The sequence below is a fragment of the Scyliorhinus torazame genome, chromosome 13, assembly GCF_047496885.1.
Source record: "Scyliorhinus torazame isolate Kashiwa2021f chromosome 13, sScyTor2.1, whole genome shotgun sequence".
Lineage (NCBI taxonomy): Eukaryota > Metazoa > Chordata > Chondrichthyes > Carcharhiniformes > Scyliorhinidae > Scyliorhinus > Scyliorhinus torazame.
This window is the reverse complement of record NC_092719.1, coordinates 9842696-10131053: the sequence shown is the minus strand read 5'-3', so window position 1 is coordinate 10131053 and position 288358 is coordinate 9842696. Positions and strand designations below refer to the sequence as shown.

Genomic DNA, 288358 nt, shown 5'->3' with positions numbered 1-288358 from the left:
CATGTCCAGTGTATTCTAGATATGTTGGGTTTGTTGCACAGGTACTTAACGCACGATATTGGCCGCAATGTCTGTATTGTGTTGCCCCCAATATACTGGAGTCACAGAGCTGAAAGAGTTAAGTCTAGGCTGCGGGGTGTGATGGCCATCAAGCTGGATTTTGCTGCCGCCGGCATCAAATGATCTAAATAAATCTTAAATAAATACATGAGCGGTAAATCTGTAGGCATATTGGAGTTAATGTCGTTCAAAGGCTTACATGACATATTGTTAGGGGTTGGAGCCAGTGGTGAGGAAGCGGCAGATTAGCTTTGACACCGTACGTTAGAAATAGATGAGAGTGCAGGAGTTGTACCCTTGGGGTTGTGAAGTGCCCCCCCCCCCCTCCCCAAAATAACTAACTTAAACGATAGGATTGAGGGAAAAGCAAATTCGACCGTCGTATTTCTTGTGGCCAAGACTCTCTGATTGACATCCAGCATCGCGGATCGGGTTAATCCTGTCTTCACTTCTGCCTTTTCATAACTCATTTATCCCTCCTAGATTATGACTTTGATCGTTACCATGGAGAAAGCGATAGGACTAAGCCATTTCCATGTCTGTAAGGAGACCATTATTCCGCATGCATAGGCCATTTTCAAAAAGGTCGTCACAAAGTCATCGGCCACTGAACAGGTTTACACACTGGGTTTTATTTTCCTCTACCTGTCACACACATATACACACACAACCCCATTCAATACAAATGTACTTTGCATCTTTTCAATAAATAAGTGTGACAGCCTTTTAAGGCAGAACAGAGGGGAAAACAAACGGTAATTTAGCACGCTCGTGCATAATGATCCGTTTATTCACCGCAAATAAATAGTTGGTTTGGTCTTTACAGTGTGGAAATTATGTTCAAAAAGTCTGGAATTAAACACAACCATTTAATGACCTGTTGTACCAGTCTGTAAAATTCAGATAGAATATAAATATAATTATTTACCCTTATTAGTGCTTGATGGAGTTTTTTACATATAAGATTCACAGATACACATTCCCACGCGCACTCAAACACAGACACACACGCACACACAGACACACACAGACAGACACACAAACATACAGACACACATAGACACACACTCACACACAGACACATAGACACACACATAGACACACGCGCACTCTCTCCCACAGACACACACTCACACAAGCACACATAAACAGGCACACAAACACACACACAGACTGATATCCACACAGATACACACTCGCGGAGACACACAAAGATACACACAGACTAGACACACAGTCATACACACACAGACGCACAGGAACACAGACACACACAACAGACACACAGACAGACTAGACACACACAGTCATACATACGGGTACACGCACATACACAGAAACACAAACAGACATACAAGCACAGACGCACACGCGTATCTGAATTTATTCTTACAATATGTTGATCTCTATGCATCTCGGTACTAAGCGGTCAGGACTTGCAAAACAGACAGTGCGCTGTGACTGTCGCGAACGTGTTATTTTTCGGGAGATGGACACTGTGTCAAGGTGTGCCAGTGTGTCAGTAAAACATAAACATGCCGCTTACGGTGGATTTATCTGCACAAAACATTTGAATAATTTTAGAATGGTTCATTTTTGCTATTCTTTGCTCTTATCGTTCGATCCCCAACTTATTCAGAATTATATCGCTGTCAAAATTCGGGGGTGGGGGGGGGAGACAATTACAATTTCTCCCTGTTTTCTTAGTAAAACTTCGACAGGGCGGCGCAGAAAGGCGTCTGTTGCCTATTTGATGTAATAAACGTCCTTGCACTAATTGATGGGCACCCAATACTTCATTCCTGATAAAGCCTTTGAGAGTAATGCTGATGTTTAGTGGGGGCCTGATAACATTTTGTTAACAAGTAGATAACAGAATAGCAAGATACGTTTGTTTAGCTGGTTTCAGATAACGGGGCTGCGTGGCTCCATGATAAGTTCTCCTTTTGTAAATGACGGCGAATGGGGGCGCGACCAATCCCCCTCTTCCAATTTGTCACGAAACTGTATCATAAACATCTTCCGGGGGAATGCAGAAGATTTTCATTATGCGAATTTGCGTGCCATGTATTGTTACAGGAATTTATCAAGGGGCGTATTTGGCTTTGCAATATTCGTACATCAGAGCAGCTTCCTAATCGATAAAGTGCTGGATGAGTGAGCGGCTGAATATTCCCCATTATTTCTGTGGGAATGAGGGGGTACATACCCGGACCTAGCAGTGAAGTTTAATTCGGGTGGAATTCGGGACTATGTGATAAATCTGATGCTTTTTTCTTATTGTATTGCAAACTGACCCTGCGCAGTCTTGTGACAATTATTGTCACTTAGTGTAAGCTTTCCCGGGAGAAGTGTGCGCAAATATTCGCAGAGACGAATGGGCTGCGTCCCATTATATGTTTTCAAGAAAATATAGTTTTGAACGAACGTTATCGAGGTGTTGGGGGGAGGGGGCAGGGACGCGTTTCAACAGTCGAGCTGTTGCGATTTAATATTTTTGTTGATGTTTTGGATTACAATCCAGGCTGTCAGACAACCGGGTGTATTGTCTGTTTATCTGTTTCAACTTGATCCACTTATCTTTCAGTTGCTTGGCGGCCCACAGTCAGATCAGAGAGACCTTCATCCACCCCTCCTTCCCCTGTTTGGACAGCTGCCCTCCTCCCCTCTCACAGTTGGCTACTGGCTCTGCAATCGCGCCGGAGTACAGCAGATGGCTCTGCTCTCTGCTCTGCGCTCTAACCCTTCCAATGTGACATGCCCCCAGCCTGCTCCCTGGACTCGAACTGCGGGCCCCTTGTCACACCTTGCTTGCCAAGTTGGGATCCGTTAGTTGGAGAAGCAGTTTCCCTAAATTCCCCATAAGACCGTAAGACATAGGAGTAGAATTAGGCCACTCGGCCCATCGAGTCTGCTCCGCCATTCAATCATGGCTGGTATTTTTCTCATCCTCATTCTCCGGCCTTCTCCCCATAACCCATGATCCCCTTATTAACCAAGAACCTATCTATCTCTGCCTTAAAGACACTCAGTGAATTGGCCTCCACAAAGAGTTCCACAGATTCACCACCCTCTGGCTGAAAACATTCCTCCTCATCTCTGTTTTAACGGATCGTCCCTTTAATCTGAGATGGTGTCCTCTGGTTCTAGTTTTTCCGACAAGTGGAATCATCCTCTCCACGTCTGCTCTTTCCAGGCCTCGCAGTATCTTGTATGTTTCAATAAGACCCCCTCTCATCCTTCTAAACTTCAATGAGTACAGACCCAGAGTCCTCAAACATTCCTCATACAACAAGTTCTTCATTCCAGGGATCATTCTTGTGAACCTCCTATGGACCCTTTCCAAGACCAGCACATCCTTCCTTAGATATGGGGCCCAAAACTGCTCACAATACTCCAAATGGGGTCTGACCAGAGCCTTATACAGCCTCAGAAATACATCCCTGGTCTTGTATTCTAGCCCGCTTGACATGAATGCTAACATTGCATTTGCTTTCTTAACTGCCGCCTGAACCTGCACATTAACCTTCAGAGAATCGTAAACAAGGACTCCCAAATCCCTTGTGCTTCTGCTTTCTGAAGCATTTCCCCATTTAGAAAAGTGTCTATGCCTAGATTCCTCCTTCCAAAGTGTATAATCTCACACTTTTCCACATTGTATTTCATTTGCCACTTCATTGCCCACTCTCCTAGCTTGTCCAAGTCCTTCTGTGGCCCCCTTGCTTCCTCAATACTACCTGTCTCTCTACAGATCTTTGTATAATCTGCAAACGTAGCAACAGTGTCTTCAGTACCTTCCTCCAAATTATTAATGTATATTGTAAAAAGTTGTGGTCCCAGCACAGACCCCTGAGGCACACCACTAGTCACCGGCTGCCATCCTGAAAAAGACCCCATTATCCCCACTCTTTGCCTTCTGCCAGTCAACCAATCCTCTATCCAAGCCAGGATCTTACTCTTAACACTATGGGCTTTTAACTGATTTAACAGTCTCCTATGCGGCTCCTTGTCAAAGGCCTTCTGGAAATCTAAATAAATCACGTCCATTGATTCTCCTTTGTCTAACTTGCTTGTTACCTCCTCAAAGAACTCTAACAGATTTGTCAGACACGACCTCCCTTTGACAAAGCCATGCTAACTCAGTCCGCACCGACCTATAATTTCCTGTCTTCTGCCTCCCTCCCTTCTTAAACAGTGGTGTTACATTAGCTACTTTCCAGTCCTCTGGGACCCTTCCTGCCTCCAGTGATTCCTGAAAGATCATCACTAATGCCTCCACAATTTCCTCAGCTATCTCTTTTAGGGCCCTGGGGTGTAGTCCATCCGGTCCAGGTGACTTATCTACCTTCAGACCTTTCAGTTTCCCCAGAACCTTCTCCTTGGTAATGGTCACTGCACTCACCGCTGCCCCCTGGTTCTTCTGGAGCTCTGGCATCCCACTGGTGTCTTCCAGATGTAACAGCATTACAATTAAATAAGGGTAACTACAAAGCCATGAAGGAGGAGCTGGCCGGAGCTGATTGGAGAAGGAGCCTAGCAGGGAAGACAGTGGAACAGCAATGGCAGGAGTTTTTGCGGGGTTATTAGGGAGGCACACAGAAATTCATCCCAAGGAGGAGGAAAGATGCTAAGGGGCGGACAAGGCATCCATGGCCCCTTCCACCTTCGCTGCCAGCTCTGAGGAGCGTCGATCAGACGCAGTGACACTGTGGACGGAATCTATTTATCACTTGTTATTTTTAAATGTGCACCAAGGTGTTCGCAGTAAGCTATTAAAGCAGCGTGCGAAAATCTATCCACCCGCCACAAAGGTGGACGATGTTAAAAACGAAGATAACACCCGCCGCCCCCCCCCCCCCCCCCTCCTCCAAAGCAGAGGCGCTCATTCGTGTTTATTTTTTGAGTGATTTGCCTAATTAAACAGCAAGGATGTCAACAGATAAATGATGTCGCTCTTAGTCAATTTCCCACCCTTCCCCTTTTCAGTAACAGCATTTCTATGATGAGCAGCAGATGCTGGACATCAGACTGGTTTAAACCCGCCCAGAAGTGAGGCCGTTTGTTCTACCTACCCTTTGAATGCACTAAACCCAGCAGCCTGCAAAACACACTTTCATGGTAACCTTGATCAATTTGTCAGTTTCTTTCATTGCAGTCAGCCAATATTTTTATGTTTTTAAGAAAGCGGGGCGGGGGGGGGGGGGGTGCGAGGAGTTCTATCACTTATACAATGTAGGGCCTTGGGGATTGGCCATAATTAAACGTGTCATCAGAATGTGGGCAATAATACACGTTGACCATTTTAGATTTGGGAGAACGCATATCGCTTTCAGCAATTAGACGATTAGGTGTATAATACAATAAAGCAGAATACGTGTTGTACTTCAGGACATGTGGGGCAAGGGGTGGGGGTGGGGGGCTCACACCATCCTTATATCACTCCTGCTAAATACATGCAACAGCAAACCCATCCCAGGACAGACTCTCTGCCAAGTGATTTCACCGCAGTCCAATGTCCTTCAGTGAGGTGCACGGTTTGCAATGCTTTCAAATCTTTCGATCCTCAAAACCCAAACGCAGATTCAGTGAATCTCCAGAGCTTTCTGCCTGGAACGAAGAGGAAGCATGCCTTCAAGGGTGTACTGAGCAACTGCGAAATCTAACAGAAATCTTTGAGGGTCTAATTTATTTGAATGATCAGAAGTCATTGATCACGTTCCAAATATGACGCTCTTCAAGCAAAAAAACCGGCAATAATAATAGTCTTTATTATTGTCACAAGTAGGCTTACGTTAACATTGCAATGAAGTTACTATAAAAAAACCTCTAGTCAATAGAATAAACAACCCTTCGGCCATCTGATTGACAACAGCAGACCCGATAAGCGGAAATGACTCTGACGGGATACAGTGTTGGGTGAATCTTGGAGGAGTATATTATGGGCCTTTGCTATTACTACCATTTAAGTCACGGTGAGGGGAAATTCCTGGAATATTAAATGTGATGCGGATACTAGGCTATGCGACCCGTTAGTGGTGTTGGGAAGATCGACTCGGGCGAATCCGGCCATTCTAAACAAGAATGGCAGCTAAATCTTAATGTGGGACAAACTGCACTCTGGAACAGAAAACATACACATCGGATGAGTGTTTATTGAAGCAGAAACTGACCGAGTTGCAGATTCATGTCAAGGGCATTTGATAATTAAACCACCTATTTTTTTTAAATCTTGTAAACCTGTTGAAAATACCACATTGAAACATCTCGGACTTTTCAACATGGTCTTTCAAAACCAGCCTTTAAGGAAAGCAAAAAACACATATGAACAATGGACTGCTTAGTAAAACCCATAGAATTTAGTTAGCAACAAAGCAACAAAAACCGAGCTGTGAACCAAGTTCAGAAGGCAAGCTGGGAAGCTCCATCTAATTCATGCACATCATAGTTGCTTTAGACTGTCAAAGAAATAAAGTGGTGCAAGTTATTTTTGAAGGACAAGGTTAGAGATCGGGACACCATAACAAAGATAGCTCTCTTCTCAAGCCTCATTTGAAGGTAGAGAAAGAGAGAGGAAAACTACTGGCAATATGTTTCATCAGCAGAGAAAATATATATAAACACAGCCATTTTATAACCATTTCTCAGACACGGTACAAGAAACAGTTTAAAGGAGACATCAATGTAACAACCCCTCAGTCTCCCAAAGTTGAAGAATTGATCACTCTGAGCCTTGTTCTCCTGGAGGAGATTGTAAGCGTCTTGATCCGCAAAACTGTCAATCCCATCCATTATTTAGGAAAGCATTTCAGCCTCGTTGTCCTAAAGAGTTAAAAAGAATCTGCAACATTGTGACAAATTTGGGCACCTTGCCTTCGGAAGGTTATTGGCACATTGCAGAGAGAAAAGGGTGATTCCAGCATTTACAACTAGGCCGCAAGGTTGAGAAATTCATTTATTTTCAGAAGAGAAAAGACTGAGCAGGAACTTGATCCAGATCTTTAAACTCCAGTCAGTATAAATAATGCATTGCTGTTTTATTAAGCTAAAACGTGATCACACATGGGCTGGAGTGCAAATTGGCAGGCGTCACGTAAAACTACAGATTGGAAAAGAAAAGCAGAGTAGTAATTGTTTGCAACAGACTTCTGTTAACAGTAGTTTTTTATCATTATCTTTTTAAAAAGAGCTGGACAATATTTTGGTGAACAAAGGTTTTAAGGCATAAAAATAAATTGGAACAAATTGGAATATTACAGAGAAGTAGAAGGAACAGGTGTTGGCTATTTGACCGCTCAAACATATTCTGCTTTTCGATGACATTTTGACTGGTCTGACTGTGGTTTGAGCCCCACTTTCCTGCCTGCCCCACATTACCCCCAACTCTTGTTTAAATAAAACTCAGCCTTGAATATATTCAATGCCCAGCCTCCACTGCTCTCTGGGTGGTGAATTCCAAAAATTAACATCTGGGAGAAGAAATTCCCCCTCATCTGCATCTTAAATGAGAGATCCTTATTATGTGAATGTGCCCCCCTAATCCCAGACCCCCCCTCCATGAGGGGAAACATCCTCTCAGCCTCTATATATTAAAGTCTCTTCAGAACCTCAGATACTTCAATAAGATCACCTCTCAGTCTTCTAAACTCTAAACCTGCTCAACCTTTCCTCATAAGGCATCTCCATCCCAGGAATCAAGCTAGTAAACCTTCTCTGAACTGCTACCAGTTCAAGTATATCCCGCATTAAATAAGGAGATCCAACTGCGTACAGTACTCTAGGCATGAGCTCAACAATGTTCAGCACAGTTGAGATTTCCCCTTTGCAAAAGAGAAGACTTCCCACAAGTCCCGAAAGACGTGTTGTTAGGTAATTTGGTCATTCTGAATTCTCCCTCTGTGTACCCGAACAGGCGCTGGAATGTGGTGACTGGCGGCTTTTCACAGTAACTTCATTGCAGTGTTAATGTAAGCATACTATAACAATAAAGATTATTATTATTTTTGGTGATTCATGGAACACCCAGATCCCTCTGTACTGCAGCATTCTGCAGTCTCTCTTCATTTAAATTACAGGCTGCTTTCCTAAAAAATGAATAATATCACATTTTCGCACAATATACTCCACCTGCTGAATTTCTGCCACATACGAAAGCTATCCGTATCCTTTTGCAGATTCTTTGTGCCGACCTCACAACTTGCCTTACAGCCTATTTTTGTATCATCAGCAAAATGGTTAGAAGACATTGTTGTCAGGGTCCTTTCTGTTGATTCCCTTATTTCCTCTTTCTTTAATTTGCCGTTATCATTTTTGTTCTATGGATGCTTGATGGACACGTATCTTTAAATCAAGCAGCAGTGAGCATGAGGCATTTCCGAAGTTGCAACATAGTCTTAGGTGCTAGGTTTCAAACAGGAGAACTCAGACTTTGTGGCACCCAAGAGATGGGTTGGGATTCGGTTCTGTTGGTTGGCTGGAGGACAACGAATTGGTCAAAAAGCCATCTTCTGCCCGGCAACAGGTGGTGATTGGGTCCTACTCGAGTGGAATGATTTTCAGAAATCCAAGGAAAGCATTTGGATCCTGAACACTGAAGAAGGAGGAGCTCCAGAAATGTCGTGATTTCTGTCCTCATGAACCTACAGAGAACCTGAATGAATGAATCTACAGTGAAAACCATTACAGGCTGCAGATGGAGACCTCGACCTGATGGCTTACGTTGAAGCAAGATGTGCTTAAAGACAACCATCTGAAACAAAGACTCTTTATGCTTTTCCTTATTATTTTCCATCTCTTTCTTCCCCTCTGTGTTTGTTTCTCTTGAGTGTGCGTGTGTGTAGATGATGGGGGGGGGCGGGGGGGCGGCGGGTGGTGCAAGTTAAAGTGGGGGATTAGGAATTAGATAATAGTTAACTAGTTATATTTGCTGAATATTTAATTATAGTTCTTGCTATAAATAGAAAGTAATTGTGCTTAAATTTACAATCCTGGGACTTCCGGGTGCGGCGATGACCAGCTGAGTCGCACGTTTCGGCAGCTCCCTGTGAAACGGACTTTTGGGCTCTTGATAGGAGCCCCAACGGCAATTTTAATGGCTGAAAACACCGTGCGGTAAACCAGAAGGGTGTTCCCCCTGGACACGGATGGAAAAAGGAGAGGAAAGTGGCCGGATTGCAGCGGATCCTTTGGAACAACGGCAAGGAAGGCAAGCAGAAACCAAGATGGCGTCGGAAGGTGGCAGTTTCATATGGGGCCCTGAACAACAAGAGTTTTTGAAACGCTGCGTGGAGGAGATAAAAAAGGAAATGAAGAAAGAGTTGTTGGCCCCGATATTACAGGCAATTGAAGGGCTGAAAGAGGAACAAAAGACCCAGGAGCAGGAGCTTCGGGTCGTGAAGGCGAAAGCAGCAGAGAATGAAAACGACATACAGGGCCTGGTGGTGAAGTCGGAGATACAGGAGGCACACCAGAAACGATCTGTGGAGAGGTTGGAGGCACTGGAAAATAACGCAAGGAGGAACAACTTGAGGATTCTTGGCCTTCCTGAAGGTGTGGAGGGGGCGGACGTCGGGGCATATGTGAGCACGATGCTGCACTCGTTAATGGGAGTGGAGGCCCCGACGGGTCCGTTGGAGGTTGAGGGAGCATACCGAGTTATGGTGCGAGGACCGAGAGCAGGAGAAGCTCCCAGAGCCATAGTGGTGAGATTTCTCCGTTTTAAGGATAGAGAAATGGTCCTTAGATGGGCGAAGAAAACTCGGTGTAGTAAATGGGAGAACGCGGTGATCCGCGTCTATCAAGATTGGAGTGCGGAGGTGGCGAGAAGGAGGGCGAGCTTTAATCGGGCCAAAGCGGTACTTGACAAAAAAAAGATAAAGTTTGGAATGCTGCAACCGGCAAGACTGTGGGTCACATATCAAGGGAGGCACCACTACTTTGAGACGGCGGATGAAGCGTGGACTTTTATTGTAGAAGAAAAATTGGAATGATTGGACTACGAAAATGAACGTTTGGACAAAGTGGTGGGACGAGTGGGGGGGGGGGGGGGGGGGGCGAAGAGGGATTGTATGATTAATCCTGCGGTATGGTAACTTTTCTTTCTCCCACAGGTGGTGATGGGGGGAGGTGGGGAGGGAGAGGAGATGGGGCGTTGGCCATGGGAGGCGGGGCCGAGGGAGAGGCGCGGGCTTGGTTCCCGCGCTATGATAATTATGGCGGGAATAGAGAAGCAGGAAGGAGGGGGCGCCGCACGGGGCGAGCCGTGATCACGGGGGGAAGCCGAGGTCAGCCAGAGTTTGCTGACTTCTGGGAGCAACATGGGGGGAGTAATTACGCTAGCGGGGGGTCTAGCGGGGGGGGGGAGGGGGGAATTACTGGGTTGCTGCTGCTGGGGAAAGGGGGGAGTGGGTGCGGGAAAGGATGGGCGGGGGGCACCGTCTGGGAGAAATACAGCCGCGTGGGAACTGGGCGAGAAGCTGGAAAAAGATGATGGCTAACCGGCAAGGGGGGGGGGTGGGAAGCCCCCCAACTCGGCTGATCACGTGGAACGTGAGGGGGCTTAACGGGCCGATAAAGAGGGCACGAGTACTCGCACACCTTAAGAAACTTAAAGCAGATGTGGTCATGTTACAGGAAACGCACCTGAAACTGATAGATCAGGTTAGGTTGCGCAAAGGATGGGTAGGGCAGGTGTTCCATTCGGGGCTGGATGCGAAAAACAGGGGGGTGGCTATATTAGTGGGGAAGCGGGTAATGTTCGAGGCAAAGACTATAGTGGCGGATAACGGGGGCAGATACGTGATGGTGAGTGGCAAATTACAGGGAGAGATGGTGGTGTTGGTAAACGTGTATGCCCCGAATTGGGACGATGCCAATTTTATGAGGCGAATGCTAGGACGCATCCCAGACCTAGAGACCGGAAAGCTGATAATGGGGGGAGACTTTAACACGGTGTTGGAACCAAGGCTGGATAGGTCGAAGTCCAGGACTGGTAGGAGGCCGGCAGCAGCCAAGGTGCTTAAGGATTTTATGGAGCAGATGGGAGGGGTGGACCCGTGGAGATTCAGTAGACCTAGGAGTAAGGAGTTCTCGTTTTTCTCCTATGTCCATAAAGTCTATTCACGCATAGACTTTTTTGTGTTGGGTAGGGCATTGATCCCGAGGGTGAGGGGAACGGAATATACGGCTATAGCCATTTCGGATCATGCCCCACACTGGGTAGACTTGGAGATAGGGGAGGAAACAAGAGGGCGTCCACCCTGGAGAATGGATATGGGACTAATGGCGGATGAGGGGGTGTGCTTAAGGGTGAGGGGATGCATTGAAAAGTACTTGGAACTCAATGACAATGGGGAGGTTCAGGTGGGAGTGGTCTGGGAGGCGTTGAAGGCGGTGGTTAGGGGGGAGCTGATATCAATAAGGACACATAAAGGGAAGCAGGAGAGTAAGGAACGGGAGCGGTTGTTGCAAGAACTTTTGAGGGTGGACAGACAGTATGCGGAAGCACCGGAGGAGGGACTGTATAGGGAAAGGCAAAGGCTGCATGTGGAATTTGACTTGCTGACCACAGGCACTGCAGAGGCACAATGGAGGAAGGCGCAGGGTGTACAGTATGAATATGGAGAGAAGGCGAGCAGATTGCTGGCACACCAATTGAGGAAAAGGGGAGCAGCGAGGGAAATAGGGGGGGTGAGAGACGAAGATGGAGAGACGGAGCGGGGAGCGGAGAGAGTGAATGAAGTGTTTAAGACATTTTATAAAAAATTGTATGAAGCTCAACCCCCGGATGGGAGGGAGAGAATGATGGAGTTTTTGGATCGGCTGGAAATTCCCAAGGTGGAAGAGCAGGAAAGGATGGGATTGGGAGCACAGATCACGGTAGAAGAAGTGGTGAAAGGAATTAGGAACATGCAGACGGGAAAGGCCCCGGGACCGGACGGATTCCCAGTTGAATTTTACAGAAAATATTTGGACTTGCTCGCCCCGCTACTGACGAGGACCTTCAACGAGGCAAAGGAAAGGGGACAACTGCCCCCGACTATGTCAGAAGCAACGATATCGCTTCTTTTAAAGAAGGAAAAGGATCCGCTACAATGCGGGTCCTACAGACCAATCTCCCTCCTCAATGTAGATGCCAAGGTCTTGGCCAAGGTAATGGCAATGAGAATAGAGGAATGTGTCCCGGGGGTGGTTCATGAGGACCAAACTGGGTTTGTGAAGGGGAGACAGCTGAACACGAACATACGGAGGTTGTTAGGGGTAATGATGATGGCCCCACCAGAGGGTGAAACGGAGATAGTAGTGGCGATAGATGCCGAGAAAGCATTTGATAGAGTGGAGTGGGATTATCTGTGGGAGGTGTTGAGGAGATTTGGGTTCGGAGAGGGGTATGTTAGATGGGTGCAGCTGTTGAATAGGGCCCCAGTGGCGAGTGTGGTCACGAATGGATGGGGATCGGCATATTTTCGGCTCCATAGAGGGACAAGGCAGGGATGTCCTCTGTCCCCATTACTGTTTGCACTGGCGATTGAGCCCCTGGCGATAGCGCTGAGAGGTTCCAAGGGATGGAGGGGAATACTTAGGGGAGGAGAAGAACACCGGGTATCTTTATATGCGGATGATCTGCTACTATATGTGGCGGATCCAGCGGAGGGGATGCCAGAAATAATGCGGATACTTGGGGAGTTTGGGGATTTTTCAGGGTATAAATTGAACATGGGAAAGAGTGAGCTGTTTGTGGTGCATCCAGGGGAGCAGAGTAGAGAAATAGAAGACCTACCGTTGAGGAAGGTAACAAGAGACTTTCGTTACCTGGGGATCCAGATAGCTAAGAATTGGGGCACATTGCACAGGCTAAATTTGACGCGGTTGGTGGAACAGATGGAGGAAGATTTCAAGAGATGGGATATGGTAGCATTGTCAATGGCAGGGAGGGTGCAGGCAGTTAAGATGGTCGTCCTCCCGAGATTCCTTTTTGTGTTTCAGTGTCTCCCGGTGGTGATCACGAAGGCTTTTTCAAAAGGATAGAAAAGAGTATTATGGGTTTTGTTTGGGCCGGGAAGACTCCGAGAGTGAGGAAGGGATTCTTACAGCGTAGTAGGGATAGGGGGGGGGCTGGCACTACCGAGCCTAAGTGAGTATTATTGGGCCGCTAATATTTCAATGGTGAGTAAGTGGATGGGAGAGGAGGAAGGAGCGGCGTGGAAGAGATTAGAGAGGGCGTCCTGTAGGGGGACCAGCCTGCAGGCTATGGTGACAGCCCCATTGCCGTTCTCACCAAGGAACTATACCACGAGTCCGGTGGTGGTAGCTACACTGAAGATTTGGGGACAGTGGAGACGACATAGGGGAAAGACCGGAGCACTGGGGGGGTCCCCGATAAGAAACAACCATAGGTTTGCCCCGGGGGGAATGGATGGGGGATATGGAATGTGGCAAAGAGCAGGTATAACGCAATTGAAAGATCTATTTGTGGATGGGAAGTTTGCGAGTCTGGGAGCGCTGACCGAGAAATATGGGTTGCCCCAAGGGAATGCATTCAGGTACATGCAATTGAGGGCTTTTGCGAGGCAGCAGGTGAGGGAATTCCCGCAGCTCCCGACACAAGAGGTGCAGGACAGAGTCATCTCAAAGAAATGGGTGGGGGACGGTAAGGTGTCGGATATATATAGGGAAATGAGAGACGAAGGGGAGACTATGATGGACGAACTAAAAGGGAAATGGGAAGAAGAGCTAGGGGAGGAGATTGAGGAGGGGATGTGGGCAGATGCCCTAAACAGGGTAAACTCGTCGTCCTCGTGCGCCAGGCTAAGCCTGATTCAGTTTAAGGTATTACACAGGGCACATATGACTGGAACACGGCTCAGTAAATTTTTTGGGGTGGAGGATAGGTGTGCGAGGTGCTCGAGAAGCCCAGCGAATCATACCCATATGTTTTGGTCATGCCCGGCACTACAGGGGTTTTGGATGGGGGTGACAAAGGTGCTTTCGAAAGTAGTAGGAGTCCGGGTCAAACCAAGCTGGGGGTTGGCTATATTTGGGGTTGCACAAGAGCCGGGAGTGCAGGAGGCGAAAGAGGCCGATGTTTTGGCCTTTGCGTCCCTAGTAGCCCGGCGCAGAATATTGCTAATGTGGAAAGAAGCCAAGCCCCCGGGGGTGGAGACCTGGATAAATGATATGGCGGGGTTCATAAAGTTAGAGCGGATTAAGTTCGTCCTAAGGGGGTCGGCTCAAGGGTTTACTAGGCGGTGGCAACCGTTCGTCGAATATCTTGCGGAAAGATAGATAGGGGAGAACAAAGAAGGCAGCAGCAGTGGCCCAGGACTTGGGGGGGGGGAGGGATGGGGGGGATGGGGGGGGTGTGGCCTGAGACAAGGCAGTTGCCAATTAGGGCTAGTTTTTATTTTTTGTTATTTAATATTTATTTATTTGTTGTTGTTTTGGTTTAAATTTAAAAAAGGTCATTATTATCTGTATTGTTACAATGTTGTGTAAAGGATGCACAATGTACTGTGTTGGTTGACCAAAAATTTTCAATAAAATATTATTTAAAAAAAAAAAAATTTACAATCCTGGTGACTGTAATTATTGGGCAGCCAAGGGCCAAAGACTTTGGGTATTTTTCTACAAATTATTGATTAATTCAATTGAGTTATGACTCTGGGTCAAGGCGGGCTGGAATTGAACACACCCTAGCCCAGGGTGATGCAGCACTGTCTCTTCATTTAAGTTATTAATATAGATTGCAAATAGTTGATTTTTAAAAATAAATTTAGAGTATCCAATTCATTTTTTCCAATTAAGGGGCAATTTGGCGTGGCCAATCCACCTGCCCTGCACATCTTTTGGGTTGTGGGGGCGAAACCCACGCAAACACGGGGAGAATGTGCAAACTCCACACCGACAGTGACCCAGAGCCAGGATCGAATCTGGGACCTCGGCGCCGTGAGGCAACTGTGCTAACCACTTGCGCCACCGTGCTGCCCTAGATTGCAAATAGTTGATACCCCATCAATGGTCCCTGTTGCATTCCATTAGTCATAGTTTCCAAATCTGAAAATGACCCACTTATCCTGACTTTGTGTCTTGTTAGTTAGCTAATTATGCTTGTTAGGTGAATTGGATATTCTGAATTCTCCCTCAGTGTACCTGAACAGGCGACGGAGTGTGGCAACCAGGGGATTTTCACAGTAACTTCATTGCAGTGTTAATGTAAGCCTACATGCAACACTAATAAAGATTATTTAGTATTATGTGCCCAGGCTAAAATATTACTCTTAAACCATGAGCTCTTATTTTGGCAGTAATCTTTATTTGGCATCTTTTGGAAATCCAAATGCACCACATCTACTGTTTCCCCTTGATCCACCCAACTTGTTTTATCCTCAAAGAATTCAAATAAATTGTTCAAATTCTATTTCCCTTTCATAAAACAATGTTGACTCTGCTTGATAGTATTATGATTTTCTAAATTCCCTGTGACTATTTCTTCAGTAATGAATTCCAGCAATTTTCTCAATGACAAATGATAAGTTAAGTGGTCTATAATTTTCTGCTCTCTGTTTCCCTCCTTTCTTGAGTTAATTTATTACATTTGTGATTTTGTAAATAGCTTTTGGAATTCAGGGAGTTTGGGAAGATTACAACCAATGCACCCTTTGCAGCCATTTCCCTTAAGACCCTAGGATGCAGGTCATCAGGTCCAGAGGATTTGTTAATCTTCGGTCCAATTAGTTTTCCAAATATTTTTTTCTTTAATGATAGCAATTGTTTTAAGTTTCTCTCTCCCTATTGTCTCCTGACTTTCTTCTAATCTTGAGATGCCTTTAGTTACTTCTACTGTGAAAGTATATACAAAATATTTGTTCAAAGTATCTGCCATTTACTTGTTTACAATGTTTAATTCCCTAGTCTCATCTTCTAAGGGGCCAACATTTATTTTAGCTACTCTCTTCCTTTTTATACGTTGCAGAAATTCTTACTGTTTATTTCTATATTTCTTGCCAGTTACCTCTTATAATTTAATTTCTTGCTTTTCTTTTTTTTTTGAGGCATCCTTTGCTGGTATTTCAAAAAATCTGAATTGTGGGTCAAGTTCTATTAGCACAGTGGCTATGCAATCAACGAAAACCAATTGGGCAGGATTTTGTTAGGACCTCTGTTGTCAGATCAAAGTCGCAGACAAAGACAAAAATCAGTCCAGTGCAATCTGATCACTGATTAGTTGAAATATGTTTGTCAAGGACTTGTCAAGAGTTTTATCTTCAGGGACTAGCTTTGTTAGCTATTAGAATTGAATAATAGAGCACAATATTGAAAATTGCGATGTTGAAATTAATTGCTTCACTAGAGTGAATGACCTTTGTACAATCTCTACTTTTCTATGAGCTAATAATTCTGTTTTGAACAAAGCTGCCAATTTGTTTTTTGTTCAATTCAACAGGGTAATACATTAAATCAGACAGCTGAAAATGAGGATGCTCGGCCCATTATCTCAGTGCTAGGTCTTTGAAAGTGCTAACCCATTATTTCCATTCCGCTGTTCCAATATTTCCCCTTCAAATTTCTGTTCAATTTCCTTTGGAAAGCTATTATTGAATTTGTTTCCACTGTCCTTTCAGATAGAAATTCCTTCTTCATCTTAATCATGTCCCTAGAAGCTGAGGATGACTTGTTTCTGCAAACAAAATGAGTTCTCTGGTGACTGAGGAGTCCAATACGTGGCCTGCAGTCTCTGTCACAGGTGGGGCAGATGGTGGTTGGAGGGGTGGGTGAGTAGGGTGCGCGGTATACCATGTGCTCCTTTTGTTGTCGACACTTGGCTTCAGCTGGCTCTCAGAGGTGAAACCCAAAGGGTTCAGTGCCATCCCGGATACTTTTCCTCTACTTCGGGCGGTCTTGGGCCAGGGATTCCCAAGTATCAGTGGGGTTGTTGCAATTTTTCAAGGAGGCTCTGAGGGTGTCCTTTAAATGTTTCCGCTGTCCTCCTGCGGCCCGTATGCCACGTCGAAGCTCTGAGTAAGAGCACCTGTTTCAGGAGACTCATGCGGATGATGGGGCCCACCCAGCGGAGCTGATCGAGCATGATCAATGCTTCAATATTGCGGATGTTGGCCTGAGCGAGTACAGTGCCATTGGTGCGCCTATTCTGCCAATAGATGTACAGGATTCTGCGGAGGCAGCACTGGTGGTACTCTCCAGGGTTTTGGGATGCCCGCTGTACACAGTCCACATCTCTGAGCCACACAGGAGGGTAGATATCACCACTGCCCTGTAGATCATTGAGTTGGTGCTGGGTCTGAGGTCCTGGTCTTCAAACACTCTCTTCCTCAGGTAACCAAAGGGGCTGTATTGGGACACTGAGGGCGGTGTTGAACCTCATCATTGATGTCTGCCTTGTTGACAGTAGACTCAGAGGTATGGAAAGTGGTCCACGTTGTCCAAGGTCTCGTAGTGGGTTTGACAACCTCCAGGGCAGTGCTGTGCAGTGGGTGCAGGTTGATAGAGGACCTTTGTCTTACTGGTCTTTTGTGTGAGGCCCATGCTGTCGTACACCTCAGTGATGGATTGTAGCTCGGCCTCCGAGTGTGTGTAGATGCAAGAAAAGCCTGCCTGCTGCAGCTCAATGACAGAAGATGGGACAAACTTAGATCTGACCTGCAGGTGGCGGAGGTTGAACAGGTTCCCATTTGTCCTGTAGTTTAGCTCCACTCCAGTCGGGAGCTTGCTGAAGGTGAGATGGAGATTGCAGCAAGGAAGATCAATTAGAGCGTTGGCCCCAGTCTGAACACCAATTGGGCCTGTGGTGGACGTGTTAGTTCAGACAGCAGTTTGCATGTCATTGTGCAGCAGAGGGAACAGCGGGGAAGAAGCTGTTTTTGAATCTGTTAGTGCGTGTTCTCAGACTTTTGTATCTCCTGCCTGATGGAAGAAGTCGGAAGAGTGTGTAATGAAATGAAAATGAAAAAATGAAATGAAAATTGCTTATTGTCACAAGTAGGCTTCAAATGAAGTTACTGTGAAAAGCCCCTAGTCGCCACATTCTGGCGCCTGTTCGGGGAGGCTGGTACGGGAATTGAACCGTGCTGCTGGCCTGCCTTGGTCCGCTTTAAAAGCCAGCTATTTAGCCCAGTGTGCTAAACCAGCCCCAGTAAGCTGGGTGGGAGGGGGCTTTGATTATGCTGCCCGCTTTCCCCAGGCAGCGGGAGGTGTAGATGGAGTCAATGGATGGGAGACAGGTTTGTGTGATGTACTGGCTGTGTTCGCAACTCTCTGAAGTTTCTTGCGATCTTGGGTCGAGCAGTTGCCATACCAGGCTGTGATGCAAATTACCGAACAGCATGTCTTTGGGGACTTGTGGGAGGAAACCGGAGCACCCAGAGGAAACCCACGCAGACACGGGGAGAACGTGCAGACTCTGCACAGACAGTGACCCAAGCCGGGAATCGAACCTGGGATCCTGGCGCTGTGAAGCAACAGTGCTAACCACTGTGCTACCCTGCCGCCCCCAGCACGTCTACACACATAGGGCGATAGAGGTTTGGAAGTCTCTTCCGCAAAAGGCAATAGATGCTCGATCAGTTGTTAATTTTAAACCTGAGATAGATAATTTTTTGGTAAGCAAAGGTGTTAAGGAATATGGGCCAAAGGCAAGTATATGGAGTTAGATCAGCCGTGATCTCATTGGATGGCAGAGCAGGCTCAAGGAGCTGATTGGTCTACTCCTGTTCCTATATGCCTAAGCTGCTAAAAGCACAAAACTCTGCAAGTCGCTTGAGGGTTGCAAGAAACTGAAATATTGTCACCTTCTAATGGATGCCTTCGATGAAAACAAAACCTCTCCACGATAATGATTAACGATATTCTAATATATTCAACAGTCTTTGATGTGTCTTATCTCTGCTGTTCTCTGGCTGAACTGAGTTTCTTCGCAAATTACATTTTTGCTTCTGATTGTACTTAAGAATACAGTGACCTCAGTCTCTTCCAAAATTTAGTTGGCTTGAATATAATAATGGAAACTCGCTGAATATGGCTTCAGTCCTGTAAGGGATCATCAAAAGAGCCCATCACCCCAAGGTTTCCCACTATTTTTCATGGTTTTGGAATGTTCTCCGCCTTCACTTAATTCAGTGGTCTAGTTCATTCAAGATGTAACACCAATTTGGCGCTAGATTATCCAAAAGCCCAAAGTAGCCAATGATGTCACACATGTCACATGGCTCAGATCTTAAAGAGACACTACGCACAACTACATGTATAACGCTTTCCAACTCTGGCATTGAAGTCACCAAAGAGGATCAGCTTGTCGCTCGTTGGCACTTGGGCCAAGGATTCATAGATCATAGATTGTTAGAGGTTGAAGTATAATTCCTCGTTCAACTCGTCAGTAGCTTCAAGTGTTGGGGCAAATTGCAGGAGAGACTTGACAGACTGATATTATTTTCATTGGTTCGTCAAAAGCCATGAGGAGATTTAATGGAGGCAATTAAAATAATGAAGAGGTTGAAAAGGGAATGATTCTTGCAACTGGTTGGATGAGTAATTTAGTTTTAGTGGGGAGGGCATGGTGGTGCTTAACAGTTTGCTAATGTTACTAAGAAATGAAGGAGCATGGTTAGGATATATCTTTTTAAATAGCAAGCTGTTTGAGCTTAATTTAACATGGGGAAAAGCTATTATTGTGACCATTGTACCTCTGAGGGGGAATGTATAGACATGTGAGGGAGATGGAAGAAAACACCGTGATATTTCACCCATATAGCCTGTGTGTAATATTCTTTTAAATTTAGATTACCCAATTATTTTTTCCAATTAAGGGGCAATTTAGCGTGGCCAATCCACCTACTCTGCACATTTTTGGGTTGTGGGGGCGAAACCCACACAGACACGGGGAGAATGTGCAAACTCCACACGGACAGTGACCCAGAGCCAGGATCGAACCTGGGACCTCAGCGCCGTGAGGCAGCTGTGCTAATCACTAGACCACCATGCTGCCCTCAGTGTGTAATATTCTGTGACATCAATGAGGCAAGGCCGTTTTGCTGACTAAAATGTGAAGGTTCAAATTACTCAAACTTTGCATTATGAGTCACGGTGACTGTAGTTTAGTAGTAACTAGTAATTCAGAGACCTGGGTTAATGCTCTGGAGACATGTGGCTGGATTGTCAATTGCTGGCAGGGTGAGGAGCAGGTATTATTATGATTTAAAAATCACAGTCCTGGAACCCGCTCGCCCCCAGTTCAGGTACATTAAGCTCTTTGAAGAGCTTGTTCACAGGCTGGAAGAGGACAAAGGCGGAACTTTCAGTTGTGAATTCAGTGAGCACAAAAAGTCTGGCGCACATTAGTCGGGTTCAATTGGGGAGGGTGGGGGGGAGAAGGGAATGTCTTTGTTTATGCGGTGAAAAGTCTCGGGACCCTCGTGATATTGTGCTGGGAATTTAAATTTAACTAATTATTAAATCTGCATTAATGCTCATCTCATTCATAATGATCACAAAGCTACTGGATTTTCCTAAAATCCCACCTAGTTTGCTAAATACTTCAAGGAGGTAAATCTATCGTCCTTACCTGATCTGGCCCACAAGATTCTTTGAATTCCTTTCCTGGGATTTCGCTGATTAGGTGAGCATTTATTGTCCATTCCTAATTGCCTATGGGAAGATGATGGTGAGCTGCCTTCTCGAACCACTGCAGTCCATGTGGTGTAGGTACACCCACAGTGCTGTTAGGGAGGGAGTACCAGGATTTTGCCCCAGCAACAGGGAAGGAACAGCGATATAGTTCTAAGTTAGGATGGTGAGTGACTTGGAGGGGCACTTGCAGGTAATAGTATTCTCAAGCATCTGCTGCCCTTGTCCTTCTAGGCGGTAGAGGTTGCAGGGTTGGAAGGTGCCATCCAGAATGTGACTCTAGACTCACAAAAATTCAGATGACTCTTCGCTACACTCTGAAATGGCATAGCAAACCGCTGCAGGAAAAACCTCTGTGGGTGCAATTACACCAGATGGACTGCAGCAGTTCGAGAAGGTATTCTTACGGGCAATTATGGGTGGTCAAGAAATGCTGACCTTGCCAATGACGCCAACATCCTCAGAACAAATTTTTTAAATGGTGTGTTGTTATGTGTTCCACATGACAGCAAGCATGTTGAGGCAATGAAGAGGGTGAAGTATCGATTCACTCACATGACATGGCATGAGGTAATAATAAAACAAAAAAAGCTGCTATGTTTGTCTACATATCAATAGTGTACTTCAATGAAATTCATTATCTGTAAAGCACTTTCAGAGAGACAGATAATGCATTTTATAAATACAATTTTTAAAATAACTTTCTAAATATGACAGATATCACATTTTAGAAATTAAAAAACGTCCTAAATCCACAGAGCAGGTTAGCACGGTGGTGCAGTGGTTAGCACTGCTGCCTCACGCACCGAGGACCCGGGTTTGAATCCCGGCCTTGGGTCACTGTCCGTGTGGAGTTTGCACATTCTCCCCATGTCCGCGTGGGTCTCACCCCCACAACCCAAAGATGCGCAGGTTAGGTGGATTGGCTTCGCTAAATTGCCCCTTAATTGGAAAATAAGGATTGGCACAAAATGCACCACAAAATAGAAAGTGCATGTCAGAAAGGCAAGGTCACAGTGATCATGGGGGACTTCAATGTGCAGGTGGACTGGATAAATAATGCTGCCAGTGGATCCAAGGAAAGGGAATTCATTGAATGTTTACAGGAGGGCTTTTTGGAACAGCTTGTGATGGAGCCCACGAGGGAACAGGCCATTCTGGACTTAGTGTTATGTAATGAGCCAGACTTGATTAAAGATCTTAAAGTAAGGGAACACTTAGGAGGCAGTGATCATAATATGGTAGAATTCAATCTCCAATTTGAAAGAAAGAAGGTAGAATCAGATGTAAAAGTGTTCCAGTTAAATAAAGGTAACTACAGGGGCATGAGTGAGGAACTGATGAAAATCGACTGGGAGCAGAGCCCAGTGGGAAAGACAGTAGAACAGCAATGGCAGGAGTTTCTGGTAGTAATTGAGGACACAGTACAGAGGTTCATCCCAAAGAAAAGAAAGGTTATCAGAGGGGGGATTAGGCAGCCATGGCTGACAAAGGAAGTTAGGGAATGCATCAAAGCTAAAGAGAAAGCCTATAATGTGGCAAAGAGTAGTGGGAAGTCAGAAGATTGGGAAGGCTACAAAAACAAACAGAGGATAACAAAGAGAGAGATAAGGAAAGAGAGGATCAAATATGAAGGTAGGCTAGCCAGTAACATTAGGGATGATAGTAAAAGTTTCTTTAAATACATTAAAAACAAACGGGAGGCAAAAGTAGACATTGGGCCGCTCCAAAATGACGCTGGTAATCTAGTGATGGGAGACAAGGAAATAGCTGAGGAACTAAATAAGTACTTTGCCTCAGTCTTCACAGTGGAAGACATGAGTAATATCCCAACAATTCAGGAGAGTCAGGGGGCAGAGTTGAATATGGTAGCCATCACAAAGGAGAAAGTGCTGGAGAAACTAAGAGGTCTGAAAATTGATAAATCTCCGGGCCCAGATGGGCTACATCCTAGAGTTCTAAAGGAGATAGCTGAAGAAATAGTGGAGGCATTAGTTATGATCTTTCAAAAGTCACTGGAGTCAGAGAAATTCCCAGAGGATTGGAAAATCGCTGTTGTAACCCCCCTGTTCAAGAAGGGAACAAGGAAAAAGATGGAAAATTATAGGCCAATTAGCCTAACCTCGGTTGTTGGCAAGATTCTAGAATCCATTGTTCAGGATGAGATTTCTAAATTCTCGGAAGTGCAGGGTCGGATTAGGACAAGTCAGCATGGATTTAGTAAGGGGAGGTCGTGCCTGACAAACCTGTTAAAGTTCTTTGAAGAGATAACAAATAGGTTAGACCAAGGAGAGCCAATGGATGTTATCTATCTTGACTTCCGAAAGGCCTTTGATAAGGTGCTTCACGGGAGACTGCTGAGTAAAATAAGGGCCCATGGTATTCGAGGCAAGGTACTAACATGGATTGACGATTGGCTGTCAGGCAGAAGGCAGAGAGTTGGGATAAAAGGTTCTTTTTCGGAATGGCAACCGGTGACGAGTGGTGTCCCGAGGGTTCAGTGTTGGGGCCACAGCTGTTCTCTTTATATATTAACGATCTAGATGACGGGACTGGGGGCATTCTGGCTAAGTTTGCCGATGAGACAAAGATAGGTGGAGGGGCAGGTAGTATGGAGGAGGTGGGGAGGCTGCAGGAAGATTTAGACAGTTTAGGAGAGTGGTCCAAGAAATGGCTGATGAAATTCAATGTGCAAGGTCTTGCACTTTGGAAAAAAGAATAGAGGCATGGACTATTTTCTAAACGGTGACAAAATTCATACTGCTGAAATGCAAAGGGACTTGGGAGTCCTAGTCCAGGATTCTCTAAAGGTAAACTTGCAGGTTGAGTCCATACTTAAGAAAGCAAATGCAATGTTGTCATTTATCTCAAGAGGCTTGGAATATAAAAGCAGGGATGTACTTCTGAAGCTTTATAAAGCATTAGTTAGGCCCCATTTAGAATACTGTGAGCAATTTTGGGCCCCACACCTCAGGAAGGACATACTGGCACTGGAGCGGGTCCAGCGGAGATTCACACGGATGATCCCAGGAATGGTAGGCCTAACATATGATGAACGTCTGAGGATCCTGGGATTATATTCATTGGAGTTTAGGAGGTTGAGGGGAGATCTAATAGAAACTTACAAGATAATGAATGGCTTAGATAGGGTGGATGTAGGGAAGTTGTTTCCATTAGCAGGGGAGACTAGGACCCGGGGGCACAGCCTTAGAATAAAAGGGAGTCACTTTAGAACAGAGATGAGGAGAAATTTCTTCAGCCAGAGAGTGGTGGGTCTGTGGAATTCATTGCCACAGAGGGCGGTGGAGGCCGGGATGTTGAGTGTCTTTAAGACAGAAGTTGATAAATTCTTGATTTCTCGAGGAATTAAGGGCTATGGAGAGAGAGCGGGTAAATGGAGTTGAAATCAGCCATGATTAAATAGTGGAGTGGACTCGATGGGCCGAATGGCCTTACTTCTGCTCCTATGTCTCATGGTCTTATGGTCTTATGATGGTCTTATGGTCTTATGGGTATTCTAAATTTAAAAAAATAAATAAATAAAATTGCAACAGCCAAAAATACAAGGACAGTAACTCTCTTTCAGAGGGACAGTGCAGAATCGATAGGCTGAATGGTCTTCTTCGCCACTGTAGGTATTCTATTCTATTCTAAAAAGCATTGCATCATTTGATATTGCATCTATATTACTCTATCTATATCCCTTGGCTTGTTTTTTGTTAAAGATCAATGCTGAAATATTTATCCGGTTGCATTTTGGTAAACCCCACTTCGATAATAGAATGTTACTACATGCCAGAAATTGATTGTACCATTGATTGCCAAAACCTAGCTCCACCCAAAGCGCAGCTATGTTCAGCTGGTTTGTGACACTCATACTGTGCCACAGATGGCCTCACTGTTCAACAATATGTACAGCTCAATATGACCATCGAATCGCAAAAACAAAGTATTAATTTTGGATTTGAGACTTCATGAAGGGGCATTGAAGGGGTGAAAACACTCTGTGAATTTATTTTTAATTTATTTTTTCCACGCTACTGTTGCACTTTTAGAGGTCATGATAATTGCATTATTCTAAGAAAGTGAAGTTTACGTAATAGATAATCGGAGAGGTAAAGCAGAATAATTTTATATAATTAAGCTTCTTAGATAGAGTAAATTGTTTCCACTGACAGAAAGCCCAGTAACCAGAGGACCGTAAATTTAGCGTTAATTGCCAAAAGAGTCAAAGGTGAGATGAGGAGAATTTGTTTTATAAGGTGATTTACGGTGGGAAACACTCTGTCTGATAGCAGATGCAATAGCAACATTCAAAAGGGCATTAGATAAGTACTTGGAGGGGAGGAAGTTGTCAGGCTATGCTCAGAGCAGGGCAATGGGAATAATTGGATAGCTCTTTCAAAGGACCAGCACCAGAAGGGTTGGCTGGGTGGTTTACTTTTACACCACAGGTTTCTAAGATTCAATGAGATATTGAGATCAGTGCTCTACCAGGAGCTCTTAAATTATTTCTTAAGAAGCCTGAATAACACACATATAATAATAATAATCTTTATTGTCAGAAGTAGGCTTACATTTACACTGCAATGAAGTTACTGTGAAAAGCCCCTAGTCAGAACATTCTGGTGCCTGTTCGGGTACACTGAGGGATAATTCAGAATGTCCAATTCACGTAACAAGCACGAGTTTCGGGACTTGTGGGAGGAGCCCACAGCACCCGGAGGAAACCCACGCAGACACGGAGAGGCTCTCGGAGAATGGCACTAAGTGAATCGGAGAGCCAGTGCAGACATGATTTGCATGGAAACCCCCCCCCCCCCCCCCCGCCTTATGTAATATGCATGTGCAAAACTGTACTTGTGTGAGGCAAGCCTTCAGGCGTGACAACTCTAGAAATGAAAGATTTGCAGGAATTCTGACGAAACACATCAATGTGTTGGGGCAGGGAGACGGGAATTGGGTTATGTGCAAATTACTCATTTTCGTTCATCCTGGAAGCTCACAGCACAAACAAAATCTGGAGGATGAGTTGATGGACTAAATTTCTAAAAGACCACGCCACTGATAATGTCTGCGTTTTGGGCAGCACAGTGGCGCAGTGGGATAGCCCTGCGGCCTCACGGCGCCGAGGTCCCAGTTTCGGTCCCGGCTCTGGGTCACTGTCCATGTGGAATTTGCACATTCTCCCCGTGTTTGCATGGGTTTTGCCCCCACAACCCAAAGGTGTGCAGGGTAGGTGGATTGGCCACGCTAAATTATCCCTTAATTGGAAAAAAAATGAATTGGGTACTCCCACTAGTTCTCCTGACAACAATCGTGCCACTCTCGCCAACAGGGGAAAAATAATGTCACGTTGCTTGTCTGGAGAGTCACGTAGCCCCATTTGAAATGATCAACACTGTAACTTTGGATAGGAAGATACCTTTAATGTCTTGGCACATCACCGTTGGGCCTTGTTATTTATACAATATATTGCAACCAGTAAAATAAATTATTTAAAACAACATATTTTGCGAGATTACCGTTCATTTACAAATGAGCTCTTTCCAAACTGTCAGTCATCAACAATGTCTTCTTGAGCTGAAGGTGAGCTGAAAGATTCAGCGGAGAGGTTTGTTCCTCGGGATATCCAGCAGGCAGACAGCCCCTAATGGGGGAAGTCAGACTGCACTTTACACCGTTCAAAATAATGGGACCTCAGCTGAAATGTGTAATTGAGAAAATGAACTTATTAGCTTGTAATTTAGAAGGAATATGATACTCGGCCTAGAACTTGATTTATGGCACAGACCTGGCCATTCATGCCATCAGGTCTTGCCGGTCTTTACCCCCCCTCCCCCACATGAGCCACCTGCCTCACCTATCCTATCAACATTCAACATACCAGGAATGCAGTGGTTAGCATTGCTGCCTACGGCGCTGAGGACCTGGGTTCGAATCCTGGCCCTGGGTCACTGTCTGTGTGGAGTTTTCACGTTCTCCCCGTGTCTGCGTGAGTTTCACCCCCACAACCCAAAGGTGTGCAGGTTAGGTGGATTGGCCGCGCTAAATTGCCCCTTCATTGGAAAAAATAATTGGGTACTCTAAATTAAAAAAAAAACATACCAGGAATGAAGGAGCAATTATGCATTAGTTCCATTGTCTCCTGGCAGGTGATCAGGGTGGCAAAGATAAGGGCGTCCGTCCTCCTCCCCAGGAATAGATCTGGCTGGTCTGATACCCCGAAGACCACTACTTTCGGGCATGGCTCCACCCTCATCCCCACCACTTTGGGCATTGCCTCAAAGAAGGCTATCCAGTACCCAGCAAGTCTGGGCAAGACCAGAACATGTGGGCATGGTTGGCCGGGCCTCCTTGACACCATTCACATCTATCCTCCACCTCTGGGAAGAACCTACTCATTCAAGTTCTTGTTAAGTGGGCTCGATGTACCACTTTCAGTTGCGTCAGGTTGAGCCTTGCGCACGTGGAGGTGGAGTTGACCCTATGCAGTGCTTCGCTCCAGAGACTCCACCCTATTTCAATCCACAGGTCTTCCTCCCATTTCTTTCTTGTTGCGTCCAGTACAGTGTCGGCCCTTTCTACCAGTCGTTCGTAGATATCGCTATGGTTTCCTTTATCTAGGATGCTTGCGTCCAGTAATCTTCCAGTAATGTCAGTCATAGCTGTTGTGAGTACGTCCTTGTCTCCTTTCATAGGCCATTTTTGAGTTGCAGGGACCTTAGTTCGTTCCCCCTGGCTAGCTGGAGTTTCTCCGTCAGTTCGTCCAGTGTTGCGACCCTGCCGTCCGTATATAGGTCCCTAACTGTCAGTGTCCCTCCGTCCTGTCCTCACTTTTTAAAGGTGGCATCAGTCAGCGCTGGTGTGAACCTATGGTTGTTGCAGATGGGAGCTTTGTCCGTCATTTTGGTCAGGCCAAATTGCTGCCGTAGTTGGTTCCAGGACTGGAGGGTGGCTATCACCATCAGGCTGCTGGAGTGTTTTTTGGGTGGGGATGGGAGTGCTGCCGTGGCGAGGCCCCGGAGAGAGGTCCCCTTGCAGGAGGCCTCTTCCGCGCGCATCCACTCGGCTTCTGGCTCCTTGATCCATCCCCTTATTCGCACGGCCGTCACCGCCCAGTGGTAGAATTGTAGGTTTGGGAGGGCTAGCCCTCCCTGGATGTTGTTTTTTATAGGACCTTCTTTGGGATCCTAGCATTCTTCCCCGCCCCCCCCATACGAACGCCATGATTAGTTTGTCTAGTGCTTTGAAAAAGGCCTTGGGGATGTTGATCGGGATGGATCTGAATAGGAAGAGGTACCTGGGCAGTACGTTCATTTTGATCGTCTGGACTCTCCCCGCGAGGGAGCGTGGGAGTGTGTTCCATCTTTGCAGGTCCTTTTTGACTTCCTCTGTCAGACTGGTGAGGTTCCATTTGTGGATCCCTTTCCAGTCATGGGCTGTTTGGATCCCCAGGTAGGGTGAGCAGTAAGTTGATGGGATGGGCGCCCATCCCATATTTTGTCGTCCCCCCCCCCCCCCCCCCCTCCACCCCCCCACCCCTCCACGAGAAACTCACCTGCCTTGGGCATGTAAAATTCAGCCCATAGTCTAAAATCAGAGCCAGACGTTTGAGGATCGAATTTCGGCAATACTTCTGTACATAGACGGTGGGAGAAGTTTGGATCTCTCTTCGACAAACAGGAATGATCTGAGCACCATTGTTAATTTTTAAACTGAGGCAGATAGATTTTGTTAACCAAAGGGATTAAGAACTAGGCAAAGAAGGTTAGTAGGTTAGGTTGCAGATTACCCACAATCTCATTGAATGGTGGAACAGGCTGGAGAAACGAAAGCATTTCCTTATATTCTCATACACCATGTTTGTATTGGCAAACGTTTCAGATAATACCAAATTGATATAGGTCCCATATTTATTTTTAACCAGAGCGCACCTAAATTCACCTGTCCCATTTCACTAGAGAATAACCATTTTCCTGGTGGGGGCATCCAAAACAAGGGGGCATAACCTTAAAATTAAAGCTAAGCGTTCAAGAATGACGCCTGGAAGTGCACCTTCACACAAAGGGTTGTTGAAATCCTGAACTTTCTTCCCCCCCAAAGTTGTTGAGGGTCAATTGAAAATTTCAAGACTGAGACTGGTAGATTTTTGTTAGGCAAGGATATTAAGTTAATGGATTAGAGGTGGGCGTGCGAGTTAGGATACCAATCAGTCACAATCTAATTGAATGACAGAAGAGGCTGGAGGAGCTGAAGGCCTCCCTGCCTATTTTCCTGTGTTGAACCATTTTAAATCAGCTGTTGCCTGCCTGAGGATATTTCATTAGACAGTGTGTTCTGTTCAAATCGCCAGTTTCAGCACTGTAACGGGAGCCAATCACCTTTCAGTTTCCCTTCACGTCACGTGCCATCTTAACTCAAACATATCAGGGAATGCAATCCGGAAACAAATGCTGCACTAACTTCTTAATTACTCTTGAACATCCTCATTGATCCTGAAAAGGTAATTTTGGGAGGGACTCTCCGGACCACCAGCCACGTGTTTCTTGGCGTCGCGCCGTTCCCTGGCGGCGGGATTCTGTCTTCCTGCCGCTTGTCAGTGGGATTTCCCATTGAAGACACTCTACGCCAGCGGGAAACCCCAGGGCGGGGCTGCACTGCCGGTGAGAAAATAGAATCCCAATGGCCGGAGAATTCCGGCCTTCATCGTCCGGTTTGTCAATTCTCAATGCAATGATTAAAAATCCCAAATATTATTGAAAACATGATTTTTTAAAAGTCTGTTTATCTGTTTACCTCTTATCTTAATTCTGTCGTTACTCATATAAATACCTGAAAATTCGAATTAAAAGTGATTAAGAGCTTTTAACTTTCTGGTTTGTTGTGTGCGAATACTTCAAATTTGATTGGTTGTCTCCTTGTGTGCTGACATCACTGTTGCTGTGTGACGATGTCCCCTTGACGTGGTGCCAGATTTAAACAACTGGCGGGAAAGGGTTAACACCCAACACCTTCACTGGTAGCTGTTTGTACAGTCAGTGGCGAGCGCCTTGCTTCACTGCTGACTGCATAGTGTTATGGGCCAGGGTTTAGAGAACCCCAAAGTGTATCATGGAGTTCCCCTGACCCATAACTTTTAATAGATTGTGATATGGGGAGCACACGGCCCACTCTACAGGTGTGGGACAGCAGAAATGGGAAAGTATTTGTTAAAATCAAAACAATGTTTATTCTATGAACTAAAGTTAACCATTTTAAAACATACAGTGAACATCTTAGCAACCATTAATTCAAATACAACCTCCAAAGAATACAACACTAAGTAATCCTTTAAGCTTTCCTTTTAACATCCATATGACTTAAAACACCTTTTACCAGAAGCACATCAGGTTAAAGTCACTGTTATTAGTTTTAAATCACCAGGATCTATTTCCAGTCTTTAGATTACAGAGAGAGATTCATACCTTCTGGCTGTGACTGCAGCTCCAACACTGAAAACAAAACTAAAACACACCCTGCAGTCTGCTCAAAAATGAAAGTAAAAAGCTGACAGACAGCCCAGCTCCACCCACTCTCTGACATCACTGTAGTAATAAACACCCATTTCTTAAAGGTACTCTCACTACAGATATTTATATACACACCCATTTATAAACACCCATTTCTTAAAGGTACTCTCACATGACAATAGTCCAGGCCATTATTTCTTCTGGCGGATGAGTTGGTGCAAAGTGGCCATACACGTAGGGTGGAATCTTCAGAATTTCTTTAAGAGTGTCGCAGCGGGCATGTAGAGCGGGGTGGGATCTGCCGGTCCCAAGGACAGCTTTCTCCACTGTATTCTTAGGCTCTTAAGTTAAAGAAAAGGTTAAGGGGTGGGAAGGGTTCAGATTGCCCTCTAACCCCCGCCCCCAACGCTGCCAACGACTTAGGTTTTTGAAAGGGCACCCGATTTAAAAAAATTAAAATAGAACAACACCCTCCCCACCCACTCCCCTAGCCATGTAACCCCCCTTCCCTCACAGAGCTTCCGCCCCCCACTCACCATGGACACAATGCCACCACGGAATGGACAATTCAATGGGTGGGGTAGTCAGCAGGTGTAAGGGCCCGATAATGATATTTACATACATTCAGATGGGGATCCTGATGTTCAACATCATGATAACCATTACTTCATTGTGGGGGGATGGGGGCAACTGCAACACACAAAACCACACTATTGTAAGAGGTGTTTTGGGACTCCCACGGAATGTCCTGCCCCCGCTGCCAATCCTGCCCCCCACCCCTTCAAAAGAGGTTGTAGAAAATCATCCCTTAGATTTAGCACTCAAATCATAAAGGATTTATTTGTGCAATGCACCATTGGAATATATTACCGTGGGTAAAGTTGAGTCAATCACTACATGTAAAGTAAGTAAGAAACATTTGAAGAAAATGATAAAATATTCCATACAGCATGACTTCAAATGTAATCTCAGTATTGATGTAACACTCTCTGCCTTCAGTGGTTTTAAACTCTTCTTATTATATATTGTTCCCCTGGCAAGACATCTACAATCTGGTTTCCATTATTACTTCTGCACAACCCAGTGTTCACATTCCCCTTTACTCTCCTTCAACAGGACCAGCAAGGCCGGTGTCCTGATCCATGTTCCCAGTGGTCGCGACTCCATGTTGGGAGTGCACGTTTTTCAAATCAGTCCCAGTATCGCATCCTCCTCCTGGGCATACAACTGCCCGTCGATGTAAATGTTGACTTTAGCAACTTTAGAACTTCATCTGCCAGATTCTCCCTTGGACAGTTCTGAATGTGTTTCATTGCAGTAACCCAGGGTAACAAACACTGCCAAGATCGTGAAGGAGTAGAGAAATGGAGTCAGGCTCGGCAGTGCTGGTTTGGAGCCAATTGTATCACAGAGATAGTTACCATGCAAAGGTGTGCGTTCCCTTCAACCGAGCAGCAATCACACATACACACACATCCATGCACAAGTGCAGTGCTCGGCAAAGGTGAATCGTAAAGAAAGAAACTGCCAAATAGAGCAAGATTAAACAATAAACGACCACAATGGCAGCCAGAAAATGGGTCTACAGTGAAGCCAAAGCAAAACAGCATTAAGAAATTCTACAATATGTTCTTGAATAAACTGAATGGGTGATGATATCAGCACATTCTAAAGATCCTGATGATTGACAGTGGGGCCATTATTGACACAATTTCCCCCCCCATGTTTTAGGATGCACCCACTGTGAAACTCAACAGGAAATACCATGAAAATTGTTCAAAAGGAAAACAGATTGCTTTCCTCGCAGATCATTGGCATAGAATAAAAATAGTTTGGAAGGAATTATTTCCTTTAAAGCGCAAGGATTCTGAAATTGTCCAGCTTTGCATGCTGCTTGAGATGAGAGAGCTGAGATTTCTGCCTTTTGAACCCAAGTGATACTGCCTGAGGTCGCTCATCTAAAAGAGATTCTGTAGGGAGAACTGCTTACATCACCTCCCAAAGTATTAACTCTAATATGTGCTAATATGCTAATTGCACTCTTTGTCAGTCACTGTGAACTTAACCTCACCCATTCAACTGGAAATTGACTACTTAGGTGAATCCTACTTCGCATTGGTGGAGAACAGTCTTTCTCATCTGAAATAAGAAAATAAGACAGGATACGAGAGGATCCAATTTGTTTAAGGGCTGAGTCAGTGAAGGTCACATATGGCAAATTAAGTGATCATAACGTGATGCATAAGACTATGTTCCAAGTTATTCCACATGGTAGCAATTCACCTAAACGTAACTTGGATTTTTCAAAGAAATATAATTAAAAGCTTTTTCAGATGAGACACCTCATGGGTTCCATAATGATTGAGGAATCTATCCATGGTTTTGAGGTTGTATAGAACACTGTGCTTCACGGCTTCCGTTTCTCATTAAGAGGCCATAGATGGCTATGATAGTGAGTCACATTGGAGGACTTTGTGATCATGAAATGTAATTGCTATGACCCTAGCTGACGTTAATACAGGACAAGTCAGATCCCAGAGTAAAACCTGGCTTATTTTTAGAAACATGGAGGTAAGTTACTGAATAAATTCACAGGAGTCTGCTGGTGAACTTTTAATATAAAGCATAAAATATTTATTAAAACAGGAAAAGTGAACTGTATTATACCAGACAAAAGAATTTGAAAGATCTCAATAATAACACAAGATACATTTCCACTGTTCCTTTACTCCAACAATATCTTTACAGACATATAAACCATTGAAGAGTCACCACTAGCTTGACACAAGTTCTCTTGGGACGGGCACAATTGTAAATGATTTTCTACCAGTGAATTCCTGAGCATTCACTTGATGCTTCGCGCCCAACGTGCACCTCTCCCTGAGACCCACTGGACTCTAAACTCATAATTCCCATAACTGACTGTGCTACTAGCCTTGTAGTTTTCTTCACAGAGCTTCAGATTCTTGTCCTCTCTCTCTCCATCTCTGACACGCACACTGAACAACCCTCCCTGTCTGTGTTGTGAGGCCACTTTTGCGAGGGAACAGTAAAATTTTTCCTCTTTGTGGTTTGTTTGCAGAAAGATAAACCTTTAAACACATTTGTTTAATTTCAGGGGTTGTAAGACCTCATTAAGATATGTATATATGCCAACAAACCCAGAGGACCCCACCTTTCAGCCACAAGTCTATCCAGACACCCAGGCACCAAGGTTCATAAATAAAACCTAAATAAAACTGAAACTATTTTCCCTTTCTTAACACACCAATATATATAAATCCATCTTAAAATTATACATTGTTCACAACACTGTAGTAAAATGGCCAACGGCCTGAATCTTAGACCCAATACAGAATTGGACACTTTAAACTAAAACCACAGACAAGCCTGATGGGATATCATACAGTCACACTCGAATACACTGGACAGAGACAATCAGTTGGGCCAAGTCTGGGCCTGTCCTGTAAACAGAAGATCTGACGATAATTGGCCCCATTCAAATGGATCGGTTGCTGTGGATCGCCCAGATGAAGCCAGACTTTCTGGCACCTAGATTTTCCATTGCTACATTATATAGGATAAGGTTATGTGTGGACATTGCACCTGAAGATGGACCCCTTGTGGGAGTTCCTGGTGCCCTGCAGAATTGCAATTGGCAACTCCATCGGGTGTTGCGACCTCATTGGCTGAGAGCCAGAGAAACATCTGGAAGGGCGCAAAGTAGTGGATCAGAACAAGACACCCAAGGACCCCCCCAGCAAAGACCCGGCACATAGACAACAGAGTAAACTCGGAATCGGACCAGAGAATGAATGGAAGTGGCATGCACGACCCACCTTCGCAGCAGAGGACTCTGAGCTCAGAGGATTGAAGTTGATCAACATGGATAGTATTAGAATCTTGGGCAGATAATATTTGGGATAATTTAGGAGATTAATTGTTTATTGTGTTTGTGAATAAATTTGGGTTGAATCATGAACCTGTGTTTGTCCTTTGTTCATCGCACAAATAAGGGCACCTGTGTAAAACATTTTACTAATAAACTGGTCAAAGTGTCTGATAATTTACAGACAAGACTAATGCAATGAAAGTCTATAGTAAAGAACCATAGAATCTTTCAGCGCAGAAGCAGCCATTTGGTCCATCAAACCTGTGCTGGGAAAAACTTTGCAACACAGTCCCACACCACTGCTTTATTCCCATAACGCTGCAAATTATACCCCTTGATGTATATATCTAATTATGTTTTGAAAGTTCCTCTGAATGCGATTTCACCACACGTTTAGGCAATGCGTTTCACACCTTAATAAACTTCAATTGTATGAAATTCCTCCACATTTCTTCGCGAGTTGTTTATCTAATTTTTTTCAATCTAATAGTAGGTTTACCAGACTACTTGTCAGAGAAAATAATTACTCCCCATTTCCTTTATCAAAACCCTCCATAATTTTGAACACCACCATTAATTATCCACTTAACTTTCTTTCACAGAAGGAGAACAATCCGAGCTTCTCGAATCTCTCCATATCACGACCTCCCTCATTCCTGTTATCACTCTGATGAAATGTACATTCTCTGGGATGTTGACATCCTCCCTGAAGTGTGGTGTCCAGATGTGCGTACAGATGTGTTTACAGTTCTCCAGCTGAAGTCTAACCAGAGATTTATAAAGCTTGAGGATGAGTTTTTGATTTTGTATTCAATAGCTCTATTTACAAAGTATTCCGTTAGACATCTTAACCGTGTTATAAACACAGTAAGAAATCTTACAACACCAGGTTAAAGTCCAACAGGTTTGTTTTAAATCACTAGTTTTAACCTGGTGTTGTAAGACTTCTTACTGTGCTCATCCCAGTTCAGCACCGGCATCTCCACATCAGTGTTATTAACAGTTATTCTCCCAATTTATCCCAAATCATTTGTGAATGTGAACTGATAAGGTCCTCTGCTCTATCCCATAAAATTTGGTACCAATAAGCTTATACTGCCCTTCCTGTTGTTTCTCACCAAGTGCATCAGGTCACACTCATCCACAGAGTGATATATTCATCCTTCCTCAAAATAAGGATGACATTTGCCAATCTTCATGCTATGTGTGCCCTCAGCTGTCTCCACAAGCCAATTTGGTGATTGCTTTTGTGAATTCAGATCAAGCAAAACTCTTGATTTCTCCCTGATAGTAAAATTATTTCTCCCTGATAGTAAACATATTAAACACCAACATTCCTGGTTTAGTTCATAAAGAAGTTAAATGTGTCTCACAGACATATAAAACGCAATGCCTCCAATTATAAAATATTTGATCACTGTGCAGTAACAAAATCTCTTTAACAATGTCAGTAGTTCCTCAGAAGTCTACTGACGACTCATGTTTGAAATACTCCCTCTGTGTCTCTGCACAAATTAGTTTGCTCTTTGTTCATTCCTGCATGAGATTCCCTTTCTTTTCCGAAGTCCCTTTCCCAGAAAATTCTCCAACACCATTTATTTTCTTGCAATGTGAGAATTTTCTGGAATGGTCCATTTTTTTGACAACAATGTCATTATGTCTCTAAGTTACTATTCTCCTTAACTACCTTGATTAACAGATTGCTTCAATCCTTGTCGTGTGACTTTGATGTGATCATCCTAAACGTCACAAGTAATTCCATCAGCAAGCTCCAGGTGCAGAAAGATCTCTTGATATATCCACAATTTCCAGTGGTACTGTTTAATTTAAGACTTAATGAAAATTCTATAAATAGATATGTCCAAATATTTATATTACAATGATTTAAACTTAATGAGCAATTTTTTGACCTGCTTGCACTTGCAGTTACATTTAGAGGAGAGATGCATGATTAAAGTTGTCCATTAGACTGAAGAAAGTGATAACCAATTTATTTCTGGTCCCCAACAATCCCATTCAATTTGAATTAAACACCCATGAGATATTTTAAAATAAAGTAAAGTAATTGTTAAAAGAATGGGAAACTGAACTCTTCCATATTTGCGCCTTGCCAGGAAATTATAAACCTGCTAGTCGAACAGCTGTTTGTGAGGAAGTTATTGGAATCTATAATTAAGGTCAGAGGGCTGTACACGTATAAATTTGAGCTTATTAGAGAGAGCCAGCATGGATTTGTAAAGAGTATGTCAAGTCTAGCAAACCTAGCTTAATCTTTTCAGGCAGAAACTAAGGGACGTAGTTTATATTGCGTTCCAGAAGGCATTCAATAATGTTCCACACAAGAGACTTTTAACCAAAATTAAAGCTTAAAGAATGAAGGCAAATGCAAATTATTGATCCAGCTTGGTGACTGTACAGGTGGTTGTAGATAGAGATAGGATAGAGTATATACCTGAATTGCAAGGAAGTTACTTTTGTTGATCCAGGGGATCTGTCTTTGGACCTCACCTGTTCCTTATATTTGTCAATATCCCCTTTGCCCTGACCTATTCCTGTTCTTCTATTTTGCTCCAACTCCTCTGCCCCCTTTCCAATTATATCATTCTTTACATTTCTACCTTTCTTCGGTTCTGTGGATGAGTCATCTAGACTCGAAAAGATAACTCTGTTTCTCTCCACAGATGGTGCCAAACCTACTGAGTTTATCCAGCATCTTCTGTTTTTATTTCAGAAAGCAAAACACTGCAGATGCTGGAAATCTGAATTAAAAACAGAAAATGCTGGATAAACTCATGAGGTGTGCAAAGATAAACTCCGCAACAGATTGTTGGTGCAAATACATCATGTGCATGTAGCATAAAGGGCCAGATTGAATGTTCTTGTTGGAAAAATAAATCAGCTTTTGGCAAAAGTTGCAAAAAGCAACAGCCGGATAAAACGAACATAAAGCCGAATAAAGGTAAAAATGTCCAGGTGGTAGAAAAAGAACGTGAAACTTGAATAGTCATGAAAGGGTTTGGTTGTTGCTGGCGAAACAAACCAAAACTGGGTCATTGCATTACTGGGCGGTCAGCCGGTGAAGATGGTGATGGACACTGGGGTAGCAGTTTCATTAGTACCAGGAATTGTTTACCAAGAAAGGTTCTGACATCTTGCTCTGAAACCCGCGAAGATAGTGTTAAAACATGTACTGGAGAAATAGTTCTGTTAAGGGGCCCGATTGATGCAGCAATGCAATTAAATGGATATATGGAATTTGTCCTTGCACATAGTTAAAGGAAATTATCCAGCACTAATGGGAAGAACTTGGCTGGAACCTGGCACTGAAGTCTACTCATCATCCCCGAGACTATTTCTTTAATTCTTCCTGATCTTTCTGAACGTTACTTTATTCATCAACAAAATTCAATAATGCACAGGTCAGGTGGTACATCTGCTCCCAGGTTACTTTAATGATGATGGTGTGTTCTGTAAAATAAAAAGTTATTTTACCGTAGCAATGTCTTGAAATTTGCAGCAGTAACGACAGAGAGACGGTCAGTATCTGCTGTCATTACCCCTCGGAAATTGACAGAAAGGTGTGGACTTTGCACTTGCCCAGTTTAATTCAAGAATCCAGAAAGCACTGTCAGTGATTCGATGCTTCTCGTGAGGCGCCCTGTTGAAATTCCAGCAGACTGCAATCAGGGAGAAATCTGATGAGAATTTGCCTGCTCATTCTGTTAGCCTTGCTATAACAACCCTTGAAAAAGTTACCCCCTCTTGAATGAAGTGTAACTAAGCTTTTGACAATTTACTAAGTCCATAATTAGTATTAAACACATTCAGTATACATAAAAAAATGAAAAAAAAATTATTGTGGAGTGTCAAATCTCAATGTTATGAGAAAAAAAGATCATTAAAAGTAGTTTTGTTTTGAAGAAAAAGTGGTTTATGATATTTCAGCTTGTACCTTGATGTTACGCTCATTTATTATTCTCTGTAAATTTTTTAAGCAAATTTTAAATTAATTGTGGTTTTTACTTCTTGGTTTACTGTCTGTGTGAATGCTTCAGTGTGATTCGCTGCTTGCCCTGGCTTGATGATGTAACTGTTGTTGGGACACCAGAATGAAATTAATGTCAGGGAACGTGAAATCTATAATCATAGAGATGGCTAGATTGTTGCGGGCAGCTTCTTTCTTGAGCACCATTATATTGCCGCTGATCCAAAATCTGGGCCATAGCTATTTAAAAAAATATACATTTAGAGTACCCAATTAATTTTTTCCAATTAAAGGGCAATTTAGCGTGGCCAATCCACCTGGCCTGCGTAAAATGGACACTCGCAGAGATTACAGGGAAAATGGACAATGCAAAGCAAACAAGCAGGCACAGAGCCTGAATCTATATTTGGAAGGCTGTCTGCAGACGGAACCAAAACTCTGGGTTGATTTGCACATTGATGGCCCATCTCCGAGGAACAAAGAACTAGTGCTCAGGTAGCCGATACTGTCCCAGACAGTCTGGCGCCACTACCCCAGCAAGAAGACACAAACAAAGCAAGGTCAACGGCCACTTAGGACACGCCCAGCCATCAAGGCACCCGCCCCTTTATTGGCTTAGATCGATGGCAGTGATCAAGAAGCTGCCCAATTAATTGGGACCAAGTTTAAGGCCCGCCTAAAAGCGCGCAAAGCCCCTCCAAGTATAAGAAGGAACCCCCGCGAAAGGTTCAGCCTCTTGGATTTGGCTCTCAAGCGGAGAGACCCTTCCACCAGCAGCACCAGAAGCAAGTAAGTTCAATTTCAACGCTCGCTACCAGACGGACGACCTTAGCTGTTCTCCTGTTACCTCTTCGAACCCAACAGCCTCAGATCCGAACAACGGCCATTGTTCCTCTGACCTAAGTGAGCACCCGAAGTTAAGTATAGGTGTTAGTGATAGATATAGTTTAGCCTGTAGTGTTATTGTGCATGAGTAAATCATACTGTGTGTAAATAAAGTAGTATTGACTTTGAACTAACTAACTGGTGTATTTGCTCTTTGATTGGTATTCGGTTAAACCTTGTGGCGGTATCGAGAGATACCTGGCGACTCTGAAAGCATATTCATAATTAAGATTAAGAAAGGCGACCTTATTAACTGCCATATTTATAGCAGGTAAACAGAGCAACATTACCAAGGCCTGGAGCCCATGCCAGACCATTGATGGCTGCTCAGGAGCAGTTTTGCTGTGTTTTATTATCCATATTGGATTAGATCATAAGAGCTATGCTGTAAATTTACTGATACATTGTTGGTCCCGCCTTAAGTGTTCGTTGTGAAATTCTTTACAAAGTACAGAAATCTTAACGTGCATGGTAGCATGCCACAGAGAGCAAAGTGAGAAACAGCAAGGATGAACAAAAAATAAAGCAGCTTAAATAACCCTTTCCCCCCAAAAACCCAAAATGAATACTCGCTTACAGTACTGAATTTGAGTTTTGCTGAAAAAAGAGACATGCTGTCAAAGCTTTTTGTCTCGCACGCATCAGAACAGATGCAAGAATACCAAATTTCAAAGGGAAACAAACACATGAGAAGAGGCTGTCAATATAGACGCATCACCATTGTCCGTGTCTGTATTCATTATGAACTCAGAAACCCGTGCAGTTGAGTTCACTTTTAACGGCGCCATGCATGGCCAACTAAATGGTGTTGCTATGGAAACCCTTCCAGGCCCAGCTCTTGTTTATACCTTTATCAGTTTCCACAAGAAATGTGTCTTCGATGGAATGACCTGTGATGAATGTGGGATTTCAGATATATTGTATGATACGTATTTGGTGCAGTGAGGGTTAAAAACCTGGATTAGTGTGTGTTTGAATGCTGCAGTCATGTTTTTAAAAATCCTGGTTTTCAAGACAGCTGGGCTTTTTGGTAATCAAGGCATCGTAAAAGTTTGAACCACTGGGTTCTTGTTTATATTAAGAGGGTACCCTGCGGAGTAGTTAATTAGAGACATTGTGGTCAGTTTAGTGAGATCATGCAGCATTGCGGAAGGAGGTTGCTGGGAGGTAAGTCAACCTTTAAAAGCACTTGTCTTTGCAGGGGCAGGCCAGTCGATTTCGGCGGGAGAACAGCTGGTGAATCAGTTTCAGCGGGAGCATTGCGGAAGGAGGTTGCTGGGAGGTAAGTCTGTCCTTTAAAAGCACTTGTCTTTGCAGGGGCAGGCCAGTCGATTTCGGCGGGAGAACAGCTGGTGAGTCAGTTTCAGCGGGAGCATTGCGGAAGGAGGTTGCTGGGAGGTAAGTCTGTCCTTTAAAAGCACTTGTCTTTGCAGGGGCAGGCCAGTCGATTTCGGCGGGAGAACAGCTGGTGAGTCAGTTTCAGCGGGAGCACTGCGGAAGGAGGTTGCTGGGAGGTAAGTCAACCGTTAAAAGCACTTGTCTTTGCAGGGGCAGGCCAGTCGATTTCGGCGGGAGAACAGCTGGTGAGTCAGTTTCAGCGGGAGCATTGCGGAAGGAGGTTGCTGGGAGGTAAGTCAACCTTTAAAAGCACTTGTCTTTGCAGGGGCAGGCCAGTCGATTTCGGCGGGAGAACAGCTGGTGAGTCAGTTTCAGCGGGAGCACTGCGGAAGGAGGTTGCTGGGAGGTAAGTCAACCTTTAAAAGCACTTGTCTTTGCAGGGGCAGGCCAGTCGATTTCGGCGGCGTGAGAACAGCTGGCTGGTTAGTCAATTTCAGCAGGAGCTGAGAATTTTTCTTTTTTTTTAAAAAATTAGTTTTTTATGCGGGAACAGGAAGTCGACCCGCGGACGTCTGGGAAGACCCTCACCAATAAATTCTGGTGGAGAGGAAACCCGAGACACTACACGTGTAGTGTCTCCCACCCGCCCTCCTCCTCTAACCTAATAATAAAACCCATTGGTCTGAGGTAAGTACCATATTTTATTATATTATTATTTTTTATAAAAATTTAATTTAGTTGTTAGCCAGATCTTGGTAGAAAGTTAGAGGAATGGCAGGGAAGGGAGTGCAATGTTCCTCCTGCAGGATGTTTGAGGTGAGGGATGCCGTTAGTGTCCCTGCTGATTTTACCTGCAGGAAGTGCTGCCATCTCCAGCTCCTCCAAGACCGAGTTAGGGAACTGGAGCTGGAGTTGGAAGAACTTCGGATCATTCGGGAGGCAGAAGGGGTCATAGATAGCAGCTTCAGGGAAATAGTTACACCAAAGATTGGAGATAGGTGGGTAACTGTAAGAGGGACTGGGAAAAAACAGTCAGTGCAGGGATCCCCTGCGGTCGTTCCCCTGAGAAACAAGTATACCGCTTTGGATACTTGTGGGGGGGGGGACTTACCAGGGGTAAGCCATGGGGTACGGGCCTCTGGCACGGAGTCTGTCCCTGTTGCTCAGAAGGGAAGGGGGGAGAGGAGCAGAGCATTAGTAATTGGGGACTCTATAGTCAGGGGCACAGATAGGAGATTTTGTGGGAGCGTGAGAGACTCACGTTTGGTATGTTGCCTCCCAGGTGCAAGGGTACGTGATGTCTCGGATCGTGTTTTCCGGGTCCTTAGGGGGGAGGGGGAGCAGCCCCAAGTTGTGGTCCACATTGGCACCAACGACATAGGTAGGAAAGGGGACAAGGATGTCAGGCAGGCTTTCAGGGAGCTAGGATGGAAGCTCAGAACTAGAACAAACAGAGTTGTTATCTCTGGGTTGTTGCCCGTGCCACGTGATAGTGAGATGAGGAATAGGGAGAGAGAGCATTTAAACACGTGGCTACAGGGATGGTGCAGGCGGGAGGGATTCAGATTTTTGGATAACTGGGGCTCTTTCTGGGGAAGGTGGGACCTCTACAGACAGGATGGTCTACATCTGAACCTGAGGGGCACAAATATCCTGGGGGGGAGATTTGTTAGTGCTCTTTGGGGGGGTTTAAACTAATGCAGCAGGGGCATGGGAACCTGGATTGTAGTTTTAGGGTAAGTGAGAATGAGAGTATAGAGGTCAGGAGCACAGATTTGATGTCACAGGAGGGGGCCAGTGTTCAGGTAGGTGGTTTGAAGTGTGTCTACTTCAATGCCAGGAGTATACGAAACAAGGTAGGGGAACTGGCAGCGTGGGTTGGTACCTGGGACTTCGATGTCGTGGCCATTTCGGAGACATGGATAGAGCAGGGACAGGAATGGATGTTGCAGGTTCCGGGGTTTAGGTGTTTTAGTAAGCTCAGAGAAGGAGGCAAAAGAGGGGGAGGTGTGGCGCTGCTAGTCAAGAGCAGTATTACGGTGGCGGAGAGGATGCTAGATGGGGACTCTTCTTCCGAGGTAGTATGGGCTGAAGTTAGAAACAGGAAAGGAGAGGTCACCCTGTTGGGAGTTTTTTATAGGCCTCCTAATAGTTCTAGGGATGTAGAGGAAAGGATGGCGAAGATGATTCTGGATATGAGCGAAAGTAACAGGGTAGTTATTATGGGAGACTTTAACTTTCCAAATATTGACTGGAAAAGATATAGTTCGAGTACAATAGATGGGTCGTTTTTTGTACAGTGTGTGCAGGAGGGTTTCCTGAAACAATATGTTGACAGGCCAACAAGAGGCGAGGCCACGTTGGATTTGGTTTTGGGTAATGAACCAGGCCAGGTGTTGGATTTGGAGGTAGGAGAGCACTTTGGGGACAGTGACCACAATTCGGTGACGTTTACGTTAATGATGGAAAGGGATAAGTATACACCGCAGGGCAAGAGTTAAAGCTGGGGGAAGGGCAATTATGATGCCATTAGACGTGACTTGGGGGGGATAAGGTGGAGAAGTAGGCTGCAAGTGTTGGGCACACTGGATAAGTGGGGCTTGTTCAAGGATCAGCTACTGCGTGTTCTTGATAAGTATGTACCCGTCAGACAGGGAGGAAGGCGTCGAGCGAGGGAAACGTCGTTTACCAAGGAAGTGGAATCTCTTGTTAAGAGGAAGAAGGAGGCCTATGTGAAGATGAAGTGTGAAGTTTTGGTTGGGGCGATGGATAGTTACAAGGTAGCGAGGAAGGATCTAAAGAGAAAGCTAAGACGAGCAAGGAGGGGACATGAGAAGTATTTGGCAGGAAGGATCAAGGAAAACCCAAAAGCTTTCTATAGGTATGTCAGGAATAAGCGAATGACTAGGGAAAGAGTAGGACCAGTCAAGGACAGGGATGGGAAATTGTGTGTGGAGTCTGAAGAGATAGGCGAGATACTAAATGAATATTTTTCGTCAGTATTCACTCAGGAAAAAGATAATGTTGTGGAGGAGAATGCTGAGCCCCAGGCTAATAGAATAGATGGCATTGAGGTACGTAGGGAAGAGGTGTTGGCAATTCTGGACAGGCTGAAAATAGATAAGTCCCCGGGACCTGATGGGATTTATCCTAGGATTCTCTGGGAGGCCAGGGAAGAGATTGCTGGACCTTTGGCTTTGATTTTTATGTCATCATTGGCTGCAGGAATAGTGCCAGAGGACTGGAGGACAGCAAATGTGGTCCCTTTGTTCAAAAAGGGGAGCAGAGACAACCCCGGCAACTATAGACCGGTGAGCCTCACGTCTGTAGTGGGTAAAGTCTTGGAGGGGATTATAAGAGACAAGATTTATAATCATCTAGATAGGAATAATATGATCAGGGATAGTCAGCATGGCTTTGTGAAGGGTAGGTCATGCCTCACAAACCTTATTGAGTTCTTTGGGAAGGTGACTGAACAGGTAGACGAGGGTAGAGCAGTTGATGTGGTGTATATGGATTTCAGCAAAGCGTTTGATAAGGTTCCCCACGGTAGGCTATTGCAAAAAATACGGAGGCTGGGGATTGAGGGTGATTTAGAGATGTGGATCAGAAATTGGCTAGCTGAAAGAAGACAGAGGGTGGTGGTTGATGGGAAATGTTCAGAATGGAGTACAGTCACAAGTGGAGTACCACAAGGATCTGTTCTGGGGCCGTTGCTGTTTGTCATTTTTATCAATGACCTAGAGGAAGGCGCAGAAGGGTGGGTGAGTAAATTTGCAGACGATACTAAAGTCGGTGGTGTTGTCGATAGTGTGGAAGGATGTAGCAGGTTACAGAAGGATATAGATAAGCTGCAGAGCTGGGCTGAGAGGTGGCAAATGGAGTTTAATGTAGAGAAGTGTGAGGTAATTCACTTTGGAAGGAATAACAGGAATGCGGAATATTTGGCTAATGGTAAAGTTCTTGAAAGTGTGGATGAGCAGAGGGATCTAGGTGTCCATGTACATAGATCCCTGAAAGTTGCCACCCAGGTTGATAGGGTTGTGAAGAAGGCCTATGGAGTGTTGGCCTTTATTGGTAGAGGGATTGAGTTCCGGAGTCGGGAGGTCATGTTGCAGCTGTACAGAACTCTGGTACGGCCGCATTTGGAGTATTGCGTACAGTTCTGGTCACCGCATTATAGGAAGGACGTGGAGGCTTTGGAGCGGGTGCAGAGGAGATTTACCAGGATGTTGCCTGGTATGGAGGGAAAATCTTATGAGGAAAGGCTGATGGACTTGAGGTTGTTTTCGTTGGAGAGAAGAAGGTTAAGAGGAGACTTAATAGAGGCATACAAAATGATCAGGGGGTTGGATAGGGTGGACAGTGAGAGCCTTCTCCCGCGGATGGATATGGCTGGCACGAGGGGACATACCTTTAAACTGAGGGGTAATAGATATAGGACAGAGGTCAGAGGTAGGTTCTTTACGCAAAGAGTAGTGAGGCCGTGGAATGCCCTACCTGCTACAGTAGTGAACTCGCCAACATTGAGGGCATTTAAAAGTTTATTGGATAAACATATGGATGATAATGGCATAGTGTAGGTTAGATGGCTTTTGTTTCGGTGCAACATCGTGGGCCGAAGGGCCTGTACTGCACTGTATTGTTCTATGTTCTATGTTCTATGTATTTAATCGGAGGAGCAAGGCTGGAATCAGTCCGGTGTTGAGGTTCTGTTTCAGTTTGTGGCTGGAAGGCAAGCTGAGAAGTTTCTGAAATAAAACGGCCAAAGATTCTGCATTGTTTCCAAACGGGACGAGTTCACGGAGCTTTGGTCTGCACAGAGGAACGAGACGGGGTGTCGCCATTGCTGTTGGTGCTGGCGATTGAGCCCTTGGCAATGGCCCTCAGGAGGTCCGTGCAGTGGCAGGAGATTGTGAGGGGGAGCAAGGAGCACCGGGTGTCGCTGTATGCAGATGATCTGTTGTTGTTTGTGTCGGACCTGCTGGAGAGTATGGGTAGGATCATGGGAGCATTGGAGAAGTTTGGGGCCTTCTCTGGGTAGAAGTTAAATTTCGGGAAGAGTGAGGTGTTCCCTGTGAATGCAGCTGGGCTGGTGGCCAACTTGGAATGTTGCCGTTTAAGGTAGCTAGGGAAAGGTTCAGGTACTTGGGGATTCAGGTGACGAGGGAATGGGCTACAATGCACAAGTGTAATTTGACAGTGTTGGTGGAGATTAGGGGGGATTAGTGTGGGATACACTACACCTGACACTGGCAGGGAGGGTGCAGGTTGTGAAAATGAATGTGCTGCCAAGGTTCCTGTTTGTTTTCCAGACCCTCCCTATCTTTCTCCCGAAAGCCTTCTTTTGGAAATTAGGAACAGTGATCTCAGAGTTTATATGGACGGGGAAGGTGCTGAGGGTAAAGAGGGCCCTGCTACAAAGGCAAAAAGGAGGGTTGGTGCTCCTGAACTTGCTGCACTACTCTTGGACCGTGAAGGTGGAGAAGGTGAGGCAATGGTGGGGAGGGAGGGGGCTGAGTGGGTTAGGATGGAGGAGGAGTCCTGTAGGGGTTCCAATTTGAGGGCTATGTTTCCCTTCACGTTTGAATGGATCTCAAGTACCCCTACTGTGAAGCTAACCACAATGTTTATAAACATCTAGCTATGGAACATAGAACATACAGTGCAGGAGGCCATTCGGCCCATCGAGTCTGCACCGACTAACCTAAGCCCTCACTTCCACCATATCCCCATAACCGATCCTAACCTTTTTGGATACTAAGGGCAATTTAGCATGGCCAATCCACCTAACCTGCACATCTTTGGACTGTGAGAGGAAACCGGAGCACCCGGAGGAAACCCACGCAGACATGGGGAGAACATGCAGACTCCGCACAGACAGTGACCCAGCAGGGAATCGAACCTGGGACCCTGACGCTGTGAAGCCACAGTGCCAGCCACGTGTGCTACCGTGCTGCCCTATGATTGGCAGGTCGTCACCACATCAAAAGCAGTTAAGTGCTTTCTGCTGATAAACAGCGGAAGTGAATGCTCTTATCTGCCAGATGTTTATAAACATTGTGGTTAGTTTCCCCCTGTAAGAATTCTTATGTTTGAATGAACTCACCTCTTGTTCTTCAAAACTCCAGAGACTCAAGTTCCAGTCTGTTGAATCTTCCCTCACCGGCCACTCCCTCCATCCCAGGAATTAGTTTGGTCAAATATTGTTGCACTCCCTCTATGGCAAATGTATCTTTCCTCAGGTAAGGTGACCAAAACTGCACACAGTTCTCAGTAAGGCTTTAGGTAATTGCAGTAAGACTCTTACAGTTACTCCTGTACTCCAATCCTATAGTAACAAAGGCCAATTTGCCATCTGGCTTCCGAATTGCATGCTCCACTTGCATGTTAGCTTTCAGTGATTCTTGAACAAGAACACCCAAGTCGCTTTGAAATTCAACACTTTGCGACCCTCATCATTTAAAGAATATTCTGTATTTCTGTTTTTCCTACCAAAGTGGATAACCTCAGATTTCTCCACATTCCATCTGCCGTATTTAGGGAACCATATAGGATTTTACAACAATCAGCAATGGTTTTGTGGTCACCATTAGGCTATCTTTTAATTCCAACTGCTACGGTGGGGTGTGAATCTGCGAACTCAGTGTTAGTCTGGGCCTCTGGGTTACTAGTCCAGTGATATTACCTCTATGCCACTGCCTCTCACTTTATGACATTAACGGTGCTAAATAATTGCAAGTTGTTATTGAATTTCCTTTCTGCCTCGTGAGATAATAGTTTTGTTTCTGCCATATTTGCTGCAGATGAAGATGGTGGACATGAGGAGACGCAGGATTTGCTTGCCTCAGCTTTCTTTATGGCCTTCTCTGAGCCAGCCTGGCTTTCTTTCACCTTGCCTCTTCCAATAGCCCTCCTGTCAGTTTTCAGAGGTCAAGGCCATCAGTGATTGTCTCCTGGTTTGTCTGTGTCAATGGCCATCTTTATATCTTGCTCACAGGTGTCCTTACAGCAGAAATATGGACATCAGCAGGTCATGACACAGTGGCCAGTTCAGTATACAGGAGGTCTTTAGAACTTTTGGGAGTGGCACGGTGGCACAGTAGTTAGCACTGTTGCCTCGCAGCACCAGGGACCCAGGTTCAATTAAGGGGCAATTTTAGCGTGGCCAATCAACCTACCCTGCACATCTGTGTGTTGCGGGGGTGAGGCCCACGCAGACACAGGGAGAATGTGCAAACTCCACACGGACAGTGACCCAGAGCCGGGATCAAACCTGGGTCCTTAGCGCCGTGCGGCAGCAGTGCTAACCACTGCGCCACCGTGCCGCCTATATTCTCGGCATTTCTCGGCAGGGCAAGGTCACCAACTCAGAGATAAGGTGAAAAATGTTCAGCCTTTTCTCCTGCCTTGCATATCTTATCCAGGTGTCACAACTGTAGAGGAGTGCAGGAGCAGAGGGACCGGAGTGTATAGTTCATAAATCATTGAAGGTGGCAGGACAGAGAGCAGTTAATAGATTATAGAGCACACTGGGCTTTATGAATAGGGGCATAGAGTTCAGGAGCAAGAAGATTAAACTGAACTTATACAAGGCACTAGATAGACCTCAGCTGCAATACTGTGCACAGTTCTGGGCACCACAGTATGGTTAGGATGTGAACGCATTGTGACGCGTGCAGAAGAGGTTTACAAGAATGGTTCCAGTGATGAGAAATTTCAGTTATGAGGATAGATTGGAGAGGATTGGACTGTTCTCCTCAGAGAGAAGGCAATGAGGAGATTTGATAGGGATGTTCAAAATCATGAGAGGGCTGGACAGATGAGACAGGGAGAAACTGTTCACCCGCGTAAAAGGAAGAAGAACAAGAGGGCACAGATTTAAAGTGATTTGCAAAAGAAGCGAATGTGACGCGAGAAAAAACTTTTTCACACGAGTGGTTCAGGTCTGGAAAGCACGGCCTGGAAGTGTGGTGGAGGCAGGTTCAAACAAAGCATTCAAGGGGGAATTAGATGATTATTTGAATAGAAACAATGTGCAGGGGTATGGGAAAAGGCAGGAGAACGGCACTAAGCCATGATGATCGGTTGCAGATACGATGGGCCGAATGGCCTCCACCTGTGCCGTAACAATTCAGTGAATCTACTTTTGGTGATATGCAAATGAATGCGAGCTGAAACTTGAGCAAACAAAAAGGCACTTCTAAAATCAAGCGTGATTCTGAGCACAATTTGTCCTCAAAATATCAACTTTGTCCTCAGTGAAAAGTCAAGGCCCCAGCTGTTTTAAATCATCATTTCATCCAGCCAGCAAAATCAGAACCTCATGGCCTGGAGTTACCATATGGCCGTTTAACTGACAAAGGGTTTGACTGCTTGGCAGAAAGCAGCTTCCTATAACGCATAAAAATATGTTTGGCAAAATTCAGCACATTAAAATTCAAACTGGAAAACGGCTGAATTCCAATAAGATGGACATTGCAGTCCATGCTTCTGGTGAAGAATGTCTTTCATTTTATTTTGAAGTTACTTTTCCCTTGTAAGATTGTGGTGTCCTTCGCATGAAGTTCTGCAGCAGCTTCTATCGCAATATTTCAAAGTACAATTGAAATTCTGAAGGCATGTTGTAAACCATCCCATTCTTGAAAAACAGCAGTACCAATACATTACTGTGCACTGCAGTATGTTTTTAAAAAAAAATGTAATTTATTCTCTTAATAAACCTTAGCAATCCATTATTTTGGTTACAATCACCTTGCCACTGTTGGTTAAAGCAATGAGAGCTCTGAGCAGAAAAGATAAAATATATTACAAGTTTAACTATAAGGATGACAAGTCCATATAGAATGCAAAAAATGATTATGATATATAATACAAACTTTCATTTTAAAAGTATACAATTAATTACACGAGAAGGCTAAAAAAGAGTTTAATTCTCCAGCCTTTTCCTGGAAGTGGGTGGAATCTCTGAGCAATTTGACATTTTCTGCACTGTACAAAGATATCTAATCAGGTCTCGCTTTGCACTGGATCTCATAGTTTACACAGTCCATCGCCACTGGTGTCCTTTCAAAAAACTGGAACTAAAAAGGAGCAATCTGTAAAAAAAAAAAAAGAGGGACTTTTGGTTTGAAAACCCTCTCAATGGGCTCGTGATTTCTTTCTCTTGTGTTTCTTCTCTTTCTTCTTATTGATGCACTTCGGGCAAAACCATTGGACTTCATCTGGTGGTGCTGCAGAAATCCCAACGCAAGGCCTGATAAAATGAATACCAAAGGTAAGGCACTGGCACACCGAGGATACTTCAGCAGAATTAAACAACGTATGCGCTCTTTACACAGCACTAGATAGTCAATAAACTCACAGCACCAGCAAATCAACAAATATAAAAACCAGGCATGTTGAAGATCACAGCAGAAAGTAGCAGTCTCATCACTCTTTATAATGCACCTATGGCATTTGGAAAATAATAATAATAATAATCGCTTATTGTCACAAGTAGGCTTCAATGAAGTTACTGTGAAAAGCCCCTAGTCGCCACATTGCGGCGTCTGTACGGGAATTGAACCCGCGCTGCTGGCCTTGTTCTGCATTACAAGCCAGCTGTTTAGCCCACTGAGCCAGTATTTGCTGTAGCAGGGTATCTAAAACTGCCTGCCGTGAGAAAGACTTGCCCCATGTGTTCTTCAGCTTAATATATTTCCCCACAAATTTGATGAAAGTACGAGCAAACAAAGGCACTGCAAGGGAAGTGTTTGGGATCCGAAAGAATAGGGCAACCAATAGGCCATCAGATTGAGGTATTGGGAAATAAACGAATGGCACAACTGAGAAGGAAGGGAATTAAAGTGGGTAAATTCAATGTCAAATCAGGTACAGAAAGGAAATAAAGACTGGAATATTGGATTAAGAGAGAAGGAAAGAGACGGACAGAAAGTAAAAAGAAAACAAAAATTAAAAAAAATAAGGACATTTTTTAAATCTCCAAAGAATTCAAAACCAGAAGGAATGAGACTCCACAATTGTAATAGTTAATTTTCAGTACCAGAGCGATTAACTGAGCCATTACAATTATCAATTGTTAAAAGGGTTTTTACGACTTCCGGGTGCGGCGATGACCAGCTGAGTCGCACGTTTCGGCAGCTCCCGGTGAAACGGACTTTTGGGCTCTTGATAGGAGCCCCAACGGCAATTTTGACGGCTAAAAACACTGTGCGGTAAACCAGAAGGGAATCCCCCCTGGATACGAATGAAAAAAGGAGGAGAAAGTGGCCGGATTGCAGTGGATCCTTTAGAACAGCGGCAAGGAAGGCAAGCAAAAACCAAGATGGCGTCGGAAGGTGGCAGTTTAACATGGGGCCCTGAACAACAAGAGTTCTTGAAATGCTGTGTGGAAGAGCTCAAAAAGGAAATGAAGAAAGAGCTGTTGGCCCCAATACTACAGGCGATCGAAGGGCTAAAGGAGGAACAAAAGACCCAGGAGCGGGAGCTTCGGGTCGTGAAGGCAAAGGCAGCCGAGAATGAGGACGACATACAGGGCCTGGTGGTGAAGACGGAGACGCAGGAGGCACATCAGAAGCGATGTGTGGAAAGGTTGGAGGCACTGGAGAACAACGCAAGGAGGAACAACCTGAGGATTCTTGGTCTTCCTGAAGGTGTGGAGGGAGCGGACGTCGGGGCATATGTGAGCACGATGCTGCACTCGTTAATGGGAGCGGAGGCCCCGGCGGGTCCGTTGGAGGTGGAGGGAGCATACCGAGTGATGGCGCGAGGGCCGAGAGCAGGAGAAATTCCCAGAGCCATAGTGGTGAGATTCCTCCGTTTTAAGGATAGAGAAATGGTCCTTAGATGGGCAAAGAAAACTCGGAGCAGTAAATGGGAGAACGCGGTGATCCGCGTTTATCAAGACTGGAGTGCGGAGGTGGCGAGAAGGAGGGCGAGCTTTAATCGGGCCAAGGCGGTGCTTCATAAAAAGAAGATAAAATTTGGAATGCTGCAACCGGCAAGACTGTGGGTCACATATCGAGGGAGGCACCACTACTTTGAGACGGCGGATGAAGCGTGGACTTTTATTGTGGAAGAAAAACTGGAATGAGCGGGTTATTAAAAAGAACGTTTGAACAAAGTGGTGGGGCGAATGTGGGGGGCAAAGAGGGGGGTTAAAAAGGGGGGAAAAGAGGAGTTTTATGTACTAATCCTGCGATGTGGTAACTTTTCTCTCTTCCACAGGTGGTGATGGGGGGACGAGGGGAGGTGGAGGAGATGGGGCGTTGGCCATTGGGGGCGGGGCCATGGGAGAAGCGCGGGCTTGGTCCCGCGCTATGATAATCATGGCGGGAATAGAGAAGCAGGAAGGAGGGGGCGTCGCACGGTGCGAGCCGAGGTCACGGGGGGAAGCCGAGGTCGGCCAGAGTTTGCTGACTTCTGGGAGCAACATGGGGGGAGTAATTACGCTAGCGGGGGATCTAGCGGGGGGGGGGGGGGGTGGGAGGGGGGAATTACTGGGTTGCTGCTGCTGGGGAGAGGGGGGAGCTGGTATGGGAGGGGATGGGCGGGGGGGCACCGCCTGGGGGAGAAACAGCTGCGTGGGAACCGGGTGAGGAGCTGGAAAAAGGTGATGGCTAATCGACAAGGGGGGGGGGGTAGGAAGCCCCCCAACCCGGCTGATCACGTGGAACGTGAGAGGGCTGAACGGGCCGATAAAGAGGGCACGGGTACTCGCACACCTTAAGAAACTTAAGGCAGATGTGGTTATGTTACAGGAAACGCACCTGAAACTGATAGACCAGGTTAGGCTACGCAAAGGATGGGTGGGGCAGGTGTTCCATTCGGGGCTAGATGCGAAAAACAGGGGGGTGGCTATATTAGTGGGGAAGCGGGTAATGTTCGAGGCAAAGACTATAGTGGCGGATAACGGGGGCAGATATGTGATGGTGAGTGGCAAACTACAGGGGGAGACGGTGGTTTTGGTAAACGTATATGCCCCGAACTGGGATGATGCCAATTTTATGAGGCGGATGCTAGGACGCATTCCGGACCTAGAGATGGGAAAGCTGATAATGGGGGGAGATTTTAATATGGTGTTAGAACCAGGGCTGGATAGGTCGAAGTCCAGGACTGGAAGGAGGCCGGCAGCAGCCAAGGTACTTAAAGATTTTATGGAGCAGATGGGAGGTGTAGACCCGTGGAGATTTAGCAGACCTAGGAGTAAGGAGTTCTCGTTTTTCTCCTATGTCCATAAAGTCTACTCGCGAATAGACTTTTTTGTGCTGGGAAGGGCGTTGATCCCGAAGGTGAGGGGAACGGAGTATACGGCTATAGCCATTTCGGATCACGCTCCACACTGGATAGACTTGGAGATAGGGGAGGAAACAGGAGGGCGCCCACCCTGGAGAATGGACATGGGACTAATGGCAGATGAGGGTGTGTGTCTAAGTGTGAGGGGGTGCATTGAAAAGTACTTGGAACTCAATGATAATGGGGAGGTCCAGGTGGGAGTGGTCTGGGAGGCGTTGAAGGCGGTGGTTAGAGGGGAGCTGATATCAATAAGGGCACATAAAGGGAAGCAGGAGAGTAAGGAACGGGAGCGGTTGCTGCAAGAACTTTTGAGGGTGGACAGACAATATGCGGAAGCACCGGAGGAGGGTCTGTACAGGGAAAGGCAAAGGCTACATGTAGAATTTGACTTGCTGACTACGGGCACTGCAGAGGCACAATGGAGGAAGGCACAGGGTGTACAGTACGAATATGGGGAGAAGGCGAGCAGGTTGTTGGCACACCAAATGAGGAAAAGGGGAGCAGCGAGGGAAATAGGGGGAGTGAGGGATGAGGAAGGAGAGATGGAGCGGGGAGCGGAGAGAGTGAATGGAGTGTTTAAGACATTTTATAAAAAATTATATGAAGCTCAACCCCCGGATGGGAGGGAGAGAATGATGGGCTTCTTGGATCGGCTGGAATTTCCCAAGGTGGAAGAGCAGGAAAGGGTGGGACTGGGAGCACAGATCGAGGTAGAAGAAGTGGTGAAAGGAATTAGGAGCATGCAGGCGGGAAAGGCCCCGGGACCGGATGGATTCCCAGTCGAATTCTATAGAAAATATGTGGACTTGCTCGCCCCGGTATTGACGAGGACCTTTAATGAGGCAAAGAAAAGGGGGCAACTGCCCCCGACTATGTCTGAAGCAACGATATCGCTTCTCTTAAAGAAGGAAAAGGACCCGCTATAATGCGGGTCCTATAGACCTATTTCCCTCCTAAATGTAGATGCCAAGATCCTGGCCAAGGTAATGGCAATGAGAATAGAGGAATGTGTCCTGGGGGTGGTCCACGAGGACCAAACTGGGTTTGTGAAGGGGAGACAGCTGAACACGAATATACGGAGGCTGTTAGGGGTAATGATGATGGCCCCACCAGAGGGGGAAACGGAGATAGTAGTGGCGATGGATGCCGAGAAAGCATTTGATAGAGTGGAGTGGGATTATTTGTGGGAGGTGTTGAGGAGATTTGGTTTTGGAGAGGGGTATGTTAGATGGGTGCAGCTGTTGTATAGGGCCCCGATGGCGAGCGTGGTCACGAATGGACGGGGATCTGCATATTTTCGGCTCCATAGAGGGACAAGGCAGGGATGCCCTCTGTCCCCATTATTGTTTGCACTGGCGATTGAGCCCCTGGCGATAGCGTTGAGGGGTTCCAAGAAGTGGACGGGAGTACTTAGAGGAGGAGAAGAACACCGGGTATCTTTGTATGCGGACGATTTGCTACTATACGTGGCAGACCCGGCGGAGGGAATGCCAGAAATAATGCGGATACTTGGGGAGTTTGGGGATTTTTCAGGGTATAAATTGAACATGGGGAAAAGTGAGTTGTTTGTGGTGCATCCAGGGGAGCAGAGTAGAGAAATAGAGGACCTACCATTGAGGAAGGTAACAGGGGACTTTCGTTACCTGGGGATCCAGATAGCCAAGAATTGGGGCACATTGCATAGGTTAAATTTAACGCGGTTGGTGGAACAAATGGAGGAGGATTTTAAGAGATGGGATATGGTATCCCTGTCACTGGCAGGGAGGGTGCAGGCGGTTAAGATGGTGGTCCTCCCGAGATTCCTCTTTGTGTTTCAGTGCCTCCCGGTGGTGATCACGAAGGCTTTTTTAAAAAAGGATTGAAAAGAGCATCACGGGTTTTGTGTGGGCCGGGAAGACCCCGAGAGTGAGGAAGGGATTCTTACAGCGTAGCAGGGATAGGGGGGGGCTGGCACTACCGAGCCTAAGTGAGCATTATTGGGCCGCTAATATTTCAATGGTGAGTAAGTGGATGGGAGAGGAGGAGGGAGCGGCGTGGAAGAGATTAGAGAGGGTGTCCTGTAGGGGGACTAGCCTACAGGCTATGGTGACAGCCCCATTGCCGTTCTCACCGAGGAACTACACCACAAGCCCGGTGGTGGTGGCTACACTGAAGATTTGGGGACAGTGGAGACGGCATAGGGGAAAGACTGGAGCCTTGGGGGGTCCCCGATAAGAAACAACCATAGGTTTGCCCCGGGGGGAATGGATGGGGGATATGGAATGTGGCAAAGAGTAGGAATAACGCAACTGAAAGATCTGTTTGTGGATGGGAAGTTCGCGAGTCTGGGAGCGCTGACCGAGAAATATGGGTTGCCCCAAGGGAATGCATTCAGGTATATGCAACTGAGGGCTTTTGCGAGGCAACAGGTGAGGGAATTCCCGCAGCTCCCGACACAAGAGGTGCAGGACAGAGTGATCTCAAAGACATGGGTGGGGGATGGTAAGGTGTCAGATATATATAGGGAAATGAGGGACGAAGGGGAGACTATGGTAGATGAACTAAAAGGGAAATGGGAAGAAGAGCTGGGGGAGGAGATCGAGGAGGGGCTGTGGGCAGATGCCCTAAGCAGGGTAAACTCGTCGTCCTCGTGTGCCAGGCTAAGCCTGATTCAGTTTAAGGTATTACACAGGGCGCATATGACTGGAGCACGGCTCAGTACATTTTTTGGGGTGGAGGATAGGTGTGCGAGGTGCTCGAGAAGCCCAGCGAATCATACCCATATGTTTTGGTCATGCCCGGCACTACAGGGGTTTTGGATGGGGGTGACAAAGGTGCTTTCAAAAGTAGTGGGGGTCCGGGTCGAACCAAGCTGGGGGTTGGCTATATTTGGGGTTGCACAAGAGCCGGGAGTGCAGGAGGCGAGAGAGGCCGATGTTTTGGCCTTTGCGTCCCTAGTAGCCCGGCGCAGGATATTGTTAATGTGGAAATAAGCCAAGCCCCCGGGGGTGGAGACCTGGATAAATGACATGGCAGGGTTTATAAAGCTAGAGCGGATTAAGTTCGTTCTAAGGGGGTCAGCTCAAGGGTTCACCAGGCGGTTGCAACCGTTCGTCGAATACCTCGCAGAAAGATAGATGGAATGGAAACAAGAAGGCAGCAGCCCAGGATCGGGGGGGGGGGGGGGGGGGGGGGAAAGGAGGAACCAGAAGGACTCTCAGGGTTGTTAATATATACTGTATAATATGTATAGGTCGTTGCGACAGATAATTATATATTGGACTGTTAAATTATATTTTTGGAGAGTGTTACTTGTGATAAGGCAGTTGCCAATTAGGGTTAGTTTTCATTTTTGTTATTTATTATTTATTCATTTTTTGTTTATAAAATAGGTCATTGTTATTTGTGTTGTTATAATATTGTGTAAAGGATGCACAATGTACTGTGTTGGTTGACCAAAAATTTTCAATAAAATATTTATAAAAAAAAAAAAGGGTTTTTACTCTTGTAATGGTAGAGGCGTAATTTCCTGTGGCAGATTTATCGGCATACATGGGCAAATACACCAAGTTCTTAAAAATGAAGGAAGATAAGGCCGAGATGCTATTTTTGTGAAACTAACTGTGGAGCAACGCAACTCTTTTAAGAAATGAATTTAGAGTACCAATTTTTTTTTTTCCATTTAAGGGGCAATTTAGTGTGGCCAATTCACCCACTCTGCACATCTTTGGGTTGCGGCGGTTGAGGCCCGAGCAGACGAAGGGAAAATGTGCAAACTCCAGACAGGCAGTGACCCGGGGCTGGGACCAAACCCGGGTCCTCGGCGCCATGAGGTAGCAGTGCTAACCACTGTGCCACCGTGCCATCCTAGAGCAACACAACTCTTGCCAGCAACTTTGGGAGATTTACGTGTCACCCCACATCCCCTCCTTGCCTAAAGTCGCTGTACTATTTTCCTACAAAACATAGCGAATGGCATGGGCCTTACCGTTACTTTGACAGAAGACTATGGTTCAATGAAATGAAAATAAATGTATGAAGTTCCCCGTAGGCATAAAGTCCAATTAAGATATGGCTTCAAAATGCTCTGCATTTATACGGTTGCAAGTGTGAGGCGTTGCGCAAGCAAGTAATGCAAGGTGGGTCACGCCACTGGTGGGTGGCTTTAATGTCCTGTGTTGGATTATCGTCCTGTTTGAATTCAAACTCAAATCATGTGATGTTATGCACCATCCTGAAATTGGGCTTCAGTAGGTTCCTTCCAATGTCACATTCTGATATGTTTTAGGAAGCACAACGAGAAAATTGTCTCATCCCTTGGGACAATCAAAGCAGTCCATTTATCAATAACAAAATTAATGATGAAATACAAAAAGTGAAACCATATTTTACAGGTGTTAAAAAAGGCTTCCAGGACAACTTACTTTCTCAAAGGCGGATTTGTTGCGAAACACATGATAACTGAGGAACATCAAAAGGCCATTATAATACAAGTTGCAATCATTGTAATATTTTCTGAGCATTTTGAAGCTGGCATCATATAATGTATCATTTTTAGGGGGGGGTAAAGTCTTATAGTCCTCAATTATTTTCCCCTTTTAGCTCTTGCTTCCTTCAAGTTCACACTGGTGCTGAGAGCACCCTCCCCTTGAGCTGACCACATGAAGATTCCACAACTGCAGAGCTCATGTACCAACTTGGTTTCAGGTTTCTTTCTGTCTCCATACCTCTTCTCTTCCCAGGTGTAGAGGCATCTCTTCACAGCAGTATGCAGACCTTATACACAACTGGTTTCCAAAAAACCCTCAGAGAATTGGACATTAGAATTCCAGTGTAACTGCTTAACTATTGTTAAATCTTAAAAATGCTTTAAAAACAAATAATGTAAGGTGGACTGTTGCTTTCATTTTGGCACATTTCATCCTTAGATTGTACTAAGATTTACTGTAATTATTCAATTTAATTACTTTCTGCCAGATTATGCCTGTGCTTCTCTTAAGTGGGACACAGTGGGGTTAAGATCAATGTTCATCATTTCAACAGTTTCACAGATATGCAAAAGATTCAAGGAAACCAATTTCTTACCAATGATACCAATCATCACAGTCATCGCAGCCAATCATTGGGCTGCCATCATCTGCCTTGTTGCAGCCAGGACAGATCCAGATTTGATTTCCCCATTCGTCCCGAATCTGAGGGGGGTTGGGAGGGAGCAAAATCAAAATAGTTTTGAGATAATTGTTCAACAATTAAAACAAATAGTTGTGTACAAAACCGAGTTTGGTGTCAAATTTGCCTTTCACACATGACACCGAAAAAGCACAGCCCCTTTTCTCCCAGTTTCACTGATCTACAATAAAGATATTGCATAAATGGGGAGTGATAGGCGCTGAGAAAAGCTGGTATTCTGTAAGGGAATCCAATGGTAAGCTGGCTAAGATCACAGGAATCAATTAAGAGTACTGAAATATCAGGGCTCCAGTGAAACATTGCTTGATTGACAGCTCTGGCTCTCCAAACTCTTCTGTCAAGTGGGGCAGCACGGTGGCGCAGTGGGTTAGCCCTGCTGTCTCATGGCGCCGAGGTCCCGGGTTCGATCCCGGCCCTGGGTCACTGTCCGTGTGGAGTTTGCACATTCTCCCCGTGTTTGCGTGGGTTTCGCCCCCAGAACCCAAAGATGTGTAGGGTAGGTGGATTGGCCATGCTACATTGCCCCTTAATTGGAAAAAATGAATTGGGTACTCTAAATTTATTTTAAAAAAGAGGTTCCAAGTGCTTACAGCATCTGCTATAGGGTTTGGATGATTGCCAGTTCTTCGACCTGTTGTTAAAAAAGGATTTTTCTAAAAAAGAAAGTGGTAGATTTCTAATAAATGACTGTCCTTTTTAAATCTTTGTTAAAAACATATCCTAATGTCACTGTAGGGTTCATTGGTTCTATAAAATCAATATTGAGTAAATGAGCATGGAAGTGCCATTGCCTGGCATTGGGGGCATGAGAAGCTATTTTTAAAACTTGCTTTTCAAAAGATTTCCTCATGCAGACTCTGCTTCATGACACCTCGGAGATGCTGCAAACCACGACTCGTTGAAAAGCTGGCCCGACTCCATGAAAATTGTGGAGGACTAGGACATGCCTCTCCCTGCATTGAAGCCAGCTTGGTCGGGTCTGCAGCTATCCGAACCATCTCACACCCTTAAAAGGCCCAGGTGAAAATCAGAAACCCCAGGAATGGGCCGAGGATCCCAGAACTGGGCCCTGGGTGTCGTTTTCACCACCCTGTGGAGACTCACCTACTCCATCAATATCTAGCCCATGACACCAGCAACCTTGTGCCCGGAATGAGGAAATCTATCAAACTGTGGTCAATATGAATGGAGTTGTACCCAAATACAATTCAGCATCATTAACTGAATAGTTCAGAACGCCTGGTGTGCGATGAAATGAAATGAAAATCGCTTATTGTCACAAATGAAGTTACTGTGAAAAGCCCCTAGTCGCCACATTCCGGCGCCTGTTCGGAGAGGCTGGTCCGGGAATTGAACCCATGCTGCAGGCTTTGTTCCGCTTTACAAGCCAGCACTTTAGCCCACTGTGCTAAACCAGCCCCTATGGTTAATGGTTAAGCAAAGGGATTCATGCAGTTCATATTAAATTTCAAAATTGAAACTTGAGTTCACTGTTACCCCAGAGACCTAGGCAGCTTGGAGCATCTGAATGAATTACTGTTAGGCTATTAAATGAACTAACAACTGCAGCAGTCTGATGTTCTTCCATTCACTCGAGAAATGCAGCTCCCCTTGTAGATGAAATCTGCCTATGGAAATAGTGGAGACTAATTTATTATGGGGAGCTCATGAAACAAAGTTTTTCAAATTCATTTATGGAGTCTGCTTGGCTGCTCTGATACAAGCCTGACACCTGGATATTGGCTTACGCAGCTGCCATAACTCTTCCCAAGTGTTTTAATTTCACAGTTAGATTGTGTACTAGCTTCTTGCAAACATGGATTCTTCTGATACGTCCCTGTATCCTATCTGAAACCAAAAGAGGATGAATTGCCCGAGTGATACCCATGCATTTTCTCAAGTGCCATCATTATGTTGCTTTCATTATTTTTTTAGAAATATTTTAATTCAAATTTTTACATATTTTCAACAAACCTGACAGAAAAAAGAAAAACAAAGAACATATAAATAAGCATCTTACAACTACAACACAAATTCCCCCAATATACAAACCCCCCATTAAGCAATAATAAACACAGTAGAAAACACAAAGTAACCCCCCCCCCCCCGGGGTTGCTGCTTGTGGGTGTGATTTGCTGGGCTCCCCGAGCACCTCCCACACCTGTCTTCCACCCCAAAGAACCTGCTCAGCCTCGCCCCTGTCATGTGCGCTCTGTGAAGAACCTTAAATTGTATCAGGCTAAGCCTGGTGCAAGAGGAGGAAGAATTAACCCTACCCAGGGCATCCGCCCACGTACCCTCGTCTATCTCCTCCCCAAGCTCCTCCTCCCATTTACCCTTTAGCTCCTCCACGGAGGTCTCCTCCTCCGCCTGCATCTCCTGGTAGATTGCCGAGACCCTGCACTCTCCAACCCACACCCCCAAGAGCACCCTATCCTGGATCCTGAGTGCTGGAAGCAGCGGGAACTCCCTCACCTGCCGTCTTACAAACGCCCTTACCTGCATGTACCTGAAGGCATTTCCAGGGGGAAGCCCAAATTTTTCCTCCAGCGCCCCAAGGCTCGCAAACGTCCCATCTTAAAACAGGTCTCCCATCCTTCTAATTCCCGCCCTGTGCCAGCTCAGGAACCCTCCATCCATTCTCCCGGGGACGAACCGATGGTTCTCCCGGATCAGGGACCAAACCAAAGCCCCTACCTCACCCCTGTGGCGCCTCCACTGCCCCCAAATTTTCAAAGTCGCCGCCACCACCGGACTCGTGGTGTACCTAGTCGGCGGGAGCGGCAGCGGTGCTGTCACCAGCGTTCCCAGACTCGTGCCCACACAGGACGCCATCTCCAGCCTCTTCCACGCCTCCCCCTCCATTACCCACTTGCGTATCATCGCCACATTGGCAGCCCAGTAATACCCACACAGATTAGGTAACGCTAACCCTCCTCTGTCCCTACTCCGCTCCAGAAACACCCTTCTCACCCTCGGGGTCTTTTTCGCCCACACGAATCCCATGATGCTCCTGCTGACCCTCTTAAAAAAGGCCTTAGGGATCAGGATGGGAGGCACTGGAATATAAAAAGGAACCTCGGGAGCATCGTCATCTTCACCGACTGTACCCTACCCGCCAGGGAGAGTGGCAGCATATCCCACCTTTTAAATTCCTCCTCCATCTGCTCCACCAGCCTCGTCAAGTTGAGCTCCTGGCCACCTGGACCCCAGATACCGAAAACTCCTTTCCGCCCTCTTCAGTGGAAGCTCGTCTATCCCCTTCCCTGGTCCCCTGCGTGTACCACAAAGAGCTCACTCTTCCCCATGTTGAGCTTATACCCGGAAAAGTCCCCAAACTCCCTGAGGATCTGCATCAGCTCCGGCATCCCCCCCCCACTGGGTCCGCCACATACAGTAACAGGTCATCGGCATACAACGAAACCCGGTGTTCCTCCCCCCACCGGACCAGCCCCCTCCAGTTCCTGGACTCCCTTAGAGCCATAGCCAAAAGCTCAATTGCAAATGCAAATAGCAAGGGGGATAGGGGGCACCCCTGCCTCGTCCCCCGGTACAGCCGAATGTATTATGACCTCCTCCGATTTGTGGTCACACTCGCCACCGGGGCTTCGTAATGTAGCCTAACCCAACTAATGAACCCCTCCCCGAACCTCCTGAACACTTCCCAGAGGTACTCCCACTCCACCCTATCGAAGGCCTTCTCCGCGTCCATCGCCGCCACTATCTCTGCCTCCCTCTCCACTGTAGGCATCATGATTATGTTAAGGAGCCTCCGCACACTGGTATTCAGCTGCCTTCCCTTAACAAAACCCATCTGGTCCTCGTGAATCACCCCCAGGCCACAGTCCTCAATTCTGGTAGTCAACACCTTCGCTAACAGCTTCGCGTTCACGTTGAGGAGAGAGATTGGCCTATACGACCCACATTGTAATGGGTCCTTGTCCCGCTTCAAAATCAGCGAGATCAGTGCCCTGGACATCGTCGGGGGTAGGGCCCCCCCCTCCCCCCCCTCTCGCCTCATTGAAAGTCCTCACTAATAGAGGGCATAGTAGGTCCATGTACTTCCAGTAAAATTCCACCGGGAACCCATCTGGCCCCGGTGCCTTCCCCGCCTGCATACTCCCCAGCCCCTTAGTCAGCTCCTCCAGCCCTACCGGTGCCCCAAGCCCAGCCACCTGCTCCTCCTCCACCCTTGGGAACCTCAGTCGATCCAAAAATCGACCCATCCCCCCCCATCCTCCGTCGGGGGCTCAGACCTATACAGCCCCTCATAAAAGTCTCTAAATACCCCATTTATTCCCACCGCACCGCACAGTGTTCCCCCCTTTATCCCTAACTCCCCCAGTCTCCCTCGCTGCCTCCCGCTTCCGAAGCTGGTGTGCCAACATCCGGCTAGCCTTCTCCCCGTACTCATACACCGCCCCTTGCGCTTTCCTCCACTGCACTCTGCCTTCTTGGTGGTCAACAGGTTGAACTCGGCCTGGAGGCTTCGTCGCTCCTTGAGTAGTCCCTCCTCGGGGACCTCTGCATACCTCCTATCCACCCGTAAAATCTCCCCCACCAATCTCTCCCTCTCTCTCCTCTCCTTCTTCTCCTTGTGGACCCTAGTGGAGATTAGCTCTCCCCTAATCACCGCTTTCAGCACCTCCCAGACTACCCCCACCTGCACCTCCCCATTATCGTTCACCTCTAGGTATCTTTCAATGCACCCCCGGATCCGCCCGCTCACCTCCTCATCCGCCAGCAAGCCCACATCCAGGCGCCACAGCGGGCGCTGGTCCCTCTCCTCCCCTAACTCCAGCTCCACTCAATGCAGGGCATGGTCTGAGATGGCTATGGCTGAATACTCCGTGCCCTCCACCCTCGGAATTAGTGCCCTGTTCATAACGAAGAAGTCAATCCGGGGGTAGGCTTTATGGACGTGGGAAAAAAAAAAGAAAATTCCCTGGCCCCCGGCCTGACAAACCTCCATGGGTGCACTCCTCCCATCTGGTCCATAAACCCCCTCAGCACCTTGGCCGCTGCTGGCCTCTTACCCGTCCTGGCCCTGGAGCGGTCCAATGCTGGATCCAGTACCGTGTTGAAGTCCCCCCCCCCCCCCATTAACAAGCTCCCTGCCTCCAGGTCTGGAATCCGGCCCAACATGCGCCACATAAATCCAGCATCGTCCCAATTCGGGGCATATACATTCACTAATACCACCCGCACCCCCTGCAGCTGACCGCTCACCATCACGTACCTACCTCCATTGTCTGCCACGATGTTCAGCGCCTCAAACGACACCCGCTTCCCCACCAAAATTGCCACCCCTCGATTCTTTGCGTCCAACCCCGAGTGGAAAACCTGCCCTACCCACCCCTTTCTTAGCCTAATCTGATCTGCCACCCTCAAATGCGTCTCCTGGACATAACCACATCTGCCTTCAGTCCCTTCAGGTGCGTGAACACACGGGCCCTCTTGACCGGCCCGTTCAGGCCTCTCACATTCCAAGTTATCAGCCGGATCAGGGGGCTTCCCGCCCCCCCCACCCCTCCCGACGATTAGCCATCCCCTTTTCTAGGCCAGCCACGTGCCCGCGCCTCCCGCACTCTCCATTCCCCCCAGCGGCAGAGCCCCGCCCCGTCTCTCTCTCTCCGAGCTCCAGCTCACCTTTGGCCAATGCAGCAGCAACCCGCTGCGTTGCTCCCCCAATAGCACTCCCGTAAGTCAGCTGACTCCTGCTGACCCAGGCAACTCCCGCCACTCCATCGACCCCCCAGTGTGGTAGTCTCCCCACCCCCTCCTGTCCATCAGCGGGCACTCCTTTCCAACACCGCCCTGCCCCCTTCCTTCCCTAGTGCGGGAAAAAGACCGCGCTTTCCATCAGACTGGCCCCGCCCTCTCTGGCGCATCTCCCTTTTGCGGCCTAATCCCAGCTCCCCCACCTCGGGCCTCCCATCTCTCCTCCCCCCCCAACGGGGCCCCGTCCTTCCAACCACCAACGCCCACACTCTCACAAAACCCCCCCTTCGAACCAATTCACCCTACCCCACCCAGCACCCAAGGAAACAATACAGAACAGAACAGCACAGCCCCCAACATCCCCCAAAGCACAGTAACCACAGTAGCCCCCCGCGACCTGCCCTCACAACCGACCCTCAGTTCGTGTCCAACTTTTCAGCCTGAATAAAGGTCCACGCCTCCTCCGGCGTCTCAAAATAATGGTGCCGGTCCTTAAACGTGACCCACAGTCGCGCCGGCTGCAGCATCCCGAATTTCACCCCCTTTCGATGCAGAACCGCCTTAGCCCGATTGTATCCGGCCCTCTTCTTGGCCACCTCCGCGCTCCAGTCCTGGTATATACGGACTTCTGCATTCTCCCACCTGCTGCTCCGCTCATTTTTTGCCCATCTTAGGATACACTCCCTGTCCACCAAGCGGTGGAACCGCACAAATACCGCCCGCGGCGGCTCGTTAGACTTGGGCCTCCTCGCCAGGACTCGGTGGGCCCCATCCAGCTCCAGGGGCCTCGGGAAGGCACCCGCGCCCATCAACGTGTTCAGCATCGTGACCACATATGCTCCAGCATCCGACCCCTCCACTCCCTCCGGGAGACCCAGAATCCGCAGATTCTTCCTCCTCAACCGATTCTCCATGTCCTTGAACTTCTCCTGCCATTTCTTACGCAGTGCCTTGTGCGCCTCCACCTTCACCGCCAGGCTCAATATCTCGTCCTCATTCTCCGAGGCCTTCTGCCGCACCTCCCGGATCGCCGCCCCTTGGGCCTTCTGGGTCTCGACCAGCTTGTCGATCGAAGCCTTCATCGGCTCCAGCAGCTCTGCTTTCAATTCCGTGAAGCAGCGCTTGAGAAACTCCTGCTGCTCTTGCGCTCACTGCGCCCACGCTGCCTGGTCTCCACCCGCCGCCATCTTTGCTTTCCTCCCTCGCACTTTTCGCTGTACCAGAATTACTTTTTTCACCGCTCCACTCCTGGTCCAATCCATACAGTGCCGGGGAAATCGAACTGTCACCTTCCCACACTGGGAACCGTCGAACAAATGACGCTGGGGCCCCTCAAAAGAGCCCAAAAGTCCGTTTCTGGCGGGAGCTGCCGAACGTGCGACTTAGCTCAGCATAGCCGCAACCGGAAGTTCTTTCATTATTTTTTATTACAGCTGCACTGCCCGCTGCCTGTTTTTGTAATTGTAACTGGAGCAAATTTACCAAAATAAAACACCAGCTGGCACATACCACCTGTTGGAAAATCAGATAATTAACTCCACTGCACCACATTCTGAAGAGGTAATTTGGCAAGTAAAATAATGGGCTCATAACGTGTTCATAGTAATTTCAGATTCACTCCACCTCTGAATTAAATCATTTAAGCGAGGAGGGAGAAAGTTACGAGGTTCCAGTGTTAGGGTTAAGCTCTCAGAGTTGTCATGGCTGGTAAAGATGGTCAGGGAAGTGCTTTTATGGGTGGACACATAAAGATCACACCATGCATATCACATCAAAGTTAAATGCCTGCGTTAGGAACTTCAGAACAAATCTCACAGCGTAACCAAAGCAAGAAAATAATGCCCGAGTGATAGAGTTCTCGAATTTGGTCTGATGAGTTGGTTATTTTATAAGTGCTATAGACCATGATGCATTCCACTTTGTCTCATACATTACACCCACTCGCAACATAATATTTTGAAGCAGGAAGTGTACATAAAAGATACAGTACAAAGTCACAGGCACCATTTATGCTTTGCTGAGAAGTGCAGATATTTGTGGTTCCAGCATAGCAGAATCGAGGCACAAAACAAGCTTACTTAGCAAATTCAACATGGGAGGTGGGCGAACAGTGTAGTAGGGTGTAACAATTTCCTTCCCTGGCTCTACATTCACAATGATCATTTATCTGGCGCAAGACAACAAAATTACTAGAAAAAAACAGTACAAATCTTGAAATTAACTCCAAACTTGTTAACTAACATTCTCATTAGCTACACCATCAACATAGAACATACAGTGCAGAAGGAGACCATTCGGCCCATCGAGTCTGCACCGACCCACTTAAGCCTTCACTTCCACCCTATCCCGTAACCTAATAACCCCATCTAACCTTTTTGGTCACGAAGATCAATTTATCATGGCCAATCCACCTAGCCTGCACATCTTTGGACTGGATACAGTTAAGGTTACAGTTAAGGACTGGAATCAGTTAAGGTATCCAACAGTGCAGAATGAAAGAAAAACAGAAAATGCTGGAAAAAAAGTCAGCAGGTCTGGCAGCAGCTGCTGGAGAGAGAAATGGGGTTAACGTTTTGAGTCCGCATGATTCTTCTTCAGAGCGTATATCTATATTACATCCCTTAACATGACTCCCTGATTGCCTGTCCCAATGCTCCTCTTTGTTTCAGATTTCCAGCATCTGCAGTATTTTGCTTTTATTTTAAAGCAGTATGCTCTACAACATTCAACCTGAGACGTTCTGCCTTAATTCTACTTTCCCCGCCTTCAAAAGGTTTTCAAATCGCCTTCCGACATTTCTTGGAACCAAGCTTATTAAAAATCTCTGTGAAGTGCTTTTGAACATTTTTACACGAAAGGCACGATGTAATTAATAGTTGTTCTTTTGGTTGTGGGAAATTTTGTTGGCAGTTGCGGTAAAAGCTGGTTAGTTTTATTTCAGTCCCAGCACAAACTTAGTTTGAACTGAAATTATGTGATTTTAGGAGACCAAATAAGTGGCTGTGTGAGTATATTGTTTATGGATGGAATATTTAAGGTTGCAATCAGTACTGAAGACTGGACAATCCTTATTACAAGACCACATAATGTTCAGTATAGTTTGACTGGAGGGTAGAGCAAGAGAATCTTCTGTATTCTTCCAGGATTTTAGTGGAGTCTCAGAAATAAACAGGAAGCCCTGGAAAACTCTTACCAAGGCTTAGTTGTTAAATCCATTGTCCAGTGTGAAATTAAGCTATCGAGGCGAGTTCATTCAATGCCCGGCTTGAGACAAGTCTGTTGATTTCAGCAAGGACAAAGATACAGGCGTTGCACCTGGCTTCACGACTCCAGACTAGGGCAGTGAGAGGTGGTGGTGGATTTCTACTCCTGATTGCCATTGAATGTTTGTGGAGAAATGATGTGCATGTGTGCCCTTGGGTGAGCATAGGGTGGAGCTTAGTTACAGGGCTTCCTGCAGTACATACTCTGCTGCATTCACACACGAGATATGTCAAGTTACTAGTGGCCCCATGCAACTGTACCACAGTGCAGGATGGGAGCCGATGAGTGGTAGAAATAAGTCCTTCAACGCAACTTCTGCTTTTCCCCAAAGAGTTCTGAAGTTAACATAAGCATACAAAACAAAGACATGGTTAATCTCTATACAATGCTGTGTATTAAATTCTGTTTCTATGCATTAAGTCATTTTTGTCTGTAATCTTTTCTTTGACAATTTGAGACTTATTTCATTGTGAGGACATTTAGCGAAACTGCATAAACTGTGAATTTAAGCTCTGAAGTGTTACTCACCACGTAAGTACTGACAGTCTCTGTGACTACACTTCTGACTGGCGTCTTTGAGGTTCCTGCTCCAGCGGAAGTTGCAGGAGATACAGCAGAAAGAGCAGAAGCTGAAGACAGAGCTGCTGTGGGTAGAGGAAGAGCAGCTGGCGTAAGGGGTGGGGCAATATGAATTGGAATTAGGGCTGGAGATGGTGGTGGTGGAGTCTTTGGGTGACCCGCAGGTGGCGATGGTTTTGCCTCTGTGGCTGGGACCACCTTACTGATGACTCTGAAAGAATAAACAGAAAATACGGGTTAATGCATTCTAACTATTAAATTCTTAATGGAAAGAATGAATTCGTCATAAGGAGGAAGTTGGCCACATTTCTAATTCAATATCCCTCTTAAAATAGACATTTAATTAATTTGCCATTATTCATTTTTATATCACGAAAGCAAACCATATACAGAAAGTTATTTAATTTGGACTAGTTTTGAATTGTTGAACTGTCATTTGAAAATACGTGTAGTTACTTTCCCTGTGTGTAGTGAGTAAATGCACCACATGATTTAGCAATGAATCAAACAAACCAGGGAGACTCGGAGTTCAATAAATGGGTTGTGTTGAACTAGCTACTGTAAATCCAGAGCAGTAACGGAGGCATAGTGGGACATGGGATACAATCATACCTCTGAGGCGGGATGGTAGGAAAAATATAGTTGGGTTTTTCCACTGGTAATTGCCAATCCATGGCAGTTGCTTGAAATTGTTGGTGTCTGCACAGAACTGCTATCAGGCAATACTTTTCTCTTTCCAACAATATCCCGCCCTCCTCATGGTTTTCCAGAAAAGGAGGTGCTCAGTCATTAATGTGGAAACAGGGGAGGCATTGGGAGTTGTCTGTACGGAGTCTGCCTGTTCTTGCCGTGTCTGCGTGGGTTTCCTCTGGGTGCTCCGGTTTCCTTCCACAAGTCCCAGGAAACATGCGGTTAGGTGATTTGGGCATTCTGAATTTTCCCTCAGTGTGCCCGAACAGGCGCCGGAGTGTGGCAACTAGGGGATTTTCACAGTAATTCCATTGCAGTGTTAACGTAAGCCTACTTGTGACACTATTACTAATTTCCACGCTGCATCCAGCCATGAGTCTTCGGACAAGGTGAAAAATAGGGAGGCAGCACAAAGACTTTTCAGTCGAATGTTAATATGGATGAGAATAATGGTACTCAATTACTCACATTCACCACAGGTAATCTCCTTGGATTGCTTACAAATTAGCAACCAGGAACAAGATCAATTTAAAAGAAAATACTTACTTGCAGATGCAAATAAAAATGATACAAAGGCCAAACTTTAAACAGCCTAGCCCATGAAGGCCAAATTTCTATTTTGTGTGCCAAAATATTAGTTTTGCAACACAAATGGTTCTTTTAATCAGGACGATATTTTAGAATTTGTTTCAGCACTTCATATTTGATGGTATATTTAAAATCACAAACATAACCAGTAACCTGCTTATTAATTCCACAAATAGCACGTGACTTGAGATATTACACCTCAGCGACTCTAATTTTTGAAATAAAGTGATTTAAAAAACAATTGTCTGGAATTGTATTACGGTTATTCATTAATACAGGACAGTTATCAAACTCTATTATTTTTTACGGAACTATTACAGTTTAATCTTTACCCTTCCAGTGGAATGGGCATGTTTAGTGCCCCGGATGGCAAAAGCCTGTTGGCATATCTATGTTTGGACAAGATTTTTGACTCAAAAGTTAATTGAGTAGCATTATCCAAGTCAAGGCCGGAATTCTCCACTGCCATTCCGCCCCAATAATGCTGCTGGTGAGGATGGAGAATTTGGTACGCAGCATGCTGGAAGCGGAATTTTCTACTCTCGCTGCTTGTCAATGGGAATTCCCATTGAAACCACCGCACGCCACTGGAAAACACGCAGGCTGGGGGGCACTCCCAGACATTCCCACCGCCAGCAACCGGCTGGAGAATCTCACCCCAAGTCTTTTCGCTTTTGGTTAAATCCTGTTTTCATCGAATGATAACCCAGACTTTAAAAAAGCTGTTCTCACATCTGAAGGATGGTCATAATAATGAGAGCAGGATAAAGAGTCCCGCATGGTATGTTGCATTAGGGTGTGGGACATCTCTGACCGGCTTGAAAGGATACTGGAGAGGGAGGGGGAGGATCCAGTTGTTGTAGTCCCTGTCGGTACCAACAACATAGGCAAGTCTAGGAAAGAGGACCTGTTTAGAGATTATAAAGAGCTAGGATTCAAATTAAGAAACAGGTCCTCAAGGGTCATAATCTCCGGATTACTGCCCGAGCCACGTGCAAATTGGCATAGGGAGGCAAGAATAAGGGAAGTTAACACGTGGCTGAAAGAGTGATGTGGGAAAGAGGGGTTCCTTTTCATGGGACACTGGCATCAGTTTTGGATCAGTTTTATACCGTTGGGATGGTCTCCACCTGAACCGAGCTGGGACCAGTGTTCTGGCGAAAAGAGTAAATAGGGTGGTCAATAGGACTTTAAACTAGAGATTGGGGGGGAAGGGAAAGTCAGGGAACCAAGAGGTGAAGTAATCAGTGGGAAGCGTAGCTGCTTAGGAATACAAAAAAGCACAAAAAGACAGAACTCAGGAGAGGTGGCGATAGTCACCATCTCACAAAATATGACACAGTGTATGGAAAGGCTCAGTAAACCAAGGTCCACCACACTAAGAAAACAAAAAGGGACGGTCAATAGAGAATTAAAGGTGCTATATTTAAATGCGCGCAGTGTACAGAACAAGGTAGATGAGCTTGTGGCCCAGATTGTGACTGGCAGGTATGATGTGGTAGGCATCACAGAGACGTGGTTGCAGGGGGTTCAGGACAGGCATTTAAACATCCAGGGATTCACAACCTATCGAAAAGACAGAGAGGTGGGCAGAGGGGGCAGGGTTGCCTTGTTAATTAGGAATGAAATTAAATCAATAGCACTAAACGACATAGGGTCAGATGATGTGGAGTCTGTGTGGGTAGAGTTGAGGAACCACAAAGGCAAAAAACCCATAATGGGAGTTATGTACAGGCCTCCTAACAGTGGTCAGGACCAGGGGCACAAAATGCACCACGAAATAGAAAGTGCATGTCAGAAAGGCAAGGTCCCAGTGATCATGGGAGACTTCAATATGCAGGTGGACTGGGTAAATAATGTTGCCAGTGGACCCAAAGAAAGGGAATTCATTGAATGTTTACAGGAGGGCTTTTTGGAACAGCTTGTGATGGAGCCCACGAGGGAACAGGCCATTCTGGACTTAGTGTTATGTAATGAGCCAGACTTGATAAAAGATCTTAAAGGGAACACTTAGGAGGCAGTGATCATAATGTGGTAGAATTCAGTCTGCAATTTGAAAGAAAGAAGGTAGAATCAGATGTAAAGGTGTTACAGTTAAATAAAGGTAACTACAGGGGCATGAGGGAGGAACTGACGAAAATCGACTGGGAGCAATTGAGGACACAGTACAGAGGCTCATCCCAAAGAAAAGAAAGGTTATCAGAGGGGGGATTAGGCAGCCATGGCTGACAAAGAAAGTCAGGGAATGCATCAAAGCAAAAGAGAAAGCCTATAATGTGGCAAAGAGTAGTGGGAAGTCAGAAGATTGGGAAGGCTACAAAAGCAAACAGAGGATAACAAAGAGAGAAATAAGGAAGGAGAGGATCAAATATGAAGGTAGGCTATCCAGTAACATTAGGAATGATAGTAAAAGTTTCTTTAAATACATTAAAAACAAACGGGAGGCAAAAGAAGACATTGGGCCACTCCAAAATCACCGCTGGTAATCTAGTGATGGGAGACAAGGAAATAGCTGAGGAACTAAATAAGTACTTTGCGTCAGTCTTCACAGTAGAAGACATGAGTAATATCCCAACAATTCAGGAGAGTCAGGGGGCAGAGTTGAATATGGTAGCCATCACAAAGTCACTGGAGTCAGGGAAAGTCCCAGAGGATTGGAAAATCGCTGTTGTAACCCCCTTGTTCAAGAAGGGAACAAGAAAAAAGATGGAAAATTATAGGCCTCTGATTTTCTATAATAGAAAATTATAGTCTAACCTCGGTTGTTGGCAAGATTCTAGAATCCATCGTTAAGGATGAGATTTCTAAATTCTTGGAACTGCAGGGTCGGATTAGGACAAGTCAGCATGGATTTAGTAAGGGGAGGTCATGCCTGACAAACCTGTTAGAGTTCTTTGAAGAGATAACAAATAGGTTAGACCAAGGAGAGCCAATGGATGTTATCTATCTTGACTTCCAAAAGGCCTTTGATAAGGTGCCTCACGGGAGACTGCTGAGTAAAATAAGGGCCCATGGTATTCGAGGCAAGGTACTAACATGGATTGACGATTGGCTGTCAGGCAGAAGGCAGAGAGTTGGGATAAAAGGTTCTTTTTCGGAATTGCAACCGGTGACGAGTGGTGTCCCGCAGGGTTCAGTGTTTGGGCCACAGCTGTTCTCTTTATACCTTAACGATCTAGATGATGGGACTGGGGCATTCTGGCTAAGTTTGCCGATGATACAAAGATAGGTGGAGGGGCAGGTAGTATTGAGGAGGTGGGGAGGCTGCAGAAAGATTTAGACAGTTTAGGAGTGGTCCAAGAAATGGCTGATGAAATTCAACGTGGGCAAGTGCGAGGTCTTGCACTTTGGAAAAAGGAATAGAGGCATGGACTATTTTCTGAACGGTGACAAAATTCATAATGCTGAAGTGCAAAGGGACTTGGGAGTCCCAGTCCAGGATTCTCTAAAGGTAAACTTGCAGGTTGAGTCTGTAATTAAGAAAGCAAATGCAATGTTGTCATTTATCTCAAGAGGCTTGGAATATAAAAGCAGGGATGTACTTCTGAAGCTTTATAAAGCACTAGTTAGGCCCCATTTAGAATGCGGTGAGCAATCTTGGGCCCCATACCTCAGGAAGGACATACTGGCACTGGAGTGGGTCCAGCGGAGATTCACACGGATGATCCCAGGAATGGCAGGCCTAACATACGATGAACGTCTGAGGATCCTGGGATTATATTGATTGGTGTTTAGGAGGTTGAGGGGAGATCTAATAGAAACTTACAAGATAATGAATGGCTTAGATAGGGTGGACGTAGGGAAGTTGTTTCCATTAGCAGGGGAGACTAGGACCTGGGGGCACAGCCTTAGAATAAAAGGGAGTCACTTTAGAACAGAGATGAGGAGAAATATCTTCAGCCAGAGAGTGGTGGGTCTGTGGAATTCATTGCCACAGAGGGCGGTGGAGGCCGGGACGTTGAGTGTCTTTAAGACAGAAGTTGATAAATTCTTGATTTCTCGAGGAATTAAGGGCTATGGAGAGAGAGCGGGTAAATGGAGTTGAAATCAGCCATGATTGAATGGTGGAGTGGACTCGATGGGCCGAATGACCTTACTTCCGCTCTTATGTCTTATGGTCTTATCTGTCATCTAATTGAGAAATGCCACAGAACACTTCAAGTGCAGTGACTGTTGCCACATAGGCAAAAGAAAGAAATAAAAACTCGCAAACTTGAATAGAAAAGAAAAGCAATAAAATGTAAAGTAAAGTTAGAACTAAAACAAAATAAGAGAGCAAGCAAGAAAACAGGATACCAAATGGGAATTTAGGAATTGGAAATTCAGCCCCTCGAGCCTGTTCATTATGCAATCAGATTACAGCTACCGATCCTGGTTCCGTACCTCTTAACAGAAACACAGAAACTAGGACGAGGAGTAGGCCATTTGGCCCTTCAAACCTGCTCTGCCATTCAGTATGATCATGACTGATCCTCAATCCCAATGCCATATTCCTGCTTTCTGCCCATACCACTTGATGCCATTAAAATCTTAAAAAATGATCGATCTCTTTCTTGAATACATTTAGTGACTTGGCCTCGTCAGCCTTCTGAGGCAAAGAAATCCATAGGTGCACCACCATTTGAGTGAAGAAATGTTTCCTCACCTCAGTCCAAATGGTCTACCTCATATTCTGAGACGGCATCCCCTGGTTCTAGACTCCCCAACCAGAGATAACATCCTCCCTGCATCTAGTCTGTCCAACCCTGTGAGAATTTTATATGTTTCAATCAGATCTCCTCTTTTCCTTTTAAACTCTTAGCGAACAGTCAAAACAATCTCCGCTCATAGGACAGTCCTGGCAACCCCGGTATCAGCCTCGTGAAACTCCATTGCATTCCGTCTATGGCAAATATATCTTTCTTAGGTAGGGAGACCAAAACCTCACGCAATACCCAAGGTGTGGTTTCACCAAGGCCCTGTGTAATTGCAGTAAGACATCACTACTTTGGAACTCAAATCCTCTTGCAATGAAGGCCAACACACCATTTGCCTTCCTACTTTTTTGCTGCTCCTGCCTCTCCATTTTCACTGATTGGTGTACAAGGGCACCCAGATCCCTTCATACATGCACACTTCCCAATATATCACCATTTAAATAATACTCTTCCTTTCTGTTTTTCACATCAAAGTGTATAACTTCACATTTTGCTACGTTGTACTGCATCTGCCTTCTGTTTGCCCTCCCACTTAACTTGTCTGAATCACTTTGAAGCCTCCTTGCACCATTCTCACAACTCTCAATTCTGCCTAGTTTAGTGTTGTCAGCAAAATTGGAAATGTTACATTTGGTTCCCTGGTTCCCAGGTTATGTAGTTATCAGGCACTGGTGATTTGACAACCTTTAACCCCACTGATTTCTCCAGCACTATTTTCTTACTAGTACTGATTTCCTTCAATTACGCCCTCTCACTAGACCCTTGTTTCCCTAACATTTCTGGCGGTTATTTAAGACCATAAGAAATAGGAACAAGGGTGGCATGGTGGCAGTGGTTAGCACTGTTGCATCACGGTGGCGAGGACCCGGGTTCGATCCCAGCCCCGGGTCACTGTCCGTGTGGAGTTTGCACATTCTCCCTGTGTCTGCGTGGGCCTCACCCCCACAACTCAAAGATGTGCAGGATAGGTGGATTGGCCACGCTAAATTGCCCCTTAATTGGAAAAAATTACAAAAAGAAATAGAAACAGGAGTAAGCCATTCATGGCTGTCCCAACAATCCTCATGTTCACTCTCCTGCCGTTTCCCGGTAACCCTTGGTTCCCTTACTGATCAAAAATCTATCTTTAAAAAAAAAAAAAAAAAATTTTTATTAAGGTTTTTTAATAACACAATTTTTTCCCCCTTACAAACAGTAACCCCCCCCCCCGTAACAAAATAATGCAAATTCTCCCTGAGCAAGATATGCACATGGCAAGATGGTATATTTACATAGCTTTATACACTGGCTCTTGGCCGCACGTTCCATTTCTCCCCACCCTTCATGCCATCTCCCACTCATCCATCCCCTCAAACAGTCTCTCGTCTCTCCCCCCCCCCCCCCCACCCCACCCCCCAGGGTTGCTGCTGCTGCTGACCGAACTTCCTCTAACACTCCACGAGGTATTCTAGGAACGGTTGCCACCGCCTGTAAAACCCCTGCGCAGACCCTCTCAAAGCAAACTTAATTCTCTCCAATTTTATGAACCCCGCCATGTCGTTTATCCTGGCCTCCAGGCTAGGGGGCTTCTCCTCCTTCCACAAGAGCAAGACCCTTCGCCGGGCTACTAGGGACGCAAAGGCCAGAATTCCGGCCTCTTTCGCCTCCTGCACTCCCGGCTCGTCCACTACTCCAAATATTGCTTGCCCCCAGCTTGGCTAGACCCGGACTTTCACCACCTGGGATATTACTCCCGCCACTCCTCTCCAGAACCCCTCCAATGCCGGGCATGACCAAAACATATGGACATGGTTCGCCGGGCCCCCTAAACATCTTTCACATCTATCCTCTACTCCAAAGAACCTACTCAGTCTCGCCCTCGTCAAATGCGCTCTGTGAACCACCTTAAATTGTATCAGACTGAGCCTGGCACACGAGGAGGAGGAATTAACCCTACCTAGGGCATCAGCCCATAACCCCTCCTCAATCTCCTCCCCCAGCTCCTCCTCCCATTTACCTTTCAGTTCTTCTACTAGCGCTTCCCCCTCTTCTTTCATCTCTTGGTATATTTCCGACACCTTGCCCTCCCCGACCCATAACCCGAGATCACCCTATTTTGAACTTCTTGTGCCGGGAGCAATGGAAATTCCCTCACCTGTTGCCTCACAAAGGCCCTCATCTGCATATATCTAAATGCGTTTCCCGGGGGTTCAAAAATCTATCTTAAATACACACAAGGACTCTGCCCCCATGGCTCTCTGTGGCAAAGAGTTCCAAAGACTCTCAATCCTCAGAGAATAAATTCCTCCTCATCTCAGTCTCACATTGGCACCTCCCTATTCTGAGACTCTGCCCTCTGGTCCTAGATTCTCCCATGAGGGGAAATATTCTCTCAGCATTTACCCTGTCAAATCCTTTTAAGAATCCGCTATGTTTCAATGAAATCACGTGTTTAGTGTCATTTGTGAAGGCAGATAGCAAGAAATGGGATGGTAGGGAAGGTTATGTACAATTGTACAAATGTTTAATTTAATATTAATATTGCAACAATAAAGTGATTCCGGATGTTTCAGTAAATTGAACTGTTAAATTAAACTATTTAAAAAATATATAAATTTAGAGTACCCAATTCATTTTTTCCAATTAAGGGGCAGTTTAGCGCGGCCAATCCACCTACCCTGCACATCTTTGGGTTGTGGGGGTGAAACCCATGCTGACATGGGGAGAATGTGCAAACTCCACACGGACAGTGACCCAGACCCAGGATCGAACGTGGTACCTCAGCGCCATGAGGCAGCAGTGCTAACCCACTGCGCCACCTGTGGTGCCCAAATTAAACTATTTCAGCATTGGCGCGTGAGCTAAGCACAAACAAAAAATAATCGCCTCAAATAGGCAGGTGTGTTTCAGAGCCAACTGGTTTAGTATAAAGATTAAAATACTTGTGCTACAGGTTGCAAAGCTAACAAAAGTCAGTATCCTTTACTTTACAAAGACTACATCAGAGGTTCACCAGTGCAATGTGGCATTACAAATTTGAGTGACTATTAATTATCTTCCAACCCTTTGCTCCAAACAATCGGAACAAAATTGTAAACAAATCACTCCACCGCTACTATCTCTGTCGTGTCCTCATTGTCCAAGGGTTGCTATTAGGCAAGGCGGGGAGGCAGGCTCCAAGAACTTCCTCAGCGTGCACAGGGATTGAATCAGCACTATTGGCATTGTTCTGAAACTACACTCTAGCTAGCCTTCGAGCTTACTGAGCTAACAGACTCTGCCCTTCAATGGAGGTTCCAAGTTTTACTTTTGTAGCATTTTTTACTTCCCTATTTATGACAAAGCCTAGGGGATCTTGGTGGAGCACATGATGACTGGTGGATTTGAAAGGCTGTGTGTGTGTGTGTGTGTGTGTGTGTGGGTGTGTGTGTGTGTGTGTGCGTGTTTGGTAAATTAGAGGCCTTCACGACATGTTGGTTTACAGTGGGTACTTCTGTGAGTAGTCACACTGTTGCCAACCTACAGTTAAAGAGTAGATCTAGAATTAAACATAAAAAAACAAATCCTTCAAGGCCCATTGTACAGAATTGAAGAATCCGAATAGAACAATTGAAAGATAGGGAATATTTTTTATATCTGGTCAAGAATAAGTTTGCATAATTTATTCGCAATCCAATATTTTCATACAAAATTCTTTGGTGAGCCACTCATATTTTTTGCTTTTTCAAACACCGTTAAATTTGATTTCTGCAGAAATAAACTATCTGTACGAGACACAAGATTGTCTACAGGAAAATCTTGTACGAAAGGTCATATCAACCACCACTTAAGTATAATCAAAAACTATTTGAAGTAATTAGTCGAAGGGATAGAAGAAACTACATTTGTTTTGTACATCCTAATTGAAACAGTTTCCAATCAACGTACTGAATATAGTTTGTGCAGGTTGAAAGGTTAACAGAATTTCTACTCGTGCTTTGTGATATGAAAATAACAAAACATCTGAAATATTTTTGGTCCAATTTCAGTTCTCATACAGTTGGCATATATTTGAGTGCTTGTAGGTCAAACTGTAATGTGCAGCAGTTGAGCAAACTGATTATCATTATATGCTCATTGTGCAACTTATGTGCAAAGTGCCTTTCGGACGGTTTATTGCACTAAAAGCGCTATATAAATGCAAGTTGTTGCTCCACCACTGCCATTTTGACAACTGAAATGTGACCAGCAATTTACAGTGTATCTGAAACTATATAATGACCCATGTCTGACCAACCTTGAAGGATAAATTACACCTAAACATAGCAATTATTAAAGCAGGGAACAAACAAAGTGACCTTTCTGTAACATGATGTTCTGACTTTGGAAAAGGGCACACAGGAAATAAAGAGAAAAACAAAGTTGATGTGGGTGGAATTAGATGGCAAGTCTGATTTTCACAGCTATTAGAAAGTGTGCTTAAGGTTACGTTTTGTAACCTCTCAACATTAAAGCCACAACTGTTTTGGTTCAAAAACAATTGAAAATCACTTTGTGAATGGATTTATTAATATTCAAGATGCATCCCCAAATTTAAGATGAGGCCTTCGTGGCAATAGTAAATGCAAAAAGTGTATTAAAATTCACAAAGATTATTGGGGCTTGTGGCCTTTTTCTCACACAACTTCTTGGTTTTAGCTGGGTGACCTGGTGCCATAGAATCATAGAATCCCTACTGTGCAGAAGGAGGCCATTCGGCCCATTGCATCTGTGCCAGTTCTCCAAATGACCATCATGGCTTAGTGCCAACCCCCTGCCTTTTCCCCGGGCCCCTACACATTGATTCTATTCAAATAGTCATCTGATGCGCTCGAATGCCTCGACTGAACCTGCCTCCACCACACTTCTAGGCCGTGCATTCCAGACCCGAATCACTGGTTGCATGGAAAAGTATTTTTTAATCACATCACATTTGCTTCTTTTGCAAATCACTTTAAATCTGTGCCCTCTCATTCTCGATCCTTTTACGAGCTGGAACAGCTTCTCCCTATCTACTCTATCGAGCCCCCTCGTGATTTTGAACATTTCGATCAAATCTCCTCTCGTCTTTCTTCTCTCCAAGGTGTACAGCCCAACCTCTCTAATCTATCCTCAGAACTGAAGTTTCTCTTTCCTGGGACCATTCTTGTAAACCTCTCCTGCACTCTCTCCAACCATTCACATCCTTCCTATGGTGTGGTGCCCAGTACTGTACACAATACTCCAGCTGAGATCTAACTGGAGTCTTGTATATGTTAAACATTACCTCCTTGCCCTTGTACTCTATGCCCCTATTAATAAAGCCCAGAATACGATATGCTTTATTAACTGCTCTCTCTGCCTGTCCTGCCACCTTCAATGATCTATGCACATATACACCCAGGTCCCTCTGCTCCTGCACTCTGTTAAGAATTTAAACCCTTGTTTTGTATCGTCTCTCCATGTTCTTCCTGTCAAAATGCACATCACACTTCTCCACATCGAACTTCATCTGCCATCTATCTGCCCACTCCACCAACTTAGTCATGTCCTTTTGAAGTTCTACACTGCCCTCCTCACAATTTCTAAGTTCTGTATCACACAAACATGCAAAATAGAAGTAGGTAATTCGGCCCCTCAAGCCTGCTCAGTCATCCAATGCGATCATGGATGATCTGTTTGTGTTGAGTTCCACATTCCCCATCTACCCAGATAGCCTTTGATTTGCTTGCCCAACAAGAATCTATCTACCTCTGCCTTTAAAATATTCAATTCCCCTTCCATTGCCTTCTGAGAGTTCCAAAGTAGGATAACCCTCCAAGAAAGAATTTCTCCTCATCTCTGTCCTATAAGATCAATCCCTAATTTTAAAACAGTGCCCTCTAGTTCTGGACACACACACACAAGAGGAACCATCCTTTCAATGTCCACCTTGTCAATACCATTCAGGATCTTATATACTTTATTCAAGTCCAATGTTGTACCGGTTAGGTGAATTGCCCATGCTAAATTTCCCCCTTGTGTCCAAAAGGTTAGGTGGGGTTACTGGGTTACGGGGCTAAGATGGGGGACTGGGCCTAGGTAGGGGGCTCTTTTGGAAGGGTGTTGCAGACTTGATGGGCCGAATGGCTGCCTTCTGCACTGTAGGGATTCCATGTTCACCACTCACTCTTCTAAACTTTAGTGGAAACGAGCCGGAAATGAGCCCAGCCTTTCGCGTAAGACAACCTGCTCATTCCAGATATCAATCTAGTAAACCTCCTCTGAACCGCCTCCAATACATTTACACTATCCAAAAACTTTCAAATTGTCCCCTGCACGCCAAGATCTAGATCATTAATATATTCAGGAAAAGGATCCCAATACCGACCCCTGGGGGACACCACTACAAATGTTTCTCCAGGCCAAAAAAAATCTATTGACCATTACTCTTTGCCTACTATTATTCAGCCAATTTTATACCCATTGTACTGTCCATTTCATTATAGATCTAGCCCACGGGCTTTAATTGCTATCTTATTTGTATCACTAATTGCTTTCTTTATTTTCCCCAGGTAAGAGCGCCTTCAGTTACGAGGGAAGATTAGAGAAATTGAAGCTGCTCTCCTTGGTGGAGATAAGTCTGAGTGGAGGTTTGATAGAGGTGTTCAAAATCATGAGAAATCTGGATAGAGTAGATGGAGAGAAACTGATCCCATTGGCGGAAAGGTTGACAACAGATTTATAATGGCAAAAGAACCAAAGGTAATATGAGAAAAGCATTTTTACGCAGTGATTGGCTAGGATTTGTAGTGCGCTGACAGGGAGAGTGGTGCAGGTAGATTCAATTGTGGCCTTCGAAGAGGTATGGGATAATTATCTGAGAGAACATTTTGTAGGGCTGTAGGAAAAAGGTGGGAAACGTAACTCGCTGAGTTGCTCTTGCAGAGAGCTGGCACGGGAATGGTGGGCTGAATGGCCTCCATTCGTACTGTAACTATTCTATGATTTTATATGATTAGATTCTCAGCCAAGCTTTCTCTGCTGGCTTTGCTGCTGTCCGGTTTTCCCTCTTTGATCTTCCAAGACTGATTTCTCTTGCTCCATTTTATACAGCTCACAAATGGAATTTATTTTTATATAATGGCCTATCATTAACAATGACTCACGAATCATCAGTACTTGGGTAGGGTGCTCTTTCTAAGAGCCGGTGCAGACTCGATGGGCCGAATGGCCTACTTCTGCACTGTAAGTTCTATCATACAGCATGGAATGCCACAAGATTTCTTAAATTGCATATTTTTGAAGTAAAAATAAACAAGGATATATTAAACAAGAATTGATATAGTGATGGGCAGGAGAAAGTAAATTATACATGATGTAACCAACATAACTCATTCACGAGTTATGCATTCTTCCTTCACTCCATGATAATTCCTGATGTTTAGTTCTGCCTCATGGATTAAGAGTCTTCTGCTTGCTGGGTATAAAGGAACCTTTGTAACATGAGTTCTGATTGTCCCAACTCAATTCAAAGCTACTCTTAATTCAGCATGAACCTGGCGTTTTACTTAATAATTAAATCTTTATTATTGTCACAAGTAGGTTTACATTAACACTGCAATGAAGTTACTGTGAAAATCCCCTAGTCGCTACATTCTGGCGCCTGTTCAAGTGCACTGAGGGAGAATTCAGAATGTCTAATTCAGCTAACAAGCACATCTTTTGGGAGGAAACGGGAGCACCCGGAGGAAACCCAGGGAGAACGTGCACATTCCGCACAGGCCCAAGCCGTGAATCGAACCTGGGACCCTGGCGCTGTGACGCAACAGTGCTAACCACTGTGCAACGTGCAGCCCAATTGAGTCACAGTTTGGCTACTGTGGGAAATGGAATGTCACACTAGATGAATGTCACAGTTGTCAGTAGATGGGAAGTGATAAACTGTTAGATTGGAGTGTGTCGAGGAACTCTATGGAGGTTGTGCTGAGGCACATTGTAGGGCATAATCTGCACCTAGCTGTTCTTTGTTTTTTAAAATAAATTTAGAGTACCCAATTCATTTTTTCCCATTAAGGGGCAATTTAGCGTAGCCAATCCACCTACCCTGCACATCTTTGCATTGTGGGGGCGAAACCCACCCAAACACAGGAAGATTGTGCAAACTTCACACGGACAGTGACCCAGAGCCGGGATCGAACCTGGGACCTCGGCGCTGTGAGGCTGCAGTGCTAGCCACTGCAACACCCTGCTGTCAATAGCTGTTCTTTGTTGATGCTGACACTGGGTGTTCCAGAATGTTCCATTCCAACACATTCACACAGCTTGATGAGAACAAAATTCACAAAGAATCGTGAAACGTCTTAATTGGACAAAAGATTAAAACAAATCAAACACAATGGGATGGATTCTCCGTTTCGGAGACTAAGTCCCCACGTCGGAGTGAAATCGGTGGTCTTTTATGCCAGGACAGCTGCCGTCAAAAGGCCACCGATACCCGTTTTGCTGGGGGCTAGCATGGAGGCAGCGTGGAGCTAGCAGTTCTAGCTGCCGATACGGCCCCCAGCACTTCCGGTTCAGAGGCTGCGCATACGCACGGCAGCGGCCGCACCGTGCTCCATGGCGGACTCAGCCCGCGGACCTGGACCGTCAAAGTAGTGCCTCCATTGGCCGCTTGCGCGCCCCGGACCGTCCTCCAACAGTGCCCCCCTGCCCGCTGATCAGCCCATCCCCGACTGTGGCGGCCCTGGACTGAGTTCACGAACGATGTGAGCACACGTAACCCATGCCGTTGGGAACTCGGCGGGTTGGGGACAGAGCATCGCGGGGTAAGCCTCAGGCAATGGCCTGAGGCCGCGGATAATCGGCGTGGCGTACTCCTAGAGTACGCCGCTTTTCAGTGGGCAGAAAATTCAGAAACCGGCGGCGCTCCTGATTTTGGTGCCAAAACAGATTCTCCGCCACGCCGCCCAACGCGATTTCAGCGTTGGGTAGCAGAGAATCCAGCCCAATAACTTTGGCTGCAAAATTCAATTTGCCAAGGAAGCAGAAATAATTTTTGCACTGTCTAACAATTAATCACCATTAACTTGAACTTATGAACTCAAACATCTTGGGGGGGGGGGGGGGGGGGGTGGGGGGGGGTGGGGGGGGGGGGGGGGGTTGAATAGAGGGATAATATTGCTCTCCGCCAATTACCAGACAGAAATGGGAGTATTTTTAGTCTCACTTGTATGTGGGAATGTAAAGTTTATAAAAATGCTTGTATCCTTGCTAAAGTGACTTCAAATAGCTGCTGAACAGTTTAATCAGTGAGAAACGGGACATGCACAAAGGCAGGAGGCTATTAGACATGCACTTAAAAGGGATTTTAAAAACATTATCTAATGCAGCACTTCCTTCCTTAAGTAATAGCTGCAAAAAAAGGCATACAGGATAGTCACAGATGTCTAGTGAACTCAAAGCTGCAGTCTGGGAATTGTCGCTCAGCTTCTATCCAAATCAGTGCTACAATCAATTAAATTTAAACATCGAAACATAATTCTGCATTTGAAAATTTGCTTCTGTAAAAAATGCATTATCAAAAGGATTGCCGTATCCAAGACAAACAACCATTAAATACAATATCTGCTAGCTGAAACCATAAGGGTTCATCGACTTCAGTACACCCATATCTTTTTATCACACATGATTGATGCCAATATCCACATTCTAATGTGATTACATGTTATCACACAAACCTTGCACAAAACACTTGCAACATGACATGGCAGTTTATACGATAAGGAAGTTCAAAACACAAAATTAGAACAATTGAATTCTAGTACTAAGCTATGGATCTTGTCGAGGGCCTCCCACTAAAATCCAGCACTTTAAAATGCAACATACGAAATCCAATTAAAATTGTGTTTATGTATGAACTATTCAATAAGATATCATGGATTTAAAAGATAACAGTATAACTCAACTGAGATCCACATCAGTTTATCAATTACATAGCAGGAAAAGCAAGATAAATTTGACAACAAAATTGACAGACTGCTTGAAGGATTTCTGGCCTTTCTACAGCATTTTCAAAAGGGATCCATTTGGGGATTCCAAGAGACATCACTGTCCCTCATCCAAGAGGAGGGAATATACAGCTACAGTTAGTTCCCACTCTGGATTCCCCAGAAGTGCACATTTACTGATGCAGTGGAAAATAGGATTGGCTTGGCTGTGATACACGCCACGACTGAATGACCTGTTGATATTCACTAACTTACCGAGTTCACACATGAAACTTGGCATGTGGGAAAGGTACCAAAGGGTTGTTAAACCGCTGCCTCGGTCAGTACTGATAGGAGAGAGGTGGGAAAAATCGGGGTCGGATAGAAATTGATAAAAACTGAATTTTGAAAAGCTGCTGTTAATCATTTAGAGTGGGTATTTACTTTAAACAGGATAATGAAGCATAATTTGTAAGGAACATTTTTATACCATTGTGTGGCATAGTTATGGCTTTATTAAGTATATTCATTGAAAGGACATAACAAGCATTTCTGGGAGACTGGATGTAAATTTCTGAGGTTTTAATGGCAAATCAACAATTGCAGTATGACTAAACCTGTCTGCAGGTTAAAGATGGAAACCCGATTTTAGGCTCCAACACAGGTGGGCTACAAGGGAGGCCCAAAAGGTCATTCATATTGAATACTGTGAGGAGGCCGTGGAGGAGCAGCATATATAGTCGCAGCCAGATAGAATGTCATGTGTTACTTTGAACAGGGCTGTTTTGCTGCTTAGACAAGGCTATGTCACGGACAGGGTGAGAAGAAACTGCTGAAATTCTTGTCCACTTTTCTCTGCTGTCTGTATTCAGTGAATTTCTAAGAGGAAGATGCATGTGTATTTTTTAACCAGAATGTGTGGACTATTTGAATAACCAGCATCAAGCATTTCATGAGTTTAAATAAAGAAAGACGATTGCTTATTCAAGCACTCACCCTTGTATCCAGTGCTATGGCATCCACTCACACAAGCACTCACACACAGGCACACTCAAGGAGGGTACAGTGGAAGATAATAGTGCACGTATACAAATTATAAACAAAAGGAACAATAATTCATGTGACTGTCGTGTTCTGGAAAACATGTGTTGCAGGCCTGTTGAAAAGGCATTTTCACTCCTGAAACATAGTTTGGTGAATTTAACAGCTGTCGCCTTATGCTGTCGTCGTTTATGGGATTCTCTCTTAGAGAAGGACTTTCTGCTGGCCATGAAGTTAGTTCCTGGAAATCTTGGTACCTGGAGGTCGGTTTGCTGGACCAGAAAAGGAACAGGCTTGGAGACCTCATGATGTTACAGTCTCTGGATCTTAAGGCATAGATGTTATTGCCCTTTAAGTCCCTTCTTTCTACAGACAGCTTTTAAAGATTAAAAAGGACAAACATGGCTGCCTCATCGTACGCCTCCTTAAACTGTGGCCCATTTACCAAATGTGATAGAACATTACAGCGCAGTGCAGGCCCTTCAGCCCTCGATGTTGCGCCGACCTGTGAAACCACTCTAAAGCTCATTTACACTATTCCCTTATCGTCCATATGTCTATCCAATGACCATTTGAATACGTTTAGTGTTGGCGAGTCCACTACTGTTGCAGGCAGGGTATTCCACACCCTTACTACTCTCTGAGTAAAGAACCTACCTCTGACGTCTGTCTTATATCTATCTCCCCTCAATTTAAAGCTATGTCCCCTCGTGCTCGACATCACCATCCGAGGAAAAAGGCTCTCACTGTCCACCCTATCCAATCCTCTGATCATCTTGTATGCCTCAATTAAGTCACCTCTTAACCTTCTTCTCTCTAACGAAAACAGCCTCAAGTCCCTCAGTCTTTCCTCATTGGATCTTCCCTCCATACCAGGCAACATTCTGGTAAATCTCCTCTGCACCCTTTCCAATGCTTCCACATCCTTCCAATAATGCGGTGACCAGAATTGCACGCAATACTCTAAATGCGGCCGCACCAGAGTTTTGTACAGCTGCAACATGACCTCATGGCTCCGAAACTCAATCCCACTACCAATAAAAGCTAACACACCGTACACCTTCTTAACAACCCTCTCAACCTGAGTGGCAACTTTCAGGGATCTATGTACATGGACACCGAGATCTCTCTGCTCATCAAATGTGATGGTGGTCTTAGGTTGATTAGCGAAACCTGGTTTATTGTTTTAAGGCATTCGTGCTGACAGTTAAGAAAATTGCCTTTTGTTTCAAACAAAATACTCATTCAATTCAGGAATGTCTTCTGATGGGCTCAGGAGATGCGCAGTTGACACCTTTTCATTTGAGATGTACCCTTTTGTCTCTGTTAGTGAGTCAGTTTTTGAATACACACTCAGGTCAGCTGACCATTGGCAGCCATCTTTGCAGAAGCACATTGTCCATTAAAAAAAAATTAAGTATTAACTTCATTGAATAAAGTTTGTCCCTTAAAGTTAGAATATGACACTCCTTTACTGGGCATAACAGATGCCAGCAGGGAGTGGTGGAACAGGGAGGCTCAAGAGTTGGGTTCAGGGGACTCTATCATCTTAGTAAGGAACAGGAGGTTGGAGGGGAAGAGGAGGTTAGAGATGGGTTAATTGTTGGAGGGTAGAGAGTCATTGAGGTCAGGCTTTTTAAGAATGGGTCCAATGCAGCTGTCTTTGAAAAAGCAGATGGAAAGGGGGAGGTTCTTGATGTCAATGAGCAGTGGGCTGAGGAACAGTAATCATATGAAGAATCATAGTTAAGGGAGAGATGAGGAGAGAGACTGCTAAATGTTGTGGGGTGGGACAGTAACCACAAAGAAGTCAACTTGCAGATTGATTCAATTTTCAAGACAATAAAACCTAACTTGCGGGTTTGGCCGCAGAATAGCACGTCAGGCTAAAATTGAAATTTGCACCGGCATCAGACAGGCGAGTTTCCGGGCCAGGCCCACCTGCCATAACGGGATTCTTGCCTCCCACACGCGGAAACATGCAAAGCACTAATAAGCATTCATTTGAGCGCGATTAACCTTCCACCCGCAATGCTCTGACCAAACTCCCCTCCCCCTCACCACCAACCCAGCGGAAGTCACACGGGTGTGATTTGGTGCAAGTATTGAGGAACGTGGACCTTGTGGCTTGCAGTATGAGGGTGGCAAAGGATTAATCTGTCCCTGCACTTTCTAGGAAGCACTCGAGAACAAAGAGGCTGATATAAAAAAGCTGCGGTTAGAAAAACACGTGCTCTCTTGAGAGCTATATAAAAAAACAATCTGAATCTCCCCTTTGAAACTGCCTCGACTTGTCAATCAGAATTAGCATGCAATGGGGCATGAAATTGGGTGTAAACAATGCAGACCAAAGCTTTCAGCCTTCATACACACAGACTCCTTTAAAGGGCAATGAAATTGAATGCGTGAAAAGCACTTCAAAGGTTTCTGCCACTTTAAAGGGATTATTTTTACCTTCATAAGCAGACCGTTAAACTATTCATACTGACTTTTAAAAAGGTTTAGAAGTACACGTGGGAACACTTTCACTTTATTATGAGGAAACTTTAATTTTTACAGACTGACTGTTTAAAGGCTGCCAAACGAGTCCCAACCCAGGAAAGACCCAGAATCTGAGCCCCTCCAGTCCAACACAATCCCCCCCACCTCCCGACTTCCATGAAGGACTCCCCTCGGCACCTTGGTGGAAGTTTTTGCGAGGGTACTCACCACCTTGTCATCCCTTCGACTGCAAGGTGCCAAATTGGCTCTGCCAAGAGGCAGTTCTCGAAGGGGAGGTACTGAGGGAAGGGGCTGAATGGGGAGACTGGGGGGGGGGGGGTGTTAGGGGAGAGACTGGCGGGGTTTAGGTGAGAGACTGGGGGGGGGGATTAGGGGAGAGACAGGGGGGGCGGTTAGGGGAGAGACTGGGGGGGGGGGGGTTAGGTGAGAGACTGGGGTGTACTGAAGGGGGGGCTGCAGTAGCTTTTTGAGATCGGCGCTCCCTTTTAAAATGGCACCGAACTCAGAGGTGCGGGACCTGTCACCTGTCAGAGAGATTGTGTCCCCCCCTCTTAGTTACAGCGTGGACCAGCCGGTGTGTCATGGAATGGCACGGAAAAGCCGATTCAACTAAATAAAATTCCATGTGCCATAGCAACATTAGTTAATGTGGAAAAAAAAGTTAAGATGAAAAGGTCACACAGGCCATCAAGTCTGCTTCTCCCTCAGACTATGTGCAGCCCACTGTACCATGGACGTCAACCAATCTAATTAATTTGCTGATGTTTCAGATTAACTGCAAGTGCAATTAAGTTCAAAAGATCATGCAACCTAACAGTTAAAAGCATGTTGGAGTACAGAATAGTTAGGAGGCTAGTTTCTTTTCCTTCTCTGACCCAGTATATTTTGTTCCTGATTTTAATCATATTAGGAGTGACAGAACAATAACTCAGACTCCACCCAAGTTGCTCTGATACATATTGTAAAGTCCAGCTCAGAGTTGGCTTAACTGAGAGCAGAAATACTCACTGTAGCCTTGGTCACATGTGAGGTTGGGTGAGTAGGAAGAAAATAATTTATAAAATGCACAACCGTACCTACTGTAGCCCTGGTCCAATAGAAATCCTTACACATGTACTTGCTACTCATAGAACATAGAAAAATACAGCGCAGAACAGGCCCTTCGGCCCACGATGTTGTGCCGAACCTTTGTCCTAGATTAATCATAGATTATCATTGAATTTACAGTGCAGAAGGAGGCCATTCGGCCCATTGAGTCTGCATCGGCTCTTGGAAAGAGCACCCTACCCAAAGTCAACACCTCCACCCAACACTGAGGGCAATTTTGGGCACTAAGGGCAATTTATCATGTCCAATCCACCTAACCTGCACATCTTTGGACTGTGGGAGGAAACCGGAGCACCCGGAGGAAACCCACGCAGACACGGGGAGGATGTGCAGACTCCGCACAGACAGTGACCCAAGCCGGAATCGAACCTGGGACCCTGGAGCTGTGAAGCAATTGTGCTATCCACAATGCTACCGTGCTGCCCTTAAGAACAAATAAATCTACACTATATCATTTTACCGTCATCCATGTACCTATCCAATAGCTGCTTGAAGGTCCCTAATGTTTCCGACTCAACTACTTCCACAGGCAGTGCATTCCATGCCCCCATTACGCTCTGGGTAAAGAACCTACCTCTGACATCCCCCCTATATCTTCCACCATTCACCTTAAATTTATGGCCCCTTGTAATGGTTTGTTCCACCCGGGGAAAACTGTCTACTCTATTTATTCCCCTGATCATCCTATAAACCTCTATCAAGTCGCCCCTCATCCTTCTCCGTTCTAATGAGAAAAGGCCTAGCACCCTCAACCTTTCCTCGTAAGACCTACTCTCCATTCCAGGCAACATCCTGGTAAATCTCCTTTGCACCTTTTCCAAAGCTTCCACATCCTTCCTAAAATGAGGCGACCAGAACTGTACACAATACTCCAAATGTGGCCTTACCAAAGTTTTGTACAGCTGCATCATCACCTCATGGCTCTTAAATTCAATCCCTCTGTTAATGAACGCTACTCCCTCTAACCTTTTCTCGAAACTCAACTGTACCACATGTATCCTGCCTGACAGTTAGGGTGGAACTCTCTTGGCCTCTTGATGATGGGCTTGGAGAAGGGGGTACCTTGCAAATAGTGTGTCTGTGTGTGGGAGGGGGGTGGGGGCTGCCAACTCCAGGAGGCCACCAGCTCAATGGCCATCGGAGTCAGAGGCTTTGTGCCCTAGTGAAGGAGCTGCACGCAGGAAAGGTCACACTCGGGGCCAAAGGATTCCACCAGAGGTTTCCTCTCAGTCCAAGGAGCTTATCGGCTTCGACCTTCATAATTTTAAAATTTGATCCATGCCTCCGAGGGCATCTCCATGAAGGGTTGCCCTTGCAGTCCCCAACCTGCCTCAGTAGTGCCCATCTCTCTCCCTCTCTCTCAAGAGAGAGAGAACTGCTGGTCCTGATTGTACCTTTGGCATCAGAAGCCTGCCTGCTGTCCTTACTAGGACGGCAAGTGCTGAGATGGTCAATTAGGAGGCTGCCCAGAAGATTGCATTTCCAGTCTTGCTGGACGTGCAATCTCATGGGTGGACTTGGGACCTCCATTTTGCCTTAACATTGGGTACCAAAGCTTGTTGGAAAACCCAGCCCTCAGTCTTGCATGACCATCATCCCTGTCCATGCGAACGTACACTGGCTTCTCGTCCCTAAACTAAGTCAATTTAAGATTCTTGTCAAGGTTGCTAAATCCTTCTGACATTGTCCTGCTTCATTGCTGCAAACTCTTCTATCACCATGCTAAATCTTCTATTCCTCTGACTCGAAGGACACAATTCTCCAGCCCTTCACACTGGCGGGATCTTCCAAAGTTGACTGCACGGGCGAGGAATGTAAATCGGCGCTGCCTTCAGCAGACGAAGGCCGAATGCTAGTCGCCTCCACTGCGAGGCTGGGGAATTCAGTCCTTAGTTTTCTGTGTATTCCTCTTATTCCCTTTACATCACTATTGGTGGCCAAGCCGTCAGCCTGCTTGATTCTCATATTTTGGATCTCACCGGCTAAATTCTTCCCCTCTCGGCCCCTCTCTTCCCACACATAAAAATCTCCTCAAAACAAATCTCTTTGACCTAGCCTGTAGTCAGCCCCTCTAAATCTCCTCCTTCCTAGCTTAGTATTTATTTTAATTATTACTAATTGTGAAGCATCTTAGAACATTTGCAACATAAATGAAAGTGGTTAAAAATCCTACTACTGACAAACAGAAATAGCAAAGTGTAAAAAAGTGAGAAAATTCAAAGTGCGAACTTCAAGGGTTCCGGTTATTGGCAATAGGGGTAGAACGATTGGCAACTTTGCTTTGGCCGGAGATTTGAATTTTTCCATGGTATAGGGAAAAGAAATAGTACACTGATTGGATTTTCACTCTGGTAGTTGTCAACCTTGAAAACACCAGTGACAGGATACCATTGGTTTAGAAAAAATAGCGGATGACTGGTAGGAGTCCTAATTCTGGACATTTGATAGTTCAGTCACAACCTTCCCATAGCTCTGTTAGTGACTCCCTACCGTTGAGTAATTAAGGTTGGGAAACGTGTATAGCCTAGCGGATGTTGTTCCTGCTCCATGAAACTCTCTTCACCTGGACATGCCAATTAGATTCTATTTAAATCAGTCATTACTCAGAAATTATTTTAAAACATCCTTATGATTCACAAATATCTCTGGTGACAACACTCCTTTTGTTCACATGTTTTTTTTGTGAAAAGCAACTAAATGTATGGTTAGCTCTTATTCTGCTCAAGATGACATGCTATAAATAAACCACTCATCCTGTGTGGAGTTTTTCCCTATTGCTCAAATGAAACGCATATGGTGACAATGACTACGGAGTATCATCTTTACAAACTGCCCATCATCCTGTCCCAAACTTCCAGAGCGTAAGCAGATATCAGATTATTACACAGTGCTGTATTTTGCTCCGAAAAAAAATGCTTCTATTTGCATTAACAAAACTGCTAATCTGATTGGTCTAGGAGCCATTTCAGTCTTCAGGATTGACAGTGTTTGGCCTGATATAAAATTAGAGCTGAATAATTCTATTCAATGTTTTTTTTACAACTAAGCTTCTTTTCTTCCCAGCTTAAACTTTGATTTCCATGGTTAACTTCACTCTGTTCAATGATGAAAACGTAGCTAAAGAGTTGCCAACTACCTGTTAGACTAGAATTTCTATTTTCTGAAAAGAGTTTGTCTTGCACAGTGCAATCATCCTCCCACATTTTCTTTCTAAAGTATCACCTTTGCTTGCATTTTAGTTCATGAATAACAGTTCCTACAGCAGGCCAATTGAATAGATAGTCTTCAATGAGGAAACAAACACCGCCCACAGCTGTGCTTAATAATGGCCCCATGCTGCTTACGTTTCACCATTTGCACTGCTGGTCACGGTGGGCTAACTGCTAAAAACACTGGTCGCATTCATGAGAACGTGCTGCAGGAGGGGCTTTCATCAGTGTCTCTTTACCTAATTCCCCACCACAAAAAGACAAGTATATGGACTGGGTCACAAGCTGCACAGGCTGAAATGCAAGCCTGCTGCTTGACAAGTTACCAATGAGTCGATCTTTTCCACCCCTGACCACACATATTGATGGAAGGTTATCCGTATTCATCGTGTGGATAAAGCAATACCAGTAGTTTAATAACCCTTTTATTTAGCTATTGTGTACAAACATTATATGGCCTGCCGTATAATTTACCTCATACTGATAAGTGCTTTGCCCACTTAAGGCCACACAATTAACTCAATAGGTTTCAGACAACTGTCCATTAACCAGTTTTCCTTTAGACCCATAGGCAGTTAATCGCCTCAAAACAAAAAAGCAGGGTTCGAAAACAGATATTCCGACTGTATGAAGAGGAGGAATGAATGAGGAAGATATTTATTTAATTTAATTAACAGCAATCTCATTTACACTAAAATCACCGTCCTGAGACCAAGCCTGGCGTAAATGCACATGCCTCCAATTTAAACCCTCTCAACATGTTTATGCCCCAATTTAACGTAGATACACATGAGGGTTCTCAATATTAGGAAAATTACAGGAGTGAGACTTGTGATATAGATGTCAAACCCACTTGAATGCATGTTTCCTTTCCCTTTTTTAATATAAACTTTAGAGTACCCAATTATTTTTTTTGCCAATTAAGGGGCAATTTTAGCGTGGCCAATCCATCTAACCTGCACATCTTTGGGTTGTGGGGGTGAAACTCACAGAGACACGGGGAGAATGTGCAAACTCCACTCGGACAGTGACCCAGGGCCGGGATTCGAATCCGGGTCCTCAGCGCCGCAGTCCCAGTGCAACCACTGCGCCACATGCCACCCTACATGTTTCCTTTCTTAAGGAGTAATTGTCTGGATGCAGAACAACCTAGAATTGATGGATTAGACATAGTATTTACATAGATTTAAGGACACCGTAAACGTGCCCAGGCCATACACAGAATGAATTGGCCCCAGTTCCCAAGTTAGGAGAAAGAATTAGGAACAAGGTTAATTTCTTGATGTAGGGTCACTGCACAACCGGGCTTGGTTCCGGTTCTCCCATAGTGGCATGACTTGCAGCCGTACTGTTAAGGCTAATACATGCATAGAAGCCATACTGGTGAAGGGCTTGATGTGGCCTCACCTATGGAATCATAGTCCACTAAGGCATCTTCAGGAGGGGTGGAAAGGGAGAAGAGTTGCTTGAAAAAACATTATTTTCATATATATTGTTCCTTCTACCTTTTTAATGAGTAATATTTACAAAGGCCAAACATGTTTGCGCCTTCTATTAACAATGTATCAAAGATTCTGTCCAACCTACTTAATATTTTGAAGGAAAGCACTGAAAAGTTTCTCTATGATCATCAACAACATTTCAGAAACGTGTTTCTTAAACACAAGCTGCTGGTGTACAGTCCTGGCACTATATCTGTACAACTCGGCTCACAGTCATGTTACTTAGGCGATTTGACTCAGCTAGTAATGGGCTATTCTCATTTCTTCAACAGATCGTGTGGATTAATGATCTGTGTAGGAAACAGTGCCTATGTCTAATACTATTGTTATAGTGTAGCATTACATACATGCGCTGTGGAAGGAGTGTGATCTTCAGCTGGAGATACTGAATTAAAATGGAGGCTGCTTTTTGCAAGCTTGATAAAGATCTTGATGCAGTAATTGCACAGAAAATGGATAATACTAATGTTCTGGCAGATATAATATTTCCATAAGAAATTATAGGTCCCTGATTCACTCAACACCAATAAATGCCCATTAATTACGTTATAAATTTGTATTATAAATCTATAATTTCATTCAATAAATCACATCTGATTATCGGAGAGGATATTTACCTGCAGAAGATGGCCATAAGTTCTGATAGTTACAAATACCTTTTGTACTGAAGCATTCTATTGAAAATTGTCAAATGCAATGATTCATTTAAGTAGGAATTCTTCAAATAACTTTTAAAAATTCCAATTTAGTGGCAATTTACCATGCCCAATCCACCTACCCTGCACATCTTTGGGTTGTGGGAGTGAGACCCACGTGGACACGGGGAGGATGTGCAAACTCCACATGGACAGTGACCTGGGGAAGGGATCAAACCCGGGTCCTCGGCGTCGTGAGGCAGCAGTGCTAACCACTGCGCCCCCGTGCCTTCTTCAATTAACTTTGTCGTACAAACGCAAATACCATATTCCATTCAAACTTGGAAACCTACTCACTCTTCACAAATTACTCTCCCTGCACTGTTCAATAACATAAAACACCAAATTGGAGGTACTGTGCTTTCCCAAAATAGTGTATTTTCTTTCCTTGAAAACACAGAGCTGTTCAGTTGATATGCTGCAATACTAGAGCCTGCAGTACACAGCGCAGAAAACTTGAAGACCTATTTTCTCTTCTGAAGTAACAACCTCGGCTACGTTAAAACCAGCAAATAGCAAAATTCTAAGTAGACAGAGATCAGAAGTGCTTATTATTTGAGGCAGTTAAAATCAGCAGCAAAGTCACCATAGACCTTCACAAAATTTCACCCCAATCATGTGTCAGACAAATATTGTCAGGATCACAGACAGACATGATGCAGAACTAAAAAAAAAACCTGAATGTATGGCTGGATTTGTAAGAATGGGAGAATGATGGGATGAGAAAAGGCAGTCATCCTTTCTCGTTGTTGAATTTACATCACTTGATCTCATGGATTGTGAATCCTTTCAGACCACTTGGGGGCTGGTTTAGCACACTGGGCTAAATCGCTGGCTTTTAAAGCAGACCAAGACAGGCCAGCAGCACGGTTCAATTCCCGTACCAGCCTCCCCGAACAGGTGCTCAAATGTGGCGACTAGGGACTTTTCACAGTAACTTCATTTGAAGCCTACTAGTGACAATAAGCGATTTTCATTTTGGGCAGCACGGTAGCATTGTGGTTAGCACAATTGCTTCACAGCTCCAGGGTCCCAGGTTCGATTCCCGGCTTGGGTCACTGTCTGTGCGGAGTCTGCACATTCTCCGTGTGTGCGTGGGTTTCCTCCCACAGTCCAAAGATGTGCAGGTTAGGTGGATTGGCCATGCTAAATTGCCCTTAGTGTTGGGTGGGATTACTGGGTTATGGGGATAGGGTGGAGGGGTGGACCTTGGGTAGGATGCTCTTTCCAAGAGCCAGTGCAGACTCGATGGGCCGAATGGCCTCCTTCTGCACTGTAAATTCTATGATATTATAAAATGTAATTCAAACATCCACTATAAAACAGCAATTAAAACATTACCTCAGTACTGACGTTTAAAAAAAAAAAAAAAAAAATTTAGGTTCCGGGTGCGGCGATGACCAGCTGAGTCGCACGTTTCGGCAGCTCCCTGTGAAACGGACTTTTGGGCTCTTGATAGGAGCCCCAACGGCAATTTTAACGGCTGAAAACACCGTGCGGTAAACCAGAAGGGTGTTCCCCCTGGACACGGATGGAAAAAGGAGAGGAAAGTGGCCGGATTGCAGCGGATCCTTTGGAACAACGGCAAGGAAGGCAAGCAGAAACCAAGATGGCGTCGGAAGGTGGCAGTTTCATATGGGGCCCTGAACAACAAGAGTTTTTGAAACGCTGCGTGGAGGAAATAAAAAAGGAAATGAAGAAAGAGTTGTTGGCCCCGATATTACAGGCGATTGAAGGGCTGAAAGAGGAACAAAAGACCCAGGAGCAGGAGCTTCGGGTCGTGAAGGCGAAAGCAGCAGAGAATGAAAACGACATACAGGGCCTGGTGGTGAAGTCGGAGATACAGGAGGCACACCAGAAACGATCTGTGGAGAGGTTGGAGGCACTGGAAAATAACGCAAGGAGGAACAACTTGAGGATTCTTGGCCTTCCTGAAGGTGTGGAGGGGGCGGACGTCGGGGCATATGTGAGCACGATGCTGCACTCGTTAATGGGAGTGGAGGCCCCGACGGGTCCGTTGGAGGTGGAGGGAGCATACCGAGTTATGGTGCGAGGACCGAGAGCAGGAGAAGCTCCCAGAGCCATAGTGGTGAGATTTCTCCGTTTTAAGGATAGAGAAATGGTCCTTAGATGGGCGAAGAAAACTCGGTGTAGTAAATGGGAGAACGCGGTGATCCGCGTCTATCAAGATTGGAGTGCGGAGGTGGCGAGAAGGAGGGCGAGCTTTAATCGGGCCAAAGCGGTACTTCACAAAAAAAAGATAAAGTTTGGAATGCTGCAACCGGCAAGACTGTGGGTCACATATCAAGGGAGGCACCACTACTTTGAGACGGCGGATGAAGCGTGGACTTTTATTGTAGAAGAAAAATTGGAATGATTGGACTACGAAAATGAACGTTTGGACAAAGTGGTGGGACGAGTGGGGGGGGGGGGGGGGGGGGCGAAGAGGGATTGTATGATTAATCCTGCGGTATGGTAACTTTTCTTTCTCCCACAGGTGGTGATGGGGGGAGGTGGGGAGGGAGAGGAGATGGGGCGTTGGCCATGGGAGGCGGGGCCGAGGGAGAGGCGCGGGCTTGGTTCCCGCGCTATGATAATTATGGCGGGAATAGAGAAGCAGGAAGGAGGGGGCGCCGCACGGGGCGAGCCGTGATCACGGGGGGAAGCCGAGGTCAGCCAGAGTTTGCTGACTTCTGGGAGCAACATGGGGGGAGTAATTACGCACGCGGGGGGTCTAGCGGGGGGGGGGGGGGAGAGGGGGGAATTACTGGGTTGCTGCTGCTGGGGAAAGGGGGGAGTGGGTGCGGGAAAGGATGGGCGGGGGGGCACCGTCTGGGAGAAATACAGCCGCGTGGGAACTGGGCGAGAAGCTGGAAAAAGATGATGGCTAACCGGCAAGGGGGGGGGGGGGTGGGAAGCCCCCCAACTCGGCTGATCACGTGGAACGTGAGGGGGCTTAACGGGCCGATAAAGAGGGCACGAGTACTCGCACACCTTAAGAAACTTAAAGCAGATGTGGTCATGTTACAGGAAACGCACCTGAAACTGATAGATCAGGTTAGGTTGCGCAAAGGATGGGTAGGGCAGGTGTTCCATTCGGGGCTGGATGCGAAAAACAGGGGGGTGGCTATATTAGTGGGGAAGCGGGTAATGTTCGAGGCAAAGACTATAGTGGCGGATAACGGGGGCAGATACGTGATGGTGAGTGGCAAATTACAGGGAGAGATGGTGGTGTTGGTAAACGTGTATGCCCCGAATTGGGACGATGCCAATTTTATGAGGCGAATGCTAGGACGCATCCCAGACCTAGAGACCGGAAAGCTGATAATGGGGGGAGACTTTAACACGGTGTTGGAACCAAGGCTGGATAGGTCGAAGTCCAGGACTGGTAGGAGGCCGGCAGCAGCCAAGGTGCTTAAGGATTTTATGGAGCAGATGGGAGGGGTGGACCCGTGGAGATTCAGTAGACCTAGGAGTAAGGAGTTCTCGTTTTTCTCCTATGTCCATAAAGTCTATTCACGCATAGACTTTTTTGTGTTGGGTAGGGCATTGATCCCGAGGGTGAGGGGAACGGAATATACGGCTATAGCCATTTCGGATCATGCCCCACACTGGGTAGACTTGGAGATAGGGGAGGAAACAAGAGGGCGTCCACCCTGGAGAATGGATATGGGACTAATGGCGGATGAGGGGGTGTGCTTAAGGGTGAGGGGATGCATTGAAAAGTACTTGGAACTCAATGACAATGGGGAGGTTCAGGTGGGAGTGGTCTGGGAGGCGTTGAAGGCGGTGGTTAGGGGGGAGCTGATATCAATAAGGACACATAAAGGGAAGCAGGAGAGTAAGGAACGGGAGCGGTTGTTGCAAGAACTTTTGAGGGTGGACAGACAGTATGCGGAAGCACCGGAGGAGGGACTGTATAGGGAAAGGCAAAGGCTGCATGTGGAATTTGACTTGCTGACCACAGGCACTGCAGAGGCACAATGGAGGAAGGCGCAGGGTGTACAGTATGAATATGGAGAGAAGGCGAGCAGATTGCTGGCACACCAATTGAGGAAAAGGGGAGCAGCGAGGGAAATAGGGGGGGTGAGAGACGAAGATGGAGAGACGGAGCGGGAAGCGGAGAGAGTGAATGAAGTGTTTAAGACATTTTATAAAAAATTGTATGAAGCTCAACCCCCGGATGGGAGGGAGAGAATGATGGAGTTTTTGGATCGGCTGGAAATTCCCAAGGTGGAAGAGCAGGAAAGGATGGGATTGGGAGCACAGATCACGGTAGAAGAAGTGGTGAAAGGAATTAGGAACATGCAGACGGGAAAGGCCCCGGGACCGGATGGATTCCCAGTTGAATTTTACAGAAAATATTTGGACTTGCTCGCCCCGCTACTGACGAGGACCTTCAACGAGGCAAAGGAAAGGGGACAACTGCCCCCGACTATGTCAGAAGCAACGATATCGCTTCTTTTAAAGAAGGAAAAGGATCCGCTACAATGCGGGTCCTACAGACCAATCTCCCTCCTCAATGTAGATGCCAAGGTCTTGGCCAAGGTAATGGCAATGAGAATAGAGGAATGTGTCCCGGGGGTGGTTCATGAGGACCAAACTGGGTTTGTGAAGGGGAGACAGCTGAACACGAACATACGGAGGTTGTTAGGGGTAATGATGATGGCCCCATCAGAGGGTGAAACGGAGATAGTAGTGGCGATGGATGCCGAGAAAGCATTTGATAGAGTGGAGTGGGATTATCTGTGGGAGGTGTTGAGGAGATTTGGGTTCGGAGAGGGGTATGTTAGATGGGTGCAGCTGTTGTATAGGGCCCCGGTGGCGAGTGTGGTCACGAATGGACGGGGATCGGCATATTTTCGGCTCCATAGAGGGACAAGGCAGGGATGTCCTCTGTCTCCATTACTGTTTGCACTGGCGATTGAGCCCCTGGCGATAGCGCTGAGAGGTTCCAAGGGATGGAGGGGAATACTCAGGGGAGGAGAAGAACACCGGGTATCTTTATATGCGGATGATCTGCTACTATATGTGGCGGATCCAGCGGAGGGGATGCCAGAAATAATGCGGATACTTGGGGAGTTTGGGGATTTTTCAGGGTATAAATTGAACATGGGAAAGAGTGAGCTGTTTGTGGTGCATCCAGGGGAGCAGAGTAGAGAAATAGAAGACCTACCGTTGAGGAAGGTAACAAGAGACTTTCGTTACCTGGGGATCCAGATAGCTAAGAATTGGGGCACATTGCACAGGCTAAATTTGACGCGGTTGGTGGAACAGATGGAGGAAGATTTCAAGAGATGGGACATGGTAGCATTGTCAATGGCAGGGAGGGTGCAGGCAGTTAAGATGGTGGTCCTCCCGAGATTCCTTTTTGTGTTTCAGTGTCTCCCGGTGGTGATCACGAAGGCTTTTTTCAAAAGGATAGAAAAGAGTATCATGGGTTTTGTTTGGGCCGGGAAGACTCCGAGAGTGAGGAAGGGATTTTTACAGCGTAGTAGGGATAGGGGGGGGCTGGCACTACCGAGCCTAAGTGAGTATTATTGGGCCGCTAATATTTCAATGGTGAGTAAGTGGATGGGAGAGGAGGAAGGAGCGGCGTGGAAGAGATTAGAGAGGGCGTCCTGTAGGGGGACCAGCCTGCAGGCTATGGTGACAGCCCCATTGCCGTTCTCACCAAGGAACTATACCACGAGTCCGGTGGTGGTAGCTACACTGAAGATTTGGGGACAGTGGAGACGACATAGGGGAAAGACCGGAGCACTGGGGGGGTCCCCGATAAGAAACAACCATAGGTTTGCCCCGGGGGGAATGGATGGGGGATATGGAATGTGGCAAAGAGCAGGTATAACGCAATTGAAAGATCTATTTGTGGATGGGAAGTTTGCGAGTCTGGGAGCGCTGACCGAGAAATATGGGTTGCCCCAAGGGAATGCATTCAGGTACATGCAATTGAGGGCTTTTGCGAGGCAGCAGGTGAGGGAATTCCCGCAGCTCCCGACACAAGAGGTGCAGGACAGAGTCATCTCAAAGAAATGGGTGGGGGACGGTAAGGTGTCGGATATATATAGGGAAATGAGAGACGAAGGGGAGACTATGATGGACGAACTAAAAGGGAAATGGGAAGAAGAGCTAGGGGAGGAGATTGAGGAGGGGATGTGGGCAGATGCCCTAAACAGGGTAAACTCGTCGTCCTCGTGCGCCAGGCTAAGCCTGATTCAGTTTAAGGTATTACACAGGGCACATATGACTGGAACACGGCTCAGTAAATTTTTTGGGGTGGAGGATAGGTGTGCGAGGTGCTCGGGAAGCCCAGCGAATCATACCCATATGTTTTGGTCATGCCCGGCACTACAGGGGTTTTGGATGGGGGTGACAAAGGTGCTTTCGAAAGTAGTAGGAGTCCGGGTCGAACCAAGCTGGGGGTTGGCTATATTTGGGGTTGCACAAGAGCCGGGAGTGCAGGAGGCGAAAGAGGCCGATGTTTTGGCCTTTGCGTCCCTAGTAGCCCGGCGCAGAATATTGCTAATGTGGAAAGAAGCCAAGCCCCCGGGGGTGGAGACCTGGATAAATGATATGGCGGGGTTCATAAAGTTAGAGCGGATTAAGTTCGTCCTAAGGGGGTCGGCTCAAGGGTTTACTAGGCGGTGGCAACCGTTCGTCGAATATCTTGCGGAAAGATAGATAGGGGAGAACAAAGAAGGCAGCAGCAGCGGCCCAGGACTTGGGGGGGGGGGGGGGGGGGGGGAGGGATGGGGGGGGGGGTGGCCTGAGACAAGGCAGTTGCCAATTAGGGCTAGTTTTTATTTTTTGTTATTTAATATTTATTTATTTGTTGTTGTTTTTGTTTAAATTTAAAAAAGGTCATTATTATCTGTATTGTTACAATGTTGTGTAAAGGATGCACAATGTACTGTGTTGGTTGACCAAAAATTTTCAATAAAATATTATTTAAAAAAAAAAAAAAATTTAAAGTACCCAATTATTTTTTTCAATAAAGGGGCAATTTAGCGTGACCAATCCACCTACGCTGCAGATCTTTGGGTTGTGGGGGTGAGACCCACGCAGACGCGGGGAGAATGTGCAAACTCCACACGGACAGTGACCCGGGGCCGGGATCGAACCAGGTTCTCGGTGCCGTGAGGCAGCAGGGCTAACCACTGTGCCGCCTTTAGTACTGACTTGTTAATGAATTAATAAGATTCAGATGATACAAATAAAATTAGTGGAGTCCAAATGGTTAAGTGATTCCAAATTATAGATAGATTCAAGCATTAATCAAGTGAATCATCATGGTGCTATAACAGAAGTGAAATGCAGCTTGTGCAACAGCATCAACGGCGCTGAAGTAATTTGCTATTACTAACTTTCCTTCAGACGAATAAATCTCAAGCAATCAGTTAAATTAGCACAGTTGATGATTACTGCCTCTAGTTGTTATTGAACAGAGGATGATTAAAGAAAAATCATTAGCTGAAACTAAATTTTTTAAGGGGCACCTGGAAGTGCACATAAATGTTTAAAATCTACACCAGCCAATTAAATTTCAGATCCATTGAGGATAAGATCTCTTAAAGTGATTGAATAAAGCAAAGCAATTAAATTTTTGTGTTGATCACATCTATAGATAAACGCTTTACAGAGAAACTCTGAATACACAGTGACAGTGCATTAAGTCTCATTTGGGTTTGACTATCTAACCTACAGAATCATTCATTTTGGCTTCTATCCACATCACTCTAATTGCTTCCTCCATTGTTTTGTTTTGCCTTCCAATATGTTATTGCTTTTAGGACAAAGCATCATTCATTTGGTAGCTTTAATCTGACACGGAATTTAACCATTTAAAAAAAAATTACTTTTGCTATTACATCACCATAAGCATTCCTGAAAGATAAACGTGCATTTTTCATTCCAACCTTTGGTTAGCTTTCCCTATTACAAACAGTACTTTTATAGATTCTCGATGAAAATTCAAAGACTTCATTCAGTGAGAAGCTGTAAAAAAAGGAATAGTGACCATAATTAAGCTAAATGTATAAGAAACAAGAGGATTTGAAATTTTGGTTTGCAAAGTGTCCAAAGGTCAGTAAAAATATGATGCCTCAGGGTACTTACTGACATTATGGAGCACTTTGCTCCTTGTATCTTAACATGCACTCATGCGCCATTCACCCACCAACTTTGCAGCTATATGCCGCCAACTAATTTCCACAACTCCTTCACAATTTTATATATAATCATTAAGATAATTATGTGCCATATTGGTTTACCGTCTGGCAATGGCCATTTAAAAATTCTCATCTTTATTTTCAAACTCTGCCCTCCCTTGCTCCTCCCTACCTCTGTAGCCACCTCCAGTCCTATAACCTTTCAAGATCTCTGCGCTCTTACGCATTCCCACATTCCTAATTTTTGTGGTTAACCTTTGGAGTTTGTGCTCACCAGCTGCTCTGCCCCTAAACCCTGGAGTTTTCTCCCCAAAAGTCTCCACCTCTCCCACTCTCTCTCCTTTAAGATGCTCCTTAAAACCAAGGTTTTGGTCACCGGTCCAAATATCATATGTGGCTTGGTGTCAAATTTAGTTTTGATATTTGCTTCTTTTACAACATTAAAAGGTGTTGTACAAATACAGGTTGTTGAAATGAAATGAAATGAAAATCGCTTATTGTCACAAGTAGGCTTCAATGAAGTTACAATGAAAAACCCCTAGTCGCCACATTCCAGCGCCTGTTTGGGGAGGCTGGTACGGGAATTGAACCGTGTTGCTGGCCTGCCTTGGTCATCTTTAAAAGCCAGCGATTTAGCTCAGTGTACTAAACCAGCCCCAGATAGGCTGATAAAATGAAAGCTGACTGTGTCCGTAACATTATGAGATACGGTCCTGCTCTTTACGAGGTCAAAAGCTGTTTTTTGCCTGAACTGTCAAATATTCCGAATGCTGCTTCACATGTAACATGGGGAGTGGGTTTCGCAATCTTTTTGGTAAAGTGGTTAGCAGTAATTGTGCAAGCACAGTCTTGGGACCCCGAACAGTGTGCCACCTGAAGACTAAAGTAACTCATTTGGTTATGCTACCTATAGTATCACAAGTTGAAATAAAAACATTAAATGCACCAAACTCTTTCTCAGTGCTTTAAAGATTTGACAAAAGTTTTCACTCACACAATGATTCTACATATGAATACAAGTGTTGAAATAGTTTAAAAATAGATTCTGTTTTTGTGGAACTGTTAACATGCTGCCAACTGATATCCTCATCTGCTTTATTTTGCTGAAAAGAGGGACACACCCGTGCTTTTTGTCTTACAGTCACTAGGACAAACACAAGAGTGCCAAATTTCAAAAAACCACGACAATCTATACTTCAGGAAAAAGGGTTCCGATTGGTTGTCAAGCGACTGATTCGCCGCGGCATGGAGAAAAGAAATGGGGAAGTATAGGCTTCCCAAGTTCCCTGGTAATTCAAAAAAGGTGCACGGCCTGAACATATCCCTGGATAAAAGCAAATGACTGCAGATGCTGGAATCTGAAACGAAAGAGAAAATGATGGAAAATCTCAGCAGGTCTGGCAGCATCTGTAGGGAGAGAAAAGAACTAACGTTGAGTCATCGGACTCGAAACGTTAGCCCTTTTCTCTCCCTACAGATGTTGCCAGACCTGCTGAGATTTTCCAACATTTTCTCTTCTGAACATATCCCTTTTGTTTTCAGAGAATAGGTTCCTGTGTGAGAATGTAAGTCGTTTCTCATAAATGTATGTGTTTGATTGATTATCATAAATTAGTTCCTAGTGTAGCGAAAGCTATTAGCACATTCAGGATTGTTAAGCAAATACTGTCCAATCAAGTAATCACATCTAAGAGCAGACATTTTATTTTGGGTTTTGCAAGCACAGGATGGTTGAGTACCATCTGTACTCTGCCTGCTACAAAGAGCCGTGTGAAGGTGTTGTTAATTTGATCAGCCAATCGTTGGGAAGAATGGGCCACTATGGAATTGCACCAGCACTGAGATTCATACACGTTTCTCAATTGTATGGTACACACAATGTCTTTTTGGACTGACGGACGCATCCTGTTAGTGAAAATACCACTTGTGTGCAACTCTACATCAACTCTACATTTACAGTGTGAAGCAGTTTCCTTAACCTGTTGTTCAAACTTTTGAGTTACTTTACCATTACTGGGTAATTTGAGGTAGGCTGGGCAGCTTTCAGGTCCGAATGTGACAGCCTTTGGCCCAATTAGAGTTGGCTTGTCAATCAAGCAGCGCCCTTTTTTCCCTGTAGAATTGTTGCGATTGTTTGAAATTTGGAATTCGTGCATTTGTCCTGATGAGTGAGCTTAGGCAACATGTCTCTCTCTTTTCAGCAATATTCTTTTTTAAATAAATTTAATGTACCCAATTCATCTTTTCCAATTAAGGGGCAATTTAGCGTGGACAATCCACCTTTCCTGCACATCTTTGGGTTGTGGGGGCGAAACCCACGCAAACACGGGGAGAATGTGCAAACTCCACATGGACAGTGACCCAGAGCCGGGATCAAACCTGGGATTTTCAGCAATATTCAAGTTCTATACTACCAAGCAACTGAATAGAATTATGAAAAAAAACAAGTGGGACTGGAGAAAATTACAAATGATAGTAAAAATTGTTACAGCTCTCGAGTTTTCATTCTGGCTCAGTGTAGGCTTGCAGTGAAAAAATTATTGACTTTTAGAATAACTCAACTTGTACCTAGCATGAGAAATTTGAATGTTATGTCATTAACTGCATATCAGCGTGAAGAATCTGAAGATTGTATCTGGATTTGTAGAAGTAATATACAGCACATATAAACCACCTCTTCCCAACAAGTCACCACTGTTAGTGAGAGTTAGGGCAAACAATCTGGAAGAGATGATATCCCACAATAAGGTAATTTCTTGTGATGTCAGGGCAAGTGCCGTGAAGGATTCTCTATGGGAACGTGGATGTTATACAAGTAAGTGATTTACAAAATTAACTTATTGACAGTGTAAAGAAACACTGCAAAAATGTTACTGCATCATGTAAACATATCATTTGATGTGTATCACACAGACTCCACACTCCATTTGATTCTGGAATGCTTCAAGCTCTGACCTCATTCTGTTCGGCAGAACATAAAAACTAGGAGCAGGAGTAGGCAATTCAGCCCCTCGAGCCTGCTCCGCCATTCAATACGATCCTGGCTGATCGCCTTTCAGCCTCAACGCACTTTCTTCCCGTTCTCTATAACCCTTCAACCCATTCCTAATTAAAAACCTGTCCATCTCCTCATTAAAAATACTTAATGTTCCAGCATTCACTGCACTCTTGGTAGTGAATTCCAGATTCACGACCCTTTGAGAGAAATAATTTCTCCTCATCTCTGTTTTAAATCTGCTACTCTTATCCTAAAAGTATGACCTCTCGTTCTAGATTGCCCCACAAGAGGAAGCATCCGCTCCACGTCTACTTTGTCAATAACTTTTATCATCTTATATACCTCGATTAGATTTCCTCTCATTCTTCTAAACTCGAGAGTATAGGCCAAAATTTCTCAATCGCTTCCTAAGACAAACACCTCGGGCGTCATTCTCCGACCCCCCGCCGGGTCGGAGAATGGCAGTTGGCCGCCGTGAATCCAGCCCCCGCCCCCGCCGAAGTCTCCGGTACCGCAGATTGGGCGGGGGCGGGAATCGGGCCGCGCTGGTTGGCGGGACCCCCCGCTCAATTCTCCGGCCCGGATGGGCCGAAGTCCCGCACAGAAATTGCCTGTCCCGCCGGCGTAAATCAAAGCTGGTATTTACCGGCGGGACCAGGCGGCGTGGGCGGGCTCCGGGGTCCTGTGGGGGGGGGCGCGGGGCGATCTGACCCCGGGGGGTGCCCCCACGGTGGCCTGGCCCGCGATCGAGGCCCACCGATCCGCGGGCGGGCCTGTGCCGTGGGGGCACTCTTTCCCTTCCGCCTCCGCCACGGCCTCCACCATGGCAGAGGCGGAAGAGACTCTCCCCACTGCACATGCGCGGGAAACTGTCGGCGGCCGCTGACGCTCCCGCGCATGCGCCACATTTCCGCGCCAGCTGGCGGGGCAACAAACGCCATTTCCGCCAGCTGGCGGGGCAGAAATCCCTCCGGCGCCGGCCTAGCCCCTCAATGTTGGGGCTCAGCCCCCAAAGATGTGGAGCATTCCGCACCTTTGGGCCGGCGCGATGCCCGTCTGATTGGCGCCGCTTTTGGCGCCAGTCGGCGGACATTGCGCCTTTGGGGGAGAATTTCGCCCCTCATCTCTGGAATAATCTAGTGAACCTCCTCTGAACTGCCTCTAATGCAACTACATCCCTCCTCAAATAAAGGGACAAAATCTGTACACAGTACTCCAGGTGCGGTCTCACCAATGCCTTGTACAGTTGCAACAGCACTTCCCTACGTTTTAACTATAAAGGCCAAAATTTCATTTGCCTTCATTATTACCTGCTGTACCTGCACACTAGTTTTCTGTGATTCATGCACAAGAACACCCAGATCTCTCTGCATCGATGCACTTTGAAGTTCCTCTCTATTTAGAGAATAAGTTGCCTTTCCATTTTTCTGACCAAAATGGATCACACATGGTCTAGTTATTTTACATGAAGTCTTATAATGGAATGAGCAGCATTCAACAATAACAGAAAACATTTTGTGCTACAAAGAAAGGCAGGACAAGCTCCAGATCACCATGGAAAAGTACGCAATGAAATAAAATTAACAAATGCCATTAGTGTTCTGCACAGCATAACACAAGGTTGGTAAATCTGTCAACTAAATATTGACGTTTTTTTCCTGCAATGTGGCTTTAATTACTGAATCTATTTTCATTGAACATTGGATTTTAAAAAGTGATTTCATGTGATGAAGGCCTAACTGGCTAGTCCAGCAAATAATTGTCCAAGCCTAATTGCCCTCAGAGAGGCGATTGGGAGATCTTTTATGAACTGCTGCAGTTCATGCGGGGCAGGTACACCCACAGTGCAGATAGAGAGGGAGTCCCAAGGACTTTGACCCAGTGACAGTAAAGGAACAGCGATATAGTTGTAAGTCAGAATGCAGTGTAGTTTGGAGGGGAATTTGTAGGTGGTGAACCCATCTGCCCTCCTCGACTTTCTAGGTGGTTGAGGTCATGATTTGGAAGGTGAATTCCTGGGAGCCTTGGTGAGTTGCTGCAGTGCATCTTGCAGATGGTACACACCCCTGCTGCATTGTGATGGTGGTGGAGAGTGGATGCTTAAGGTGGTGGATGGGATGCCAAGCAATCGAGCTGCTTTGTCCAGGATGGTGTCACATTTCTTTTTTTAAAAATATATTTTATTCAAGATTTTTTGGCCAAACATAACAGCACATAGCGTTTCCTTTACACAGCAATAAAACAATATAAATAACAATGGCCAGTTTTAAACAAGTAAATAAATAATATATGAACAAAATCAAAAATAAAACTAAATGGCAGCTGCCTTGTCCAAGATAAATACTCTCCAAAAATACAATCCAACAATCCAATATACAATTACATATACCAACTACCTATACATATACAATAACATCCCTGAGAGTCCTTCTGATTCCTCCACCCCCCCACCCCCCCCCCCCCCCCCCCGGGTTGCTGCTGCTGTCTTCTTCTTTTCCATTCCCTCTATCTATCTGTGAGGTATTCGACGAACGGTTGCCACCGCCTGGTGAACCCTTGAGCCGACCCCCTTAGAGCGAACTTAATCCGTTCCAACTTTATAAACCCTGCCATGTTCTTTATCCAGGTCTCCACACCCGGGGGCTTGGCTTCCTTCCACATTAACAATATCCTGCGCCGGGCTACTAGGGACGCAAAGGCCAAAACATCAGCCTCTCTCGCCTCCTGCACTCCCGGCTCTTCTGCAACCCCGAATATAGCCAACCCCCAGCTTGGTTCGACCTGGACCCCCACCACCTTCGAAAGCACCTTTGCCACCCCCACCCAAAACCCCTGTAGTGCCGGGCATGACCAGAACATGTGGGTATGATTCGCTGGGCTTCTCGAGCATCTCGCACACCTATCCTCTACTCCAAAAAATTTACTGAGCCGTGCTCCAATCATATGCGCCCTGTGTAACACCTTAAATTGTATCAGGCTTAGCCTGGCACACGGGGACGATGAGTTTACCCTACTTAGGGCATCAGCCCACAGCCCCTCCTCAATCTCCTCCCCCAGCTCTTCTTCCCATTTCCCTTTCAGCTCATTTACCATGATCTCCCCCTCGTCCCTCATTTCCCTATATATGTCTGACACCTTACCGTCCCCCACCCATGTCTCTGAGATCACTCTGTCCTGCACCTCCTGCGTCGGGAGCTGCGGGAATTCCCTCACCTGCCGCCCCGCAAAAGCCCTCAGTTGCATATACCGAAATGCATTCCCTTGGGGCAACCCATATTTTTCCGTCAGCGCTCCCAGACTCGCAAACGTCCCATCTACGAACAGATCTCTCAATTGTGTTACCCCTACTCTTTGCCATGCTCCAAATCCCCCATCCATTCTCCCCGGAACAAACCTAAGGTTATTTCTTATCGGGGACCGCACCGAGGCTCCCGTCTTTCCCCTGTGCCGTCTCCACTGCCCCCAGATTTTCAGTGCAGCCACCACCACCGGGCTTGTGGTGTATTTCTTCGGTGAGAACGGCAACGGCGCCGTCACCATAGCTTGTAGGCTAGTCCCCCTGCAGGACGCCCTCTCCAATCTCTTCCATGCCGCTCCCTCCTCTTCTCCCATCCACTTACACACCATTGAGATATTGGCGGCCCAGTAGTACTCACTTAGGCTCGGTAGTGCCAGCCCCCACTGTCCCTACTACGCTGCAAAAATCCCTTCCTCACTCTCGGGGTCTTTTGAAAAAAGCCTTCGTGATCACCACCGGGAGGCACTGAAACATAAAAAGGAATCTCGGGAGGACCACCATTTTAACCGCCTGCACCCTCCCTGCCAGTGACAGGGACACCATGTCCCATCTCTTAAAGTCCTCCTCCATCTGTTCCACCAACCGCGTTAAATTTAGCCTATGCAATGTACCCCAATTCTTGGCTATCGGGATCCCCAAGTACCGAAAGTCCCTTGTTACCTTCCTCAACGGTAAGTCCTCTATTTCTCTGCTCTGCTCCCCTGGATGCACCACAAACAACTCACTTTTCCCCATGTTCAATTTATACCCTGAGAAATCTCCAAACTCCCCAAGTATCCGCATTATCTCTGGCATCCCCTCCGCCGGGTCCGCCACATATAACAACAAATCATCCGCATACAGAGATACCCGGTGTTCTTCTCCTCCCCGGAGTACTCTCCTCCACTTCCTGGAACCCCTCAATGCTATTGCCAGGGGCTCAACCGCCAGTGCAAACAATAATGGGGACAGAGGACATCCCTGCCTCGTCCCTCTATGGAGCCGAAAATATTCAGACCCCCGTCCATTCGTGACCACATATTCAGACCCCCGTCCATTCGCTCGCCATCGGGGCCCTATACAGCAGCTGTACCCATCTTATATACTCATCTCCAAAGCCAAATCTCCTCAGCACCTCCCACAAATAATCCCACTCCACTCTATCAAATGCTTTCTCGGCATCCATCGCCACCACTATCTCCGCTTCCCCCTCTGGTGGGGGCATCATCATTACCCCTAGCAGCCTCCGTATATTCGTATTCAGCTGTCTCCCCTTCACAAACCCAGTTTGGTCCTCATGGACCACCCCCGGGACACAATCCTCTATCCTCATTGCCATTACTTTGGCCAGAATCTTAGCGTCCACGTTCAGGAGAGAAATAGGCCTATAGGACCCGCATTGCAGCGGGTCTTTTTCCTTCTTTAGGAGGAGCGATATCGTTGCCTCTGACATAGTCGGGGGCAGCCGCCCCCTTTCCCTCGCCTCATTGAAGGTTCTCATCAGTAGCGGGGCCAGCAAGTCCACATATTTCCTATAAAATTCAACTGGGAATCCGTCTGGTCCCGGGGCCTTCCCCGCCTGCATGCTCCGAATTCCTTTCACTACTTCCTCCGTTTCAATCTGTGCTCCCAGTCCCACCCTCTCCTGCTCCTCCACCTTAGGAAATTCCAGCTGGTCCAGAAAACACATCATTCTCTCCTTCCCATCCGGGGGCTGAGCTTCATATAATCTTTCATAGAATGCCGTGAACACTCCATTCACCCTCTCCGCTCCCCGCTCCAACTCTCCCTCCTCATCTCTCACTCCACCTATCTCCCTCGCTGCTCCCCTTTTCCTCAGTTGGTGGGCCAGCAACCTGCTCGCCTTCTCCCCATATTCGTACTGTACACCCTGTGCCTTCCTCCACTGTGCCTCCGCATTACCCGTAGTCAGCAAATCAAATTCTACATGTAGCCTTTGCCTTTCCCTGTACAGTCCCTCCTCCGGTGCCTCCGCATATTGCCTGTCCACCCTCAGATGTTCTTTCAGCAACCGCTCCCGTTCCCTACCCTCCTGCTTTCCTTTATGTGCCCTGATTGATATCAGCTCCCCTCTAACCACTGCCTTCAGCGCCTCCCAGACCACTCCCACCTGGACCTCCCCATTATCATTGAGTTCCAAGTACCTTTCAATACACCCCCTCACCCTTAAGCACACCCCCTCGTCCGCCAATAGTCCCATGTCTATTCTCCAGGGTGGATGCTGTTCTTTTTCCTCCCCTATCTCCAAGTCCACCCAATGTGGAGCGTGATCCGAAATAGCTATAGCCGTATATTCCGTCCCCGTCACCTTCGGGATCAACGCCCTTCCCAAAACAAAAAAGTCTATCCGTGAATAAACTTTGTGGACATAGGAGAAAAACGAAAACTCCTTGCTCCTAGGTCTACTAAATCTCCAGGGGTCTACTCCTCCCATCTGCTCCATAAAGTCCTTAAGCACCCTAGCTGCTGCCGGCCTCCTTCCGGTCCTGGACCTCGATCTGTCCAGCCCTGGTTCCAGCACCGTGTTAAAATCTCCACCCATTACCAGCTTCCCCGCCTCTAGGTCCGGGATACGTCCTAGCATGCGCCTCATAAAGTTGGCATCATCCCAGTCCGGGGCATATACGTTCACTAAGACCACCGCCTCCCCTTGTAATTTGCCACTCACCATCACGTATCTGTCCCCACTATCCGCCACTATGGTCTTTGCCTCAAACATTACCCGCTTCCCCACTAGTATGGCCACCCCCCTGTTTTTTGCATCTAGCCCCGAATGAAACACCTGCCCCACCCATCCTTTGCGTAGTCTGACCTGGTCTATCAGTTTCAAATGCGTCTCCTGCAGCTTAACGACATCTGCCTTAAGTTTCTTTAGGTGTGCAAGTACCCGTGCCCTCTTTTTCGGCCCGTTCAGCCCTCTCACATTCCACGTGATCAGCCGGGTTGGGGGGCTCTTTACCCCCCCCCCCCTTGTCGACTAGCCATCCCCTTTTTTAATCCAGCTCCTCACCCGGTTCCCACGTAGCTGTGTCCCCCCCAGGCGGCGCCACCCCGCCCCGCCCACCCCACCCCATACCAGCTCCCCCTTCTCCCCAGCAGCAGCAACCCAGTTAACCCCCCCCCCACTAGATCCCTCACTAGCGTAATTGCACCCCCCATGTTGCTCCCAGAAGTCAGCAAACTCTGGCCGACCTCGGCTTCCCCACGTGACCTCGGCTCGCACTGTGCGACGCCCCCTCCTTCCTGCTTCCCTGTTCCCGCCATAATTATCATAGCGCGGGAACAAAGCCCGTGCTTCCCTTTTGGCCCCGCCCCCAATGGCCGACGCCCCCAGCTCCTCCACCTCCCTCCCTCCCTCCCCCATAACATGGGGAAGAGAGAAAAGTTACAGGGTCGCAGGATTAACAACTTAAAAATCATCTCTCCCCCCTTTTCGCCCCCCCACTTTGTCTCAAACGTTCTTTTTTATAACCCACTTATTCCAATTTCTCTTCGACAATAAATGTCCATGCCTCATCTGCCGTTTCAAAGTAGTGGTGTTTCCCTTGATGTGTGACCCACAGTCTTGCCGGCTGCAGCATTCCAAATTTGACCTTCCTTTTATGAAGCACCGCCTTGGCCCGATTAAAGCTCGCCCTCCTTCTCGCCATCTCCGCACTCCAATCTTGATATACGCGGATCACCGCGTTCTCCCACCTACTGCTCCGAGTTTTCTTTGCCCATCTGAGGACCATCTCTCTGTCCTTATATCGGAGAAATCTCACCACTATGGCTTGGGGAATTTCTCCAGCCCTCGGTCTTCGCGCCATAACTCGATAGGCTCCCTCCACCTCCAACGGACCCGTCAGGGCCTCCGATCCCATTAACGAGTGCAGCATCGTGCTCACATATGCCCCGACGTCCGCCCCCTCTGGAAGACCAAGAATCCTTAAATTCTTCCTCCTCACATTATTCTCCAGCACCTCCAGCCTTTCCACACACCTTTTATGGTGTGCCTCGTGCATCTCCATCTTCACCACCAGGCCTTGTATATCGTCCTCGTTCTCGGCAGCCTTTGCCTTCACGACCCGAAGCTCCTGCTCCTGGGTCTTTTGCTCATCCTTTAGCCCTTCAATCGCCTGTAATATCGGGGCCAACAGCTCCTTCTTCATCTCCTTTTTAAGTTCTTCCACGCAGCGCTTCAAGAACTCGTGTTGTTCAGGGCCCCATATTAAACTGCCACCTTCCGACGCCATCTTGGTTTCTGCTTGCCTTCCTTGCCGCTGCTCTAAAGGATCCACCGCAATCCGGCCACTTTCCGCTCCTTTTTCCATCCGTGTCCAGGGGGATTCCCTTCTGGTTTACCGCACAGTGTTTTTAGCCGTTAAAATTGCCGTTGGGGGTCCTATTAAGAGCCCAAAAGTCCGTTCCACCGGGAGCTGCCGAAACGTGCGACTTAGCTGGTCATCGCCGCACCCGGAACTGGTGTCACATTTCTTGAGTGTTGTTGGAGCTGCACTCATCTACCGTGGCAAGTGGAGAGTATTCCATTACACTCCTGCCTTGGGCCTTGTAGGTGCTGGACAGGCTTTGGAAAGTGAGGAGGTGAGTTACTCTCGGCAGAATTTACAGGCCTGCTCTTGCAGTCAAAGTATTTGCTAGTCCAATTCAGTTCCATGTCAATGGTACCCCCCAGGATGTTAATTGTGGGGAATTCAGCAATGGTAATGCCATTGAATGTCAAAGGGAGAGGGTTGGATTCTCTCTTGTTGGAGATGGTCATTGTTTGGCACTTGTCACTCTTGGTGATATACATTGAAGTCTCTCACCCAGAGTACATTCTGACACTGTTGTAATGTAGGGAAATGCAGCAGCAATTTGCGAACAACAATGTTCTACTTACATTGGTTGATGGATACATATTTGCCAGAACATACGGAGAATGCTCTTGCTCTTCTTTAAAAGTTCCATGGGAATGTGGACATAAACTTGAGATGGTAAGTACGGCCTTGGTTTGATATTTCACCTAATAAATAGCACATCTGACAATGCAGCACTCTCTCTGTACTGGAGTGAAGTATCAGCATGAATTATGATTCTGTTTTCCTCTGGAAACTGTGTGAGGTTGAACCAGACTGTAATCTCAGCATTCTACTTGACCTGAGGCTGAGCTTCTGACCTCATAACCTCTCCATCATAGAGAACGACCATTTTTACTTCTGTCACAACACCCATTTCTGCTCCATTCGCCATTGATGGCTTCATGCATACTTTTGTTACCTCCAGACTTGAGTATTCCAATGTCCTCCTAGCTGGCTTCCCATAAACATTAATTCATGCAAAGCTCTGTTGTTTGTATCCTATCCTGCACAAAGTCCTATTTTCCAATTATCTCTGTGCTTACTGACGTATTATGCATCCTGGTTTCTCAAAATTTAAACTGATTCTCCGGTTTAAATCCTTTCGTGGCCTCACTCCCCTGCCCCCCATCTCTATCGTTCAAAAACTGTGCATTCTTCCAACCCCAACTCCTATGCATCCTCACTCATTTTCACAAACTGCTGGCAGGCCCTGCCTTCTGGGCCCGTCACTCTGGAATTCATTTTTCTGAACACCTCTGTTTCTCTCTGTTCATTTAAATCCCTCCTTAAATCACCTTTTCAACAGGACTTTCATGTTTCAATGGCTCGGCGATGAATTTTTGTCTGATCAAACTTCTGCGAAGAACCTTGGGAAGTATGTCGGCTTTAAAAACGCTACATAAAAGCAAGTGCATACAAATTTATTATATAAAAAAAGCAGGTTTGGCATTGTTAAAAGTTAAGCATAAGTGATTTCCCATCCCCTTCCCAATGAACTGGTACGGTCTATGTGAAACTCCTAAGTCGTTGTGAGGCATGACGCTTTTTTATTCTCTCAGCACCTGTTTAAAGAAGAGAGTTTACAATAATGATCAAACAGTTGATTTTTATTCTTGACAATGTGTGATTGATGGAAGACTTTACACAGACTGAAATTCACAATTTGTGCTCATCTTGTGCTCTGCGTATGTAGTCATGCTACATTCCTAGAAGTAATTACACAGGGGACAGGCTCCCCTGGAATGAAACCCATCATTTTCTGGCCTTGGGGGTCAATCACTTAAGTACTACAATATACAACTGATCACTGTGTTTCATTCTCACACATCATTCGTGTCATTATAAAGTCAACCAAACTGTCTCAGGTCGCCACCTTCAGTTCCGAGACAGGGGCCATATGCAAGTTTTTTTTAATTTTTACCCACAAATACAGTCAACTGCTACTACTTCACGACGACAAACATGCTAGGAATGTACAAGAGGAACACTGCACACTTGTCAGTGTAATACAAGGCAGCAACATAATCTTGGGGGTTTGGATGACATTAATTCATAAAAGGAAAGCACAAAGGATCTGGTCATCTGAACCCCAAAGCTGGCCCACTGTCTGTCTCCGAATCAAGAAAACAGCATTGAAGTCATTATAAAAATTATTTTTGTTTTCTGTCTTTTCTTCTCTTCGCTGTGTACATTTTCAGTTTCAACTTCCAGCATTTGTACTTTCTTGCATTTTTGCATGAATTGAGTACTGACATTCCCAGCCTGTTCTTATTGTTCTTTGTTTTCTTTCATTCTCACAAGCTCCTGCTCCCCCCGTCCTATTGTACTCGGTCCACAGTCCTGTTAATCACTGATGGAAATTGAGCTGAACCTGTTGCTCAAGCTTTTTGTTGGAGCAGTCACTTTTTAAAAATAAATTTAGAGTACCCAATTTTATTTTCTAATTAAGGGGCAATTTAGCGTGGCCAATCCACCTACCTTGTACATCTTTGGGTTGTGGGGGTGAAATCCACGCAGACACGGGGAGAATGTGTAAACTCCACACAGGTGCCGGGATCGAATCCGGGTCCACAGCGCTGAAGGCAGCAGTGCTAACCGCTGTGCACCGTGCCGCCCTGTAGGACCAGTCACTCAGTTATTTCCTCAATGACATGGCCTGAACTTGGTAACCTATTATTACTTCACAAGGGTTTTCTGTCTCTTGTACAACAAATATTGCTATTGAAAGTTTTACTGAGCAATTTACGGATTTGGGCAATCTCAGAATATACCAGTAGCGCTAAGTAGCCAAATTAAAACGACTGGACAGCAGAAATATCATTTATTTCTTTAGGGATTCTCAAGGTCATTCCTCACACTCAATAGGCACTGGCACTATAACTGAGCTTTTCTAATTGTTCTTTTATTGTACTCTTTGTTTTATCATGCCAATTTCTTCGCTTTGAAATCACACACATTTGATTGATTTATACAGTGGATTCAGCCTCTCGTGATCGTGAGGTTATAAGGACAAATGCTGTTTTCAACAGCCCATTTAGATTAACCCTGTTTGGTTTTACTGACCAGCCTTTTTATACTGGGACGGTATTGGAATCAGTTTCAGTAGCATTGGGAATTTAAGTCGTTGATCGGTAAGAGCTGGTGCATACACCAAACAAAACACTTTTTGACTACAGAGAACAAAATAAAGCCTGCAAAATAAAAATTTTAAAACTATAATGGGAAAAGAATGCCTCAAAGTAAAATTTAAACAGGAAGGCAATTCAGCATCATCTGGATGCAAATTCAGATTTAACAAATCTGGCTGCAGAAATCTTTGAGCAAATATTGAAGTTGATTACTGTAATCAGATTCCATTATATTCTAACTTGAAACCTACATCATTTACCATTTGGAATTCAAATGATTTTAAATTACCCACTATTTTATAAAATCATGAACTTATACAGCTGTGATGATTCATGACTCTTTACTGTTCTCGTATGTTTTCATAAAGCTTCCACAGTTGTTTTGGAAGATAGTTTTGAAAATTACATATGACCACAATTATGGGAAAGCATTTCCATATCTCTTCCAGTGTTTCCACAAAATAAAGGAATGACCATGTGCACAAGAGAGCTTGCCGGCATGTTCGTAGTGTCGGCATGTGGCTTTTTTCCCCCTCTTTACTAAATGAAAGAGTGTGCCGTGAAAGTTAACTGTATCCTCAGTGCTTGGAATACCTTTGATGGGCCAATTGTAGAACTGCAGAGTATCATGTGCCAGAACACAGATCTTCCAGTACCAGTTATTTTTGACCATGAATACGAGTTCAGAACATTACTTCTCAACACCTCTATTATCTTAGGTATTCATTATCTGTGATAATTTCGTGGACGTTAAGGCTTAGTTCTGCTGAAACTAATTAAAATACACTTGCATATTGCACATCATTAGGTTATTCAAGGGGGTTAATTGGTTCAGTTGGTTAGATGATTAGCATGTGGATCAGATAAACCCCAACAGCACAGGGTTCAATCCATGTTCCAGCTGAGGTAGACTCATGGCCTGCCTCCTTGTCCTCGCCATAGTGAACAAAGATATCACTGCACTTTGCTGTGGTTTGGTGAATAATTGCCAAGGACCCACCTTCAGCAGGCAGTTGAAGAAGAAAGTGGTTATTCAAATGGTGCCACCATCACGACAGAACTTGACCCAGTCCTTACCCAAATTTCATACACCCAGCAAGTGATCAGAAGTAGGCACCTGACTTAATTTTAACAGCATTTAAATCAGCTGAGCTGAGGTTAGTTGTGGAATCTTTACTATCCTCCCAGCTGGGATTGGCTAACTTAATGTGGATCTGTGGTCAACTTCGCTTGACTGTATATTTCAGAGGATAAAATAAGAGTTATTGCTGACATCAAGAAATATATTACAATAATATATGAAGATAAATATATAACAGAATTATTATATAATCCTGAATGCTTTAAATGCATTCCAGAGTCCTCCCTTGTTCCAATAGCTTATGCTTTAAAATCATAGCAGAGATAGCCTCCCCTTATCATGAAACGATGAATTGATCTTGAAACTTGTAGAACAGAGAGGCCTACGTTGAGTGGACGTGGAGAGGGTGTTTCCGCTAGTAGGAGAAACTAGAACCCGAGGACGCAGCCTCAGACTAAAGGGACGATCCTTCAAAATATAGATGAGGAGGAATTTCTTCAACCAGAGGTGGTGAATCTGTAGAACTCACTGCCGCAGAAGGCTGTGGAGGCCAATTCACTGAGTGTCTTTAGGACAGTGATAGATAGGTTCTTGATTAATAAGGGGATCAGGGGTTATGGGGAGAAGGCAGGAGAATGGGGATGAGAAATATATTAGTTATGATTGAATGGCGGAGCAGATTCGATGGGCCGAATGGCCTAATTCTGCTCTTATGTCTTATGATCATTCTATGCCTCTCTACTTTTATTCTTGTAGTCACTGAAATAAAGCATTATGAAGTCATTTTAGAAGGTCTTTTAAAGAAGTCAGTTCCAAGTTGCCTGTACAGTGCTTATAAATAATTAAGACATTAGGATAACAAAACCTTTTCTTTACTATGGTAAACAGATATTGCAAATTGTTACACATGAATCCAATGCTTAAATGTCCATCAAGTCCATATACTACAATTTTAATATTAGAAGCATATCATGAAGTTCGCAGATAGTGGTGAAAATAGCTGTTTCTTGAACTGATCTTGCCCATCCACAGAATAGTCTCCCTTTTAACTCCACACACCACTCTACCACTTAAGATGCTATAATTGGCCTGGCTAAAAAAAAAATTAAGACAAGCAATGAAAGTACACTGCATGTGCACATGCAGTGCATGTGCACTTACTTCAGAAGTGAATCGGAAATTTCAACATATACAGGGCGGGATTCTCCAATCAGAGTGTCCACGCCATTGTAAACGGCATCGTGTTTTATGACGGCGTGAACGGGCCGCTCCGATGTTGAATTCTGGCCCCTACAGGGGGCCAGCATTGGGCTGGAGCGGTTCGCGCCGCTCCAAGCTGCAGATCCCGGCGTGAACTAGGCGGCGCGAGATCCGCGAATGCGCAGCTGCGCCGGCATCAATGAGGACATGCGCAGTGGCCTCCTTGAACGCGCCAGTCCCGACGCAACATGGCGCAGGGCTACAGGGGCTGGCGCGTAGGAAAGGAGGCCCCCAGCTACAGAGGCCGGCCAGCCGATCGGTGGGTCCCGATCGAGGGGCCAGGCCACATGGGAGCAACCCCCCCCCCCCGGAGTCGGAGAATCGCGTGCAGGCGCGAGGCCCGTTTGCGGGGATTCTCCGGCCCGGCGCGGGACTGGGAGAAGTCCGCCCACAACCTTTGCTGTGGTGGATTTTGTTTCTCGTTAAATTATAACTTATTCATTCAATACTTCGCTTTCCCATTATTGACAAAATTACTAAGTCCAGTATCAAATGATCTACATTGAAGATGATAATCTTATAAGTTTGGGAAGGAAATTGAAGAATTAAGCCCATCAAATTTAACAACAGAAAAAAAAAACATTTTTTCGTGAAATGGCACTGGTTTTTATCTTAATGTAAACAACATTACCACACGAAATAATTTTCTAAATATAGTACTCACATCTTGTCCTGGCCAGCACCGACCCTCAGGGTTAGTCTTGGAATAACAGGGGAAGGAGCTGGTAGAATGACTTCAGTTTTTGCCTGGGACAGAAATACAGTCTTAAGCATTGTATTGCAAATTGATACATTGCAAACTGTTTGCAATTCGCATATATACACTTTGATAAAGCCATAGCAAATTCATATTATCAATAAAACTTAAATAATTTGTGTTGAAAAAAGATCAGCTAGAATATATTTACCTAGCATTGTTATAGCTCAGTAGATGCATTGTGACTCCAGTGTTGCATCAAATGTAAATGGGTGTAAGTGCCTATTCTATAACCATGGTTGTTTTGAACAATGGCCGAAAAGCTCATTGCTAGCCATCTGCAGCCATTAAATTGATTGGAAGGCTTTGAAGTAGAAGTGGATGGTTGAACTGGGCAAAGGATAATAAATCCGGGCCTACAATTTAATTTTAGGTGAATATTTATCCTTAATTTTAAAGTTATATTCTTCCATCTTTTAGGTCTCCATCACTGTCAAAAAACCTTAAAAGCAGGAAATTTGCTTCTTAGCTCTGAAGTAGAGTCATCATCCATCTTTAGTTTCTTTCCTTGATGGCCAAGCTGAGACTAAAAATTCATCATGACACTGTAGTATAACAATATATGGTAGCACTGTAGTATTACAATATATGGATCACTGGGACCCCTCCGAAGCATCTTAATTCTTAAGTTTACATATATATATCTTAGGATATGGGCAATAACTTGTTCATCCTCAGCTTCCCAGAGAAAGTAATGGTGTAGGGGTAATCCTTTTGACCACTGCAGCCCTTGATTAAATTCTCCAATAAGTGGATTGCCGGGGTAAAAATGTAAATAATTGAAACCGAGTAGGGATTATTCCTAAGCAATAATCTCATCGAAGGGTTTAAATGACAAGGCAAACCAGAAGAATGAAGATGAGCAATTTAGAACTGCCATTTGAATCCTGGACTAGTGTGCAGGTTGTGAGGGTTATTTTACAACATCTCCAGTTTGTTTCTGCTACTGACAGGTGCTATGCAAGGCAATTATGGCCAATTCACACTAAACTAGATATTCATCCTATTCACAGTTAATCGGCGGAACATCTAGGTAACCGTGGAATTTCTTTGATGTGCGATGCCATCCACACAGGATTAATGAAGGTGATATACTGCAAATTGACTTAGAATATTCAGAATAAGTATCTTCCTGTTGTAAGGAAAAATTCTAAAGGGGAGGAGGCGCCACCATCTGCCGCTAACTAAAGAAGGCAAGGACAATATCAAACTTTAAAAAAATATAAATGCTTTTTATTGGGAAAAGGACCAAACTTAAGGGATAAACAAAATCCAACACAAAGATGTGTCAGGAGAGATGATTGGTCAGAAGAACAGCGAATGACTAGAAGGATAATCAGGGGAAAGAAATTAGGATACGAGGGCAAGCTAGCTAGGAATATAAAAACAGGTAGCAAGAGTTTCCAAAGATACTTAAACAGGAAATGATCCTCTAGAGTGTGAGAATGAGGAGTTAAAAGTAGTTAATAATGAAATGGCAGATGAAATGAACAGATATTTGCTTCTGTCTTCACTATAGAGGATGCAAGAAACATTCCAGTAATAGCTATAAATCAGGAGGTGGAAGTGAGAGAGGAACGTGGTGAAATTGCAATCACGAGGGAAGCAGTACTGAGCAAACTGATTGCGTGATGAGCTGACACGTCTCCAGGTCCTGATGGACTTCATCCCAGGATCTTAAAAGAGGGGGTTAATGAGATAGTGTTAATTTTCCAAAACTCATTTGATCCTGGAAAGGTTCCATCAGACTGGGAAGTAGCAAATGTAACCCCTCTCTTGAAGGAGGGTGGGCGGCAGAAAACAGGAAACTATAATTATAGCTTCACATCTGCCATGGGGAAGGTGTTAGAATCGACCATTAAAGAAGTTATAGCTGGGCATGTAGACAAGCTCAAGGGGATTAGGAAAAGTCAGCATGGTTTTATGAAAGGGTAATCACGTTTAACCAATTTATGAGAGTTCTTTGAAGGAGTAACGTGGGCTGAGGATAGATGGGAATCCGTAGACGTAATATACTTGGATTTCCAGAAAGGATTTGGTAAGATGCCACATCAAAGTTTATTGCAAGAAATAAAAGCTCATGGTGTAAAGGGAAACATCTCACCCTGGATTGAAGATTGGCTGGCTGGCAGGAACAGAGAGTATGCATAAAGGGGTTCTTGTCTGGTTAACAGGATGTCCCGCAGGGGTCTGTGCTGGAGCCTCAACTTTCTATAATTTACATCAATATCTTAGATGAGGGGAGCAAAGGCATGATAGCTAAATTTGTAGACGACACAAAGATAGATAGGAAAGTATGTTGTGAAGACATACAGAGTTTGCAGATGGATATAGGTAGGTTGAGCAAGTGAGCAGAAACCTGGTAGTTGGAGTATAATGTGGGAAAGTGTGAAGTTGTTCACTTTGAAAGGAAGAATAAAAAAGCAGTATTACTTAAATGGGGACTGACTGCAGAATGTCAAAATGCAGAGGGATTTTCATGTTCTCATGCATGAGTCACAAAAAGTTAGTATGCAGCTGCAGCATGTATTCAAGAAGGCTAGTGGAACGTTATCCTTTATTATGAGAGGAATTGAACATAAAAGTAAGAATTCTATGCTTCAGTTATACAGGGCACTGATCACACTGCATCTCAAATACTGTGTGCAGTTTTGGTTTCCTTATTTAAGGAAGTTTATAAATGCATTGGAGGTGGTTCAGAGGAGGCTTGCTAGATTGATACATGGAATGAGCAGGTTGTCTTAGGGGATAGGTTAGAAAGGCTGAACTTGTTTCCACTACATGTCAGAAAGTGAAGGGTGACTTGAGATCTTCAATGGTATTGACAAGGTGGAGATGAAAAGTATGCTTCCTCTTGTGCTTGACTCCAGAACTAGAGGGCACTGTTTTAAAAATTAGACGCTGCCCTTTTAGGACAGAGATTAGAAGGTTGTGCAAAGAATGACTAGAAGGATAATCAGGAGAAAGAAATTAGGATACGAGGGCAAGCTAGCGAGAAATATAAAAACAGGTAGCAAGAGTTTCCACAGATATTTAAACAGGAAAAGATTAAGTAATAAGTGAGTGTTGGTCCTCTAGAGTGTGAGAATGAGGAGAATGACTAGAAGGATAATCAGGAGAAAGAAATTAGGATACGAGGGTTTGGATCTCTGCCTCAGAAGGCAGTGGAAGTGAGGGCGCTGAATATTTTTAAGGCGGGGCAGATTAATTCCCTTGCTTAACAAGAATCTATGGTTATCCAGGGATATGGGGAATGTGGAACTCAACACAAACAGATGAATCATGATCTTAGCGAATGGGAGAGCAGGCTCGAGGGCTGAATGGCCTTCTTCCGCTCCTATTTCGTATGCCAAATTATATTGTCTTCTTAATTGGCTATGATGCAGTATTGTATTTGATGAGTTCAGATGTCATACTGCAAGAGTGAATGGTACCGTAACACAGTGGTTAGCACTGTTGGTTCACAGCACCAGGGTCCCAGGTTCGATTCCCGGTTTGGGTCACTGCCTGTGCGGAGCCTGCACGTTTTCCCCGTGTCTGTGTGGGTTTCCTCCGGGTGCTCCGGTTTCCTCCCACAAGTCCCGAAAGACGTGCTGTTAGGTCAATTGGACATTCTGAATTCTCCCTCAGTGTACCCGAACAGGCACCGGAGTGTGGCGACTAGGGGATTTTCACAGTAACTTCATTGCAATGTTAATGTAAGCCTACTTGCGACACTAATAAAAAAGATTATTAAAGTTCAAGTGATTTGTTCATTACCTGAACCCCAGCACTAGATAATCTGCAATTTTCTAAGACAGCTGCTTATATGGCAGAGTCATCCCTCATGCCTCAGCGGAGAGCAAACCCAATAAACAACGGGGAGAACTACAAGTGTGACATTGGGTTTAAGACGTTTTAAGGACCATAATATTGACATTGCTTACTGAGATCCCCTATTAGAATATGTGGTAGCTATATGGGTGGTCCAAAGTGACCTATTTAAGGCTTGTTCTAAGTGTAGTTAAATATGATTTCAAGGATGTTTATCTGCTGTTGACTGTTTCTTTCAAGCCAAACAGTTGCAATTTAAAAAAATCCATGGTATTAAACAAGCCTGATTAGAGAAACAGATTCCTGAAGTCTGAACAAAACTGTTGCCCTATTATGTGAAAACATTAGGCCCTCTCTGATTTTTAAATAAATTTAGAGTACCCGATTCATTGTTTCCAATTAAAGGGCAATTTAGCGTGGCCAATCCACCTACCCTCCACATCTTTGGGTTGTGGGGGCGAAACCCACGCAAACACGGGGAGAATGTGCAAACTCTACACGGACAGTAACCCAGAGCCGGGATCGAACCCGAGTCCTCGGCGCCGTGAGGCAGCAATGCTAACCACTGTGCCACCGTGCTGTCCCAGGCCCTCAAGGTGAAGGCATATTTTATATCGACATTGTGAAGTAGTGGAAGCAGAGGATTAGGGTGGGTGCAATCAAAGTATAAAAGTTTCTTGAGAATGATAAAATTCTGAAACTAGCTCACTGAGGAATTTAGATATAATCTTGGGCATTTTTAAAACTGAAAAAAAGTGAAAAACCAAGCCCCATGGCGCTGAATGTTACATTCTGAATGAAAACAATAAAAGAGATGACGTCTTTCAGGCAGTGGCAAATCCAAGCTTCAGTTTGAAAAACCGGAAATCTTTTGGGAGAGGGGTAAACGGGAGTTAGAAACGTTGACATTTTGCTGTTGTTTGGAGAATAGGGGATTCTATGACAAGTCTTGATTGTGAGAACAGAATGGATGTAAGGAGGAGGAAGAGTTTCTAGGATTTTCATTTAGGGACTGGGAAGTTCAAAAGGGAATCCTGTTGAGATTGCCTGGATTAGAGTAACCTGTCTTTCTGCCAAATGAAGCTCAGTTGATTGCTCAAAATCTGTTGTTTACTAACTCTTTGGAAGCTGAGACAATTAAAAGTATATGGGAGTCCATTTAAAGGTCCTCCCGAATTTGACCTTCCAAATGATAAAGGAAGATTCGTGATTAGGAGATATGCCCACAATCTACAAAATGCACCCCCCCCCCCACAAAAAAAAACATGGTTTCCTGAAGAGCCTGATGGAAAGTCTCTTCATCCAAATCAGGTTCTCTTTCATGTTTCACATTTCTGCTAAAATGGATCTGATGCTCCCTGCCCTGGATCAGCCAGTACTAACTAACACTTCAGAAAGGATACAAAAAATGACAACCTGTCAGGAGATCCAAAATCATTAGGAAGTCAAGCCCACCTCAGCTATTAATGGTTTCACAATGCTATGATTTTTAACTGAGCCATAGAGACAGAAAATTTCAATTTTGGTTTGTGCAGAATGTCCTCAGCTCAAGAGCAGAAAACCAGCTGGTCCTGATCTTTATTTCGTGGCCCATGCTGGGGGATTAATTAGTAGCATGGAAACTGCAACGACAGCAGGATCAGCCGTATCAATCCCCTCCCTCCCATGCATGATCAAACAACCTGTTAGCCTAGGCTACCACATAACGAAAGACCACTTGTGCAAAGCAACAGGGGGCTGCTATTAGCTGGGAATCCATTCTCGTAACAAGTCACTATTTTCAGGGAAATTTGGTGATGAAAAGGAAAGGTTGGGCACCCGGTAATGAAGCTGCCATGGAGGCCAAAACAAAAGATGTTTGGATGCCAACTTATGTGGAATAAGACAGTAGTTCTTCAGGTACAGGCCAGCCTCTGTGAAGAAGTGATATTAGTGAGAAGGAATTAAGGATTGTTACATTTGTCTGTCTGTTCAGAAAAGTGTAAATAAATATCTTTTAGCAAACAAGCAAGATTAGGTTTGCTTGCTAGTTTCAGTGGCTCATTACTGACAGTAAGTCAGGTCAATGATTCAGTGTATCGTTATCTATACTGAAGGAGAGAAATTGGATCTCTTCTCAAGATATTGCTTCGTGGACAGAGCCGCATTTACTAATGAAATATTGACAGAACCAATGAGCATCGAAGAGATGTTTTGTTTGCAGAGTTGTTACAAAAAACCAATGACCCAAGATGATCTTAAATTAATATACTCCAATACAGGCGACATTCAGAAATCTTTCATGGGATATGCTGAAGTTAAGAGAAATTAATGTGCTTTGTGCCGAAGAGGCATTCAGTAATAGGCAGTGATTTTTATACAGCTACCTAGAGACCTTAATAATCAATGAGTAACCCAGGTGGTATGTTCTGGATATCTCTGGGGGCCGGTTTAGGGTTTAGCTCAGTTGACTGGACAGCTGGTTTAGATTTGGATTTTTGTTTATTGTTACGTGTAGAGGCACAGTGAAAATAATTTTTCTGCGAGCAGCTCAACAGATCATTAAATACATGACAAGAGAAGGAAATGAAAGAAAATACATAATAGGGCAACACAAGGTAATAATTGCTTATTGGCACAAGTAGCCTTCAATGAAGTTACTGTGAAAAGCCCCTAGTCGTACACATTCCGGCGCCTGTTTGGGGAGGCCGGTACGCCAGCGATTTAGCCCCACAATGTAACTACATAAACACCAGCATCGGGTGAAGCATACAGGGGTGTAGTGTTAATGAGGTCAGTCCATAAGAGGGTCGTTTAGGAGTCTGGTAACAGCGGGGAAGAAGCTGTTTTTGAGTCTGTTCGTCCGTGTTCTCAGACTTTTGTATCTTCTCCCCGATGGAAGAAGTTGGAAGAGTGAGTAAGCCGGGTGGGAGGGGTCTTTGATTCTGCTGCCCGCTTTCCCCAGGCAGTGGGAGATGTAGATGGAGTCAATGGATGGGAGGCAGGTTCATATGATGGACTGGGCTGTGTTCACTACCCTCTGAAGTTTCTTGCGGTCTTGGGTCGAGCAGTTGCCATACCAGGCTGTGATGCAGCCAGATAGTGATGCAGTTTGTGATGCAGAGCGGGGCCAGCAGTGCGGGTTCAATTTCCGTACTGGCTGAGGTTATTCATAAAGGCCCCGCCTTCTCAATCTTTCCCCTCGCCTGAGGTGTGGTGATCCTCAGGCTAAATCAACACCAGTCAGCTCTCCCCCCTTAAAATGGGGAGCAGTGAATGGTTATCTAGGACTGCGGCGACGTTACTTTATATTCTGGATTGACGTAGCCATGATCTTATAAAATGACAGACAGGCCTGAGGGGCCGAAGGACCACTCCCGCTCCTAATTCCAATGTTGCATGCATATATTCTTGTCAAAACATGAAAGCTGCAACTTGATTAACCACATTTCTGCTATTGCTTAGAATTGGGAGGTACCAACTTCTGAAATACTCATGCGTTTGATATGGAAGTCTGTGAAAGAAGACCTTGGATAAATATGTGTGTGTGTGTTTGGGGAGGGGCGTGGGAAGGGAGGGAGACACAGTCCACCTGTTCCTCAGAGGTAGAGAACAGGGGCACTTGTACCATTAGGTGAGACTGAATGATTAGCGTATTTTTTTATATCTTGCAAACATGATCAGATTAACAAGCTGAAAATATTTTAGTGGGAGAAGGAAGATGCTACTCTCAGAATTGACTTTATTGAATTTTCTTAAATTAAGGGTAAGATAGCTGGGCTGTGAGAAAAAAAAAAGACATTTCTCTTGATACCAAGTATCTATACAATACGGGTCACAAGGGATCTGTTTTGGGCATAGAATATTAACTCATAGAATACTATTTTTGTTTATACTTTTTTTGCTGGGAAAAAGTAGAATCTACTACTCTCAATTTACAGTTAGATAACAACTGTCAAAGTAAATAGGAAAATAGTTTGCAACACGTCTGGCCCAAAGCCTGGCAAATTACTCACAAAAGGTAGGAATATTATAAAAGTTAATGCAATGACAAAATATTTATTTTACTGGATCCAATCATGGCATTAGGTGCGCTCAACAGAATTTAACATAAAAGCAAATTGGTAACATTCCAGAGCATCAAGAAAGAAATACCTGAACTACTGTCTCATGAGTGTATGTCATGGATCAAAGGCTAGGTATGCAAACATTGCAACATAAATTGATTAGTTGAATTGGATTTTGAAGGATTTGCAATATTTTAGACATTCTGGAATGCAACCAAACTCTCTCACAGCTACAGGAAATATTATACGATAACTTTTTGTTCTACCTGAAGGCTAACAATTTTATAAGTGAGGTGGAACAGTGGAGGGAAAGAGAGAAAAAGAAAACCAACATTAAAATCTTAGGAAAAATCCACACTCACATTCTTCAGCTTTTACAATCGCTGTGTCTGTTAGGACTTCAGGAAAGTGATTATGCAATATTTTAATTACACCACAATTTCATTCAGAAAGTACAAATGGCAACACCCTTAAATGTGGTCTGCTTGTGGGGTAATTGGGTGCTGGCCTGAAATCACCATGCATCCCGCTGATGTCGAACATTGCAGCAACCCTGCTTACTGTATCTGGGAAGAAAAAAGGATTTCAACTCCATCAGTTGCCAAGCTGAATTTAAGTCTACTCTTTTCGATTCTCTTACTTGAAAGTGGATGGCGCAATGGCCATAGGGATAAAGAACGTTTTAAAAAGCAGAAATTCTAACTTGTCCTCTTTGTTTGATCTTAACCCAGGCACCAAACATGTCTCTCACCATTCCTTCTCTCCAGAAACACATTTAGTTGTCTCTGAAATGATTTATTTCAATTGTAACTGGTTCCAACTCTCTTTTCTGTGAAATGTTTAAGGTACAATTGCCTACTTTTTGAATTTTACAATCCTTTGAGCATTGACAATTTCTCTGAATCAGTTTCATTAACATTCTACTCAAAATTCTGAAAACTTCTGTGAATACAAACAACTTGCTCAACCTTTTCTCAGAATTCAGATCCCTGAACATAGAAGCAGAAGTAGATAATTCAATTCAGCCCCTCGAGCCTGCTCCGCCATTCAATCAGATCATAGCTGATCTCTTCCTGGTCTCAAATCCAACTCCTTACCCGTTCCCCATGTCCCTTTAACCCATTTTTAAAATCAGAAATATATCTATCTCTTTCCTGAAACCATTTAATGACTCAGAGTCCATCGCACTATGGGACAACGAGTTCCACAAATTCACCACCCTCTGCAAGAAGTAGTTCCTCCTCACCTCAGTTCAAAATCTCAGTTCAAAATAGGTTCCCAACCTATATTTGCGACCTCTCGTTCTAGATTGCCCTACAAGGGTGAATATTTGGTCTATGTTTACTTTATCAATCCCTTTTAGTATTTTATATACCTCGATCAGATCCCCTCTCATCCTTCTAAACTCCAGTGAGTATAAGCCCTGAGACACAAATAATTTTGTCTTTTATCCCTGCCCCATGGTTAAAAATTATTTTTCCTGGTTAGCACTGCTGCCTCATGGTGCCAAGGTCCCAGGTTCGATCCCAGCTCTGGGTCACTGTCTGTGTGGAGTTTGCATATTCTCCCAGTGTTTGCGTGGGTTTCACCCCACAACCCAAAGATGTGCAGGGTAGGTCGATTGGCCACACTAAATTGCCCCTTAATTGGAAAAAATGAATTGGGTACTCTAAAATTAAAAAAAAATATATATTTTTCCTATGGCACGATGAGGCATTATTGTGACCAGCACTTCATATTGGATCCATCACTTTTGACTGTCTATTGTTCTACTGATACAGCTTGTATTTGCTTTTTCATTGTGGCCATGTGTTTGATCCCAAAATTTCAAAAGGTTACATAACGAGTTAATTCAAAACATGTTGCTTATTTTCAATTTGCAAATTAATTATTCACTATTTGTCAACTCTGGATTTGGCTCAACTGTTCCAGCACGTCATCGATCTAAATTCTTCCAGATGGTTGCACTGCTTCCAACTTTCACCTGAAAACTTGTTTTTTAATATTCTATTCCAACTTCTTGGTCCAAGAACAAGTGCAAAGACTTACCACCTACAGGGTTCTACAGCTACCACTTTTTAGCGGGAAAAGTTTACTCTTTGACTACCCTGTCTTTAAAAAGATTCCAGTGTTGCAGTAACCAATGAATTTCACTTGTCCTCCATTAGGAATTTTTGAAGAACCTAAATCAATTAAGCAGGAATTCATGCATTATGGGGGGGCACAGTTTTAAAGGGGTCTCCAATTTAGGATAGAGAGGAGGAATGTCTTCTCCACGTGCAAGACCCACCTTTGTGGACGGAGGTCCTGAGACAACCGAGACTCAGAGAATTGGGCCCGCAGCTCGACTGGGTTCATCGGCACGGGTAGTATGAAGAATTTGGGGATTATTGTAGTTGGCATAATTTAAAAGGTTTTACTGTGTTTGATAATAAATTTGGTTGATTGGAAATTTGTATTTCTCCTTTGTTCGTCTCGCAAATAAGGGCACCTGGGTAACAATAAACTGGTCGAAGTGTCTGAAGTTTTACACACACCATTGATAGAAATATATGTGCAGACATACTGCAGGGCACTATTGATTTTAAATGCCTGTGAATAGAAACAAGTTTGTACATCTGAGAAAAAAGACAACTTCACAAGAAGCCAAATTTAATAAGTGGACTAGCATACAAAATTGGGATGGTGACAGGGTTTAAAGCAAGATAGTGAAGGGCCACTAATATAAGACTCTTTTGTGGAGTACTAGAAATACATTGCCAGTGGATTTGTTCACAGTCTTATATGTAAGCACCATTCTTTTCACCTGGATAAATAATACCAGTCACATAAGCCCCCTTTTGGAGTGTGTTGCATTTTTCTGTTAATCTTCTGGGATTTAGATTCGTTTTACTACATACCTCAAGGCACAAACTGATAATGCTCTGTTGCTCTACATTTCTTCTAGGACACCCGTGAAGCGGCATCACAAAGTGAAAGTGTTAGACTGGGTCTCTGAAAAATTCATTTTTCAAATCCTGTCTTGCAGCAAAAAAAAATAACTTCAAAGCTTATCTAAGCAGATTAATCTAAATTACAATAGTATCTAGGAACATCTGATGTCTTCTGGCTTCATGATTTTCTTTACTACCTATAGGCAGTAGGAAGAAAAACCTCTGAGCTTTGTATGAAGTTCAGCAAAGGCCTAATTCACAATCCAAACTTAAGAGTCGTACATTCAGGCATTCATGAAATTGCAAATATATTTTAAATCATCTCTTTGTACAAACCCTTTTATTATATTTCTGTACTGTAAACCTACTCTAATACCCAGCTTTAAAATGCATGAACGGCTGGAACTATTTCCTTGATGAAAACAACGAGATACAAATCCAGTCAATAAATAGCTAACCTCAGAGATTTTGTGAAACACAAGCTGGTAATCTGGTTCTGATGCCACAGAAGGCCACTGGAATTTAGAAATTCAGAGTTTTGTACCTGCATGAAAGTCGGTTTTTCAAAATAGGACTTTTAAAAAAAAGATTAATCAGAACTAAAGTCAACAGGGGCAGCACGGTGGTGCAGAGGTTAGCACTGCTGCCTCACGGTGCCGAGGTCCCAGGTTCGATCCCGACCATGGGTCACTGTCCGTGTGGAGTTTGCACATTCTCCCCGTGTTTGCGTGGGTTTCATCCACACAACCCAAAGATGTGCAGGGTAGGTGGTTTGGCCTCGCTAAATTGCCCCTTAATTGGAAAAAATGAATTAGGTACTCTAAATTTATTTTTAAAAATAACTAAAGTCAACATCCTTACAGCAAGAGCTTGTTATAAATACCTGAGCTGAGCTACAGTCATGCTCAACCAGCAATGCTCACTGTTAAAGCAATACACACTGTATAGTGCAACTTACTTTTTCATTTTTATGCTTATCTTTTTCTTTCTCCTTTTCTTTCCTTTCTTTCTCCTTTTTCTCCTTTTCCTTCATCCTTTCCTTGTCCTTATCTTTCTTTTTCTTTTTGTCCTTTTTGTCTTTTTTCTTGTCCTTCTCTTTCGACTTTTCCTCAAATAGTCTTTCTGGAACCATAGGAGACACTGTTGGCAAAGCACACTGAGTCTTGATACTGCTTGGGGTGCTGAACAAGGGCAATGGAACCTCTTTTGGAATAAACCCAAGTACTGCTGAAAGGACCTTAGCTTTATGTTTATCCTTGTCTTTATTCTTTTCTTTATCCTTTTTCCCCTTTTCTTTATCTTTTTTCTTTTCTTTATGCTTTTCTTTGTCCTTTTTAAAGCTCCCATCTTTATGCTTTAACTTTACATCACTCTCATTGAAGTCTTTAATTCTAAATTTAAATGGATCTTTATCGTGTTCTTTACCAAATTCTCTGAAAAAAATCTTGGACTCTTTGTTGGCTTCCTTTTCTTTATCCTTGCTTTTCTCTTTATCTTTGCCCTTTTCCTTTTTGTCTCTGTCCTTATCTTTCAGCTTTTCTTTTTCCTTCTTCTTGATTTTCATCTTAATCTCTTTCTTCAGCTTTTTCTTCACATCAGATGAAGATGCATGCTTTGTGCGTTCTTCATAGAGCTTAAGGAGGGGTTCTGGGGTTGGTGGGGAAGCAGAAGGAGAGGACAGGTCAGGCATGGATGGAGGTACAGAAGGAGGTGTACCTAAGCTTGCCTTCCTGACAACCTCATTAATGGAATCATCCAAAGTCCATGACACGTTTGTGCTAGTTGTCGGCCCAGAAGATGATACTGGGGTTGCACTCCCCCTGCTAAAGCTGCTAGATAGGGAAAGCAGCCGTGGGGTTGATGTTTCTGAAATAGTGAGCCTTCTGGGACTAGTGAAGATTTCACTTTCTGATTCGGACCCGGAAGAAAACTCAAAGGGGTCTGGGTCACGCTCAGCATAAGCACGAGCTATAACAGCATCAATAGAGTCATCAATGCTCTTATCAGGCACTGCCAATTTTTTTGGCGATGTATCCAAAACATCTGGTTTCTCCAATTCAGTTGACGTATGTGGCTGCTTTACGTGAATATTTTCTTTCCCAAGTTTTTCAGGCCCTAAATTACACGCCGACAAAGGTGTTTGGCTTGGCGTTTCATTCCTGGCAGTGGATTGAGAAGCAGTAGCTGGTGCTTTCGGACTTTTGGGGCTTTTTGTACGCATAGGCGATTTTTTGTCTGACTTTAATGAAGCTTTTGGAGAACGAATGGGACTTCCTGAAAGTGCCAACTGAGATCCTTTAGGGGATTTGTTTTTTTGTATCGGTGAGGAGGAGACTTTAGATTTGATTTTAGATGTGAGCACTTTTGAATCTGAAGATTTGGGGGTTGAAAGTTGTGATGGTTTCGGTATAGGTGCAAGCATCGGAGGCTCAGGTGAAAGAGGAATTGAGCCAGAATGATCTGGTGGTGCAACTGGAGATAAAACAGGAGGCACCCTTTGAGAATTGATCATACTCAAGGGTTCCCTTGGTTCTAAGACACCATCCGGGCTCTCCATTTTACAGCCAGCTGTTCTAGCTCGCTTTGCAATTGGTAAGTCAATAGAGTCAGGGCTTTCAAGTGGTCTCTTGCCCAAGAAGTTTTCATCATTAACAGCCTCTTCCTCTTCCATATCCTCTTCTTCCTCTTCAAGGGGAACCTGCATAGCTTCTGCTGATGTACCTCCATCAGTGGGGACCTGCTCCTCCTCTTCCTCTGTCAAAGAAAAGAAAATATTACAGAAGATGGAACTTGTATTTTTGTAACAGCGCATCACTTTCAACGGGTTTCACAACCAATAGTTTACATTTGAAGATCAGCCACTTGTTATTAAGGCATCCACAACTGCAAATTTTCATAAAAGTCACACAAATAACAAATGAGATTAATGACAATTTAATCATAATTTTCTGGTGTTAGAGAAATGTTGGCCAGGATACTGGGAATGTAGGCACGTCTTGCTCAAATGGTGTCATGGTTACTTCAATGTCCACTTGCATTTTCATGCCAGGCACAACCTCATGAACATTATAATTCCCTCAGTAGAGTACAAAGTGTTAGCCTAGTTTATGAGCTTAATTCCGCAATGGGCTGAAATCAAAACCTATTACCCACATTTATACTTGTGTTTGGCCACTTGCTTCTCTAGCTAGGATTGTTCACTCTTGGTGGTTAGGTGGACCTAAAACTGCTAGATTTTAGCAAGACAGGTAGCCAAGAAATGACGGATCTTAAAGGAAGAAATAAAAGTAATTGTGCTTTGCAAAAGCATGGCAGATGTGGCAATCTAGGCATGCCTTTGTGATGAGAAGAACACATATACTGTGCCACCGTGCTGCCCCTATACTATATAAATGCAAGTTGCTGTTAGACTGGGATCTTATTTACAGTGCTATTCAGTTTGTCCTGATAGGACATCTGATGGGTCAGTGTGGGTGTTTGCAACTCAAAACCACTGAAATATTATATATGTTAAATTGACATAGAAAGGGTAAATGAGGGCAGCACGGTGGCACAGTGGTTAGCACTGGGGCTACGGTGCTGAGGACCCAGCTTCGAATCCTGGCCCTGGGTTACTGTCCATATGGAGTTTGCGCATTCTCCCCGTGTCTGTGTGGGTTTCACCCCCACAACCGAAAGATGTGCTGGTTAGGTGGATTGGCCACGCTAAATTGCCCCTTAATTGGGAAAAAAAATAATTGGGCATTCTAAATTTAAAAAAAGAAAGGGTAACTGGCACAAAGCACACAATTATCAAATAAGATTAACAAATTAAAATTTTGTTCTCTGCTACGAACTTCAGATCTGTGTTCGATAATTTCTTGGGTTCAGTGTCACCAGATAAGTCTTGTGCTTCTTACAATCAAGAGTTTATCTTTTCCACCCAATACCGAGCCATGTGAATTATGAGTACATATAGGACATATTCACAATTCCTCTATCCCACCCGAAGATTCAGCATTTATACATAGTGTTTAATGTTCCTTTTCCTTCCCAGAATTGTAGCCATGCAATGTGGTGTTAGATCAAAGTGAAGAACGTTGCATAAATGACCCGTCTGAAAATAAAATGCATTTATATATCTTTGCCAGTAAAACACCCTAAGACGCTTTACAAGAGTTAACAAAATTTGACACTGAGCCATGTAAGGAGATATCAGGACAGGTGACTAAATGTTTGGTCAAGAGGTTGGTTTTATGGAGTATCATTAAGAAGAGGAGAAAGTGGTTTGGGGCAAGCTTAGGGCCAGACAGCTAAAGGCAAACCTGCCACTGGTGGAGTGGTGTGGGTCAGGGATGCCAAAGAGGCCAGAAGTGGAGGAGGGCAGTGATGGCTGAGATTTGCAGGGCTAGAAAGGTGACAGACATTTGGAGAAGTAGCATCATGGAGGGATTTGAAAATGGGGTCAAGAATTTTTAAATTGAAATCTTGCCAGACTGGGAGCCAATGCAGGTCAGCAAGCACAGGAGTGATGGGTAAACGAGACTTAGCTCAGGTTAAATATGTACGCTATGTTAGGATTAATGTGTAAAGAATAACTTGTGATATGATCATCAGAAGGTAGACAACACTTCCAAAACGGAAAAAAGTTCTATTCCAAAACAGAAACATAAGTTCTATGTTCGTGCTCACAGCATTGATTTAAACATAGGAACACCGATATCCTACATTTACTAATCAATAGGCAATGCCAGGCTCACCTTGCTGTGTTAGTGTCAAACTCAAACTGTTCATGAACTGGTGTTTTGTTTACACTTGGTGTTTAACTAGTAAACAGATTAAAGGCAAGGTAAATAAAAATCAACCAGACTCAAAACATTATACAATCAACATGCATGTTTGGTGGCGGTTTTGAAACATGGATTCAATTTATCTAAAAAGTTCAGAAAAAAAGTGAAACTTAAACAAATACTGACACTGACCTAAGTTGTACATATTTTGTTATTTCTTGTAAAACACAGAACAGACTGCTCCCTTGACAAGCTTACTGTAAGAGAACTTTATATGGCAGTTTGTTTTATGCTAAGCATTTATATAATCATTCAACTCATCGTGCCTCGGCCAGCTCTCAGAGCTTACAACTTAGGCCCTTTTCTCTGCCCTTTCCCATACTCTTAAGCTTTTCTTTTTCAAATATTTATCCATGTCCCTTTTAAAAGCTATTACAGATTCCGCTTTCACCTTGCTTCGGATAGCACATTGTCCTAACAACCAGCAGCAGAAAACAAATTCTCCTGACCTCTCCCATCATCTTTTGGTACCTTAATGTGCTCTAGTGTTCCCTGGTAATCTCACTGAAAATCCTCACAACTGCTGGGCAACTTTATCAGATTTTCTGTGTTGTAGTGAAGTTTCTCTAATCTCGGTGTATTATCTTGGTGCTCAGTCACCGAAGGAGGGAAGAGGTTGCCCCCTGCTTTGTCAACAGGGTGAGTGAAGGTATCTGGAGGGGGTCCTGACACATTAATCTTTGAAGATCTAATGAATGAACCCTACTGCAGACTGGCAGCTTCCCCCTAAAGTTGCTTCCATCTTTGGTTTAGTGTGAGGTAAGTTAGTGCCTTTGGACTTTGACATGTGGGGGTTTGCATAACCAAGAGCAACATTGAGTAAACAAGACACATGGGCTTGGGACAATCCCTTTCTTCCCAGTAGCAAGCTTTAGTAAAACTTCTAAATTCACTCTGGAGTTGCACTGTAAGCGAAAGCACAAAGGTCTAAAGCTGGAAAAAAGGCAGCTTAAACGGTGAGTAAATGAAAGTCAGAATTTAAAGTGATCTTATTAGTTAGAAGTTACATGAACAAATAACACTTACTTATGGATCAAGCTATTTTTTAACAACCCAAGAAGAAAAATGAAACCTCTTAAAACATTTTATTTTCTTCTGCGTTAAGATTTTAATTATAACAATACTGCATTTATTGAAAATGCCACAGGGAAATCGTCTATACTGGCACCAGGAAATTAAGATCTGCAGTGCTGAAATCTTAATGGGACCTCAGTTCTACTTATCTGACTGTTTTATATATTGACAGGAATAGCAAATGGACACGTTCTCGATTGATTTAGAGGCAGTAACCAATCCGCATTACAAAAAGAAACATTGCGTAAGATATTCTGGAAGAAATTCATGCACAAAATACATGAATAGATACACAAGGAAATTGCAGCAGAATGTTCTGTTGAGGCATGAGGAATAGAGGAAGAGAGGTGGGATGGGGAGGAAGAGAAAAGGGAACAGCTACACCACCATCGATAGAGATGGGAGCAAACTCTGCTTGGAGCAAACCATGTGTTTGCTGCCATGCCCGCAACGCAAAAGGACCATTCTCTAACAAACAGTGAGAAGCACTAAATTCAGTTAATTAGAAATGCGCTGAGGTGATGCATTAATAAACAAAAACAAAAAAATGCAGCTGGAAATCTGGAAGAAAAATATAAGATGCTAGACACACCCTTCAGGGGATTAAGACCTCACACTGTATGTTTTAATATACTATCCTTAAGGCGATTTCTAAAATCTAATAAACTGGACAAACCCCTTTTAAAATGGCTGAATTTATGCCTGTCTGTTGCCCTTGAACAAAGGGAACTTCCTGGCAGTATCAAATAAATTTGCCCCTCGTTATCACCGAAGAGGCACTAACCCTGTGGGTTGCACAGAGCAAATTCAAAGAGAACTATACAACAGCTGCCTTCATTTCGTAGCTCAATGCTTACTCAACTGGAGCTTACTCATCTACTAGGACAAAGCGCATCGTAGCCTTCCTTTCAATTCTTATGGTCTGGATATCGCAAGGACCCAGGCGAGGCATACACTCCCTTGTTAAAGACAATGTGGAGAGGTGGGACTCATGTGACATAGACCTCTAGCTGGCCTAACTAGTAATGTTGCCTTGCTGTACTATAAAACCTCAGTCTGTTGTTTACCATTCTACAAGCCATCCTAGCAGAACGGAGCTTTCTGCCAAGAATCGAATGCCGAGCCACATCTACACAGTTTTGATTTCTGTACTATCGTCTAGAAGACTGATTCATCTCTGTGTGCCTACTTCATCATGTGAAGTCAACACCACTGGAAAATTCAATTCAGCCCACTGACCTCAAGTAAAGGGAAACCTGATTGTGCTTTGATTCAAGACTCTGAAACACATGGGGAACAGTAATTCTTTTCTCTGTGGTCTTTGCTCTGCAAATCTTTTTTCCTCCATCCCTCTTTTACTGTATGAGTGTGTAGGAGCAACGTTGCGACCCACTTCCCGAGGACCGAGTTTGAGAAAATAAACTAACCCTTTGAGCTCATCCCATCTCAAATTTGCTGTGAGGTTATTAATATAAATTAGATCACTCCAAAATTGAGGGGCTGGTGAAATACCCCTTCACTTATAAAGGGGGAAGCAAGTCAAAAAACCTTTGTGTTTACGAATGGGAATTGAGAGCAGAAATGAGTGCTGTTTAAATTAATCCTCCCCCCCCCCATATCAACTTAATCGGTCAGGCAGCATCTGTGGAAAAAGGAAGGTCCAGTTAACATTTCAATTCCATGACCCCTTGTTAGAACCAGAAATAGTTCATCTGTAACATCTTTTGTTATGAAACATTAACTGTAACTTTTTCTCTCCAAAGGTGCTGCCTGTATTTTTCTGATTTTAGCATATTTCATGGACTGTTAGCTTACATTAAATCATAAATAGTTTTCACATAGTTCTATTCTAACTAGATCCAAAAGTAGTAACTACAGCAATGGCTTCTCTTATGGCCCATGCACCATTATCTTTAAAATCCTCCACGGGTTATGCTTGGCTTCCTCCCGTTTCTCATCTACATGGTACTCTTTGGTTCCATCATCTGTAGACATGGGGTCAGCTTCCACATGCATGCTGACAACGCTCCAGTCTACCATTCCTCCACTTCTCTCAATCCCTTTCCTGCCTCAGTGTTGTCTGACCACTTGTCCGACATCTAGGCTTGGACGAGCTTCTACTCTTCCCTGTTAAACACTGGGAAAACCAAAGCCATTGACGTTTCCTGCTACAATTTCCTGACCATTGCCATCAATTCCATCCTCCTACCCGGCCGCAATCTCAGGCGGAGCCAAACGCCTCTCAATTTAAGTGTCCATTTCAATCACAAGCTAGCTTCTTGCGCAAAATCTACCCCTACTTTGCTCCACCATTGGTGGACATGTATTTACCAGCAGGCCTCAAGCTTTTGAGTTGGGAGGGTTTTGATTTCTATACCCTCCCATCTCCTCCTCCGACTTTACAACCTTTCTCAAAACCCATTGTACTGACTAAGCATATTTTCAACTCCTTCTGTGACTTTCATTGCATCTTTTGACTATGCCCTTCCCTAGTACCGTGGAACATTTTTCTATGTTAAAGGTGCTACATAAACACGGTTTTGGTGATGATGCCCTTGAATTATTTGCCTGTCGTTATTTGATTTCATATAAACAACACGGCACCAACATCTACGAGTCAGTTTTTACTGAAACAAGGTAATTAAGACACCTTTGGTATTTCAATTTCCAGAGAATTAGAAGGGTGCCGATGAAGACAGATTGCAGCTGAACACAAATGGTCTACAAATGTCAGGACAACCCAGAGATGGAATTACAGCCTTCAATTAGCATCATAGCATCCGTTGTGTGTGCAGCCATGACCAAGAAGGTTAATAAAGCTAAGCACTATTTAGCATATAGGGAACTTTTTGGAACTCAAAATGAAATTAACGTTTCATTAATTCAAAAGTAACTTGAAATACAATCGAACTGCTGGGACAGGCCATGAATGATCAAATGCAGCAAGTAAAATCAAGAAAAGATTAAATCAGGAAGGATAAATGAATCAACAGTGTTTCACAATCAAACATGCTGCGTTGCCCATCAGGTTGCCAAAGTTGGAAAATATTTCAGGACTAATAATTTGGCAATTGAAACTTTCCAACAATTGAGAACTGTTGTATGAGGAATGGTAATAACAGTTGAAACCTTACCAAGATGCTGTTTTGTAGGGACTAAAGTTAGCGGGAGGCAACAATCATGAAGCAGAACAATGTGTGATCTACAGAAGTGAGGATATTAAAGGTGATTAGGATGGATCCTCCTGTTGCTTCGATGGACGTGTTCAGCAAAGAGACCGATTGTTCACTGACTTGGTCTCCTGTCACATCATATGTGATGTTAAACCAAACCTGGAACTGCAGGTCCGATTGCAAATGTCACATCTGAAATCACTGCTGGAGGAGTGGATGAAGGCCCAGGGCTTTGTGGCATGCTCACTGTACTGTAGGGGCCTGACGGTTCTCAAGTAAAAGGTAACTTACAAAGTGATCATATATGTAGCCGGTATGTGTCAGAGAGAAATAACTTTTGAACACTTAATTTGGCAAGTTCAAAGAAATCAGTAAATAATTATTCAGGGTTAACAGAGCCCTTAAGGTACAATTTCCTGAACAAATGCCTTTCAAATTCACAATTCTTTGTAAACAGCGAGTCAAAAAACTATGAAGTACAGCTATGATGACTGTGACAATAAACAGTAATGCTGATATACTGAAATAAGCGAAATACTGCAGATCCTGGAATCTGAAACAAGAACAGAGAACACTGGAAACACTCAGCAGGAGGAAAACAGAGTTCACGTTTCGAGTCCATAAACCCTTCATCAGAACTGAAAGGTGAGAGACTGTATAAACTGCAACAAGAAGAAGCGACTTTGAGAACAGAAGATGGATGTCCTGGTGTGAGAGGGGGAGAGGGGTTTGCATTGAGGCAATACATGTATGGAATATTTAAAAAATAAAAGGGGGGTGGGTTTAGTCATAGAATTTACAGTGCAGAAGAAGGCCATTCGGCCCATCGAGTCGACACCGGCCCCTGGAAAGAGCAGCCCACCCAAGCCCACACTTCTACCCCAGCCCCACAACCCAGTAATCCCACCCAACCTTTTTGGACACTAAGGGCAATTGATCATGGCCAATCCACCTAACCTGCACATCTTTGGACTGTGGGAGGAAACCGGAGCACCCGGAGGAAACCCACGCGGAGAAAGTGCAAACTCCACAGAGACAGTCACCCGAGGCCGAAATTGAACCCGGGTCCCTGCCACTGTGAGGCAGCAGTGCTAACCACTGTGCCACCGTGCCCGGGAAGTGAAAGGTCAAAATCTAAAGTTGCTGAACTCAATGTTGAGTCTCGAGGGCTACAAAGTGCCCAACTGGAAGACGAGATGTTACTCCTCCAGCTTGTTCTGGGCTTCACTGGAGCATTGCAGCAGGCCAAGGAGGGTCATGTGAGCATGAGAGTAAGGTAGCATGCGACAGGACGGCTGGGGTCATGTTTGCGGGCTGAGAAAAGGTGTTCCACACAGCGATCACCTAGTCGCCGTTTAGTATCCTCTCTGTAAAGGTGACCGGATTTAAAGCAGTGAATACAATAAACCAAATTCAAGGAAGTGCAAGTGAGATGTTGCTTAATCTGAAAGGAGTGTTTCAGACCTTGAATGGTGAGGAGGTAAAGGGTTAGATGTTGCACCTTCTGTGATTACAAGGGAAGGTGCCGTGGGAAGGGGATGCAGAGTTGGGTGTGGTGGAAGGGGGTGGACCAGGGTGTCACAGAGGGAGCGTGGGGGGGGGATGGACGGGAAGCATTATGCTGGAGCTAGCGGATACTGTATGGGTATACATATATAATTCAGACTGCTGTTTCCTCTTCCTGACAGTATTATAATTGCAAGCATGATTATCAGGATTGCGCTGGATCACAAAAGGAGCTAAGTAACATTTACAGCAGGAATAAAATGCACCAATGACACCCCTATGGTTCTGCATTGAACAGTTATTTAATTTTTAAATAAAAAAATCACTTTGTGACATCCAAATGCACAATTCTGTACTGCAGAGTAAAGCAACTACTGGACTGTGTAAGCACCGTAAGGTGAAACAATTTACAATATTATGAATGGCCTAATCTATATGTTAATACTAGTGGATCATATAACTCCTGCTTGAATAAGATAGGGGCATAGTTGGAGGGTTTCTATAGTTACCACCAATGGCAACTGTTCTGAAAGGTTGCTTGACTGACATAGCACACACTGTTCAATTGGTGCCCAGCAGTTGCTTATGATATGAAGCTATGATAACAGCAGTTTCTCTAATATCTAACCCCCCCCCCCCCCCCCCCACCCCCCGTCCCACCGCCCCTCAGCATCCCTCAGATATGTTAAATCACCTCCATTTGTCATAGGCCATTATTCAGTCACAAGCTAATAGAAGTTTAAAGCTCGACTCGCCTACACCAGCTCTATGAACTAATAAGCACAGAGTGGAGGCACATTGCCTCTTCAGAAAAGTGACAATTTATTTTTTGTTGAAAAATCCTTCAGCAAGTCAGCGGATGCCATCTTGCAAACCTCCTGGGTACATCTTCTGTGAGATATTGACGAGATAACCTGCTCTTATTCTTATGTCGTAACTGGTGTAACAACACAGTTGGGGAGAGGGGGGGAGGAGGAGAGGGGTTTAAACACGAGCTACAAATGGAATGGGGAATTGTTTTAAAAAAGGAGGAAAATCGGAGTTACTTTGCCTCTTTTTTCCATGTTAATGTGAAAACATTAACAGGGAAACACGCTGAATAGCAAATTGAATTCAGCCCAGTGTTTAATCAAGCCAGTTGCATGTCTTTATCACAAGATACCAGTTACTTAAGACTGGCCACTGCATTTCAAAATCTGCACTAACATAGGAACGAGGATGATTTTATCAAAAAGGCAAGGTCAAGGAGTAAGTTGGCCATCTGTCACAACAGCTGGGTAACTACAGGGCAGTAGTTAACTTTTAATAGCTGCAATCCCTAATGGCATTGCACACTAATGAGTGAAAAAAGAGTGTTCTTTCAAACATACAAGAAAATGAATAAAAATATACAGAAGTATTAAAATAATGATTGATCAACTCTCATTGTTGGGCATCAATCAGGCCAGGACAATATAAAGAGTTATGGCAGCTTTACACATCTGTATTACTGTAGTTGAATATTTATATAAGACATAGGGCTGGATTCTCCACCTCGCGGTGCTGGGAATGCGAATCACGATCTGGTGGAGGATCGGGCATCCGGCAAAAATCGAGGTTTGCACCCGGCGCCGATTTGGGTGGCATGTGCCTGTCCCCACCCTGGCAGTGAAAATGAGGTTTGTGCCCCGTGCTGACGGGGCGTGCAAAACCGGCATTTGCACGCATTTAAATGTGATTAACGACATGCTCCGCCCTTTTGTTAAGCAAAGATATTAAGGGGTATGGGCCAAAGGCCGGCATATGGAATTAGGTCACAGATCAGCCATTGAATGGCTGGACAGGCTCTCGGGGTGGAGTGGCCTACTCCTGTTCCTAAGTTCCTTCCTCGATGCTTCACCCCTCTCAGGCAGAAGTCTTGCTGGCTCAAGTTACTACAGGTATTCACAAATGTGGACTGGACGCCACAGCAGCAGAGGGGGAGCAAAGGAGGCTAAAAAAAAACACTGAGAAACTGTTGAAAACTGTCGGGATTGCTGCTAGCTGCCTGGGCTGAGGCCAGCAGCGGGGAGTGACTTGGTGTCGAGTCCGTGGATGGGGTGTCCCCCTCGGGATCGGGGTGGCCTGGCTCAGACCGCCATTGCTGCAGTTTGTCTTTTAAATACACCCCTTTGGTGCTGCTTACAGGCTCCTGGCTGCTCACACTGCTGACTGCATCCTTTGAATGCTCAGAAGGCCAAGGTCATCTGGGAGCACACACAAGTTGCCCCTCTGGACCCGTTCATACCCCAGCTGTATCATCACGGGGATGGACATAGCCACGCTCAATCAGGGGCCCACCAGGTGTTGGCACTGCTCAGAAACATGCCCACTGCAAAGGAACAGCATAGCTCACCCAACCAGAGGACACCTGCACCATGGCCTTTGTAGCCTTCCCTTTCTCTGCCTCTCTCAGGGCAGAGGTCTCAACAGTGACCCTCACCCTTCTGGATCACCAGCTGTCTCCTCCTGGTGAGGCTGGCAGTACTGACTGCCTCTACCACCACCTCCCAGGGGGCAGGCTTGAGTCTGCGGCCCACCCTGGGGAAGTTTTAGCTTAATGATGGAGTTTAAAAAAATAAATTAAGGAAGCAAACTTTAATTGTCAACATTCTTAGATATCAAAACATACATACTGGACAGCATTCTCCCCAAAAATGACTCGGGGCTGGATTCTTCCACGACCCGCCTGCCACAAGATTGCCACGGCTGGGCCGCGGAGCATGTAAAGGTCCATTGACCCCGGCGGGAATTTCCGGTCACCAGGTGGGCGGGGCCGGAAATACGTGCCCCGAGTGTCATTTCGGGTTGGAAAACCGATGCGAATTGCGGCAGCAGTTCCGGCGTGATTCCCACCGAATTTCTCCCACACTTAATCATTTATTTGGAGCCAGCATGAAACTTACTGGGAAAGTGATGTGAGGGACCCAAAGCCTCACAGAGATCGGGGCGCCATTTTTAAAGGGTGCCCCAATCTCAAAGTGACAATGCAGCCCCCCCCCCCTTCCCGGAGTCTTTACAAGCCTCTTGATTGACAGGTCCAGGCTATTTCAAAGGAGGGGTTAGCATTGCTCAATTTTATAGCTCCGCAGGGGTCCATTAACTTTGAAGTGCTTCCACTTTTGAGCAGGTGTTCTTTCTAACCACAGTGTTTTTTAAAGAGGCTGTTTCTTTGTTCTGGGAGCCTCCTAGAAAGAGCAGGTGCGGGAGCAGAGCTTGTAAAAGGCAATGAATCATGACATTGAATGTAAACGATGCAGTTCAAAGCTTTTAGGCTTCTGAGCATGCCTGGGGGCTTGACAAAGTGAAAGGGGAATGACATTGATTGTGAAATAAACACTTCAAAAGATTTCCTACAAATTAGAGGAATCAATGACAAATCATTGAAATTGACATACTGGAAGAGAATTTAAAGGTTTCCAACACATCAAAGTAGTCCTGAGTTGTAGCTTCGCCAGGTTGAAACCTCATTTTTAGGTACGCCTGGTGTTGCTCCTGGTATGCCTGCCTGCAATCTTCATTGAACCAGGATTGATCCCCTGTCTTGGTGTTAATGGTAGAGTTGAGTATCTGCTAGGGCATGACATTAAATATTGTGGTTGAGTACAATTCTGTTGCTACTGATGTACCACAGCTCCTCACCTCATGGATGCCCAGTCTTGAGTTGCTAGATCTGTTTGAAGTCTATCCCATTTAACCTCAATGTGAAGACAGGAATTTGTCTCACATGGACTGTGCGGTGGTTACTCCTACCGATGCTGTCATGGATAGATTTGGTGAGGATCAGGGTCAGTGTGTTTTTCCCTCTTGTTGGTTCCCACGCCACCTGCCACAGTCCCAGTCTAGCAGGTATGCCCTTTAGCGCCCCGCCAGCTCGGTCTGTGGTGGTACTACAGAGCCACTCTTGGTGATGGATATCGAAGTCCCCCACCTAGAGAACATTCTGTGCCTTTGCCTCTCTCAGTGCTTCCCCCAAGTGGTGTTCAACATGGAGGAGTATGGAGGGGGGGCAGTACGGAGGGTGATCAGCAGGAGGTTTCATTGCCCAAGTTTAACCTGGTGCCATGAGACGTCATGGGGTCCAGAGTCATGTTGAGGATTTCCAGGGCAACATCGATCCCCCCGACTGTATGCCACTGTTCCACCACTTCTGCTGGATCTGTCCTGTTGGTGAGACGGGACATATCCAGGAATGGTGATGGTGGTGTCTGGGGTATTATCTGTAAGGTATGATTCCGTGATTATGACTAGTCTGTGAGACAGCTCTCCCAATTTTGGCACAAGCCCCCAGCTGTTAGTAAGGAGGACTTTGCACGGTCAACAGGATTAGGTTTTGCCATTGCCGTTTCCGGAGCCTAGGTTGACGTCCAGTTTCATTCCTTTTGTTTTCTTTATAGCGATTGAATCCAACGGGGTGACTTGCTTTGTCTTTTCTGACGGATGGGTCACAAGTAAGGACTGCAGATTTCCTTCCCCAAAGGGCGATAGTGAACCAATTGGGCTTTTCCAACAATCGACAATGGTTTCATGGTCATCATTAAACTTTTAGTTCAGAATGTTTAATTGAGTTTAAATTCCACCATCTGCTGTGGTGGGATTCGAACCCTGATCCCCAGAGCATTACTCCGGGGCTCTTGATTACTAATCCAGCGACAGTATCACTGTGCCACAGCCACCACTTTGTCCAAGATAACGTGCTCCTTGGTGCTGCTGGTCCACATTTATTGCTTGCCTATGCCAATCTCTCACACCACTATACAGCTCGTTCAGTGCCTCTCATACGTTCAAACTGCAAGCTTTTCAAACTGACAGTTTCCACGGGCTTCATGCAGAAAATTACTGCAACACAATCATGATTGTACTGGCAACTAGTATGGATTAAGTACATCTATCACAGTGTTTGTGTTCCTTCAATGTACATTATTACCCCCACGACTGAAGGTAGGCAAAGGTCACGTTTACATCAATTTGATAATCTGTTCGTAAACAATATATCTCAAAAACTAATGGACGGATTATCATGAAATGTGGCACACAGACAGGGTCTCACCCAAGAAAGAACTGATTAGCTTTTGGCAAAGATGCAGATCAAGTCCTGGAAAGCTTTTAAAGGATCCGATAACATTGGGATACAAGACTTAAAAAAAAAAAGAATATGAGGGTTGTTTTATTTAGAATGTTGGTGATTGTTTTAGTATTGTGGATTGTCTCAATTGCTGTGGTGCAGCTGTCAAAATGAGCAGAGTTTTCAGAACAGGTTGTTGGATGTGGCCCCTGAGGTCTCCTCTGTGAGATGGAAGCTCTTAGTAAATTAAAAATATATATTTAACAGCTTTGTGCTTACATGCCATCACCCTGGCAAGGAAAGCCTCAAGGAACAGCTGATTAATTGCAATAATGTTGAGTTAACACACGTGGCAGAGCAGTGAGCTCTACTGAATGCCTTCTTCATTTATTGCTATATATTTCTCTTCTTGCTCCATAAGATGGCAGATAAAGAGTAATTTCATAAATAGGCCTGCCAATAGTACATCTAGGAAAATGTAATTTCATTGAGTAGAAAGTTTCCAGCAACATGATTTTCTATCAAATTTTATGATCCAGTATATAATCAGATAGAGACACCATTTTTATATGACAGGTAGACACACGTTGCATCAGCACAAACATTTCCTGGCAATCTCAGGCACATGGTGTTTCATCAACCTGGAATGCCTGCATTGCATTTTTGTTCTGTTTCCGATTGTCAATTCTTTAGCCAGAAGCTGCCTGAACGAATAAAAAGACAGCCAGGGAAAGACCAGCTGGCTCTTCAAGCCTGGCTAAAACCATCATGACGCAACTAAGTGTCATCCATCCCACTGTACCCATCTCCTTGTAGCCATGAAATCTCCTGGGAGACTTAAAAATTCAGTGCTTTATATATGCCCCTGATGTGTGAGCGTACAGATGAACTCGCCAAGTGAAACTATACTTGTAGCTTTTGATCATGAAGGGCCATTTAACTTGCACAGTTTTTCTAATGCTAATATTTAAATTGCTATTTTTACTTGGTTTGTTCTTGAACTGATTTTCATAATTTTGTTTACAATTCAACTAAAGTATCTATGCTCTATGCAGAGGTTACTGTATAAAGCACTTGCCCTAGCTGTTCATCTAAAAACTCTTGCATAAATGAATGCAAAAATAGGGTTGAGAACTGCCAGTTTGGGGCCAGAATCAGCAGATTGCATTTGATCCAGGCGATACTCTTTATTATGGGGGACGGGGGGTGACAAGGAAGAGATATACACAGGCACAAAGAACACCAGACACTCCTAAATTAGATGTTTTTGGAGAATCAATAAAGTATTTGCTGTATAAAATATAATGGTTACATCTGCACTCAATCTAAAGACGTGGGCGGCTTTCTGAAAACATGCACATGTCCATGCTGTGTTTGGGCCCCAAATACATTGTATGGGTTTGCAATTTAGGAAAGGTCTATTGCACTTTAAAAATATATATATTTTTTTTCTTTTTACAGGGACAGATTGCAAAATTGTTTCTTTAGGGTTTACATGGTTTTAATTTACAAATTACTTACCCAGCCCATGCTAAGATGCAGTATGTCCCAATGCTGTAAATCTCATAAGGCATTCTTAAACATGCCCTGTCACATCCTGCCAACCATGTATTTTCTACACTGCTATAAACTTGTTCAATGCTTATAATGACCTTGACAAAATTCTGGAAAAATAATCTCTGGACCTCCAGCTCTGAGCTATTTTTGAACTGGCTTTGAATAATTGTCACACAATATGAGTTTCTTGATTAATTGCTTGAGATAAGGCCTACTTTCCTTACTGGCCTCCAGTGGTTCCATTACTTCCTACAATCACTATTTTTCCCCTAGTTTGCAAGCATAGAGGGATGTGCAAAGAAGGAAAACGCACAGATGCCAGAGAGGGCAAAATGCATTACAGAAGGATTACCAGCAGACAATGACAAAAAAGGATTAACTCTTCCAATGCCATTAACACTAATAACAGGTAATTATTTAACTACATGCTAAGGGCTCATTGAGTGATTAGCAATATTTTCACAGAACACAAAATAGTCTTCTTCCACTGTGTTCGACTCTTATTTTACCCTGTATGCAGAGCCAACAAGCATATAATTTGAGAAAGAATACATTACTCAAATAAAAGAATGTGTAATCAACTATAATCTGATGAAAACATCTTTAAATTATGATTTAATTTTTTGGAATCGTAAGTATGAAATATACTCCACAAATGCAAAATAATTTTTTTCAAACTGTTATGAACTAATGATGTGCACAACTAGCACATCTATGAAAAATGCAGCCTGGACTGTTTTGATTCAGTGCAAATAACAAATTAGAATTAAAAATTATAAAATATTATGCTTCAACAAACATCTATCCAAAATGTTATTTTTTTTCACTATTTGGTACTATATAATAGGTTCCTTTATTTTAATTCTCTTAACGTGTATTATCACTTTCTTTGAACTTCTTTTACACTTACTTTGTCTTTCACTCCCCTTCTGCCTTTAAGAATTGCTTTGTTTATTTTCTTAATTTCCATTGTCATGTTTAGACTGTTCTTTTAAGCACTTCTAAATTCTGCAGAGTAACAGACCTTCGTACAGTTAGTGCAACAGCTCTGAAGTCTAAAGGACATAGGGATTGGAGCTGTATGAAATAATACAATAAGCAACCTGTTAGAGGATCATGTATATATTGCTGATGGAAACTAAAAATGGATGGCACCTGTAAATTAAAGCATATCTCTTTATATACCAATGGCCTAGTCCCATGTTGCAAGACACCAACATTGAAAATAACTAAAGAGAAATTGAGGTAAAGCTATGTAGTAATTAGTAATCATGTCAAGCTTGAGTTTTAATTGTTTGAAAATTGGGGAAAGAAGAGAAGTGAGATAATGAGTTTCACAGCTTGAGATCCTGAGCAATAATGTGTTAAAAGCTCATAAGTCCAAATTCAATACAGTACAGATGTAGGGAGGAAGAAGAGCATGTAAGGAATGATATCTCACAAGATTTTCCAAAGCACCAAGACTTCTCTTTCAAAAAATCCCAGCGATATCCTTTTTGATTGGACCACACTGCACTTAACCTACTCACCCTCCTGAACTCCTGAGCAATGTGTGACACAGTTGACCATTCCATTTCTTGTCGTCTCTCACTCTTCTATTTTTACCTCTCCTGGTACAGCAAGAACATGTATAATGGCTTTCCGTCCCACCTATCCCCACCCGTATATTTCTTTTGGTTAATTCATGGAATGTTAGCATCACCACCAAGGCCAGCATTCATTGCCCACCCCTATTTTGCCTTGAGAAGAATGAGCTGCCTTCTTGAACCACTGCAGTCCATGTGGTATGCGTACACCCACAGTCTGCTAGAATGAGAGTTCCAGGTCTTTGACCCAGCAACAGTGAAGCAGCAAAGATATAGGGCGCGATTCTCCACTCCCACGCCGGTTGGGAGAATCGCCTGGGCCGCCGAAATTTCCGGGGACGCCGGTCCGACGCCCTCCCGCGATTCTCCCAAGCGGCGGGAACGGGCCGGTCGGGTTTCGCGGGCCGCAGGCCGGAGAATCGCCGGAGATACCCAAAATAGCGATTCTCCGGCACCCCCGCGATTCTGAGGCCCGGATGGGCCGAGCGGCCAGGCCAAAACGGCGGGTTCCCCCCGGCGCCATCCACACCTGGGGCGAAATTCTCCCGAAACGGCACGATGTCCGCCGACTGGCGCCCAAAACGGCGCCAATCAGACAGGCATCGCGTCGCCCCAAAGGTGCGGAATGCTCCACATCTTTGGGGGCCGAGCCCCAACATTGAGGGGCTAGGGCAGCGCCGGAGGAATTTCCGCCCCGCCAGCTGACGGAAATGGCCTTTGTTGCCCCGCCAGCTGGCGCGGAAATGACATCCCCGGGTGGCGCATGCGCGGGAGCGTCAGTGGCCGCTGACAGTTTCCCACGCATGCGCAGTGGAGGGAGTCTCTTCCGCCTCCACCGTGGTGGAGACCGTGGCGGAGGCGGAAGGGAAAGAGTGGCCCCGATGGCGGGCCAGGCCACCGTGGGGGCACCCCCGGGGCCAGATTGCCTCGCGCCCCCCCCGGGACTCCGGAGCCCGCCCACGCCGCCTTGTCCCGCCGTTCAAAAGGTGGTTTAATCCACGCCGGCGGGACAGGCAATTTATCGGCGGGACTTCGGCCCATCCGGGCCGGAGAATCGAGCGGGGGGGGCCCGCCAACCGGCGCGGCGCGATTCCCGCCCCTGCCGAATCTCCGGTGCCGGAGACTTCGGCAACCGGCGGGGGCGGGATTCACGGCAGCCCCCGGCGATTCTCCGACCCGGCGGGGGGTCGGAGAATGATGCCCCTGGTCGCTGCAGTCGTGGGCGGTGCGTGAACGCTGGGGGGGCAGCCTGTGGGGGGGGGGGGGCGAGGGGGGATCCTGCACCGGGCTCCACCTTGAATGTGGGGTGGCCCGCGATCAGTGCCCACCGATCGTCGGGCCGTCCTCTCTGAAGGAGGACCTCCTTCCTTCCGCGGCCCCGCAAGATTCATCCCCCATCTTCTTGCGGGGCGGATTTGGACAGGACGGCATACACGCATGCGCGGGTTGGCGCCGGCCAACCCGCGCATGCGCGGATGACGTCCGTTATGCGGCGCCGGCCGCGTCATCTATTCGGTGCCGCATTTACGCGGGCGACAAGGCCTGGCACGGGTAGATGACGCGGCCCCGATACTGGCCCATTGTCAGGGCCTGAATCGGTCGGGACCAGGGCCGTTCCGCGCCGTCGCGAACCTCGACGGCGTTCACAACGGCGCGGCCACTTCGCCGTGGGGGTGGAGAATCCCGCCCCATAGTTCCATGTCAGGATGGTCTGTGACTTGAGAAGGGAACTTTCAGGCAGCACTGCTCCATGGGACTGCTGCACTTGTTCTTCTAAGTGATAAAGGTCATGTATTTGGAAGATGCTGTCGAAGGAGCCTTGATAGTGCATCTTGGAGGTGATACATACCGCTGCCACTGTGTACCACAAACACAACTATGGGCGACTATAAATAAGAATTGTAATAACTGTGAAAGCCTCAAATCCACCAAAAGGAAGCAAATAAGATGATAATGACAACATATTTCTGTCAAACTGTTTCTCTTACAAGACTATAATCATTTGAGATTTGTTGCTTTTTAAAACATAACTTTAAAAAATGTATTCTTTCATGGATGTGCACCTCACAGGCAAGGCCAGCACAGCATTGAACTGAGCGCCTGCCCGGCAATTTTTAAGAGGACAGTTAAGAGTCAACCATATTGCTGTGGTACTGGAGTCACATGTAGGCCGGAGCAAGAAAGGATGGCACATTTCCTTCCATGAAAGACAGTAGTGAATCAGATTAGCTTTTACGGCAATCGATGGCAGTTTCATTACTGAGATTAGCTTTCTATTGCAGATTTTATAATTGAATTTAAATACCACCATCTGTGGTGGTGGGATTGGAACCTGTGCACCCAGAGCATTACTCTCAGCCTCTGGATTACTAATCTGATGACATTATCACAATTCCACCATCTCCCCCGACTTACAATAAAGTGCAATGCTTAAATGTAATATTTTACCTTGGAGAAAAGCATACAAAATAGTAGATGAAGAATTAAGAGAGTTGACTGAATGCACGATGGAAAAGTCAAGTTTCTCCCCTACTTTTAAATGTGCAGAAGGACATAATGAGATAGGTTTGTTGAGAGACTTCTAGTGGGTATGTCCTAAATGGCTGAGAGCTCTGATACAGAGTTATAGCTCGAAAAGAGTAAAGGTTGGAACGGGAAGACTACAATAAGCAGACTGAGAAATATGGTTGGAAGGTTGAGGAACATCACGGAGGGACCTGTAAACCCCTGTTATTTAAATGGATTTACTGCTAAAAATGGCTTTGAATTATCTGGAATAGACCGTATAATCCTAATGTTCAATTAGATACAAAATATCTGAATACAAAAGCTGAAGAACAGAAACATGCATAGAAAACAGAAGCAGGAGGAGGCCATTTGGCCCTTCGAGCCTGCTCCACCATTCGTTACGATCATCGCTGATCATCAAATTCAATACCCTGATCCGATCCTGCCCTCCCCCCATATTCCTTGATCCTTTTAGCCACAAGAGCTACGTCTAATTCCTTCTTGAAATCACACAACATTTTGGCCTCAACTACTTTCTGTGGTAGTGAATCGCACGGATTCACCACTCTCACCTCAGTCCTAAAAGGTTTACCCCGTATCCTCAAACTATGACCCCTAGTTCTGGATTCCCCCACCATCAGGAATATTCTTTCTAAATCTGCCCTCTCTAATCCTGTCAGAATTTTATAAGTTTCTATGAGATTCCCTTTCAATCTTCTAAACACCAATGAATATAATCCTAACCAAATCAGTCTCTCCTCATATGACACAGTCCCGCTATCACAGGAATTAGCCTGGTAAATCTTCGCTGCAATCCCTCCATAGCGGGAGCATCCTTCCACAGTTAAGGACACCAAAAATGCACACAATACTCCAGGTGTGGCTTCATCAACACCCTATATGGTGCAGTATGGGTGGCACGGTAGCACAGTGGTTGGCACTGTTGCTTCACGGCTTCAGAGTCCCAGGTTCGATTCCCGGCTTGGGTCACTGTCTGTGCGGAGTCTGCACGTTCTATCCATGTCTGCGTGAGTTTCTTCCAGGTGCTCCGGTTTCCTCACCCAAGTCTGAAAGATGTGCTGTTAGGTAATTTGGACATTTTGAATTCTCCCTCAGTGTACCCGAATAGGGGCCAGAGTGTGGCGAGTAGGGGATTTTCACAGTAACTTCATTGCAGTGTTAATGTAAGCCTACTTGTGACAATAATAAAGATTATGGATTGTATTATTATAAAACATCCCTATTCCTATTCAAATCGTCTCGCTATTAAGGCCAATATACCATTTGCCTTCTTTATTGTCTGCTCTACCTGTGTGCTTATTTTCAGTGATTGATGCACAAAGACACCAAGGTCTCGCATAGTATCCACTTCTCCCAATTTAAACCCATTCAAATAATAATCTGCCTTCCTATTTTTGCTACCGAAGTGGATAACCTCACATTTATCCATATTATACTGCGTCTGCCATGCATATGTCCACTCGTTCAGCCTGTCCATCTCTGCATCCTCCGCACAGCTCACCCTCCCACCAACTTTGTATCACCTGCAAATGTGGAGATAATACATTTAGTTCCCTCATCCAAATCATTAATATATAATTTGAACAATTGAAGTTCTCGCACAGATTCTTGCGGTACCCTAATTATCACTGTCTGCCGAACGGAAAAAGATACATTTATTCTAATTCTTTGCTAATCAGCTTTCTATCCATCTCACAACACTACCCGCAAACCCATGCGCTTTAACTTTACATAGTAATTTGCTATGTGAGACCTTGTCGAAAGCCTTCTGAAAGTCTAAATAAACCACATCCACCGTTTTTTCCTGGTTAGCTCTACTAAGTTACATTTTCAAAAAATTCCAGTAGACTTCTCAAGCATTATTTCCCTTTCGTAGATCCATGCTGACTTTGTCTTATTATACCACTGCTTTCCAAACACTGTGCTACAGAATCCTTGATAATGGACTCTAGCAACTTCCCCACTACCGGTGCTAGGCTCACTGGTTTACAGTTCCCTGTTACCTCCCTCCCTCCCTTTTGAATAGCGGGGTTACACTAGCTGCCCTCCAATCTGTAGGAACCAGTCCAGAGTCCAAAGAATTTTGTAAAATGACCACCAATGGATCTACTATTTCTAGGGCTACTTCCTTAAGTACCCAAGGATGAAGATTTTCAGACCCTGGAGATTTATTCGCTTTTCAATCCCATTAATTTCCCCCAAACCATTTCTCTACTAATACCAATTTCCTTCAGTTCCTCACTAAAATTTGTATTTCTCAGAACTTCCAGTGCATTATTCATGTCTTCCTTGGTGAAGACAGATGCAAAGTACGAATTTAGTTCTTCAGCCATTTCTTTGCTCCCCGTTATGAATTCCCCAGCTTTTGACTGAAAGGGGCCTACATTTGTTTTTGCCAATCATTTTCTCTTTACATACCGACAGAAACTTTTACAGTCAGTTTTTATGTTCCCCACTAGCTTATTTTCATATTGCATTTTCTCCTTCTTAATCAATCCCTTGGTACGCCATTGCTGAATTTTAACCTGTTCCCAATCCTCAGGTCTATTGCTTTTTCTTGCTAATTTGTATGTTTCTTATTTGAATCTAATACTATCTTCAATTTTCCTTGTAAGCCATGGTTTGACCATTGTTCCCTTTCTGCTCTTGCACCAAATAGGAATAAACAACTTTTGGAGATCACCTATTAGTTCCTTGAATGCCTGCCATTGCCTGTCCTCAGTCCTTCCTTTCAGTAATATTTCCTAGTCCATCATAGCCAACTCATGCCTCATACCATCACAGTTACCTTTATTGAGATTCAAGACCTTGGTCTCAGAATCAACTATCTCACTCTCCACCTTAATAAAGAATTCTACCATATTATGTTCACTCATCCCCAAGGGTTCTCTCACAACTAGATTGCCAACTAATCCTTTCTCATTGCACAACACCCAGTCCAAAATGGCCTGTTCCATTGTTGATTCTTCAACATATTGGTCCAGAAAACCATCCCATACATACTCCAGAAATTCCCTCTCCATTGTACTGTGACTAATTTCACTCACTCAATCTATACGCAGATTAAAGTCACCCACAATCACAGATTTTATCACATGCATCTCTGATTTCCTGTCCAATGCTATTCCCAACATTACCACTACAGTTGGTGGTCTGTATACCACCCATACACATGTTTTTTGCCTCTTGGTGTTCCTTAACTCGACTCATACAGATGCCACATCCTCTGTGCTAATATCTTTCCTCAATATTGTATCAATGTCTTCTTTAATCAACAATGCAACTTCACCACCTTCTCCTTTCTGTCTGGCCTTCCTAAAAACTGAATAGCCCTCAATGTTTAGTTCCCATCATAGGAACCACGTCTCCCTCATCCTAATTATATCATACTCCTTTACATACATCTGCGCAACTAATGCATCCAGTTTATTTTGAATGCTCTGAGCGTTCAGGTACAAAACCTTATGGTGAGTCCTTTTAACGTTCCTTGTTCCATCCCTACTATTTTATACACTTGTCCTTATCTGATTCTGGCCTATCACTTTTCTTATTCCCCTTGCTGTTTTTTTCTTGTTCTTGATTCCCCTTAAGTATGTTTCCATCCTCCTGCCATATTAGTTTAAACCCTCCCCAACTGCTCTAGCAAGTATCCTCCCAAGGACATCAGTCCTGGTCCTGCCCAGGTGTAACCCGTCCAGTCTGTACTGGCTCCACCCCATCCAGAACTGGTCACAATGACCCAGGAATCTGAAATCCTCCCCCTCGCATGAACTTCTCAGCCACGTATTCATCCCATATATCCTGCTGTTTCTACTCTGACTAGCGCGTGGCACTGGTAGTAATCATGATATAACTGCCTAAGATTGAGGTCCTACTTTTCAACTTGCTACCTAGCTCCCTAAATTCTGCTTTTAGGACCTCCCCTTTTCTTATTATGTCATTTGTACCAATGTGTACCAGTGACTGTTCACCCTCCCCTTCAGGATGTCCTCCAACCGCTCTGAATCATCGACCTTAGCACCAGGGGAGGCAACATACCATCCTGGTGTCTCTTTTGCAGCCACAGAAACGTCTTTCTATTCCCCTCACAATTGAATCCACTATGACGTTTGCATTTCTACGCCTTTTGCTCCTCCCCTGTGCAGTAGAGCAGTGTCTTTGCTACCATATATACAATATATGTATCTATTTCGAATGATAAGATACCTACTCCTGATTCTTCTCTCCCATTGCACCAGATGTATACACTATCTCTGCCAATCTACCTTGTGGGCAAAGGATTAGTGAGGAGCCATTGTTCTGTCTGAGCTGTGGCCTGCTATCCGCACCAGGTCTGCACACAAATGCCCTACCAGATTTGAAAACCCTCTGGTTAGAATTATTGCAAATATAACCCTCTTATTACTAATGTAGACAAGGTAATTGCAGGCTCTATGACAGTTCAGAGGAAAGGTGAAGTGATTCTGCTTACAGATAACTGACACAGGATGTTATTTACTGTTATAAAGTGAGCTTTAAAAAGAATGATTAGATGACCTTCTACATGCTGAGTGTAGATTAAAGATGCATGGATCTTCTCTTGACCCTACTTGCCAACTATAATCAGTTTGTACAACACAAATACATGTCGCACATTACAGGAATTTGAATCAGAAGTGGTATATATATATTGCATCATAATCAGAGACGGTTGGTTGTGTAGCAATACAATGGGGACAGTCAGTAGAGATTATCACGGCAATCAAAACAGCCATACTGATAACTAAGAAGAATGCTTATTGTGATAATCATCAGCGCCAATGTGACCATCTGATTTTGCATAAAACTTGTCAACAGAAAACCTCATCTCACGCACCCTGGAATTCTGCGCACCTGTAGCTTATTTGAAAAGATGTATTTGCTGCAGAAGTAAAGTTTTAATTTTTAAAATCAAACTTGAATTTCTTTTGGCAGCCGCTGCATCTTGTTACAGCAGCATACACAACTTGAACGTATGCATTGTGTTACCACAGTCAAATCACCATCAGTTTAGGATTCACGTTAGCATATCATCCAGAGCAGATAGCCTAAAGATCAATTTGCACGGCAAGTTTAGCGACAGTGCTTTCACTTTGTACTTAGGTAAATGTAAGGTAAAGTCGCCATAGTCCCAGATGACCATAGGCTGCTTTCCCCTTTGAGGGGGGAGAGCTCCCTGATGGTGGTTTAACCTGAGGATCACCATACCTCAGGCAAGGGGCAAGGTTGAGAAGGAGGGCCTTCAACTTGGTAGTAATCGCCCAAAGCTCTGCTTTTAATACTGTAAGTCCATTGCAATGCCAAACTTGACTTTCAGAGCTCTCTGGGTATCGTTGAGGGCTGTTGGAGACCATAGATGATTAATTAGACTCTGCCTGCTACTTTTTAAAACTACCTTTCCTCAGCTTAAATATAAAGATCAGGAGCCCCTCAATGTATTTGTGCATCCTGGAAAATGCAGTGTTTCCTCCTGAACAGGGCAACTGAAGTTCTGGCCAGGCAGAAGACCAGCAAAGAAACCAGAGTTCGGAGTCCAAACTCCATCTACTGGCCTCAGACCAGTAGCTTAGCATTAGCATTGATGTGCTTTCAAACTGGCTGCAATACAATGTCACTGCTGCTAAGCCAGCGTCTCAAAGGGCAATCCACTGATTCATCTTCAAAGTTAGTTTATATGCTCTGTGAGATGTTTGGAAAATAGCTTTAAAATCTAGTAGCTTAATCATCATTATTTAAGCCCATGTATAAAACCTTGTCCGGGAAAAATGGTAAGCATTAGTGGAAGCGGCAAATCAGTTCGGAATATCATCTGAACAGATCAGAGTACAGGAAACAAGTTGAAAATTTAATTTAGTAGAAATCGCTTGAAATGTTTCAACAAGGTTAAAATTGATAAACTTGCATCCTCAAGTATATGGTCATACTGTTTATATGTGTTGTATAAAATACATTTTAGATCATAAAGTAGTGGTGATATGCGTGATCATGACATTTATTTTAAAATGCAAACCTTTAACAATGAAAATGCTAGCATGAGGAAACAATAAGACAAAAATCAAAGGAGTCATGATGTGCTATTTGATTGTAAGCATGAAAGGCTTATTGTCCCTTAATGGCACGAATATGGCAGGATAGTTTTTACATTTTCTTATTAACCAATTGCTGACACTATATTCGATCATAGATTGAGCCAAATATTCAGTACGGCTCCTGTCTTTTTAAAAATGTAATCACGTCATGGCTTTGGTAACTTATGGGGTTTAGCTCACACCAGAACATACACAAAACTGCAGTATTTTGGGATGTAATTACCCAATACTCCAAACAGACCGATCAACGTCACTACATTCAGGCCAAAATGCCTATCATTTACTGTAACCAAATACACTGCTCACGGTAAAACTGAACTCATGCAAAAATGATTTTACTTCTTAAAATAATTTATTTGTAGTTCTCAGCTGGTTAGATTGAAAACCTCTAGGCTGGGTAAGATGTGGATAATATCAGTGAGCTGTTGAACTCCACTGAGGGGCACAGTCACCTGAAACCTTTGTGACATTCAATTGGAGACTAAGCTGTTGAATTCTGCAGAGGAGTCACTTCGCAAACTCCAGGTACTTTCAATCAAACACTGAACGGTTGAATATGCACAGATTCTCACTTGTGCATAGTCAACTTAACGTTCATCATTTGGTTTACAAAAAATACCTGTACGGCAATAAAAATATTTTATCTGACTTTTGATTTTTCTTCAAAGTGCTAGAGTAGTCTTAATAAAGTTAACAAAAAATAGCAAATTGCGTACAATGTAGCATAATTAACTCTTTCCCAATTGCCAAATTTTCCTTTCAGGCCGGTGTGTATATTCTTAACAGCTAAGACGTGTTTAACTCAAATAGTTAAGTTAGTTTTCAAGTTGTTTCTGCACAAGAAGGTAGTGAGTGACTTGGCCTTAGTAAGGCCAAAAGGTTAATTACAGAAAGGGTTTTTCAAATGACACATCAGGCATTTCTCTCAAAAGACATCATATATTTTGATCAGATTTTTGCAAGAAGTTTATGACTATCCTCACAGACATTGCTGGGTTTGCAATCAGCAATACTTTTGTCTAGCTTTCGTTGCCACTGGTAGTGTGAAAGTGCACCTTAATGGGTGTAAATTAACTGAAGTACAGGCATATGGCTTTGGCAAAACGAAATGATCCAAGTTCAAATGTTATTGCAATATGTGATTGCTGCTATTCTCTGGAGACACTTCCAAAGCTATATACCTTTTAAATAGAGGGATTCGAGGGCTATAAGGTCTTCTTATGATACCTCAAGGGAATACTGGCTGTTGCTTTGTTTAAATTGACAGCATTTTTAAAAAATGATTATCTGCTGAAGAATTAGCTCTAATGGACAGGATGATGTATGTATTTTAAAATACTGTTTCATGCAATGCATTAGACCTTGTACTTTTGTCTTTATATATTCCCTTTGAAAATGGCAATGATTTTAACATATACAAGTCTCGTCATTGATTGATATAATCTTTTTTGAATAAACATGACAATGGATATACTTCATAAATTGCAGTGCTATTGCAAAATAAGATCATTATTAATCCTGGGTTACCCCACCCAGGACATGCCTTTATGAATTAAAGAATTATGTTTAAAAGCTCAAACTCTTGCTATCTCAGTGATACCTAAAACAGTCAAGTGTAACAGTGTTTTATTAGATTGATAGGTGTGTGCCTAACCACGACAATCATGAGGATATAGGAAATATAATTCATTTTGTGTTCAAAGTTTGAAGAAGTTGGTCGTGACTGCGTCCTCTCATAAATAAGGTTCTAGATAACAATCTAACTGAAACATTGCAGATTGTAACAGAATTGGCAGTTATACTGAAAGACGGCATCGCAGTAGTTAAATTTACCAAGCAAAAATGCTGTTTTGTAAGGGTCTATAAAACAATGACTTTTTTCCTGATAAGATACTATGGGACATCTATGCCTCACTAAATGTCTTCGGTAGCGGGATATTGATGAATTTCTAAATATGTTTCATTGAAAGTAAAATGTAAAATTTTAGTGGGGTTCTTGCACTTGTTACTACACACGATGTGTCAGCAACTGCTCAATCCTCTGTGCTCCTATAATCCTGTAAAAGTGTTTAATCATTTCCAAACATTAACTTCAAAATAAGGATTTGTTTTCTATCGTATAATTCAACATAATTGGTATACTCAAATTAGATCAGTGAATTTGATCTTTTAGACCAAATAACACTCACTGTAAAAAGGCGTTTTATACAAGTTCAGATTTAATTAGCACAGCTCCGACAATTAGTTCCAATTTTTGCAGAGGCAGAACACAAGTACATTTAATAATGAAAAGGTGAATAAAACAGTACATTCCGTTTGTTTACTATGCAAGCAAACAAAGTGGTAGAGATTTTGATTGCACGCCAAATATGGATAACCGCGGCGTCAAAATTGTGAGTGGAAGATAACTGAAGTGCCAGGAACAAAACGTAACCATTGAAATGGGATCTTATGTTATTCTGTGGTATCAGAAATAAAGTAGAGATCTTTCTGCAAAGAAGTATTCTTAATGGAGTGAGTCTCAAAAAGCTGCTAGCAGCCATCTTGGGTTTTACCCGATGACATTGGGCTTTAAAAGGAAGCAAGATTTTGTTGGCAGAAATTAACATTATTGTATTGGTGTAATCATTTTAAAATGAGCACAAACACCTAAAAACGATGTGTTGATTTAAAGTAGATATTAATGTGATCCAATGCTCCTCCACTTACGCTGTATCTTGCTCACAAGTGCTCCAGTTGCTCTGAAAGGGTTAATATTTTTCAATTCTGCAAAAAGGCAGTCATTAAGGTGACTCTTTGAAGGTTTGCTCGGTAGCAGCACTTAAAATGTAGAGCTAAATCATTTGATCGGCATGACATCACAGGAGAGAAGGCTAAATGATTTGGACCACTGCAAATGATTAGGGAACCACATGCATACTTACCCCAGGTCACACTGGCACCAATGTACAACTATGGTATGTATAGCAAAAAAAAAAGCTGCAACAGACCGAAACCCAAAAGGGACATCCAAACCCACATCTTGCTGTGGTTGGCTTGTAATGCATATGCCTCAGCAAGGAAGCACAACCTACTACACATTGTTTATACAAAAGATTCCTTTTGATCGGGGCGACGGCAAAACCACAGGCTGTGCTCGTCCCCAAAACAAAATGTTTTTAACTTCTAGTCTTTGCAATGCTTGGCGCCAAGCTGAGAACAGTAAACAATAAACATAGGGTTAGGAATGACAAATTGGTTTTTATAGTTGAACAAGTGATGGCATAGTACAGTACATGATCCTTTTTTGCAGCAAGGAATTTGACTTGCACTCAGGTGAAACTGTTAATGTATACTACATTTTCCCATTAACAATTAAATAAAAGCTGGGACTTTTCACTTTTTGGTTTTCCAAGGGAAACAAAAGTCCTGCAATTAGTTGCTACTGGTACAATTTACATAAATTATTTGCAAATAATGAAAAAGGTTTAATATGATTTTTTAAAAACAGAATAATTAATAAAAAGGGACAGAATTGTGGAACAAAATCCTATGCAATTAAAAACAGAATTTGGTTTACTCAGCAAAAGTCAAGAAATGTACCCGATTCAATGTCTCAGATGTAGATTTACCACGACTGTGAGTGCAGATCTGGTGTTTCTGGCCCATCATAGCAATTTTGAAAGGGCAGTTCCACCCTCGGTCTGTGCGCCCTACAGGAGCTAATTTGTTAGATAGGGTAGCCACTTGGTGAATATAATTTTAATTTAATTAGTCTGGAGCATCGGCCGGATCAGAGGTTATCAACTGACGGGTCACGATTCAGGCCACTGTTCTTTTAGATGTATATTAATGACCTGGATTCGGGTATGTTGAGGACATCATTTCAAAGTTCACAAACGATATGAAATTTAGAAATGTAGTAAACAATGAAAAGACAGTAACATATGTCAGCAGTACATAGGCTGGTGAAATGGGTAGATACATGGCAGACAAAATTTAATGTTGGCCCAATGTGAAGTGATGCAACTTGATAAGAAGAATGAAAAGAGGCAATATGAAATAAAGAGTACAATTTCAAATCTTGTGCAGAAACAGGGGGATCTGGGTGGGCGGGGGGGGGGGGGGGTACATAGATCAGTAAAGGTGGCAGGACAAGTTGAGGAGGTTGCTAAAAAAAAATGAGGTCCTTGGCTTTATTAAGAGGCAGAGAGTTCAAAAGCAATGCCAAACGTTTAGAAAACACTGGTTAGGCCTCAAGTGCAGGATTGTGTACATTTCTGTAAAATACACTTTAGGAAGGATGTTAAGGTCTTGGATAGGGTGTAGAAGAGATTTATAGGATCATAAGAAATAGAGCAGGAGTGTGCCATTTAGCCCATCGAGCCATTCAATAAGATCATAGCTGATAGGATTGTAGCCATAACAGCCTTTTCTTCCCTGTCCCCACAACCTTTGACTCGCTTGCCAATCAAACATCTGTCTAACTGAGCCGTCATATATTCAATGAAGCAACCTCCACTCATTTGGGTGGAAGAGATTTCCAAAGACTAACAATCCTGTATCAATTATGAGAGAGCACAGTCATGAGGAGTAACTGGAGAAGGTGGGGTTGTTCTCTTTTGAGTCGAGAAGGTTAACAGGAGACAGAGGTGTTCAAAATCATGAGCCCGATTTCAATAAAGTAAAAACTGTTTCCAAGGCAGGAGAGTTGGTAACCAGAGTACATAGAAGTAAGGTGATTGGCAAAGGAACCAGAGGCAATGTGAGGAAATTAATTTTTTGTCTGGAATACAGGGCGCGATTCTCCGCTCCCGCGCCGGTTGGGAGAATCGCCTGGGCAGCCAAATTTTCCCGTGACGCCGGACCGACGCCCTCCCACGATTCTCCCAAGCGGCGAGAACAGCCCCGTCGAGTTCCGCGCGGCGCAGGCCGGAGAATCGCCCGAGACACCCAAAATGGCGATTCTCCGGCACCCCTGCTATTCTCAGGCCCGGATGGGCCGAGCGGCCAGCCCAAAACAGCGGGTTCCCCCCAGCGCCATCCACATCTGGTCGCTGCCGGCGGGAACGCTGGGGGGGCGGCCTGCGGGGGTGCTCCTGCACCGGGGGGGGGGGCCCTCAAATGGGGTGTGGCCCGCGATCGGTGCCCACCGATCGTCGGGCCGTCCTCTCTGAAGGAGGACCTCCTTTCTTCCGCAGCCCTGCAAGATCTGTCTGACATCTCGGAGAGGACGGCAACCACGCATGCGCGGGTTGGCACCGGCCAACCCGCGCATGCGCGGGTGACGCCAGTTATGCGGCGCCGGCCACGTCATGTATGCGGCGTCGCCTTGACGCGGCTCCAAGACCTGGTGCGCGTAAATGATGCGGCGCCGCTCCTAGCCCATTATCGGGCCCTGAACCGGTCGGGATAGGGGCCGTTTCGTGCCGTCGTGAACCTCGACGGCGTTCACGACGGCGCAAACACTCTGCCTCCAACTCGGAGAATCCCGCCCACAATGTCTGAAAAGGTGGTAGAACCAAATTCAATAGTAAAATTCCTAAGGAACGAGGTAAATATTTAAATTAAAAAGAAAGAAACAGGGCTATGGACAAAGAGCAGGGGAATCAGAATAAACAGATACTGTACCAAAGAGCCAGCATAAGCATGATGGACCAGCTAGTCTCTTTCACCATATGATTCTATGCATATAACAAATTGCATTAATCTTGAAGATGGTTGGAACAAAACATTGAAATTCTATTTATGCTTAGAAGAGCCACCAGATACGATTTGCTTCTTAGCAGGAAGCTCAATTCATTAAATATGCAGCCCTGCTTTGTCCTGGAAATTGATGAACAGCCTGAGAGATTTGTGATATGGAGGACATTGATATCTGAGTCTGTTTCAATATAGAGCTCTGTTGGCTTGTTTTGAGTACAAAGATTGCATACTTTACCTAACTGTCAGTCTTGACTTAGTGGTAGCACTCTGGTCGCTGACACAAAGGGTTATTGGCTTCAAGCCCCGCTCCTGATACTCAAATACATAACCTTAGACTGACATGTCAGAGGAATACTGAGGGGGTGCTGCATTGTTGCAGGTGCTGTCATTTTAATGAAGTATTAAATTGAGACCCTATCGGCCCGCTTGGGTATATGTAAAAGGTCCTAAGGCACTTTTCAAAGTGAAGCCCGGGAGATAATTTGGCCATTTATCTCAGTACTGTTTGTGGATCCTTGCTATATTAGCTGCTATATTTTCCAATTTAGAATAGTGCTTACATTTCAAAATTATTATTTGGCTATAAAGCATTTTATGATGTTATAAACTTGTGACAGGTCTTGTATAATGCAAGTTCTTTTTCTCTTTCTATTTTTAATTCAGGTTAGTTCTCGTCAGATTTGAGCAGCAGATCACAGGACTTGATGAGTAAACAAGTTAATGGGTAACTTTTTTCTCAGAAATACGTGATCCACGTTATGAGAAATTATGGTAGATTTAAGGTGATATATTTTGAAACAGATTTTTGTAAATCAATAAAACCACTTTATTTATCATTAGGCTGCTTACTATTGATTCTAATAGTTCTCTAATTCGTAAAATCCAGATTTGCATGGTTTACAAAGTATGTTATATGTGCACCTGGCAGTTTATGCTACATTCAGAAAAATTATCATAAATATAGATGTATAGTTAACCTAGATTAATGTGTGCATAAGGTAAATGCTTGGATTCTCAAGAAACATGGACTTGGCTAGAAAATATATGGAGGCGACCCAAGTTGCAACCAAATCTAGTCACTGTGAGGACTTCTGAAGGGACAACCATTGAGATCTATGTGACCCCTCTAAATTTTGAGCTAATATCTTGACATGCGATTCTCTGATACGCAATGTCATAATCACCGCTTTCCGTAAAAACTCTGATTCCCTGCTCCACCAGATGTCAGAGGGATTCCACAATGTAAATATTTGCTGCTTTTGTGGAAGTAAGATCTGTCTGGTTCTTTATATGTGAGAGCCTGATAGATAAACTCTTTGTCTCCTGGTTGCAACTAGAGTCTGATACAAAGTTTGGATATTCCCAACTGGGTAGGTCAACCGTGCTTTGTTTCAAAAGCTGTATTGTACAGCTGACGTGAATAGCAGTTAAAATAAACAGATTTAAAACAATTGCTATCAGTATTTTCAACGATTAATGTCATGATCCTCTGATATATTTGAGAAGATTGAGGGTTAGGGCTGGCACTGCTGCCTCACAGCGTCAGGGACCCGGGTTCGATTCCGGACTTGGGTAACTGTCTGTATGGAATTTGTATGTTTTCCCCTGTCTACGTGGGTTTCCTCCGTGTGCTCTGGTTTCCTCCCACAGTCCAAAAATGTGCAGATACGGTGGATTGGCCATGGTAAATTGCTCCTCAGTGTACAAAAAGACATGCAGGTTTGGTGGGGTTACGTGGCTAGGGTGGGGCAGTGGGCCGAGGTAGGTTGCTCTTTCGGGTCAGTGCAGATTTGGTGGATGGAATGGCATCCTTCTGCACTGTAACCGTTCTATGGATTCTATGGAGTACTGGCTATTCCATTTAAAATGCATGTAAAGTGCAGTTGTTTTCCACTTATGTAAACTTAACCCAGTTAATTGAATATGGTTATTTACAAATGCCTCATATTTACTGGAAATTCTGGCCCAAAATTAATTCCCAATGAGTATTTTGCATAATTTTGCCTTTAGATCAAAAGACATTCAATCAATGTCTTGACTCCATTTACCTAATAAATAAATATCGTACAGTGAATTACACCTACACAAGATTATCCTGCAAATACTTCAGGAAGGGGAAAAATGGGAGTGAGCAACTGTGATTTATAATAGGGACAAGTTTTCAGTTACATAATGAAACTGTTCTAAATTTCTTCTCAGTTCACAAACTGCCTAAATATGGGGAAGGAAAGAGAACTGGGAGATGAATACTAACCCTAACCCTAAATGAATACTACTCAACAAAATTATTTAACCTCATAATACTTAATTATGTAATCGTCACTGCTCCAGACGTTATGAAATTAGATAGGAGGTACTATGCCTGAACTGAAAAACAGATCAATTTTCCAAATTTTGCAGTAAATTGCAAAAGCAAACTTGGTTTCCACAGGGCAATATCGGCTTCTTGCACTGGATTGTTTTGCATTTACATTTTGGCATCATTTAGGCAGTAAGAAATAAGCAGCCAAGTTTTTTTAAAAGGAGGCATCAAATATACAAAGACTGTATTGAAGTTATACTGTATAGGCTCAGGTTCATGGCAGAGGCAAAGGCTAATTAAGTTTTCTACTAATCACAGTTCAAAAAGCTGCACAGGCATTGGCAGTGAACCCTATATGCTACTTTTAAAAAATGCAGCCTAAACGTATTGTGGCTTGGAAAGGAACTCTAAAGAATTACCTGGGGACCTCACTTCCCTCAAAATATAGCGCCACTAATACTCTCCAGATCTGCTGGCCCCTTCTCTAACTGTGTCAAGAAAATGTTTACGTTCAGGATGGGTTCATCTGAAAGGTCAAAGAAATTTAGGAGTCTTAAGATCCAACGACAATAGTATTAAACCGTCTGCCTCAAAAAACGGAGGAGGAAAAAAAATTAAAAATCATTTACTTGCTAAGATCAATGGAAAAATTATTTCCATTGCATTTCAATTGCTACCAGCTTGTAATTTTATAAAATCACCACCACTGTGGCAAAAGAACCATGTTTCATCTGCACTTCAAAGACTTGTACAGTTTGAAGGAAAAGCATGCTTACGTGCTTACAATGAATTTAAAACCTTGATGAAAATAATGGGGACTATCTAGTGTAATTATTTGTGATTTCATCTAACAGACATTTGGCTACTAGTCCAAAATACATTTACAAAACAGAAGTAAACAAGGCATAAAAAAAGCCAAGGGCGTAACATTGAACTGAGCGGGCTTATCCCAAATAAGATACGATTCAAACAAATTCAGCTTTTCAATGGACAGAATGATCACTTAGTGAAATTTGTCACCACTTTTGGAGGGACTGGAATGCTTTGCTGATAGATTCACTACCACAGCCAATATTTTATTAAAATGATAGACCATATTTCCATCCAGCCGTTTAACATCACTGTCCTTCCATTGTGTGAAAGCAAAATACCATTCACAATATTTCTAATGTTAGCTGTCTTTCAACATTCTGATGCAAACGCTACATGTTCGGTGGTTTGCACACAAAACTTTAAAGAATCCAGTAGCTTGTGGACATTGCCTTGACTGGATATCCTAATGTGAGGAGATCAACTATTACAGCAAAACAAAAATGTTAGCAGATCAATCAGTGGTCATAAAATGGAAAAAAAGTAAAATGATATTAAAGAGCACAATGCTTGAAATGCAATTCCATTCTTTAAGCAGCAAAACTCACTGGAGAGACTTTTGGCTTTTTGTCTCCTGAATTTTGGAAACAAGCCTGCATTGACAAGGCTATGTCGTAAATTTAATTCAATTTTTAACCACCAAAAGTAGCAAGTGAGCAAAATATATAACTTCCAGAACGACTAGGTGCATATTGCAAATGTGCACTCAGGCAGATAAATGTTGGACAGAATTTCGAAATGGATAGTAATGCTCTGGGAATAAGAATCGCATCATTCTTAGAATCACATATTGAAATGAAAATATTATAAATGCTGCCAAAGCTAGAGGAAACAAAATAGTTGCGTTAGGATTTTTATGGGCAAACGAATATCCTGCATACGTTCAAGGTACTCAGCATGCAATGATAAAGAGAATAATTGTCTGTACGATTAATGAAATAGAATCCACTTGAAAAACAAAGGCAAGTTTTCAGTCGGGGATTCAGTAGATATCTTTCTCTATTGCTGTATTTGTTTTCATTTTAATTTAAAAGTGGATATTCACTGAATCTCACGTATCCAGAAACAAATAGGAAATTAAAGTTGAAAAGGTTCTATTATAAATTAGAGATTTTTAAGCCACTCTTTAAATGAGCTGTGTAAAAACTTTTTTAAAAATTCTGTTCGAATCGCATGTAGCAAACACATACCAGAGCAAGGTAGCAGCGATTTATTTTTTTTTAAAAAAGAGGTGACTATATGCCTAATTTGTATTACATGATTCCACTTATCTGCTGGTTTCGTGCCATCCATGTAGTGGGCTGGCATTCTTGCAGCAATCATGATGTAAAGACCAAACAGACTGGCGCCTGGCGTCTGGCATCTCCATGAGAAAGAAACGGCTGAATGACTATGGATGTCATCTAGTCATACTGCATGCAGCAGCATGTATTGGCATGTGAAACTGTACAGACACTGTTCTGCCCCAGACACCACCTAGCTAAAATCCACTGCAAGCTGTTGTAATTGCAACTGCAAATTTTAAACAATTAAAATTTCAGAACCATTTTGACAATAAAACAAAAAATAAAGCCCCCCCCCCATCAGCTCCATGCGTTTCCATGCTTGAAGTACATTTAGTCCTTCAGCACAATAAACCCTCCCCTTGTTCCAGGCTTAACTAAACACATTTAAAGCAAAACAGTTTGAAATGCTGCACTTCATACACGTTGCTCGTGAATGGAGAAGAATTTATACAGACGTATTAACATGAAAAAATTAAGTAGGAACATGAAATTATTTTTAAATTTCGACAAAATAAATCGTTATATCAAGATCACTTGGCTTATGAAATACTGCCCCTTCCTTATATTTGGGTGAGCGAGGAAGAAAAGCTTCTGTAGGCTGTTGTTTGGCAGGCTGCCTGGTGGTGTGGGGTGTGTGTGTGCGTGTGTGTGTGTGGGTGCATTGGGGTGAAATAACCTGTAATTCCTAACTTCCTTTCCTCAAGTTCGTTTAAACATAAATCTGCTCAAAAGCCCACCATCATGAATCTTGACCATCATTTTGACTTTATCAATTACTATTAAACAGAATTTTGTTTTGTAAAACTTGCCTGTTTTAAAATCAGTTTATTTTTAAACTCCCAAGATACCAAATCATTCTAGCTTCTTCAAAACTCACATTCGTCACTAAAATTATTTTGAAGTATGTAGATACATGTTAAATGGGAATTTTTTAATATTTGGGTAAATAATCTACATTTTCAAATGGATAAGAATCTTTTATTTCTTGAATTATTTATTTTAGTGCCCAATTTCTGAATAAATGACTTTTTAACCAGCTGTTTAGGTACCAATTTACTCTAGCCAAAGTGAAACTCTCCCTCTTATTTTCCCAGCTCTGCTTTGGGTTGCTACCTTACTCCCATTGTTCTCACACTACACATCAGCGCCCCAATGCACTAATTATTTTGTACATAAAACATACTTCTGTGGAACTGTCAGTGACATATTTACAAGCAAGGAAAACGAAAAGTCTTTTTCTGAAATGAAAACAGGGCTTCAACTTCTCAATTTGAATTTTTTCCCCAAAAAGTGCGCAGCGGAGGGGAAAAGATGAATTGTACTTTTCCAGTAAATTATACTCAGAAACATTTAAATTCATTCATATATAACATTTGTACAAAACCTTTTTGGGGGGAGGCTATAGGAACGAATGGAAGATATAAAAATTGTGTATGTACACTTACATTCCTATATGAACAGGCACTCAGGAATTAAAATGTCTTGAGCTGTATATACCAAAATACATTTTTACAAGTCGATTGCAGAGTCTTGATGCAAAATGATTACAAACTGTCCTTACTTAGGTTTCAAGGAGTTCTGTAACAAAGTAAACAATGTGACATTTCTTCATTGCTGAAAAAGTTCAATACCAAAACATTATTGTGACTTAAAACCCCAAACATGCATATTCTAATGGAATGCAGTGATCGCTACAATCAGGACCATAGATGGTAACAAAATGTCATTGTTATGGTGTATTTTGCCCCAGAGTTGAACAGTATCCAGTATATTAAGGCCAATTCTTGTATTCTAAATTTGTGTTAACGAGGCTCTGTTTCACACTTATAAAGGTTTGTATAGATGGTAGAACAACCAGACAGTTGTTTTTGCTGCACTACTACAATACGTATAAATCATCCTTCTCATTTTTAATGCAGAATTTTAAAAAAATACATAAAAGATTTAAACTGTGTCAGTCAGGTAGCTGCTGGCTTTATATATTGATCCAAGCTTTTAAAATAAAATTCAAATATAAATGTTATTCTCAACAATAGAAAAAAAGGAAGCAAAGTTAAATCTATGAGACTACCCAGGCAAATATTTAGCAAAAGTGCAACTAAGACACCGAAGATTGATATCTCAAGTACAAATTTAGGTAACTGACTGGAATTATTGTTAAATAAACAACATAATTACATTGTTTCCTAGCATTTCCTTCTTGCAATGGGAAGTTAGAAATTGTGTTTAATTAAATTACTCAAATATCCCAATCAGCTGATGAAAACAAAGGGTCACGCTTCAGAAATATTTGACCATAAAAGCACTTTGAAAAATATGAAAAAAGATGACATTATAGGTATGGGGAAAATAAATTCTAGGCTCAAATATAAAGGCATAAAATTACCTTCCAATTCTTAATTGCCCACTACTGATGAATCAGACATCACACTACAATTCATAATCACATATGGCACAGTTCTGGAATCTAATTACACATTATCTGAAGATTTGATAAATATATTCCGAATAGTTGCCAAAGAATTGGTGATGGTCACTTCACAGAAAATACAGGATGTTCATAGAATAATTTGCCTAGGATTTTACTCTAGTATAGCTTTTGGTGTTGTTATCGCCATCATTTCAACATTATAACTGCTCTACAAATAAAACTTAATAAACGGACACAATGCCCTATATTAGATTTCAAAGAGACTCATTTCACGATCTGTACTGACACCTGACATAATGCTGGCAGAAAAATATCTTTCTTTAGAATGTCACCATCACAATCCCATTAAAGTGGTGACCTGTTTAGCTCAGTTGATTGGACAGCTAGTTTGTGATGCAGAGCAAAGCCAACAGCGGGGGTTCAATTCCTGGCTGATGTTATTCATGCACCCTTTTGAAAAGGGTTCTAAAGGACCTTGACTTATAGCAGAGAATCACTTTGTAAATACAAGTATCATTTTTGCCTGTCTATGTAAGTGGAAGGAGAGCTGTATGTTCATTGGACGTGTTGTTAAATGGGAACTAATGTGTAATCTGTTAGTGAAGTTTAAATATTCTTTTCTTTTAATAAAGTTTGTTTATAAACTAACCAAGCCCTATTTCTTATATTGTCACTCGTGGAACAAATGGACCTTTCTGCACCACATTAAACTTAAAAAGGTTATGGCATATGGCCCAGCCTCTTAGCCACTGTTGAGAGTTGACCAGGCATCCGGAATTTGCCTTCTCAACCTTGCCCCTCGCCTGAGGTGTGGTGATCCTCAGGTTAAATCACCACCCGTCAGCTTCCCCCTCAAACGGGAAAGCAGCCTAAGGTCACCTGTGACTATGGCAACTTAACTTTTTAAAGTCAATATAAAAATATAAAACTTTGTACAAATGTTATAAATGAATGAATTTAAATGCGATATGGAATTATCCTCAACTTCTTTTTATTTTTGTTACCGTTCTCCTTTTTACAAAATTGGCCTTTAAATAAACACTGACGGCACCAAGGAATTAATCCTTTACAGGAATTACCGAGTCTGATGATTTGATGGAGTAGAGTTAGTTACAATCATCAATCCATGGCATACCTCAGCTCCAACTCAAGGTGATGTCTTCATTCTCACTGATTAAACAGATATCAATGCTGAATTTGAATTAAAGTCAAATATTCAAGATTTTAGCTTCAAATCCAGACTCTTTTTTTAAGTTAAAGAAAAAACATGAAATTTCAGTTGCAATACAGTTATGTCGGCAAATGTGATGGCAACATCCTCAAAACAGAAGACTGTCATTTTTGGGTGGTGATGGTTGAGGAAGTAATGCTCTTCCTTAAATAGTGCCGCTTCATCCAAATTGGATTGGATTTGTTTATTGTCATGTGTACTGAGGTGCAGTGAAAAACGCACTTCTATCAATGCTGCATTAAAATGTTAGTCCAGAATATGTGCTCCAATCAAGGGTTGGGACTCAAAAGTTCGACCTTCCAAAGTGAGGCAAGAGCACTGCTAACTTCCCAATCTGAACATTTTGGGGCCTGCTTTTCCAATGTAGACAGGTTTTATTGCCTAATTTATGGATGTTATCTTGCAATATTATTTTCCATTTGACGTCTGAGCTTATTTCTGGAACGTGTGGATTATATGCATTGTGGGTAGTCTGATCTAATTATTGCCCACTTCTAATTCACCATTCTGAAAACAGTGACAGTGACCAATACAGATCAAGTAATCCTCAGCCTAAAAATGGTTGGAATCGTGATGATGTTCAGGTAAGGCTGTGAAGTTGAGAGAATTGAAGTCTTGGGAAATCCTTTACCACATTACTGAATTGCACCACTGAGCTGGATGCTTCGTCTTCCCATGTCGGTACTACAAACTTCAAATTAAAACAGCCAAATATCTGTCATAAAATTAATACATTTCCAGTCTTTAGAGCCCTTATATTATTCTGTTCCAGCTGGAAAACCATCATAGAGAGACATAAATAAGAATTTCTGTAAATGCTAGAAGATATCTAATTGGATCCCTGGCTTTCCTGACTTGACAACAGCTGTAGTGGGGCCCTGATCATCTTTGGCTGCCAGTAAACCTTACTGCCTACCTGCAAGAAAATAAACATCTTTAACATATTCATATTTGTATGGCATTCAGTAATAACTATACACAAAGGTAGATTGTGATACTGAAGGTTTTTTTTGTACTAGTGTAAAGGTCATTCAGCCTGCTTTTTATTGTCACATGTTGATTTCAGAGTTTCGACAGATGACATAATCGACCGCAGAATGGACCAGAAGAATCGGTGTTATCCATGGCTGAGTCTGAACTTGTAAATAACAAACATAGTAAATATTTCTGTGCCCTTCTTGAATTCAATGTCTGCACAACACTGACTGTAAATCAAAATGTTTTGCTCGACATTCCACTCATTGAATATATCCAGCATTTAACAGGCTGCACCCAGTGGAATGCACTTTATTTACACACAAAGTTCTACCTATTAAAGCAACAGATTAACATTTTAGTATTAGCTTGCTGAAAAATACCTATTAACTGAAACCTTTGTTCAGCACATTTTGAAGGGGTGGGCTATTAACATCAGCTGGTGCTTGTGCTCCGTCAATCTTCAGGATATTAAATTCAATCTTGGTGTAATCTAATCACTCATCAAATTAATCCTTTTGTCTTATTCACACTTTTTATGTTCAGTGACATCCTGCAGCATGGGTCTTGGTCAATTCACTGACGGCAACAAAATAAATTGCAAAGAAAATAAATACAAGTCCTACTTGCACTTTTATGGCTATGATTTAAAAATCTGATTTGCTTTATCAAACCTTCAAACATCATAACTGCTACAACAGCTAATATGGTTTAGTGTTTATTGATTAAAGTCAGCATATTATGGAAGTGTAGTGGGTGAAGATATCCAAGGTGGTTTTGAATGCAGTTGCTTTCAAACACTGACCAAGGTGTAACTGCAGAGATTCAACGTCCACAGAACAATGGAAGAAGAGAAGACAGTGATGAAGAGTAATGCACAAAATGACACGACAAAGATCTACAGGAAAGACTGGCAGAGACAGAGGGAAGGAAAACATGGGAAAAGAGATTGTCATCAAAATAAATAATCTGACCTTTGATTCACTAATATTTTCTCATACAACCACTACTGTGGTACAGAAAATAACTTGAATTACTGAAAAATAAACTGTTCGGCTCCATCATGCATGAGAGCAGCTAGAATTTGTATAATTGCACAATGTAATTGTGGTGGTGATTTGCTTTTAGTGGAAAAAACAGGAAAGGGAAGTTGTCAGAGGAATGCATGGTATCCCCTTATCCTGCAGCTGTTGAACTCTTACAGCAATTTCTGTTTTTATTCTACATCCATCATCTAGAAATGAAAACTCAGGAAATTTATTCTTGCTGGACAAGCTGGGCAAGTTTTTGCATCAGCATGTCAGTGACTGTTGATGACAGAAGGAGCTACTTTTGAGAGCTTACTTAGTCCATGACTGTAAGGGAGCTAAATTAACATATACTACTGAAATGGTACGGTCACGGAACACACTTGGTAAATAAAGGTATCCAGCAATGTTAATTTAGTCTCCTCACATTGTCAAGCTCAGAAACTCTGCCAAGTCCATTTTTCTGATTAGTTCATCAACATTTACTGTGTACACCAACGATCAAAAACGCACGAGATATAATTGAAACATCTTCCACAAGAAGCAGTGCTGATAACAAACTCACTTTGGAAGTACAGACCAAATGCAAATTTGTACTGGAGGGGTTAAAATCCAGCTATTCACTGTGAACAAATGCATTCAGCAAAACAATTCTCCCAGTATTTATACAAGAACAGCTGAGCACAAATATTTCACTTTACAACACAGAACAGAGGTCATTAGTAAAAATGTTTACATCGAAGAAAAGGCATTAGAGGCACTAAATGAAAACACAATGAAACTAAAATATTAATTTTTAACTTTATGTCCATGTGTATCTATTGCCAGGTACAAACATTATAAAATATTACACAGGAATGCAACAAACTCTTTTGTAATATCCCATTTAAAGATAATGGAAAAAGTAGTCTATAAAAACTCTCAAGTTATAGCTATCTTTTATTCCAATCAATGCTTGGTAATGTTTTTGCAGTATTGACTATTTAATGAATGAAAGGAGATCAAAATTAGCATCTTCAGACGATCGCCAAGAAAGGTCAGAGTTTACAGAATTAAAATGAGAAACTTCTGTACAATTATTCATTAATTATCCTGACCATAAGCCATTTTTAGGGCAAAACTCATCAACAACTCAGTGAGCAATTAGCAATCAGATGTCAATTTCTATTTCGCATCAGCTAAACTCCTACCCCACATCACAGCCAATGGAACACGCCTTGTCAATCCCTTATCACCAGGGAGCCCAATAGGGAGTGACGGTATCTTTGCATTCTGAGAACCATTAACAGTTAACTTTCACTAGTGCTGTAGATCGTCTCCACCACTGAAATAATAATGAACTTTCCTCCTTTTAACCTTCATCTTAACAGACCCTGCATTTGTATGACAAAAAAAGGAAAGGGTAACCTACTGTCAGGTCTCTGCCAATGTAACAGCTCGTCACCAGGAGGTGCACAACTGTTTACTACTGGTAATTTTACCCCTTTCCCCATCCTCACAAGAAGTGTGATAACTGCAGTATATAGTTAAAAAAATGGTACATATGCCTCTACTACATTGCCACTTGATACTATTTCCTCAAGAAAGAAACAAAATCAAGGCAAGCCTATTTCACAAAGTAGTTGGAAAAAGTTTCCTATCTTTGATAGGTGAGAAAACATGTTGCCAAACCACATAGTTCAGGTTAAAACTTCAAATTACATTCATTAAAAGATGGCATAATTAATACAGGAAAATAACTTTGTGTTTCACACCTTTGGTTTTCTAACAAAGAAGTAATACATAGAAATATATATAGAAAATAGAAGCACGAGGAGGCCATCCAGCCCTTCGAGCTCCACCATTCATTATGATCATGATTGATCATCAAGTTCAATACCCTCATCCTGCCTCTTGATCCCTTTAGCTCCAAGAGCTAATATCTAATTCCTTCTCGAAATTACACAATGCTTTCGTCTCAACTACTTTCTGTGGCAGTGAATTCCAGATTCACCTCTCTCTGGATGAAGACGTTTCTCCTTACCTCAGTCGTAAAAGGTTTACCCCTTATCCTCAAACTATGACCCCTATTCAGGACTACCCCACAATCGGGAACATTCTTTCTGAATCTACCCTGTCTATTAATGGTGTTAGAATTTTACAAGTTTCTATGAGATCCCCCTTACTAAACTCCAATGAATATAATCGTAACCGATTTAGTCTCTCCTCATATGACAGTCCTGCCATCCCAGGAATCAGCCTGGTTAACCTTCGCTGCACTCCCTCTATAGAAAGAACCCCAGGTTAAAGTCCAACAGGTTTGTTTCGAATCGCTAGCTTTTGGTGCGCAGCTCTTTCACCTGATGAAGGAGCTGTGCTCCGAAAGCTAGTGATTCAAAACAAACCAGTTGGACTTTAACGTGGTGTTGTAAGACTTCTTACTGTGCCCACCCCAGTCCAACGCCGGTATCTCCACATTATAGAAAGAACATCCTTCCTTAGATGAGGAGACCAAAACTGCACACAACATTCCAGGTGTGGCCTCACCAATGTCCTATACAATTGCAGTGAAACATCCCTATTCCTGTACTCAAATCTTCTCGCTGTGAAGGCCAACATAATAATATATGCTCAAACTTTTAGACTTCATTATTTCCACAATGTCCAAACTGACAGCTTTTGATAATATTTTATGTATGTCCAACTCACTGATCCATGCATATCTGACTTGTGCTTGTGGCATATAAATAAGATTGAACAAAGTCAAGTAAAACTTTAAGTAGAGCTGCTACCCAAATAAGTCTATAACGTCTTCATTTGCTTTGAAATACAAACATACAAATAATACAGACTGAGGAAGATCCACTGGTCCAACTAGTCTGCCCCATATCATCACAATGCCGTATGCACCACAAAACAAATGCTCATCATCCACCCACAGCTTTGTAATTTCCTGGGAAACTCGGGTCAATGGGGAAGGAAGGTAGCGGGAAACTGAAAAAAGTTCTCTCTGACCTTCTAGGTAATCAACACTAGTTCAGGAAATAAGGCACAGAGAATTTACAGCACAAAAACAGGCCACTTGACTGGTTACAGGATAAAAGTGATCTTCACCCCAGCCAAAAACATGCTCAGTTCTCTCCTGAAAGAATATAGCAGAGCAATATTCACTATGTGAGCCAGGAAATTATTTTCAAAGGTCAACTATTTTCAGGGAAGATAAGAACTGCTTAACATCCAACCTAGTTCTGTCTTTACATTATCTTTAAACTTGACGCCTGGTCACTTAGCCTATTCAATTAAAACAATTGGCCCATTTCATTATTTTTATAAGAAATTGCCATGCAGCCGATACGTTTGCAAAACACACAACCCTAGCTCTTTGGAATATATCTGGGTAGCTAGGGTTTTTGAACTGAAAATAAATTGTGTGGTCCACCGTACCAAAATCTCAACACCCATACGAAGAGACCAAAACCAGACCACAGCTTTTGGACTGAAGCTCAAAAGTAAAATACTCTGGATGCTGGAAATCCAAAGCAGAAACGCAAAATGCTGGAAATATTTGACATGTCAGAAAGCATCTTTTGTGACAGAAAGAGATTTACCATTTCAGGTCTGTGATATTTCATCACGACTGTGGAATGCTTTGTTTTATAGTCAATTGTCTCTTGGACACAATTAAGTTAGATTTACCTGTAGCTTCACAGCATTGTTCATGAATCTTTAGAGTGATGCATTATAACACGCATATCTCTCTCTTGCAACACTGGCGTTATCCTGGTTCCATGATCTGACCCACCCACTTGCATAGCAGTAAACAACAAAGAATAAAGAACAAAGAAAAGTACAGCACAGGAACAGACCCTTCGGCCCTCCAAGCCTGTGCCAACCCATGCTGCCCATCTAAACTAAAATCTTCTACACTTCCGGGGTCCATATCACTCAATTCCCATCCTACTCATGTATTTGTCAAGATGCCTCTTAAATGTCACTATCGTCCCTGCTTCCACCACCTCCTCCGGCAGCGAGTTCCAGGCACCCACTACCCACTGTGTAAAAAAACATGCCTCGTACTTCTACTCTAAATCTTGCCCCTCGTACCTTAAACCGATGCCCCCTAGTAATTGACCCCTCTACCCTGGGAAAAAGTCTCTGACTATCCACTCTGTCTATGTCCCTCATAATTTTGTAGACCTCGATCAGGTCGCCCCCTCAACCTCCTTCGTTCCAGTGAGAACAAACCAAGTTTATTCAACCTCTCCTCATAGCTAATGCCCTCCATACCAGGCAACATCCTGGTAAATCTCTTCTGCACCCTCTCTAAAGCCTCCACATCCTTCTGGTAGTGTGGCGACTAGAATTGACCACTATACTCCAAGTGTGGCCTAACTACGGTTCTATACAGGTGCAACATGACCTGCCAATTGTTATACTCAATGCCCCGGCCAATGAAGGCAAGCATGCCGTATGCCTTCTTGACTACCTTCTCCACCTGTGTTGCCCTTTTCAGTGACCTGTGGACCTGCACAGCTAGATCTCTCTGACTGTCAATGCATTTGAGGGTTCTACCATTCACTGTATATTTCCTACCTGTATTAGACCTTCCAAAATGCATTACATCACATTTGTCCGGATTAAACTCCATGATAATCTTTGATAAACTCCATCTGCCATCTCTCCGCCCAAGTCTCCAAACAATCTAAATCCTGCTGTATCCTCTGACATTCCTCATCCCTATCCGCAAATCCACAAAGTGGTTAAACATAATTTGCCAAACAAACAAGCACATTTCTCTCACACATTGAGATCTGCTCACAGTAGCAGAGACTCATCTACATTTCTTTTTTTTAAATTACTTTATCAGAGTTACAAAGACAGAGCTCAGAGTGTGGGTCAGGGTCGAACCCCTAATCCAGCTCCTTGCCTGCTCTCAAAAAACAATTCAAATTGAATCCAATTCATGGTCCCTACAAGAGAGACATATCAGATCCAGGCATTACACCTGATCCCACGCACATCTTAGCCAAAAGGCCAAGAAGCGAACATTGCAAAGGCCAACTTATTTAAAACCATACATCATACACGTGAGTATCCCCGTTATTCTTATCAGCTAACTGGACATTGTGGATGGCAGCACCATTGCTGCATAGGGCAATAGCAGTGATACCTCATGCAAAATCTTTGGAAATTCTGACTTGCCCAGCTATCCTTTAGTGACCATGACTGGTTTAGCACAGTGGTCTGGTTTAGCACTGTGGGCTAAAAAGCTGGATTGTGATGCAGAGCAAGGGTTCAATTCCCGTAACGGCCTCCCGAACAGGCGCTGGAATGTGGCGACTAGGGGCTTTTCACAGTAACTTCATTGATGCCTACGTGTGACAATAAGTGATTATTATTATCATCACTGACAATAAGCTCAGTTTCCTCCCTCAGTGGCAGAGATACATTATCATTTGACAAGCTTGATTTATTTGACCGTACAATCACGACCTTCTGGACTCCTGTCCACAGGCAGTGACATAAACAGGTGAACCAACTTAACCTAATAATTAATTCCAAACAGGAATTGCACACGGCTACATCGCAAGTCAAATGAAAATCCTTCAGAAGCTTAATTTTAGTCTTGAGTGCGCTGGCCCACGCACAACTCCATATGAAGAAAATACGACGTAGAAATATTTCATGATATGAATCATGATGCAACTTCACTTCAATCACGCTCAACACAAAGACAACTGTAGAGCATGACAGAACAAACACTGGGACTCAACTCAAAACTTTGGGTTAAAACATTGGCCTGCAAATGTTCTTTTCAGTTGCATAAAACAAAATATCTAAAAGCAAACATGAAACTCGGTGAAAATTTAGTCTTCCAGCGATAATGCAGTAACCTCACGGATTTAATTATTTTTTTAAAAAGTATGTTTATTGGAATTTTTTTCACAATAATCAACACAAACCAGAACAGAATGCAAAAAATCACAAGCAAATAAATATGAAAGTGAAAAAAAAACATAGTTAACTTAAATACTATAACTAACCGAAAGCCCCTAACAACTGACAGAGACTAAATCCTAAAAAAAAGGAAACAAATGGCTGCCATCTTAGGCGGAACATCTCCACCGACCCCTTGATGGTGAATTTGACTTTCTCCAAGTGTAGAATTGATATTAAGTCACCCAATCAAGCAGAGGCATTGAAACATAGGAATTAGGAGTAGAAGTCGGAAATTCAGCCCTTCGAGCCTGCTCCACCATTCAATCAGATCATGGCTTATCTCTTCCTGGTCTCAAATCCACCTCCCTACCTGTTCGCCATGTCCCTTTAACCCATTTAAAAAAATCAGAAATATGTCTATCTCCTTCTTGAAACCACTGAATGACTTAGATTTCACCGCACGTTGGGGCAGCAAGTTCCATAAATTCGCCACCCTCTGCGAGAAGTAGGTCCTCCTCATCTCGGTTCTAAATCTACCGTCTCTCAACCTATATCTGTGACTAGGCAGAGTGGGAGACCTCCAACCAAGCAATATTTGCCACCAGGCTATTAGTGAGGCAAAGGTGTCAACATCCGCCTCTATCCCATACTGAATCACTGGCGAATCCAACACCCATGTATGGCCACCAACGGACACCGGTCTACATCCACATGGAGTATCTCCGACATGGTATTAAAGAATAAAGCCCAGAAGCCTACAAATTTGGGGCAGAGTCAGAACATATGTGTGTGACTAGCTGGGCCAAGAGAACAGTGATCACATCTATCTTCAATGTTTGGGGAAAACCCACTCATCCTTGCCCGAGTGAAGTGTGTCCAGTGTAATACCTTAAATTGAATTAGGCTCAACCGAGCACCTGAGGATGTATGTTGACCCTGTGAAGGGTCTCGCTCCAAACCTCACCAGTAAGAATAGGGCCCAATTCACTTTCCAATTTTGCCCTCGCACAATGGAGCAGAATGCAATGAGAAAAGATGGGCGCGTAGGTCCAAAATAGACCGCAAAGGGCTGGAGTCGGGTAGCTGGAATTTATCAGCTGACGCCCCAAAACTAGCAACCTCCCCCACAAACAGGTCCCCATTTCGTTCCAGACCTTTCCCACGGTTTAAACATCGAGTCCGAACCAGAAGGTAGAAAAGGTGATTGCTGAAAATGGGGAAGACAGGGACAGGAGCTTAAAGTGCTGTCTAAACTGTTTTCAAATTCTGAGGAGAGCACCAGTGGGTTTGAGGAAAGTCTGGCAGGGGAAAAGGGCAGTGACTATGACAAGAAGAGTAGAAGTAGTGCAGGAGCGAGCCTCCATTTGTTCCCAAATAGAATCGAGGTCACTGATCCACAACAACATTTTTTGAATGTAGTGGCCCAGTAATAAAACAATAAATTGGGGAGGACAAAGCCCCCAACTGTCTATGCCTTTGGAGCAGAACGCTACAGATTTGGCATCCTTACCTGCCAAATAATACAGGATAGCAATTTGATAACCTTGATTAAAAAAAGGATTTGGGGAGGAAAATGGGAAGACATTGAAAGAAAACGAAAAACCTCAGGAGCACGTTCATTTTAATAGTTTGAATCCTAATCGCCTAGGATAGAGGAAGGTTGTTCCCTCTGCTAAACTATTTTGATGCCATTAATCAGATTTGTGTAATTCAACTTATGAAATGAGGTCCCAGTTAAGGGCCACCCAGACCCCAGATAGCAAAAGTTTGTAATAGAAAGGTGAAAAGGTAACATCCCCAATTGGGCTCGCCTCCCTTGGGTTTAACCTGGAAACATTCACTCTTGCCTATATTCAGTTTATACCCAGAGAGGAACCAAAGGTGTTGAGCAACTTCATTATGCCGTCTATGGAGGTCCATAACATAAAGAAGTGGGTCATCTGCATAGAGATTTACCCAATGCTCCACCCCATCTCAGCCAATACCCTCCACTGACTAAACACGACAGAGAGCGGCTCTATTGCTGCAGCGAACAAGAGTGGAGAAAGAGGGCAGCCCTGCTTAGTACTCCTATCAAGGGAAAATAATTAGAGTTCAAAGCCTCTGTACGAACACTGGTAGGAGGGGCATTATATAAGGACGACATGTTGTGCAGTGGTTAGCACTGGGACTGTGGCGCTGAGGACTTGGGTTTGAATCCCAGCCCTGGGTCACTGTCCGTGTGGAGTTTGCACATTCTCCCCATGTCTGCGTGGGTTTCACCCCCACAACCCAAAGATGTGCAGGTTAGGTTGATTGGCCATGCTAAATTGCCCCTTAATTGGAAAAAAATAATAATTGGGTACTCTAAATTTAAAAAAAAAGGAGGGGCATTATATAACAGGCGAATCCAGGAGGCAAATCCAGTAAGCAAATTTAAGACCAAATCCAAATTTCCAATGAATTTCAAATAAATACTCCCATTCCACTCTGTCAAATACCTTTTTAGCATCAAGAGATACTGTCACCTCAGGTTCGGACACTGGGGAGGGGGGGAAGGATGACATTTAATAGGAGATGTATATTGCTGACAATTGTCGGCTTTTCACTAAGCCTGTTTGATCCTCCAACCCATCCCTTGCGCAGTCAGATCTGATCCCTGACACCCAAGGGGTCTCCTGCAAAAAAACATCGGAGTTCAAACTCTTGAGATGGGCAAATGCCCTTGACCGCTTCACTGCGCGATTCAAACCTCTAACGTTCCAAGTGACCAAATGGATTGGAGGTTTCCCACCACCCCTTAATCCGAAGTCAGCCATTCCCACCAAGAAAGATCAACCAAGGGACACTGAAAAGATGAAGCAAAAAGGTTCACCCAAGACGGCCACCAAGTCAAGTCAGAAAACGGGACAAAGAGAAACCAACAGATGCCCGTCAGCAAACTTCCCCCACCCCCAAAAATGTCATCGCCACTGAATGTGGCCATCCCAAAAGCAAATAAAGGCAAGGCACACTGTGGCTTATCCTAAAACTAAAATCTACATTTAACAAAACCAATCAAAACAAAAGCTCTAAGCTCATTTTCTTTTTTTAAAAAAAGCTACTATAATGAGCTGCAGCGAACCCCCCAAAACCATTCCCGTTAACTCCCTAGTTAGCAGGGAGACTCCCAACTGAAGAAAAAGAGAAGTAAAAAAATAAAATATGAAGGCCCTATTTAACTTACACACTCCACGACCGACTTAAAGCCATGCCAAACAACAATGTTGAAAAGAGAAAGGCAACCATATGTTAATGTAAAGAACAAACCCATGTAGTGGAGAACCTCAAATCTAATCAAAGGCAATAAGAACACAGCCCTAACAAAAAAAAGAAAGAAATACAAACAATACAATATGCCCGTCGACATAGCCATAAACCAAATTACACAGCGCACAACTTAGTGCCTTTTAACAAAAAGCTTAAATTTCTGAACCTTTGTCTGTAGGCTTCAGGCACTAGTTAATATGCACCTAAGATGGATTTTTTCACCTCCTCATACGTCCCAGATACCTCCTCTGATAATGACGCAAACACTTCACTAGCCCTACCTACCAGCTTTGTTTGAATCAGTAATACCCACATGTCCTGTGGCCATTTCATTTGTTTAGCCACCTTCTGTGATGAGGGGGATAGATAGAGTGGACGTTCAGAGACTATTTCCTCAGGTGGATGTAGCTGTGACAAGGGGGCATAACTATAAGGTTCAGGGTGGGAGATATAGGAGGGATGTCCGAGGTAGGTTCTTTACTCAGAGAGTGGTTAGGGTGTGGAATGGACTGCCTGCTGTGATAGTGGAATCGGACACTTTAGGAACTTTCAAGCAATTATTGGATAGGCACATGGAGCACACCAGAATGACAGGGAGTAGGATAGCTTGATCTTGGTTTTGGACAAAGCTCGGCACAACATTGTGGGCCGAAGGGCCTATTCTGTGATGTACTGTTCTATGAGTCCGCAACTCCTGGCATGTCAAAAAAGTATTTTTGCTCAAACATGACGCTAAGATGAGCTGGATAGACCATCCTGAACCTGTGGACAGCAGGGTGGTGGTGGTTAGCACAGCTGGCTTATGGCGCAGAAGGGCCGGGTTTGATCCCAGCCCTGGGTCACTGTCCATGTGGAGTTTACACATTCTCCCAGTGTCTGCATGGGCCTCACCCCCGCAACCAAAAAAAATGAAATGTAGATGGATTGGCCACACTAAATTGTCCCTTAATTACAAAAAAAAAGAATTGGGTACTCTAACTTTATTTTAAAAAAAGACCATCCTGAACCTGACTCCACTCTTGCACAGGGCTGCATCCACTCCATTAAACGCGGCTTTTATTCGCTGTGTGCCCGTTGTCCTGATGCTGCCTAATTGAGCGGCCTTTCCACTTGAAATCGTGATGTTCCCTTGCCCTTTGCAGAACCCTCCCTTTTTCTTTAAAATGGTGGAATCTTACAATCACTGCATGCTGTGGATCTTCAGAATGAGGCTTTGATCAAAGAGAGCTATGGGCCCGGTCTAGTTCAGGGGATGCAAATCCACCTTCACCCAGCATTTTGAGGAACATGTCTGAGAAATATTCCGTGGGGGAATGGCCCTCAATCCCCTGCGACAATGCCACAATCTGGATGTTCTGTCTCCTGGGCCTGTTGTCCAGGTCATTCAGCTGAAAGACTTATTGGTTTCAGCCACCGAAGTCAGATCAGACTCCAGCGCGGCAATCCGATCCCTGCGGCCCGACAAAGCCACCTCCATGCTCCTAATTGTGACTCCCTGGATTTTGGCGGCTTACTAGTTTTTTCCCAGAGCCACACGAATGGGGGCCAAGGCCCGTTCGATTGATCTTTTGAGGTCCTCCAACAAGACCTGTTGGTGGTTTGCGTACTCTTCGCCAAAATAGTGAGAACCTCGGCCGTTAGAGTGGACGGAGAGAGAAATCGACTCCGCCATCTTACTTCCCGTTGAGCCCGACAGGCTTCAGACTCCGTCAATGGGTTTCTGATCAAAACTTTCTTCGGTTTGTTTTTTCTTGGAATCTCAGCAAAGAGAGAACTCTACCCTGCTAACTATCATGGGTTTCCAAGGAATAAATGGCAAAAAAAAAAAGAGCAAAAAAAAAAAAATCAGTTCTCCAGCGGGAGCCACCATATTCGTGTCTTCCCCTTACATTGCACCACTGGAGGTCCCTCCTCACAAGATTTTAAGATGGTCTAAGGTCAAGCACTGTAAAAATGTGAACTGCACTTGAGTCGATTTCGGCGTGAGAACAGCTGGTGAGTCAGTTTCAGCGGGAGCATTGCGGAAGTGGCTGCTGGGAGGTAAGTCAACCTTTAAAAGCACTTGTCTTTGCAGGGGCAGGCCAGTCGATTTCGGCGGGAGTGGAGCTGGCTGGTTAGTCAATTTCAGCAGGAGCTGAGAATTTTTCTTTTTTTTTTTTAAAAATTAGTTTTTTTAGGCGGGAACAGGAAGTCGACCCGCGGACGTCTGGGAAGACCCTCACCAATAAATTCTGGTGGAGAGGAAACCCGAGACACTACACGTGTAGTGTCTCCCACCCGCCCTCCTCCTCTAACCTAACAATAAAACCCATTGGTCTGAGGTAAGTACCATATTTTATTATATTATTATTATTTTTTATAAAAATTTAATTTAGTTGTTAGCCAGATCTTGGTAGAAAGTAAGAGGAATGGCAGGGAAGGGAGTGCAATGTTCCTCATGCAGGATGTTTGAGGTGAGGGATGCAGTTAGTGTCCCTGCTGATTTTACCTGCAGAAAGTGCTGCCATCTCCAGCTCCTCCAAGACCGAGTTAGGGAACTGGAGCTGGAGTTGGAAGAACTTCGGATCATTCGGGAGGCAGAAGGGGTCATAGATAGCAGCTTCAGGGAATTAGTTACACCAAAGATTGGACATAGGTGGGTAACTGTAAGAGGGACTGGGAAAAAGCAGTCAGTGCAGGGATCCCCTGCGGTCGTTCCCCTGAGAAACAAGTATACCGCTTTGGATACTTGTGGGGGGGACGACTTACCAGGGGTAAGCCATGGGGTACGGGCCTCTGGCACGGAGTCTGTCCCTGTTGCTCAGAAGGGAAGGGGGGAGAGGAGCAGAGCATTAGTAATTGGGGACTCTATAGTCAGGGGCACAGATAGGAGATTTTGTGGGAGCGTGAGAGACTCACGTTTGGTATGTTGCCTCCCAGGTGCAAGGGTACGTGATGTCTCGGATCGTGTTTTCCGGGTCCTTAGGGGGAGGGGGAGCAGCCCCAAGTCGTGGTCCACATTGGCACTAACGACATAGGTAGGAAAGGGGACAAGGATGTCAGGCAGGCTTTCAGGGAGCTAGGATGGAAGCTCAGAACTAGAACAAACAGAGTTGTTATCTCTGGGTTGTTGCCCGTGCCACATGATAGTGAGATGAGGAATAGGGAGAGAGAGCATTTAAACACGTGGCTACAGGGATGGTGCAGGCGGGAGGGATTCAGATTTCTGGATAACTGGGGCTCTTTCTGGGGAAGGTGGGACCTCTACAGACAGGATGGTCTACATCTGAACCTGAGGGGCACAAATATCCTGGGGGGGAGATTTGTTAGTGCTCTTTGGGGGAGTTTAAACTCATGCAGCAGGGGCATGGGAACCTGGATTGTAGTTTTAGGGTAAGGGAGAATGAGAGTATAGAGGTCAGGAGCACAGATTTGACGTCGCAGGAGGGGGCCAGTGTTCAGGTAGGTGGTTTGAAGTGTGTCTACTTCAATGCCAGGAGTATACGAAACAAGGTAGGGGAACTGGCAGCATGGGTTGGTACCTGGGACTTCGATGTTGTGGCCATTTCGGAGACATGGATAGAGCAGGGACAGGAATGGATGTTGCAGGTTCCGGGGTTTAGGTGTTTTAGTAAGCTCAGAGAAGGAGGCAAAAGAGGGGGAGGTGTGGCGCTGCTAGTCAAGAGCAGTATTACGGTGGCGGAGAGGATGCTAGATGGGGACTCTTCTTCCGAGGTAGTATGGGCTGAGGTTAGAAACAGGAAAGGAGAGGTCACCCTGTTGGGAGTTTTTTCTAGGCCTCCTAATAGTTCTAGGGATGTAGAGGAAAGGATGGCGAAGATGATTCTGGATATGAGCGAAAGTAACAGGGTAGTTATTATGGGAGACTTTAACTTTCCAAATATTGACTGGAAAAGATATAGTTCGAGTACAATAGATGGGTCGTTTTTTGTACAGTGTGTGCAGGAGGGTTTCCTGAAACAATATGTTGACAGGCCAACAAGAGGCGAGGCCACGTTGGATTTGGTTTTGGGTAATGAACCAGGCCAGGTGTTGGATTTGGAGGTAGGAGAGCACTTTGGGGACAGTGACCACAATTCAGTGACGTTTACGTTAATGATGGAAAGGGATAAGTATACACCGCAGGGCAAGAGTTATAGCTGGGGGAAGGGCAATTATGATGCCATTAGACGTGACTTGGGGGGGATAAGGTGGAGAAGTAGGCTGCAAGTGTTGGGCACACTGGATAAGTGGGGCTTGTTCAAGGATCAGCTACTGCATGTTCTTGATAAGTCTGTACCGGTCAGACAGGGAGGAAGGCGTCGAGCGAGGGAACCGTGGTTTACCAAGGAAGTGGAATCTCTTGTTAAGAGGAAGAAGGAGGCCTATGTGAAGATGAAGTGTGAAGTTTTGGTTGGGGCGATGGATAGTTACAAGGTAGCGAGGAAGGATCTAAAGAGAGAGCTAAGACGAGCAAGGAGGGGACATGAGAAGTATTTGGCAGGAAGGATCAAGGAAAACCCAAAAGCTTTCTATAGGTATGTCAGGAATAAGCGAATGACTAGGGAAAGAGTAGGACCAGTCAAGGACAGGGATGGGAAATTGTGTGTGGAGTCTGAAGAGATAGGCGAGATACTAAATGAATATTTTTCGTCAGTATTCACTCAGGAAAAAGATAATGTTGTGGAGGAGAATGCTGAGCCCCAGGCTAATAGAATAGATGGCATTGAGGTACGTAGGGAAGAGGTGTTGGCAATTCTGGACAGGCTGAAAATAGATCAGTCCCCGGGACCTGATGGGATTTATCCTAGGATTCTCTGGGAGGCCAGGGAAGAGATTGCTGGACCTTTGGCTTTGATTTTTATGTCATCATTGGCTACAGGAATAGTGCCAGAGGACTGGAGGACAGCAAATGTGGTCCCTTTGTTCAAAAAGGGGAGCAGAGACAACCCCGGCAACTATAGACCGGTGAGCCTCACGTCTGTAGTGGGTAAAGTCTTGGAGGGGATTATAAGAGACAAGATTTATAATCATCTAGATAGGAATAATATGATCAGGGATAGTCAGCATGGCTTTGTGAAGGGTAGGTCATGCCTCACAAACCTTATTGAGTTCTTTGAGAAGGTGACTGAACAGGTAGACGAGGGTAGAGCAGTTGATGTGGTGTATATGGATTTCAGCAAAGCGTTTGATAAGGTTCCCCACGGTAGGCTATTGCAAAAAATACGGAGGCTGGGGATTGAGGGTGATTTAGAGATGTGGATCAGAAATTGGCTAGCTGAAAGAAGACAGAGGGTGGTGGTTGATGGGAAATGTTCAGAATGGAGTACAGTCACAAGTGGAGTACCACAAGGATCTGTTCTGGGGCCGTTGCTGTTTGTCATTTTTATCAATGACCTAGAGGAAGGCGCAGAAGGGTGGGTGAGTAAATTTGCAGACGATACTAAAGTCAGTGGTGTTGTCGATAGTGTGGAAGGATGTAGCAGGTTACAGAGGGATATAGATAAGCTGCAGAGCTGGGCTGAGAGGTGGCAAATGGAGTTTAATGTAGAGAAGTGTGAGGTGATTCACTTTGGAAGGAATAACAGGAATGCGGAATATTTGGCTAATGGTAAAGTTCTTGAAAGTGTGGATGAGCAGAGGGATCTAGGTGTCCATGTACATAGATCCCTGAAAGTTGCCACCCAGGTTGATAGGGTTGTGAAGAAGGCCTATGGAGTGTTGGCCTTTATTTGTAGAGGGATTGAGTTCCGGAGTCGGGAGGTCATGTTGCAGCTGTACAGAACTCTGGTACGGCCGCATTTGGAGTATTGCGTACAGTTCTGGTCACCGCATTATAGGAAGGACGTGGAGGCTTTGGAGCGGGTGCAGAGGAGATTTACCAGGATGTTGCCTGGTATGGAGGGAAAATCTTATGAGGAAAGGCTGATGGACTTGAGGTTGTTTTCGTTGGAGAGAAGAAGGTTAAGAGGAGACTTAATAGAGGCATACAAAATGATCAGGGGGTTGGATAGGGTGGACAGTGAGAGCCTTCTCCCGCGGATGGATATGGATGGCACGAGGGGACATAACTTTAAACTGAGGGGTAATAGATATAGGACAGAGGTCAGAGGTAGGTTCTTTACGCAAAGAGTAGTGAGGCCGTGGAATGCCCTACCTGCTACAGTAGTGAACTCGCCAACATTGAGGGCATTTAAAAGTTTATTGGATAAACATATGGATGATAATGGCATAGTGTAGGTTAGATGGCTTTTGTTTCGGTGCAACATCATGGGCCGAAGGGCCTGTACTGCGCTGTATTGTTCTATGTTCTATGCAGACGATAGTTGTACACCTAACAAGTCACTCTAGATTTCATTGCAAACATAATGTAAGGAATAGAACATGGAAAGGGTAAGAATGGAGGGGGGTGCAAGAACGAAAAGAATAGAGAATATTGAATGCAATAAGATGGAGAGATTGGCAAACAAGTAAAACATACAGACTGATGTGATTAAAGAAAAATATGAAAGCGAAGACAAACAATTACTTTGATGAGCCACTGTATCTACATTCAATTCCGCTTAAATGAACACATAAGAAAATAATGAAAAATTGAAACCATTTTCAATTTGCACCATTGTTAAGTGATTGACCAATAAAAAACTTAGATCATTTATCACATGCACACTCAGTAACAATGATCTATTAAACTATGAGCTCTATTTTACACCAGTCAGTTAATCTATTTCCTAAAGATTTCTATTACAGTAATACGTTTAAAAATTTATCCACAGCCTGTCTGTAACATACTACCTGGGCCATCAGGAGAGCTAAAATAACTTATAAAAACATTTCCATCGGGGCAAAGAGGAATCGATGGCATCAGCTTGTGAAATTCTACAATACAATATATTATGACTTTTATGTTCTTCATGCTACATGTTTAAAACAGTACCTGCTGCAGTTCAATGGCACAAAACTTCAATATGTTCAAATTTTTGACTCCCAAAATTGTTCAACACACCTTATCACGTGCATGTAAAAATTGACATCAGCTTTAAACTATCTTCTCTCATGTCAACAATTTATACCAGACAATAATTTAATCCATTGTTGAATATAATTGATAGGAAAAATGGGACATTTTGACCATTTAATGCCAGTGTGCTCTATAAACACCAGAGGGGCCATTTCTATGCTAAACCCATGAAATGTTGTAATGCCCACTATCTGTGTAGATGCCCTCATCATGGAACATACAGTGGCTTGTATTATGCAAAGCAGCCAAGACAATAGATTATTAGTGTCACAAGTAGCCTTACATTAACACTGCAATAAAGTTACTGTGAAAAGCCCCTAGTCGCCACACTAAGGCGCCTGTTCGTGTACAGAGGGAGAATTCAGAATGTCCAAATCACCAAACAAGCACGTCTTTCGGGACTTGTGGGAAGAAACCGGAGCACCCGGAGGAAACCCACGCAGACACGGGGAGAACGTGCAGACTCCGCACAGACAGTGACCCAAGCCGGGAATCGAACCTGGGTCCCTGGCGCTGTGAAGTAGCAGTGCTAACCACTGTGCTACCATGCCACCCATCTAGGCTCAAAATTATTGTTGCTTACATGAGTTTACTATTTTTGTATGGCATTTTCTTGTCCACTACTTTTGATAAGGTGTTAACCTAGTGGAATTACAACAGTGACAGTAGATATAATGTGAACAAGTGTTTGTTAATACATGTGTCGGCAATAGTAATTTCATGGCTATTATATTGCCTCAGTTTTTTAAAAGATTTGTGATAATTACTGAAAATGTGGCATAAGCAAGATACATAATGGCCTACTCCTGTTCCTAGTTCTTATGTTCTTATAATTGAAATAAACGTTACATAATGGAGCCAGGACTGTAATTCATTTCAGTTTCACAGGTTATATATTCGATGGTAAGTCACCGTGTTCTAGTGTAGTATTCTCCTTTAATAGTTTTATATAGGAATTAGGAGCAGAAGTCAGCAATTCAGCCCTTCGAGCCTGCTTCGCCATTCAATCAGATCATGGCTGATCTCTTCCTGATCTCAAAGCTATCTCCCTACCTGTTCCCCATATCCTGTTAACCCGTTTTTTAAAATCAGAAATATATATATCTCCTTCTTGAAACCATTTATTGATAGGGGCTGGTTTAGTACACTGGGCTAAATCGCTGGCTTTTAAAGCAGACCAAGGCAGGCCAGCAGCACTTGACATCCCCGTACCAGCCTCCCCGAACAGGCGCTGGAATGTGGCGACTAGGGGCTTTTCACAGTAACTTCATTTGAAGCCTACTTGTGACAATAAGCGATTTTCATTTTCATTTAATTTCATTTGGACTCCACCGCACTATGGGGCATCGAGTTCCACAAATTCACCACCCTCTGCGAGAGGTAATGCTGCCTCACCTCAGTTTCAAGTCCAATGCCTCTCAATGTATGTATGTGACCTCTTGCTCTCGATTGCCCCACAAGGGGGAACATTTGGTCGACATTTACTTTATCAATCCCTTTTGCATGTTACATACCTCAATCAGATCCCTTTCTCGTCCTTCTGAACTCCAATGACTATAAGCCCAAACTGCTTAATCTCTCCTCATATGTCAACCCCTTCATCCCCAGAATCCTAAAGCATATGGTAACAAGATATTTGAGTGTGCAACTCAGGATAGGAACTGATACTTGCATTCTAAGTCCTAACTTGGTGTATCCAGATCGACAGGTTCTGAAAGTTTAACCATGGGCCAGCCTTTTAAAATTTTAACCATAATCATAATGGTATATCTTCTTTGCTGTTTAGTGTGAAAGAACTTATACATCAACATCAGCTATGCCAGGAAGTGCCCACACCTCCAAATGGCTGAAGAAATAATAGAGCAGCAAAAAATAAACCAGTACACATCGATATGCTCACTTCAGTCGAAACAGTAACGCACTGATTGTAAAACGTACGGCATACTCACTCAGAATACTGCTTTGCGAATTTTCATTATGTTCTTCAAGTGCCTCTGCTTAAATGTTCTTTCTGCTGATATGACCTGTCACTGTTACTTTGGACAGTGACATCCATTTAAACCCAATAATAGTTTTAATTAAGAAAGTTAAAAATAAAACACAGAATCCACCAGCAAATATGAACTTCAGTTGGACGTGTGTAGGAAGGGTTTTATTACCCAATTGTTTCAGTGCTTTACCTCATGTCAATGCAAGCACTGCCATGGCAAAACATTTCATATACATCGTTCACCGTTGCTCAGTTACGCTTAAAACTGGTCTCAGAAAACAATTGTTTAAGGTGTTGCCTGACTCAATCTGCTTTGACTGGGATACACCACTGCAATGCCACATCTCAGCCTGTGTTACCCTGATGGCAGCGAAGTCTAATCACACATAAAATATACAGGTGAAACTCAGCAGTTTTTGAGCATGCGATTGACAATTCTTCAGTGATTAACGTTTAGCTGTGAGCTGCAACTGTGCTGACCACCCTGTTGAATGAAAAAATCCTTCCTTTATTGAAGACCGCAGGCAATGAGGTGAACCATAGCCACTAAAGAACTAGTACAACCCTTCAGGAAAAAAACCCCAGAAATAACTGTCACCTTCAGTGACCTGCAATGTAAAAAGGCAACTCCTGTTCAGAATTGCAAATGAAATGCTGCCTTTGAATCTAAAAGATAAGATCAGTTACACCCAGCACACTGCAAAATGGATTATGAAGCGAATGGGTAAACGTATGGAAAAAGTGACCTCCATTTGACAGTGAAGCACAAAACAGAAAGCAATAATGGCTGTACACTTTTTTTGAAAACTCCATAAAAAGCCCTTCTTTCAAATTCGGGGAGTGACTGCAGAATATTTCCGCCAAATCCTTGTACATTCCTTAAAGTAATAAATGATTACTAAAATAATGATGCTAACCAATTTAATGGCTTTCTCAAGAATGCAGAAAGAAAAAGCAGGCATTTAAAGCGGACATTGAAAGCAGGCATTTGTTCTTGGGAAGAAGGCAATGCCGGCAGTTCGTATTTTTTATCCATCCCTATATGTCCTGAAAGGGCAATGGGACTGTATACACTCAGGTTACCCTTAATAAAATCAGCCAGCATAATAGATATTAAGATCTGAATAAGAGACGTTATGCAAAATTGTTAATCAAGTTCATTTAAAATAAATATCAAAACATTTGTAATAATTCTCGTTCTTGAAAGAAGGGTTCTCCAGTTGCTGTATTAACTCTCATTTAAACGTTGCATGCCTGAGCAACCAGGAAATTTGAATAATCTATAGCATGAATCATGTCAACACCGATTGTAGAAACCATGTGCACCAAGCGTTGGCAGTTCTTTATGGCCTTGGAATGGTGCTGTCGTGTTATGTACTCTGGGATAACACAGGCTGCAACTGGATGCAGCTTTAACCAAGATACTCCAGACCTTGAAGTTAGTTCAATCTGATTTATTGAACCAGTAGCAGTTAGCACAGTTCACTATGAGTTTGACTCTCTGCTAACCCAAGTGTGGTTACTCTGTCTGATTGAACCAGACTAGCTCTTAGCCACGTGCTGGAGGTGTGATACTGTGCATACACCCTGACTCACTGTAGATGTTCATCAGTGGAAAGAGGTGGAGTGTGAGTGCCTCGTGCCTTTTATAGTAAGATACCACCCCTGAGTGTCCTGCCTGCTCATTGGTCATGTCCTGTTCTCTGTGTTCATTAGCTGCCTGTCCGTGTATCATTATCTGCATGTCTGCATTTCATGACATCTCCCCTTTTTGTTTTGTTTTATGTTTTGTTGGCACATGGGAACATACTTACATGTGGTGGCATATATTAACATATTTACAAGCGGTGGCATATGCAAACGTATTTACATGTGAAGACAGCTGTCTAATGTGAGAAAACAGAACATAGCAAACAAAACAAATGTTCATAAGTCCAGTCTCTGGGGCTTGCGTCTGATCCTTGTTGACCGCCGGAGAGGTGGTGGTGGGGACGACGGCGCCTTGACAAGGCGGGATGGAGGCCTGACTGGTGGCCTTGTAGTTCGAGGTATCAGGAGGTGACAGAACAACGGACGGAAACGGAGAAGAAAGCAATTGCGGGCAGGCAACTTTGCGCAGTGCCCGTCTGTTTCGTCGCACAACAGAACCATCAGCCATACGTACAACATACGAGCGAGGCGCAGCCTGTCGAACAACAAAAGCTGGAGCAGACCAGCCACCATCAGGTATCTTGATCCTGGCAGTGTCTGCCGGGGATAACACGGGCAAATCGGTGGCATGAGCATCATAGCCCTGTTTTTGCTGGTTTCGGAGCTGCTGCACCTTCTGCAGCACCGGGAGGTGATCCAGATTGGGCAAGTGTATGGCTAGAAGTGTCGTCCACAGGTCCCTGTTCATCAGGAGTTGAGCCGGCGACATGCCAGTGGACAGTGGGGGCGCCCTGTACGCGAGCAGCGTGAGACAGATGTCAGAGCAGAATCCGCGGCCTTGCAGATGAGCTGTTTCACAATGTGCACCCCTTTTTCAACCTTCCCATTGGACTGCGGATAGTGTGGGCTGGAAGTGACATGTTTGAAATGGTATGACTTGGCAAACATAGACCACTCGTGGCTGTTGAAGCACAGGCCATTGTCACTCATGACAGTGAGTGGGATACCATGCCGGGAGAACGTCTCCTTACAGGCCTTGATGATGGTCTGAGATGTGAGGTCTGAGAGCTTCACAACTTTAGGGTAATTGGATAAATAGTCAATAATCAACACATAGCCACGACCATTCGCACAAAAGAGGTCGATGCCAACCTTGGACCATGGGGATGTCTCGATTTCATGCTGCTGGAGCGTCTCCTTGCTTTGCGCTGGCTGGAAGCGTTGGCAGGTCATACAGTTGAGGACCATGTTCGAAATGTCCTGGCTAATACCGGGCCAGTAGACAGCCTGCTTGGCTCTGCGTCTGCACTTCTCGACGCCCAGGTGTCCCTCATGGATTTGGCAGAGCACCAAGCTCTGGAGACTGAGTGGAATGACAATCCGGTCCAGCTTGAGGAGGATACCATCAATCACCGTCAGGTCGTCCTTTACATTGTAAAATTGAGGGCACTGCCCTTTCTGCCAGCCATTGGCGAGGTGGTGCATGACACCCTGCAAGAGGGGGTCTTTGGCTATCTCCTTGCGGATACGAACCACCTTCTCATCAGACGCTGGGAGGGTGCTAGCACACAGCTGCACCTGTGATTCAATCTGCCGGATGATTTCCAAGTGTTCACTAGGCAATGTGATGGAGCTGACAATGCATCAGTGACGATGAGCTCCTTGCCAGGCGTGTACACTAAGTCAAAGTCGTACCTTCTGAGTTTGAGGAGGATGCGCTGCAACCGAGGCGTCCTGTCGTTCAGGTCCTTGTGGATAATGTGGACCAGAGGCCTGTGATCCGTCTCCACAGTGAATGTCGGCAGGCCGTAGACATAGTCGTGAAACTTGAGAATGCCAGTGAGAAGACCCAAGCTTTCCTTCTCGATTTGCGCATACCTTGTTTCGGTGGCCGTCTTGGCCCTCAATGCGTAGGCTACCGGTGCCCAGGATGAAGTGTCATCACGTTGAAGCAGCACCGCACCGATGCCATCCTGGCTCGCATCTGTTGAGATCTTCGTCTTCCTGTCTGGGTCGAAAAATGCCAAGACGGGTGCAGTGGTGAGCTTGGCTTTCAGCTCCAACCACTCTGCCTGATGTGCTGCCTTTCACTCAAAGGCAGTGGACTTTTTTTACCAGGTTTCGTAGGGCCGTGGTGTGAGGGGTCAGGTTTGGGATGAACTTGCCCAGAAAATTGACCATGCCCAGGAAGCGCAACACCACCTTCTTGTCTTCAGGGACCTTCACGGCTTTGATGGCCTTGACGTTGTCTGTGTCCGGGCGCATGCCCTGCTGAGAGATCTGGTCACCTAGGAACTTGAGTGTCGACATGCCAAAGCAACGTTTGGACCTGTTCAGCTTCAGGCCATTGGCATGGACACATGCTCATCAGGGGTCGTGGACCATTTGATGATGTCGTCCACGTACACACGAACCCCTTCAATGCCCTCCATCATCTGCTCCATGATGCGATGGAAGATCTCCGATGCCGAGACAATGCCAAAAGGCATGCAATTATAGCAGTATCTGCCAAACGGTGTGTTGAAGGTGCAGAGTCTTCTGCTGGACTCATCCAGCTGGATTTCCCAAAAACAATGTGACGCATCTAACTTGGTGAAAATACGTGCGTGTGCCATCTCACTGGTGAGTTCCTCACGCTTCAGGATGGGGTAGTGTTCACGAATTATATTCTTATTGAGATCCTTGGGATCAATGCAGATGTGCAAGTCTCCCGAAGGCTTTCTAACACATACCATTGAGCTGACCCAGTCAGTCGGTTCGGTTGCCTTGGAAATTATGCCCTGTTGCTGAAGATCCTTGAGCTGTGCCTTCAGGCGCTCCCTCAGTGGAGCCGGGACCCGGCGTGGTGCGTGGACCACTGGCTTGGCATCAGGTCGTAGCAGAATCTTGTATCGATATGGCAACGTGTCCATCCCGTCGAACACATCCGGATACTAAGCGAGGATGTCATTAATGCCGGCCTGAAGATCCACATTGGAGGATGTCGTTGTGTAAACCCGCTGCACGAGGTTCAGCTGCTTGCAGGCCTGCGCGCCAAGTAGGGATGCCCTGTCTGGCTTGACAATTTCAAAACGTAACCATGCATGGGTGCACCAGTTGGGGACGAGTAGATGGCAGGATCCCAGTGCCATGATGGCATTTCTGTTGTAATCCAGGAGCCTGCAGGCTGCTGGAAGGACCTTAGGGGGCTTCTTGATGCGTTTGAAATCTAACTGTGAGAGGAGGTTGGCAGAAGCAGCTGTGTCCAGCTTAAACTGGATGGAGCAGTGTTGACCTGCATCCCCGCACGCCATTCGTCCGCAGAATCCACAGCGAGGATGGATTGAATTTGTGATGAGTTGGATGTGGCATATTCACGTTTGGTAATGATGCCCACACAGTAGGCGAAGTCCAGGCATTCTTCCTCTGGATCCGTTGTGCTGCCAGGATCAGAATCCTGTGATCGTTGTTGCACACTCTAAATGCGCCATCGTCGGAATTGGGAGCGCTGGCCCCTGACTGGCGGTGCAGACCTGCACACGTCTGCATAGTGTCCAGGCTTCCCGCAGTTTAAACATCGTCTGCCTCTTGCAGGGCAGTGTTTCTTTAAGTGGGCGTTGCTGCATTCGAGCATGTCATGACGTCGGTGTCCTGACACTCCGCGCGTCGTCGCACATGCGCAGTGAGGGTGTCGGCCGCTTCATTATCCCATTCGCATCGTGCATGCGTGGGTCCCCGGGAAAAGTGCGGAAAATGGCCACTTTCATCAATGCTGAGGCACTGCATCCGGGAAATGGCCTGCACACACTCTGCCTCGTGGGAGGCAAGTTTCTCATTTTTAGCCAATTTGTACTGGGCATTTGTACTGGGTACATAGCGATTTTTGGTGTGCTCATGCACTGTGCATGTTTCAATCGCGACTGGCAGGGTCATATGCTTGATTTTCAGTAGCTGCTCTCTCAGAGGATCAGAGTGAACTCCAAAAATGATTTGGTCTCTGATCATGGAGTCAGCAATATCACCAAAGTTGCAGGACAGCGCCTGCAGGCGGAGGTTAGTTAAGAAGGAGTTGAAAGATTCACCTTTACCTTGTAGACGCTGTTTGAATATGTCGCGCTCAAAGATTTCATTGGTGTCCACTTCACAGTGACTGTCAAACTTGTCCAGGATGGTCTGAAACTCTGTCTTTTCCTGGCCTTCGGTGAAGTGAAAAGAGTTGAAGTGTTCGATGGCTTGATCACCCGCTGTTGAGAGGAGAAGCGCAATCTTCCTTGCATCAGAGGCACCCACGAGGTTTGAAGCTTCGATGTACAGCAAAAACTTTTGCTTGAATGTCCGCCAGTTGGCACTGAGATTGCCGGAGGTCCTGAGCTGGTGAGGAGCCTGAATCTTCTCCATGGTGCGGGGATACATTCGCTGGTCATCACGGAACGGACTGAGGTAAACCATCTAGATTAAGCAGTCTCCTGGTAGCATGTCATGTTATGTACTCTGGGATAACACAGGCTGCAACTGGATGCAGCTTTAACCAAAAGATACTCCAGACCTTGAAGTTAGTCCAAGCTGATTTATTGAACCAGTAGCACAGTTCTCTATGAGTTCGACTCTCTGCTAACCTAAGTGTGGTTAATCTGTCTAACTGAACCAGACTAGCTCTTAGCCACGTGCTGGAGGTGTGATACTGTACATACACCCTGACTCACTCTGTAGATGTTCATCAGTGGAAAGAGGCAGAGTGTGAGTGCCTCGGGCCTTTGATAGTGAGATACCACCCGAGTGTCCTGCCTGTTCATTGGTCATGTCCTGTTCTGTGTTCATTAGCTGCCTGTCTGTATATCATTATCTGCATATCTGTATATCATTATCTGCATGTCTGCATATCATGACAGGTGTCCACAATTGTTTAATTAATTTGCCCACACAAAAGCAAATTTGGGTGCTCCTAGAGGTGTGTGTGAAGGAATCATCTTTCAAAAGTCGAACTCATGCAAAACATTGTTCCTTTCACTGCGTACAGCACAATACCTGGGCATCCAACATAATTAGAGACAAAACAAGACACAGGAACAGAGCAAATAATTTTGAACAAATAATTTTTTCAAGACCGTATGAAAGAATGATAGACCCAGTGACCATTGCAGTATCCCTAAACTGGATCAGCTTGGCCATTCTCTCTTTGGTGAGTTATCTTGATTAAGTTTTTTTATATAGTATCAACCCTATTTTGCCACAGAGAAACAAATTTACAACTAAGTAACCTGAAAAACTGGTGCTTTGATCAATGATCATGTGAAAGGAAGATGAAGCACTTTCCTCTGACCCATTCATTGTGCATCACACCCGTATGGCATCACACTCATATGGAAGAGGAAACTGCTGAATAAAGCATTATGCAATGGATACATTTTATGTCCTAGTTTAGATGGTTGGGAATATACTTTAATATATTATTTCATATATTTCATTTACTGCAGAATTATGGTTGATGTTTCGCATTGAGCTAGTTAAAAACACCTAGGCCTTAATAAAATGGTTATCTATTTTCTCCCTATATTTTCCATGCTGGAAAATGGTTTGACTGGAGTTGGGTCATCCCCAGCAGCTTATCAAATGGTGTAAACCAAGACATAGGTAGGCAACTCAACTAAGTGACATTGCCTTAGTATTCATTACAGCAAGGACTGCATGGGAATTGCCGGGAAGTTTAAGCTTCCAATGGCGAATTCCCCTGCACTGGGAATCTTCAAATATTCTGATTTAAATCAGAGACTAGGGATGGTTCCGATTCTCTTAGTAGAATAGCTACCCAGGAAAGGTTAGAAGGTTTAAAATCACTTCCAACTCCTGGGTAACTAGTGACCAGCTCCTCCTCTCCCCCCCCCGCCTCTCAACTACACTCCTCACCCCGATCACCAACTCCCCTAAAACGCCTGACCCCTCCCGCCAATTTCCCGACCCCTCCCACTGACTGCTGACACTCCCTCTTGCTCCCTGAGCACGCTAACCTCTCACCCACTTACCTTATAGACTTAATATTTTCCTGGTTTCTCAAAGTGGCCAAGACTTCTAAATCTAATTGGTTTACAGCAGTTGGTGCTGCGCAAAAAAAGGCCCAGTTTCACTTTCCCCAGACCTACTGCGTTGCCCAGGAAGTCCAGAGGAAGCTGTTGTGCTGCACATTTCTCACCAGGCCTGGGACAGGAAATCGGGAGAGATATGGGCAGCTCCTGACCTGGATAAGTGTAAAGGAGCAGAATGGCAGTCTGGAATACTTCTGTTTCGAATGTACTCAGCTACTAATTGACCCCCCTTTTCAGTCATGATAAGCTGAACTCCTATTAGCAGATGGCCTGAATTTATCACCCCTCAAATGCATTCATTACTTATGGTGTCTTATGGCCGGGCGCAAGGGATCAAGGAGACAATCCAGGATGCGTTGCGAAGATGCGCACGTTTAAGATATCTCCACTGTGAGTCAGATACTGATAAAACTTCAAAATGGCGTCCAGCAACACTGGCGGTTCACTTTTACACTTGGCGTATAAGTTGATGCCTGTTTATGCAGAAATTATTCAAAGCTTCGAATGTCGATTTATATGCCAACATCTATGGTATATCAAACTAATTACCATGTGGCAGTAATCCCCCCTTGAAGACCTCATCCAGTTACCAGCCTCTCTCATCACATCGAGCCTTCTTCCCCAGCTCGTTACTTATACCTTCCTTCAATCTGTAACCCAGATCATGGGTGATCCTTCAATCCTTAGCTTAACGGTGTGAATTCATACCAGGTTGCAGGTGTTATTCACAGAGGTACAGAAACGGTTGGTCTATTATGCCGCAACAGAGTAGAATGGTGAAGAAAAGAGGAACTGCATTTTCCTAAAATTGAGTTAATAATAATCGCCTGTCACAAGTAGGCTTCAATGAAGTTTCTGTGAAAAGCCCCTAGTCACCACATTCCAGCGCCTGTTTGGGGAGGCCGGTACGGGAATTGAACCCGCGCTGGTGGCCTTGTTCTGCATTACAAGCTGGCTGTTTAGCCCACTGTGCTAAACCAGCCCCTCAGCACAAATGAAAAGCAAACTGTCATGTACGTATAGAATTAGAATCATAGAATTCTCCCAGTGAGACAGAGAAGACAGCCAGGAGTGAGACAGCAAAGAGTGAGTTTGGGAATTTGAATCGAGGTGGGAATTCGAAGCTGGGTGGGGAGGAAGTGCTTTTTGTGACTGGTAAGTAGTGTTTCTGTTTTTCTGTTTCTTTTCATTGGTATATTTATTTATTTTTTTCTTCATTGTTTATTTATTTATTTCAATTTTTTGGGGGGGAAATTGAAATTGTTGAAGTTAATGGAATACAATGTTGACAAATGTGAGGTTATCCATTTTGGTAGGAATAACAGCAAAAGGGATTATTATTTAAATGATAAAATATTAAAACCTGCTGCTGTGCAGAGAGACCTGGGTGTGCTAGTGCATGAGTCGCAGAAAGTTGGTTTTCAGGTGCAACAGGTGATTAAGAAGGCAAATGGAATTTTGTCCTTCATTGCTAGAGGGATGGAGTTTAAGACTAGGGAGGTTCTGCTGCAATTGTATAAGGTGTTAGTGAGGTCACACCTGGAGTAGTGTGTTCAGTTTTGGTCTCTTTACTTGAGAAAGGACATACTGGCACTGGAGGGTGTGCAGAGGAGATTCACTAGGTTAATCCCAGAGCTGAAGGGGTTGGATTACGAGGAGAGGTTGAGTTGACTGGGACTGTACTCGTTGGAATTTAGAAGGATGAGGGGGGATCTTATAGAAACATATAAGATTATGAAGGGAATAGATAGGATAGATGCGGGCAGGTTGTTTCCACTGGTGGGTGAAAGCAGAACTAGGGGGCATAGCCTCAAAATAAGGGGAAGTAGATTTAGGACTGAGTTTAGGAGGAACTTCTTCACCCAAAGGGTTGTGAATCTATGGAATTCCTTGCCCAGTGAAGCAGTAGAGGCTCCTTCATTAAATGTTTTTAAGATAAAGATAGATAGTTTTTTGAAGAATAAAGGGATTAAGTGTTGTGTTCGGGCCGGAAAGTGGAGCTGAGTCCACAAAAGATCAGCCATGATCTCATTGAATGGTGGAGCAGGCTCGAGGGGCCAGATGGCCTACTCCTGCTCCTAGTTCTTATGTTCTTCTTATAATTTACAGTGCAGAAGGAGGCCATTCGGCCCATCGAGTCTGCACCGGCTCTTTGAAAGAGCACCCTACCCAAGCCCACACTTCCACCCTATCCCTATAACCCAGTAGCCCGACCCAACACTAAGGGTAATTTTGGACACTAAGGGCAATTTAGCATGGCCAATCCACCTAACCTGCACATCTTTGGACTGTGGGAGGAAACCGGAGCACCCGGAAGAAACCCACGCACACACGGGGAGAACGTGCAGACTCCGCACAGACAGTGACCCAAGCCGGGAATCGAACCTGGGACCCTGGAGCTGTGAAGCAATTGTGCTAACCACCATGCTACCGTGCTGCCCTCAGTATGTATCTGAGATAGGTAGGATGGGAATTTCTGACTTAAAATGTCTTTAATTTGCAATGAAAATACAGCAATTTCATTAGAAAAAGCACAGCAAGTACATGAAAACATCAAATACGGGTTTATTAGCATCTGAAACAGAAATGGAAGGTTAACGTTACAGGGGTGACCCTCAGTTTTTAAAGGTCACAATTGACGGTCCTTTCAGGTGCTGAACACCCACTCTTCATTTTCAACATTTTCTGCTTTTATTTCAAAATTTCATGATTAATGAGCAGAGCCTTCCAGCCGTTCACGCCGGCGGAATCTTCCGGACCCACCGACGGTGCATCCCCACAGCAGGTTTCAACACGGTGAGGGGCGCGACAACAGTGGGGGAGGGCGGACCAGAAGATCCAGTCGATGGCAGGCCGCCCTCAGCATGTGAAGCACCTGGCAGGTTGCAGAGAAAATCCCAATGTCTTTCTATTTATCATTACATTTCCACAGTCTCGCAACTGAATTTTGTCCTCAGTGAAGGATAATGGGCAGTTATAAGTGAATTACCAAGCCTGCAATCCCACTGAGGGTTCAGATAATATCAAACTGCTGAAGATTGTGGCATTTCATTTTTTCTTTTAACTGCGTTGTGGCCCATTTGACGTGGAGCTTCTCCCAAAGTAATTTGAATTTGAAAAGACTACCTTGTGATTGAAAAAGGGGCATTAACAGTTTTATGGTACACAGGATAACAGTATAATGGATCTTGTGAGTAACTTAATATGGTGGTACGCCTTTGAGAAATATTGTAATATACTGCAATATCAGATACAATTTTTTCTGCAACATGCAGTCGCAAAATAAACTGTTAAAATGCATAATATTCAGATACCCATTTAAGTCAATAGCTGGATGTTCACTCTATGATAAATATTGTAGCAATAATGTGCAAAATATTTCACTTAACCTAAATCATAGGAAACGTAAATGGGAATAATCTTGCTACTGGTGTGTTTCTTTTGTTTTAAACCGAACAGTTATAAACAAACATATACTTAGACAAATTAGCTTTTTTCCAAGTATATACACCATCATGGTAGTAGCTTCGTTTGGCTTTGTTACACAACCTCTGCAAATGGAAACCAATTGTCTCTTTTATACTGTAAAACACAGCATAATTATTGATCTGTCATTACTGGTGCTATAACACCAGTCTGTTGAAACGCAAGGTTCCTGAAGCAGACATGCCTCCATCTACTGACTGTGCTTACTTCAGCTCCTCAAGTGAATGCACTGCAAATTGATCGCTCGCTACTCCCAGGAGCATTTTCAAGTCTTCTCACTGCCATTTCACTCCAGCAAATTATGCTTAATTTCATTGTATTTGACCACGAATGAAATTTACTCTAACTGGACACTTCCTTAGTCCATGACAGGCTTTGTGGCAGTGTCCCTTTCTCGTTGGTTTATCAGCACATTTATCAGTGCATTACTACCAGCGCCAGCTCTATGAGGCATAACAGCACTCTCAATACTTTGTTTGTACTCAGCAGACTAGCCTTTGCATTCAGTGCTATTACTGTTACTTTTATATATTACTAAATGAACTCCTGGCTGCACTGCAATGTAATCTTCCACCCACATTTATGCCACGATTAAATCCTATCTTCTAGCCCCTCTGGCGATAGACGAAAAGCCCCACTGTACCTTTTCATTAATATAGTAATTCTAGTCTCCAACATGTTTATTTGTTACAGCAGTGTAGTGGCAAACATCATGGAACATTATTATGCTTCAATTCTCTTGCATGGTCTTTGGACACTAAGGTTTGAAAACTATATCATCTTTAGCTGCATTATTAACTACATGTCCTAGCTGCTCAATCGACAATACTGATGACACAGTCAGAGAGACAGGTGGTCCATCATGATATACCCTAGTTATAGATATAATACTCTATATTGTGGAAATTGAATTTCTCAGTGATCAATTGCAGATTGCTGATTGAACCTCTTGTGTGAGCATTATCACATATCATGGATATAAAGCACAAATCAGCATCTCTCCCCGGAGTCAAATTGACTAAAAACACGTTAAAACAGCGACATTAAAAAAATGTAAGAATTGAAATAGCAACCGATACCAGTGAGTTATTTCTAACCTCAATTTCAGGGCTGTGATGTATCTAAACCACTCAACCTTTGCTTTTACAGTTTACGCTACCCAAACACCTCAACAAATCACTTTCAGGATTCTTGTCACACATCTATAATTCTTTATTATTTTTGTTTTGCTGATATAGTAAGGTTTGTTTCAGATAAACAAATAGCAAAAGACTGCTTGCACTGACACTATTCCACACTGCTGAAGTCTTGCGATTTGTATTTAGATTTAAAATATATTATTTTGTCTTGCAATATTCAAACCAAAAATGGAAACAAAATGAAACTTCAGACTTTTCGGTAATATTAACTTATCAACAAACTAGTATGTTTCAGTAAACAGAAATTAGAAATGTTGTTCATCCTCAAGGAATGTTACAATTTTACAGCATTAGTATCAAAAACATAATTTGAAACAAAAAAGTGTTTCAATCAGCTTGGATTAAACTGGTCATAATAATCCAGAATGTGGAATATAGAGTTCAGCTTCATCCAACTGTAAAGTTTGCACCCCAAAGGCACTGTAGCTACACATGCCAAGTATGAAAGACAAATCATTAAAGAGGTCACTTAATCTTTTAAGAAAATGCAAAACCTATTTTTCTTTTCAACTGTGATTGGCATTGGTCCAATGCATCAGAGGATGCAGTCACCCTTTTTCACATTCATCACGCCTGCGAGTTTCAGGCGAGACTCTGCCTAGACACCTAACTTCACAACATCCAGGTTTATCTGTGTGATAAGTATGTTACTCTTTTTTACAAAGAAAGGTTAAAGAAATGGACAATTTGCCACATATTTGCTGCTGGTCGATCCACACTGACTGGAACCTAAAGGTTGCAGCCGCACACAAACAAATAAGATGTATTTCAGTAAAACTTACCTTGACCATTCTATTTTAATTCAGACATCATTATCAGGAATGAGCTGAAAAAATTCCGTCAAATTTGCAGGTACAACCTTCTGTACCTCTAAATGTTCCAAACAAAACTGCAATGATATAGATTCATTGTCACAAGTACCGAGGTACAGTGAAAAGTATTGTTCTGCATATAGTTCAGACAGATCTTTCCATACATGACAAACATAGGACATATAATAAATACATAATATAAATACATCGACATTGACATTGGGTGAAGTATACCGAGTATAGTGCCACTCAGTAGAGAAGGTGCGTGGAGAGATCAGCTCAGTCCATAAGGGGGTCACATTCAGGAGTCTGCTAACAGCGGGGGACTATATACGCTCTAGTCTTTCTTTATTTGTTCTTGGGATGTGAGCATCTCTGGCAAGGCCAACATTTATTGTCCACCCTAATTGCCTTTGAGAAGATGGTGAGCCGCTTTCTTGAACTGCTGCTGCCCACATAGTGTAGATATACCCACAGTGCTGTTAAAGGGCTCCAGGACTTTGACCCAGCGACACTGATGTGGCGATGATTTTATTGTAGATCAGGGTGGTGTGATTTGTAGGTGGTGGTGGTCTGCTGCCCAAGTCCTTCTACATAGTAGAAGGGGCAGATTTGGGAGCTGCTATCGAAGTAGCCTTGGTGAGCAGATGCAGTGCATTTTACAGATGGCACACATTACTGCCACTGTGCATTGGTGGTGGAGGGAGTGAATGGTTAATCTGGAAGATGGGGTGCTGATTAAGATGGCTGATTTGTCCAGGATTGTGTTGTTTCTCGAGTATTGTTGGAGCTGCATTCATTCAGACAAGCAAAAGTGCATTTGACAACATTCCTGACCTGGCTTCTTCAATGTTATATATGACTTTCCCATGCACAGGGGCTGGTTTAGCACAGGGCCAACTAGCTGGCTTTTAAAGCAGACCAAGGCAGACCAGCAGCACGGTTCAATTCCCGTACCAGCCTCCCCGAACAGGCGGCGGAAAGTGGCGACTAGGGGCTTTTCACAGTAACTTCATTTGAAGCCTACTTGTGACAATAAGGGATTTTCATTTCATTCACAGTACAACATGGTGCTCCCCAACAAAAATCGCTGGAAAGTTATCTTTAAAGGATAACAGTGTTGTACAACTTCAAAAGTGATCATTTGTCCTTTGATTACCAAGCTTATAATAAAACCAAGTTCCTTCTGGAATTCTTGCCTATGAATGACCTAAATTCCTCCACAAGAACAAGGGTAGCAGAGGCATGGGGACACCAACAGCTGCAAGTTCCCCTCCAAGCACACACCATTCTGACTTGGAACTATATCACTGTTCCTTCACTGTCGCTGGGTCAAAACCTTGGAACTGCCTTCTAACAGCACTGTAGGTTTACCTACAGCACATGGATGACGGCAGTTGAAGAAGGTGGCTCACCACCACATTCTCAAAGAAAATCAGGGATGGACAATACTAGCTGGCCGAACCAGCGATGCCCTCATCCTGTGAGCAAATAAAAAAGTCAATTGTAATTTAATTTACCCTGTTCATCACCATAAACAAGGATTTTGAGGCTTCACTAGCTCTTTCCATTGAAGACAAATAAAAAGCAAAGCATCTGATTTCAATGCTGCATCAGGGTTACCACCCTGCAGGTTAAAGACTCGGAATTGATTGTAATTGGAGACTGATGTCAATTAACATTGATACTCACACCCAATCTCACTTATATGGTCTCAATTGCTTTCCTTCAAACCTAGGAATATTTACCACAGAGCGCCTGGTGGGAGCCACTATTACCCTCACCAAGGGGATGTTTGATATTGTCAAGGTCTGTGACATTTGCAACTTGTATATTAACATCACCTTGCAGTTCCAGAATCTATCAAGAAGTCTGATATCTGAGACTGTGGGTTTTGACTGGTACCCCTTATTTTGATTCAAACCTACCAGATGTTTATCATATCTTTTTTGAAACTTGAGCACGAAAAGAAGATACTTTCCAGAATGCAGACAGTGGGCATGATTCAGTGACCCCATTGCACCCAACGCAGATCCAGGCACAATGGTTCCTCTGGGTGCTCCGATTTCCTCCCACAAGACCCGAAAGACGTGCTTATAGAACATAGAACAGTAAACCCCCTTCGGCCCACGATGTTGTGCCGACCATTTCACCTATTCTAAGATCAACCTAACCTACACCCCTTCAATTTACTGCTGTCTATGTGCCTGTCCAAGACTCGCTTAAATGTCCCTAATGACTCTGACTCCACCACCTCCGCTGGCAGCGAATTCCACGCACCTGTGTAAAGAACCTACCTCTGACATCTCCCCTATACCTTCCTCCAATCACCTCAAAATTATGTCCCCTCGTGATAGCCATTTCCGCCCTTGGGAAAAGACTCTGGCTATCCACTCTATCCATGCCTCTCATCACCTTGTACATCTCTATCAAGTCACCTCTCCTCTTTCTTCGCTCCAGCGAGAAAAGCCCGAGCTCCCTCAACCTTTCTTCATAAGACATGTCCGCCAGTCCAGACAGCATCCTGGTAAATCTCCTCTGTACCCTCTCCAGAGCATCCACATCCTTCCTATAATGAGGCGACCAGAGCTGGACACAATATTCCAAGTGCGGTCTAACCAGGGTTTTATTTATTTATTTTTTTAAAAAAATATTTTATTGAAAATTTTTGTTCAACCATCACAGTACATTGTGTATCCTTTACACAATAATATAACAGTATAAATAACAATGACCTGATTTACAAACAAAGAATAAATAATATATAACAAAAACGAAAACTAAAACTAAATGTCTCAGATAAACACTCTCCAAAAATATGATTTAACAGTCCAATATACAATTATTTATATCAGCGACCTATACGTATTATACATATATATTAATAACCCTGAGACTCCTTCTGGTTCCTCCCCCCCCCCCCCCCCTGGGCTGCTGCTGCTGCCTTCTTCTTTTCCATTCCCTCTATCTTTCTGTGAGGTATTCGACGAACGGTTGCCACCGCCTGGTGAACCCTTGAGCCGATCCCCTTTAACCAGGGTTTTATAATGCTGCAACAAAACCTCGCGGCTCTTAAACTCAATCCCCCTGTTAATGAAAGCCAACACACCATATACCATACACTATGCCTGTTAAGTGAATTGGACATTCTGAATTCTCCCTCAGTGTACCCGAACAGGCGCCGGAATGTGGCGAGTTGGAGATTTTCACAGTAACTTCATTGCCGTGTTAATGTAAGCCTACTTGTGACAATAAAGATTATCATTATTGGAGACCCCGGCTGTTCGGGACAGGGGAGGATGGCGCCCGGCGCGTCCCATCGTACCTGGGCACCACCACCCTGGGACCTGGGTGGCATGCCAGAAGCACCACGGTGCCAGGTTGGCACTGTCAGGGGTCAGGCCTGGGGGGGCGGCTTGCCAGGTAGAGGGGGCGAATGGGGGTTCCCCCAAGGTTGGAGGGCATGCGGGGGAGTCCAGAAAGCGGGGGGGGGGGGGGGAAAGAGAGATTGGCGTGCCGGACATATTGCCGCCCCAATCAGCCAGGAGCTTTTCCTGCTGGAAAGCTGAAGCTCGCCAACAGGAAATCCACCAAGTGAGGCCTCGGCAGGAGAAACTCCCCACGGTTAAAAAAAAAAGAGCAGCGGGATGTTTCTCGTGGTTGCAGCCGGCGAGACCCCGCTAAACGTGCCGTTCAGCGGACTTTATCTTTAGTCCGCTGAATCACGCCCAGTCATTCAAAATCCCACAAGCACATTAATATCTCTGCACCAGCAAAGTTAGTATTCTGCAATGTCTAGTAACTCTTCCATGTATATAGGCCACTGCTAGCGTATGCATATCTTTTCAACCCAACTTGATGCTGAGAGTGTAAGGACTCGAATAAATTAAATAAAATAAATAATCACTTATTGTCACAAGTAGGCTTCAATGAAGTTACTGTGAAAAGCCCCTAGTCGCCACATTCCGACGCCTGTTCGGGGAGGCCGGTACGGGAATTGAACCCCCGCTGCTGGCATTGTTCTGCATTGCAAGCCAGCAAATTAGCCCACTGTGCTAAATTGAGCTAGTTTCGTACTACTGAAAAATGCTGGATGTCATTCTGCTGTCTTCCTCAATTACAATACACCAAGAGTAAAGTTACATGAGAGGGTTACCCCACATGGACTTCTTGCAACCTGACTTCCTCCATATGTCATATATTACCCTCTTTTCATGTGATGATTGAACATCACTTAAGAAAATTTACCTAATTGATAGAGATCAAAAATATATTTCAACATCAACTATTAAAAAAGCAGATGTTAGTTGGGATCTAATATCCAGAAAGATCTTTTTTATTATTAAGTGCAGCCTTCTTCATAGGCCTACCATTTCAGGTCTCAAACGTGCTGGAGCATGACTCAATAGGCCCTTTGGAACTCCCCCCTAGTTAGATCAGTGATTGACATTTTTTTTCAGTCATTCTTACCATCAGAAGGCATCAGAGAACGGCTGAGTCAACAGGAGAACATAATTAGCACCCAATTTTCTGGCCTTCGTTGCCTCCAGATCAGCATTCAGTGCTGCACAAGATATTGATCAGTGCTGAACTCCATGAAGACTGACAAAGCTGACAACAGTTAGGCTGCTTTGAACTGCAATCCTGCAAAGTTGGAGGTATTAATAAGATTCTTCTGACCCACCTTTGCAAACTAGATGGGAAAGATTGCGTACTTAGTACTTCGTCTGACACTTTAAGGGAAAAATTGCAATTTGCATGCAGAAATGAATCACAGAAAAAACAGTATTTCAATTCTTTTATTTTCCAAAGAAATTCTCTAAATTAGAACCATAGAATTCCTACAGCTCAGAAAGAGATAAGTCGGCCAATCGAGTCTGCACCGACCCTCTGAAAGAGCACCCCAAGCCAATCCCCTGCCCTATCCCCATTACCCAACCTAACGGCAATGTCACATTCACGTCAAGAGGGCTAGAATACAAGAGCAGCGATGTACTTCTGAGCTGTATAAGGCTCTGGTCAGACCCCATTTGAAGTATTGTGAGCAGTTTTGGGCCCCGTATTTAAAGAAGGATGAGCTGGCCTTGGAAAGTGTCCAGAGGAGATTCACAAGAATGATCCCTAGAATGAAGAGCTTGCCGCATGAGGAGCGGTTGAGGACTCTGGGTTTGTACTCACTGGAGTTTAGAAGAATGAGGGGGGATCTTATTGAAACTTACAGGTTACTGCAAGGCGTGGATAGAGTGGACGTGGAGAGGATGTTTCCACTTGTAGGAAAAACTAGAACCTGAGGGCACAATCTCAGACTAAAGGGACGATCTTTTAAAACCGAGATGAGGAGGAATTTCTTCAGCCATTGGGTGGTGAATCTGTGGAACTCTTTGCCGCAGAAGGCCGTGGAGGCCAAATCACTGAGTGTCTTTAAGACAGAGTTCTTGATTAATAAGGGGATTGGGGTTATGGGGAGAAGGCACGAGAATGGGGATGAGAAAAATATCAGCCATGATTGAATGGTGGAGCAGACTCGATGGGCCGAGTGGCCTAATTCTGCTCCTATGTCTTATGGTCAGATGGTCTAACCTACACATCCTTCGACACTCAGGGGCAATTTAGCACAGCCAATCCACCTAACTGCACATCTTTGGACTGTGCAAGGAAACCGGAGCACCCGGAGTAAACCCACGCAGACACAGGGAGAAAGTGCAAACTCCAGTCACCCAAGGCCGGAATTGAACCTGGGTCCCTGGCATTGTGAGGCAGCAGTGCTAGTCACTGTGCCACCCTACCGCAATTCTCTAAATGTGTCATCCATAAATTGTGCACTGTCCGAACCAACCATTAATTGCTTGTTTTCCAAAATTCTATTTACCCAGTACAAAAAAGGTTAATATTTACTGAAAAAAATATTAATCCTGGTTGGGATCAATTAATAGAATAGTGAGCTGTAAGAAGATGGTCTCAAACTGAAGAAAGTAAAACACAGTTAGGGGCTTCAAAACACAATTCACAACCTCAAAAATAAGTGGAGCAAAGTCCAGTTCATACTTTGGTAATTTCCTATGAAAGTTTTTAAATTTGGAAAACATTTATACTAAAATATTACCACATGGTAATAGTGACTGGCAAAGTTGTTAATTTTGTGTGCATACTGTATCTACATTTGAAGATGCTGCTAAAACTCCATTTCTAGTACTCCATTTCTGTTATGGAGCTACTTTCCAGAGATGCATTTTTTGCAATGCAGTCGAGCTGCTGGTATTTAAAATTCACCCTTTTGGCACAGTGAGAAAGATTCAAGGCTCTGGCAACAACATTGGTATGGAACATGGAACAGTACAGCACAGTACAGGCCCTTCGGCCCACGATGTTGTGGCGACCACTTATCCTAATCTAAGATCAACCTTATCTACATCTCTTCAATTTACTGCTATCCATGTGCCTGTCCAAGAGTCACTTAAATGTCCCTAATGACTCTGCCTCCACCACCTCTGCTGGCAGTGCATTCCACACACCCACCACTCTCTGTGTAACGAACAGACCTCTGACATCACCCCTATACCTTCCTCCAATCACCTTAAAATTATGTTCCCTTGTGACAGCCATTTCCGCCCTGGGGAAAAGTCTCTGGCTATCCACTCTATCCATGCCTCTCATCACCTTGTACACCTCTTATCAAGTCACCTCTCTTCCTTCTCTCCAGTGAGAAAAGCCACAGCTCCCTCAACCTTTCTTATTATTATTGGGCACTTGCAGCCGTGTAAATGCAACTGTGTACAAGCCATTCATAAATGTGCATTTCCAGCTGTGGGACACCCTTAATCTTTAAGGGTCCCAGGCAGGCCAGCCATCTGGGTCTCACATTGGTGGACTGTGAATGGGCTAGAAGTTCAGCCTGTTCATACAAGGATCAAATAGAGACCTAGGATGCAGCACTGCCCAATTGCTTCTGCCCCAGCGACAAATTTCCTTTGGCAGTGTGGAGTGCAGAGAGTTCAAAAGACTCTGGAAACAGATACACTGTTGTGTTAGTCCTGGCACCACGGACAAAATTGCAGTCTAAGTACCAGGGAGTATAATCTGTTTCACGATGGTGAAAAGCACTGCTGGGAGAGAATGCAACATGGGGTGGGATGGAATGACAAAGCAGTGAACAACTGTGCACAGTTATTGAAAATATGTGGCATTTTTGGCTGCAATGAGAACAGGCTGAAGGGGTTTACGATACCAACAATGCATAGCTCAGTCACAGCAGTTATTTTGCAAAGGCATGTAAACTATTTGGAGAGATTCTATTATCAGTTTTCCGATGGGAGAACAGCTAAACTGATTTGTTTGACCCTCGTTACTCACTGTTCTCATGGGAGCCAATTCAATTCAATTTCACATTCAGCCAGGTTGACCGGTGATGTAGAGATGACTAAGTAGCTACATCACTGTAACCAGAATTCCAAAAAAAAAAGCACCTGAATTCTAAACTAAGTTACTCAGTGAATACCTGATAAGAAAATAAAACCGACCAAGAATTAAATATCAACCACTCTGAATTTTCTTTTGAGCTTTCTTAAATCCTTTGACAGTATTATCTTTTTTTTAACAAACAATTTTAACGAGATATTTTTGGCATTACAAACAAGCACAGTATAAAAAATAGAGTATAAAGAACAATAGTCATAATGCAACCGCTGACATCTGTCCCTCCAAGGCCCGCCTATTTAATCCCCCACCCCACGCTCACGATTAATTCTCCGCAAAGAAGTCAATGAATGGTAGCCACCTCCGGGCGAACCCGGACACCGACCCTCTCAAGGCAAACTTGATCTTTTCCAGGCCGAGAAAGCTCGCCATGTCGGTTAACCAGGCCTCCGGCTTCGGAGACCTAGAATCCCTCCAAGCCAGTAATATCCGTCGCCAGGCTACCGAGGAGGTAAAGGCCAGAACATCTGCCTCTTTTTCCTCCTGGACATCCGGGTCTTCCAACACCCCACAAATCGTGAGTCCTGAACTAATTTCCACCCTTGTCTTCAATACTCTGGACATGACATCCGCAAACCCCCGCCAGTAACCCCTAAGTTTTGGGCATGCCCAGAACATGTGGACATGGTTCGCTGGTCCACCCGCACATCTGACACACTTGTCTTCCACCCCAAAAAATCTGCTCATCCGGGCGCTATCATGTGCGCCCGGTGCACCACCTTAAATTGGATCAAGCTAAGCCTTACGCAGGTAGCGGTCGCGTTGACCCTGCTCAACGCCTCCGCCCATATGCCGCCCTCCATCTCACCCTCCAGTTCCTCCTCCCACTTATACTTCAGCTCCTCTATATGTGTCTCCTCCGCCCCCATTAATTCTTTGTAGATGTCCGAGACACTCCCCTCCCCCACTCAGCCCCGAGACACTACCCTATCTTGAATCCCTCTTCGTGGCAGGAGTGGGAAGGATGATAGCTGCCTGCGCAGAAGGTCCCGCACCTGTAGATATCTGAAGTCATTTCCTGCTGTCAGCCCAAACATCTCCTCCAGCGCCCTCAAGCTGGGGAAGCTCCCTTCCAGAAACAGGTCCCCCATCTTCTCAATTCCCACCCTTTGCCGTACCCGAAACCCCCCATCTAAGCTCCCAAGAGTAAACCGATGGTTGTCACATATTGGCGGCCAAACCGATGCACCCACTGCACCAACATACCTCCTCCACTGACCCCAGATCCTCAGGGCCGCCACCACCACAGGACTGGTGGAATATCTCACCGGCGTGAACGGCAAAGGTGCCGTTATCAGCGCCCCCAAGCTGGTGCCCTTGCATGAAGCTGCCTCCATCCGCTCCCAAACCGCCCCCGTTCCCACCACCCACTTCCTTATCATCGCAATATTGGCCGCCTAGTAATAATTACTAAAATATGGCAGGGCAAGCCCCCCTTCCCCCCCGATTCCTCTCGAGCATCACCTTTTTCACCTGTGGGGACTTACCCGCCCAAACAAAGCCCAAAATGATTTTGTTGATCCTCTTAAAAAAGGACCGGGATGGATATCGGGAGGCATTGGAACACAAATAAAAATCTCGGCAATACCGTCATCTTAACCGTCTGCACCCTCCCCGCCAGTGACAGCGGAAGCGCATCCCATCTCTGAAACTCGCCCCTCATCTGCTCAACCCACCGGGACAAGTTCAACTTGTGCTCCAGAGAATACGAGTATTCTCTGGAGCACAAACCAGGAATGCAGATAACAAATGCCGACGCACTGAGCCGATTGCCTTTATCGACCGGCCCCATGTCGACCCCCACGACCGGTGAGGTGGTTGCAACCCTAAATTTTATGGACACCTTGCCTGTCACGGCATCACAGATCCGTGAGTGGACCCAGACGGAGCCAGTTCTGTCAAAGGTTCGGCACATAGTCCTGTATGGTGGGCAGCATAGACAGCTCCCAGGCGAGTTGCGGGCATTTTTCTCCAAGCTGTCAGAATTCAGCGTGGAAGACGGCATCTTCTTGTGGGGGACGCGTGTGATTGCCCCGGAAAAAGGCCAGGAGCTGATACTAAGAGACTTGCACATTGGGCATCCAGGTGTGACCAAAATGAAAATGTTGGCCCGGAGTTATGTCTGGTGGCCAGGTCTCGACACCGACATTGAAAAGGTGGCCCAAAACTGCTCCATTTGCCAGCATCATCAGAAGCTTCCGCCGGCCGCACCCCGACATCACTGGGAATGGCCAGGGCGGCCTTGGGCACGCTTGCATGCAGATTTCGCAGGCCCTTTTCAAGGATCCATGTTCCTTCTATTAATCAACGCCCATTCTAAATGGCTAGAGGTGCATAAGATGCAGGGGACAACGTCCTGCGCAACAATTGAAAAGATGCGTTTGTCTTTTAGTACGCATGGCCTCCCGGAGGTGCTGGTCACGGATAACGGCACTCCATTCACGAGTGAGGAGTTTGCGAGGTTCATGAAGATGAACGGCATACGCCATATCCGCAGTGCCCCTTACCACCCGGCTTCAAATGGGTTGGCAGAGCACGCAGTGCAGACATTCAAAAGAGGCCTAAAGAAGCAGTCTTCCGGATCAATGGACACGAGACTGGCTCGCTTTTTGTTTATGTATAGGACCACCCCCCCATGCGGTGACTGGGTTGCTCCCGCAGAACTCCTAATGGGCCGGAGACTTCGCACCCGCCTTAGTATGGTTTTCCCGGACATTGGCGCAAAAGTACGCCACACACAAGAACAGCAGGGACAGGGATTTTCTCGGCATCGGCCGATTCGGCAGTTTGCGCCCGGTGACCCAGTGTTCGTTCGGAATTTTGCTGGTGGTGCACAGTGGGTTCCTGGCGTAATCTTTCGCCAAACGGGCCCTATATCTTACCAGGTGCAAGCCCAGGGTCGTCTCCAGCGCAAACATGTAGACCACGTTCGGTCCAGAAGACTATCCCCTCCAAAGATTCCCCGCCCCCGGAGCTCATTTCTACAGCCGCAGAAACCAGAGACAAGGGAAGGTATTCCTCACAATCTTCCACTGGTGCCTCACTCAAAGCCTGCGCAGGTCGTTACAGAACCGAATGGAGATAGAGACGCTGACATGACGGAGGCAGCAGACTCTGACTCCGAGATGGAGACACAGGACGCATCAGAGGGGGGATCCTCGGGTACACGGGCCGTGGATGTACATCCGTTACGCCGTTCATCACGGAAGCGCCGGTCTCCGTCTCGTTACACGCCGCCTGATCCAGCGCCGCGTGCAAATGGTGTCCGGCCTGCGGCAAAACGAGTCCGACGCCCTCCTTCACAAGGGTCTTCGGTGGATTCCTTGGACTTTGGGGGGGAGGGATGTTATAACCTGCCTGCTTACCATTGGCTGGGGACTAATGACAATCCCACAATCCTGTGGGAGTATGAGCTTCCCCAATGAGGGGGGTGGAGAAACCATTAGTAAACTCCAAGTATAAATAAAGCTGGCCAGTTTGGAACCAGAGGAAGGAGTGTGCAGCAAGGGAAGTTGCTGCTGCTGTTATATATATATATATATATATATATATGTTATTGTAAATAAATGTTATTACTTCGTATCCTTAAAACTCGTGCGGGATTCTTCATGGCCCTCACAAAAGGTTATAAGAGCTCCAGACCGTGTGAACTTCTGAATTCAAAGGGTTGAAGTGGGGAGATGGGGTAATGATAATGTAGTAATGTGGTTATGTAGTAATGACAATGTAAGTGTATGATAATAATAACAATGTTATTATTATATAGTACACATAAGGTGTACTATAAGGATCTGGCATGTACAGGGTTAATGCGGGAGTGAGTACAGTATCACCCACGTACCGATACTAGAAAGCGCGTGACCCACACCCAGGGTCAGTGTGGACAGGATTGCATGCAAACTCGAGCACAGAGACCGTTCCTAACGTGTATCCTCTACTGTATATTTGTTAATAGTTCTAAGAGTCAATAAAGACCTACAATTAACTTATTTCAGACTACAAAGACTTCATTAAAACTTACCGAGATGCAACCAACACCCCACAACAGAATACAAGATGGGGGTGGGGTTCGCATCACACATCAACTCAATTATTTTAAACCAGTGATTCAAAACAAACATTTTCCAGCAGCTGTCTCTGGATAGTATTCTGCAGCAGGAAGTAGAGCTAACTTTCCTCCTCTTTTGTTCAAGGATGGCGAGGCCAACTGTAGTTTCACCATAGCCATGGCTAAGATCAACCAAATGGACACAGCCAGTGATCCATCCTGAGTCCTTGTCAGTGTATGACTCAGTGCAGCACATAGTACATTTAACCACTATGCTGAGGCAACCAATTGGTTTGTTCAGAAATGGCCCTGAGGAGCTGTTGTTAACTCGAGCTCACCATTAGCTTTCATAAAGACTTAAAGTGGTTAATACATTACAAAAATGAATTAGATTCTGTTGAGTGGAAGTGCTGTTACTGTACTACGTTATTTCACCCAGTTATAAGACACAAAGGGGAAAATAATTGCATTACTACACTACAAGCAATATTATAATCTTTGTTTATGGAAAACAAAAATGTGCATCCACATAACAGCATTAATGTAGCGAAACACCCTCAGGCACTTATGAAAGATTGAAAAAAGTAATTAGATACCAAGTATTGTAGTCATTGGGAAAATTAATGGAGGTCACTGAAGGAGAGGTCATAAAGGTTAGGTTTGAAGGTGGGGAAAGTTGAAGCATGGCACAGAGGTTTATGAAGACAAGTTGACAATGGTGGAGTATTAATGTTCCTGATGAACACGGGTGCATAAATCAATAGCAATGTCATCTCAGACTAGGTCAAAATTAATTTATGCTGCTGTGGAAGATGGTGTAAGAAGATTGAAAACTTTTCATATCGGAGGAAGAAAGAATAGTAGGGGTAGTAATAGACAGCATCCAATTTCAGGAGCTTCCTTCAGGAGTTGGGAGGGTATAAGGAAGATAAGGGGCGAGATTCTCCGACCCCCCGCGGGGTGGGAGAATCGCTGGGGGCTGGCATGAATCCCGCCCCTGCTGGTTGCCGAATTCTCCAGCACCGGATATTCGGCGGGGGCGGGAATGGCGCCGCGCCGGTTGGCGCGCCTCCCCCCCCCCCCCCCCCCCCCCCCCCCCCGCGATTCTCCAGCCCGGATGGGCCGAAGTCCCGCTGCTAAAATGCCTGTCCCGCTGGCGTAGATTAAACCACCTACCTTACCGGCGGGACAAGGCGGCGCGGGCGGGCTCCGGGGTCCTGGGGGGGGGGGGGCGCGGGGCAATCTGGCCCCGGGGGGTGCCCCCACTGTGGCCTGGCCCGCGATTGGGGCCCACCGATCCGCGGGTGGGCCTGTGCCGTGGGGGCACTCTTTTCCTTCCGCCTTCGCCACGGTCTCCACCATGGCGGAGGCGGAAGAGACTCCCTCCACTGCGCATGCGTGGGAATGCCGTCAGCGGCCGCTAACGCTCCCGCACATGCGCCGCCCGGAGATGTCATTTCCGCGCCAGCTGGCGGGGCACCAAAGGCCTTTTCCGCCAGCTGGCGGGGCGGAAATTAGTCCAGCGCGGGCCTAGCCCTTTAAGGTTGGGGCTCGGCCCCCCAAGATGCGGAGCATTCCGCACCTTTGGGGCGGCGCGATGCCCGACTGATTTGCGCCGTTTTGGGCGCCAGTCAGCGGACATCGCGCCGATACCGGAGAATTTCGCCCAAGATCTGAACACCACCATCACCTTTGAGCAGTGAACTCACCCCATGCATTTCAATGATGAGAACCCTGCCAACGGCAATAAAGAAGATACCAAGCACAGCAAATTAGTACAAGGTACTTTCCCTTTGTATAGGTGCATCAAGTGTACCAAGGTTATGATATAATATTTAATCATCCAAAAAGAGATCTGGAGTTATGCAAATATCTGTAATAGCTGTAATTAAAATATCAACTGGAATTTTTCTTAATGATTCAAAAGTAATGGCGTCAACTTTTCTTTAAATCTAAGTGGACCACAAGTTGATTCCTGAAACAGACAAAGGAATTGGTATTATGATATAGAAGGGTAAGGAACTTTGTCTCTCTGTTCAGGGTTGAGTTATAAGAACACCAAAGCTGTGTCACTGTTAACCACATTAGACAAAGTGTAGATAATGAAATTAAATCAACTTGCATTATTATCTGTCAATCTGACAGTTTTGAAGTGAAGACGACAAACAGTGATGTATCATTCATTATGGAGAGCTCAAACGTCAGTCAACTAACTGGCTAGAGATGAAATCATAGGTTTGAGGGAGAATTGCAATGCATTTTTAACAATGTGATTATAAATAAAGCGAGAAACCTAAGTAACTACACAGGTTAGGGATCTATTTGTGGCTGATTTCTGAATGTCCTTCCTGCAATTAAAAGCTAAGAGTACACAGTTAACAAATAATTCAGTAACAATGCAAACAAATTGTTGTGAGACAACCGACGACCAAGAAAGCTCAACAGCGCCTTTCTGTCCTCAGGAAACTAAGGAAATTCGGCATGTCCACATTGACTCTTACCAATTTTTGCAGGTGCACCATAGAAAGCATCCTACCTGGCTGCATCACAGCCTGGTATGGCAACTGCTCGGCCCAAGACCGTAAGAAACCACAGAGAATCGTGAACACAGCCCAGTCCATCACGCAACCCCGCCTCTCATCCATTGATGCTGTCTACACCTCCTGCTGCCTTGGGAAAGCAGGCAGCATAATCAAAGACCTCTCCCACCCGGCTTACTCACTCTTCCAACTTCTTCCATTGGGCAGGAGATGCAAAACTCTGAGAACATGCACTAACAGATTCAAAATAAGCTTCTTCCCCGCTGTTGCCACTTATGGACTGAACTGATCTCTCCACGCACCTTCTCTACTGCGTAGTACTATCATATGTCCTATGTTTTTCATGTATGGAACGATCTGTCTGGACTGTACGCAGAACAATACTTTTCACTGTATCTTGGTACACGTGACAACAAACCCATATTCAACCCAAACCCATTTGTTTGTTCGGTAAACCAAACGGTTTGAAATAAAACTCAAAGTAATGAAGTTCAGATGTGGTATTTTTTGCTTTCTCTTTTTGGAGAAGCAAGATTTCTTCCACTAGCTGAATATGTGAACTCTCTGATTAATGTCATGTAATGGAGAGTTTTGCGATATGGACCTACACTCCCTCGCAGCCAAGTTATGAAGGCCCAAACAATTTCACCAATTTATCCCAGGGAAATGAACACAAGTCTTAGAAGAAAAAGATCAGTGTGTTTAGAAATGTCATCACCCCGTCCTTCACAGAACAATTAGGATGAACCACTTAATACCATTGCAAAATCTGGTATAAATTTACAGAATATTGTTTTTAGTCCTAACTCTCGCTGGAGTTGAACAGGGTTTTGGTGAGACCAGATCTGGAGTGTGCAGTTGGGGTCTCCATATTTAAGAAAAGATTTACTTGCATTGAAGATGGTACAGCGAAGGTTCACTAAATTGGCCTGAGAAGGGGGGGGGGGGGAGAGAAGAGTTGTCCTATGATCAACAGGTGATAAAATCTGGTCTACTTCCTCTGGAGCTCAGAAGAATGGGAGGCGATCTCACGGAAAACTACAAATTGAAGGGGTGGGAGGGTAGATACTAGAGATGTTTCCGATGGCTGGATAATCTAAAACGCCGGGCATAGTCACATTATAAAGGGCCAAACATTTGGCCCTGAGATGAAGAGAAATCACGAAAAGGGTTGTGAATCTTTGGTTTTCTCTGCCAGGCGATTGTGGCTGCTCCATCGTTGAACACATTTAAGGCTGGGATAGACAGATTTTTGGTCTCTCAGGGAATCAAGGAATATGGGAGTGGGCAGGGAAGTGGAGTTGAAGACCGAGATCAGCCACGATTATCTTGAATGGCAAAGCTGGCTCAAAGGGCCACATGGTTTACTCCCGCTCCTGTTTCTCGCATTTTATTTCAAAAATGTTTACGGTATGTATATTCACAAAACTCACAGAAAAAGAAAACTTAAATGAGATTTGTTTTATAATCCATCTTCAGTAAACAAATGTGCATACTGGATAGAGAGGATCAGTGAATTTTTATCAAGCGAGTCGGTTACTTCTACTGGTCTACTTTGACCTCTGATCCAGCAGTCTTAATTCTGAGCTTCGCTATAAACTGCACATTGTCAGGAAAGATGCCTCCATTTGCTTTTGTTTCCAGTTTGAAGAGCTAAAGAAAGTACAAAAGTTAATTTTCAAAAGAAAACCCACGGCTGCTTAAAAACTGGGAAGGAATCATTCAAGCTGCAGGCATAATTTTCCGCAATGCTAACATTGCTGAAATAGATAATCAAAAGCCGACTTCAACAACAAGCTGCTTTTCACATCATCGGTAATGAACAAACAAACTTACAGAAGCCTGCAAAGGATGAGAAATAGGCTGTCTTCAGCTGCAACTTACCACACTGTCAAAAATTCAATTGCAACAATTATAACTCAAGGAAAATGAGGGAGAGATAAAATAAAACTATTTGTGTGCTTCACTGCCACGCGAGGCAACTCAGAGAGCGAGAGTCAAAATTGAAAATAGTATTTACAATTCCAGTAACTGCTGTCAAGAGATTTTTCTTACAGAGAATGTTACCCAATTGTACACTTACTATAATGGTGCCATTCAGACTGTCGACCCTATTCTCTGATCCTGGCAAAATCACATTCTGATTTACGATGGATGACTGTGCGCGATGTCTACAATTTGCTACACGTATCCCTCCAGCAAAAATGAAAGAAAATTATATGACAAGTCCGAAGCAATTGTAAATAAATGAGGAAAGAACCGTACTCGTTGGTATTTGCCAGTAGAACAGCCCATAATTAACAGGAGGAATAGGCGATAGGATGAGTAGGAGTTGGCACTTCAGCATACTCCAGCATTCAATGAGATCATGGCCACACTGACTGCGGTCCTGACTCCTTTCCTGCTTGTTTCGCATAACCATAGAATCATAGAGCTTCTACAGTGCCATTTGGCCCATCAAGTCTGCACCGACCATCTGAATCATAGATACCCTTGCAGATTAAGAAATCTAACTCAGCCTTGAATGTATTCAATGACTCAGCCTCCACTGCTTTTTGGGCAGAGAATTCAAAGGTACCCTCAGAGAAGAAATTCGTCCTCATCTCTGACTTAAATGGGTGATCCTGTATTTTGAAACTGTCCCCTATTTCCATATACCCCCCATGAGTGAAATTTTGTTTTGCTTTTGTATGTCCTAAATGTTCTTTATTTTTAAAAAACTCTCCAGTCGGCAGCTAGCCTCTTTATGGAAGCCATGACCTTCTGTGCTTTTCAAGGCTAGGCACAGGAACATGTCCAGTTGCTTTTACTTCCTTATCCTTGCAAAAACCCCAGTTCCATTTCCATTTAAGGATGCTAACATTTTGTTTAGGTTTCATCTTAGCCTGCACTCATCTGATTATGTGCGGTAGACAATGGATAAAATCGTGAGTCTCTATTGAATTAACTGATTCTCTGATGGAGCAGTGATGCTGGACCCACAATTTACATTTTTGTTAACCTGGTTTGGTGACAGGAAATGGCCAGGGTTCCTGCCTTAATGATTTTACAGAAACGTTTAGCCTTCGTCATCTGTGAAATATGTCCTCCCAACCTTCAGATGGCATTCTTATATATGTATGTGTAATAGTCCATTCAAAAAAAAAGTTTATCTTGCGCATAACTTTCCCACCTCACAATCGATAGTGTATCTTTGAAACTTGAATATTTCAGGGTATTTCGGTACAATTTAAAGTGAATGCACCACATATTAAGTTTTCATGTAGAGTTTATTTAAAAAGTTAGTGTTTATTTAAAAACTATGAAGATCAGCCAGCAGAACCATTGCGGATTCTGTTTAACTCAAACCTCGATCATATCTGAAGGTTGTGGTTGTTGGAAGCCAATCATTGCAGCCCCTGGACATGGCTACAGGAGTTTCTCAGGGCAATGTCCTAAGCCCAACCATTTCCAGCAGTTTCATCATTGATCTGCCCTCCATCAGGTCAGGAGTGGGGATGTTCGCTGCTGATTTGATCATGTTCAACATCACTTGCGACTGAGGTACTGAAACAATGTATGTAATCACATGGAGCAAGACAAAGACAATAGTCAGGCTTGGGATATAAGCAGCAACTAACATTTGTGCCAGAAAAGTGCCAGGCAATGACCAGCTCCAAATCGGGAGACGCTAGCCATCTTTCCTTGACATTCAATACTGAATCCGTCACAATCAATATCTTGGGAGTTACAGATAGAAACACGATTAGGCTTGCCATAAAAATACTGTGGCTACAAGAGTAGGTGTCAGGTGGGAATTTTGCAACGAGTAGCTCAACTCCTGACTCCCCAATACCTGTCCACGATCCAAAAGGTATAAATTGGGAATGTGATGGAATATTCTCCATTTACCTGGAAGCGCACAGTCCCAACTAAAGTCAAGAAGCTCAACCCCATTCAGAGCAAAGCAACTCACTTGATCAACATCACGTCCACTACCTTAGCATTCACTTCCTTCATCACAAGTGCAATGATAGCAGTGTGGACTATCTACAAGATGAACTGCAGCCTCTCGCAAACCCTCCTTGTACAACACTTCCAAACCAGTAACCTTTACCAACCAGAATGATTAGAGCAGCATTGGAACAGCACCACTAGCAAGTTCCCCTCCACCACAAATCATCTTGACTTGAAACGATGGGCAGAATCTTACCATATTTTTTCAAAGTGTCAGGCTCAGACTGAAAGCCGGCGTGTAGCTCACCAGCTGCACACACCAGTTTTCTCTCCAGATCTTGAACCCCTCCCTCAGAGTAAAGAAAATTAGTGGGCGGGGTTTAGCACCGGCAAGGCTGGCTCCGCAGAGGTCAGAGCACCATCTTTAAAGGGTGCCCAAATCAGTAGGCACTTCAAAGGCCCCCCCCCCACAATGGTGGAGGGCTCCCGCCCTGCGGATATATCGCCAGTGTTCCCCTCAACCCTCATGTCAGAAAGTTCCCCCATCATTACCCGCTCACTTCGCGTACCCCCCCCTGCCCCCACCCACCACACTTAACTAGAAACTGCCTTCGTGGGGCTCCCGCAAGGGCCAGCTCCTGGCACGTCCCCTTGGCTCAGATTGGCACTGTGACAAATTGTTAGGGGCAGTGCCAGGGAATGCCCACCTCCCCCCCACAGGGTCTATTCTGACCGTTGCGTCCCTGGGGCTAGCCCCTTGACTAAAGCCTATTTTTAAAGAGCTGTTGTAAACCTTGCCGACATGACGTCATGTCAACGAGATTTGAATATTCAGCGAGGAGGGATCATGTGACGGGGTCTGGCTAATGATAATAACATTTTTTGAAATCCATTTAAATGTGGTTCTCTCCCTTTGTGGGCATGAAATCATGCCGTCACCGGCAAGGAGCGGGAAAAATCAGGAAACACGATCTCTCTGGACAGAATCGCACTTCCCGAATCTCTCCAGACTTTTCGCCCACACTGCTATTCTCTCTGACAGTGATCGCGAGCTGAAAATTGCCCCCTATATCTCGGTTCCCTCAAAGTCTCTGGGTAAAAAAAACCTGGCACTCCCTTCCTTAGCAGCACATGGTCTGCAGCGATTGAAGGCAGTTCACCACCACCTTCTCAAGAGAAAATAGGGATGGGCAACAAATGTTGGCCTTGCTGATGACATTTGCATCCCATGATTAAAGCAAAATACTGTGGATGCTAGAAATCTGGAATAAAAGCAGAAAATGCTAGATAAACTCCAATCTGGCAGCATCTGTGGAGAAAGAAACAGAGTTAAAATTTCAGGTCTAAATGATCCTTTCACAGAACAGGTCATTTAGATCCAAACTGTTAACTCTCTTTTTTCCACAGATGCTGCCAGATATGCTGGGCTTATCCAGCATTTTCTGTTCTTGTATCATATTATTATTGTTGAAAAAAAAATGCTTTGAGCTGTTCAACACGAACAAAATACTGATGGTTAGAGATCTGCTATTGGCGAGTGGTGGGAGCATTGAGATTAAGAATGATCAGATTACAATATAGATGCAATTTCGAAACAGTGCAGCTTCATTCATTTGGTGATATTTTTCATTGCTAAAACAAGCAAGAACACCCTTTCTTTCTTAACTAGTTATTTTTCTTCCTATAACACTTCCTTGCTCCCTGCCGCTCAGGAATTACAGTTTTCCTGTGAATGATCTCGGTGCGTTTATTCTTAATACCTTCAAGTGCTGCACTTAGACCCGTTTGTTCAGTTTTCTTTTTAAACTGTGTTGTGGTTTTCCTGGGAAGCTGGCTTACGTATGAACTGTTCTGAAGGGAGGAGAATCTTTTCGATCTAATTTTATGTGTATTTTGTTGTTGTACTCGGGTGCTCCAGATCAATGGCCACATAAAAAATTAAATGACTCGCTTAACCTGCGCATCCAGCCACCTCCAGTACTTGTGAGAGACGAGAATTACATTTTTTTTAATGACAAAATATTTAATTCTCCATGTCTCTCCTCGTAACTAAGGCTAATGACTTAACAAATGAAATATGGGAAAATATTGCTGGAAGCCACTCCACGTTACACAAACCATTTGGTTTAGTATGGAAACAATTAGTCTTATTTCCAGAATCACCCTTTACAGAATCCTCTTCAACACACCAATCCCTTGATTTCATGATGGAACCAAACTTCTTGAATGGCCTTAGTTTTCCTGAATGACTTCCTCCTTCCTTTTTACCATTGGATTTGTGATCAATTTGCTCAATTCTTTACTTCCTCAAAAACCATAACACAATGGATTTTCTGAGCCTTAGTTCCGCCCACTCAGAAACAGAGGGCCTCAGTGTTTCTGCTCAGATCTATGTGAAATAATAGAAAATGTGATACAAGTAATAATCTTCTCTGATTCTATAGTTTATCCAATTGCAGTAGCAAGTGACTACTTCTTAGACCAATTTCAAACTAAGAGCGTCATTTAAGCAAGTTTTCAATACAGCATGAACGGATTCAAAGATGGTTGGCACAAGATTGAACTCAGCTTCCGAGCAGCTGTTTTGTCGATGGCATACAAGACTGGAAAGGAGTTAGAAGCTTGACAATTTACATTTTAAAGTATCTGACCAAATTAATTGATAACACAGATGTCACTGCTTTGATAAATTTTGATATTAAAAGATCTGCTGCAGTACATGCATCCCATACGTTACTCATGTAACTTTCTACGCTGGTAGAATTGAGTCTCGAGGCATTCAACCCAGCTGCTCAAGCATTCCAAAGTGGTTGTGGGTCCATATCAATGCTTGCACAACAGTCAATTCAATAGTGTTTCAGCTTCAAACTTAACCTGCCAGTCATCATCACTGTTGATGTTGAAGGGGGAATATCATGTTCAGCTGGAGATCTGTTAATACACCACTAATCATTCTCTGGACAGACAATATTTCATCAACGATGAAGTGGGCTGAACCATCCTGGACTTCATATGATTGATGGTAGAGCTCTTAATTTTGAAAGTATAATAGAGATATCACATATTATGAGGTGCCTCCTAATGGCCCAAAGATTCAAAAACAAACTTTTTCAGTTTCTATGCATGTCAATCTTTTAAATGTCCATACATGTTGGTCCTTTCAGAATGAAGCATTTCCTAACTGATAAGCAGATTAGCTGCTGGCGCGATCTCGCAGTATTCCAAAATCTATCATAGGTACTGCCCAATACAGTAATGCAGTAGGTTTCTTTTTTTGAAATGTCAAGAAATCGTTAATGGTCACAGAGGAGTCTAAACGAGAGGCGTAAAGAAAATTGTTTTATTACAAAGTAAACTACACACACAGTATACTTCAGGTCCCAGCTGGGACTACACCTGCTCAGCTCTCAACTGGGCGGATTTTATGTTAGAGCCCATTTACTCCAACAATGTGTCCCCTGCTTCGGATTCCAGCATCCGCAGTTATTTGCTTTTTACTCAAGGATTTGTCAATGACTCAAGAACATTGAGGCTTCCTTGAACTCCTTTTACCCATCTGACTGCCCCGTCCCCTTGTCATCAAGTTGCATTCAACCTACATTTTTCTAATTTCAGATGCCTCCTTTTCTAATTGCTGCTCAGGTGTTAACCTTGACCCAGGCATTCTTACACTAATAGTTCCCTGCAAAGTCCTTAGTGTTCTTAATTTCTTCCTCTTTTGAACACGAATCTCAGGAATTTGTACACTGAAGAATTTGGCAACAGTGTTCAAATTGATATTATTGATTCAGACAAAAAGTAGCTCCTCTGCATGATCTTTCTGAAACTTCCAGAATAATGATCCTACCACTTCCCATTATCGTGTCAAGCTGTCCCTTAAATAAGCCTCGTGTTTTAGCCTCAAAGGTCCTTGCTAGTGATTCATTCCAACTGCCGACCACCCTCCTGTGAGGGTGAAATACTTCCCGATGTCTGCCTAAACTTGGCCTTCACAATCCTGACCCATGTTCTAATGCAGCACAACTGAACCACAACCTAGTCATCCTTCATAGCTTTCCTCCTCACCAATATCAGTTCATTTCTTCATATTTTACTGATCAGGATGCTGTTGAAGAAAATATTGGTTAACATTCCAAAATGGTTGATTACTATTTGCTATTAGCCTTCAATTATTATGTAATCAAGATTGATAAAACCTATCTTAGAATTGCCTGCGTTGGCTTTGATCATTTATTTTCTCTGGCAAAATTTTATTTGCCGTAAGACATAGGAGCAGAATTAGACCATTCAGCACATTGAGTCTGCTCCATCATGGCTGATATGTTTCTCATCCCCATTCTCCTGCCTTCTCCACATAACCCCAGATCCCCTTATTAATCAAGAACCTATCTATCTCTGTCCTTAGGCACTCAGTGATTTGACCTCCACAGCCTTCTGCGGGAAAGAGTTCCACAGATTCACCATCCTCTTACTGAAGAAATCTCACCTCATCTCAGTTTCAAAGGGTCAGTCCCTTCAGTCTGAGGCTGTGTCCTCGGGTTCCTACTAGTAGAAACATCTTCCCGAGGTCCACTCTATGCAAGCCTCTCAGTATCCCGCTCCTCATATGCCAAGCTCTTCATTCCAGGGATCGTTCTTGTGAACCTCCTCTGGACTCTTTCCAAGGCCAGCCTTCCTTAGTTACGGGGCCAAATGACTCCTTTCAAATTATTTTGTGACGAGCTGCATACAGCCTGTACTGACGATTTACAAAGATTTCCAAACTATAAAACTATAAAAGATTTCAGTAGCATGTCAAAAACCTGCTCATGAGACCACCACACGTACATTCTTCATCCATTTTTATGTGTAAAATAAGCATTGGGATGTACTCTTGAGTTTTGTAAGCAGGCAAAAACTAAGCAACATTTCCAATTTTTGGCATTGTTCAATATTTGTCCTGATGGTTATTGGACTGAACTGTGCATCTTAGCACCACCACAAAATAATATACTGTATTATATTATTTTCAAACTTAAATCCAATGCTGGTAGTGGAATCAACCTCAGACCAAATCCTTTGGCCCAAAGCCAAATCAATGACTGTACATGACACCGCTGGCAAGCTGCCAAGCAACAGACTGCCAGCTGCAAAGTTTACTGAGCCTAAAGCAGTTACAGCACTTGCTTATTCATCTTTGGTTTCATTCAATAAGTTAAGTGGAAATTATTTTAATGCATGTCACATTTTGGAAACCAATTTGCCAACAAATTCCACAATAATCCTTCAAGTAACCAGGTGACCACAAAGTTTAAAAATGTTCCCTGACAAATTGGTTGTTTTATAAATCTGTGTAATTTTACACTGGAGTACCATCTTATTCCTCAGTAAGAATTTAGCTTTTCATTCTTTGATAATATTTGATTGAAAAACAAAGTATTTTACGTTAAAAACTAAATGGTCTAATTTACACACATCAACCATAAACAAATTGAATGGCAGAATAGGCTTGTATCACAAAGCATAAAGACAGTGGCAAATTTATCTAGCATACAAAAAGAACAAGCTGGAAGATAGTTTTTAAACTTGTCATTTAACTTTGTGAAATGTACAGCAGATGGCATGGTACAAGTCGACCCAGTATATAAGACAAACCCATTTTTTCAGCATCAAAATGCATGTTGAGGCCTATACTCAGCATTTAACTCAAACTCCCATTTCTCAGCCAACAGATGCATTTTTAGCATTATACTTGCCTGAGGAATAGGGCTCCAATTTTAAGTTCAGAAATGTATGTTTAAGGCTACACTCACCTTACAAATCAGGAGATGGGATCAATAGGTGATAGGAGACAAGTTGCCAAGATGATGTGTAGGAGTTTAAGAAATATTGACACGGAACAGGCCGTGAATGATGAACAGAAATGGGCTCTCCAGCAAAAGGATTAATGTAAGAAGTTTGTTTCAGAGTTAAAACAATTGCCAACTCATCAAATAACTGTGATGCAGCGAGGGAATTCGATGTTATTGAAAAATAGATGCGGGAATGGAAGAGGGAGGAATCTGTCCTGGAGAAGATGCCCAAAGTCCTGGAGAAGATGGCCAAGAGTAAATGCGCCATGAGAACAGGGGCCAACCACTGGCCTGATGTTGAGCAGCATGTATCGAAGGGGTCCTCGAAAAACGTCTGAATTGTTACATTGTCACCAGAAACGCAATTCATATATACGCACTTGAAATGCGTAAATAAAACCCCGAGTGCAGTAACGAGTTCAGAGCAACAGCATTGCAGTGATAATGAAAGACTAGTGACAATAAAGATTATTATGTTGAGTCAGGGGAATTTTATCGCAGCAACAATCAGACGATCTGGACAAATTAATTTGATGATCTTTAAACATTGCAATTTTGTTCAAACTATCTTTGGAGAATTATTTCAAAATAAAACATGACAAACTCAATTAATTTGAATTACCACTGTTCTTTCACATTTCAAAATGACCACCTACATCAGCGCTGGTGGTTCGCATTTTATTGGCGGCATATAAATTGACCACTATTTTTGGAAGGATTGTTTGAAGCTTCAAAAGTCAACTAATACGCTGCGATCTATGGGATTTGATCCTTCAATGTGGCCAAATCGAAAACTCGATCAGATAAATGCAGACAATCTCAGCCAATTATTGTCTATTAAACATCACTGACCAAAATGAATGAAGATTAATTCTAGTTTTAGATTATTTGGACTGGTGCATAAAATGATGAAACGGCTTAACGGATGCAAAATAAAAAGTGCAGAATGTGAAAGCTAGGAAGCACCACCTTAGGTAGAGCATTTCCTCTTCGCTCCAAAACAAGCAAGTCAGCTCTTTCCTTTCCTTTTTTATCCCTATGAGTGTAAATAGTGGGATAAGAAAAGTTACTTGCTCTGCTGTTATTCGCTCCTTCGTATGTACAAAACAAGCAGCATCAGTTCCTCTTCATTTCTTCCTGCTGGGAAAGAGTTCTAATTTGTATGGGCCAATTGAGCATCATGCCCCAGTAAACAACTACTTCCCTTCCTCTTAGAAGATAATGCAAACCTGCCCAAACTAAAAGTCATCATTGGTAACGAGTTGCTTCACATTTGAGAAATCAAAGTCAATGAAACAACCGATACCCATGCTGCTCATGGATCCTTTCCTTGCGCATTCATAGTTCACCAGGGGGTAGCCGACATGAAGACGATAAGAGATGCTGAGAAGCTATTACTGTATGTCATGGCATCCACACGAGAGATGATCTGAGTCACTGTGAGTGCTCTGAATACAAGGAATCGATTGAGCTGCATCGCCTGTTCCTTTGCTGAAAATTCTATGTAATTCTGCAGCATAAAAGCAAATCTTGGACACAAAGCAGATTTTGCCAAAACATACTGTCAAAGCATGGCTTACACAGAAAGAATAAACAATATCAAGTTGCACTGGCCATTATCTTCAAAAGCCTACTGTGTCTAAAATCAACTTGTAAATACATCAAGAGCACAATGACAGGAATATTTATTACCCCGCGTATCACATATATATAAAAAATTGAATTTTATTCTTCAAAAAGGCTACAGTCCATTGAGAGGGTTGTAAATTTCTCATTTGAGCTGCTGGCCATTAAAATTGCTCAGTTGAACAATGACATGCACTGAGTACCTGTGTGGAAAAAAACTTGAAAGCAAAGATTAATCAACATGAAGCATTCATGCGTATGTACATTCTGAACCCTTTATTAGTTGCAGCAGCTAAAAGGGATTTGCCTCCAAACTCTCAACTTGACAGGTGGTTGTTTCAGTCCTTATAAGACTACTTACGGTGGAGATTTATAATCACTGAGAGCAACATTCCAATTGCAATTTCATTTTGATATGACATCTGAAAGTTTTAGCGATAATGCTGTGCCTCCCTAATTCAGCATTCATGCAAAGCAAGTGGCTTGACAGGACATTTCTGCTTTGTCTCGCAATATTACATAATTAATTGCTGTGAAACAATATGTATTGTATTGGTGTTATAATTCTGGCAAATGAAAAAACTGGAAATAATACACAATTAGACATATTACTGACTGGAATGCTACCATCAGCTCAAAACATGCATGGGTATCACTTCCATCGTAAAGTGCTATTAAGTGGCCGGCGCTACTGGCAGTTACAAATAGTTATTGAACAAGGATACATTTAAATTAAGTACCCTGAAATACTGTTCTTAGTGAGGGCAAAGTTGTTAATTTTTTTTTCAATGAGAATATTTTCAAGCTGCGATGTCAGATGCGTAACTCATTAGGGCGTTATTACATTAAATAATAGGACAGAAACAGTCTTGACTGTGTTTATGTTCACAAGAGAAAATTTCCACCCTCCTTCACCTAACCCTATCAGCATAACTTTCTAGAATTAATGATTTTCCTGACTACTTAATGTATGTGGGAAACCTGAAATATATTTAAAACAAAGAATGACTTCACAAATGAAAAGACTTCAAATTTAATTAAGACAATTGCTTGTGAAATATCACCCTAACCACTTAAAATAATATTCCTTTTTTACTTCTCATAACACCCTTCCCAGAAAAAATGCCCACACATATTCTTATTGCTTTAAAAAAATAAAATAACTATTGGGCCTTCCGCTTGATTTCAACGAAAAAAAATCTTCCAGTACATATCAGCAAAGGAAACAGCCAAAAAATACTTAAAGGAACTTGAAAGGAAAGCAGAGGTATATTAATTTGGACATACACCAGTCACACCAGCCAAGCTTCATCTTTCTTCCTTATCAAAATAATCAGATCATAAATACTTGGTGCATGTCAAGTGAAACCTTCCTGGATTTATCAGGCAAAGAAACTGATCAAGTAACGAATTTTATTCCTCAGCTCTTAATCCCTTTTGATGAGTATTACAATCTCTGGGTTCACTACTTCTGTACAAAGTTGTACACATTTCATTTCATTTTGGTTTTTAGAAGCACAAATCCACAAGCAGTATCTCTACAACTACTACGACTAGATTTGTAATATTAACCACCATTGGTACCTATTGTGAATTACAACTCTTCTCATATACTGATGCTGAATGGTTTGATTATAATCCAAATCAATATTTGGACTTTGTGGAAACTTTACCATTAAGACTGTAAGTTACCTACAAACCGAAACTGAAACCTCAATGCTCAGCAAAAAAGAAAACCTTGACTTGAATCTACTGATAGCATTTCCATTGCAGCAATGTGTCTCACAGTGGCAGCAGCTTTCCATTCGTGGAGCTCAGCAAACGCTGATTTCCTTTTTTTCAATGTAGGTGAAGCTGAAGTTGTTACTTAACTTTAGTGGCACAGAGGAGTCCCGGGAAGGAAAGTTAAAACGAACGGTTTATTGCCAAAGAGAAGTACAGGCAGTAACAGTCCCAGTCCCAGCTGGGACCACTCTGCAGCTTGGCTCCTACCTGGGCCGGCTTTCAATGTCCAGAGTTAACTGTCCCGCTGATGGGCCTACACCCCTCAGCGGGGGAGCTCGTACACCATGACGCTCATGGGGAGATTAATCGGGTGGTCCCCATGGATCTGTTGGGGGTTATGACATTAACCATTTCGCAAATTTGCTTACTTGTGGCCTGACCTTTCCAGCAATAGTGCTCCACTAGTTTAACATTTTACACACACTCGCAAATAATAAAAGTCAGAAATCACAAGAGTTGTATGAATTCAAACTTTACATGAAAACTTCTCATATTTGACATATTGAAGAGGACCTATCAGTTGATAATAGAAATTGTCAGGTGATCTTCAGCCCCCAAATTCTGAGGCTACACACACTGTACAGCAATGCCCGAGGTGTGGGAGAGGGGGTGAGGTTAACGTCAAGAAAAGGACAAGATCAATACCACACTTAATTTGTGGCACTGATTTATGATAAGCAGGAAGAGACTGATTTTGGTGGGTTGTGTACTGAGACAATGACTCGTCCTTTGTCTCTCAAAACATTTTCTGGGGATAATCAAAAATGTGGATAACTGCAGTGTGAAGAATGTGCTATACTCTTGTCATTTGGTCCTGAAGTGAACAATTTTTCTTTGACCATTTCAGAGGCAATACTGTTTGAAAAGAATACGAGGAGGGCGTCACGGTGGTACAGAGGTTAGCACTGCTGCCTCACAGCACCGAGGACCCGGGTTCGACCCCGATCACAGTCCACGAGTAGTTTGCACATTTTCCCCCCATTTTTGCATGGGTCCCACCCCCACAACCCAAAGATATGCAGGGTAGGTGGATTGGCCACGCTAAATTGTCCTTTAATTGGAAAAGAAATGTAAAAATATATTAAAAGGAATAAGAGGAATAATAAACTAAAACAGAACAATAGAAAGAAAGCTGATAGTGTATTAAGCAGGCAGGTTTGATGATGGCATAACAGCATCCATGAATAATTGTATACCAATTCTGTTTAACTATATACGGGTCGAGGCCACTGATTTGGGTTTCACTTGAACATATACAAAAAGACACTTATTGAAACTGTGGTGCAGTTGAGTTAGGAGATAATGTTTCACGCTGTTGATAAGTGCAAGACTGAATAAAGATTGGCTCCAGTACTATCTTTCAGCAACCGGCTTTCTAGAATATAAAAGTAAAAGTGGCAATCCTCCAACAATACAACTGAAAAAGGGCTGTTCAGATCACAGAAGATAAATAAGTTTGATTCCCAGGAATATTAACCTTAGTTATTAATGAAACGGACAAAGCTATTTTGAAAGAGAAGCTATTTAATATACTCAAATCTGAGAATTCTGTATCTGTGTTGGATACTAATAAACAGCAAATTCACAGGGTCCTACATAAAGATTTCAAAGAAGCAGTGGTGGCAGATGTTTTCTATGACATAAGCAAATTATATCTTAAAATTGCTAATGCTCTGGCAAATGGAAACCAGAGTGAATAAGGAAGTAACTGCAAAGGTAATGGGGACAAAGCTCTGCTGCTTTACACTCCTCAAGCTGCTGCTTTACACTCCTGAAGCAGATTTTATTATACTCTCGACTTTATTAGATTCTTATAAAACATAGGACTACCAAAACAAAGTAAACTGGATCAAATAAAAGTCACTGTAGTGCTGCACAGAAACCTAGTTTCACCCCATGGGTTACTACCCTGCATTCCTACACTCAAGTTTCTACTTAACCTAATGCATACTCAAACATTCATAAAACATGTCCTACACATGCACACTTTACAAGTACTACTGCACAGTTTGGTGATCCGGTTGTGATCGAGATCATCCAATTACAAGGTTAATACTACTGAGCATGAAATTGACTTGAAGACCTTAAAAGCTTTCATGAAAATAATTTGGGGGGATTATGATGAACATTGTAATTGAAAGGTCACTGTCAACAGTAGCCTACATTCTTTTATTCGTGAATATCAATTGTAACTATCAATTGAAATAAATTTATTATATAACCTACCATAATATTTTTAAAAATCCATTACGTATGTAAACTGAAAAAAAAGTCTTTGAACACTTTGGACATACAGCACAGATTTCAAAATCATAGGTCAATTGTGTTCTGCAAGATACAAGATGAACCTTAATCAAGGCCAGTGTGAATAATGTTTACAGTCAGCTATAAAAGCCAGCACAATTCCCAGTAACCAAGGTAACTATCTTAACTAAACAACTGGAAATGAACAGAAGGCCGGCTAGCGAAAACCAACTGCACACTTTAAAGTAGGTCTAAATTTTCTCACTTGACAAAATAATTTATATTTCAATGAGATGAGCTATGACCTGCCCGAATTAAGATCTGTAATTCGACAATGACTGACTATTGCTTAGCAACTGGAAACAACTTTCTATTTTACTCTCATGATTGGTCAAGCAGCTGTATGCATAACAGTTCTTAAAAAAATCTGGGATCCAGGTAGCACAAGACAAACAGTAATCTGTCTCATGTTCAATGCCTCTGGTTTTCTTACTCTGGGACTCAATTATTAAAACAAAGTGTCAAAATAACCTGCTATTTAAGTTATTTAGGGTTGTTTAAGACCCACAATTTTGTATCCAAAATTGTCTAGTCTTTTTCTAGTCTTTTTACTAGAAAATATTTTATTGAGGCATTTATAATTTTAACATTTTAACATTCTAAACAACAGAGCGGTCCAACACACGCAAAACCCCCACAATAACATACCAAACTCCTAACTCCCCGCCCTAACTCCTAGCTACCCATATATTAGATTCGCTGCCCTTATTCTTCACTTCCATGCCTCCCCTTCACCCACCCCCCCTCCTCCCCGTCCTGCTGATGGTCAGTTTTCCTGAAAGAAGTCGATGAACGGCTGCCACCTCCGAGCGAACGCCTGTAATGAACCCCTTAAGGCGAACTTAATCTTCTCTAGCCTAAGAAACCCTGCCATGTCACTGACCCACACCACCGATTTTGGAGGCTCCGAGTCCCTCCATCCCAGAAAAATCCGTCTCCGGGCCACCAGGGAGGCAAAGGCCAATCCATGTTAGTCTTGAATACTGTTTGCGTCCAGTTCTCAAATTATTTCCAAGCCATTTTACTGAACCAAATGGCTCATGATATTTGTTGGCAAATATTGTTGCAAATTAGAAAATGTGTTCCAGTCAAGACCATTCAAATGAAGAATTGATGAAATAATTAAACTTTTGAGATCTCCACGCACAGACCTTTTTCTACCTTTCCAAGGATTGCTTTTGCTGTTAAATGGATAACACATTTAAATGAATTGCAAAAGATTGCATTATTCATTTAAGTGTTGATACATCAAGCCCTTTTGCCAATCAGTATGATAAGTGTTATACAAGTGTTTTTCTAGGTTGGAAAATCTTCTGTTAACCAATTCAGTGATGTTTGAGAGTTTCTTCTTTACCTGAACAGGTGCTATGGCTCAGGCATGTTTGGTAATCATTGTGACAAGTGCTTTTCTTTAGGTGCAAAAACCATCTAATCAGGCATTAATGCTCAAGCTTTGTGATGCTTAAAACTTATCCATGCTTTAGTGGCATAGTAACCCTTTGGAGACAAGCTGTCAGAAGCTCTGTCCTATTTTAGAAAGATTTGTAGTGCTTTATTGTAATGTGTATATTGTAATTAAGTAAATTACTTTCCGTTTTCAACAACTGCGTCTATTTTTACCTGTAACCGCAAAGCAGTTTGCATTCCTCTATTAGCTTCAATCCAAACTTGTGTTTTTCAAAATGTTCATATTTTGCAGTCAGATGTTTGTTTCTTTTTTAAGTGAAAGTGACAATTTAGTAATAAAGAATATGAGTTCCCTCTGGTCATTACTGCTTAATACATTCACATGAATTTGATTTGCATGTTCATGTAACATCCTTTAATCCATGTTAAAATAGTGCACCAAGTGAATTTTTTTCTTTCTAATCAATGCACCACCAGAGGAATCTAAATCCTATAAACAGTGAATATTTTGCCTTGCATTTTTTTGTAACTGATTCTGCACAGTCTCCAGAATTTGCTTTACACTAAATGGTTATCAGTTGTCACTGCTCCTAATCTCGTTTTGCATGACTAGGCATCCATTTTCCTCATGCTACTGTGAAGCATCTTTATACTGTATAAATGCAAGTTGCTACTGCAGTACTGATATAGCTGCCTCTTTTGTTCACAGTTACTGCGTACAGACAGCCTCTTGTTCTGTAGTAAGGGCAAGTATTAAAAGTATTGAGACAGTATAAAGGCGATTGCCAGATATACTTATTGTCACATTATGCCATTCTAAAGATCCACATCATTTGTTTGAAGTGCTGTGCTTGGGCTCTGCGGATACTAGAAATAATGTATTTTGGGATATAGTACAGAAAATTATGATAATTTTTTCATTGAAAAGCAATTTTCAGCTAATATTCATTTTGCCAAGTATAATTGGATAGACTGGGACTTATTTCCTGGAACGTAGGAGGCTTAGGGGTGATCTTTTAGAGGTCTATAAAATAATGAAGGGGTAGATAAGCTAGATAGTCAACATCCTTTCTCAAAGGTAGGGGAGTCTAAAACTAGAGGGTATAGGTCTAAAGTGAGAGGGGAGAGATACAATAGGGTCCAGAAGGGCAATTTTTTCATACAGAAGGTGGTGAGTGTCTGGAATGAGCTGCCAGAGGCAGTAGTAGAGACGGGTACAATTTTTCCTTTTAAAAAGCATTGTTATATTGGTAAGATGGGTATAGAGGGATATGGGCCAAATGCGGGCCATTGGGACTAGCTTAGTGGTAAAAACTAGGCGGCATGGACAAGTTGGGCCGAAGGGCCTGTTTCCATGCTGTAAACCTCTATCACTCTATAATTATGCTTTTCCAATGCCAAACCCTTTCAAATTTCATGAAACCCATTCACACTCCAATGAACTTACCCTGATAAAATGCCACCATAAAATTTCTTTTAGAGGTGCCGAAGTCAGGAGTCAGCCAGAGCATTGCTCCAAAACATCATTAACTACTGCACAGCGAATAGATTCAGCTTGGCAGAAGGTCAAAATGGCACAGTACTGTAGTAGCCTTCTAATGGCACATTTGTGATGAGCAAATACCCTCTTTATCCAATCCATTCTAATAAGTAAACACTGTAGATGCTAAAGGGAATGAATTGGTTGCTGAGCAAATGCTCCCTGTAAACAATAACTCACACATATACCACACTTTGGCACCTGCTAAAGTTTACTAATGCTCCAAGTACTGATAAACTAAATCAAGAAATCCCAGTTATTTTACTCTTCAATTAGTATGAAATGAAGATCAAATCTGAAAACATAAAATACTGTCTGCGAAGGGGTGGGGAAAGGGAGAAAGTTGATCCGGTTCAAGATAGGGTTAATATTTAACCAAATTATTATAGTTTCCTGCGAATGAAGAAAATAGGAGAATTCTAAATGGCAAGTCTAGTGTTTTAGATATTATCAAATCACATAAGTTAACTTGTAACTAATAACTAAAACTTTTAAAGATAACCAAGAAATATTTTGGCAAATAATCATGATGAGGGAATAACAGGAATACTGATAATGGAGATAGAATTCTATACTGTCTTGTAAAGTAATTAATTCTTTACATGTCGCCTAATGGTTTGTTGGGTTGATATATATTGCATTGCGTAAAAGTGAACCACACCAAAGAAAGCTGCAGATGCGACCCCGGTATATCCTCAGTAATGGAGGGGCATGTCATCCCGTGCTCATGATCCCACTCTGCCAACCACTGGTGAGTTTGAGATGGGACCAAGGCTATGGAAATAGTTCCACTCAACTGTAATATTGTATGGTCAGATGGCCCAATCATACTTATAAACCAATCACCCATGATAATACTGTATCTACAAGAGCAGGTCAGAGGCTGGGTATTGTAATACTCCAAATCCCCAGAGTACAAGTCAGGAGTGTGATGGAACACCCTTCACATGACTGCAACTCCAACAACACTCAAGAAACAATCATTCAGGGCAAAGCAGCCAGTTTGATTGGAACCCAATCTTCAATCTTTAAAAAAATAATTTCCAAGGGGCAATTTAGGGCGGCCAACCCACCGACCCTGCACATCTTTGGGTCGTGGGGGTGAGACCCACGCAGACACTGTGAGAATGTGCAAACTCCACACGGACGGTGACCCGGGGCCGGGATCGAACCTGGGTCCTCGGTGCCGTGAGGCACCATTGCCCCACCGTGTAACCCTCCCAATCTTCCATCTTAAACATGAACTCCCTCCATGACACACGACAGCAGTGCGTACCATCTACAAGGTGCATGCAGAAACTTGCTACGGCTTCTTCAACAGCATCTTCCAAACCTGCGACCACAACCATCAACAGTTGCTGCAGGCACATGGAAACCCACCGCCTCACGTTCTCTTTCAAATCACAAACATTCTCACTCGGAGATACATATTGCCATCCCTTCATTGTCACTGGGTCAAAAGCCTGGAATTCCCTCCCTAACAGCACTGTGGGTGAACCTACACCACATGGACTGCAGCAGTTCAAGAAGGTGGCTCACCACCACCCTCTCAAAGGAGGGCAGTTAGAGCTCGGCATAAAATACTGACCTCACCAATGATGACTACATCCCGCGAATGAATAATAGGAAAAAAGCACCAAAAAAACCTCAAATTGCCCATGAACACTTAGTTACCAGGTTTTTCCAGCTATACATGAGCAAATTAACGATCCTGCTTGGTATCTAACAAACTCTTTGCACCCCAATCAAGCTGTTTGAGAAGTAATTTATATTTTTAACCTGAAGATGAATAATGGCAACATTGAACTCCACTTCATTTTTCTGAGTAAAAGGAATTAGTAGCACACAACAAATGAAATTCATTGTCAAGCAGTGCCATACTGTATGTATAACTGCCCTGCAATCTATAACAACAATGCTGTATATGACACCCTTGGTCCCTGTTTGACAACTATTGATCAAACAGTAAAACAATGTGATCAGAGTATATGCTGTGACTGGCAAATTTTCATTACTCTAGAATGCACATGTAAAATCTATTTTAATATTTGCTCTCAATGTCTGCCAGATCGGAGGTAAAAGGGGAAAGAACAATATTTTGTAAAGAAATTCAGACTTCTTATGCCAATTATATGTCGGGATGTGCATTTAAAATCTCAGCGCTAATCCTTTCCAAAACCAAGGAATCAACTTGATACAAAGCAAATAAATTCTAACCGCATTGATCCCAAAGCTCTTATCTTTGTAAATGAAATGGTCTCTTTAAATTATGTGGACTTTGCACTGAAGAAATATTGAAGACTACAAAAACTGATAGCCTCTAGTGAGTGAAACGTAAAGAGATAAGAGCTGTAGAGATAATATTGGAAGGGTATATCAGCAGCAATATCAGTTGGTAGATGGAAAACTATTGTGAAATTGATCTAGCTCTTTTTGGAAAACAATTGCAGGGACAAGTAGAAGACTCTGCATATTAAGTCTCCTGAAATCTGAATAGAATCCACTGATGTTCTAAGATTCAAGAGCACTGCTTAATCCTCTGCATTTTTAGTAAAGTACAGACAGCACCATTTCACGGAAACATTGCTTAAAAAAAATGTATCAATCTGGCTAACCTGTGGTGCCAGGGGTGGAGGTGGAATGATGAAGGAAAACACACATCTTAGACAACTGCTTTGTCGTCGTCCCCCATTATACCTACCTCAAATGTAACTGAAATGATAGCATTCCACAGAAGTTGACCTCTACTAGAAGAACCTTGATCTATATTCTTTGATGATGCAATTCTAAATCAAATAATGCTGGACCGGATAGATCTGCCCCTGTACATTTTTGTTGGTATACTGGATTCTGATTTCAACCTCCGGGCAGAGCATTTAGTCAGCTCACTTTTATTGAACTACTACTAAGCAAACTTATATTTTCTGGCACTCTCTTAGGCTTAATTTTTAACTAATTCCATTCCCTAAATTCCTCCCACAACAAAGTACCAGCGGAGACGGCCGACACATGATTTACATTTTTACTCTTTCACTTGTGGGTGATTCTCCTTCTCGGAGGCCCATGCTAAATTCAGATGGTCAGGCCATTTGGAGAGACACAAAGTTTCAACATTCTTATCTACAAGTTACACACACATACATGTGTTATTCAATTGTTTGAGTGACTAGAGAGCAGAAAATAAATATAATCTGGGGCCAAAAATATACTGAATTTTAAAAAAACTCTCAAGAATAGAATGACAACATTTACATCAAGCTCATTATTGCAAACATTTAGGAGTAGCTGTCATAGTAAATATTCCCCTCAACAACAATGCCTTACAAACAATATTGAAATTGGTTCTGAAGAGTGTCCAGGTACTCAATTTGAGATCCTGCATTAAAACAATAAAGTTTCTCATTATTAATTACGATACTAAATTTATTTTTTGCCTCCCTGTCAAATTATTATAGGGATTTTAATTAGCCAAACAGCATCATTCAGAACTAATCAAAAAATTCAACAGAACTACAGTAAAGGTCTAGAGAACTATTTAAAAATTACTCTTTGTTGTCAACTTGTACAAAGTCACACTTCTTTTAAAACATTACATTGCGTTTTTTTTAAAGTTATGTGTATCTAATTGCCCAACCTTTAAAGTTACCATCCGGTTTAAGGGAAGCACACAACATACTTAATATTGGTGGGGTATTGTAAACTTTAACATTTACAGTTTAGAAACTCCAAATTAAATCTCGTCAATACAATTCCCAGTAAAGGGAAGATCAAAATAGAGACCGCACACATCATGTGCCTATCTTTGAAGATAGCCGTACATAAGGGGGCTATTCCAATGGCAAAATATTACTGTCACTAGGATCCCCGGTATTCTTCTACATTCCACATTGTTGGAAAAGGAATAGTATACCACCTCATAATCATGCCCATTCATCAATGTATTGTGAATTGAACTAAAATAAACCTAGAATCAAGAGTAACTTCACAGTCTGGTCTTAAAAAAGTGGCTACAGACAGAAAGAAATTAAACAATAAGGTTTGAGACACCCATACCACATCAATTGTTCTATTTTTCCCGTTGGTGAGGCAATGGTCACATCATTTGCAACTACCGAAGCTTCTAGAAAAACGGCAGTCAATGCATGCATCGCTGCTTGAAAATCTGAAGCAGCACAAACAATATTCTCAGTAAACCTCAGTGGACATTGTTTTAAAGACTTGCATGATGTTTGTCACCAGAGTTAGTTACTTCAAATCTCATATAATTTGACTCCGAAGACAGACTTGATATAAAATACAATACACACAAAAGGCAGAATCCAATGCCTGAATAGAGAAATGTTTAAAAATGCATGTAGAACTGTAAATCTTCATTTTGAAAGCAAAAAGCATCTATTTGTAAAATTCAATTTAACTAAATTAATGATCTTGTTAATTAAATATCACAAGCACATCTCTATAGTTAACCTGAATGTGACTGTTTCTTCTCAAACATACCCTCAAAAATGCCTAAACATATACCAGACATATATTTAACTGGCTTAAAGACTAGCTGGACCACAATTAATGTAAAAGAAAGTCGAGCCTCTATCTACCATTCTTTAAAGCTATTACCCAAACTATGCTTCCATATCCATTAATAAGGAACAGGTTTAATATAGCATTGATTCTATACATTATTCCTATCTGCACTTGTACAAGAGGTCTTGAAGAATAAAGACATCTGCTTCAGATTGTATCTTAGTGATCAAACAAATGGTCATGAGAATGCTGGTTGAACAGCACCACCTAATGTAAAGATAATGAAGTACAACAACCACAGGATGGCATTCATCACATTTCAGAAACAAAATTATCCCCAGAGTTGAATCAAGTTATCATTTTGGCTTTACGTTCACACAGAAGATAGAAGAGTGGGTTAATGCCACAATTACCCTCATACAAATCTAGATAATTTACTTCACTTCTTTGGAGTGAAGATAATAAACATGAGTATTCTTGCAGGAGAAAATTGTAATTGGTCCCCTGCATGATCTATCCAGGAAAGTATTTTCTTCAGCCCTTTCTTATTAACTATTACTGTCAGTGTTGTACATATGCCTTTGGTGACCAAGAGAGGAAGGCTTCAGATCTAGGCAGCACAAAAGCTTTAAGACAAGGATGCTAATATACTACAATCTACATAGTCTGAAGAAAAACTGCAAAAAAAAAAAACTTTTAGCTTGTTTGTGTACAATATGCTGATTCAAGGGCAGGGAAAGGAGACTGGCAGTGCAATCTGTCTGGCCTGCTCTCATGTACTTCATAGGTCAGTGGCAGAGAGAGCTGTGAGCAGTTGGCGTGCTTGCTTACTCAACTCCAGGTTCTGCAAATTAGGCATCCAAATTAAGTTTACTCACAGCTGGAGAACAAGAGATTTTACGGTTTGTTCATTGTTACATTAACTTAATTTGTGGATTTCATTCAAAGATGCAAAATTAAGTTGAAACTTTTTTTTTGCTTACAGTGTGCCACCATAACTGGAATGAAGGTTTGTGTCCGTAGGACGTATCAGTTGAAACATATGGTGTTTCACAGGGTCATCCTACCAATGTTATCTACATTAAAATAAATTGAGAGTTGCCAGAGATATTAATAAATCTGACTCACTTGAGTTAAAGTAAATAATAAAAGCTTAGAGGCCTCGTGTGGGGGTGACGATGGTGCAGCAGTGGGAGGTGAGGTTAGAAAAGAGTGGTGCCGTGCCTGGGGAAGGCATGGTGAAAAGGGCTTCATGGGCTCTGAGTCAAATGGTCTTTTTCCAGATTTCTGTGTGGGATCTCAGTACAAGTGAATAAATAATCACCTTGAGGCAACACATGAGGAATATTACTCCAAAGGTTAGCATTTTAATTCAAGCCCTACATATTTTCACAATATTTAAAAGCTCATGTTGCCAAGTCGAGAGCAATAATGTGGATAGGCATTCAGCAATAGTACCACAAAGGCTTACGACCATTACATATGGAATAATCGAGGGTAGCCCTCCTCATGGACATGGGATAAAGAAGTCTGATTGAAAAACATGATTTACAATCCAAGAGCCAAGCCAACTTTTTTTTTGCAGCAAAATCTAGGCTTTATTATAAAGTATGTATATTTGCACAACAGTAGTTAACTAATTCAGGCAAATATAAATGCTTTACCCTTTATACACAACAGACTTCCTTTTCCTATATTAGTCCTAACACCTTGGGGTGAAGTGACTTCAGTCACATAGTTTTCTGCACACTTTTTATTCTTTGGTATAGCTTTTCTTCTTAACATGAACTACTGCAAATTCTTTCCAGGATACCAGAAAAATATGGATGCAATACCCTGGAGAGAGCATTTTCATTTATTTGATAAAAATGTGCTTAACCTGGAATAATAAGCGCATGTCCATTCTATTAAATTTTTCCTGTGCAAGAGGTACTTTTTAAAAAAATAACCTCTTTGAAGATGAACTACTATATGAAGTAAGGATGTTGTTACAAGCAGGATGTTTAACATGTCCCAGAGGCTGCAGTATATCAGAGAGCTAATATGAGAAGTTGCCATACAAAAATGAGTTGTTGTCACTGACTATATTTCTGAAGCAAGTTGCAGAATTCTCTTGATGTCTTCTTATCAAAATTCGAACTGGGTTATAGCTCACAGTATATCAACAGCAAGGTGGGGAGGGGGCCAGCTTAAAGAGAATAATGTGCCTTTTTAAATCAGTTCATGCTATGTGTAAATGACCCCTTAGTAACTTAGTAAAAGCAGCAAAAGAAAGCTGGCACTAAGAACAGATTCTTTTAAAGTGCTGCAAGGGTTTCTAGCCAATGGTGAGCTCTATTTGGTGGCCAGAAGAAGTTCATTTTGAGCTGAAAGAGTCCAGCTGAGATCAGCCACCTATCAGGAAACCAACACTATTTACTGCTCTGTCACAGGGCAGCGAAAGCTGAAAGAATCTTATCCTGTTCTTTTAAATTCAAGCCAGGCATTCTTCTCCTTAAATACACTGGAGTCAGGAGGAAATGAAAAGCGATCCTTCCTGAGCTCATGTGGCACTAGAGGTTCCTGCATGTCTCGCTCAATTGCCGGTTGGTCGTGAACTATTATTTCCTGTCAACTCTTTCTTAATAGCGTGTGACAGGGATAATTAGTGTTGTACAAAAAGAATGGAGAGGGACCTGTAGAATTCTTAACTAACTTAAAAATGGTCTGTGTCCATGAACCACAATGATTACGCGTAGATGCTTTTATCATGAAGCAATGCTATCAATGTCAGACAGGCAGTCCATATTCTACCACTGATGACATTCTCATATAAAGTATGGGATTCCCATATTCCCAGCAGCATTTGAGACCCTTATTGCCGTGGGCCCCACAAGCTAATGTCAGATTTGTCTGTAAACACGCAGAGGCAGTTTCCACAGACTCGAAGCATCAATATTTCTCTAGCCTCTAATGAATCTTGATTTCGAGCAGTAGCAGAAAGAAAGGTAAATAGGGGACAGCAGCAGTCAGAGGTCACAGGTCTCCGTTTCAGCGATGCTCCCCACCGTTACCCCCACCCCCACTGTTACCCCCTCCCCACACCAACTTAAATGTAAATGCATAATAATGAGTTTCCCTTTTTAAATTCAAGACCTCCCATGTAAACAAAACACATTTTTTAACTTTAAAAATGGATTACGTTATTGTGGTTAATAGTAGTTATGTGCAGGTTTAAAAAAAACACCAGTGTGATATACTGTTCCTTTAAAGGCATCCTCTCAGCAGTGAAGTCGATATTAGGGCTAGGTGCCTTTCAAAATTTAGCCTTCTTGAACTATTAGGAATGGATGCAATGAAATACAGATGGATAATCCAGTATACCAGTATATAACCCTAATATGTAATTTTATGGTGGCTTTATCACCTAATTTAATATTCAGTAAGAGCAGATATGATTTTCATTGGCAAGTGTCAAACTTGAGAATTGACATAAGGAGGTCTCAACAGTTCCCTGCTTCATTTGTCAAATTTCTTCTGGAAGATGAAAATTCCATTTTCTAAGCACTGCCACTGCCCATCTTTCTATAACCCCCTTTTGAGAAGCAATGTCTGCTGCAAAAACCTGATAATGCCACACTTCTCATCTTGTCAAGAATTTACAGAACAAATGGTGTCTTAGTGCAGTGATCAATTTCATAGCTAGCAGACTCAGTTTAGATAGTCCGAGGATTACAATTAGTTTAGCCATCTACCACGGATTCCAATGTAGATTCATGCACTGGTTAATTCAGAATGACAATTGTAGAGGGCAGCACAAGTAGTTACACTGCGCATAGGATTTATCGCTAAACTCAAGACTAGGGAAAGTTTGAAGATCCGTTTGTAACCCTATTAAAAAAAATAATCTTCCAAAACTCAAATGATGATTTTTAACCTGTTTAAAAATAAATTGCTAAACTTTCACAATTTATTTTTAAAATGTTTTAGAGTACCCAATTCATTTTTCCAATGAAGGGGCAATTTAGCGTGGCCAATCCACCTACCCTGCACATCTTTGGGTTGTGGGGGTGAAACCCACGCAAACACGGGAAGAATGTGCTAACTCCACACAAACTTTCACAAATTGAGCGTAAATGTAATTTAAATGTGAAGAGAAGTGCTAATGTTGGGAATATAAAATAGAAACAGAAATTGATGGGAACTTTACAGCAGGCCAGTCAGCATCTGTGAAAATAAAAACACACTGATTTTTCAGTTCCAATGAAGGATATACATCCAAAATGTCATAACTATTTTCTTCCTACACAGATACTCTATAGGGCGGCATGGTAGCACAGTGATTAGCACTGTTGCTTCACAGCTCCAGGGACCCAGGTTCGATTCCCGGCTTGGGTCACTGTCTGTGCGGAATCTGCACGTTCATCCCGTGTCTGCGTGGGATTCCTCCGGGTGTTCCGGTTTCCCTCCACAAGTCCGGAAAGACGTGCTGTTAGGTGAATTGGACATTCTGAATTCTCCCTCTGTGTGCCCGAACAGGCGCCGGAGTGTGGCGACTAGGGGCTTTACACAGTAACTTCATTGCTGTGTTAATGTAAGTCTACTTGTGACAATAAAGATTTTTTAAAAATTAATTACTGACCCCCCCCCCCCCCCCCCGGCCATCATGTACCTTCAGCATTTTTGTTTTTATTTAAAATACATTACCAATAGAAGGGAGAGAATATGGCCAAGAGGACTTCATTGCCAATTTCCTAATGGGAATTGTTTTGGGGAAGAACAAATCAGAAATGAGTAATTTATTTACATAGAAGGAAAAGTAAATGGAAGGGTGTAGACAATAGAGATCTCACTCCCACAGACCCCCCCCCCCCCACCTAGAGGAGAACAAAAAAAAAAAGATGCTTTCAAAAAAAAAAATCGAAATGATGATGGTGATAATAGAGGAAGAAGTGAAAGAGTTCTGTACTCTTGATATAGTGATTTACACATTCTGGTAATTCCATATTTGGATACCTTAATGATTACATTTTTGTTGAATAATACGTCTGAACTTTTAAATTAATTTTTCAGAGAATTCGTTCACACATCACCTGTTCCAGACTCATCTACATTTCACTTGTACTTTATTGGGTCGGCTGACTCGGAATCTCAACTGGGTCACTTTTTGCTACAACAACAGTGAATATTAGTTCGCGTGTAACTAAATCTGAGCTGAGACTGCCACCTACAGGTGTCAGAACAAACTGCATTGCAAAATTGAAAACTCTTGAAAATGAAATGTCGTGTCCATAAACTGGAAAATGGAAACAAATTTAAAAAAAAAAAACTGTATTTGAACTGTCAAGCCTGTGTTAGCAAACATATCCCGAGTTGGTTGAATATTAAATAACATGTGCGTGCAAGTGTTTGTTTCAAAAACAATGTTTGCCAAGGACTCACTTTACGTGAAGCCGCCTTTCATTTTGTTTTTAAAGGCTTGATAATCACTTCTGTATATCTGCAGTGAATTACATGTGCTCCATTATTTATCTTTAACACAAAGATATCGTGCAAACATTTTGGGGTGTGGGGGTCTTTCAACTTGCACTATTTTCACACCACATAAACGATCAACTGCTGACCAGGGAAGACTGGGAAGTGCAAATGTCCTGAAAGAAGTTTTTAAATGTTTAGCCTAATCAAGATCACCAAAACGTAATTAAACTATTAATGATATTACGGCTGAAGGTATTGCTACTATGCTCAGTGCCTCCCTAAACTTTCCACTTGCGCCTGCCAAGCTCCAAGTATTTTGGACTGCACATCACTCTTACCTCCCTGCATCCTTCTGTACTGAAATCAAGATTCATTGCATGATCTCCTACTAACTTGTTCTTTTTTGTATTTTATAAATTTAGAGTGCCCAATTCATTATATTTTTCCAATTAAGGGGCCATTTAGCGTGGTCAATCCACCTACCCTGCACATCTTTGGGCTGTGGGGGCGAAACCCACGCAAACACAGGGAGAATGTGCAAGCTCCACACGGACAGTGACCCAGAGCCAGAATTGAACCTGGGATCTCGCCGCCGTGAGGCAGCAGTGCTAACCACTGCACCACCGTGCTGCCCTAACCTGTTTTTTTTTAGCACAACAGAACTGTTGAGATTCCTTACCTCACTATTGTCCTTTCCTTCGGCCTTTCAAATATGAGGTTTGTGTCTCATAAATACAACTTCCTGATTTAACACTTGTCTTCTAAACCTCGGCAAAATCTCCAGTGCGGGCCTTGGTTTGATTCAAGAAAAAGCATTGCTCTGGATTTTGCAGTCAGTGCCATGGGGCAGTGCTCACCTCCGGTCTTTAAGAAAGCTGCCCACGACTATTTACCAGGGTCTGGAACACTGATTTCCTCTATTCTGATACTGATTTTGAATATAAGAGTTATGAGAGCATTGCCATTCACTATCAATGAAGCCATCAAGAAGTTTGAAGCCAATCAGAAGAATTCTTATACACAGCAAAGCAGAAGGTAAACAAGCACAAATTATAATTCACATCTTAACCATTGTCCAGAAAGCAAACAAAGATTAGGGCATTCACGTGAGATTGAGACAGAAACTGAATTATAATAAACAAATTTTAAAAAAACACATTTTAAATTTAAAAGTAATGCAATTTTCAAATGTTTTCATTCCACAAGTCTAAAATTAGTTTTTCCAGGGCGGCTGTTCAGTCGGGCTCATGATTTAGTATGCCATTAAACACTAAGTTACACTTCACTTAACAAGGGTTAACCTTTTCAATGATTTTCAACCAAGAATAGTATGTAAAAGGTTTAGGTTCACATCAAATCACGGTGTTGATTGCATCTGTAAAGACTGTCACAGTATATCTTGTGGAGGAGCAGGGTATCGCTGACAGCAATTTCTTACCTCCACATGTGATGCCAGAAATTGCTGTCAGTTTTACACAGGAATGACAACGGGCTCTGACAGTTTTGACGTCATTATGACCACAAATCCTATGTCATTGCGTCTCACAATATACCTCTACTATTATTCTTTCACTTCTGTCACCTTGCTCTGCCAAGCAAGGGCCACTTAAAAAAATAACTATAGGTTAGAAAACATAATTGACAGCAAATTCAAATTTCACGCACACCGGCTCACTGACAGCCACCCACTAGCCTGTATGTTAACATCTGAGCTGATTTATGAACAAACCTGGACAAAAAGGGACAGTCAATACGTAGCAGTTGCACAAACGTTAATTTTAATAAAAATACAAGTAAAAACATCATCCCTCAACATCTCCCAGTGTTTAGCAAGGTTTATAATTAAAATGGCCAATGAAGTGAAAACATTCTGTACTCCGATGGAGATACGCACAATGCTCATATGAAAGATCAAATTTTAGTTTAAGTGAAGAATGACAATGTTAGTGGAACTTAAGACAACTCTATCCTATGTCACATACTATTAACTCCCACAGTACCATCTGTTGAGTTTAATGGCAGGAGTGATGATAATATTTCTGGCCTATTTTCACCTCAGAATCTCACATCCATTTAAACGGTCTCCAGAGTCTCTCTATCAAGGGCACAATTGTGAACTAATTTAGCAATCTGGGAATAGGCAGAGTCTGCAATTCAATAAAATGACTCGACACATCATCTTCATTCAATTGAAGAATATATTCTACAATTTTATTCTACATCAAATTCTTCATTTATTCCCAAGGTTGGATTAGATATAATATTTTGAAGCTATACGGAACAATCTGGAGCATATATAACTATGAACCTTGGGCTCTGAATTTCTACTATTACTTTAAAGCTATATTGTAGTCAGGAGATTAACGTGCCATAACCTGCAGTATATGAGCAATTGTTTTCATCAACTCTCTCTCTCTGGATTAAGAAAATTGATAGCATTTCAGCTTCTCCTCCATTGTAATTTCTGTGAATAATCTTTGGCAGTACTGCCTGTAAATCAGTCCAACTGTGTGTGTTGCAGCTTGTCGAAGTCTTAACTAATTTAACTAAAACTGATGTAATTGGCCATGGTTTTGGTGCCTTGCAAAGATCTATTAGTCTTGAATGCTCATTGCTTTGAACCACATTTTAAGAACAGTGCTTGAGTTTGAACCTTGAGGAAGGATGCTGCTGAACTCTCCTATTCCCAAAAATATCCAGTGCCTTAGGACAGGCTGACAGAAGAAGAAATTGGGAATTAATATTTTAAATTCACAGCTAATCACAGTAATACATGAATGTTTTGCTGACTTAAGAGGCAAAGCTATTAACGTAAATGCAGAAAAGGCAGGGAATTGGGAGTTTAGAAAACACTCAGTGCTACCTTAGCTAGTAAAAATGGCAAAACAGGCTTGATGTATTATTCCTATTTTCCCAAAGATAATACAAGCTATTTGATCATAAGAATACCCAATACCATCGAACCATAGAATTCCAACAGTGGTGAAGGACCCATTCAGCCCATCAGGTCTGCACCGGCCCTCTGAAAGAGCACCCTACATAGGCCCTCTCCCCTGCCCTATCCCTGTAACCCAGCTATCCTGCCTATCCCTGGACACTAAGGGACAATTTTAGCATGGCCAACCCATCTAATCTGCACATCATTGGACTGTGGGAGGAAACTGGAGCAGGAAACCCACGCAGACATGGGGAGAATGTGCTGACTCCGCACAGACAGTCGCCCGAGGCCGGAATTGAACCCGGGGCCCTGGCTCTGTCAGACAGCAGTGCTAACCACTGTGCCACCCCTAATACTCCAGTTGTCAGCTCATGACGTAATCCAAAGTATTTACGCAGTTCTGGTGATAAAATACTTTCAATCTGGTATTCATTTAAAACCGATAATTATTTTCCCAAGAGATGAGGTTTACTACTTGTATGGTCCCAGTGGCTATTTCTCACAAGAGATCCGAAAGAAATACCACTGTATATCCTTGTGTTAAGTTATTGCAGAAACCCATTCCATTCAAAACACATTGTTTGGTCTCTCATGCATACAAGGCTCTTCAGTTTCATTCTAATAAATTAAGAGCTTTCTATTTACAAGTAACAAATATTTGATTCCTTCCCAACTTTCCGTCAGATTAAAATCTAGACCCCTGTTCAATCGTCCAAAGAGTCAGTCTTTTCCCAAAAAAATCTTAACTGTTCGAGGGGTCTTGAAAAATTTGCAGAACATGTTAAGCCTGAAAGCCTAGGCGGGCTTTATTTAAAACTGACTGATTGTACATCTTCAAGTAGTTTGTAAATCAGCTTGTCGACAATTTCGACTAGGGGGCGCTGCATATCACAGCGTCAACACTGCCTCATATTTCTTTAGGCAGAAGGTGATTTAAGGTAAATATTGCACTAAACAGGTTAAAAACAGATGATTCGTATTGTGCAGTCTATTCACTAATATTTACCAGCAAAATACAAGTCAATTGAACTGACGATATTTGTTGGTGACATTCTCTGTAATTCTAACTATCAGAATATGAATATTTACTTGCAATGCCTCACACAGAGAAGCAACAGGCCAGATAGACAGTACCCTAATATGGAATGATGGACACTTGGCAGTGATTTTAAGGTCGTAGTGCAACTGAAGGTTTCAGATGATTTAAACAAGTAAAGCTTGAGGAGTTTTAAATGTGTCCAACCAAGACTGTTAAAACAGCCTTAGATTTTTTCCCCCGATACCGTTGAAAGAGTGAGATCATGTGACACGGTGGGTAGCGTCCGTACCTCTGAGCCAGAAGCTCAGAGTGAAAATCCCAGCCGCCGGGACTCGATGGCCAAGTGTTCTTAACGTGGCCAAACAGGTTGAGTGTCAACCTGCAAACCCTTCCAAATGCACACCCAGTGGCAGACGATAAGAGTAGGAGAGACTCCTGGTCAGCCACATGATGGAAAGATCGCTGGAGTCTCCACCATCGTCATCCATAGCTCAAGACTACAACAAGCATGTAAAAGGTGCAGCAACTCAGACTCCGAGACAACCGCAGCGCACCATCATTTAAAGTTAATTTGCTGTTTTGGGACAGCAGATATCATTAATAGTCTCCTCGCCTGTGTCACAAAATAATATCATGCAATATAATTAAAACTTTACTCCAGCAGGATTATTTTTAAAAGCAGCAGTTGATCACTAGTAATGTTGCTAATGCTGTATTTAATGTAATTTGTTTTCAGTTCCTGATGCAGCAGCAAGACAGAATTACACCAGCGCTTTTGATTTGTATGTGTCGCAAAGGACAACAGTGACCATGGGAAGAGACACAGATAATTCCAAACCTTTTCTTTCTTGGAGGCAAGTATAGCAACGTCAGGGGAATTGAAAAACTAGCTTTGACAAAGAGTCATTGGACTTGAAACGTTAGCTCTTTTCTCTCCCTACAGATGCTGCCAGACTTGCTGTGATTTTCCAGCATTCTCTCTTTCGTTTCAAGGGAATTGATTTGCTCATCGTATTTCAGAAAGAAAAGCACACGACTTTTACTCCAAACCAGACCTTATATAAATGCAACAGAAGTTCAGCAGAAGTTCTTTCATCTGGAGAGATTAGGTGGTTCGCTTTTTACATTCCCACCTCTGAGCCATAGGCTCAAATCTCTTTCCAGGGAATTAAGCCTCCAAAGTCTAGAATGACACTCCAGTCTAGTATTATGGGAGTGCCGCACTGTCGAAGGAGCCATCTTTTGTAAGTGTTGCTAAATCGTCTGCCCTCTCAGGTGGACATGAAGCATCCCCCAGCACTACTTGACAAAGGACAGTTTTGCTGTGTGCAAAGTGACTGCTGCATTTCCTACATTACAACGGTGACAAAACTTCACAAGTACTTCAGTGACTGTAAGGTGCTGTGGGGACATCCTGAGGTCATGAAAGCTCCCAATACAAATGCAAGTCTTTTTTTATTCCTAAATGAATCTTAAATCAGTACACTAAGATTTGTTAGAATCTACAGCTTGACTTTAATGGAAGTTAATGGAAATGTTGATTTAAACTTTCTACGTGGCCCCAGAGGCTCCACGCTACACATTTAAACAACAAACATAAAAGACAGAAAACTTGGGCCTCCACTTTCATATAATATGCAGTTGAGTATTAATCTTTTTAACAGCCTTAAGGTTGTACTGAAAATGAGTTGACAGAATTCAATAAAAATGCTGAATGGCTACCCTTAACTATCCTGTTGTGGTGAGGAGTAGAGTAGAGGGAGTAATTAAAGACTTAACTCAGACTTCTCTCAGAAACTCCGAACTGAAGGATTAAATTTTGCACAAACAGAATAAACACATTGTTGGGTTCCTCCGTAGAAAGATGCATAAGGCAGGACGGCCACATTTAGATAAAACTGCAATGAAATTAATAATATGGTGATTTTCACTGAAAAGTTATTCTCAATGTAGATGCAAATTATATGGAAGAACTTGTCATTTATGATTTTAAAAGTTTCTTAATTGATTTGCCATGCACATGTTTAATTGTGTTACAAACTAAGAAAAATGTTGGATAATAGGATAAAATGTATATGTCACCACAGTCCCAGAAGACCATAGGCTGCTCTCCCCTTTGACAGCTGAATGGTGATGATTAAACCTGAAGGTTACCACACCTCAGGGCGATGGGGCACCTTCTTAAAACGAAAGCAATTTAACTCAAAATTGCTCCTTTTGCCCTGGCTTCAACCTTGCAATATGCAGGGTAGTTCTGAGCACATGCAGGATTAAGGTTCACTGCACAAGTTCAAATGGCCAAAACTGCTCTCTAAGCAATATTGTGCAGAGTTGTAGTCATATAGACGTCAGGCCTGCAACTCTTCCACATAATTAGTCCTTTGATAATTTGGTCAAGTACTGAAGCGTCGGAAGGTTTACAAATCAAATAAAAAATTCGGTCAAAGTATTCGACCAAAACAATTGGCTGAATGTCAAGCCACCAATAAAAGATAGATTTTAACATAAATTATATCTAATAATTTCCAAAAGAACAGATTCCGATAGCTTCTCCCCAAGACTTGCATTTTTATAGCACACCTTTCTGTTTAGCGGAAAGTCTCAAGCAATTCAGAGAGAGGAGGTACAGTAGTTTATTGTTTATACTGACAAATAATCTAAGGTCATGAGTTCAATTCCCATTATGACAAATTGTGGCACTGAATGCAATAAATCTGGCAATTTGTACACTGACACCAGAAAGAAAAATGACAATGAAAGTCCGTCAGAGTGTTGTAAAAACACAGCTGGTTCACTAATTCCTTCAGGGAGGGGAAACTGCCACTCACCCGTACCCAACTGTGAATCTAGTCCCACACCACATGTTTGACTCTTAATGCCCTGAGGGAGTAACAATAAATCATGCCTTGTCAGCGTTACCACATTCCAAGAAAAATTAAAATCAAATGTATAATGAATTATTTCAAAGTTGACGACTATTGTTATGGTCGACGGGTCAGCCAATTTTGTACACAGCAAGATCCAGGGGGGGTCTCTAACATTCACCTGGGAAAATTGGTCCCCTGTTCAAGGTCTTATCTGAAGGATCGCTTTGACAATGCAGAACTCCCTCAATATTGTACTATGTAGCCAATCTAGATTATGTGCTCAAAGACTGAAGTGTATGAATACCTACAATCGCATGACTCCAAGGTAAGATTACTGCCAACTGAGGCAAGTTGACACAAAAACACCTGTACAGATTAAATCAAACTGCACAAACAATGGATATACATCTGTACAGTTAAAAGCTTAAAGGTGTACTTTCCTAATGAAAATGTACAAATAAAACTCTGGGCTTATATAAAAACAGCAGCGAGAGTCCTTAAAACATCAGCACAATACATATTTACACCTTATAGAAAATACTGAACATTAAAGTGCAGTTTGATTTAGGTAGACAAGCCCATCTTTCATTTGATTATTATTCTCCCAACAGTTGCAAACACTGGTAGTATGTGGTAAGATGCTTGAACATTTAAATACCTAATTGGTCTTAATTTATTTTTCAAATTTTAACAGCAAATGTCTATCCAACCCAACTCAAATCGCTCTGAATTGGACATTTTCCACTTGGGAAAAAGGTTTCCGCCCAGTTATGCATCAAAACAATGGACTGCATAAGACAAAAGATTATCAAGAAGGCTGCAGATACAAATGTCGAATTTATTCAACCATGATAGATTCCATTAACAACCTTTAATTCTTCAAATTGATTTCTAGTATTTCTTTTCAAAGAATCTTGAGCGCATAACCTAGATTGATACTTCAGTGCGGTACCGGAGGAGTGTGGCATTGTTGGAGGCAGATTAAACTGAATGCCCACTTGCCTATTCCAATAGTTCGGAAGGACATACAAAACAGCAAGGTGAGCAGTTTCTGTTCAATGTTTTTCTCTGAGAAATGCTACCAAAAACAAATGAATTGGCCATTCTGTTCATTTGTTGTTTCTGGTGTTTGTTATGCGCAAGTTGGTTCCCATGGTTGCCTGAAAAGCAACAGCGATTACACTTTAAGTACTTCATTCGTAGCAAAGCACTTTGGAGATCTTATTTATTTATTTATTTATTATAAATTTAGAGGCAGCACGGTGGTGGTGGCGTGGTTAGCACTGGTGCCTCATGGCACCACGGTCCCACGTTCAATCCCGGCTCTGGGTCACTGCCCGTATGGAGTTTGCACATTTTCCCCATGCTTGCGTGGGTTTCGCCCCCACAATCCAAGAGTAGGTGGATTGGCCATGCTAAATTGCCCTTTAATTGGAAAAAATGAATTGGGTACTCTAAACTTTAAAAAAAAATTCTTAAAATAAATTTAGAGTACCCAATTATTTTTTCCCAATTAAGGGGCAATTTAGCGTGGCCATTCCACCTAACCTGCACACCTTTGGGTTGTGGGGGTGAGACCCACGCAGACATGGGGAGAATGTGCAAACTCCATACAGACAGTGACCCGGGCCGGGATCGAACCTGCATCCTTAGCACTGCAGGCAGCCGTGATAACCACTGCGCCATCCGGAGATCTTAAAACATGATGAGGAACGATATAAATGTAATCTCCTTCATTCTTACTAGGGGAACATAGGTTTAGGAGCAGGCGGAGGCCATTCAGCCCTTCGGGCCTGCACTGTTATTCAATGAGATCATGGCTGATCTGGTTGTGGTCTCAACCCCACTTTCCCATCTGTCCGCCAATAACCCTCAGCTCCCTTGTCTATCAAAAATATTGTCTAACAATGCCTTGAATAAATTCAACGACGCGGCCTCCACTGCCCTCTGGGGAAGCAAATTCGACAAACCAACAACCCTTTGAGAGAAAACATTTCATAGAATTTACAGTGCAGAAGGAGGCCATTCGGCCCATCGAGTCTGCACCGGCTCTTGGAAAGAGCACCCTACCCAAGGTCAACACCTACACCCTATCCCCATAACCCAGTAACCCCACCCAACACCAAGGGCAATTTTGGACACTATGGACAATTTATCATGGCCAATCCACCTAGCCTGCACATCTTTGGACTGTGGGAGGAAACCGGAGCACCCGGAGGAAACCCACGCACACACGGGGAGGATGTGCAGACTCCGCACAGACAGTGACCCAAGCCGGAATCGAACCTGGGACCCTGGAGCTGTGAAGCAATTGTGCTATCCACAATGCTACCATGCTGCCCCTGATTTCTCCTCATCTCAGTCTTAAACGGTGGACCTCTTATTCTTAAACTGTGTCCCTTGGGTTCTTGTCTTTCCCACAAGTGGAAACATCCTCCCATTACCTCCCCTATCAAATCCCCTCAGGATCCTATCTGTACCAATTCTGGAAGGATGCAGTTTTCAGCAGAATAAAAGAGAGACAAGATCAGCCATGATTCTACTGAATGGTGGAGCAGGCTCAAGGAGTCGAATGGCCTACTCTTTGCTCCTATCTAATGTGTACTCCTTCCTCGTACACCCCGACATATTTAGCTGCCAGAAAGTGTCACGTTAGCTGTAGAGAAAAGGCCTCTTAATTCAATGTCTTACTAATGTGCTACTTCACTGGTGTTTCCGATGAGACATTCAAATAACCTTTCCAACCAGTGAAGTTTTATACTAAACAGACCTCACCTTCTTGTGATGAGATGAGTGGAGGCATGTATTCTGGAATATACTCCTTCTCTTCACCAAGACTCTTGGTACCAGGCTGTGGGAACTGAAGCACATTGTTTTTGCTGACAGGAAATGCTGGGATTTGGTGTGCAAATCCAATGGGTTCGAGGTTGTGAATATAGTCTTCAAGTTCTGAAAGGCTGATTCCCATTAATTTAAAGGCCTGTCCCAAATCATCCAAAACAGGATCTGTGCGCCCATCTGGCAAAGCATAAGGAAAAGTAAGTTTAGTGGCATGGTAAAAATATTACTGTGGAGCTAAAAGAAATATAAGCAGTTTCCAAGTACAATATTGATATTACTATTACAATTTCATACAGCCCTATACACTGGCTTGTTTTTGTTGCAGGTGAGAGCAACTTACGCCAACCCAGCTCCCAATTTCCCCTCCCTCCTTGCAGGAAAGAACCTTGCTTCGACTTGGGACTTCCCTGTTGTCTTGCAACATCCTTTGTCACCAAACAGTACACCAACAAGTTGTGCTATTCATGTGTCCAGTTTTGCAATTTTTCCAAAGCAACATTTCAGTCTGTTCTCCACTGATGATCAGTCAGTCATTATTTATCTTTAACATTCTGTAGCTTGTAGAGTTTTGATTAGAGCACAAGTTGAATGAATAACAGACTTTAATGTGGCAGAATAATGAAAGTATTTGAAATGCAACATTTCAAGACAAAATATGATGTTAAATTTTAGAAACAAAACCTAGATAAATTTGCTTTATATAAATTATAGATGAATACATCAAAATAATCAAGGTTGACTATTTGATTTCTCCCATACATTTTAACCTTGAAAAGTTCTAAACTCTATACCAATATCTGTCCCATTCTTTCTTTGACAGCCTAGCCCCGCAACTCACCCTCGCTCAGGTACTCAATGAAGTGAACTTAAGTGAGTCTTAATCAGTGATTAGCCCTTTATTGATAATGCTTAATCACCACTTCTCATTAATTAACAACACCAAACTGTCTTATGCTATACTTTGATGTAGTTCAGCACAATGATTTATTCTGCCTAAACTACTGCAAAAGCACAAGATTTTCAATGTTGTCTTTGTGAAGGAACTCTCAAGTCTTATCATGTAATAGGCCACTAATTCCATGTCAGTTAGAAATCTAGTGCATTTGAGTACACATTGTTACAGTCACAATGCAGTCAACAGCACCTGAACTGTGGTGTATTAATAAATTCAAATTTCTAATTAGTAAGTGAGGCTCTCATTAATTAAATGCAAGCTTCATTGAGATGCTTAATCCTGAAATTAAAATCACTTTTCGGACTTTACAGTAACAAATTGTCAAAATGAAAAAATAATTGTAAGTTAAATTATTAGAATAATTTTGGGTGAAATTCATCTTAAAGATATTACAGAACATAAACTGAGCAGGACATTCCAGTCGCTCCCGCCCAGGGACCGGAAATTCCCACCCAATGCCAATGGACCTTTTAATGGTCAACGATTCCGTGGTGGGTCAGATCGGAAAATGTACTTATATGTCTAACTACAAATTGAAAACTTAAGTATTTTTGCATTATCTTTGAGAAACATTAATACTGTTTGTTGTTTAAATTATTTCAGCCTTTCAAAATGGCAGCCTTCCATCTTTTAAGGTAATAGTTTGTGCCATGGTGGACGACTCTGTGTTAAGCATCGCCTGGTGTGACTTAGGAGCCCCACTCTGGCATGGCAGTCTCTGCTGCACTTCCTGCCAAGGAAGACAGTGAGTGGAATGAGAAGGTGCACAATTTGCTGGCCTCTTTTCTCTGCCTCTCTCCTCGGACAGCTGAGCTTTTCATTTCTTCCAATCAGTCAGGCTCCAGAGGTCGAGCAACTGTCTCCCAATTGTGAGCGTCAATGTCCACCATCTTCATATCCCACTCAGTGGTCTCCTTGCAGCAGAGGAATGGACGCACAAGAAATTAAATGAAAATGAAATGAAATGAAAATCGCTTACTGTCACAAGTAGGCTTCAAATGAAGTTACTGTGAAAAGCCCCTAGTTGCCACATTCCGGCACCTGTTCGGGGAGGCTGGTACGGGAATTGAACTGTGCTGCTGGCCTGTCTTGGTCTGCCTTCAAAGCCAGCGATTTAGCCCTGTGCTAAACCAGCCCCGGCTGGTTGGGTGTTGCCAGTTCACCATACAGAGAGTCTTTGGGTAAAGAGCCATCATACATCCACTGAATGCGGCTGGGCCTTTGATATTGCCTTTATAATATTCACTTTTGCACTCAAGGCTGTTGCACAAAGCGCCTGTGCTTCTTGCTTGCCAATTTATTTTCCACTGAAATCTTGTTACCTAGACCAGTGGTTCCAAACCTTTTCAGTAACACTGCACTCTTCAATGAAACAAACAATTCCAAGGCACACCCACTTCTTTTCAGCTGAATTGACTGCACATAAACGTCACATTTACTTACACCTACTACGGTTACAGTCTTACCAGAGGTTTACAGCGTTCAATTGAAATTCAATTCACAGCAAACGCAAAGTTGAGTAAATTACAATTTACCGGGTTAGTGGGAAACCTGGGGCTGCCATTGTGCTTTTGATCCGGGGACGAACTGATGAGAGGGTTGCCTCAAATCTTGCTCCAACTGACAAACATTCCCTTCTGTTGTTTTTTTACATATGCCAGTGTTGAAAATGCTAGCTCGCAGAGGTATATTGTCGGAAACGGCAAGAGCACAGCAACAGCATGGTCAGATCGCCGGACATTCATGTACCGCAGTCAGCCAAAACCCGTCCAAAGACACCTCCCAAACTTCAGTTTCATTGTGCGATCCATCCGTAGCTCTGCATACTCCTCTTTTTGTTTTAATGTCAACTTTTGTGATGAATAGGAAGTGAACTAAATTGATCACATTTCAGTCATAGTCTTCCACATATGTAGAGGGGAAGTAGCACTCAAACATCGTTTGCAGCGCTTTAAGAGTTGGAATTGTAGACTGTGCACCTTGACACTGTGTCTGCCATTGATGATGTTAATGGAAACATCGCGACGGTTTGTGGGAACATCTCAAGTGAACCCTTTGCCACCGTCTCTTGGCAAAGGCCTAGTTTTGACCTGAAACCTTGAAGTTTATCTGTGATGGGCAGGATTGTCTCGTTCTTCCTTTGCATTTTAGTCTTGTCTCATTCAAATGGCTGAAAATGTCATTGAGATATGCAAGCGTAGCCCACCAGTATTTATCAGATAGTAACTCTTTATAAGGCAGTTCATGCATTGTTGAAAACTCGTCAGTTCTCTCTGGAACTCATGAACATGGGACAGCACCTTCTCGCGCGAATACCATCGCACCTCGGGGGTGTAGTAGTAAACTCTGATGTTCAGCCCCCATCACTGCACACAAAATAGTGAACCAATGTGATTTCAATAGCTGTGATTTTATGTAATTCACAATTTGCATGGCATGCTCTAATACTGCAGCTAACTGCTACAATGGCTACAATGATTTCATGGCGGAGGATACAATAGTTGGTATGAATTTCAGGATTTTGTCCTGTCACCTGACTGATAAATCCTTTGACTTTCCCCATCATGGAGGCTGCTCTGTAAGTGCAAATGTTACAACACATGGCCCAGGTGAGTTTGTTTTCCTTCAAGTAAGTATCTAATAATAATAGCTTATTGTCACAAGTAGGCTTCAGTGAAGTTACTGTGAAAAGCCCCTAGTCGCCACATTCCGGCACCTGTTCGGGGAGGCCAGACGGGAATTGAACCCGCGCTGCTGGCATTGTTCTGCATTGCAAGCCAGCTTTTTAGCCCACTGTGCTAAACCAGCCCCTATCTGTTACCCAAAATATTTCCTGACCAGTCGCATGACTCAGCAGCTCCTTACTATATTAAAAAATTCTATTTAAAAGTCCCCATCAACGTACCAAACGTTGGCCAGCAACTGGCAATGCCCGCTTACATTGGTGGACTCATCAGTCTGCAAAACAAATTTCCCAGTCGCTTTGATTAACTTCGTTTGTAGCACCTCCTCGATATCAGCTGACATGTCGTCAATTTGCCGTCTATTATCTGAGAATGGAACTTTGCCGATCTCTCTTGCATCATCAGCTCCTAACAGCACACCATAGAGTTCTTTACATGCAGACATAATTACGGTTTTGGTAATGGTATGGGGCTTCTTTGATTTTGCTACAAGCTCAGCCACCACGTAACTAGCCTCTTGGGCTTCCCGCACACACTCCATCAGACGTCATGTTTTGTTCTTTAATGTGCTTGAAGTACTGAATGTCTTTGTTCACAAGAGATGGGTGTTTTGTCTGCAAATGGCCTTTTAACTTGCTTGGTACCATCGTAGCCAACTTCTCTTTGCAGTTGAGACATTCAAGCAAGAGACAAACAGCACAGTGATTAGCACTGTTGCTTCACATCACCAGGGTCCCAGGTTCGATTCCCGGCTTGGGTCACTGTCTGTGCGGAGTCTGCACGTTCTCCCCGTGTCTGCGTGGGTTTCCTCCGTGTGCTCCAATTTCCTCCCACAAGTCCCAAAATGAAATGAAAATCGCTTATTGTCACAAGTCGGCTTCAAATGAAGTTACTGTGAAAAGCCCCTAGTCGCCACATGCCGGCGCCTGTTCGGGGAGGCTGATACGGTAATTGAACCGTGCTGCTGGCCTGCCTTGGTCTGCTTTCAAAGCCAGCGATTTAGCCCTGTGCTAAACAGCTCCTAAAAGATATGCTGTTTTGGACGGTAATTTGGACGTTGTGAATTCTCCCTCAGTGTACCCGAAGAGGCGCCAGATTGTGGCGAGTAAGGGATTTTCACAGTAACTTCATTGCAGTGTTAATGTAAGCCTACTTGTGACAATAAAGATTATTATAGACATTAAAATAAACAGCATCTCCTGTCCATGAAAATCCAAAGGCTAGCGAGCTCTCATTGTACAGTCGTTGAACATCACTTTATATTTTCTTTTGGGCTTCATCACCGACTGAATGAGCGAAGGAATTGCCCCTTTTAACAACACACTGATCCATTTCTTCTTAGATTATGAATATAAAATAGATCCGGCAAAGAAATGTGGATATGGTCAATTCCGCTGCGTCGACTGTCTTGTTTTACTCTCAAAGCAGGTTCAATCGAGGCATTCAAGAGGGCGTTTGATTATTATTTGAACAGAAAGAATGTGCAGAAGTATAGGGAAAAGGCAGGAGAATGGCACTTTGACTGGGGTCACAATGCTCGTTTGGAGAGCCGGCGCTGACACGATGGGCCAAATGGCCCCCTTCTGATTGTGACTGAAATGTTAACCTTACCTTCTCCGCAGGTTGAGCCTGCTCTCTGACTATTTTCAGTGTTGATATCAGTGAGAATTTCCTCAGGCTTCTCTACCAACTCGGATCTTTGATACTTTTGATGAATGATAGGTCCGGAGGTTTTAACAAAACTCACATGACAAGGAGAGGTAATGGCTGCCTTAGTCCTCTGATGCCCGGAGCCCAAAAGGTCCGTTTGGATAGCTGCAACACTCACAAAGGAGGTTGGGTCAGCCCTGTTGTGGGAAAGGTAGGTTCGAGGGCTGTGGCTGTGCAGACTTCGAGCCCAGGCTTTAGGAAGCACACCATGGGGCCGTCCAAACTTCGAGGCACCCATCTCTGAATCTCTGTAGGTTCAGATTCAGGGCGATGTCCAACCAGGAGCGAGTGAAATCCATAATAATGAGCTTTTTCTGTGTCTTTGGACTGCGGGTGGGTTTCGGGGGATGATGGTGTCCAGTCCAGTGAGGGGGAAGGGAATCAGCCAATGAAATTGAAGTGCTTCAGATCCTGCTACCAATTGCAACACTAATTTTCCAATGTGGTAACAATGTGTGGAACATTGTTGGTCTTACAGGTGTAAAGGCAGCAGCTCGTAGCAACACTGAGCTCCGGCAATCTACAATTCAGCAACCACAACAAACATTACTGTTTCTATTATAGTAATTTTTGTTGTGGGAGCTGAACTGGTGATTGTTGGAACTCAGTATCACTTGAGCCACTGCCTGAAGTCGAATGCCGTGAGAGTGTGTGAAATGCAGGAAGTAGCTGAATTGAGGTGTCTTTTGAAGAGTTGAAAGTCCATCTGCGGCAGTGGCCCCGAACCTGGAGGCTGATCTTCGTTGGGAGGATGTGTACTGGCTTCCTCTCTGCTGCTCCAGCACTTTCTCACTGCCAACCACCCGAAGATCCAAATTGGGTTTGTGGCGGTGCCGCAACCTCCCCTTTCTCTCCATCTGGTGATTGAATCCTTTGCTTGGACTTTGAGAGGCACATCTTCTCCTCTCCCTCTGCAGACCAAGGAAAGGATTCAATCACCAGATAGAGAGAGAGAGAGAGGTTGTGGCTCCTTCTCGCAGAGCAAGGAAAGGATTTGATCTTTAACATTGCCTCTGAACCTTTCCCACAACAGGCCACGGTACATTTTCACCCTTCTCATAGCACTTGAAAACCTCTGACCTCGACACTATTCTCCAGAGACGAGATTTGACTGCAAAATGAGATAATATTTTATACTACGATTGACATTAAGTTAAACATTAATAACCTTAGAATAGACAAATACAGTTATGAGAGCATGATGGTATACTTGACCAAACTGACTTGGGGACATTGGCTTGGTAGTTAGCAATTACTGCTAAACATTGTTATACAGAAGGAGGAGATGAGGAACTGAAGGCTGTACTCTTTTTAAAATAAATTTAGAGTACCCAATTCATTTTTTCAAATTAAGGGGCAATTTAGCGCGGCCAGTCCACCTACCTTGCACATCTTTGGGTTGTGGGGGCGGAACGCACGCAGACACGGGGAGAATGTGCAAACTCCACACGGACAGTGACCCAGAGCCGGGATCGACGCCGGGTCCTCAGCGTCGTGAGGGCAGCAATGCTAACCACTGCGCCACCGTGCTGCCCTTGAAGGCCATACTCAAGGCTGTGGTGAGGTAACGGAAACATCTGCTAATGGAATAGTGTGACAAGTTAAGAAATTAATGGGAAACATTATAATGAAAAGTAGGCAGATAAGAACTATAAATATATGCTACAAACCCTGTATTATTGAGAGAGGCTCCTTAGCAAGCTGAGGCACTCTCTCCACTACATACTTGAATAAAAACTTTGATTACTGGAAGCTTACAGATTTGCGTGGTTATCTTACACAACAATTGAGAACACGAGCAGGATGGGTAACCACGGTCTCAGGTGAAACAGCAGCAATCACAGCCAAATCTGATCACAGCCATACCGGATATCCATAAACAACATGCTCCTTACTTGCGACAGTGATCATGAGCAAAAATCCAGATCGTTTTACCCCTCCATACTGTACAGGTGCTGAGGTAATCCATATTGTTTAAGGTCAGCTAACTCAGCAGGGATACCGAATCTGGGACATATCTGGGTGTTTGGCTTGGTCACTTATTGCCTTAACCAGTTGAGGTGACAGTTCAATCCAAGAAACATTCTTAGGTTACAACCTAACTGCTGAGAAATTAGGAATAATGCAGCTGGTAACACTGGTTTCTTTACATAACTGGAGGAAGTTGCTGCTTGATTTTGTGCAATGCAATGAAGGATTCACTTTACTAAAATGTATAGAGTCAGGAACAGGACAATAGGTCAGCCCTACTGAGTAGTTACAAAACTGAACTGGAATACAAACAAGTTTCTTGAGAGCAAAATACCAACTCCAATGCTTACCTTGAGTTTAAATTGAAGTGGCAGTACGGGAACTGGAGTTCAGTGCTTTCACTGTCTTCAGGCCAGGAACCCACCCTGCACGCAAGCGCATGAGAAAAGGAAGCGAGGAAATGAAACAGCGTGAAACTGGAGGTCAGGAGCCATTCAAGAGACGGGTGACCCAGGGAGCAGGACACGGTGGGGGCCTCTAACCAAGAACAAGGTCCCAAACCAGGCACGGCACAGGGCCAGGGGTCAGAGACAGATCCTACTGAGTAGTGAAAAAGGCTCCAAGTTAATGAAACAGCTCCGGAGAGCAGGCTTAAAGCAAACTGGGCTCGAGAGAAGCCCAAAGGATCCAAGAGGGCTGCTGAAGGTTGGTGATTCCGGGCTGCAGGCTGTGAAGGCAAAAGTGCCCATTTGGAGCAGTGCTGTTCTGCCTGGCATGGCCAAAGATCTGAAAGTGCGCTTGGAAGGTGAAACACAGATGCACTCGGAGATCCTGAAGAAAGAAATCCCAGAAGGCGAGAATTAAACCCTGGAGGTGCATCCTTGAGGAAGCCATCCCAAGTATGAGCGACGTTTGGAGAATTTGGAGTTCTCCAAATGGGAACCCTCGTAAGAAAAAAAAAAAAGTTTCAGTAAGACCAGTTGGCCTACAGTGTGACAAGTGTCAGGGTGGGTTGTTGAGAAATCACAGAATCTGCTTGGGGTTCATCTGCCATTTATATTGGAATGTGGTGTGTCTGATCACAGTTTGCCTATTAATTCCTATCTAGCAGATACTTACCGAGTTTTATTTTTCTGAATTTGAATGCGCCCAGAAAGATACTGCTGAGATGAAGGAACAGGGAATATTCAAATCATATTCTTGTGTTCATATTGTTAGGAAAACAAAGGTAGTTTTACGGGATTTATATTTGCATTGGTAATCATTAGAAATAAGGTATAGTTTTAAGTAGGTTCAATTTAATGTTTCTGTGCCTGGAATGGTTAAACCTATAGTTAGATTCATGCTGGACAAAGGTGTTTATATGAGTGGGCACTGGTTCAGTTCCAACTGTGGCTCTACTGTGGTTAGAGAGGGTTAATACGTGAAGAGTAAACAGAAGTAAGTCGTTGCTTAGCAACAGGAGTCCATTTTCCAGAAGGAAGGGCTTTTCTTTGTTCTCAGTTTTAACTGGAAGTCAGAACAGTTGGAAACAGGATACTGGCAAGTGAACAGCTCTCAACTCTGCCAGGAGAAGCTGGGCAGGACAAGGGAGTTGCAAAGATGCACGCTTCCTCAGGAACAAAATACAATCCAGACATTCAGGGAATTTGGTACAGAAAAAATGTTTAAGACACCTGAAGTTAGAACAGAGGTCAAGGAATTATTCAGAAGAATTCAAGGAAGAGTAAACAAAGTGTTCTGAGTTAAATAGACAACTGCAGTAACTAGATTTAAAGTGGGATTGTAGACTTCAGAGGTGGATGAAATGTCTGATGCTATTTTAATACAATCTGAGAATTGAGAGTTAAAGCAATTATGAGGAGCTTGTACAGCTGTCAAGAAAATCGTATCGTGGATAGCGTGTACAGAGAGGTGGTCACACCGCAAGCTCAGAGTCTACAGACGGGCAAGCAATGGGTGACCACCAGGCAGAGCAAGAGGAATCTTGCAGGCAGGCAGTGTAGGAATCACCTGTAGCTATTCCCCTGCAAAACAGATATACCATTTTGGATACTGTGGAGGGGAATGGCCTCTAGGGGATAACAGCAACAGCCAAATTTGTAGCCCCACGTTTGGCTCTGCTGCATAGAGGAGGAAGAAAAGGTGCAGAAATGCAATAGTCATAGGGGATTCAATTGTGAGGGGAATAGATAGACATATCTGTGGTTGCAACAGCTCACAGGCTCATTTGAAATACCTTCCAAACCCATGACCTCTACTGCCAAGGACAAGGGCAACAGCTAGCTGCATGGGAAAACCCATCTCCTGAAAATGCCTCTCCAAGCCCCACATTGTCCTGACATGGGACTATATTGAGGTTCCTTCATGGTCACTGGAACTCCCTTCGTAACAGCACTGTGGGAGTAACTACACCAAATGGATTTACTGGCCCAGCAATGCTCTCATCTCAAGAAAGAATGGAGAAAAAGGCAGGCATGAAGCCATGATCTTTTTGAATGGCAGAGCAGGCACAAGGTACCAAATGGCCTACTCCTGATCCTATTTCTTATGATCTTATTCCTCGGCCACCGTTTTAAATTTTTCATTTTTCCAATTAAGGGGGCAATTTATCGGACTAATCCACCTACCTTGCACATCTTTGGGTTGTGAGGGCAATGGGTTGTGGGGGTGAAACCCACGCAAACACGGAGAGAATGTGCAAACTCCACACGGACAGTGACCCAGAGCCGGGAGCGAACCTGGAACCTCGGCACCGTGAATCTGCAGTGCTACCCACTGCTCCGCCGTGCTGCCCTTCAGCCACCATTTTACCTGAGAAATAAGACAACACAGTGGTTAGCACTGCTGTCTCAATGTGCCAGGGACCCAAGTTCAATTCTGGCCTTGCGTGACTGCGTGGAGTTTGCATGTTCTCCCCGTGTCTGCGTGGGTTTCCTCCGGGTGCTCGGTTTCCTCCCACAGTCCAAAGATGTGCAGGTTAGGTGGATTGGCCACGCTGAATTGCCCCTTAGTGTCCAGCGGTGTGCAGGTTAAGTTACAGTAATAGGGTGTGATGGACAGGGAAGTGGACCTGAGCAGAGTGCTCTTTCAGAGGATTAATGCAGACTCGATGGGCCGAATGGCCTCCTTCTGCACTGTAGGGATTCTATGATTCTAATTTTTGATTCTAACACATCTGCATCAGACATCTTTTCAACCCACTATTGATTATTAATACAGTAACAGGAACAATATTAGGCTAGAACAATTTAACTAGCTTTTGAACATCCCTCTGTCAGATATATTCAAACTACTAAAATTATCCAGGCTACTAGACAGTTGTGCTTGAAGCCCCGTTATTGTTGAACCCTCTAATAAATGTACACCTGGACCCGAGCTTGGAAAAATACACTAACAGTCTCCATACACACCACATGGATTTAATTGCATATAATGATGTTATTAAGGAGCAGCGATTCTACTTTCACATGACATGATAACACATTGGTTAGCACTGTTGCGTCACAGCACCAGGGTCCCAGGTTCGATTCCCGGCTTGGGTCACTGTCTGTGTGGAGTCTGCACCTTCTTCCCATGTCTGCGTGGGTTTCCTCCAGGTGCAGGTAAGGGATTGGCTGGTGACTGGTAAGTAGTTTTTCTTTTCCCTCAGGTGTTATCATGCAGGGTGCAGAGGTTGCTGAGTGAGTGCTTGCTGAGAAGGGGAGTGAATAACAGGTAAGCTCTTTCTTTCTTTTATCTAGAGGGGATGACAGGGAAGGTAGTGCAATGTTCCTCCTGCAGACTGTTTGATGTGAGGGACGCCGACAGTGTCCCTGCTGATTTCATCTGTGGGAAGTGCACCCATCTCCAGCTCCTCAGAAACCACGTTAGGGAACTGGAGCTGGATGAACTTCGGATCATTCGGGAGGCAGAGGTGGTCATAGATAGAAGCTTCAGGGATGTAGTTACTCCGAAGAATAAAGATAGATGGGCGACGGTGAGAGGGGCTGGGAGGAAGCAGTCAGTACAGTGATCCCCTGTGGTCATTCCCCTTAGTAACAAGTATACCGCTTTGGTTACTGTTGGGGGGGGGGGAGACTTGCCAGGGGTAAGCCATGGGGTGCAGGTCTCTGGCACAGAGTCTGTTGCTCAGAAGGGAAGGGGAAAGGAGTAGAGCATTAGTCATTGGAGACTCCATAGTTAGGGAGATAGATAGGAGATTCTGTGGGAACGAGAGAGACTCGCGGTTGGTGTGTTGCCTCCCAAGTGCCAGGGTACGTGATGTCTCGGATCGTGTTTTCGGGATCCTTAAGGAGGAGGGGGAGCAGCCCCAAGTCGTGGTCCACATAGGTACCAACGACATAGGTAGGAAAAGGGATAGGGATGTAAGGCAGGAATTCAGGGAGCTAGGGTGGAAACTTAGATCTAGGACAAACAGAGTTATTATCTCTGGGTTGTTACCCGTGCCACGTGATAGCGAGACGAGGAATAGGGAGAGAGAGGAGATGAATGCGTGGCTACAGGGATGGTGCAGGAGAGAGGGTTTCAGATTTCTGGATAATTGGGGCTCATTCTGGGGTCGGTGGGACCTCTACAAGCGGGCTGGTCTACACCTGGACCAGAGGGGTACCAATATCCTGGGGGGGAAATTTGTTAATGCTCTTCGGGATGGTTTAAACTAGTTCAGCAGGGGCTTGGGAACCTGAATTGTAGCTCCAGTATACAGGACGTTGAGAGTAGTGAGGTCATGAGTAGGGTTTTAAAGTTGCAGGAGTGTACCGGCAGGCAGGAAGGTGGTTTAAAGTGTGTCTTCTTCAATGCCAGGAGCATCCGGAATAAGGTGGGTGAACTTGCGGCATGGGTTGGTACCTGGGACTTCGATGTTGTGGCCATTTCGGAGACATGGATAGAGCAGGGACAGGAATGGTTGTTGCAGGTGCCGGGGTTTAGATATTTCAGTAAGCTCAGTGAAGGTGGTAAAAGGGGGGAGGGGTGGCATTGTTAGTCAAGGACAGTATTACAGTGGCAGAAAAAACGTTTGATGAGGACTCGTCGACTGAGGTAGTATGGGCTGAGGTTAGAAACAGGAAAGGAGAGGTCACCCTGTTAGGGGTTTTCTATAGGCCTCCGAAAAGTTCCAGAGATGTGGAGGAAAGGATTGCAAAGATGATTCTGGATAGGAGCTAAAGCAACAGGGTAGTTGTTATGGGGGACTTCAACTTTCCAAATATTGACTGGAAACGCTATAGTTCGAGTACTTTAGATGGGTCCGTTTTTGTCTAATGTGTGCAGGAGGGTTTCCTGACACAGTATGTAGATAGGCCAATGAGAGGCGAGGCCATATTGGATTTGGTACTGGTTAATGAACCAGGACAGGTGTTAGATTTGGAGGTAGGTGCGCACTTTGGTGATAGTGACCACAATTCGATTACGTTTACTTTAATGATGGAAAGGGATAGGTATATACCGCAGGGCAAGAGTTATATCTGGGGGAAAGGCAATTATGATGCGATGAGGCAAGACTTAGGATGCATCAGATGGAGAGGAAGACTGCAGCTGATTTGCACAATGGAAATGTGGAGCTTGTACAAGGAACAGCTACTGCGTGTCCTTGATAAGTATGTACCTGTCAGGCAGGGAGGAAGTGGTCGAGCAAGGGAACCGTGGTTTACTAAGGCAGTCGAAACACTTGTCAAGAGGAAGGAGGCTTATGTAAAGATGAGACATGAAAGTTCAGTTAGGGCGCTCGAGAGTTACAAGTTAGCTAGGAAGGACCTAAAGAGAGAGCGAAGAAGAGCCAGGAGGGGACATGAGAAGTCTTTGGCAGGTAGGATCAAGGATAACCCTAAAGCTTTCTATAGATATGTCAGGAATAAAAGAATGACTAGGGTAAGAGTAGGGCCAGTCAAGGACAGTAATGGGAAGTTGTGCTTGGAGTCCGAGGAGATAGGAGGTGCTAAATGAATATTTTTCTTCAGTATTCACACAGGAAAAAGACAATGTTGTCGAGGAGAATACTGAGATTCAGGCTACTAGACTAGAAAGGCTTGAAGTTCATAAGGAGGAGGTGTTAACAATTCTGGAAAGTGTGAAAATAGATAAGTCCCCTGGGCCGGATGGGATTTATCCTAGGATTCTCTGGGAAGCTAGGGAGGAGATTGCTGAGCCTTTGGCTTTGATCCTTAAGTCATCTTTGTCTACAGGAATAGTGCCAGAAGACTGGAGGATAGCAAATGTTGTCCCCTTGTTCAAGAAGGGGAGTAGAGACAACCCCGTTAACTATAGACCAGTGAGCCTTACTTCTGTTGTGGGCATAATCTTGGAAAGGTTCATAAGAGATAGGGTGTATAATCATCTGGAAAGGAATAATTTGATGAGACATAGTCAACACAGTTTTGTGAAGGGTAGGTTGTGCCTCACAAACCTTATTGAGTTCTTTGAGAAGGTGACCAAACAGGTGGATGAGGGTAAAGCAGTTGATGTGGTGTATATGGATTTCAGTAAAGCGTTTGATAAGGTTCCCCATGGTAGGCTACTGCAGAAAATACAGAAGCATGGGATTCAGGGAGATTTAGCAGTTTGGATCATAAATTGGCGAGCTGGAAGAAGACAAAGGGTGGTGGTTGATGGGAAGTGTTCAGACTGGAGTCCAGTTACTCGTGGTGTACCACAAGGATTTGTTTTGGGGCCACTGCTGTTTGTCATTTTTATAAATGACCTGGAGGAGGGCGTAGAAGGTTGGGTGAGTAAATTTGCAGATGACACTAAAGTCGGTGGAGTTGTGGACAGTGCGGAAGGATGTTACAAGTTACAGAGGGACATAGATAAGCTGCAGCGCTGGGCTGAGAGGTGACAAATGGAGTTTAATGCAGAAAAGTGTGAGGTGATTCATTTTGGAAGGAATAACAGGAAGACAGAGTACTGGGCTAATGGCAAGATCCTTGGCAGTGTGGATGAGCAGAGAGATCTCGGTGTCCATGTACATAGATCCCTGAAAGTTGCCACTCAGGTTGACAGGGTTAATAGAATCATAGACGTTTACAGCATGGAAACAGGCCCTTCGGCCCAACCAGTCCATGCCGCCCAGTTTTTACCATTAAGCTAGTCCCAGTTGCCCGCACTTGGCCCATAACCCTCTATACCCATCTTACCCATGTAACTATCAAAATGCTTTTTAAAAGACACAATTGTACCCGCCTCTACTACTACCTCTGGCAGCACATTCCAGACACTCACTACCCTCTGAGTGAAGAAATTGCCCCTCTGGGCCCTTCTGAATCTCTCCCCTCTCTGTTAAGAAGGCGTACGGTGTGTTAGCTTTTATTGGTAGAGGGATTGAGTTTCAGAGCCATGAGGTCATGTTGCAGCTGTACAAAACTCTGGTGCGGCCGCATTTGGAGTATTGCGTGCAATTCTGGTCGCCGCATTATAGGAAGGACGTGGAAGCATTGGAAAGGGTGCAGAGGAGATTTACCAGAATGTTGCCTGTTATGGAGGGAAGATCTTATGAGGAAAGGCTGAGGGACTTGAGCCTGTTTTCGTTAGAGAGAAGAAGGTTAAGAGGTGACTAATTGAGGCATACAAGATGATCAGAGGATTCGATAGGGTGGACAGTGAGAGCCTTTTTCCTCGGATGGTGATGTCCAGCACGAGGGGACATAGCTTTAAATTGAGGGGAGATAGATAGAAGACAGATGTCAGAGGTAGGTTCTTTACTCAGAGAGTAGTAAGGGCGTGGAATGCCCTGCCTGCTACAGTAGTGGACTCGCCAACACTAAGGGCATTCAAATGGTCATTGGATAGACATATGGACGATAAGGGAATAGTGTAGATGGGCTTTAGAGTGGTTTCACAGGTCGGCGCAACATCGAGGGCCGAAGGGCCTGTACTGCGCTGTAATGTTCTATGTTCCAGTTTCTTCCCACAAGTTCCAAAAGACATGCTGTTAGGTAAATTTGACTCTCTTATGGACTGACCTCATTAACACTACACCCCTGTGTGCTTCACCGATGCCGGTGTTATGTAGTTACATTGTGTTGCCTTATTATTTCCTTTTTTTTCATGTACTTGATTATCTGTTGAGCTGCTCGCAGAAAAATACTGTTCACTGTACCGTGGTACACGTGACAATAAACAAAATCCGAATCCAAATTGGACATGCTGAATTATCCCTCTGTGTACCCAAACAGGCGCTGGAATGTGGCGACTAGCGGCTTTTCACAGTAACTTCATTGCAGTGTTAATGTAAGCCTACTTGTGACAATAAACATTATTATTATTACATCGTACCCACCCATACAGAATGAAGCTTCAGCGGTAAAATAAAATATAGGTAGCAAATAGAAATTCAACATTCATTATACTCATGGGAGATAGGAGCACATTCTCCCCATGTCTGTGTGGGTCTCACCCCCATAACCCAAAGATGTGCAGGATAGGTGGATTGGTCATGCTAAATTGCCTTTAATTGGAAAAAAAGTATTGGGTACTTTAAATTCATAAAAAAGGAATTGAGATGGAAAAGTTTATCACATTTGGACACAAGGCACAAGTGAAAAGCTAAAGGGTATTTTCTCAGTATTAATTTCAAAATTATAGTCATATCAATACTTTTTTAAAAGTTGATCTTAAAGTTTAACCCCAAATGTTAAACTTCAAAGACTTACACAAACGAGTAAAAACATACTTAAATCCAATCTGTACAAAGAATAACAGATACTATATCAGAGGTCTTCAGAACAAGCATCATAAAATACTGAGACCATTTGGTAATTATAATGGCCAAATGATTAGAAACCTTCTGACAAATTTTAACAGCGATTACTGACACACAAAACCGACTGTAGAGAAAATGCTTCCTGCAATATATAAAGAATTGCAGATTTTTTTACAAGTTAAATAATAATTTTGCATTTAGCACCAAATCTAATTTAGCTGATTACACCAAACATCAGACCAAAACAATAATCCAGAGAAAAGGTTAACTCAATCAAATTCCTGTAAAGCTCCATTAACCCTTTTCAATCAGGCCAACACATCAACCTCACTGCCAGCCATTTTCCAACAGGCTTGGTACTTAAAAGGTGAATAAAGCATTGTTTTAAATAAACTTTCTCCACATGCACATTACTTAAACAGTAGAGACATTTATAGTGATTATGGAAGCGGATTATGGAAGCGATTAATGATCAGCGGTTACACAGCCACCTAAATAGCAAAATCAATCTTCTGAACTACTATGCACATGCCAACATCTATATAAAGGCTCTGTCCTACCCCCTTCTAGTGTACACACAATCCATATTCCTTTTATAAATCACATAACTTAAGTTGTTCCTCTCACCAATCTCCTGAAAGTACTAACTTGCAGAAATGAAATTTCATGTACACAATGTCCTTTGGTCATTAGTTATAAGGACACAGGAATAGGAGTCGGTCACTCACCCTTGGGCCTTCTACATCATTTAATTAGATCATGGTTAATCCGTAACTTGTCCAGAAAATTAGTGCAGATGTGCTTTTAAAAACAGGACATTATGGCAGACACAATCCTGTCCACGTGAGTGCACCTTTACCAAAGGTTGGTGGACAAAAATCAAGAAAATTAATTTTGACTGATTTCCACTTTCCTAATGCAAGGACACTTAGACTAAATCTAACATCCCTTACAAAATCCCAAGTTGGGTTTGGTGAGCTCCACTTGAACTGGAGTTGAATCTTGATCCTTCTCGATTGGTACAGTTACTGGATAAATTATACAGACTTTAAAAAACTGTACACCTTAGCATTCTGTTTTTTAAGCTTTGACTTTTCTGTGATCAGGAAGTCTTGCATCAAGAAGCAAAGGGAGCTTAAATAGTTTATTTGAATTAAATGGCAAAAGTAATAATAATAATCTTTGTCACAAGTAGGCTGACATTAACGCTGCAATGAAGTTAGTGAAAATCCCCTAGTCGCCACATTCCGGCACCTGTTCGGGTACACTGAGGGAGATTTCAGAATGTCCAATTTACCTAACAACACGTCTTTCGGGACTTGTGGGAGGAAACCGGAACACCTGGAGGAAACCCACGCAGATTGAGGGAGAACGGGCAGACTCCCAAGCCAGGAAGCGAACCTCGGACCCTGGTGCTTTGAAGCAACAGTGTTAGCCACTCTGCAACCGTGCCACCCATATGCTGGGTTAATTGCAGTAGTTGGGTTAGTATGCTGGGTTAGTTGCTGTATATACTGAAACTGATATCACTGTTCACTATCAGTTTCAGAAGTGCCTCCCAGTTCATTTCCCACCAAAGTCATTGGCACTTCAAAATATCCAAGAAAAATATTTCAAAATAGATTAATCATTTTGATGGCACCAGCTGTCGCATACAGTATCTGAATTAAGCGCATCACTGCATTAGAGATACTCTGAATTTCAAGTCCCACTCCTGCTACTTTAAGAAAGTGCCAGGTTGACGCCAATTACTTACACTTGGATCCAAAATCATCCCCAAGCCATTACCGTGCACCCTCCAGTGCACCCTCAACACCGGCGCCCCGCAAGGCTGCGTACTTAGCCCCCTACTCTACTCCCTGTACACATACGACTGCGTGGCAAAACTTGGTTCCAACTCCATCTACAAGTTTGCTGACGATACGACCATAGTGGGCTGGATCTCGAATAACGACGAGTCCGAATACAGGAGGGAGATAATCTAGTGGAGTGGTGTAGCGACAACAATCTCTCCCTCAATGCCAGCAAAACTAAAGAGCTGGTAATTGACTTCAGGGAGCAAAGTACTGTACACACCCCTGTCAGCATCAACGGGGTCGAGGTGGAGATGGTTAGCAATTTCAAATTCCTAGGGGTGCACGTCTCCAAAAATCTGTCCTGGTCCACCCACGTCGACGCTACCACCAAGAAAGCACAACAGCGCCTATACTTCCTCAGGAAACTAAGGACGTTTGGCATGTCCACATTAACCCTTACCAACTTTTACAGATGCACCATAGAAAGCATCTATCGGACTGCATCACAGCCTGGTATGGCAACTGCTCGGCCCAGGACCGCAAGAAACCTCAGAGAGTCGTGAACACTGCCCAGTCCGTCACACAACCTGCCTCCCATCCATTGACTCCATCTACACCTCCCACTGCCTGGGGAAAGCGGGCAGCATAATCAAAGATCTCTCCCACCCGGCTTACTCACTCTTCCAACTTCTTCCAACGGGCAGGAGATACAGAAGTCTGAGAACACGCACGAACAGACTCAAAAACAGCTTCTTCCCCACTGTCACCAGACTCCTAAATGACCCTCTTATGGACTGACCTCATTAACACTACACCCTGTATGCTTCATCCGATGCCAGTGCTTATGTAGTTACATTGTATATGTTACGTTGCCCTATTATGTATTTTCTTTTATTCACTTTTCTTCTCATGTACTTAATGATCTGTTGAGCTGCTCGCAGAAAAATACTTTTCACTGTACCTCGGTACACGTGACAATAAACAAATCCAATCCAATCCAGTGGCTATACTGAAAATCTAGGAACTGTTTAGCCACAATGTGCAAGTTGACTTTTGGCATAGCAAAAATGTTAACCATCACTTTTTGGAAATGGGACCGATTGGGATAACCTTAGAATTACAGAGAATCCACAATTCAGTAAGTGGGAAAAGTTACTTTTGAGTATCACAAGTTCACACCAACTGAAGGAAGCTTTAATTAATTGATTTGATTTTAGCAGAATTAGTCAAATTAATTTGTAAAACAATGCTTTTACCGCATGTACGCAATTAAATCATTCACTATACTGAATTCATTCATCTTAAAAATCAACGGTTGTTGCTAACTATCTTGAGCAGATGTTGAGAACATCAGTAAGACTATCTTCAGATCTACCCCATGGTTACTATGACATTAATGGTCAAATCAAATGAAACATGTCCACAGCAAATACAAAATGCATATAAAAGTCACAAAATCTGTACATTTGGATGCAGTTTTTCAGTACAATTGTCTAATAAAACAAAATTACAACATATTCTTGGAAATGAGGTTACAAGGAAGGATGACCACATACTGACACCCTGAATACTGAAAAACCTCCGCCCTGAAAACTTCAATTACAAATTTTAAAAACATGTGTAAAATACAAAACTTGTATTTGCTTAGACTGTAGATATGAGGAATCAGCCTAAGGAAATATTTGGTGAACACGAAGAGTCAGCAGAAAGCTGAGCATTATTGCATGGGAATGTCATTTATTATTCATCAATTTTGGACCAAACCCTAAATATACAATACCCATTCTATCTATATATCATTAGAAAATTCACCAACAAAATTATGCACATTTATAATGCAGTACTTTGTACATGAATTAGTGTAGATAAGACAGCTCACAACTCCTTTCAGATATCAAATATTTATGGATTTGTTACCAAGAAAAACACATAAAACATTCCTTAGGAACAGGTTCTGTTGTAGCTTGCCAAAGACAACATTGCAACAGATCGTGCGGTGTTTTGAAATGTAATTAATTTGGTAGAAAATTATTTAATTCGGGAATCTATAAACTAGCACGACATCCCAAACACCACAGTTGATAAGTCCAACATACTTTGTTCAAAATACCAAGATGCATGTCAAAATTACATGGCTGCTGCCATGTAGTTATGAAATATTATTGTTAGGGCAGCACGGTGGTGCTGTGGTTCGCACTGCTGCCTCATGGCGCCGAGGACCCAGGTTCGATCGTGGGTCACTGTCCGTGTGGAGTTTGCATATTCTCCCCATGTCTGCATGGGTCTCAGCCCCCACCCCCCCAAACGAAAAGATGTGTAGGGATGGCGGATTGGTCACACTAAATTGCCCCTTAATTGGATAAAAGAAGAATTGGGCACTTTAAATTAAAAAAAGAAATATGATTGTCAATCAGATAAATATTAAACAACCGCCTTAAAATTAATTTAGTAAACATGACATTTGCCGCATGTCTAAAGCTGATGTCACTGGCAAAATACCAGCTGAATGTCAATGTAGTTAGATTACAGAACTTTTAAACCAAGACGAGAACTGAATTGTGTGCAGAGGTGATAGGCGGGATTCAACTAAATGTGAATGGTGTCCCATAGCGAGCGCATTTAGCCGCACGTTTCCTGGCACACAGCGCTGAGAAATACAATGGTATAAAGTGGCAGTCCGGTTATATAGAATGCCTCAGCAGGAAACGCGCTGCCAAGGCTGCACACAGCCTTATTTTGTGCACCGAGGAACTCCTCAGTGTAGCGAGAGATTGGGCCGCCATTTAAAAATGGTGTCTCGATCTCTGAAGCCTCCTAAGTGATTCCTGAACCCCCACCAAGCCCCAACGCACTATGGGAGGGAACCTGGTCTCGTGCCTGGCTGGCCTCCCGGTGGCACTGCCAGGGTGCCGGGCTGGCAGTGTCTAGGTGGCACCAGCAGCGCCAGAGTACCATCCTGACCAAAGGGCATGCACCTGGGGGGGGGAGCCTCCGATCCCCTGGGAGACCTCGAGTGCCATTCCGTCTGGTCCCCGTTTGTGAAGACCAGTACTGAACGACTCACCACATGTCTCCGAGGTGAAGGGGATAGAACCCAACGACTCGAGTACCTTGGGAAACTGCATATTAAAGTGAGACTAACTGTCTCGCTTTAATATGCAGATTTGGCTAAAAGTGATTCCACCCACAATGGGCGGGATTCACATCGCAACATCGAGCCGGGTAGATCCCGGGAGCAGGGTCTTTTGGGTGCAGCTTGACCGTTCGATCGCGGCTGATATCTTTGTTTCTCTTTTATTTCTTTCCCCATAACAACTCCGCTTAACTGAATCAAATTATAATGGGGAAGAGGGAATTTAAGTTAGTTTTAATCAGTGTATGTTTTACAATGAGGCTTTCTACTGCTGGTTGTAGCTATTCTTACCACGGGAGATGTAGTCATGGCATCTCGCACTCCTTTGTCTTGCGCCCACATACCCACTGTAACTCGTCTGAAACCATTTTGTGACGTCTACCATCTACCTGCGCCTGGCTTGACAAGCCCTCCACTTTGCCCTGCAGAAGAGATCTCGGAGCTTTTCAGCTTTGATCAAATGACCAAAATATTGACATTTCTTTTCTGGATGTCACTTTTTAAAGAGTTCTTTAGGTTCCTGTAATTTCCAGTATCTTTCTTATAGTTTTATGTTCTGTGTATGGAATCTTAGCACGAACATTTCAAAGGCCTCTATTTTCTTCCACAGATATTTACTTATTGTCCAAGTTTCTCAGACATACGGCAAAGTGCATAGAAAGTAGCATGTTGTGAGGTTTTTTTTCCTGGTACTTCACACATCATTCATCATCACAAAATTGTTTTTGGCGATCTCCATCCTTCTTCTAACTTCAGCATCACATGTGCCATCTTCCGTTGTCATTTTGCCCTAAATAGACAACTTGTTCCACTTCAATCTTCATTCTAGTTTTTTCTAACTGCCATTATTTTCATCTTTCTAGCATACTTGATCCATATTCTAAACTTCTAGTCGGCCTTATGAAATCAATTGAAATTGGAGCTGGAATAGGCCATTTGGTCCCTTGAGCCTACCCCACCATTCAATAGGATCATGATCTTCTTTATTGGATGCATCTTCCCACACTATCCCCATATGCCTTAATACCCAAAATCCATCAATCTCAGGCTTGAATATACCTAACGACTGAGCACTGGTTGAGAGAATTCCAAGGATTTGCAACCCTTTGAATGAGGAAATTTCTCCCCATTTCAGTCTTAAATGGCTGATTCCTCATTCTGAGACTGTAACTTCGTGTTTTACATTTTCCGAGCAGGGAGAACATCATCTCACCTGTTAAGTCCCTTAAGAACTTGATACGTATTAATTAGACCACCTCTTATTCTTTTAAACTCTGGGGAGTACAGGCCTACAATATACAATGCAGGACGTAGGGCAGATTTGCTGCTCAGAGGCTGTTTGGTGAAGTGTGTATATGGGGGGGGGAGGGGGGGGGGGGGGCAAAGCCTGGAGTAAGTGATGTTCTTGCTGTGTATGTGTGTCTGTGTGCACACACTTGTTCAACTATGTCTTTGTTTGTACATATCTGTTTCTAAGTGCGTGTGTGTGTGCTGGTATGTCTGTTTGTATGTTGCTGTCTGTATGTATGTTGCTGTCTGTATGTCTGTGTGTGTATGTGTGCGGCTCTCCAAGTATATAGGTATATTTGTGTGTCTTCATGTCTAAGTGTATATATGTATGTGTATCTGTGTTTGTCTGTGTGTGTGCGAGTTACTCTCCAAGTGAATGTGTTTCTAAGTGTATGTGTGTATTGCTGACTAAATGCGTGTATTTCTATGTCTGTGTATGTGTGTGCTGCTAAGTGTTTCTGTGTGCATGTCTAAGTATGTATATTTCTCTCTGTCTAAATATGGGCACATTTTATTCATTCATGGGATGTAGCATTTATTGTCTATCCCTAATTGCCCTTCAACTGAGTGGCATGCTACGCAGAGATCATTTAAGAGTCAACCACATTGCTGTGGATCTGGAGTCACATATAATACAGACCAGGTTAGGAGGGCAGATTTCATTCCCAAAAAGACATCATCGGGTTTTTACAACAATCAACAATAGTTTCTAGGTCATCACAGCCCACACACTAGCTTAGATTGCCCGTCACTGCCATAGGCTTTTATTGCAGAATTTTATTGAATTCAACTTTCATCACATGCCTTGGTGAGATTTGAACCTGGGTCTCTGGATCTCTGTATTACTAGTCCAGTGACAATACCACTATGCCAATGTGCCTGTCTAAATGCACCTGTATGTTGCTGTCTGAGCGTGTGTGTATTTGTGCCTGTGTGCATGTTTCCGTCAAAATGTATGAAATACTGGTGACCCAGATGTAGCTGGTCATTTGGTGGAGTCCTTAGGTCAATGGTGGGCAACCTGCGGCCCGGGGCCACATGCGGCTCCTCAGGGTTCTGAGTTTGGCCCACGGGACATTTTGTTGACCGCTGTTACACGCAGGGTTGCTGGATTCCACTGATTTCCATCCGCATTGTTTTTTTCTTACTGGTATGACTGAAGTGAAAAGCACGTAAAGCAAGGCTAAGTGAAGCGAGGTGCGTGCTGATTGCTCACAACATTGACATTGTGAGAGCTGTGCACTCCCTCTGCGTCCAAATATTTATTTTGTTTTTACTATTTGAAGTTGCTGAAAGTTCTATTAACATTGATTAAGCATCTTTTCTAACTCGTTAGGAAATATTTGGCATGTATTAAATATATTTAACCTTATTCATGGGGTCATAGTTAGTGAACAAGCCCGATTTCAATCTTGTGGCCCATTAAGTTGAAGGAAGGCCACTCATGTGGCCCACTCAATAGACTAGGTTGCCCATCACTGCCTTAGACTCTGCCCACTGAGCTAGATGGGAAGAGGCCACCAGAAACTTGAATTTCACCCAATCCAGCCAGAAATGCTGGATGCTCCTCTGCAATCTTGGAGCAGCCCAGCAACCACCTACACCAAGCCAACTATCTGAAAATGCCAACAAAGTAGCAGCCTATCTCCTCCATATGGGAAAGGCATAATTGGAGAAAGAAGCTACTAAAGACTGAGTGGCGAGCCTTTCGAAGACATGATAATTTCAGATCACGCCCTGAACCATTCTCTGCAATGGAGTTGGACAAGATGCGGCAACAAAGTCAAGCCTAGCACTGCCACAGGCTATGCCAACATTCTTTCTGTGGTTTTCAAACACCTTGGCTCACGTGCCCGCTGCTTGTTGAATTTCTCACAAGGGTTATCTGCAAGGAAGACTGCCTAAACCTTGGCACGTGTCCAAAGTCATCGGCCCCCCCAAAACCTGGCAAAGGCCCAAACTTGCCTTCAAGCTACAGACCAATATCTCAGCTCTCTGTGATTCTTAGAGCAGCTCACCTTATAGCGGATAGAGCCAGAGCTGGAGAAATTTTGGAAAGGTGAACAAGCCGGCTTTCAGCAAGGGTGAAGCACATGCAACCATATCCTTCCCCGAAACATCTTCATCGAAAATGCCTTTGATAATAACCTCAAAACAGGTAATGTCTTTCTCGATTTTACTGCAACATATGGCACAGTCTGGCATACTGGTCTCCTTGTCAAAATCTAAACAGTCCTCCCTCCGTGGTTTACTGATGCCATTGTACTATTACTCCGAGACAGACGGTTCAGGTGCACACGAGTGATAAGATAAACGCTTGGAGGAAACAGTCCAATGGACTTGCCCAGGGCTCTGCCCTTTTCAATCACTATATCAATGATCTGTCTCCAACCCTGTCTTGGAACTTCATCTACGCTGACAATATCTGCTGTGCTTCTCAGGTTCGGACATTTGCTAAACTGGAAGCAACACTAAACAACGATGTTGCAAAGCTGACCAGCTCCTGGAAGACATGGCACCTTCAACCCCCCAGCAACAAAATAGTCTCAACGTATATTCCACCTCCACAATGCCAGTGCGAAGAGGAAACTCTTGAATGGCAAGAGACCAAATCAGGAACAACATCCCATTTATCTTGGTGTTATCCTTGACCGAATACTGACATACTAAAAACACCTGAGCAAGACAGCAGCAAAGATCAAAATGTGAAGCTACCTCCTCAGCAAACTTGCTGGCTCTTAATTGGGTGAAGTTGCTCAAGCCTGAAGGACCTCAGCTCTTGCCATCTCCTACTTGACTGCAGAGTACTGTGCACCAGTACAGTACATGTCATCACAGGTACCCTCTGATCAACTCAATTCCCTTGGCTCCCAGTCCTGAGCAACATCCCATCCCCTCACATCCCACCCCCTCATATTATGAATGAGATTGCAACAAGAAAGTTGGTGGAAAAGGTTTACATCAACCCATGCCTGTCGCTACACAAGGATCTTACCGATCCACCTGCTGCTCGAAGACCACTCTGCCAAGGAATAACACCAGAAGCCATGTCGCGGCTCAAATGGAGCCAACACACCACCATTAAAAAAACACTTCCTCACCAGAGATCCAATAGCCTGCTCACCCAGCTTCCAGGCCAAGTTGGGCACTCAACTGTTTTCGCACTGGCCAGGGCCTTTGTGCAGAAAACCGCCACAAATGGGGCTTTGCAGGGAACCCGGAGTGCAGCTGTGGTGCCCTCAATCAATGACTCATATCACTGAAAATTGCCCCCATGACAAAATTCAGCAGAGGGCTCAGAGAACTCCATTTAGTCACTGCGGTAGCTATTGCCTGGCTTGGTGATTACTATACACACTACAAAAGTGTCTGTTGCTGTCTAAGTGCGTGTTGCTGTCTAAGTACAATTGTGTGTTTGTACGCCTGTGTGTCTAGGTGGGTGTAGGTGTGTGTGTGGGTGTACTGCTGAGTGTGAGTATGCGTTGCTGTCGAAGAGAGCGTGTGTAAGAGAGAGTGTGTGTGTGGTGAGAGAGAGAACAGGTGCACAAGAGAGAGTGTGTGCACAAGAGAGAGTGTGTGCGCAAGAGAGAGTGCGCGCATAAGAGAGCGCGCGTAAGAGAGCGCATGCACGTGAGAGAGAGAGTGGTCGTAAGAGAGAGTACGCGTAAGAGAGAGAGTGTGCGTAAGAGGGAATGTGTCTGTGTGTCTAAGTGTGTGTGCCTAAGTGTGTATTTGTGTGCCATGTGGTATATTGCTGTCTAAGTGTGTGCATTTGTGTAGGCGTTTGTATTGCTATTCAGGTGTGTACAGCTGTCCATGTGTGTGTATTGCTGTCTACGTGTGTGTAGGTGTGCATATTGCTGTCCAGGTATGTGTAATTGTCAGTAGTGTGTATTGCTGTCTGGGTGTGTGTATTGTTGCCAGGGTGTGTGTATTGCTGTCTGGGTGTGTGTATTGCTGTCTGGGTATTGCTGTGTGTGTGTGTACTGTATAAACAGGGCTCTGGTACTCACACAGCTCACTGTAGCGATGGCAGCCGCGGGTCAGCTGCTCGATGTACCTGTTGAGCACATCGGTGAGGATGTCGCAGGCCGTGAGCTGCACCGAGTCCCAGCCCAGGGCCTGGCAGATCTGCGCCACCGCCACCCGCAGCAGGGCCCGCCCGTAACTGTCGCACATCCCGGCGCCGCCGCCGCTCACACACTGAGGCCCGGTGTGTGTGTGTGTCTGCCCCGCCGCCGCTCGGCCCCTCACTCCGCTGCCCGGCTCCTCACTCCGCCGCCGCTCGGCCCCTCACTCCGCTGCCCGGCTCCTCACTCCGCCGCCGCTCGGCCCCTCACTCCGCTGCCCGACTCCGCCGCCGCTCGGCCCCTCACTCCGCTGCCCGGCTCCTCACTCCGCCGCCGCTCGGCCCCTCTCTCTCTCTGCCGCCGGCCCCTCACTCCGCCGCCGCCGCCGCCATGTTGTCTGCCGCCGCCGCCGGCTCCAGCAACCCGACCAATCGAGCGCTGATCGCTCACCCACCCCGATCGCCTATCGATGCCGCCGGATCGGATGGCCAGGCCTGCCATTGTGGTTGCCCGGGAGACGGAGAGAGACAGGGGGAGAGAGAGAGGGACAGGAGAGAGAGAGAGGGACAGGAGAGAGAGAGAGAGAGCGGGGGGGGGGGGGGGGGGGAGAGAGAAAGGGATGGGAGGAGAGAGAGGGGGACAGAGAAAGGGATGGGAGGAGAGAGAGAGAGGGACAGGGGGAGAGAGAAAGGGATGGGAGGAGAGAGGGACAGGGAGAGAGAGAGAGAGAGAAAGGGATGAGAGGGGGGGACGGGGAGAGAGAGAGGGGGACACCTTGAACTGTCTGTGAATACTGATAGGAATAATCAGTTAGTTGTTAAGAATCTTGCTGATGTTAAGTGCGAGTGTCAGTCGGCAGTTAGGAAGGCAGGTGCAATCTTAGTATTCATATCGAGAGGGCTAGAATACAAGACCAGGGATGTACTTCTGAGACTGTATAAGGCTCTGGTCAGACCCCAATTGGAGGATTGTGAGCAGTTTTAGGGCCCGGATCTAAGGAAGGATGTGCTGACCTTGGAAAGGGTCCAGAGGAGGTTTGCAAGAATGATCCCTGGAATGAAGAGCTTGTCGTATAAGGAACGGCCGAGGACTCTGGGTCTGTAATCGTTGGAGTTTAGAAGGAAGAGGGGGGATCTTATTGAATCTCACATATACTGCGAGGCCTGGATAGAGTGGACGTAGAAAGGATGTTTCCACTTGGAGGAAAAACTAGAAGCAGAAGACACAATCTCAGACTGAAGGAACAATCCTTTAAATCAGAGATGAGGAGGAATTTCTTCAGCCAGAGGGTAGTGAATCTGTGGAGCACTTTGCCTGTACTCGTTGGAGTTTAGACGGATGTGGGGGGATCTTATTGAAACTCACAGGATACTGCGAGGCCTGGATATAGTGGACGTGGAGCGGATGTTGCCACTTGTAGGAAAAACTAGAACCAGAGGACACCATCTCAGACTAAAGGAAAATCCTTTAAAACAGATGAGGAGGAATTTCTTCAGTCAGATGGTGGTGAATCTGTGGAACTCTTTGCCACAGAAGGCTGTGGAGGCCAATTCACTGAGTGTCTTTAAGACAGAGATAGATAGGTTCTTGATTAATAGGGATCAAGGGTTATGGGGAGAAGACAGGAGAATGGGGATGAGAAAAATATCAGCCATGATTGAATGGCGGAGCAGACTCGATGGGCCAAGTGGCCTAATTCTGCTCCTATGTTTTACGGTCTTAAGCCTGCTGCTGAAGACTGGATCGAGGATGCGCAGTTAGTCATGGATTCCACAGGCCTGAATGAGAGTGGGCAGGCAGTATTTGTGATGGAACATCTGTACGAGAAAGCCTGTCAGAAAATACTCGGAAGAGGTACATGACAAGCAAACCTGGTCTCCATATCCCTGGAACTGGTGAAGTTGCTCCACCAGATTATCCTCCTGGATCTGTCCCTCAAATCGACCAGGACTGAAGGACTGCCGAGCTGAAGCATTGAGGAGTGGAACTGTCTGGATGGAGGTGAGGAGGTTTATTAATGACAAACCCAATTATTTGCCTTTAATGCACAAGACCACATCATCCAGGTCATGGGGAGGGATGCGACCAGGAAACTGGCTACCATTAGGAAAGTGACTGATTGATCGATTGATTGATTTGATTTATTGTCACATGTACCGAAGTACAGTCAAAAGTATTTTTCTGCGGCCGAGGAACATACACAGTCCGTACATAGTAGACACCAGAATAATCAACAGAGAACATTGACAAATGGTACATCGACAAAACAGTGATTGGTTACAGTGCGGAACAAGGGGCCAAACAAAGCAAATACATGAGCAAGACTAGCATAGAGCGTCGTGAATAGTGTTCTTAGAGGGAACAGTTTAGCACATAGAGGGGCTGTTTAGCACAGGGCTAAACCGCTGGCTTTGAAATCAGATCAAGGCAGGCCAGCAGCATGGTTCAATTCCCATAACAGCCTCCCCGAACAGGCGCCGGAATGTGGCGACTAGGGGCTTTTCACAGTAACTTCATTTGAAGCCTACTTGTGACAATAAGCAATTTTCATTTCAGATCAGTCCGAGGGAGAGTCGTTGAGGAGTCTTATAGTTGTGGGGAAGAAGCTGTTCCTCTGTCTGGATGTGCCAGTCTTCAGACTTCTGTACCTGGAAGGGTCTGGAAGAAGGCAATGCCTGCGTGGGAGGGGTCTCTAATAATGCTGTCTGCCTTCCTGAGGCAGTGGGAAGTGTATACAGAATCAATATGGGGGTGGAAAGTTTGTGTGATGCGTTGGGCTGAGTTCACCACAGTCTGCAGTTTCTTGTGATCTTGGGCCGAGCAGTTGCCATACCAGGCTGTGATGCAGCCGGATAGGAAGCTCTCTATCGCACATCTGTAGAGGTTTGTGAGAGTCGATGCAGACATGCCAAATTTCTTTAGCTTCCGCAGGAAGTAGACACGTTGTTGGGCTTTCTTGACTGTTGCATGAACGTGAGTGGACCAGGACAGACTGTTGATGATGCTGACCCCCAGGAACTTAAAGCTATCGACCATCTCCACTTCGGAGCCATTGGTGCAAAAGGGAGTGTGTGTCGTACTACGCTTCCTGAATGCCATGATCAGTTCCTTGGTCTTTCCAACATTTAGACTGTTGGTGCAAACGAGAATGGAAACCTCAGGCTGAGGAGACAAGCAGAACAGATTGCCGCGCAACTGCAAATCCAGTCCTTCCTGTCCTCTGCCCACGGAAAGCCTTATGGCCAATCCTGTCCAAGGAATGCTCCAAAGAGATGCAGGAATTGAAATGGGGCAGGGAACGTCAACCAATACTGCGTTCAACAACCACAGCCATCACTGATGTCAGACACATGGAGACTCGATCCAGTGCAATGGCCTACCCTTCCCGACCGACGTTAAGCTAGTCGGGCCTCCAACCAAGAACCATTAAGGTGTTGAGCTCCTTTCGGGAAGAGGCTCAGTCTTGGGTAGAACAAAAGGGACTTGCCGTACAGGGGTGTGTGTTTGGTACAGTGGAAGCATCATGCCTAATTGACACCACAGAGTGGAGATGTCAACCATTACCAGTTCTTTGGAGAGCATCTTGCTGAAGCGTCTGAACTGATCAGCGTTTCCTCCCCTCCATTGAATCGTAGGGGTCAGACTTCCTTATCATGATTACACCAAGTAGTCTCCCAATCTGCCCTCAATCGTAGTTTTCATAACCTGGGGTTATCGTGACCCGAGAGATACTCCAGTGGAAGTAGAGAAGTTGAGAACACCTGTGATGTTAAAGGGACATCCGGGCATGTTTGGACTAAATACTCAAGGTATATCAGCTTGCACCAAACCTTCGAAGTGTTCGAGTAGCTGGGAACCAGGCTATTCTTTTGTCTGCCCATACCATCACTGTCCTTGAAGGCTTAAGCCAGCCTGCCCCAACTGGCGGACGTAATGTCTTGCTAGAGTGCCACATTTTGCATCTAGCGGACCTACCACTTGGTGTGAGGTGCCCTCGTCACTGTGGGAGAAAAGAGTAGGGTAGTCAATCAAATCACTAATTTCAATGACAAAGATGTTCCCTGAAACCAAGAACATCCCTAGGCGTCCTTAAGCTTGCTACCGTCATGAAGTGTTGACCAATATTGGGAAAACACTTCTAACCTGATTTCAAAGATGGACATCAGCAAGCTTCAGGAGACCCCGAGGAGGCAGCAGTACAGGTAGAGAAGGCGGCGTATGGGATACTTGCCTTTATTAGCCAAGGCATAACATACCAGAGCAGGGAGATTATGATGGAGCTGTATAAAATGCTCATTAGGCTCGAGCTGTGTCCAGTTCTGTGGATCAGGGGTTATGGGGAGAAGGCAGGAGACTGGGGATGAGAAAATATTGAATGGCAGAGCATACTCGATGGGCCGAGTGGCCTAATTCTGCTCCTGTCTTATGGTCGCCACACTCTCAGAAGGAATTGATTGCACAAGAGAGGGTGCAGAGAAGATTTACCAGGATGTTGCCTGGGATGGAGCGTCTCCGCTATGAAGAGAGGGTGGGTAAACTGGGCATGATTTCCCTGGAGCAGAGAAGGCTGACGGGCCACCTGATTGAGATATACAACATTATGGAGGACACATGGGGTAAATAGGAAAGGGTCAATAACCAGGGGGCATAGCTTTAAGCTAAGGGGCAGGAGATTCGGAGGGCATTTGAGGAAAAACATTTTCACCCAGAGGGTGGTGGGGATCTGGAACTCACTACCTGAAGGGATGGTAGAGATGGGAACCCTCACAACATTTAAGAAGCATTTAAATGAGCACTTGAAACGTCACAGCACACACTGCTAAGGGCCAAGTGCTGGAAAATGGGATTAGAATAGAAAGGTGCTTGATGACCAGCTCAGCCTCAATGGGCCAAAGGGCCTATTTTTGTGCTATAAAACTCTTCGATTATTACTACTATGACTATTACATACTATTGACCAAGTAAGGATGATGATGACTTTGGGTATTGAGCCACAGGATTGTGATTGCAGATGATCGTCCAGTATATACCAACCACTGGATCCCACCCCAATACTGGAAAGAAGTCGGGGACTATCTGCAAATGTCTCTGGTAAGAAGTGTCATCCAGAGGCCATCGAGGCCATACAACTCCCCCATCATCTTCGTGGGGAAGGAAGGCATAAAACAGAGGATGTGTGTTAATTACCAGGCATTCAACCCAAAAAGCAGAAGGATGCTTGCACGCTGCCTAGGATTTGAGGAAGCATTACATATCCTCCAAGATGCAAAGTACGTCTGTGGTCTCCCATTTGGTCCACGGTTATAACCAGCTATCCATCCATTGCCGTGGAAGATATTGAAAATATGACATTCCGAAAAGGCACCAGAGGACTTTGTGAAGGCATATGAATGCTGGTTGGGCTTTTGTGAGGCCCTCGACAACTTCAAGCATGCGGTGGAGAAAGCTTTTTGCTACCTTAATTTCCAGTCCATCATTGTCTAACTGGATGATATCCTTATCTTCGGCTTGATGTTTGATGAGGCCTTTGAAACACTACACACCACCTTAGCCAGCTTGTTGGAGTTTAACTTGAAAATCAAACCAGGAAAGTGTCAAATTTTCTGGTCAAAAATATAGTACCCTATTCGTTTCATCACCAGCGAAGGCTTCACTCCGGACGATGATGTGAGCAGTACAGGAACAACCTTGGCCTAAGTGGGAGAGGGAATTCAGTGGGTTTCTCGGTCTGGTTGGCTACTATAGGTGGTTTGTGCAAAGTCATGCACAGTAGGCTGCCCCAGTCCACAAATTGCTGAGTCGAGAATAGTAAGGGAGCTGGGCGGAGGGTGCAAGGACACACGGGACATGATATTTAACAAATCATCACAGGGAAATAGACCCCAGCATGTGAAGACACCTTATGCACTTTCAAGCATAAGCTCATTTCATCACCTCACCTTGGCTACCCGGATTTCCGTTTCCCTTTTATACTGGAAAGCAGTTTCCTTGGCCTAGGAGCGATGCTGTCATAGATTGTGGTTAGCACTGTTGCTTCACAGTGCCCAGGGACCCGGGTTTGATTCCCGCTTGGGTCACTGTGCAGTGTTTGCATGTTCTCCCAGTGTCTGCGT

The 288358-nt window shown here is 43.9% G+C and overlaps 1 protein-coding gene and 2 long non-coding RNA genes across 8 annotated transcripts; 2 read left to right on the top strand and 1 right to left on the bottom strand.

Annotated features, from left to right (window-relative positions):
* Positions 1–48987: 48987 nt before the first annotated feature.
* taf3 (TAF3 RNA polymerase II, TATA box binding protein (TBP)-associated facto) lies at positions 48988–282641 on the bottom strand. Of its 6 annotated transcripts, XR_011934014.1 has the most exons (8): positions 282189–282641; positions 255873–256115; positions 130089–131884; positions 118246–118328; positions 67283–67544; positions 66684–67089; positions 57665–57771; positions 49540–49559 (listed from the first exon to the last, which is right to left on the bottom strand). XR_011934014.1 is itself a non-coding variant. In XM_072471043.1 (7 exons), the coding sequence occupies exons 1-7, from the start codon at positions 282352–282354 to the stop codon at positions 49445–49447; spliced, it is 2772 nt and encodes a 923-aa protein (XP_072327144.1). In that variant the 5' UTR covers positions 282355–282636; the 3' UTR covers positions 48988–49444. The 6 variants fall into 6 exon arrangements, 1 of the variants encoding a protein (XP_072327144.1); XM_072471043.1 differs by lacking the exon at positions 66684–67089 and having other exon boundaries at positions 48988–49559; positions 282189–282636; XR_011934015.1 differs by lacking the exons at positions 255873–256115; positions 282189–282641 and adding an exon at positions 190539–191034 and having other exon boundaries at positions 49541–49559.
* LOC140387654 (uncharacterized) lies at positions 171458–172795 on the top strand. Its single transcript, XR_011933929.1, has 2 exons — positions 171458–171520; positions 171901–172795. It is a non-coding gene; the product is annotated as an uncharacterized lncRNA (long non-coding RNA).
* Positions 241621–246134, top strand: LOC140387653 (uncharacterized). Its single transcript, XR_011933928.1, has 3 exons — positions 241621–241698; positions 241782–241805; positions 245849–246134. It is a non-coding gene; the product is annotated as an uncharacterized lncRNA (long non-coding RNA).
* Positions 282642–288358: the final 5717 nt, after the last annotated feature.

What these genes read in the sequence shown, in the direction of transcription:
- taf3 (XM_072471043.1), bottom strand. Translation starts at nt 282,354, where the DNA reads ATGTGCGACAGTTACGGGCGGGCCCTGCTGCGGGTGGCGGTGGCGCAG. An exon ending in ATAAGCATAAAAATGAAAAA is followed by an intron (nt 118,329 to 130,088) that starts GTAAGTTGCACT and finishes TTTCTGTCCCAG; the next exon opens with GCAAAAACTGAAGTCATTCT. An exon ending in GGTGCTGGCCAGGACAAGAT is followed by an intron (nt 67,545 to 118,245) that starts GTGAGTACTATA and finishes TTATTCTTTCAG; the next exon opens with AGTCATCAGTAAGGTGGTCC.